This window comes from Dendropsophus ebraccatus, chromosome 2 (genome assembly GCF_027789765.1).
Source record: "Dendropsophus ebraccatus isolate aDenEbr1 chromosome 2, aDenEbr1.pat, whole genome shotgun sequence".
NCBI classification, from domain to species: Eukaryota; Metazoa; Chordata; class Amphibia; order Anura; family Hylidae; genus Dendropsophus; species Dendropsophus ebraccatus.
In genome coordinates this window covers 186,757,006-187,020,649 of record NC_091455.1, presented here as the reverse complement: position 1 = coordinate 187,020,649, position 263,644 = coordinate 186,757,006, and the positions used below count along the sequence as shown (strand labels likewise).

General features: G+C 42.9%; 4 protein-coding genes across 6 annotated transcripts in view; 2 read left to right on the top strand and 2 right to left on the bottom strand.

Annotated features, from left to right (window-relative positions):
* MNX1 (motor neuron and pancreas homeobox 1) overlaps window positions 1-3,919 on the top strand; it is an 11,753-nt gene extending 7,834 nt beyond the window's left edge. For both annotated transcript variants that reach the window (XM_069960505.1, XM_069960504.1), the window contains exon 3: window positions 3,102-3,919. In XM_069960505.1, the coding sequence (XP_069816606.1) occupies window positions 3,102-3,461 (360 nt within the window). In that variant the 3' untranslated portion in view covers window positions 3,462-3,919. The remainder of the gene's footprint in view (window positions 1-3,101) is intronic.
* Window positions 3,920-39,057: 35,138 nt separating this feature from the next.
* On the bottom strand, window positions 39,058-56,109 carry NOM1 (nucleolar protein with MIF4G domain 1). Its single transcript, XM_069960503.1, has 11 exons — window positions 55,083-56,109; window positions 52,139-52,263; window positions 50,770-50,965; window positions 50,295-50,618; window positions 47,922-48,032; window positions 47,232-47,396; window positions 45,721-45,842; window positions 43,210-43,342; window positions 41,079-41,210; window positions 40,622-40,731; window positions 39,058-39,638 (listed from the first exon to the last, which is right to left on the bottom strand). The coding sequence occupies exons 1-11, from the start codon at window positions 56,025-56,027 to the stop codon at window positions 39,461-39,463; spliced, it is 2,541 nt and encodes an 846-aa protein (XP_069816604.1). The 5' UTR covers window positions 56,028-56,109; the 3' UTR covers window positions 39,058-39,460.
* Window positions 56,110-69,533: 13,424 nt separating this feature from the next.
* Window positions 69,534-163,195, top strand: LMBR1 (limb development membrane protein 1). The gene is made up of 17 exons (XM_069958891.1): window positions 69,534-69,822; window positions 91,829-91,901; window positions 94,022-94,061; window positions 94,650-94,789; window positions 97,825-97,928; window positions 126,740-126,866; window positions 130,411-130,479; window positions 130,897-130,961; window positions 132,453-132,525; window positions 142,690-142,770; window positions 146,286-146,362; window positions 146,618-146,695; window positions 151,514-151,587; window positions 153,363-153,453; window positions 154,845-154,911; window positions 157,928-158,089; window positions 160,773-163,195. Exons 1-17 carry the CDS (start codon window positions 69,760-69,762, stop codon window positions 160,844-160,846), a joined length of 1,458 nt encoding a protein of 485 aa, XP_069814992.1. The 5' UTR covers window positions 69,534-69,759; the 3' UTR covers window positions 160,847-163,195.
* A 5,735-nt stretch (window positions 163,196-168,930) lies between these two features.
* On the bottom strand, window positions 168,931-199,946 carry RNF32 (ring finger protein 32). 2 transcript variants are annotated; one of them, XM_069960502.1, is made up of 9 exons: window positions 199,848-199,946; window positions 195,199-195,297; window positions 193,417-193,687; window positions 185,520-185,662; window positions 181,434-181,466; window positions 180,859-180,983; window positions 180,138-180,246; window positions 170,589-170,756; window positions 168,931-169,474 (listed from the first exon to the last, which is right to left on the bottom strand). In XM_069960502.1, the coding sequence occupies exons 2-9, from the start codon at window positions 195,268-195,270 to the stop codon at window positions 169,253-169,255; spliced, it is 1,143 nt and encodes a 380-aa protein (XP_069816603.1). In that variant the 5' UTR covers window positions 195,271-195,297; window positions 199,848-199,946; the 3' UTR covers window positions 168,931-169,252. The 2 variants fall into 2 exon arrangements, with proteins under 2 accessions (XP_069816603.1, XP_069816601.1); XM_069960500.1 differs by having other exon boundaries at window positions 199,717-199,918.
* Between the last annotated feature and the right edge of the window lie 63,698 nt (window positions 199,947-263,644).

Genomic DNA, 263,644 nt, shown 5'->3' with positions numbered 1-263,644 from the left:
ATACAGTAGACATATATAATTGTTAGCCCTTGAAATCATCTTAGCGATGTGTCCTAACTAGCACCCCCTGACCCTGTGGAGGTCCCTGGCACTGTAGAGTGTAAGCTCTTTTGCACACATACTACTACTGCTCTTTACACTACTGATGAATGTAGCTGCATTGTCCATGTTGCAGTATAAAGGATTACAGTATATACAGCTAAGCTTTGTATACTCCTTACCAATGAAGAGAGCAGTTTTATCATTATTTTACTGTATTATATGAAGTTCTGTTTATTATGAGCAAACTCAGGAGCACACTTATTTTATCATATAGAAAACCCATATTATAGTTAGGCTTCAAGTAAACATGAATATTATATAGACCATTATAGTAAGATAGGACATACAGAGGATGAGTGACTAGACCAGGGGTAGGGGACCTTGGCTCTCCATCTGTTGCAAAACTACAACTCCCATCATGCCTGGACAGCCAAAGCTAAAGCATCAAGGCATGATGGAAGTTGTAGATTTGCAGCAGCTGGAGATACAGAGGTTGAGGAATGGTGCATTAGAGGGACACTAGAAAAACAGGCTGTCCTGCCTTATACATTGGATAATAAGAGCTGTGCTTCCTTTTTATTCAGGACCTACATCAGCTCATCCAAAGTCATGATGCTTTATTTACATCCTAAAAATATGTTTTTTTTTTTGGTAGACAGTTGAAAAATATGATGTATATAAAAATATGAGATGATAGCTATGAGATACAGTAGATACAAATAAGATAGATGATATATAAATTAAAATAGATAGATATGAGAAATGAAATAATACTAAAACTAATATAAATAATACTAAAACTAATAATAAAACTAATAAAAAAAATACTAAAATTTAGTTTATAACCAGTTGGTGGTAATGCTGGTTCTTGTGGTAATTATATTAATTGAAGTGAGCTGCTTTAGCGAAGTACCCCACAGGGAGGGGCAAGTTTTTTGTTTTTTTTTGGTAATTTAGTCTAAATCCTAATAGGCTATGTTCACACAACGTTTTTTTTCAGCTCTGTTTAAAATGACGTCCGTTATTTTGAGTCTAAAATAACGGACGTCATTTAGCAGCCTTGTCTTCCCTTAGTGCAATGACGGGTGTTTGTACATTATTCTAGTTTGGGGCTACTAATTGCTCTTTGAGTGCGGCTTAATTGACAAGTCCATTGAATTTAATAGTAAAAACGGAGAAAGAACGGTGACAAAAGGAAAACTGTGTGTGAACTACTTATAAAAACCTCTGCTGTTTGCAAAAGACATCCGAAAATAACGATCATGATCATTATTTTGACGTCTGCGGCAAAATCATACCTTATTCAATATACTGTGTGCATTGGACGTCCGTCTTCCCGTTGACTTCAATGAATTGCCATTGCAGTCAGTTAAATCACGGCAAAAACAGACTTTTTTGTAATATGAAAATCGGCCGCCTTTGCAACCTTTTTGACGTTGTGTAAACATAGCCATAGGTTGTATCTATGTTTACCAGGACTGCCTACAGCTTTATCTGACTTCTTCAGCCACCGGTAATCCAAATACAGATTCGGGTTCGTACGATTCCGAGTGTGCTCGAGGTTCACTCATCAATTTAGATTGATAATTCCATCTATATGATGATCAGACATATGGGGCCATTTTGTAACCTAAATCTGATCATGGCCACAATGTGCTTTTATAGGAAGCATTCTGCACGGTGGACGTTTCTGTTGTTGGAGCCGGCTAATATTTAATGCTGCTGGAGAAAAAAATTGTGAATGTGATAATATGAGATATAGACATGTATGTAGTTTACATGCATTAATGGGCGATAGATAAATATGAAGATAGATAGATAGATAGATAGATAGAAGATAGATAGATAGATAGATAGATAGATAGATAGAAGATAGATAGATAGATAGATAGATAGATAGGAGATAGATGATAGATGGATGATTTATAGATAGGTAGATAGATAGATAGATAGATAGATAGATAGATAGATAGATTGACAGATAAATAGATAGATAGATAGATGATAGATGGATGATTGATAGATAGATAGATAGATAGATAGATAGATAGATAGAAGATAGATAGATAGATAGGAGATAGATAGATAGATAGATAGATAAGAGATAGATAGATAGATAGGAGATAGAAAGATAGATAGATAGATAATAGATAGATAGATTGATTGACAGATAAATAGATAGATAGATAGATAGATAGAAGATAGATAGATAGATAGATAGATAGATAGATAGATAGATAAGAGATAGATAGATAGATAGATAGATAGATAGATAGATAGATAGGAGATAGAAAGATAGATAGATAATAGATAGATAGATAGATAGATAGATAGATAGATAGATATGAAAATAAATAGAAAGGAGATAGATAGACAAAGCATTATTTTTATATTATTGTCGGATATCTGTTCTATTCAGTTTAGTGGACCGAACCTAAACTTAAGACATAGAGCAGAAGTAAGGTGTGAGTGGGGCCTAAACGTTGCATGAGATCTTTCCCCATTTATCCCTAGACACGGAGGATTTTTCCTGTTTGGACGGACACCAGACACAATGAGCTTCTATTCTCGCTCACGGTTCCGCTGGTTACAGTGTTTCTAACAATATTTCCCGGGATATTGGCAGCCAAATATCTTCCATGCTATAGGATTTATTCATCAAACTATCACATGTATAACGTCAGGGGAAATATCCTCATATGCTGTCTAGTTTATAACCCCAAAATATAATAAGAGGTCTTAGTGAGGTGTATGACACACCATTCACCACGGTAGAGCAGTCATACTAGGCCCCAATCCAAGCTCTGGAGGTTGAGTCACTCCAGTGCCTCCATTGCCAAATCCTTCCCCGGCCTCACACCAGATACTGTTACTCCCCTGTATTCTGCATCCACTAAGTTTGACCCAAAAATATGATCAACACTGGAAAAGAACATTGCAGGTTAAGACTCCAAATTGTCAGCGTGTAAAAAGAATAGATATGTATATTATATATGTTGTGTTTTTTTTATGAGGCCACATATTTCCAGATCACTGAACACTTCTTATTGTTCCATCAGGTAAAGATCTGGTTCCAGAACAGGCGCATGAAATGGAAGCGAAGCAAGAAGGCCAAGGAACAGGCCGTCCAAGATGCCGAGAAACAACAGAGAGGAGGCAAGGGTAGCTGTGAGGAGAAGTGTACAGAGGACAATCAGGAAGACAAGTCCTCCAACTACCATCTACACTCCAGGGGGGAAACACACAAAGCAGGCAGCCGCCTGCCCAGAGACTTTACAGACAGTGAGGACGAGGAGGAGGACCGGGAGGAGGAGGAGGATGAGGAGCACAGAGAGGACAAGCACTTCTACCATCATTCATCTGACTGCACATCTGAAGAGGAGGAGAGCAGTCATCTGCAGAAAAATCAGCTGCACTGAGCCTTGTATAGGATGCAGAGTCTATGGACATCCCCTTTAAGTAAAATGAACTCAGAAGGCTGAAGGCCACAGTGTTATAAATGGGAGCCATCCTCCCGGTAGTCATGTCTACTAGGGTTATCAAAGGCAAGGAGCTATATTCCTAAGAAAATGTACCACATTGAGACTTCTCCCTCTCCTTCTGGCCATCCTTTGGCTTATTTTACCCATGATGCTCAGTAGTTACCTACTCACTGAGATGAGCAGGAGACATTATTGTGCCATTGGGATTCTAGGTAGGGAATAGACCCGGAGGAGAGGGAGATTATAGCAGGACATGGATTCTCGGGGTCATAACCTCTCCTGTTTGTTCTCTGTATAGGGTGACTTTCTGGATGGTGAACCTGCAGGAGATACCTGGACTATATGCTGTATTTTTGTATATTGTATTTATAAAAGAAAAGATACCTCTACTTATGCATGCTAAATTATTATTTAGCTTTCTCCATCGCAATGATGGCGTGTAAAATAAATTTGTTTTATATGAGAAGTATTTCCCTAGACTTTTCTTTACAAGATATTGATTGATTCTTTGTCTATTGTTCTTCCATGTTTTTTTTATCTATCTATCTATCTATCTATCTATCTATCTATCTATCGCCTATCTATCTATTTTTCGATTTTTTTATTTATTTCCAGCTTCACTTGCTATCTTTGTATTCTTTCTTTTTCACTCTCTATCTTTTCTATTTCTCTATCTCTTCATATTTCTTTCTAAATTCTATTTATTTCTCCTATCCCTTCCTTCCTTCCTTCCTTCCTTCCTTATCTATTTCTTTATCTCTTCATCTTTCTTTCTAAATTCTCTCTCTTTATTCTTTCTATTTAGTTCTCCTATCTTTCTTTTTTTTCTTTCTGTCTCTTCTATCTATCTTTCTATCTTTCTATCTCTATATCTCTCTTTCTCTCTCTCTTTCTTTCTTTCCTTCCTTAATTCCTTCTTTCTTTTCTATCAATTATATTTGAAGAAGAAAACAATATAAAACAAAGTGATTTTGGACATGCATCCTTAGCAGCTGATATAAGTCCTGAGTCATAGGGGAGCACAGCCCTGCTTCATATACTGTACCTCCCTCTCTTGGTAACTATCAAGGCTTAGATATATCTTAGATAGATATAAGCGCTTCAGTCGTGCCGCCGGATTTCCTGACAGGCCGAGCGGCATCTTCAACAAAGGTTAATTAAAATAAAAAGGCTGCCTGATGAAAACACGGAGCAAAACTGGCGTAATTCTCCACCACAGAATCCCCCCAGCCTCCCTATCATAATGACAGTCTGTGGGAGGCTTGTGCGCCTCCTCTCTCCACGCTGAAGAATGAACATGTCTATTCTTCAGCGCGATGAGAGGAGGCGCGCGAGCCTCCCATAGACACATAGTCATTATGACACGGAGGCTGGCGGGATTCACGCAATTCCACCAGTTTTGCTCCGTGTGCACGGAGCCTAAGACTCCTATCTGAAGTAAAACACTGACTTGAAGGGAACGCTGCCTTAGGGTACAAACCCACTTGACGTATTTGCTGCGTGAATCAGTCTTAAAAATAAGCAGGCAAAACGCAGGTTGGCTTTATAAGATTGTTCTGCATTAAAATACGCAATTGCGTATTTTTGAAGTGTGAAGCTTGTTGTTAGCAAAGCATCAGTTGTTAACAACCTGTGCGAAAAACGCATGTAGCTTCACGCTTCAAAAATACGCAATTGCGTATTTTAATGCAGAACAATCGTATAAAGCCAACCTGCGTTTTGCCTGCTTATTTTTAAGACTGATTCACGCAGCAAATACGTCAAGTGGGTTTGTACCCTTAAAGAGAGTATGATGCAGATAATTTCCCCTAGACGTGGGGTGCACTATATGACAGTACATGGAGTTAGTGGAAACATTCAGGCATCCAGAGACTGAAAACCTGCCCAGACTGGACTGTATTCAGAGAGATGTATACAACATTGCTACAAGCTATTAGTGTAGGTAAAGTATGTATGAGGTTTGTAGAGGATTTGAGACTGCAGATATAAGGAAATATGTGTGTGTATTAGGCATACACCTCTCTCCATGTGAAACATCACAACCATCACCTAATATTCACTACCATTAAAGGGGTTGGCCACTTTACAGGAGAATAGTTCAGTGTACAGTATTAGTAAGTGTGCTCACTGTATATACTGACAGTAGCTCCCTGTGTACCTCATAGAGCTAACATCAGACTCCCCTTCTCCAGGCTGTGCTGTCCTGCTCTGTGGTGTTTCTGTCCATAAGATGGCCGACATGGAGGAGCATGTGACCATCACGACCCGACTCCCAGAGCTGTGCGGGCAGTGGCTGCTGGAGAGGATGATGGCAGAGGGACACTGAGGGACACAGGGCACTGGAGGGACACTGAGCATCCCTCTGCCATCATCCTCCCCAGCAGCCACAGCACAGCTCTGGGAGTCGGGTCGTGACATCACCATTTTATCCAGGAAGTAAAGCCTTGATGCAGTAGTAAGTGCAGGGAAAAAAGCACTTTATGTGCATTTCCCCTAATAAGTGTATATTGGTGATCTGTATAAATTTTGGAGGACAACTCAATACTTTAGGAAAAATATTCGCCAGACTTCTCCTTTAAATAGTCTGCAAAAATGCAGTGTGAGCCCAGCCTTAGCTGTATACTGGACAGGACTCATGCAGTGAGGATGTACAAAGCCATAGGCCCTGTTCTGCCACCATATGCCTCCAGTCTTAAACACAGTTTAGCAAGACCATCTCTGCTATAAAAGCAATCGACCATACAATAACTTACAACCTATAGTGTACCAAGCATGGATGTGATGTTGAGTAGATCTCATCCAGAAAGAAAAGCTTGATATCATATGGAAGATATACAGTGGTTTGCAATAAATTAGAACATCAACAACATTTTTTTTCCAGTAATTCAATTCAAAAAGTGACCTCATATATTCTATAGAGTCATTACATACAGAGTGAACTTTTTCAAGCGTTTATTTTCTATTACAGTTAATGTTTATGGATTACAGCCAAGAAAAACCCAAAAGTCAGTATTTCAATAAAATTAGAATATTATATAAAATCAACTGAAAAAAAAAATGTTTTTAACACAGAAATGTTGACCAAAAGAAAAGTCTGTACAGTAAATGCCCTCAATACTTGGGGCACCTTTTGCATGAATGACGGCATCAATGCGGCAATGTGGCATGGAGGCGATCAGCTGATGGCACTGCAGAGGGGTTAGTGAAGCCCAGGTTGCTATGATAGCGGCCTTCAGCTCGTCTGCATTGTTAGCTCTGGTGTCTTTCATCTTCCTCTTGACAATAACCTATAAATTCTCTATGGGGTTAAGGTCTGGCGAGTTTGCTGGCCAATCAAGCCCAGTGATGCTGTGGTTAGTAAACCAGGTATTGGTACTTTTGGCAGTGTGGACAGGTGCCAAATCCTGATGGAAGATGAAAATTCATCTCCAAAAATCTTTTCAGCACAGGGAAGCATGAAGTGCTCTAAAATTTCCTGGTAGACGGCAGCGTCGACTTTGGTGTTGATGAAACACAGGGAACCTTCACACGCTGATGACATGGCTCCCCAAACCTAGACCTCAAGCAGCTTGGATTGTGTACAGCCTCTCCACTCTTCCTCCAGACTCTGGGACCGAGATTTCCAAATAAAATGCAAAATTTACTTTCATCCGAAATCAGCCCCTTGGACCACTGATCAACAGTCCAGTTCTTCTTTTCCTTGGCCCAGATATGACGCTTCTGGCATTGTTTATTGGTCAGGAGTGGCTTGACACATGGAATGCAACACTTGTAGCCCATGTCCTGCAGATGTCTGTATGTACAGACAATCCTGTTAAGACTGCGGTTCTCCCGGTTGCTTGTGCACCTTTTTCTACCACACTTTTTCCTTCCACTCAACTTAACATTAATATGCTTTGATACAACACTCTGAGAACAGCCAGCTTCTTTAGCAATGAACCTTTGTGGCTTACCCTCCTTGTGGAGTGTGTGAATGACTGCCTTCTGGACATCTGTCAAGTCAGCAGTCTTCCCCATGATTGTGTTGCATACTAAACAATACTAAAGGACCTTTTATAACACTTAGGAAGCCACTGCAGGTGTTTTGGGTTAATTATTCTAATTTTCTGAAATACTGACTTTTCGTTTTTTCTTGGCTGTAATCCATAATCATCAACTTTAACAGAAATACACGCTTGAAAAAGTTCACTCTGTATGTAATGACTCTATAGAATATATGAGGTCACTTTTTGAATTGAAATACTGAAAAAAAACATTTTTGTTGAAATTCTAATTTATTGTAAACCACTGTACAACACCTTTGTTCTGACTGGAAAAAGCCACCACCAGATGTGTCTGGCAGCAGCTATTCCCCTCTCCTGACCGATAACTCACATGTACATGTTGTTAGAGTGTATTGTTACTGACTAAAAGCTATGGGAGGTGTATGGACACTTTTCCTCCATCCCATTGTTGTGTCTGTTCAGGACTCTACACAAACAGGAACTACTCTAGAGAAATCCCAGTGTTTCCCCATCATCATTATCACAATGTAACTAATAGCCTGTATACAATTGACAAAAGCTCTTAGCCCAATAAAAGACAATTTGCGGCCTTTATCAACTCTTGTTAACACAAGTGATAGATTCCCAAGCTGTACAGGGTCAAAGGGCATTCAAACTTGCACAAGGGGGTTATTGTAGCCAGGCACGTCTCACTGTCCATACAGTCTAAGCCCACTCAGTTTATTAACCTGACACCCAGCTGTGACTACCACACATGTCTGTCCCTTCTGGCTACTCATTGTCTTACCATTTACTAAAGCCTAATGCAATGGTACTTGCCGAGGTGTTAGGCCCTGTTAGATGTCAACATCAATTAGCACCTTGCTGTAAGTGAATGACGTCAAAGCCATAAAACTGCATCATGTCGATTAGGAAAAGCTGACAGGATATTATGTATAAGGTACAATATAGAGAATTTAAAGCGCTAGACCAGGAAAGCCTGATAGATTGCGCTATAGTTATTTTACCATCAAAATTCCTTCTTCTCTTGTCTTTTACAGCTCAAGCATTACAACACATTTCTTACCGGGCATGCTGGGAGTTGTAGTTTTGCAGCAACTGGAGAGCCACAGATCTAGAACCTCCTGGATCATATATAGAATTGTTTAGCCAGTGATTGACGGCAGCATCTGATACCTGCATAAGAGGCCAAGATAACTTAAAGGGGTTGTCCAGCAATTTTTTTTTCTTTCAAATCAACTGGTTTCAGAAAGTTATATAGATTTGTAATTTACATCTATTAAAAAAATCTTAATTGATCCAGTACTTATCAGCTGCTGTATGTCCTGCAGGAAATGTGGGCTTGACTCCCTGGCCGCTTGCTAGTTCTGATACCTTAGCCTCATAGACTATAATGAGGCAAAAGTTTTGCTATTAGCCGGTGGCTGGGAAGTCCATGACACTGCTGTTTTACTCTCTTTCTGACTGTACCTTAGTGTTGCAATGGGCCTGAGGTCAAAAGTTATTTATAATAGCCGTAACAGTGTAAAATACAGATAAGCACATCGATCGCCTTAAAGGTCCTATTACACAGAGTGATTATCTGCTAAATAAGGCAGAAATGCCCTCTGTAAGTTTGGGGATGTATGGTTTTATGATTTGAATACCTATTTGCATGTGGAATATTGCTTAAAGGGGTACTCTGGAGATTTTTTTTTGCTTCAGGGAGTTATACAGATTTGTACATTACTTCTATTAAAATTCAAATCTTCCATTACTTATGAGCTGCTGTATGTCCTGCAGGAAGTAGTTTTTTTTTTCAATCTGACACAATGCTCTCTGCTGCCACCTCTGTCCATGTCAGGAACTGTCCAGAGCAGGAAAGGTTTTCTATGGGGGTTTGCTACTGCTTTGGAAAGTTCCTGTCTCAAACAGAGGTGGCAGCAGGGAGCACTGTTTCAGACTGAAAAGAAAACACCACTTCCTGCAGGACATACAGCAGGTGATAAGTATGGGAAGACTTGATATTTTTAAATAGAAGTAAATTACAAATCTATATAACTTTCTGAAACCAGTTGACTTAAAAGAAAAAGATTTGCACTGGACAACCCCTTTAAAGAGGTTTTCTATTTTTTTCTGTGGATAGGGGACAAGCATTTTAAGATCTGGAAAACCCTTTAATGAAATAGCACAATTAAGAGATTTGGGATAAATTGTAATAACAAGACAGTAATTTAAATTCAATGACAACAAGACGCCTTGGCTAAATAGGCTTTATTTGTAAAAAAAAAAATACAAAAAAAAGTTAGAAAACACACTGACCATAATGTATGACTGGTAAGGTTCCAACTCTAATCAGATTGAATTATTCAAAGATCTTTTTGGATCCAGTCGTCACTGTTGATTTGTCTGTTTTGGCAAATACATGCAACACCAATCTCAATTGTGGATCACCTATTGGTAAAACTCTGTGATATGCAATTCCTCTGTTATTCTTACTAGAAATAACGAACTGGCTGTTACCAGCTGGGGGCGTGTCCCTACACTGTCAACATCCAATCAGAGCTGAGAGTGTCAGACAGTGTAGGGACACGCCCCCAGATGGTCACACCTAGTTGGTTATTGAGTCATTCATTTCTAGTAAGAGTAATAGAGGAACGGCACATCACAGAGCTAAAAGATGTCCCAAAATATTTTATAGGGAATACAAATGTTTGGCCAAACAGACATTTCAGGACTGGTGACAGGTTCCAGACTCTGCCACAAATACTGGATGCTGTACCTAGCTAAACAATTAAAGGGATTATCCAGGATTGGAAAAACATGGCTATTTTCATCCAGAAACAGCGCCCCTCTAAGTCATTGGGTGGTATTGCAGTTTTTTTTTTATTGAAGTAAATGGAGCAGGTGTTTTTGTATGAAGGCAAACTTTTTAGGGTGCTATGATTTCTTTGTTCTACATATTTCTGGAAAACCCTGGACCCCATAAAAGTTCCAATAGACCATCATTATATATTTCCAGAGAGGCTGGAACTATAGTAGAGCCATAGTATTAACTGGGATCTGCCATTGTGTGATGACCGCAGAGGACCAGATCAGTGAGCATAATGGCCAGGGCTCGCTCTATATCATATAATGTAACTATCATACAGTTTAGAGTATGTTACTGATTTTTATTCTGTTTTGTTATCGTCTTTTATGAACAGGATGAAGGGAAGCCCAGGATCCTATGCACCCGCGTGCTATGTGTGGTAGGCAGTCTTTGCAGACCATGTGGAATGTCGATAGTTTCCCAGGCTGCTCATGAGAAAAGTTGGTAATAGTCCTGTTGGATCGGTGTGAATGTGCAGACAAGCAAACACCACAGCATAGTCAAACTACAGAAACATTTCACACCAAGGCTGCAATGGTTATAGGTTAATAAAGGACTGTAAAGCCGCCCATCAATCATCCAGGTACGGAAGGACTGGGGGCAGATGCCTTGTACACTCAAGGAGATGCTTTGTTACCGCTATGAAAGTTAACCCAATATATTTGTAATAATACTAACAACAACAGTCAAATACTCTTTAGGGTATAAACCCACACACCGTATATGCAGCAGATATGCAACAAATACGCAGCAGATTTGTTGGTACAGATTTGATGCTGTGTTCAGTTATTTAGATCTAATCTGCTGCGATTTTGCTGCGAGTTTGCTGCGAGTTTGCTGCGTATCGCAGCAGTAAATATGCTGCATATACGGTGTGTGGGTTTATACCCTTAACCATGCAAAGGACTGAAAGGTTGAAAGAAACTTCTGTGTCATGCTCCAGGCACTAAGGTCCTGCACTAGACAGAATGCAGTCTATCAGTTTTGCCTGGAATATGCCTTTAAAGGGGTACTCCGGAGCTGATAAAAAACAATCAAACATACTTTTTACATTTACCATCCCTCCTGAGTTTCGCGCTGTTTGCAGGTCCCTGAAGGTCCAGTTTGTGTTTTCATTTTTTTCTTTACTTCCTGGATTGCGCTTTCCCATGAGGCACTTTGTCTTCTGTGATGTCTAACTGACTCTGTAAAACTGTTAGATGGCTTACAGCTTGCTCAGCCAATCAGAGCTGAGAAACCTGTGTAATCTGACAAAGGGAGGCTGGCTTAACAGGGTTTAGACCCACCTCCCTTTTGATGATGTCCTTGTCACAAAATGGTTTCCTGGGGTCAACAGTCATTAGTTAAGAATGAGTTTACTTCACTTACTGGTGGGGGGTTGAGGGGGGAAAAGATATGTATGGGGGGCAGATAGGAGATTAAAGAGATAGGAGATATAAGAAAGTTATATAGCTTTGTAATGTGTTTCAATTACTGGGAAAAAGCTTTTCGCTAGAGTACCCCTTTAAAGAGCAGGTCTATTTGGATCCACTTTAAAGGGGAGCTATCAGCAGGTTAGATAAATCTAGCTCTCTATAGTGCAGGGAGTGCTGAAGATGAAGATAAGTATCTAACCTTTATTCTCAGCACTGTTACAATGCAGTTTTAATGTAGTGCTCTGTGTGGTAAGGCTGCTTGGAGTACGGCCCAGCCTCCAGAGTGCTGATCCTTCCCATCCCTGGCTGGCCCGCTCCATTGATAATCATTAGTAGGGGCAGGCCAGCCGGGAGTGGATTGACACTCTGTTGGTGAGGAAGTACTACAAATGGCCTTACCGTACAGAGCACTACAATAAAACTTCAGGGAATAGCACCGAAGATGAAGGTAAGAGACATACCCTAATCCTCAGCGCTCCATGCATTATAGGGAGCTTTCAGCAGGTTAGATTTATCTAACCTGCTGAATTGCTTTCTGTCTATTCTAGTTACCTATGTTTCCCATATACATGTTTGCCTTTAAAAGTCTAATGTGAATTCAGATGTTGGGGAAACCAAGAATCCTCCTTGTTGGATCGCGTAATATAGTAATTAAAGCAACTCTGTAACCACAATCTGACCCTAGGCCAAGCAATTTGACACAAGGCTTAAAGTTTAAAAGTTGTTTTCAAAGACAATAACTGCATCACCTGCCGAACGGACCCCAGGACAGATCTTGGATTAAAAGCAGCTATCCGAAGGTACAAGCGGTTTGGGGGGGTCAGATTGTGGGTACAGAGTCACTTTAACATTTAAATCAACAGTAAAGACCCTCATACACATTAGACATGTGTCAGTCAAACCCACTGATGTCATCAGAACCAGCTGACTAATGTGTTTAGGACCCCCCACCTCTCGCCCCAACAGATGATGGGAGGAGAAGAATTGGGAATGTTGGATTTCAATTGTTCTTGGGGAGATAAACTACCACCAGAGGTGTCAGGCAGCAGCTTATGCCCATTCAATCTCTCCTCACAGAACACTCAGCCAAGCTTCATGTGCATGGGTATGGAGGGATAGATAGCCATTGTATGTGTATGGAGGATAAAACAATAGAAAGGAGGATCGAGCCTTGTGTGATACCATAGTGGTGAGGGGAAACAAGGGGTCTAATTACCACAGAGTAATACAACTATGTAGGATGGCCTCTCACCTTCTGTAAGAGGTATAAAAGCTTTTCACCCACAATCTGGGGTACCGGCATGGAGCTGGGGTGCGTAGATTAGTAATATTGACTGAGTCACAAGTTACTGTAACCCACGGGGGGTGCAAACAACAATGGAAATAAAATTTGATTGCCGCATTCACAGCAAGCTGCCTTGTGCTGAGCATTGCCAAGTCAGAAGAGCAGACGGAATGAAAGCAGCAGGTGCTGCAACTTTACTGATTGCCCAATAGCCTGCGGTAAAATTAGATGTTCAAGCAGGAGTGCTGGGGGAGACAAGTAGGCAGGGTGGGAGGACTGTGATGGAGAGCTAAGGGAAAGCAATACATTCTGGGAATTGTAGTAGTGAGCAACTGCTCAACCAGGAACTACGACCAAAAAATCCACAAAACAAATGGATTTTTGGTGGTTTCAGACAGGTAAGCAATGCTCTATGCTTCTGTAGCATGTTTATTTTTTAACCTGATGTCGGAGTGCCCCTTTAAGCCTGTTTGATGTGTATTTATAAATACCTTGAGAGAAAATACCTCTGTATAGGTGCGGTATTATAGCCCCCTACAACTCAGAACTCGTAATTCAGCCGGTTGAATGAGCACTGAGGGTTTTAAAAGGCCTCCAAAGATAACTCTTCACTTTAACAATGAGCGGTGACAATATTCATTACATATGTGAAACTTGTTTTATTGTCACATGATTTCCTTCTTTACAATTACGGCAGATGCAACAACCTGATTATGTAATTCTTAAAGTGCTCAGCTTACATAACCTCGCATTGTAAAGAATATGGCCGAACATCTGCTACAGTCCCAAATAGCAAAAATAGATATTGGATGCACTTCCTTCTAAGTGTTTTTTGTTTTTTTTTGTTTTTTTTATTAATATACTTCAATGTTTTAAATTTCATTTGATTTTTGCAGTCTAGAATATTGGCTATTTGGCTCCAGGCAGTCCCGTCTAGTTACTGGGGAGGTTATTACATATACTCCTCAGGTGTTCATGTTCATAAAAAATGAAACCTGTTACTTGTGAAAAGTTTGCGGCAGCTCCTTCCACCTGTACAATATGGATTTTTTTTTCATGTGTTTAACACATTGGCCAAAACACATGTTTTACATCTGGTGATCATTGGCCTACAATCTATTTATTCTCCATTATGTGTTATTTCACCGGTTATTAATAGTCACAGCAACATTTAACCTGTAGTTCTTTTATTCTATTGTGACCAATGAACATTGCTTGTTATTTCCTTATAGTCTCTTATATAGGTCATCTTAGTTTTACGTTATCGAAACCACTTAATATCTAAAACCTCCAAAATTCTGCAAACAATTCAACATTAATGTTTATTACTATGATGTGGTTTTCAAAGTAGATACTTTAGAAAGAAATTATGTTTTACGTTAAAGGGGTTAACCAGCGCTACAAAAACATGGCCACTTTTCCCCAAAGTAGTAGCCAACCCCTATAGAAAATCTCTACTGCTTTGGACAGTTCTTGACAGGGACAGAGGTGGCAGCAGAGAGCACAGTGTCAGCCTAGAAAGAATACATCACTTCCTGCAGGACATACAGCAGCTTATAAGTACTGAAAGACTAGAGATTTTTTTTAAAGTAAGTTACAAATTTGTATAATTCTCTGTCAGCAGTTCAGTTAATAACATTTTTCCTTACAGAGTACTCCTTTAACTAAAGAAAAGATAAGAAACAAATAAGTTTCATCTGATTATTATGAAAAATTCAACCAATTGCAAAAAGGGTCATTGGCTCAGAAACATTAGGCTAGATTTCTCAATCTGTCTGATGTTTGTTTCCGACAGATATCAACCAATCACAGCTCATTTTGAGAAATGAAACTTGACCTGTGATTGGTTGCTTTCTGAGACTTGTCCATACAGCCCTGGGCGAGACCGCAATCATGGACTGTGCACTGGTGAAGAGGATCAAATCTATGAAACCCCGGCCGCAAGAAAGAGCGAAAAAGTGCCAGTCCTACATTTTTGTGGAATGGATCGTAGTCAGACATGAATCTGTTTTCAAAAGTGGGGACGACCCGATATAATCATTGGGTCCTTTTTTGTCTGTAAATCGGGATTCTGAAAAAAGTATTGTGTGAATGAGGTCTAAGGGTGCTATTACACAGGCCGATGATGCTAGATCAGCGCTCGCTTACTGGGCCTATTACAAGCCCTGATAATTTTTTAGCAAGGGCTGCACAGACATCGTTAGCGATGTCCATACATCCCTTGCCCAAAGGTTAATACATTACCTGTCCACACTAACAGTCTTCTGCGGACTGCTGCAGCCAGTGATTGGGTGACCAGCCTGTCAGCTCAGAAATGTTGCTCTAAAGCTGCAGCGCATGGTATCGGGACCCATCCAGAGCCCAGGAGAAGACCGGAGCATGGAAAGGTAATGTATTAACTGTTTGGGCAATCGTCAGCCGCGGCCGTGCATCACTATTACACATAGCAATCCGCGGTCGGTAGCCGATGATTTTAGGCCTAGTCCTAAGAAAATGATCAGCCGACGATTGTTTTATCAGGTGATCGTTGCCTCTATTACAGTGAGCGATAATTGGCCGGTTTTCTCTCCATGTAGTAGGGCTGTTACAATAAAAAGCAGGGTTTGAAGAGGCCCTGCTGTCTACTGAAGAAGGAAAGCTAGAATAGATAGACAAGGGTTTACCAAGGCTAGGCATCGATCCATAGACAGCTGTTTCGGGGTATTTGCCCCTCATCAGTGTAGAGAAGGATTCTGGCTACCAAGGGCAATGAAAAATAGACAAACAAAACACAGCAATCACCGAGCTTAAGGAGATCAGTGACAAAAAAATCCAATGGAGTACTCACTCAAGAGTCTCCACTGATACATTGCCCCCTATAAATTTAAATATTCAAAAAAGGGACTTAAGGGGCTATGTATCAGGGTGGTTTGGTGAACTCCCCACTGGGAGGCACCACTTGGCAACATTATTTCCTTCTCTGGAAGGGATATCTGGCTATTCCGGTGTTTTGAGACACCACGGAACCCTTTTTGCATTGTTATTATTATGCTATAATACAAAGCTGTACCTACCAGAAATCCAGGTCAAGTCTCCGGAAGGCAGATTTTCTGACTTCCTGTTTTCTGACTGTTTCCTGTTGGATGCAGCCTATGGCCTATGGCTGCATCCAACTTCAGCCACCAGTATTAAGTGCAAAACAATCGGATTTGAGCATGCTCCAGTTGCGCTAATCTGGATACACTATTTGCGTATAGACCAGTGATTATGATGGGAGACATTTTTTGACTGAAAGTATAAGAATACTTCATAAGGTTGAGTTTTCTACTAAAATCTCTCGTATTCCTGAATATTCTTGTGCAGTCAGCAAAGTGTTTCCATTCAAAGCCTTAATAGTCATGGAATTTATCTCTCTAATAAATTTAATGATCAATTCATTCTTGTCACCGCGGCTCTTCCCCAAATCAATTATAGCAAATTTAAATATAATCACTCGCTCATCCTTTTTAACTCAGGGCCTCGATGAACAATTCATTTCCATTAATGAATTACTGCCCTGCCTGATCTCACTTTATTCTTATGTAATACTTCTCAGGTCAACAGATATGGAAATCAGAGTTTTAACCCAACAACATTTGTTAGGATAGAACACAAATGAAGGGATGAATTAATAATATAAAATGTAATCAAAAGACAAAAGGAAAACATTAATGAACACACACATAAGTAAAAAGTATATACTCTCACGGAGATGCCATGGAGATGCCATAGCGGGGCCAAGACCGCCACGGCCTGTGATTGGCTGAGCAGCCTTTCAGCTGACAGGCTGTTCAGCCAATCATAGGCTGAGACGCTGCAGCCTCTTATTGCCAATTATTGCTCCGTGTAATAGGGCCCTTAGCACATGAAAGTGGGCCATCAAGAACATTGTCTATTGGGAATTACTACACACTCAACATAAATGATGTAAGTGGGACAAAACATTCAGTGTTATAAAGTTACCATCTGTGAATAATCTGGGTGTGATTAAAGGTGACGCAATTTTAAGATTATTTTGGATCCTATTAAAGGAGAAGTCCAGCGGAAATTGTTATTAAAGTATTGTATTGCCCTCCAAAGGTTATACAAATCACCACTATACACTTATTATGGGAAATGCTTATAAAGTGCTTTTTCCCCTGCACTTACTACTGCATCAAGGCTTCACTTTCTGGATAACATGGTGATGTCACTTCCTGGATAAAATGGTGATGTCACTTCCTGGATAACATGGTGATGTCACGCCCCGACTCCCAGAGCTGTGTGGGCTGTGGCTGCTGGAGAGGATGATGGCAGGGGGACACTGAGGGACACAGGGCACTGGAGGGACACTGAGCATCCCTCTGCCATCATCCTCCCCAGCAGCCCGCTAGGACAGGGATGGGAAACCTTCGGCCCTTCAGCCGTTGCAAAACCTGGCAAAGGCATGGAGTGGGCATGGCTCCTGACATATAGCAACTTGTCAGAGGTTGTATTAAGTGAACTGGCCAAACTGTTCGAGTTCGGCAACGTTCTCCGAACCTAGAGAGCTCTGCATTTGACTTCCCAACTTCTGCAGCCACGTCAAATGCTGAAGATTCAGATTTAAAGAACGATGCCAAACACAAACAGTTCAGCTTTTCAATTTAGGGATCATTGGGGCCTCCTACCGATGAAAACTTCTGAGTAGTGTTGAGCAGTGAGGCCGCACTGTTTGGGTTTAGCAACGTTCTTGAACACTCGCCATTTGGCTCCCTACGGCTGCAAAAGTTGGTTGATGGATAGGAGACCCCAACAATCCCTAAAATGAAGTGCCAAGACCTGACAATCAAAAACAAACACGCACAGTGCTCAACTGAGTGCTGCTGTTTGTTCATTTTAGGAATTGGCGGGGGTCTCAGCTCCCAGCCCCCCTCTCCTCAGATAAAAACTTCTAACATGTTGCAATGACATGACAAATGTTTTCTAAAGACACTTCAACACTGTTTTCACCAGTTCTTTACACTGAGGTGGGTGCCAGACACATGTGATACGCTTCACCACCACTCAATATTCATCCAAAAAATGTAGAGTGGGCAAAGCAAGAGTGAGTAAGTATTTATTGTTAAAATCCCCCCCCCCCCCCCCCCCAAAAAAAAATAAAGCTGAGTATGTAACCTACTGTATGTAGAATATTTTGGGTACCCTTTAATCTTACCTGACATCTTTGTAACCCAATAAAAAAAAATATATATTTTTAATTCTGTATTTTATTAAAATATAAACACAGAAGAATAAAGCTACAGAAAGACTTTTACAAATGTTTCATATACATAGGTATAACAATAGAAATATCAGGTACTAAATAAAATAAATGTAATATTTGGGAAATCCAAACGGATTTGAGCACATTTAAAAAGCAGTGCCGCTTTTTTCTGTGACACATAGGGGGACATTTATCAAGGGGTTTGCGCCTAATTTTTGGTGAATAATTGCATTTTTCACCCATTTTTGGTCTAAGTTCTATTTGTGAACCAGGATTCGACAGGTGAATATTTTTAGATGCAACTTATTTTTAAATCTACCTGTTTTAAGTATTCACCCAAAAGTTTGCATAATCCGGGATTATCACCCAATTTATCATTTGCGACTGTTTAAAAAGTCGCATAAACAGGCGCAGGCTTACATCTGGTCAGAACCAGGTGAATAAAACTGCGCAATTTTTTCATAGTTGCGCCTTTTTTTGCGCCTTTTTCTTTAGATGCATTTACTATGGCAGGGCTACATTTTAATGAAGCAGTCACAAGATATTAGTACAAAATACACACCAATCTCCATTAGAATAGTTGCACTTATTAGACTCCTTAGTAAATGTCCCTCATAGGTCTTTCTTTTCAGATAATATTTATGAAATAACCAAAATATTTACATTTTAAAATTGGCTTCTCTTTTCATTGTGCTTGTTTTTTTTTTAATAGGGCGTATGTAGGCGGTGGGACTAAAAGTTGTAGCTTTGGATTTTTTTTTTTATTAATTAAATATGTATTTATTTACATGGTTTTATTTTATACATTTTAAAAAATTTAGTTTTCACTTTACTTTTTATTTACTTTTTACATTTTTATGAGCAGTAGGTTTTTTTTTCTTTTCTTTTTTTCTGTTATTGATGATATTCCAGTTAGAGGAGAATCCCACAGTAGAAAAAATTTATAAATAAAAAGAAAACTTTTTAGCCCCAGTTACATAGGGAATACAACCTCCTGATGCTTACTGCCGATGACTGTTGTCTTGATCAGCCGACATAGTTCATGTTAGCTGATCGTTGTAGTCGTTTGTCTTTCAAGCATATCGAAAAACAAACGACTGTGATAGCAGCGATCTGCTGCCGTCAATCTGAGGAACAGGAGCGGCGGCAGTAGACCGACACTATCATCTATGGGCTGCCCGGACGGTCTAGCGATCACCCTGGCAGCCCCCCCTGCAGCTCCTCCCACTGCCACTGCGTGTAATGGCGGCGTCAGTGAGCGGTGAACGAGGAGCAAACGAGCGCTGACAGCGCTCGTTTGCCCCTCACAGTCGGCTCTTGAAATAGGGCATTTAACCCCTCCACAGGCTCCTGGCTTCCGTGCCCACCTTTGCCCCTGAGCTCCCCCGAGTGAGGTCACTCGAGCAGGGAGGTAGAGGGGACACTGGCTACCTGGCAGTAGCCAGGTATGTTTTTTTTGTTTTTTGTCACATGAGGAGGATGCCTACATAGGAGAGATTACCAACATGGAGGATACTATTTACTGGTGGAGGCCCACTACCAGGGCCCAAGGGGCTTACTAAGTGGGACTACCTACAGGGGCATTACCTACATAGGGGTACAATTTACTAGAGGGACTACCTAAGGGGGATGTCCACATGGAGTATACTACCTACTAAGAGGTCAGTTATCTAATCTATATACTGTATCTTTTATCTTTCTAATATCTAAAAATAACTATATTTTAGCTATCTATCTGTCTTCCATCATCTATCTATCCACCATGCTTCCGCCATCTCATGTAAAGGCAGCACTAACAGCACAAAGTGCTGCACAGCGGCCATGTTGAGTTGTGGCAGCATCACCATGACAACCACAGACACTGTATGTAGTGCAGTCACTGACCGTTACAGGACCATTATAGGACGTGTGCAGGTTGTGTTAGTGTAGTGTACTACATGTGTCTTCTTTGGTCGTGTGAAATGTCTCAGGTATATCACATGTACAGCTACCTGTACATGTCATCTCTAAGCTCTATTTATTTAGTGTTCTTAGAGCCCGAACCATAGGCTGCTTGGTCCCAGGTGTGTTTAATGATCTCTCCAGTAAAGGGCATCGCCAGTCATTAAAGGGTTAATACGTCAAATCACTGTGGGCATCTGTAGTAACCATAGCAACCGTGAGCTGTGAGGACAATTACTTTTGTCATAAAGAAGGTTCCATAAAAGCAAGGCCCGCTGCCTGGATCAGCGGCATCTTGGATGCACCAGAGGACCTTGAGGCTTGACTACTTTACTTTCTCCTACCCTTGATGTAATTTGGAGGTTCTAACTTGGGAACAGGATTATCCCTTCAACCGAGTCTCCACCTTTCTGACAGTTGGTTGATTTTTTTTACACTATGATATATTGGTATTAGCCTCTAAGCCCAGGGGAGGGGCGACTCTCCAGCCATGGCTCCCTTGAGGTTTCCTTCACAGGGGGTTTTTCCTCGCCTGAGTGCTGGAGGGTGACTCTTTGTGAGTCGGGGGTTCTACTGTTTTTAATTGTCATATGATTTTAAATAAAATTGTGACCATTTGACACCTGCTAACAATGTGTCCTGTCCTTATTTTGGGTTCCTTGGTTTCATTCATTATGCTTGGGAGTTGGGGGTCCATCACATATTGCACGTCATAAAACCGAACATCTGCCCGCCAAAATAAATAAATAAAATCCTTGTTCCATCTTCAGCAAGTAACCGGCTGATATCTCTCTCCAATTCACAATCCGAACTGGAAATTCAGTTAAAGCATCGGAGCTTAGAGCCCATTTACTTCAATACCCACATGGAGAGTACCCCATGGAGGTTGCTTAAGACACATCACACCTTTATCTATGTGTATGTGAGTATGTATATAGAGATATGTTATATAGAGATGGTGTGATTGTTAGCTTACACTTTTTTTGGCATCAGTTGTAGGTCTACAGAAAAGTGTAACCCTGCTTTCCCAGGTGTAAAAAATGTAACGAAATCTGGGTGTTTTTTTTTGCTACATTCTACCTTCCTATTGGAAAAAATTGCCCTTGATCCAATGGCTTTTTAAGATGGCGTCCTCAAAGTTAGGTACCTTGACCTATTTATTATTCAGATATATAATTTTCTCTAGTTTCTGAAATAAAAGGGAATCTTGAGATAGATATTAGATAGATAGATAGATAGATAGATAGATAGATAGATAGACAGAGAGATAGATAGATAGGAGATAGATAGGAGATAGATAGTATTGTACCGCTTAAAAATGGCGGTACAAGACTGCCAAAACGTTGCATCGTAACCTGTTTGCTGTGCTGTGCACATGTTAATCTGGCTTAATATATCTTCATTCTTATCATGATTTCAAGTGCCGTGATTTCAAGTGCTGAAGGTGCATCAAGACACCTTCCACTGGCACCAGCTACTCTAGGAAATGCTGCTTGATATTGATTGACTAGACAGATAGATAAATATGAGCTGGATAGATAGATAGATAGATAGATAGATAGATAGATAGATAGATAATAGGTAGGTAGATAGATATCCAAACATAGAAATACCGCAGCACTCCAGAGGATAACTTCAAAGTTACGTGTTTATTTCTCACAAGAAAAACCACGATGTTTCGCTCTCAATGTGAGAGCGAAACGTTGCAGTTTTTCTTAGGAGAAATAAACATGTTACTTTGAAGTTATCCTCTGGAATGCTGCGGTATTTCTATGTTTGGATATTATATCACATAGTTGGTCTCTGGTGTATACCGCTTGGCACCACCATCATCTAGACTCCGAGTGCTGCATTTGCTTTTCTGAAACTAGATAGATAAATATGAGATGGTTAGATAGATATGAGATAGTAGATGGAAAAATAGATAGATAGATAGATAGATAGATAGAGGAGAGAGGAGAAAGGAGTCGTACTTCACAGGTGTAGCGGGTGCAGTTGGATGCAAATCCCTTGGCAAGGGGGATCCCCAAGTATCACATGAAAATCCAAAACACTCCAGCATAAGGTGAAAAAAGGTGGTGGTTTATTACAAAAATGTGCAAAAACACAGGATGCAACGTTTCAGTTCTCTCACAGAACCAAGAATGCTTGAAAATGGTTCTGTGAGAGAACTGAAACGTTGCATCCTGTGTTTTTGCACATTTTTGTAACAAACCACCACCTTTTTTCACCTTATGCTGGAGTGCTTTGGATTTTCGTGTGATAGATAGATAGATAGATAGGAGATAGATAGATAGATAGATAGATAGATAGATAGATAGATAGATAGGAGATAGATAGATAGAAGATAGATAGATAGATAGATAGATAGATAGATAGATAGATAGAAGATAGATAGATAGATAGATAGATAGATAGATAGATAGATAGATAGATAGATAGGAGATAGATAGATAGATAGATAGATAGATAGATAGTAGATAGATAGATAGATAGATAGATAGATAGATAGATGATAGATAGAAAGATAGATAGAAGATAGATAGATAGATAGATAGATAGATAGATAGATAGATAGTAGATAGATAGATAGATAGATAGATAGAAGATAGATAGAAAGATAGATAGAAGATAGATAGATAGATAGATAGATAGATAGATAGATAGATAGAAGATAGATAGAAGATAGATAGATAGATAGATAGATAGATAGATAGATAGATAGATAGATAGATAGATAGATAGCAAATATGAGTTGTTGTTACCTGCTGATATCCACACATCAGTTTCAGCCAGACCTTTGCTGTATGGACACTCATGTACATTGTATATTGGAAATGATCGTTGTACAATGTAAGTGTCTGGTTCATTTTATTTAGGAAAAAAGTCACATATTAGATTCTAAACTAAGAATCTTGGCACTTCCTATAAAACGTGCCATAAACATCAGGTGCGCAGCGTTTGTCATTTACAAGAGGTCTGAAGGAAAACCTGCAGGATTCCCTGTGATGATAGAAAAAACATTCGTTGAGTATTATTGGATAATGTCAACCGATAAAGTCTGAAATTTCATCTGTACACCTTACAGGAAGGCAAGCAGAGCCGGCTCGGGCTCTAGACTCTTTATAGTAGGGTTGGCATGATTTGGCAATCCAGATGTTGCTTAACCACAGTGCCCACTATACTTTGCCAACCTGTATTTTTCACTCTTTATAGCATCTTATTAAGTTTAAATGGTAATTGAGTTAATGGAGCATTAGATAAATATAAAAATGAGGTTTACATATAATGAGAGCTCTTAAAATGTCCCCAATGTATCAGTTTTACAGCTTTCACATTTTCTGTCTCATTTCGAGGAGAGCCTCTGAAGCCACATAAAGCGGGGTAGGTGCTTTCACAGTGTTTTTTTTTATTTTTATACAATGTGTGAATTTAAAGGTTATGTTTAAGAGCAGAAGCGATCCCAATGACAGATCTGTAGAGCACATCTTGCTGAAAGGCTTCATAAAAGGATCCGCTTATCCGCCATTAACATTGGTTAATGTGATCTTAATTTAGTTACAGATTCAGCTTCATAAAAGGAAATGTCGGGTTTACAGAATTAATGTTGCGAGTTTGTAGAGGGGAAGTATCAGCTGATAATGTGGAGATTGAGCCTCCCTTCCTCTGGAGGACCTGACATGTCCATCCATTAGCATGCAATGCTTTGATTGTCCTCTGGTGGCACTGTGGGAAAATTATGCACTTGTTGCCAAGCTTTCCCCCACATCACGCTCCGGTGCTGAGAGTTAACCTTCAGCATGACCGCAGCATCTATACGGCTCCTGACAGAGAATTCTCCCTCTACAGAGGGAGAATTCTCTGTCCGGTGTCCATTGGGGCTCTGCGAAGTGATCGCAGAGCCCTCATGGTAGCCATGGAAACCGGAAGCCTCAGGCTTCTGGTTTCCTGGCTACGGAGGCCGGTGGGGGGAGGGAGGGAAGGCAGGGAGCCTGACGGGCGCGCAGCTGTGTGCTCTGCCCCCTCCCCTCTCTTCTCTACCACTGTCACAAGATTGTAACAGCGGCAGGGGATAGAGGAGAGGGGGCAGACATAGGGACATCAGCTTATGGGATCATTATGATCGGGGGCGGTGGTCGGGTGGCGGGGGGCTGGTGGTTTGGGATTGTTTGATGCTTTGCTCCTCAGTGGTTAGGTGTGCTGTTGGGGCGCATGGCGCTTCGTTCCCTTCCCCTATGGTCCCCCGGGTGCTCGGCTCTGGCTCCCCCGCCCTTCCCCCAACCTCTCCCCCCCCCTTTTTTGAATGCGCCCAGCAGGCGGAGTTTGCGAAGAAAATAAATTGGAGCAGGGGAGGATGAGAACTTATGTATAAATGATGAAACCCCTATGTGGCCACCTACAAGTTACATCCTTAACCATTTCCTCTTTTAAGAAAGCTTGTATCCTGCTGACCCGGGCTTTGTGGACCCAAGTTGAAATTGGTGATTCGAGCTAAGTCTAGTTTTAGAGCCTTGCTACATTCTCCGCTTCCTGGATAAAGAGAACGGTACCTCATAGATCACTGCTCAACATTTAAGTAAATGGCTACGGCTATATTTTCCTTTTGTTTTGAATAAGAAAGAACTGATGTACTTTTGTATTATTTTTTTTTTCTCTGCTTTCTTTTTTTTCCTATTTGCAGTTGTGGGCACATACCACTAGTTCCAAGATTGTGTTTGAATATGGGGCCTAAAGCTCAACCAAAGAAAACAGGAGGGGCTGGTTCCCCGAGAGACCCAGGCAAAACTGGGAAAATAGATAAACTATGGAAATCCCCAGCTGGTTTAAATAAACCCCCTAATTCTAGAACAAACTCCCCTAACCAATCTGGGCTATCTACATCCAGCCTTCGGTATGAGCCCTTGCCAGAGGAGGGAGGGGAGGAGGACCGCAGTGGGGCTAGTGTGCCTCCAGACGTTCTTGGAACTATCCTTGCAGAAATTAAAAACTGTGGAAAATCCTTAGCAGAACTAACCCTTACTGTGGGGGCCCTGTCAGCAGATATTGCCTTTATTAGAAACGATCTAAATAAAATAAGAGACAAGGTCTCTCAATTGGAAGCTGATTTTCCTAAAGTGGAGAAAGAGGTGTCCGCCTTAAGCAATAACTATAAGGAAAATGGTAAACGACTCTCTGATCTGCAAAGTAAAATAAGTGACCTGGAGGACCGTTCAAGAAGAGCTAATATTCGAATTATAGGTCTACCCGAGGGTACGGAGGCGGGAGATGGGGTTAAATTCTGTGAGAACTGGCTACCAGAGGTAGTGGGCAAGGATCTGTTGTCACAATTTTTTTCAATTGAGCGTGCCCATCGGGTACCCACAAAGCCTCTGCCTCCAGGTAGCCCCCCTAGGACTTTGTTGATCAAGGTGCTATTATCCAGGGACCGGGACGTTATCTTGCGGTCTGCAAGGCAAAAAGGGGACATTATGTACAATGGAAGTCGTATTGGTCTTTTTCCTGATTTTTCTAGGGAAACACAGAAAAAACGAATGGCCTTTCAGGAGATAAAGAAAAGACTACGACGAGCGGGAGTTGCTTATTCGCTGATTTTTCCGGCTAAACTTAGGGTGGTGTACAAGGAGTCAGTGATGTTTTTTGTGTCAGTACAGGATGCCACAGACTGGTTAGAATATTGGTATTGGTATATAAACAAAGGTAAAGGCTTCCCCATACACTAGATGCATTTCGGACCGTGGCCTTCATCAAAGCCATTCCAAAATCCATGTTTTGCAAGACTCGCTAAGGTTGCATTCACATGTAGTCAAATTCAGAGAACTCGGATTTGGATGAAGCCCGAGCAAGCTTGAGGGTCACTCATCTCTATTTGTGACCATTTAAAGTGGTACATCACAAAAATTATTTTCTTTCTAATCAAGTGGGGCCAGAATGTGGCAAAGAATTGTAATTTACTGTTATTAAAAAAATCTCTTTTTTACTTCCAGTACTTATCAGCTGCTGTGTGTCCTGCAGGAAGTGGTATTCTTTGCAGCCTGGAGAGCAGAAGAGGTTTTCTACCGGGATTTGCCACTGCTCTGGGCAGTTCTTCACATGGTCAGAGGTGACAGCAGAAATCAATGTGTCAGACTGAAAAGAATACACCACTTCATGTAGGACATACAGCAGCTGATAAGTACTGGAAGTAAGAAGTACAGAAGTAAATGACAATCTCTGCCACTTTCTGGCACCAGTTGACTTGAAACAAATATTTTTTTGTGAACTACCCCTTTAGGTTTTCTTGCATTAAGATGGAGAAAACCTTGAAGAATATTTTTATCCTTTGGAATTACGTCTCCTGTTCATCTTTCATTGTACATCGAGATTTGTTTACCACTTTGTCCACCCTCATCTGTATCTCCACTGGAGAGGTGACGGTTCTTGCTGCAGTTGTCTCCTGGGGTATCAAGGTACTACCACTGTCTATATTAATAATCACTTGTATACCATTAAAGGGGTACTCCAGCGAAAATCTTATTCCTTCACATCAACTGGTTTCAGAAAGTTATATAGATTTGTATTTACTTCTATTTAAAAACCTCAAGTCTTCCCATACTTATCAGCTGCTGTATGCCCTGCAAAAAGTGATGTATTCTTTTCAGCCTGACACAGTGCTCTCTGCTGCCACCTCTGTCCATGTCAGGAACTGTCCAGAGCAGCAGCAAATCCCCATAGAAAACCCTTCCTGCTCTGGACAATTCCTGTCTCAGACAGAAGTAGCAGCAGAAAGCACTGTATCAGACTGAAAAGAATACACCACTTCCAGCAGGGCATACAGCAGCTGATAAGTATAGGAATACTTGAAATTTTTAATTAGAAGTAAATTACAAATCTATATAACTTTGTGAACCCAGCTGATTTGATTTGAAAAAAAGACAACGCCTTTAATGTTCTATCCTATACGCTCATTTGCATTTACAGTTTCTGCCAGGATCTGCTTAATTTTTACCATAAAAAAAATAATTTGCTATTAAAAACCACAAGTCACCAAAGTCGAGGAAAATCGATATTATCTTGTTCTTTTTGCTAAAAAAAAAAAGTCCCTACATCCCTATGGCTTATACATGCAATATAAGATCTCTGGTTACCTGCTTGGAAGTGTCTTTTGTCCCTGGTTATAAAGGCAAGGATGTTTTTCAGATACAGAATTTTATGGTTGGATTAAACTTTATTTTCCATAATAGGCCACCTAATAAAAACTCCGAAGCCATGTCTTTCCTCCAGCTGGGGGCCACGGTTAACACTTTCACTTCATAAATCATTATAGAACGGCCAGATGTTCCCAGAAGTAAAAGCAAAGAGGAAAAAAAAATGGAATATATTGGATTGAAGGTGATTGAAAGAAAATGTGCTACAAATTGCCGGCCATGCAGATGTATAAGAAGATTAGAGCAAGGTGTTAGTCGGAGTAATGTGAAAATCCCTCCGACTAAACTTCACCTGTGTGACTGCATTTCATGCATATAAGGCTTATAAATTACCATGTACATAATTGTCTTACATCTGATTCTAGTTTAATCACGTGACATTCCTACTGGCCAGTCGGGGCAGAGCGGACAATCCAGTGCCAGCAGATGGCCTATGACTAGGACTTTAGAACATGGAGGAATTAACAATTTTTTTGTTAACATTGAAAGTCTATTAAAAAAAAATTCTACTTTACTTTCTTCTTATAGCGCCCCCCAGTGTTCGTGCTTATTTTTTGTTAGCATATAATATAACAGAGAACAGGAACACGCAGAGGGATCCCAAGCTACTCAGTCAGTGGCAGATTCTTCTCTCCGTTACATTGATCACTGTTTTCCAGTTGTTGCAAGACTACAAATCTAAGCCAAAGGTTGTCCTACATGATGAAATTTGTAGTTTTGAAGCAGCTGGAGAGAGGGAGCAGACAGGTTATCGGCAGTTCATAGAAGAGCGGAGGGACTTTCTAAGTGGGACAGAGAGAGACACACACACAAACGAGCTACTGATCTAGTAAGTCTTCTATATGATAGTAAGGGATTAACAGATTATACTGCTCAATCCTGCTCTATAATGTCCTCCACGCTGAAGCTGCTCCAGAGGGTGTGCATATATAAATCAATAGAACAGGCGATTTTAAGAAACTTTGTAATTGGGTTTATTAGCCAAAAAAATGCATTTTTATTAGGGATGGTTCGAAACTGCAGAACGCTCAGCATCAGATTCCCGCTGTCTGCCCGCTCCGTGGAGCGGGTGGATACAGCCGGAGGACCGCCTGGAAAACTGGGATACAGCCTATGGCTACAGCTACAGCACTGGGCTCTCTCCTCTGAAGTCAGCACTGACCTCTCTGACCTCTGAATATCGGCTTTCACACAGGTCCCATTGTGTAATCCTTTGTTCTCTGCTGGCGACTAATCACCCTCCTCCCCCTGCCCTCTCCATAGGTTACACAGGGCCGACTGATGTAAAAGAGTCAAGATTTCCTGATAATGAGCAGTGAATCAGAGAGAGGAGGGAGGAGGGGGGGAGGGCTGGGGAAAGTCTTTTTGAATGCAGATAATGGCATATTTGCCTAATAAACCCAAATACAAAGTTTCTTAAAATCGCCTGGACTAGTGATTTCTCAAAAAAAAAAATAATAATAAAAATACGACAGTGACACTTTAAGCTTTGGCTGTCCAGGCATGATGGGAGTTGTAGTTTTGCAACAGCTGGAAGGCCAAGGTTCCCTACCCCTGCTATAGGACTTCAGAGCAGCAGTTTACAGTTTGGGATTTGGGTATATCTTCCTGTTGTCTGACCTGATACTTGCTCAGATTGACCACAGACATTCATTCTAACCCTACTTCTTGCCGTCATTCTAACCCTACTTCTTGCGTACAGAGGTTTACGTCCCAGTAGAATTTAGGATTTGCTCTACCATAGACTTGCAATATCATTTATCAATTGCAGTTTAATTTAGCCAACTACAGTTTACCCAGCTGTGTGGAGACAAAGCCCCCATGGAATATTATCTCCCAGGAAGCCGGACCCTATTTCAGAGCAAGCGAATTGCCTTTCTGCCTCAATGAGGATTGTCAACATGCCCCAAGTGTTAATCTAAGGATTCACCTGGGCTATTCTCCAGGTCTGCAAGGTCAGCCAGCCTAGCAATGCTCTGTGGGAAACTTTACACTCCGAGGTCAGAGGAACGGTCAGTCAATTATAAGGGCATTTCTTTATTTGAACAGGAATGTAATTGGAAGCGCAATACCTGAGGTATCAGGACGCACAGGATAAAGTGTCAGTGTAGGTACAATATACTACAATTAGCTGTTAAACAATTCTAGGCCGTCAGGAATTGCTCGGAGTGTTTGAAGACATTGTTGCCCCATGTTGACACACTGATATTACTCTGACACTTTTTCTAATTTAGGTTCCAACATGGGAAAAACTTTATCCCAAACTTACATAGACCAGCGGGTTTTCTTTCAAATCAACTGGTTTCAGAACTTTATAAAGATTTGTAATTAAATTCTATTTAAAAATATCAAGTCTTCCCATACTTATTAGCTACTGTATGTCCTGCAGGAAGTGGTGTATTCTTTTCAGTCTGACAAAGTGGTCTCTGCTGACATCTCTGGCTGAAACAGGAACTGTCCAGAGCAGGAAAGGTTTTTCTATGGGGATTTGCTGCTGCTCTGGACAGTTCCTGTCTTGGACAGAGGTGGCAGCAGAGAGCACTGTGTCAGACTGAAAAGAAAATAACATTTCCTGCAGAACATACAGCAGCCGATAAGTAGAAGTAAATTACAAATCTATTTAGCTTTCTGAAACCAGTTGATTTGAAATAATTATTATTTTTTTTTGCTGGACAACCCCTTTAAGGCCCCATTACAATGGCCGACCTGTCAGGTCAGCGCTCGCTCCTCGTTCCCTGCTCGATCACATGAGCCGACAGTGAGCGGGTAAGAGCGGGGAGCTGCGGGAGGGGGCTATAGGAGATAGCAGCGGTCGATTTTTTCAACATGTTGAAAGACAAGGATCAACCGACATCGTGCATGTCGACTGATCGTTGCCTTTTAACACTAGCTATTACACCAAACGATTAACGGCCGATAGTTGGCCAAATGCGGACGATAATCTCTTTTGTAACAGGGCCTTTAGTTGGTGAAGCCACTCGGTTGGCAGACTGTTGCAAAGCTGGTCGTACACTAGTAACAATGCCAAAAGTTAGAACGACAGATCAGTGACTGATCCCTGCCCTGGTCTGACCCTTTAATTAATAGGATGCAGATCTGTATGTGCACAATCTAGAAAATAGTCTAAATTTATGGGGTACTTAAGGGGTACACCAGGATTAATTTAATATATATCGTACTATAATAGTATATACTTAATGTAAAAATTATAGGTCTGTTAGTTGAGTTTGACAAGTGCTCTCTCCATGGGAGGTGGGATTCGTGTGGCCCCTGAGGTATACAGGACTGGATGTATCAAATAGAAATGGGGTAAACCTCGCTGTAGCATACAGATGATATTATAGAGTGACCCACCACAATTAGGAGATGAGTCCGAGGAGCCAGGGGCTCAAATACTAAGCTTACATTCACATGAATTCTAACTTACTTCAAGTGTAATGGTCTATACACGTATCTGTTCTATAGATATATAGGCCCAGCGCTACTCAAACCAATTTTAAAGGCTGTTACATGGGCCGGGGCTGCATGAACAATCCTTAGTGATGTGTGGCTGACAGCCTATTGTTTCTTAACTAGATTTGAGCGAACCTGGAGCATGCTCGAGACAATCCAAACCCGAACTTTCGGCATTTGATTAGCGGTGGCTGCTGAACTTGGATAAAGCCCTAAGGCTATGTGGAAATCATGGATATAGTCATTGGCTGTATCCATGTTTTCCAGACAACCTTAGAGCTTTATCCAAGTTCAGCAGCCACAGCTAATCAAATGCCGAACATTCGGGTTCGGATCGACTCGGTTTGACACCTTTGGTTTATTCAGTGCATTCTTCAGGTTTCCCTCTAAATTTGTAGAACAATGAGACCATAGCACTTTAAGCATATATATCCTCGGACAAATAGTAAACTTGCGCTGAATTACTGGAATATCCCTCTGAGAGAAATCTATGGATTTGATTCCAGAAATTAGGGAAATGTAGGAAAAGGTGTTTCTGTATGAGGTCTCCCTTTCTTGGAGGCAAATATGCTATAAAATACAATATCACATAGCCAAGTGCAACAATAACAATGGCGGAAACCAAAGAGAGTGACAAAATTTGATTTAGGGGTGGGTTCACAGGCAGCGGATTTCACTCTGCAAGTTCCGCAACGAAATCTGCTGCGATTCTCGGTCCTGTCAGTTTGTATAGGTTTATATACTCACAGCAGATTTTTCAGCCCGCTGCGAATATGTAAACCTCGCCCCCCTTAACCTGCCGCAGCCCAGTGAATACTTTACTCGTCCTCGCTCCGGCCTGCTTCTGTGGCTCTTGGCTCCCTGACGTCCCGCTCAGCCAATCAGTGGCTACGACGGGATAGCGCACTGATTGGCTGAGCAGGACACCAGGGAGCCGGGAGCCACAGAAGCAGGCCGGAGCGCGGACGGGTACAGTATTCACCTGTCAGCGGTGCTTTAAGGGGGGCGGAGTTTACATATTCGCAGCGGAATGAAAAATTCACTGCAACTATATAAACCCATACAAACTGACAGGACCGGGCATCACAGCGAATTTAGTTACAGAACTCGCAGTGTGTAATCCGCTGCATTTCCGGTACTTGTGAACCCACCCTTACACTCTAGGGGAGATTTATTAAACATGGTGTAAAGTGAAACTGGCTCAGTTGCCCCTAGCAACCAATCAGCTTCCACTTTTCATTTTCCAAAGAGTCTGTGAGGAATGAAAGGTGGAATCTGATTGGTTGCTAGGGGCAACTGAGCCAGTTTCACTTTACACCTTGTTTGATAAATCTCCCCCTGTGTATTCTGTTCCCAAATACATGTACAGATTATAAGTAGAACACAATAATGCAGAGAAAAAAAAAATCAATGTATACTTATAGTACCCAATACAAATCACCACATTTGCATAAAAAATTTCATAGTGATATCATGGGTCACAGTGATGGTCCGCCTGAAGGTCCTCCATTGTGTTATCCATCTGCCAGATATACTTACAACTAATGTTGAGTGGTGTTACCGACCTGGTCTCCTTTGGCAACATTCTCTGATCCAGAACACTTGGCATTCGGCAACGCCGTTCAATAACAACCTATGTTAACAAGTAAATGGAACACACTGATACAGGACACAAAACAGTGTCCCTGTGACCCTTAGCAACGCACCTGCCCTGACAGGGGCAATCCCACAAATCTGACCTCCAATGATACCCTAAAAAAAACTAGTCCAGACGGATTTCATCCAGCTATGTAACATGACTCATCAATGGAGCCAGGAAAACAAGATAAAGTGTCAGAAAGTATTAAAGTACAAAAAAAATGCCTATGGGCATAATACACATATGGTCCACACTTAGGAAAATACACAAATACACGCAATAAAACACTTTGGTGTGTAATAAAATATGGCCACAACCCAAAGCGTCCCACACCCTCCCTTAGGCCTCAATCACACACAGGTGATTGATTACACTTGATTGAAAACAAATATAGCAAAAATGTTTTTATTTTTCTAGAAAAAAAAAACATGACACAAAGAACAAGTTATGTTTTAAACTAGTGTTCTCCAGCCTGCATCTCTATATAACTTTCAACATGATCTTACGGCCTTCATTCTACAATTGCTACAAATGTTAAAGCGACTCTGTACCCACAATCTGACCCCTCCAAACTGCTTGTTACTTCGGATAGCTGCTTTTAATCCAAGATCTGTCCTGCGGTCCCTTCGCTGGTGATACAGTTATTGTGCTAAAAAACAACCTTTAAACTTGCAGCCCTGTGTAAAATTGGCGTGACCTAGAGTACCCATGGCCTAGGATGCAACACCCCTCTGTCCCTCCTCCCCCGCCCTCCTCGTTATTAGGAATGCCCCTGGAACATTTTCTCCTATTCATCACCTGTGTGAACGATGCGCATGAGCTGGATTATTAAGGCACCTGTGCAGTGTTCTGACAAGTGATGAATAGGAAAAATGGTGAAGAGGGCGGGAACCAGGGACAGATGGGCGTCGCAATCCTAGGGCACAGACACTATAGGCCACGCCAATTTGACACAGGGCTGCAAGTTTAAAAGTTGTTTTTTAGGACAATAACTGCATCACCTGCCAAACGGACCCCGGGACAGATCTTGGATTAAAAGCAGCTATCCAAAGGTACAAGCAGTTTTGGGGGGGCAGATTGTGAGTACAGAGTCACTTTAAAGTATGCATTCAGTACTATTCTGAAAGGGATTCTTCAGGAAAAAAAAAAAAAAAATATATATATATATATATATATATATGTGTATCTATCTACTGTATCTCTGTGAGCATTATAAAAAGACAAAAGAAGTGATACTCATCTTACCCAATGCCCAACAGCTGCCCTTAACACAGTATCCATTTATCACTCCTTCTTTGTTCCTTTACAGGAGAAGTCCGGCGGATTAGAAAATTTAGCAGCCGTCAGGGGGGACTAACTTACCTGCGTCCGTGCCCGCCAGAAGGCATTTTTCCCCTGAGTTGTAATTAAATCACGGGAAAAAAGGCCTTTCTCCGTTGATGGACTGACTGCTCAGCTAATCAGTGACTGGAGTGGCGTCCCGCCCCAGTCACTAACTGGCTGAGCGGCCACTCTATCAGCCGGGTCATGACGCGTCAGTTCCAGAGATTCTGGCGGGGGTCCCACAGCCGGCTCTGGCGTTCACCAAGGGCATGGGGAGAGGTAAGTTAGTACTCCTTTAAAGGGGTTGTCCGGCGAAAAAAAATTATTCACAGAATAACACACATTACAAAGTTATACAACTTTGTAATGTATGTTATGTCTGTGAATGGCCCCCTTCCCCGTGTCCCACCACCCCCACCCGTGTACCCGGAAGTGTGGTGCGCTATACATTACCTGTCGCGTGCCGACCACGGTCTCCGATCGTCAGCAGTGACGTCTTCTTCGGGAGCTTGGCGGATCTTCCCGAGTGCCGGCCGCCCTCTGCAGCGTCATCCGAAGCTCAGCCGCGATTGGCTGAGCATAACTGTGCTCAGCCAATCGCGGCTGAGCAGCTGATGACGTGGCCGCGTCATCAGCCGCTCAGCCGCGATTGGCTGAGCACAGTTATGCTCAGCCAATCGCGGCTGAGCTTCGGATGACGCTGCAGAGGGTGGCCGGCACTCGGGAAGATCCGCCAAGCTCCCGAAGAAGACGTCACTGCTGACGATCGGAGACCGTGGACGACACGACATGCGGTGAGTATAATGCACCACACTTCCGGGTCTAGCGTGGGTGGGGGGAAACACAGGGAAGGGGGCCATTCACAGACATAACATACATTACAAAGTTGTATAACTTTGTAATGTGTGTTATTCTGTGAATAATTTTTTTTCGCCGGACAACCCCTTTAATGTGTTGTCCCCAGAGGAACTTCCTTACTGAGCCTCTCTCTGACTAAGACAGGACACTACTATCACCAGTCATTGGTTGGTGAGTGGAGCAGTTGCTCTGGACATGACAAAACACAAAAACAAGGAAGAAGCATTGATGATCAGGGACTGTCAAAATGGCAGCTGTGGGAATTGGAGGAGATGAGTATCCCATTTTTTTAATTTCTGGACAATCCCTTTAAAGTATGTCTTCCTTCCTAGTAAATTAAATGCTTTTGTGACACTGCTAATACAGACCAGTTTTTTTTTTTTTTTTTTTAAGAAATGAAAAATTTAGATGATGAACCTATAATTCTCCTTCCTTGGATCTGCTTCTGGCTTCGGCACCACAAATACGCTGCTCTTGGACCCGACCATACAATTAACCACTGTTTCATATATAAACACACTGACCTGAGCCATGATGCAGACTGCCCCAGCCGTGGAAGATATTCATAAGACGATGTGATCATTCCACCACATGTTCCGTGACATGATTTAATCTTCTTGTTCCTCCCAATAAAGGCTGCCTTACTTCCTCATAGGAATCACAGCTGTGCCTTATAAAAGACTCACCATATAAACAAAAACACGTCTTGTTCTAGAGATTGCTTTATAACTACACATATCCATTTCAGTAGCTGGGAGTCTGGAAGGTTCCATCACCCTAATTACTCAGTAATAGCTTGATAATATAATAGATGTAGGTGGACATGTACACATTCCTCACATAGAATAGACAAGTTTTTTCTGTTTTTTTTTATAAAAAAAATTTTTCAAATATTTTGTCCATATTATTAGTAGTAATGTGAAAACTCTGCGATGCATAACTAAAGGCTGCTGGGTCTGGGTGTTATGACCCCACCGATCACTAGGGTATGTGCACACTAAGCAATGGAAGAGGAAAGATTTCGGCTTGAAATTCTTCTCCTTTTCTGCTCTGGCAGAATGCAAGCGGAATTTCAAGCAGAATTTAAGCCCCATTGACTTTTATAGAATTCCTCTTGCAGAATCCGCCAAAAGAATTGATATGTCAATGACATGTCCATTCTTTGGGCGGAACACAGATTCCGCGCGGAATCCGGACGGAAATTTCCACCGTGTGTACTAATGCGCGAAAATACAATAGAAAACAATGGGAGCCAAAACTGCTCATTTTTTACAGGCGGAATTTCAAGCGGAAATGATATGAAAGCAGTAAAATGTACTCATTGGGAACCCGGCCTAAACGAATTACCTGAATTTCTGAAATTATATACAGTTATATTCTAAATAAAACTGGTGTCGATTTTTTTTTTTACCATAATTTATGGTAAATCCAAAGCATAAGGCCACTCCCTTACTACGAGCAGGGCATACAATGTCAAAAAGTTGCAGTTTATTGTACAAATGAGCTGGTTGGAAAGGGATGCGGAATCCCACAATTGAGTAAACATCCACAGAGCAGGGAGAAAGAAAAAAAAAAACATTGAGTAAACATCCACAGAACAGGGAGAAAAAAAAAATAAAAAAAAATAAGTGAGCCCTTGCTGCTGCAGAAGTGCTACTGAGATACTGGGGAGCAATTTCTCCTCTTCTGTGAAACTGTAGTGTATAGGAGACGCCTAGCAGCAGCTAATCTAATCCACTAACTCAGGGACGACTGACAATTAGAGCCCACAGAGTGGAAAACTGAGATCAGTGTATCAGTAATGTGGAGCTATCTGCCCCTAGTGATGCTGCAGGTAACTTTATCATTTAACTCTATTTATATGCATAGGGTTTGGAGCTCTGTATAAGGAAAATTATAATTATATATTAGGAAATAAATCAGCATAGTCAGCTGAACCTTAACATGAAAAGGGTGATGTTCACTGTAGCCAGATGGTGGCGCAGAAGATCGCTTTATTTCCAGCCATTCTCCAAGCAGCGCACAAAACCGTTCATCCGCTTTTACGTGCATCGCCTTCCCTAAATATTATTCATTTCCAGAAAAAAAAGATATCAATTTTTTTTCATTGTAAAGTCTGGAAAAGTAAAGCTCCCATTCTCCGGACCCAGGCATTTTACCGCATTCTTCCATCACTGGCTCGCTGTTTTACAAACTGAAAGAAAGCACACCTGACACTTGTGAGAGCGCTGAAGTGTCTCCGAGCGCGGGATCATGGGCACTATTTACTAAGTGCTGCTAATCCATAAGGTGCCTGATGTCTCGGCAAAGTTTAACGAACGCAGATGGAGGACGATTCATTGCTCCCTGTTGGAAGGCTATGTGCTGATATGGCTATAAATGTGGTCAGTAAAGTTACATGGAAGCCGATATTCTGTTAGAAGGGGGAGACATCCCATGTTCTGGAAGTACAGGAAATTCTGCTGCGTCTGTGACATCTTAATTTCTACAATGCTACAAGATTCTTACAGGACCTTCCATCTTATAGGGAACATTTCAGCTTTTATAAAGTTGCTGTACACCCTAATAGAATCAGCATAGTATTGTGCACGCCTGTAGGGACACATACATGAATGAGAAAAGGGCAATTTCTTTTAAAAACTTGGGTATGCTTTAAATCAGCATCCAGCTGTTGCAAAACTACAATTCCCATCATGCCTGGACAGCCAAAGTTTTGGCTTTGTAGTGTTGCAACAGTTGGAAGGCCGTGAGTTTGACACTTGTGCTTTAAAGGGTTAAATAAGGTCTAGAAATTCCAAACATTGGAAAAGGTGACAAGCTGACACTGAAAGAGTAGTGGATGCCTGGAATAACCTTCCAGCCAATGTGGTAGATAAAAACACAGTAAAGAAATAATAGAACAGAGTTCTTTGTTGTTTTCGTCATCAATCTTCTATGTCTGTTTCTAACAGGACTGACGTCTCTGACAGTCTTCACGCGGCCCCCCCACACTTTTTACAGTTGGCTAAAGACTGAACAGCCTATGAGACATGTTCCAAAACCAGCTCAATGACTTACTCAATGAATATGGTCTGTGCATGGAAGATGCTACAGACCGGATTCATGGACCTCCCGCCATCAAGTAGCATCATGATGCCATGAGTGCCGCAATGGTGTAAATCTTTGCGGCACTGTACTGACACAGCCACACGGCCATGTTTGTGCAGAGCTGTGAAGATTTAAGCCTACACTGCGCATACAAAGCAGGAGGATCTAGTGTCTACACAGCCTAAAAGCAGCATGGATTCTGTAAGGAGCAGGCCAAACTGTATAAAACCCTGGAGTCACATGTCTTACAGCTGTCACTCTGCCTCTCTTTACACCATGTGTGTTCCCAGGCACTCTCCCTCTCAATTTTGGGTTAAAGTGGATCTGTCAGCAGGAAGACAAGGGTGTAAATAAGCACATGGCTAGTCAGCGCTTCTCATCAGGATTCCAGGCATACTCTTTTTTTATTCCCGTACACCGCAAAAGCTCAGCAGGTGTCCACAGCCCATCAGGATCCCAGGTATGGCAGCAGCTGTATGTCCCCGTATTTATCGCCTCTGGACCCACTTGCATCCACCAACCCATTTGACTGTCAAGGACTAAACAGACAGGACATAGACTTGAGCCTCCTTTACATATTAACAAAAAGGCTTATATCCTGGAGCCTGAAATCAATATGGAGTTAAAAGATTATGGCCGGTATCATGATGGCTAGGCCATCAGTTAGGGTAAACTCTGCTACGGAGCACCCTTAGGAGCATTGCCGCTTCATCCTGCCCACCCTCTCCATTGATTATCATTAGAAGGGGCAGGCTGAATGACATGGCAGTTCTCCTAAGGGTGCTCTGAAGCAGACTTTACCCTGACTAACAACGTAGGACCGTCGCCAAGGAGTAGGGTAAGACACATACCTTCCTCCTCAGTGTCCCTGGCGCTATAGGGGGATATGAGCAGGTTAGATTAGTTTAACCTGCTGATAGCATCCCCTTTAACGTTGTAGAGGTATATGCAGACAATCCAGTGCATTACAGTAGATGAGGTTTGCAGACATTTCATCCACCATTTGTGAAAAAAGCTGCATTATAAAAAAAATGCATGTCCATTTATATTGGAAATAAGTTCTGCATTTAGGGTGTATTCACACCTTGCAGATCTGCAGCATTTTTTTTAAATACATAAATTGGTTTCTGTGTGTAAAGCACTATAGTCAAACCTGTGGCCCTCAAGATGATACAGAACTGTGATTCCAATCACGCTTTGGCTGTCCAGGCATGAAAGGAATTGAAAAGAAAAGGAAATCACATCAACCAATCAATAGCAATATCTTTACTGATAGATCGCCATCTAGTGGTCACTTGTAAAACTACAGCTGCTTACCATAATATGGTAAAGTATGAGTTGTCTCTTGAGGAGTAATAAAAAAACGTTAAAAGTATTTAAAGTATTTCACATCAGGGTACTTAAGCAAGTAAATATTACCAGCCTGCTAATAGCTCATGACAAGTCCAGATGATTTATAACTGGATGCTTGTCCCATAACAAACTGCACCTAACAACTTTGTTTTACCAAAACTTGTTATAAAGTAGAGTTTATAAGAATTAGGCTTTATAAAACCTTTAAAAATGTAGTATATACAAATAGCTGAGGCACATATTGTTGCAAGGTGACAATGAAGATGTATATTTGTGCAATTTCCTCACTGCACTTTAGCTTCTATAGGCGTAGCTTGCTCTCCTTCGCCTGCAGAGCTTTAACAGCTAGGTCTGCTCTCTGGGTGAGCAATTCTGCCTCCTCCGCAGTCTTCTGTGCCCGGACGTTCTTTAGCAGGAAATGTGAAATGAAGAGTTTCAAGCCCTCTCGTAGCATTCCCAGCTTTGGGTTGTCAGAGATCCTGATGAAAGAACATGACAAAAACATGTTACCCTTTCCACAGACATTTACAGGACTAAGTAGATAAGGGGTATATAGGTTTAGGCACGACATGGCTTGTGTCTGGCACTGCACCTCGTGTCTACTGCCTTCAATAAAGCAAAGTTGCGATACCAGGCACAATGGGCAAGCAATGGGCACAGTGTATTGCTTCACTTACCATTTAAAACTTGTTGCAAAATTCCCAGCCACATATAGCTGATCACAGGGGGCCCAGCATTGCATATACCTTGTGAGCAGCTTATTTTTGGACAATCCCTTTTAAAAAAGATAACTAAGAGTGATATTAAAGGGGTTGTTCACAAAAATTTTGAACTGGTAGCCAAAAAGTTACTCCTATTAAAAAAACTCAAGTCTTCCAGTACAACTGCTGTATGTAGAGGATTTGGTGTATTCTTTCCAGTCTGGAGAGCAGTAGTGGTTTCCTATGAGGATTTGCTACTGCTCTGGGACAGTTCCTGTCATGGACAGAGGTGACAGCAGAGAGCACTGTGGTCAGGCTTCCTGCAGGATGAACAGCAGCTGATAAGTATTGGAAGACTTGAAATTTTTTTTTAACAGAATTAAATTACAAATCTCTGGCACCAGTTGATTTGAAAGCAACAATTTTTTTGTTTTGTTTTGTTTTTAGGGAGGCAGATTACTGCCTGCTGTGAGTGTGATTGTGATTGCAAGACCATAGGCTCAGGTCATACATTTATCAGCCACACATTCCCTATTACACGGGAGATATGCTGCCGAGGAACAAGGCTTTTTAATATGCCAAAACCCCCGGATCAGCGGACAAGTTACTTGGTTGTCGGCTGCTTTCTGGGTCCATTACACGGGGCGATATCAGCCTGTGTAGTAGGGCCCTAACTCTTCTTCACAGTCTGGAACATGGATGTGTGCAACACCTTTTCCCCATTTGTGTTTTCTTCTGGTGTAAACCATGAAGCCACTTACTTTCCAAATATAACGGCGAGATCATCAGGTTCAGAGTCCATCAGCAGCTTGAAGAGAACTTGACGCAGGAAGGAAACTTTAATCTTATCCAATTCGCTGAATTCTATGACCTGGAGAGAGACATATACAATGGACTTTAGAAGCTTTAGTGCTTTGGGGTTAAAAGCTAGATTGCCATCTGTTTACCCCCTTTTATAGAGTAGGCATCAATCCTTGAGCAAGACAACCTACTGGCCTATAACACAACACATGCCAGTCCAGTGTTTTCTTTAAGGAGAAAATTATCCAAATACAATACTACATAAGTGTACTGTGGAAATAGAACTCAGGATTTCTTGAATGCAAAAGTTCAATGTAATGTGAGAGTAACACCGTATAACCAGCCAGCATACCACAAGAATGACGATATTTGGATAATGGTACTCATACTCTGTTTCCTGACCTCCCCTATACTTACCTTAAAAATAGATAGCGGTAGGGATTTACTTTTTAAAAGCTGACCCAGAAAGAGTGTGAGGTTGGAGAATGTGGATGCTGACAAGCTCCCCAAGTCACGGAACTTATCCCACATACTGAATTGGAACGTCATCTGTAAGATAAGGAAATTGTATATCATACCAAACCTGACTCCATAGGGAGGTGGAATAACACATAGTAGTAGAATAATACGTCTACTAAATGACCAGCGGTATTATAAGTTACTGGTGTAATCTAACATTCCACATTTGGAGCTAAAATTGAGATAGTAAAAGAACAAAAGAAAACAAACATTTAAAGGGAGCCTTAAAGGGGTTTGTCAGCAGATTTATGCTGCCCAAACCACAGGCAGCATGAAATTCCAACATTACAAAGGACTAATGAATAATTATACGTCCTGTATCAATTCCTTGCGATTTTTCAAAGCACTGTTATTTAGAGGAACTCTTTATTGGTCACTTCCAGGGGGATTAAAGCCCCTATTCCACGGGGTGACTATGAGGAGCAAACGAGCGCTATTAGCGCTCATTTGCTCCTCGTTCCCCGCTAATCCACGCGACAGCAGCGAGCAGGTGAGTGCGGGAGGGGCTGCGGGCAGCCCATATAGGATAGTGGCAATCTGCTGCCGCCGCTCCTATTCTACGCTGTCAGCGCTCGTTTGCTCCTCATTCACCGCTCACTATTACACGTAGCGGCAGGGTGATCGCTAGACCGTCTGGGCAGACCATAGATAATAGTGGCGGTCTGCTGCCGCCGCTCCTGTGCAGCAGATCGCTGCTATCACAGTCGTTTGTTTTTCAACATGCTTGAAAGACAAACGACGCAACGATCAACTGACATGAACGATGTCGGCTGATTGTTGCCTTCTATTCCACGGGACGATTATCGGCCGTAACGGCCGATATCATCCAATAATCATTCTGTGGAATACGACCTTAAGATCTGTCCTTGTAATGAGCATGCGGCTTGTTACTAGGCAGAGCTCCTATACATATACTGCACTTGTGTGATCATCACGTACGCAGGAAACTATAAAGGTTTCTAATAATTGACAGCAAGCAGAGATACAGAAAGCAAATACAATTCTCATATACTTTCGGTATAACTTTTCACTATATAATAAATTTATATTTGTATTACCCACTGACTAAGTGTGGTTACCTCCATAGTCCAGAAGCATTGTTATTGCTGGCTCACAACCAGTGCTATCTGCTGGGCTTAAGTAGAGTCTGCTTCCCAACCAGCAGTATTTAAAGCGAGGTACATTCCCTTTCAATGTTGCACATTATTAGCACGGCGCCGGCGCAGGGAAGCTGGTGCCGGTCCTTTTTTTTTTTTTTTTTAACCATGGCCTGGTTCTCACACACGGCGCCAGTCTATTACTGAGCACCAGCCTGGGCCGAAGCACTGCACTCCCTCCCTCTGTGACATGGCTTCAATGATTCTAATGGAGCTGCATCACAGAGGGGAGAAGTGTGCACCACTCCCCAGCTCACCGCTCAATCTGACCTGCAAGGCACAGGCACCATAGATTTATGATGGAGCGTGTCTCCTACAACACGCTAAATCAAGTGGCAGACGAGGGAGTGAAGCGGGCAGCCGTGCGCTTCAGCCACCTATATTTAGAGCTTGCTGGGGGTCTCAGAACCAAAACTACTACCGACCAAAACTTGTGAAAAGTTTATTTAAATAATAAGGACACTTCAAGTAAAGTTCAGAAGCCTTTTGAGGCCTAAGCCCACAGTAAGACAACATGATCTTACATTTTTTTTAAAGGCTTCATTTACAGCAATTGTGTCTCTATGGTAACAGACTGCAAACAGTCTGATCCTGCAGACTACTCCCTGCAAACTGTCCCTTACTTCTTGTTAACATACATTATTAGTTCTTACAAGAGATGATGTATAATTATATTACATAATTAGACTACATACACTCTGGTGTTGTTAGTCTGTTACTATGAAGATGCGTATATTTGAAAAAGTTGTGGACACAAAACAGTAAAAAATGTTTAACCAAAAACCCTTTGCAAAGCTACTAAACTTCTTTTCCCCTTTCAGACGCATTGGATAAATAAAAATGGTAGATGTTATAATGTAATGGATCATTACCAGGAACCTTCTATCGTATTCACAGAACTTGCTGGACAGGAAGGCATAGAAAGGGTTGTAGGTTTTCTCCTGTAGACAACAGTCAATGAGAACATGGACTATCTCTCTTTCTTGATGATCTTTCAGGCCTAACCTGAAGTAAAGAAAAGAAAAATAAATGGAGCCCCCCTTATTTCCTAATAGTTATACAACACCAATGTAGTGTGCAGAGCTTACAATGTCATCACGGACGTCCATTCTTGAGCTACATCGTGCACATATACACTGGGGATAGTTTTCAGGGAAACAGAAATCAATAGTACAGGCGATTTTAAGAAACTTTGTAATTGGGTTTATTAGCCGAAAAATGCATTTTTATCATGAAAAAGCAGTTTGAAGCTCTCCCCCCTTGCCTTCATGGTTCACTTATGGAAAGGGGAGGGGTGGAGGGAGATGAGGCACCAAAACAGGACAACAAAAAGTTAATTTACAGCTACATCACCAGGCTCTGTCCTCTGAAGTCAGCACTGACCTCTCTGACCTATGAATAGTGGCTTTCACACAGGTCCTGCTGTGTAATCCTTTGTTCTCTGCTGCCGACTTATCTCCCTCCTCCCCCTTCCCCTCTCCATAGGTTGCACAGGGCTCGACTGATGTAAAAGTCGAGATTTCCTGATAATGAGCAGTGAATGAGAGAGGAGGGGGGGGGGGGGGAGGGACCTGGAAAAAGGCTTTTTGAATGCAGATAATGGCATACTTGCCTAATAAATAAACCCAATTACAAAGTTTTTTAAAATCGCCTGTACTATTGATTTCTGCAAATAAAAAATTAAAACAAAAAAAAAAAAACGCTTTAAAGCTCAAGGAGAAAATACAGGCTTAACTCATATGCTCTGTTAAACATAGGACGCCAGTGCACTTCCCCATACAACCTATCAGTAAGAATTGCATTGTACATCAGTGCACACACTTCCCAAGCATATAATTCCTCTGCCCCTGCCCCACGAACATATTTTTATATTCTTCCATGCTGTGTGTAAATTTGTGCCAACTAGGTATCAGGGTGTTCACTCCGGCCTAAGTAGTCACAGTCTAGGGGATGTACTTGTGGTGTAATCACGCCTCTCTGGGCATGATTACCAGCGCAATGCCTTACATTCATCAGACAGGTATACCATGCATACCCAATCCAATGTCAGTATTCAAAATAGCCTTGAACTCATTCTCCTTTACAGAGCGCTGCTGGAAGTATCATTTGGACCCTGCTCCACAGGAGAAATATAACTTGTTCACCTCTAAGAATATACATAATGGTAAACTGTGCCACAAAGTCAAAACAATGCTTCCAGTGGCGCTCTGTAAAGGAGAAAGCGTTTGAGGCTATTTCGGACATGCGCAGTACAGCGGGAATAGAATGCCACTCTAGTGCGCATGTCTGCCTGAATACAGACCTTGCAGCAGGTTCGTACAGCCACCTCTTTGTGATAAGCGCAAGGTACTGCGTCCAGAGAGGCGTGATACAGCACAAGTACATCCCCTAGACCATGACTAGTTAGGACAGACGAACCGCCCCGATACCTAGTTGGCATGAATTTACATACAGCACGGGAGATTATAAAAGTATGTGTGTGTGGCATGCCGGGCAGGGGAAACAGTTTTATGTTTGAAGTGTGCGCACTGACGTATTTGCACTGTTTAAGGGGTTTATAGCGATTGTGAAGTTGTGGGCTTACTGAAAGAGTAGTAGATGCTTGGAACAAACTTCCAGCAGATGTGGTAGGTAAATCCACACTAGTAAAGGCGATTTTAAGAAACTTTGTACTTGGGTTTACAAGGCAAATATGCCATTATCTGCATTCAAAAAGACTTTCCCCAGGTCCCCCCCTCCCTCCTCTCTCACTGCTCATTATCAGGAAATCTCGACTCTTTTACATCAGTCGTGCCCTGTCTGTTCTATAGAGGGAGATTAGTCGGAAGCAGAGAGCAGAGAACAAAGGTTTACACAGCGGGAGCGATATTCAGAGGTCAGAGAGGTCAGTGCAGAGTTCAGAGGAGATAGCCCGGTGATGTAGCTGTAAATTAACTCTTTGTTGTCCTGTTTTGGTGCCTTATCTCCCTCCATCCCTCCCCTCTTCATAGAGAACAATGAAGACAGGGGGGAGAGCTTGAAACTGATTTTTCATGATAAAAATGCATTTTTCGGCTAATAAACCAAATTACAAAGTTTCTTAAAAATCGTCTGTACTATTGATTTCTGCAAAAATAAATAAATAAAATTAAACGACAGTGACACTTTAAACCTGGCTGGGATAAACACATATCTATCCAAAGATAATAAGAAGGGAAATACTAAAAGGGCAGAGTAGATGGAGCCAGTGGTCTTTTTCTGCTGACAATCCTCTATGTTTCTATTATTGTTTCCCTTTAAAATAAAATGAATGGAAAATTGTCCAGCATTGCACTAGGGAAGAAATTAAGGTAACCAGAACCCATGTCTGTCAGTGTGGTCTCTTTCATAAGTGCTTTACTTACTTTAGTAGCTTCTCAAACGCATCCAAATAATCTTCACTGGTCATGACAACACAGAAGATATTTCTCCTGATGTCTGTGTTCATCCGCTGCTTGCGAGCCAGGTCCATGATCTTTGCACTGACCTGAAAGACATGATAAATGCAAGTTAACAAACTTAGCAAAAAGTAGATGGCTGTTTTTTCTACATACAGATTACAGCCAACAGAATGAAAAGTTAATTTGAAAACAGTTCATTTAAAGCAATTGTTCAAAAACAAAAAAACAACTTTTAAATAAACTAGTCCCACCAAGTGCCAGAGATTTGTAATTTACTTCTATTTAAAAAATCTCCACTCTTCCAGTACTTATCAGCTGCTGTATGTCCTGCAGGAAGTGGTGTATTCTTTCCAGTCTGACACAGTGCTCTCTGCTGCCACCTCTGTCCGTGTCAGGAACTGTCTAGAGCAGTAGCAAATCCCCATAGAAAACCTCTCCTGCTCTCCAGACTGGAACAAATACACCATTTCCTGCAGGACATACATCAGCTGATAAGTAGTGGAAGACTTGAGTTTTTTTTAATTGAAGTAAAATTACAAATCTCTGGCACCAGTTGATTTGAAATATTTTTTTTTTTTTTGGGGGGGGGGGTGAACTTCCCTTTTAATAAAGGAGGATCACTGAACACAGAATATTGGTCGGACAAACAAGAAGTGAAGTGTCCACAACGTGTTGGCATATTTTGTGCATCTTACATAAAGTACAACGTGTTTTTTACTTTTTCGATCCATTAATAAAGAAGATTTTTATCTGTGTCGGAGCCATTCCATGTTTTGGAGGACTACGTAGCAGTGTATGCCATGTTAGTTTAGAGGTGCCTTTTGTGTTATTTAATGTCAAATCACAGGTTTAGTGTTGCTTGAAGGGGTTATCCAAGAATAAAGGCTGGCTACTTTAAAAGCACTGCTACTTTTTTAGAAAAATAGCACCACCCGTTTCCTCAGGTTGTGTGCAGTATTAGGCTGGGTTCACACTACGTATATTTCAGTCAGTATTGTGGTCCTCATATTGCAACCAAAACCAGGAGTGGATTAAAAACACAGAAAGGCTCTGTTCACACAATGTTGAAATTGAGTGGATGGCCGCCATATAACAGTAAATAACGGCCATTATTTCAATATAACAGCCGTTGTTTTAAGATAACAGCAAATATTTGCCATCCACTCAATTTCAACATTGTGTGAGCAGATCCTTTCTGTGTTTTTAATCCACTCCTGGTTTTGGTTGCAAATATGAGGACCACAATACTGACTGAAATATACGTAGTGTGAACCCAGCCTTACAATTCATCTCCATTAACTTCAATAGAACTTAGGTGCAATACCACTGCCTAAACTGATGACAAATATGGCGCTGTTTCTGGGAAAAAAGCAGCCATGTTATTCTAAGCCTAGACAACCCCTTTAAAATTAGGGGCCATCCGAAGACCTTATTATTGTCTGCACTATAAGCAGGATATAGCATTGAATTAATACCTTTCCAACCGCTGGTGCTGAACCCTTGGATGAGGACTGTCCAATCATTGGTGCTCCACTCCATGATGACCCGACAATCCACCAGCGGCCAACCTTGTCAGCTTCCAGAATATTCTCCAGGGATACGCGGAGACGAGTGTCACTCCCGGATACACTGTTGTGAACCTGCACAAACACACCATATTTATAAAGCTATACCCTTATCTATTGCAATTTTTTTTTTTAATGCATAGTAGATGAAGCTCCATTTACTGCAGAATGATTGTGGTATAACAAGCCCAGATGAGAATACCCTTTAAGGCATTAATAATATGAGCTGTTTCTCAAAAGTGGAAACGTTACTCAGGGGTTCAGCTGGGAAAATAATATTGGAAATTATTGAGATAATGATAACTTTTTTTCCCATTAGGCAGGGTTCATACTATGTTTTTGTAATCCGTTTTGTTTGCAAAAAAATTGTGTGCATCCGTTTTTCCATCGACTTCCATTATAAAAAACGCATCCTTTTTTTAAACATACAAAAAAAAAACTACTTGACCTTATTTTTGTGTACATTTTAAAAAAAAAAGATGCGTTTTGATCCTTTTTTTTATAATGAAAGTCAATGGAAAAACGGACGCACACAATTGCATCCGTTTTCCTACCAGAAAAACCGATTGCAAAAAGTAGTCTGAACCCAGCCTTACTTACCAGTGAGCGTTGAAGCTTCCGTAGTTTCTCCACAGGTTCGGGGTCGTAACCTGGTATCTTACGCATATCATTGTTCTTTAATGCCAACATAATCTCCAACATAAACCGGACCTAGAGCAGAAACAAATCTTATATGATCACTGTATCACAAGGCATGGTAGACAAAATCTTAGTATCATTTTCACCCCTTAACACAGGTGTAGGGAACCTTGGCACACCAGCTGTTGCAAAAGTACAACTCCCATCATGCCTGGACATCCAAAGCTTTAGGCCAGGGTTCCCTACCCGAGCCTCAATAACCCCATGGTGTGGTATTAACCCCTTCGGGACCAGGCTAATTTTCGTTTTTGCGTTTTCGTTTTTTCCTCCTTGTGCTTAAAAGGCCATAGCACTTGCATTTTTACACCTACACCTTACACCTTTTTGCGTCACTAATTGTACTTTGCAATTACAGGCTGAATTTTTGCATAAAGTATACTACGAAACCAGAAAAAAATTCAAAGTGTGGTGAAATTGAAAAAAAAAAAACGCATTTCTTTTATTTGGGGGGGAATGTGTTTTTACGCCATTCGCCCTAGGGTAAAACTGACTTGTTATGCATGTTCCTCAAGTCGTTACGATTAAAACGATATATAACATGTATAACTTATATTGTATCTGATGGCCTGTAAAAAATTCAAACCATTGTTAACAAGTTCTTTAAAAATCGCTCTATTCCCAGGCTTATATCGCTTTTATCCTTTGGTCTATGGGGCTGTATGATGTGTCATTTTTTGCGCCATGACATGTACTTTCTATCGGTACCTTAATTGCGCATATACGACTTTTTGATAGCTTTTTATTAAATTTTTTCTGGATTTGATGCGACCAAAAATGCGCAATTTTGCACATTGGGATTTTTTTGTGCTGACGCCGTTTACCGTACGAGATCAGGAATGTGATTAAATAATAGTTCGCCCGATTACGCACGCGTCGATACCAAACATGTTTATTTATTTACTTTTATTTAGAACCAGGGAAAAGGGGGGTGATTAAGACTTTTATTAGGGGAGGGGGCTTTTTACTTATAAGAATACTTTTTTTTTTTTTTTTTTTTTTTTTTACACATATACTAGAAGCCCCCCTAGGGGACTTCTAGTATATACACTTTGATCTCTCATTGAGATCTTTGCTGTATACTTATACAGCAAACATCAATGAGATCGGCACTCGTTTGCTTTCGGCTGCTGCAGCCGAAAACAAACGAGTGCCGAGCCGGGGACGGCGCCATCTTGGAGCGGTCCCCGGCTGGCTTCAGTTACGGAGATAGCTCCTCCGGGATAACGTCCCGGAGGAGCGATCTCCGCCCCTAGACACCAGGGAAATGCTGTATCTGGTAATCGGATGCAGCTGTCATGTTTGACAGCTGCATCTGATTACTGTATTAGCGGGCACGGCGATCGGACCGTGCCCGCTAATACCGGCGGTCCCGGGCTACAAGCGGCACCCGGGACCGCCGCGGTTCAGGTGAACGCCCGCACCTGCGCGAGGACGTACAGTTACGTCCTCGTGCGGGAAAGGGTTAAAACATGTTAGTCATAACTGCATACTGACTTAACAGTATTAACAGTTCAAGAAGAAAAAAAAATAGAGGGGGTACGCACCGTCCGATGCAACCGTCTTTATTTCACAGAACACACAAGTAAAATGTAGCATACGAGAGCAGGTGGGGGGACGCCACACGCAGTATGCAGTTGCTGCCGTTTTTCGTGCATGCTTCTTCAGAAGAAGCACGCGCATGCGTGAGAAACGGCTGTAACTGCTTACTGCATGTGAAGTCCCCCCACCTGCTCTCGCATGCTACATTTTAGCTTGTGTGTTCTATGAAATAAAGAAGGTTGCATCGGACGGTGCGTACCCCCTCTATTTTCTTTTCTTCTTAAACTGTTAGTATTTACGGCACTGTTTAGAGGGATAGGAGCACCCGTCATCAACAGTCAGTTCACTCTCAACACGCCAAGCAATTCCTCCCACTAACCTCCAGTTGCCGCAGGATAGGCAGTGCCGGCCGCTGTATCTATTGCTAGTATCGTGACTTAACAGTATGACATGGTAGTAAGGCCCAAGTAGAGCAGCTGTGCAGAGACACACAATGATGGGCGAAATAGAGACAACTACTAACTACACTATTGCATAGTTTGGATCTTACAATGGCCTCTAGATCTGCCATCGTACTATATCAGGATCTGCCAGAAGCAGGGCACAATGGGAGGCCTATCAGCGATATATGGTTCAGAGTGGACAACTACACAATGGCATCTACATGCCCAGATAGGGGGGCACATAGACAGGCTAGTCCAGAAGTTAGAAAATACATTTTGGCTTGGTTCTCACTCGAGACTGATCCTGGAACTTCTTATCCACACTGCCGGCCTTGTTTTGAGCCTCGCAGATCAGTTCCTTCAGAGCCAAAGCATCGTCTTTCCGTAGAGAGAAGCCGACATTCTTCAGTAGCAGCAGGATGAGCTCGATGTTCCTCTCCGTGAACATGGACACCAGCATCTTCAGAATATCAAACACCAGGCGGGAGTCTACGACATGGAAGTTGTACAAGTGTCCAATGAAGGTGATCAGGTTATCGCACTCTTTACTGTCTGTGACGTCCTCATACTGGTCATGGAACTGCTTCACCACCGTTTCCAGGATGTGCGCCCCCACCTGGTAACACAAAGAAAGTTGCTAGATTAATATTGCACCCACAATAAATATGAGAAAATCCACATTTCTATACAGGAATCAGTTCTGCAGATGCTGGACTACTTGTAAATATATATAACACGCCAACAATATATCGTATACAACTTATTACCTCAATCCCCACTGTATGGTGCAATATACTGATGAGAAGTACGTGCTCCATCATAAGCCGGTCCGGCATCTTTGCTGGGGTGATGCAGGCATTGAGGAGAACACCGGATAACACGTCATTCATGTCCTTTCTGCTGTTGGTCATGTAGAGTTCTTCAAGTTGCCCCCTGATAGACGCCATGTTCGGTTCACTCAGTCTATAACATCATAATATAAAATGTTAGATTTTGCTTTGATATATACGACTTTACACCACAAAGACCTGCAGATCATTTGTCAGTATCTCCAGCAGCTCCCATAGACAGTACATGAAGTGACAGCGGGCACAACCAATCCATTCCCGAGACTGTGGGGTCTGATCAAATACTTATTCCCCATCTTGTAAATAGGGAAAGAGTGTTAATGGCTAGAATACCCTATAAGTAAGTAATATAGGAAGAAAAAATATGAAATCGTAAACAATTATGGTCACCATTACAGCTATATGGCTCTCCAAGGAAAATGATAAAACATATATATATATATATATATATATATATATATATATATATATATACATATATACACACACACATATATATATATATATAGAGAGAGAGAGAAATATATACTGCAATATCTATTCCTTAAAGTGTAGAATAAAGCAGGTATTCCCTAAAGTGTATAGGGATTGGGGGCAGTTCAGAGGTCAGACCCCCCCCCCCCCCCCCCCCCCCCCCCCCCGGTGATCTCTTACTTGTTCCCAATCCTGTGGATAGGGGACAAGTTACATATTCTTGGAATACTCCTTTAACTTGGGTAGCTTTTACATTCAGTGGCTGGAAAAGCTGGATGGCTCAAATAGGTGTCATCCAGCTTTGCCAGAAACAGATATAACTAAAGCTGGTAATGCACCCATAGCCGACAGCTATGACCCCAGGTTGAGCGGAAAGCGCACGTATTATCCGTAGAAAGGGAGGAATAATAAGGAAAGGTTCCCATCAGCGATGGCTTGTTCTGTACTATAAATCTGCAGCCTGTCACTCTGCGGAGGGATATGGCGCTCATCTATCACCTCCCAATTAATATTTAATCACAATGATAATCTATGAGACTAAAAGTGGAGAAATCTACGGCTCCAGAAAGATATCAACTTGTAGTAACAAAGGGTAAACTCCATACATCACTGAGTGACCCCCGGCATCGCCTCCAAACAAGGGAGTCCGTGAATCAGCTGAGGCCGGAGAGCGATCTAGAGATGATGGAGCTTCATGCTGTCAATTAGAAAATATGAGGAATAAAAAAAAAAGCACTCCAGGCACGGAGCCAAGACACAGCGGGCGACCCAGGACATGGCATGCTGTGACTAAGATGGAGGCGTCATGTGATACCTGTTCATCAGTCCCTTCACACTCTTCCTCAGTCGCTCCAGCTCTTCTCGCCTCTTTGCATCTGCAGCTTCAGAAGTCTGTCTGAGATGGGGAGGAACGTACTTGTTGTCCTGATCCGGAGCAGTCTGTGAGAAAGAATCTCCTATGTAAGAGCAGTATATTACAGGACAGGTGTGTTCTCTCCAATGTAAGAGCAGTATATTACAGGACAGGTGTGTTCTCCTATGTAAGAGCAGTATATTACAGGACAGGTGTGTTCTCCTATGTAAGAGCAGTATATTACAGGACAGGTGTGTTCTCCTATGTAAGAGCAGTATATTACAGGACAGGTGTGTTCTCCTATGTAAGAGCAGTATATTACAGGACAGGTGTGTTCTCCTATGTAAGAGCAGTATATTACAGGACAGGTGTGTTCCCCTATGTAAGAGCGGTATATTACAGGACACGTCCTCTCTCTCCTATGTAAGAGCAGTATATTACAGGACAGGTCCTCTCTCCTATGTAAGAGCAGTATATTACAGGACAGGTGTGTTCTCCTATGTAAGAGCAGTATATTACAGGACAGGTGTGTTCTCCTATGTAAGAGCAGTATATTACAGGACAGGTGTGTTCTCCTATGTAAGAGCAGTATATTACAGGACAGGTGTGTTCTCCTATGTAAGAGCAGTATATTACAGGACAGGTCCTCTCTCCTATGTAAGAGCAGTATATTACAGGACACGTCCTCTCTCTCCTATGTAAGAGCAGTATATTACAGGACAGGTCCTCTCTCTCCTATGTAAGGGCAGTATATTACAGGACAGGTCCTCTCTCCTATGTAAGAGCAGTATATTACAGGACAGGTCCCCTCTCTCCTATGTAAGAGCAGTATATTACAGGACAGGTCCTCTCTCTCCTATGTAAGAGCAGTATATTACAGGACAGGTGTGTTCTCTCCTATGTAAGAGCAGTATATTACAGGACAGGTGTGCTCTCCTATGTAAGAGCACTATATTACAGGACAGGTGTGCTCTCCTATGTAAGAGCACTATATTACAGGACAGGTCCTCTCTCCTATGTAAGAGCAGTATATTACAGGACAGGTGTGCTCTCCTATGTAAGAGCAGTATTTTACAGGACAGGTCCTCTCTCCTATGTAAGAGCAGTATATTACAGGACAGGTCCTCTCTCCTATGTAAGAGCAGTATATTACAGGACAGGTGTGGTCTCCTATGTAAGAGCAGTATATTACAGGACAGGTGTGTTCTCCTATGTAAGAGCAGTATATTACAGGACAGGTGTGTTCTCCTATGTAAGAGCAGTATATTACAGGACAGGTGTGTTCTCCTATGTAAGAGCAGTATATTACAGGACAGGTGTGTTCTCCTATGTAAGAGCAGTATATTACAGGACAGGTGTGTTCTCCTATGTAAGAGCAGTATATTACAGGACAGGTCCTCTCTCTCCTATGTAAGAGCAGTATATTACAGGACAGGTCCTCTCTCCTATGTAAGAGCAGTATATTACAGGACAGGTCCTCTCTCTCCTATGTAACAGCAGTATATTACAGGACAGGTCCTCTCTCCTATGTAAGAGCAGTATATTACAGGACAGGTCCTCTCCCTCCTATGTAAAAGCAGTATATTACAGGACAGGTCCTCTGTCTCCTATGTAAGAGCAGTATATTACAGGACAGGTCCTCTCCCTCCTATGTAAGAGCAGTATATTACAGGACAGGTCCTCTCTCTCCTACGTAAGAGCAGTATATTACAGGACAGGTCCTCTCTCCTATGTAAGAGCAGTATATTACAGGACAGGTGTGTTCTCCTATGTAAGAGCAGTATATTACAGGACAGGTCCTCTCTCTCCTATGTAAGAGCAGTATATTACAGGGCAGGTGTGTTCTCCTATGTAAGAGCAGTATATTAAAGGACAGTTCCTCTCTCACCTATGTAAGAGCAGTATATTACAGGACAGGTCCTCTCTCCTATGTAAGAGCAGTATATTACAGGACAGTTCCTCTCTCACCTATGTAAGAGCAGTATATTACAGGACAGGTCCTCTCTCCTATGTAAGAGCAGTATATTACAGGACAGGTCCTCTCTCCTATGTAAGAGCAGTATATTACAGGACAGGTGTGTTCTCCTATGTAAAAGCAGTATATTACAGGACAGGTCCTCTCTCTCCTATGTAAGAGCAGTATATTACAGGACAGGTGTGTTCTCCTATGTAAGAGCAGTATATTACAGGACAGGTGTGTTCTCCTATGTAAGAGCAGTATATTACAGGACAGGTCCTCTCTCCTATGTAAGAGCAGTATATTACAGGACAGGTCCTCTCTCTCCTATGTAAGAGCAGTATATTACAGGACAGGTCCTCTCTCCTATGTAAGAGCAGTATATTACAGGACAGGTCTGTGTCTTTCTTAATATATCCTATTACAAAGTGTACACTATGCAGCTCTGAAGGCAGGCCAATCCACCCCCAGTGGGAGAACCCCCCCGCCCATCTAAGACGCTGCTCCATTAAAATGAATGAAGCCGCATCATAGAGGGACGGGGATTTCCTCCCACTGGGGGTGGGTCGGCCCGCCTTCACAGCTGCAGCCTGGGCCTGATAGTACATTCACTTTAAAGGAGAAGTCCCGTCCTAGTCACTGTGGGGTGTGAGGAGTTCACTTTTAGTTATTTTCACACCCACACCCCTCTACCTGCAGATTTCATAGTTGGTGGGACTTTTCCTTCAAATGGGAATCCCCTTTAAGATCTTATGGTGCGTTTACACAGAGAGATTTGACAGATTTTGGAAGCCAAAGCCAGGAATGGATTTGAATAGAGGAGAAATTTCAGGCTTTCCTATATGACCTGCTCCCTGTTTATAGCCTGTTCCTGGCTTTGGCTTCAAAAATCTGTCAGATAAATCTCTCTGTGTAAAAGCACCATAAGAATATGCTATAATGTTGAACCTTATTAAGTGGCTCCTCCACGTTTTCGTCATCTGAGCCCTGAGAAGCCCCTTCTGACTGATCATCCTCCTCCTCCTGACCAGCATCTTCTCCTGATTCCTCCAGCTCTTGCTCTATGGTCTCCTCCTCCTCCTCAGACTGCTCTTCTTCCTCAGAGGAACCTTTTTCTCCATCATCTTCCTCCATGTCCTCTCCTCCATCACTGTGTCCTTCCCCATCACTGCCCTCCTCGCTCTCGGACTCTTCCTCCTCCCTCTCGGACTCTTCTTCCTCCTCCGGCTGCTCGGACAGTCTGTGCAGCTTATCCGCTGTGTTCATCTCCTCTTCCCCATCATCATAGAGGCCGAATGTAGCGGCCCCTGGCTCCAGGACCCCCAGGATATAATCCAGCCCATCCTGGGTGAAGGCCTGAGGTAAGGAGCTCTTGCTTCTCCTCTTGTTCATCCTCAGGCTCTTCTCCAGCCTCTTGATCTCCTTCTCCTCCCTCTCATTGGCCTCCAGCAGAGCCTTCCTCCTGGCCTCCTCCTTGTTGGGCTTCTTCTTCCTCTTCTTCTTCTTGGGGTCAGGCTGCTTGGCTGGGGCTGCTGCTTCCTTCACCTGGTCCCCCTTCCTGCTCTCCTGACTGGGGGCTGCTGGGGGCTTCTTTGCAGGGGGCTGACTAGCCTTAGATCCCCCCTGATCATTGCCACTAGCCCCCTGGGGTCCTTGTTTGCCCGAGAACTTCCTCTCATAGTAAGCTTTCCTTCTGATCTTCTTGGAGAGGCGCTTCTCCTTCCTCAGCTCCTTACGGCTCTTCGCTCTGCCTCCAGTCCCCTGGAATCCTACAGGACCACGAATCTCAGCATCCAAGCCGCTGCCCTCGGCTTTCTCCACAAACTGCTGCACGGAGAGCTGGAGCTTCTTAATCTGCTCGGGCCCGGCACGGCCGGAGTTCTTACGCTTCATCCCCGTTGCTTACAGATACACATCACCCACGTTGGACATGGGCGCCGCCATACTGCGGAACACGAGCTGCTTCCGGCAGAGAGCGAGCGAGCCGTGCTGTACTGCCTACGGCGGCTCTATAATACACAGCGCCACCTTGTGCTCCAGCGGAGAATGACAGTTCTCACTGCTCTGGAAATTTGCTCTATTTCCTATCAATAATAGGAAAAGAAACTTTGCTTGGGAAAATGTTTGGTATTGTTCCTATTCCCATGGTATTTTTGAATAAATAAATAAATGGCCGTTGTTTTAAAATAATGGTAATTGTTTGGTAATTGGACAAGGGGAATAATAGGGTTCTTTTCACACCACTATTCGATAGAGCAGAATCCAGTAAAAAAATAAATATATAGAATTTGGCGCATGTGTGTGTGTGTGTGTATATATATATATATATATATATATATATATATATATATATTATTTTTATTTTTTTTTATATGTAAGTCTACGGATAACTATACAGCAGTGTATGCTGGGGAATCTCCCATAGTATTGTATATCTCCACTGGACACTGCTGTGAAAGGAGCCTAAGGCTGGGTTCACATATTTTTCATGTTTGCTATCGGATCCGTCTATATTAATTGAACAAAAAAGCATAAACTGATGAGCAGACTGATTGTAAAATGATTAGTTTTTTTAATGGTTCATTTGTATTTTGGCTTTAAAGGGAACCTGCCACCGTGGCACCTGGGGCAGAACCCACCCTACCCCTGGATAACGAATCATATACTTCCCCCCTCCTGCCGGTCCAGTTCCCGTTGCCAGTCCCACAGCGGAGAAGCTGCCGCCCACTTGTCTGCGTGCTCAAAATGCAAATGAGCAAAGAAATCACTGCTCCAGTAGGGTGGATTAGGGTGGGTTCTGGCCAGGGTGATAGGGTCACAGGATCCCTTGAAAAAACTGACTTTTGTACATCCTTTTGCTTCAAGGGGTAGGCCACTTTATAGTAAAATTCATCATTTTACAGTATTAGTAACTGTACTCACTGCACTTACTGACAGCAGCTCCCTGTGTACTTCATAGAACTAATATCAGACTCCCCTCCTCCAGTCTATGCTGTCCTGCTCTGTGGTGAATCTGTCCATAAGATGGCTGACATGGAGGAGTATGTGACCACCGCTTTCACCGCTGAGCCTGTATATGCCTATAGAAGACTCAGGACATGCTCCTCCATGTCGGCCATCTTATGGACAGAATCACCACAGAACAGGGCAGCTCAGCCTGGAGGAGGGGAGTCTGATATTAGCTCTATGAGGTACACAGGGAGCTGCTGTCAGTATATACAGTGAGTACACTGACTAATACTATACACTGAGCAATTTTACTATAAAGTGGCCAACCCCTTTTAGTCGGCATCCATTTACATATCAGTTTACTTTTCTTCCTGGTTTCTCACTTGCTCAGCGCAAAATAACTGATGAAAACTGATAACTTGCAAACGGATGTGAACAGAAATACCTTCAGTACAGATCCCCTCTCATTGACTATAATTAAAAGAAAGAAAAAAAACTAGCAAAAATGCACTTTCCGTTCGTGTTCCGTGTTTTTTAGTTTTGCCGGACAAAAATTCTATGTCCGTCAAAAAAAAAAAAAAAACAGAACACTGACGGATCTAATGAAAACGGAGCACAATTAAAACCATTGAAATTAATGGGAAGTATGACAGATCCACTCGGTTCCGTTTCTCTGTTATCAAAGCGGAATAGCTGAACCGTGGTGGAGGGTGCAAACCTAGCCTAACATCCAGCTGTCAATTTATTCATACATTTCCAGAAGGAATAATGAAGGAGGAGCTAAGACAGGGATGAGGAACCTTTCTTCCTTCAGCAGTTGCAAAACTACAATTCCCATCATGCCTGGACAGCCAAAGCGAAGCATGATGGGAATTGTAGTTTTGCAACAGCTGGAGGACCTAAAGTTCCCCATACCTAAGTAAAGACCTGCCATGATTTCAGTTCTCCTAATGTTATTTTCTATGGTGCTGAGTGGCTCAGTGTATACCATGGGGGAGATTTATCAAACATGGTGTAAAGTGAAACTGGTTCAGTTGCCCCTAGCAACCAATCAGATTCCACCTTTCATTCCTCACAGACTCTTTGGAAAATGAAAGGTAGAATCTGATTGGTTGCTAGGGGCAACTGAGCCAGTTTCACTTTACACCATGTTTGATAAACCTCCCCCATGTGTATGACTTAATTCCTCTGTATATTATCCCTCACACTTACATCCTTACAATAAATCATACTGACATATAGACATCCAATATTCCTCCAAACCGGCAGATTCTCAATCCGATCCTGGAGCTGATATTGGTCTGGAACGTCAATGTAAATGAAGGACACTTCAAGAAAAATACAAGGCACAGTAGCAATAAATAAGGAGAGGAGCTGGAGAGGGAGGAAGTTGGGAGTTTAGCTGAATGGAATAATAAATAAGCCGTCCGGGGTGGATCTGCCAGCGAGACGGCTATAGCAATGTAGCAAAAAAGATCAGAAACTTCTTTTGCGCGTCCTTGATTAACATTGAGCCTTTCAGCTGATTCCGTGGCGGGCGCCAATCCATTCATTATAGTTAATGAGACAGCATAAGAATGTATAGATTAAAAAACGCTGGTCATCAGCCTTTATTAGTCACCCACTATAATTATTGACAGGGATCAAGGATATTAAGCTCCAGAGAGGATCACTTATTATATTAAGACTCCGGAGAGGTATAAAATACATTTAAATTTAATTAGAACGGAACATCCATAATTTAAGAATAAATCTCGCCCTTGTGTTTTTTTTTTCTTGATTTAAGTTCTTTGGCATTTCTATCATTTCTGGAGAGAAGTCCTTCACAAACTTCTGTGATCAGGAGGTAGATGTAACATGCAGAGATGCCGTCCCTGTATACTTTATATGGAGGTGTCATGGAGGCTTAGAACTACAAAAAAAAAAAAAAAAGTAATGAGTTGTAAAGGCGTAAAATTGTAAAATTAAACCCTGGCCTAACACTGCATAGGTCCCCCTTGTGACACCAAAAAAGCATCTTAAAGGAATAGTCCGGTGAAAATTTTTATTAAAGTATTGTATTGCCCCCCCAAACTTCTACAAATCACCAGTATGCACTTATTACAGGAAATGCTTATAAAGGGCTTTTTTTCCTGCACATACTACTGCATCAAGGCTTCACTTCCTGAATAACATGGTGATGTCACTTCCTGGATAACATGGTGATGTCACTTCCTGGATAACATGGTGATGTCACTTCCTGGATAACATGATGATGTCACTTCCTGGATAACATGGTGATGTTACTTCCTGGATAACATGGTGATGTCACGACTCCCAGAGCTGTGCGGGCTGTGTCTGCTGGAGAGGATGATGGCAGGGGGATGCTCAGTGTCCCTCTAGTGCCCTGTGTCCCTCAGTGTCCCTCTGCCATCATCCTCTCCAGCAGCCACAGCCCGCACAGCTCTGGGAGTTGGGTCGTGACATCACCATTTTATCCAGGAAGTGACATCACCATGTTATCCAGGAAGTGACATCACCATGTTATCCAGGAAGTGAAGCCTTGGTGCAGTAGTAAATGCAGGGAAAAAAGCACTTTATAAGCATTTCCCGTAATAAGTGTATATTGGTGATTTGTATAACTTTTGGGGGGGCAATACAATACATTAATACATTTTTTTGCCGTACTTCTCTTTAAGAGCACAGGCCTCTAAAAGGGGAACACAGACGTTTTAGATTTGTTTAATCTCTAAATGATATAGATTATTAATTTACTTCTATTTAAAAATCTCAAGTTTTCCAGTACTTATCAGCTGCTGTATGTCCTAGGAAGTGGTGTATTCTTTCCAAACTGACATAGTGCTCTCTGATGCCACCTCTGTCCATGACAGGAACTGCCCAGCATAAGAAGAGCCCGTGGAGCCTCATCAAAGAGTCTCGAAACACAGGACTAGCCAGATATCCCTCTGGGAAGGACCCAGCCAAGGGGTGGCTCTTCTTTTGCATGTTCATGTTTCCCAGGTAGCAATGCACCTAGGACTTCACTGCATTGAGCGCTTTCACTAGCAGCCAGCAGTATTGTCGTTTGGCTGGTCTCCCTGAGATCAGCGATCTGTTTCTCTTAAGGAACTTTCCAGAGCAGTAGGAAATTCCCACAGAAAACCTGATCTGGACAGTTCCTCTCATGGACAGAGGTGGCATCAGAGAGCACTAAGTCAGATTAGAAAGAATACACCACTTCCTGCAGGACATTTAGCAGCTCATAAACACTGGAAGACTTGAGTTGTTTAAATAGAAGTTAATTACAAATCTGTATAACTTTCTGACACTAGTTGATTTGAATTTTTTTCCCCCGTCGGAGTACCCCTTTAAATGAGGGCAGCATAAACTAGTAGTAAAATGCTGAACAATGTATTACTTACATAATTCTGTTCAGACATTCTTCTGCAGGAAAATGGGCTTTGTGCCACACAACTCCCTGAGTCCTCTTGCTAATGATTGAGAGTTGACTGCCTATACACAGTATAGATAAACAACTACCAATCAGCATCTGGTAGGCAGAGGGAGCTTGTGCTCATTAATATCCAGGACTACTGAGCACATGCACATAAGGGAAATAACTAGTTATTTTCCATGTTGTTCAGGATGATATTTCCAAATCAGCTGCACAGATCAATGTAAGTGATACATCATTCCGTTCAGCTTCTCTGCCACTAGCTTATGCTACTCAGGTTATGCTAGCCAGGTTTGTAGCCTGTACCCTTAAAAATACCCAGCATGGATGCCCACAGCACGCAGAGTAACTCACTACACCTAAAATGGTGGGGTAGGCCAGTACAATTTCGCAACTACACATTCAAGGAAGCAATTTCAAGCAACTACACAAGTAAAGGAAGATGTGGGATCAGGACCACCCAATCATAGCATAGGAGGATGGCAAAAAAAAGGCAACCAGGTGACGTTTGAGGGCAGGGGGGTTTCGGGCGCAAGCAGGCTGGATGGTCAGCCAATTGACTGTTGTTTAAAGCAGCCAACAGACAACATTGGGCTAGAGTTTGACATGCCTGGTGTAGACTGTCCTCACATCACAGCTTCACAGGCTAAACTCCTCCTCCGCCACCTACCAGCTCCTTTGGCATCTTCTCTATGATAGTCCAACAGTGTGTACCTTGGTGGCCAGCTAGGCCTAGATCTCCTACTTTAAGTGCCAGGGGGTACTGGGACACTAAGGTTATGATCACATAAAATGGTCAGGAGAGAAGAAACAGTATTCCTTTATGTCAGATGGAAAGTGAAAGAATTCAGGAAGATCCAGATGGACGATGAACCAATTGACATTTATGTTGTAAATATTAATAAAAATTACATACACAAATGACGCGTTTCGGGAGTTTATGATCCCATTATTATGATCCCATTATTTTCAAATTTTATCTATAACAATACAGTTACATATCAAAGGAAGATATAAATAGGATACAATATAGTAAGTTTGAAAACAATTTTGCTATATAGAACAATAGAATCTAAAGAACAAAAATGAATGCTCTACAGGATAGAAAGAAATGAAAATAAAGAATCTCTATCTTTAATATAATTAAGGAACTCTGAGTGCTCCTAGGGTGCCCTTTGCCTCCGAAGTCTGATACCAAACAGTATTACAAAAGTGTTTCATAACAGCTTCCCTCTCCTCCTGCGACATAACCTTTATGAGAAAAAATTTCCATTTTTTAATGAAATTTTTTGTGGAAACATCTTTGTTGCGGATTGCATCCAGCATTTCCCAATGAAGAGTTTCTTTAAGCGAGGTTGTTAGCTCAGAAATAGTGAGAAGTGTGTCAGAGATCCAGTGGTTTAGTAAGCCTTTTAAGGCTAATAACAGAGTAAGATGAATACATTTTGAGGCTATAGGTTTTTCAGAGGGATCTCCATCCCCGGCCACCACAACATGAAAAACATAACTGAGTAGAGTTAGAGGTATGAATTAATTCCATGTATTCTGAATAAAGGTTTGTACTAATTGCTAGTATGTCTGAATTTGAGAACAAGACCAAACACAGTGTAATAAATCTGCGCTAGATTCTTTACATTTTGGACAATATGTCAAGAAATCATCTGGCATGGTGGAGTAAGAAAAGTTAAAAGCGTAAATTGCCTTATGGAGTAGCCGGAAGTGGATTTCCCTCAATTTCACACTGGGAGCGGCTGCAGTAACATATCGGATGCTATTTAGCAATTTTTGTTCCAAATTATCTGTATTTCTGCAGCCCATTTCCGGAGAAAAGGGGGAGGAGATTTGTGTAAGGAATCAACACATATCCTACGGTATATTTGTGAAAGAGATAAGGTGGGAGAAGAATTGGAGCATAGAAAATCAAAATCATTAGTTTTTTCTGCCGTCGCACAAAATTTAACTCTATTAAAAGCAAAAGAACACAGTTGTTCAAATAAAAGCTGGTGATGGGGAGGGATATCATACATGTCTCTAAATTTTTTCCCAAGATAACAACTCTCCCTTATCTGAGTCCAGTAAGTTACTTAAGTCAGTGATTTGTTTTTGTTTCCATACCATATAGTCAGGACTGATGTTACCATGTAGAAAGAGGGGATTGTCCCATAATGGGAAAAACTTAGAAAGACTAAATGGGAGTTTATACAATTTTCTTAAAGCTTTCCATGTGGCAATGGTATCAGCGATAATAACATTGTGTTTTAAATGTGAGGGTAGTTCTGAAATAGAGAAGTGAAGAAGCGAAGCCAAAGGCCAAGGAGAAGAAAGAGCAGACTCCAAGGAATAATTAGAAAAGAAAGAAGTACCTTTAATCCAGTCTCTGATGTGTCTGAAGATGGAGGCCAAATTATAGAATCTGATATTAGGTAATTGAGCACCACCTTTATGTTTGGGGAGGCTGAGAGTATCCTATGCTATTCTTGGTCGTTTTGACCTCCAAATAAATTTGGTAAAGGCTGATCTGAGTCGAGAAATATCCTTATGTTTTAGTAGTAAGGGGATCATTTGTAAGGGATACAATAATTTAGCAAATGACATCATCTTAATAAGATGAATACGGCCTAAGATTGAAGGGGTAAATTTTTCCACCTATCAAGTTCTTGTTCTATTTTTTGGAAGATTGGGATATAATTTAATGAGTAGAGAGAAGGGGTACGTCCAATTTTAATTCCTAAATATAAAAGGTGTTGTTTTGCTATACCTATACCTTTCGGGTAAATATGGGGAGCCAAGTGTGGTATTAAGGGTAACAATTGGCTTTTAGTAATATTAATTTTAAAACCAGAAAATGAGCCAAAGTTTTTCAAGATTTTTAAAACACCAGGGATGTGTGATGTGGGATTTTCTAGGAATAATAAGGTGTCATCAGCGAAGCAAGCTATACGTACTTCTTCATTGCCTACTTGAATGCCTTTAAATTCAGGTGTGAGGAGAAGAAATCTAATTAAGGGCTCTAATGCTAAATCAAAAAGAAGGGGGGACATTGGGCAACCTTGTCTGGTTCCTTTAAGGATTGGGAAAATGTCAGACAAGAATCCAGGTGTATGAATGCGAGCTATTGGGTTATTGTATATGGTAGAGATAAGATCTTTAAAAGGTCCTGTAATGCCATAACGAGAGAGGGTCATATCCATCCATTCCCAGTTAAGATTATCAAATGCCTTTTCGGCGTCTAAGGCAAGCAGTCCTGGTGAATGGTTTGGATTTTCCCTTCGTCGTACTACTTCCTGTACGGTTAGAACTGTCCTAATATGAGTTATCGCTGAGCGGCCCTTTATAAAGCCAACTTGGTGGCTACTAATCAACTTAGGGAGAAATAAAGCAAGCCGGTCAGCCATAATTTTCGTAAGAATTTTTAAATCTTGATTTATAAGAGAAATAGGCCGATATGAGGATGGAAGGTATGGGTCTTTCCCTTGTTTATGGAGTAATCTAATATAGGCCATTTCCCCTGAAGGTAACATGCATTTATTATCTATTATATGTTGATATACTTTTTGGAGAGTTGGAACCAGATCAGTATTTAGAACTTTATAAAATTCTCCACTAAATCCATCTGGCCCTGGTGTTTTATTATTATGAAGGGAAGATATTGTTTTAGAGATATCCTCAGGAGAGATGGGGGCATTTAATGATGCCAGAGAAGATTCATCCAATTTGGGAAGATTCAGAGACTGGAGAAACTGTTGACCCGCTGAAGGATCTATAAGATCAGAAGAGTAAAGGGATCGGTAAAATTTTTGAAGAATATTATAAATAGTTTTTGGATCAGAATGTAATAAACCTGTATGATCTTTCATATTTTTGTTATGGGAAATAGGGCGTTTTCTCTTTGCTAAGTTAGCTAATAATTTTCCTGTTTTATTACCATATTTATAAAGACGAGAAAAATAGTGATCTTTATATAAATTATTAAGTTTTTCTTGAGCTAATTCAAATTCCTTTTTTGCTATACACCAAAGGGATTTATTTTGTTCAGAAGGTAAAGATAAGAAGGTAGTGTATGCATTACGAAGTTTAGTAGTAAGAGTATTGTAAGAGGTGGTCGCTTCTTTTTTACGTGCAGAGAGATAAGAGATTATATTGCCCCTTAGTACAGCTTTGGCAGTTTCCCAGAACAGAATAGGAGTTGTGGTATGTTGCGAATTAGTGTCGCAAAACTGTGACCACCATATTTTAAGAAGATTTTTGAAGACTTCATCTGAAGCTAAAACTGCTGGGAATCTCCAAATAATGTCTGTTCCTTTATGGTAAGAATCACTTGGGTTAAAGTAATCGGAGAATGGTCAGATATAACCATATCATTTATGACAGAGTCATCTAGTAGGCTCAAGGCTCCCTGTGAGACTAACATACAGTCAAGTCTGGACCAAGCCATCTGAGAATGTGAGAAAACAGAAAATTCTCTTTCTTCAGGATGAAGATGACGCCAGGAATCCACTAGATGAGCACTAGATAACAAATTTGTTAAAAATAATTCAGGAGGAGGAGAATTCCTTGTCAGAGGAGTGGAACGTTTCCTATCTTCATGCGGGTGTAAAACTGTATTGAGGTCACCTCCTACTATTATTTTGGATTCACCATCTTGAAGAAGGGACGATTCTAAGTGTTGGAAAAATGGAGCTCGTCTGTTATTAGGGCCATAAACATTATATAAGCTTATATGTCCAGATGGAGTATCCAAAACCATGTGGTGAAATCTCCCTTCTGAGTCTGAGGTTTGAGAAACAATAGAGTGGACAAAATTTCTATGAATAAGAGTTACCACACCACGCTTCCTATTTTGAGCAGGAGATCCAAAGACTTCACCTACCCAAAACCTTTTCATTCTAACATAATCTGATTCAGACAAATGAGATTCCTGTAATAACGCTACATCCTTTCCCAGTCTTCTAAGGTGTTTAAGGATGAGCGCTCTTTTGGAAGGAGAGCGCAAACCTTTTACATTCCAAGAAACGATTTTCATAAAAGCCAGGAGCGGATGAAGTGATAAGAGGCAGGCACCCCAAGAGCACACAGCAGTAGTAGGGATAAGAAAAATATAGATGAGAGATTCATGTTACAATTACACCTGAGAGCATAAAAACTGAAAAAAACCTTACATAATATATACAGAGAGCAGTATAGCAATAATATTGCAATATATCTAAATCTTACAACTAAATAAGCGAAAGAAAGTTGGTATAAGACTTCACTTTTTTCACACAGAAACATACGGAGTATTTGCTGACTCCGAGCGGGCATATAGCCTGGTGAGAAAATAGAAAGATACAAGAAAAAGAAGAAATAGAAAACAAATAGAAACATGGCGAGAAAACGTAACTCGCTAATATCAATAATACTACATAGCAATATCTCTTCCTATACATTTTCCTATTCAAGCAGGATTTGTACAAGTAAACAAATGCCATGACTAATTTGGTAAAGGAAAACTCTTTCTTTAAGGTGAAACCTTAGGAAGTCATAGTAGAATAGGAGGAGCATAAGTAAAGGGAGAAAATGATTGAATATAAAGGAATAGGAGATATAAATAAATATCTGAAGTAAGATGATGACTCTTGTTAGACATGTTAGTCAGTATAGTTCATCACTCCATATCTGCTGAAGGAGATGTAGGACTATCAAGACGTCATCTCTTGTTCTTATCCCCAGGAGGAGTAGCAGAAGTCGGGTCTCTCAAATTCTCTAGGAGAGACGAAGCTTCTTCAGGGGTCTGGTATACACTGGTAGATCCGTCTGATTTGAAGACTTTTAGAATAGCAGGGAAGAGGAGTGCAAATCTTATTTGCTGCTGTACTAGAGCCGTACATATTGGTGCAAATGCTTTTTGTTTTTGGACTACTGTAGCAGAATAGTCATTGAACATCAGAATGTTGTGACCTCTTATAAGAACTTCAGTTTTCATTTTCCTAAACGACTGTAAAATAGCAGCTTTATCTGCATAATTAAGATATTTGACTATCACTTGTCTCGGTTTGTTAGTAGTCGCCTTTTTGGAAGGGGTTAAAGTGTTTGCTGGAGGGCCTATACGATGTGCCCTTTCTACTTGACAAGAGCCTTGTAACTCTAGGGTCTGTGGTAATTCTGAGGTACAGATGATGGATAATTGTGACAGTGGTATACTTTCAGGCAGACCTAATATGCGAAGGTTACTCCGTCTTGATCTATTTTCTAGATCATCTGTCTTGTTCCTTTAATGTTGCTGTAAGTTTCATAGTTGTTTGTAGCTTAGATTTAGTCGTGGCTAGTTCATCCTCCACTAACCCTAGGCGCTCTTCTAATTCATGTATTTGGGAGGTATGATGAGAAATGTCTCCCTGTATAGCAGATAGTGAGGTCATTATAGTGGCTTCCAAGGAAGCAGTAATGTCTGGTATTATTATTTTGGCCACTTCTATGGCTAGTGATTTACAGGAAATAGACAGTCCAGGAATAAAAGATTCAGTGTTGGGGTCATTTGTGACCATTTCAGAAGAAGCAGCAGGTGAATGATTTATATTTGTGTCTCCTGTGGTGATGTGCTGTGCTGCTGTGTGAGGAGACACAGCCATCTTGGATTTTGTATAGAGTAAAGGTATAGAGGAAGAGGGGGCTCTGTGTTGCTTCCCAGCGCGCTGCTGTTGTTTCTCCATGTCCCTAACGGGTAGAGGAGTATGTCAGGTGTTCTGGTATTTACCGTGGTAACAGGTAACAGCTGGGAGCCGAGTCTATAGCGAGTTACTGTGGGAGCTCCTTCACAGTGCTGCCATCCTGTGCGCACTGGAACTGGAAGTCCAAGGCAGTACAATCTTATACATTACACCTTTGTAAGACTTAAAAGGGGTATTCCACTCAAACATAACTTTTGATATGTTGCTGCCCATGGTTAGACTAACAATTCATTCCATACTTGTTATTATCTATTCAGCCTCCTTCCCCCAGTTCTGAGCTGCTGCTTTCAGTTAAAGACACAAAAATCTGAATGAGAGCTTTTCTCTCCATCTCTCCCCCCCCCCTCCTTCCTAAACAAGTCCCCGGCAGGCTTTGTCTACAACATTGTAGCTTCTTTGTAATGCTGGGAGGGTTAATCTGAGGTCAAAATGCTTATGAACTCACTGTGATTATCTCTCCCAGCATTACAAAGAAGCTACAATGTTGGAGATACATCCAGTCAGGGACTTGTTTACATCAGCTGTCTCACAAGGAAAGGGGAGGAGGGGTAGACAGAGAGAAAAGCTCACAGGTAGATTTTTGTGTTTTCAATAGAAAGCAGCAGCTCAGAACTGGGAGAAGGAGACTAAATAGATGCAGCACAGTGCTGTGTCTTCCGTTATAGACTAAAACCACAATGCGTTAGGTGTTAGCAGAGGCTGGGCCGACACACAGTGATATTGTGATAGGTTCTGCTCATGCCTCACCAGCAGCATAGGATTATATGTGTGGTCGTTCACTTCCATCATTGTCGGCAACTAGAGATGAGCGAACCTCAAGCCCATATCTCGACAACCTCCTACCCTACGATGGTGCCAGTAATACACACGACCGGGCTCCATCTGCAAATGCCCACATTAAGGCTTGCTCCAATACCAGCAGGTTAGGTGCATCAATTTTTTTATTTTACATTACCCGGTTGACACCGGCGCAGTGATCCGCTTTTTCAAAACACCACCTGGTTTCGCCATTTTTGTCTTAAGCACTGGGCCCAGTGCTGGGTGAAAACTCTACTGACCATGGGAACCAGGTGGGATTTTGAAAAAAAGGACCACACCATCGGGATCACATCAGCGCAGACCGGCTAATGTAAAAAAAATAAAAATAAATAAAAATTATGTACCTGATGGTACATTCGCTTTAAACAGACTCAATGGGTTAGGGCCACCTATAGCAGACACAGAGGCACATAGGCCCTTATTTACTAACACCTTTCCATCATCAAAATTCAGTTTTTTATTAGTTTTTCCCTGTCTGTTTTTTTGTTTTCCCACCTTAACTAATATTGTACGCCACAAAAATCTCCACAGGAACTGACTCACTGGTCATTTTTTGTTTTAAACTCTTACTTCCATTAAAAAAAAAATCTTAAGTCTTCCAGTACCTATAAGCTGCTGTATGTCCTGCAGGAAGTGCTGTATACTTTCTGGACTGGAGAGCAGAAGAGGTTTCCTATAGGGATTTGCTCCTGCTCTACACAGATTCTGTCATGGACAGAGGTGGCAGCAGAGAGCACTGTGTCAGACTGGAAAGAATACACCACTTCCTGCAGGACATACAGCAGCTGATAATTTCTTTTTTTTTTACTGCTGGAATACCCCTTTAATTTGGCATCACCATAATTGTACCGACCCACAATATATGCATATATTCTTTTAACTGTACGTTGCCCCCACAAAATTGCAATATGTTGTTCCCTCCTTATATTGCCTCATATATATATATATATATATATATATTATTTTTTTTTTTTATCGATACATGAAGGCTGTAAAACTTGCCCCTGAAAATAAAAGGTTTCATATGTTTCTCTTTATGGAAAAAAATAAAATAAAAAGGTTATAACTCACAGAAGGGAAGTAAAAAACAACAAAAAAACAAAACAAAAACCATTACAAACACAAAAAAAACACAAAAATTTATTTTGATAAGGGTTCAAAATGCAACAGAAAAATACATAAAAAAATCATAAATGCTGTGTAGCACAATGTATATATATATATATATATATATATATATATATATATATATATATATATATATATATACAGTTCTATAATTCTCTCTCTATAGAGCGGGATAGACATGTCTGATAACTTTCACTATGTAGATGAGGGCGGGCCGGCCGCACCACGTGACCGCCTCCTATCTCTGTCAGCCACCTGCCTCAGCTAATAACACTGCAGCACCCACTGACAGGAAGAGAAGAGGCGGGAACCTAAACAAGCGGCTCCGCCAATCACAGGAGGCGATACAGAAGGCGACCCTCCGCTGCCCTGTCCGCGCACCAATCACAGCGCGCGTTACTTGTGAGCAGCGTGTGCTCCAGTGTTTTGGGCTGAGGACAAGGAGTAGTAGATACGGCATCCTGAGCTCGGGGGAGGCCCGGGTCTTTGTTGTTGTTCTGCCTCCCTGTGTGCGGGGGGAGGGCGGGGTGTGATGGTGGTCAGGCTCAGCAGCAGCAGCGGTCCGTCCTGGGCTCCAGCAGTATGAAGGATGGAAGAAGACGAGGTGACCATCAGAGAGCAGAACTTTTACAGCCAAGTTAGAGAATGTATTGTAAGTGAAGCGTGTGTCCTGTCATGTTGTCTGTGTCACACACTGAGACCATAGATGTCACTGTATATATATATGGAGGAGGTCAGGTGCTCAGAGGATGCATATTACACATATTATTGTCCCCTGACAGCTTCTGTACTATGTCCAATGTGATGAAAGTTGTCACCAAGTGATGGCCTTAAAGGGGCTATACAAAGATGATAGCTTATCCACAATATCATGACTGGTCATGTGACAGGAAGTGCCTTGTCCCCAAGTGACTGCAGCAGCAGATTGTTGAGGATACCCACAGGACCCTCCATTCCAGGGGTGGGAAACCTTGGCTCTCCAGCTGTTGCAGAACTACAACTCCCATCATGCCCGCTTTAGCTTCGGCTGTCCAGGCATGATGGGAGTTGTAGTTTTGCAACAGCTGGAAAGCCAAGATTCCCTACCCCTGCCGTATTCAGTGGTCAGACCCTCACCGATCTATTCTGCGGAAAGTCATGGTATAGTCCGCTGATATGCAACTGACTGCTACTCCACGCTGCTCCTCCCCGAGTGCAGGAAAAAGCTGGATCTAGTCCTGGGAAATGGGGAGAAGTTTTCCAGGACTGGATCCAGTTAACAGGCAGGTTGGGATTGATCTGGGCCTTGATTTCCCCTATTGGTCACTTGATAAAGCTGGGTGATTTGCTCTCCACATCTTATTGCAGGGTTTCAGTTTATGTAGCCTGACCCTTGCAGTGAAACCTCATGGTTCCTGGTCATGTGACAATTACATAGGTGCTCTTCTTATTACAGGACACTCATCAGAGCTGTGTCTTTTTGGTTGCTATAGAATGACTGCAAGCAAAGTTGAAAAGTTGAAAATCTTTTTCTTTCAAATCAACTGATATCAGAAAGTTATATAGATTTGTAATTGACTTCTATTAAAAAATCTCAAGTGTTCCCATACTTATCAGCTGCTGGATGTCCTGCAGGAAATGTTTTATTTTCAGTCTGACACAGTGCTCTCTGCTGACATCTCTGTCCGAGACAGGAACTCTATCTCGGTTTTCTGTGAATCCCCATAGAAAACCTCTCCTGCTCTGGACAGTTCTTGTCTTGGCCAGAGATGTCAGATAGCATTGTGTCAGACTGAAAATAAAACAACATTTCCTGCAGGACATACAGCAGCTATTAAGTATGGGAAGACTGTGTAGATTTTTCTAATAGAAGTAAATTACAAATCTATATAACTTTCTGACACCAGTTGATTTGAAAAAAAAAAAAAAAAGATTTTTGCTGGACAACCCCTTTTAAGAACAATAAAAGTTAGTTTTCAGCACTGGACCTTTGGACCTTTACAATGAGTGCAAGTGATGAAACATGATGGGGTACATTCATACGCCCGCAATTGCGGACAGAGTACACACCCATTGGTTTCTATGGTCCCATTCACACGCCTGTAGGTGTTATGGGTCTGTGGTGAAACTGGATCACCGCTGACCAATGAATGGGTCCGAGCATTACAGGCACTACATGTTTGTAGTGCGGGTCCACGGTCACAGAGAGCGGTACAGTATTTAAGGGTACAAACACACTCGGCTTATACGCTGCGTATTTACTGCTGCTATACGCAGCAGATTAGATCTAAATAACTGAATACAGTATCAAATCTGCTGCATATCTGCTGTGTGTTTTTGTACCCTAAAGGAATATTCCTCTTATTTTAAACTTTAAATATGTTGCTGCCTTGGCAGAGAAGGCTGTTCTTACCTTTTTGTGCCCCCCAAACCACCCCCCCCCCGCAGCGGTCCCTGATGCCGGGATCACGCCGCCCCCTACACCCGTCCCGCGGCTGCTTTCTGGTGTGAGCCGCGGCATGAGACGTGATGTCTCACGGCAGCTCAACCATTCAGCGGCCGTAGCCGAGTGTAACTGGTGTACGGGCCAGCGCGATCCGGGCACCAGCGTTGGAACTGGGGAGGTAAGTGACCGCCATCCGTCTATTACCACCCTCTCCCCAGCCATAGCTTAAAAATACCCCTGGGCCTGAGTACCCCTTTAAGGTCCCCATACACTTTATACATCATATGGCAGGATTGGCTGTCATTACACTGAAAGATTATTGTGCGAAAAAACTGTTATATTGTCCGAATTCAATCGATAATCTTTCCATTTGTATGCGGGCAACGATCAAACTACTAATGAAAACTTGTTCGTACAGTAGTTGTTGATCACATTTTCTGAGCTGACCATAAAATAATCATTAATTGTTCACATAATCTTTCCCATATCTACACATCATTTGTTCATTTTTACGATTGTTCATATTCTAGAAATGACAAATGATAACAGCAGCAATGGGAGTGAGGAGGACAAGGTAAATTGTGTGTGTGTGTTTTTTTTTTTTTTTTTTTAACTACACTCTGAAAACTGTTAGATAAAAAAAAAATTTACGCTGCGAGTTGGTAAGTGTGAAGGCACCCAAAAGCATATTTCTATGGGTGCCTTTACACAGAGAGATTTATCTGACAGATTTTTGAAGCCAAAGCCAGGAATGGATAGGAAAAGAGGAGAAATTTCACTCTTTCCTTTATGACCTGTTCTCTGTTTATAGTCTGTTCCTGGCTTTGGCTTCACAGATAAATCTCTCTGTGTAAAGGCACACTAAGGCCATGTTCACATGGCGTAAAAGACCGGCTGGTATTGCAGTATCGGCCGGATGATCTTTCCTGCTGCAGAGTTCTGATGCGGGCGCATTAGTGTGCGCGCATCAGAACTCCCCATAGCACACAATGAAGCAAGCGGCCGGATCCGCTCGCTTCATAGTATGCACTGACAGGGTTCCCTACGGCCGCAATTCACTGAATAGTTGTTTGTGGCACCGTGAGGGATCCTGCGAGGGATCCCAGCCGGAGCGTATACTATGTGTATACGCGCCGGTCGGGATCCCATAGACACCCGCCCAACGTATTTATACGGCCGTTGTTGCAACTTGCAACAATGGCCGTATAAATACGAAAAAAGAAGTTGTGTGAACATAGCCTAAGGCTGCAATTCTCTTTGGAAAACTGTCATTACAGCTTTTGAGCCAAAGACAGAAGTCTATCCTGCCTGAGGGAGGAGTATACTTTTTCTTTTATGTTTCCTATTCCTGTTTTTTTTCACACTTAGTTTTGGCTCAAAACTTTAAGGCTGGGTTCACACAGCATTTTTCTGTTTTTGTTTCAGTACATTTAGTTTTAACGTACAGAAAAACCACATTTTTGTGTAGGTAAAAAAAAAAAATAGTTTTAATACTTTTTTTTTTTTTTTTTTTTAAAGTAAGGCAATGGAAAACGGTAACAAAAACTTCATGTTAACCTAGCCTTATCAGTGGGCCTGTTCACACTGAGTAAACATGGTGTAATTCCGCGGTGGAAAGCTCCGCCGTGCTCAGTGTGCTGCTTTGAGCAAATGGGAGAGCGCGCGCCTGTCCGCTGCCGCCGCTCTCCGCTCAAGGAATGAACATGTTCTTACTGAACTGTGAACTGGCCCTTAGACAGACAGATGTGGTAAAATAATAAACAAGTAAACTCACCTGTCCTCGTGCCTTATAGCGCCACTCCCGGGTCCTGTTCACAGCCGCTGGTGTCTTTCAGCTCTTTTAGCCGCAACGTCACATACCGGCTGATCGATGGCCCGCTTAGCCAATCAGTGACTGGGGTGGGACACATTCACTGACTGGCTGAGCGGGCAGTCGCTTAGCCGCGCTATGGCGTTGCAGGTGGAAGAGCCAGGTATGTGATGTACCTGGTTTCTAGCTTAAGCTGACATCCGGTGTTGGTGAAGGAGACCTGGGAGCGGCACAATGGAGGCGTGGGGACAGGTGAGTTCACTTGTTTATTATTTTCTCGCAATCCCCTTTCTACCTGATGTTTTCCAGTTTCTCACAACATTCCTAAAAGGGGTATTTCCAGCTGAGCTTAGCCGCCCCGTAGAGAATGAATGCGCCATAAGCGCTCTATTCATTGTGGGGCAGTTGCGTCCAAGTTCTTGTCATTGGTTGGGGTCCCGGTGGATAGGATAAGAGACCACAAGCTCAGATGGGGAATGCGTCTGGTGGTGCACAACCTGCAGCCCTCCAGCTGTAGCAGAACTGTAATTCCCATCATGTCTGGACAGCCAAAGAAGGGTCCAGGCAGGGTGGAAATTAGTTTCTCAATAGTTGTCGGGCTGCTGGTTGTGTCGCTGCTGTAAAGTCTTCAAAATTATGAATACAGTTCTGGAATATAGTGCATGCTATAACTCAGAAATACAGGACACAAGTGATATGATGGAATATATTTATTAAGGGGATAAAGATAGCCATATACTTTATATACAGTCAGGCTGCATTCCCACATCCAGTAAATTACTGACGGTGAAGCTGTGGACCGGCATCAGGAACACCCGGCATCTATGTATCATTTTGATGCTGGAAGTTCTGAACCTGTTCAGATCTTCCCGCTACTGTACTGCGCGGCTATGTTTGTATAGATCGGGAAGATTTGAACAGGTACGGAACTCCTGACATCCAAATGATACATAGATGCATAGAGTTCCTGATGCTGGTCCACAGCTTCATTTTCCATAGGGGTCCGTAATTTACGGGACGGGGGAATGCGGCCCTACTGTTGTCTGAATACTTGTTCAGAGTTGGTTGCTCCAACTCCTATGAAAGTGGTTGTCATAAGTTCAGACTAGATTTTGCCTATGTGGGACATAGATGGAAGCAGTCATATGAAACACACTGTATATTTACTAGCGCCTATCCACCTAATCTTATCTAGACCGTAAGCTTAACATCTGTAGTAGTAAAAGTGATGGAAAAAGAAGATTAGAATCAACAGTTTGATGGATCCAAACCAGCATGGTCAGACTAATCTTATTGATTTCTTTGATTATGTCACAAAAGTGCTGGATGAAGGTGAACTATCCCTGGATAGTTCAGTGGATTTGTGGCTGGCTGAAGGATAGATATCAGAGGGTTGTTGTTAATGGTGTATATATCGAGCAGAGACTGGTTACAAGTGGTGTGCCACAAGGGTCTGTTCTGGGTCCTGTTCTTTTTAATATGTCTGTAAGTGACATAGGAGAAGGGTTGGTAGGTAAAGTTTGTCTGTTTGCTGACGACACAAAAGTGTGCAATAGGCAGGCCCGGACTGGTAATCTGACGAGCCGGGCAAATGCCTGCTGGGCTGGCCAGATTACCAGTCCGTGGGCCGCCCGGGCTGCATAATAAAAAAAATATTATTTAAAAAAAAAAATCACCGCCGCGGCCCTTCTCTCTCGTTCCGGCCCGCTCCGGTTACTGCAGCCCGCTCCTATTGTGCTCATCCAATCAATTTGGAGCATGAGCGTGAGGCCGCTGCGGCCGGCCATGGAACGCACGTTGTATGTGCACCACAGCCGGCCACAGCGGCCCCATGCTGCTTCACGTTGATTAGATTAGAGAAGCACATCAGGAGCGGGCTGCAGTGACTGGAGCAGGCCGTGCGGTAGGGCTGGGCGATATTGGCCAAAATCAATATCGCGGTTTATCGCACACGTAGCCGCGGTAACGATAATTGAACGATAATTCTGACACGCCCCTTTTGTAAGCCACACCCCTTTTGCAAGCCGCACCTACTTGCCATGCCAAAGTGGCAATATTTTGATTCACAAAAGTGAAAAAAATAACTCACTTAGCAGCAACACAAGGCAGAGCCATTTAGGGCATACTAGTTATTACAGTATAGGGGCACGGCGCACAGTATAGGCACAGTATAGGGGCACGGCGCACAGTATATGCACAGTATAGGGGCACGGCGCACAGTATACTGTCTGCACACTATAGGTGGCACGGCGCACAGTATACTGTATGCACAGTATAGGGGCACGGCGCACAGTATATGCACAGTATAGGGGCACGGCACACAGTATATGCACCGTATTGGGGCACGGCGCACAGTATAGGGGCAGCGCACAGTATAGGGGCACGGTGCACAGTATAGGGGCACGGCGCACAGTATAGGCACAGTATAGGGGCACGGCGCACAGTATAGGCACAGTATAGGGGCACGGCGCACAGTATAGGCACAGTATAGGGGCACGACGCACAGTATATGCACAGTATAGGGGCACGGCGCACAGTATATGCACAGTATAGGGGCACGGCGCACAGTATATGCACAGTATAGGGGCACGGCACACAGTATATGCACAGTATAGGGGCACGGCGCACAGTATAGGGGCACGGCGCACAGTATAGGGGCACGGCGCACAGTATAGGGGCACGGCGCACAGTATAGGGGCACGGCGCACAGTATAGGGGCACGGCGCACAGTATAGGCACAGTATAGGGGCACGGCGCACAGTATATGCACAGTATAGGGGCACGGCGCACAGTATATGCACAGTATAGGGGCACGGCGCACAGTATACTGTATGCACAGTATAGGGGCACGGCGCACAGTATATGGACAGTATAGGGGCACGGCACACAGTATATGCACAGTATAGGGGCACGGCGCACAGTATATGCACAGTATAGGGGCACGGCGCACAGTATATGCACAGTATAGGGGCACGGCGCACAGTATAGGGGCACGGCGCACAGTATATGCACAGTATAGGGGCACGGCGCACAGTATATGCACAGTATAGTGGCACAGCACAGTATTTGGGCACAGTATAGGGGCACAGCACAGTATTTGGGCACAGTATATGCACAGTATTGGGGCACGGCGCACAGTATATGCACAGTATAGGGGCACGGCGCACAGTATATGCACAGTATAGGGGCACAGCACAGTATTTGAGCACAGTATAGGGGCACAGCGCAGTATATGCACAGTATAGGGGCACAGCGCAGTATATGCACAGTATAGGGGCACAGCGCAGTATATGCACAGTATAGGGGCACAGCGCAGTATATGCACAGTATAGGGGCACAGTATATGCACAGTATAGGGGCACAGCACAGTATTTGGGCACAGTATAGGGGCACGGCGCACAGTATATGCACAGTATAGGGGCACAGCAAAGTATTTGGGCACAGTATAGGGGCACAGTATAGGGGCACGGCGCACAGTATATGCACAGTATTGGGGCACAGCGCACAGTATATGCACAGTATAGGGGCACAGCAAAGTATTTGGGCACAGTATAGGGGCACAGCACAGTATTTGGGCACAGTATAGGGGCACGGCGCACAGTATATGCACAGTATAGGGGCACGGCGCACAGTATAGGGGCACAGCGCAGTATATGCACAGTATAGGGGCACAGTATATGCACAGTATAGGGGCACAGCACAGTATTTGGGCACAGTATAGGGGCACGGCGCACAGTATATGCACAGTATAGGGGCACAGCAAAGTATTTGGGCACAGTATAGGGGCACAGCACAGTATTTGGGCACAGTATAGGGGCACGGCGCACAGTATATGCACAGTATAGGGGCACAGCAAAGTATTTGGGCACAGTATAGGGGCACAGCAAAGTATTTGGGCACAGTATAGGGGCACAGCACAGTATTTGGGCACAGTATAGGGGCACGGCGCACAGTATATGCACAGTATAGGGGCACGGCGCACAGTATATGCACAGTATAGGGGCACAGCGCAGTATATGCACAGTATAGGGGCACAGCGCAGTATATGCACAGTATAGGGGCACAGCGCAGTATATGCACAGTATAGGGGCACAGCACAGTATATGCACAGTATAGGGGCACAGCGCAGTATATGCACAGTATAGGGGCACAGCGCAGTATATGCACAGTATAGGGGCACAGCACAGTATATGCACAGTATAGGGGCACAGCACAGTATATGCACAGTATAGGGGCACAGCACAGTATTTGGGCACAGTATAGGGGCACAGCGCAGTATATGCACAGTATAGGGGCACAGCACAGTATTTGGGCACTTACAGCTCCTGCAGACACCAGGGACAGGCTGAGGGCAAACAGCAGCTCCAGCACCTGGGCACTGGGCACATACAAGGAGAAGAGGATCTGCAGGGGCTGGCAGCTGCTTCCTTCCTGCGGGGTAGTGACAGCTCTAGATCGCAGTACCATCTTCTACAGGTTCCCTCCCTTGGGCTACTCCCGCTCTCCGCGCCCTCCGCGCTCTGATAGGACAGGTGCTGGGTGGGGAGGGGCTCTGATTGGACAGGCCGGGACGGGTGCATGGAGAAGGGCATAGCGCGCTCTGACGGGACAGGCCGCGTGGGGAAGCATGACGTGCTCTGTCGGGCAGGAGGGGGGTGCGCTCTGTCATGCCGCGCACGGAGATGGGGGGGAGGCGCGCTGTCATGCCGGGCTCTGAAGTATGGGCATCTCTGCACAGACGGCACACGGGGTGGGGGGTCGCGCTCTGTCGTGCTGGGTGCGGAGGGGGGCGCTCTGTCATGTCGGCCTCCCTGCACGGAGAGCACACTAATTCACTGCTCACGGCTCAGGCGGGGAAAGCGTGAAAATACCGCACATACCGTCCTGGCAATGTTGAGGTCGGTTAACCGACGCCAGAGACGGTATCGGTATTTTCACGGTATACCGCCCAGCCCTACCGTGCGGGCTCCGGTGACAGGAGCCAGCATTAGCGGGCTGCAGTGACCGGTGCGGGCTCCAGTGACAAGGTGATTGGAGCGGGCCGTGTGGGCTCCAGTGACAAGTAACCGGAGCGGGCCGTGCGGGCTCCGGTGACAGGTGACAGGAGCGGGCTGCAGTGACCGGAGCGGGCCGTGCAGCTCCGGTGATAAGAGGTGACAGGAGCGGGCAGGGCTGCGGTGATCGGGGCCATCTATAAGTGACAGGGGGAGAAGAGAGAGGGGGCCATCTATAAGGGACAGGGGGAGAAGAGAGAGGGGGCCATCTATAAGGGACAGGGGGAGAAGAGAGAGGGGGCCATCTATAAGTGACGGGGAGAGGAGAGAGAGGGCCATCTATAAGGAAGGGGGGAGAAGAGAGAGGGGACCATTTATAAGGGACAGGGGGAGAAGAGAGAGGGGGCCATCTATAAGTGACAGGGGGAGAAGAGAGAGGGGGCCATTTATAAGGAAGGGGGGAGAAGAGAGAGGGGGCCATCTATAAGGGAGGGGGGAGAAGAGAGAGGGGATCATCTGTAAGGGGAGGGGAGAGAGAAGGGGCCATCTATAAGGGGGGGGAAGGGGGTCACATAGAGTCAGCCTACATACTAAATGAGGGTTTAAAGGGGCCAATACAGATGTGCAGTTAGTATAGAGATGAGGATGGTGCCAGGGTGAGGAGCCTAATATGTCTGTCTGGCAGATTCTGTGGATTCGTGGCTCGGAGAAGTTCTAATGGCTCAGGGCAGATGGAGAAGAAAATGAAAAGGGAAGAACTCCAGTCAGAGAAGACGTCCCCTGTGAGTCACCTGATGTAACTGCACTGTAATGTATGTGGTGTACAGAACCCAGGGGCTGGCTGGCAAACTTTAGCCTGGGGGGCAAGTACACAGCAGTGGCCCATGAGTAGCGGATATTCGCCAGGGCCGAACCTAAACATCCCAAGCCGGCCGGGGGTGAGGGGAACATAATAAAGAATCCATACTTGTCCCAATGCCTCCGCAGTGCAGCGTCACTGCTCACAGACCGGTTCCTGCAGCTCCTGGTCCTGCAACGTCACGCACTGGGGCGAGCGGGTACTTCCTGACGGACTTGACAATGCAGGAATGGGAGGAGCAGGATAACAGTAGCTGTGAGAGAGGTGGTGAACCTGTACTGCAGGGGCACAGGGTAAGTATAGATTCTTTTTTATGTTCCTCCAACCTCTGCCGCCCTAGGATTTTTATGTAAGGCCAGAGTTTAATCTGCTCTGGCTTGGATTATACCTTGTATGGACATGGACATCATACTATTACTGACCAAATCCTGTATACTTATATAACCAATAATATCAGTATACAAGGGGCAAATAATACCGCCATACCATGACCACATACTACAATCACATAGTAACTACATTATAAAAGGTTACTTAATACCGTCACACCACGAGCATTACTACTATACTGGTACTACACTCCACCACACAGGGGCCAATATTACCCCATACGGTGACCAAATAGTGGTAGATACCAGCTGTACACAAGCTCTGTATACCATATAAGTACAGTGCAAACACATCCAGTGACTCACAGATGACGTTTTCTGAGTCGGTCAGGTTTCCTTTTCTTTTCGATCATGAATAATTCTTCCAACCACAAATCATCTCAGCAGTATCTGCCAGACAAACATCTTCAGCACCTTACTTTTACAGCACCTTTACCCACTTTTATACAAACTCTCCATCATAGTGCCCCTAAACAGTAACAGGAACTTCTTTAAAGACCAATCTGTAGTCACTTCCCTTTTTTGTGCCTCTTTTTAAAGTTAGGTCCCTTCTTCATGCCTGTATCTGTAATGTACAGATGCCCCCCTTTGTGTCCCCATCTGCAGTTAGCCCCACCCTCTCCTTGTGCTAAGTGAATAGCACCCATTTGTCCTAATGAACTGTACTACTGTCCCCTAGATAAACTGTGCCTCTTATGAACTGTCTATAATAAATAGTACCACTGCCCCCCACAACACTGTCCTCTAATGTACTGTACCGCTGTCCTCTCTAATGTACTGTACCACTGACCCCCCTAATGTACTGTACCACTGTCACCTCTAATGTACTGTACCGCTGTCCTCTCTAATGTACTGTACCACTGACCCCCCTAATGTACTGTACCACTGTCACCTCTAATGTACTGTACCACTGCCCCCCAACTATCCTCTAATGTACTGTACCACTGACCCCCCTAATGTATTGTACTACTGTCGCCTCTAATGTACTGTACCACTGTCCTCTCTAATGCACTATACTACTGTCGCCTCTAATGTACTGTACTACTGTCCTCTCTAATGTACTGTACCACTGTCCTCTCTAATGTACTGTACCACTGTCCTCTCTAATGTACTGTACCACTGTCCTCTAATGTACTGTACCACTGTCCCCGCTAATGTACTGTACCACTGTCGCCTCTAATGCACTATACCACTGTCCTCTATGTACTGTACCACTGTTCCCTCTAATGCACTGTACCACTGTCCTCTAATGTACTGTACCACTGTTCCCTCTAATGCACTGTACCACTGTTCCCTCTAATGCACTGTACCACTGTCCTCTCTAATGTACTGTACCACTGTCCTCTCTAATGTACTGTACCACTGTCCTCTCTAATGTACTGTACCACTGTTCCCTCTAATGCACTGTACCACTGTCCTCTCTAATGTACTATACCACTGTCCTCTATGTACTGTACCACTGTTCCCTCTAATGTACTGTACCACTGTCCTCTCTAATGTACTGTACCACTGTTCCCTCTAATGTACTGTACCACTGTCCCTGTAATGTTCTGTACCACTGTCCTCTCTAATGTACTGAACCACTGTCCCCTCTAATGCACTGTACCACTGTCCCCTCTAATGCACTGTACCACTGTCCCCTCTAATGCACTGTACCACTGTCCTCTCTAATGTACTGTACCACTGTCCCCTCTAATGCACTATACCACTGTCCTCTATGTACTGTACCACTGTTCCCTCTAATGTACTATACCACTGTCCTCTCTAATGTACTGTACCACTGTCCCCTCTAATGCACTATACCACTGTCCTCTATGTACTGTACCACTGTTCCCTCTAATGTACTGTACCCCTGTCCTCTCTAATGTACTGTACCACTGTCCTCTCTAATGTACTGTACCACTGTCCTCTCTAATGTACTGTACCACTGTCCTCTCTAATGTACTGTACCACTGTCCTCTCTAATGTACTGTACCACTGTCCTCTCTAATGTACTGTACCACTGTCCTCTCTAATGTACTGTACCACTGTCTCCTCTAATGTACTGTACCACTGTCTCCTCTAATGTACTGTGCCACTGTCCTCTCTAATGTACTGTACCACTGACCCCTCTAATGCACTATACCACTGTCCTCTCTAATGTACTGTACCACTGACCCCCTAATGTAACGTACCACTGAGCCCCCTAAATCATTGTTTCCCAACCAGTGGCTCCTCAGATGTTCGTAAACTACAACTTCCATTATGCAAGCAGGACATGATAATAGTTGTAGTTTGGTAACACTTGAGGAGCGCCTGGATAGGAAGGAATGATTTATGGGTACAGTTTATTTAGTGTAATTTCTCCAACATCTGACCCTTCTGCAGTTATTAAACTACAACCCCCATTATATCCTGCCAGCAGGGCATGATAGGGGTTGTAGTTTTGTAACAACTGAGGAGCCACTGTTAGGAAGCAATGATTTAGGGGTACAGTTTATTTTGTGTGGTGTTCTCCAACATGTGACCCTCCTGCTGTTCCTAAACTACCATCCACATTATCTCCTGCTAGAAGGGCATGATGGGAGTTGTAGTGTTTCACTAACTGAGCAGTCACAGGTTGGAGAACTCTACCTAAATTATTGCTTCCTAACCAGTGACTCCTCAGCTGTTGCCAAACTACAACTCCTATCATGTCCTGCCACCAGGATATAATGGGAGCTGTAGTTATGCAATAACTGGAGAGTCAAATGTTGTAGATAGGACAAAGCACAATGCACAATGCCCCCCCCCCCCCCATGCTTACTTCACAAGCTGGTCCATGCTTCTCTGCTGTTCTGGCCTCTTCTGGTTAGGTCTGACCAGAGCAGAGAGGAGCAGGCAGTGCTAATCACACTGCAGAATCACGGAGGAAACACTGGCTGCCCAGACAGGGAGGTGAGTGTCCCCTGCTCCAGCCAGCCCTAGGCTACTGTATTGTATTGGTGTCTTATAGACCCCAGTACTGTACAGTAACCCCCCCAGACCCGCTCCCCACAACCCAGACCCCCTCCCCAGATACCAGTCGGGCGGTGGGCGGCTCTTCTCCCGGCAGGCGTCCTCCTCCATGGGCTGTGCACTTCTCTTTGCTCAGTGATGGAACAGGCTGCCTGCTCCACCAATGAGCAAAGTGAAGTGTGAGGCAGAGTCAGCGTGGCGTTCTGTCACCGCTGCTGACTGCTAGAATGTAAGTGCAGCGGCCGCACTTACTGAGGAAAGAATTAAAGTGGCAGAGCGGCCCTAGCAACATCCGGGCGCCGCGGCCCTTAGGTGTAGTGGGGGGACCGGCCCGGGGGGCATATGCCACCCTGCCCCCCTGCCCAGCCCGCCCCTGACAGAACCTGTGTGGAGCTGGGTACCTCTATATGACTGGATGAGGTGATAGTAATCTGTGTACAGTGGATGTTATTTAGTAGCAGTGGTGGGGTTAGTCAGTATGCGGTGGTATTAGTCAGTATGCGGTGGTATTAGCCAGTATGTAGCAGTATTAGTCATTATGTGGTGACATTAGTCAGTATGCTGTGGTATTAGTATGTGGTGGTATTAGTCAGTATGCGGTGGAAGCAGCTCAGCTACACAGTACAGAGACAGAAGCTTCTGACCCCATTTACTGTGTTATTATCTGTAATTCCAGTCATGGCTGTGATGATACAACATGTAGCCGTGCTGCGCTCACAACATCGTCTCATAACTTATCACCGCTCAGCGAGTGGGCCTGTGTGCTCTGAAATGCCAGGGCTGATTTTTAGTCCCAGTCCGGCCCTGGCAATAAGGTTTATATTCCTGGAGGTGTCAGTAATATGGATAATGATTTAGCTTTGCTACATATGTGGTCAAAACAATGGAAACTGCTGTTCATTGTTTGTAATTATAGAATAATGCACTTGGGGAGGAAGAATCTCCTATCCAAGTACCAGATATCGTCAGTTCTCTGTTGGCACAGACTTCAGAGGAAAAGGATTTATGGGAAGTGATTTCTGACTTCTGACTTAAAGTGACTCTGTACCTACAATATGACCACCCCAAACCACTTATACCTTCAGATTGCTGCTTTTAATCCAAGACCTCTCCTGGGGTCCATTTTTTTGATGGAGTACCCCTTTAATCATTTTTTTTTTGTAGACCAAACTGTACAATGGTGTGTAGAGTGGATTTATCCTTTACGTGTGAGTACATGTCTACAGATTTCCTTCACCTTCAAGATTCTCAGCTGCCAATATGGGCCCTGACATGACTTCTTTCCATACTTTTTCTCCTGCATATCTTATAAATATTTATGTCTGATATTTGTCTTCTTGCCTAAAATTCTGCATCAAGAGCTGAGAGGAGGAGAGGAGGCTGTGATTTTGGAGCGCTATGTATATAATAGGTGTGACTGTGTTTACCTGGGGCAGGATATGTTGGAGAGCTTGATTCCAAGCTTCTGTGATGCTTCAACGGAAAGTGCCAATGTAAATTGACCTATTGTTTAAATAAAGTTTTTATATTAAACATATTCTTTAAGAATTTTTGGTGACATTTAAAAGAATCCTGAAATTTTCATTTTTGCCCCTATGTCTAAAGATCCCCATAAACTTTGTTTCTTTCTCCCACCCATTGCCCATCCTTCTCATATACAGGAAGTTTGGAACGGCCTATGTTCTCTATGGGGAATGGTGAGTCGCAACCAGAGTACTGTGGCTGCGTCTAATATCACCTAGAACAAAGGGTTCTCCCTGACGTGATCACCGTCTAGGCCCGCCTCCTCAGTGGCTGTTGGAATGGGCCGGCCTAGAGGTCTAGGCCCCACCTCTCTAGATCAGCCCATTCCAGTGGCCACTGATGAGACGGGGCAAAGACAATGATGATGTCACGGAGGGGCGGAGCCTAATGAGACGATGGGGCGGGGCTAAGTGGCGCAGTGGACATGTTCATTCTTCAACGCCGAGAGAGGAGGCGTGCGAGCCTCCCATAGACTGTCATTATGACAGGAAGGCTGGCGGCATTTCGCTGTGGAGAATTCCGCAGCAGAACTCCGCCACTTTTGCTACGTGTGAACGTAGCCTAAAAGTGTAATGAGAACATAGTCTTATGGGTACCGCTGACTCTTGACCAACTCCATTAGTGGGGTCCACCATTTTTGATAGGAAGAACATCCTCAGTAAGTCTTCAAGATTTAAATGTGGTACTCTGGCAGAAAAAAATATTTTCTTTCAAATCAACTGGTTTCCAAAAGTCATATAGATTTGTAATTTGCTTCTATTTAAAAATCTCCAATATTCCAGTACTTATCAGCTGCTGTATGTCCTGCAGGAAATGGTGTATTCTCTCCAGTCTGACACAGTGCTCTCTGCTGCCACCTCTCTGTGTCTGGTAATGTCCAAAGCAGAAGAGGTTTTCTATGGGGATTTGCTACTACTCTGGACAGTCCCTGATATGGACAGAGGTGGCAGCAGAGAGCACTGTGTCAGACTTGAAGAATACAAGAATACAAAACTTCCTGCAGGACATACAGCTGTTGAGAAGTACTGGAAGACTTGAGATTTTTAAATAGAAGTAAATTACAAATCTCTGGCACTTTCTGACACCAGTTGATTTAATATATATATATATTTTCCTACTAGAATACCCCTTTAAGAAATGGTGCGGTGTACAGACACCCCAACAGCCATATATAAGCCTCTCTGATACATTGTTGGTATCTTTCACATGATGGATCAGGCAGAGCCTATTGGCTTTTGTTATTGAAGGAAAATCTGTAAAATATCAGCAGATCATCACTCATATGGCATAGGCGATGCTGAGGACTGTCGTATCTAGGCCGGGATCTTCTGTACAGATGACGGAGGCATTTATCAGTGTTGTAAAATGTCTCGGTCATTAAAAGATTTGTTTCTACTAGAATAATGGAAGTGATCTGACAGAGGATACATGTATAATAATAGTAACATACAATTACCTTTAGGACTCATTACAGCTTGTTTGGAGCTCTCTGCATCCCCGGAGTCATCCCCGGGCAGCTACATTCAGCATTGCTATCACTGCACTTATTAAGAAGGTGTCTTATAATGTGGTGGTTATAATCAGGGCTGTGGAGTCGGTAAGCGGCAGCTCCGACTCCCACTTCGACTCTGACTCCTGAATTTTATCAGGACCGACTCTAACTCCGACTCAGACTCCTGAATTTTATCAGGACCGCAGGTCACTGTGGGGGCACTCAATAGCATGCACACACACACACACACACACACACACACACCCACACAGCCTGCTGCAGCTATAGCACACACATACAGCCTGCTGCAGCCATAGCACACACACACACACACACACACACAGCCTGCTGCAGCCATAGCACACATACGCACAGCCTGCTGCAGCCATAGTGCACACACACAGCTTGCTGCAGCCATAGCACACATACACACAGCCTGCTGCAGCCATAGCATACACGCACACCCACACAGCCTGCTGCAGCTATAGCACACATACACACAGCCTGCTGCAGCCATAATGTGCACACACACACACACACACACACACACATACACACACATACACACAGCCTGCTGCAGCCATAGCACACACACAGCCTGCTGTAGTCATAGCACACACACAGCCTGCTGTAGTCATAGCACACACAGCCTGCTGTAGTCATAGCACACACACAGCCTGCTGCAGCCATAGCACACACACAGCCTGCTGTAGTCATAGCACACACACAGCCTACTGCAGCCATAACACACACACACAGAGCTGCAGCCATTGAACACTGAAGAAAAACACACTATCTTCTTCCAGAGAGAAAACACCACATTGAGGACAGAGGTTACAGCTGCACTACTTATGTCTTCTCCCTTTCCTCTATATTACACCGGATATCTTCATTTTACACTGCTGCTCATATACAGTCATCCAGCATCCAGGAAGAGAACAGCACAGATCTCCCCCCACACAATGGACTCTTCCAGCTCAGAAACAAACTGCCAAATAGTGACCGACAACTTTTTCATGACCCCCCTTATGTAATAGCCCCAGTGTCCTATTAGAATGTTGCTCATAATTTAGATTCATGAGAAAAACTTGTAGAATTGAAGTTCGATATGAATTTTACATTTTTTAAAGATTTTTTTAAAGCTGGAGTCTGAGTCTGTACATTTTTTTCCAACTCCGACTCTGACTCCGACTCCAGCCAAAGCTAGCTCCGACTCCGACTACATGATTCCAACTCCGACTCCACAGCCCTGGTTATAATGGATAGAAAAGAATACCACATTACATGAACCTAGGTGTTCAGGTCTCACTCACACTGCTGTAATATATATGGCACAGAAGGGTAACCTCATGCTGTGTGAATTTTACCTAATTCTCTTGAATTTGGAGGAAAAAAAATCTAATATTCAGTTAATTTCTCCATTCAGCTTTAGCTTTGCCGCTGTTTAGCCGCCTGCCATGTACAGTATACGTGTGTGCTGTAACAGGATAGAATACTTCAGACTTGCTGGACTTAAAAGGGGTTTTCTAGGATTAGAAAATACATGTTCTAATCCTGCACAATCCCTTCATTACATGTTTCCAGATATTTGAGCTTTTCTCAGTATATAAAAAAAAAACAAAAAACAAAAAAAAACTTTTAAGGGAGAAGTCCAGCAAAAATGTTTATTGAAGTATTTTATTGCCCCCCAAAAGTTATAAAAATCACCAATATACACTTATTACAGGAAATGCTTATAAAGTGCTTTTTTTCCCTGCACTTACTACTGCATCAAGACTTCACTTCCTGGATAACATGGTGATGTCACTTCCTGGATAACATGGTGATGTCACGACCCAACTCCCAGGGCTGTGGCTGCTGGAGAGGATGATGGCAGAGGGATGCTCAGTGTCCCTCCAGTGCCCTGTGTACCTCAGTGTCCCCCTGCCATCATCCTCTCCAGCAGCCACAGCCCGCACAGCTCTGGGAGTCGGGTCGTGACATCACCATGTTATCCAGGAAGTGACATCACCATGTTATCCAGGAAGTGACATCACCATGTTATCCAGGAAATGACATCACCATGTTATCCAGGAAGTGAAGCCTTGATGCAGTAGGAAGTGCAGGGAATAAAGCACCTTATGTGCATTTCCCATAATATATTGGTGATTTGTATAACTTTTGGGGGGCAATACAATACTTTAATAAAAATTTTCACCGGACTTCTCCTTTAAAATATGTTGATCTGAAGCTTTCAGGTAGACAGCTCAGGATAGGCCAGGAATATTAGAATGTCCGGCGTCGGACATCTAATCTAAGCTACGGTCTATAACCAGTAGCTGGATGAGTGGAAGAGGGGCTTAAAGGGAAACTCTGATGCACATATATATGTATATATAACCACAGGTGCGCTCAGAGAGCTCACTGCTAATTGTTTATCATGTTTTCTTTGTATTAGATGTATGTTCAGTTATTTTCTTCTGCATCCCCACTGAATACCGTGTAGATTTCATTTGGTAGATGGGAAGGATTTTAGTCCAGAATAAAGATCCTAGAAGCTTAAGGAAAATAATAATGCCCCAGCCTTCCTTAAAGGGTTACTCCAGTATTTTTTTTTTTTCCTTTCAGATGAACTGCTGTATGTCCTGCAGGAAGTGGTGTATTCTTTCCAGTCTGGAGAGTAGGAGAGGTTTTCTATAGGGATTTGCTACTGCTGTGGTCAGAGGTGGCAGCAGAGAGCACTGTGCCAGACTGGAACGAATACACCACTTCCTGCAGGACATACAGCAGCTGATAAATACTGGAAGACTGGAGATTTTTTAAGAGAAGTAAATTAAAGTTCTCTGTCACTTTCTGACACCAGTTGATGCCGGAGGACCATACGTTTGCCTCACATTCATTTGGCGTCCATCTGCTTTTATTCTTCTTTGAGATTCATCATGGCCAACTTGTTATCTGTATGGAAATGGACTGAGCTTGTACCTTATCTTTGGGAATTGGTGTCACCAATCTTCCTAGCTCTATTATGGGATAACACCCCGACAGCTGTCCAGCCGATGAGTAAGACCATATTATCATGTAGATCTACCCATCCCTCATTCGCTTCCATCACATTCATCTCCACTTGTTCTCAGCACCAGGAAATAGATGTGTGTGATCTGTAAATGCTGTAATTGGCTTTTAAAGTGGATATTCCCCATGTCTTCTGTAGATATTTCATGCGGTAATTGATAACCTGAATGGATGCCCGGTTTCAGGACGTACGCTCTGATCATCCCATTACTTTTACAAGCTTAACCCTCTCCGTGCCGGCTTTTAATATTCCATTATTATAAAGGACAGTGATGGCGGCGGTCTGATCGCCTCTTTACTTCTAACCTGATGACCCGGAGCATTAATAATCTCTTATAAATAATGGCAGACGAATGAATCACCTCTTATGTGTAGAACAGATGGACATCAGAACGGTGTGGAGGGATAAAGATAGAGCTCTACACTACTTTTCGTTGGCGTAACATCTGTATCCAAAGGTTTTGTGTGTAATATTCTCCCCAGAAAATCCGGTTTTCTGCTTTATGTACACTCACCCGTGAAAAGTGTGTGGGGGGGGGGGGGAATAATAATAATAAAAAAAAATAATTATATATATATATATATAATTTATATATACCAGTGGTACCTTGGTTTAAGAGTAATTTGGATTAAGAGCTCACAGTATTCCAAAATTGTGACTTGGTTTAAGAGCATTGCTTTGGTTTAAGAGCTCCCTGTACTGGGTGGGGGGGAGGGGGCGAGTTGGGGAGGGGCATGGTCTGCATAGCGGGGTCTACAGCCCTGTACTCTGACCCAGGAAGTCTCCCTCACCTTCCAAATCATAGCAGATCCACTTCAGGCTGGGGCTTACATCAGGGGACAGGACTGTGGAGGTAATCTCTCCATAGCTGTAACCCCTCTCTCCCTGGACAGAGAGCGCTGCTATACTGTGCCCACATCTGCCCTGCTCATTCCATCATGCTCCCTGCAGTCTCTGTCCGCCCTTGTGTTTCCCATACTCTCCATTACTGTACAGTAACTTATAATATCACATATTCTGCTGTTTCTGAATGTTTGTTTCATCTGTTTTACATGTTGTTCAGAATAATAAATCATTACTTTTAGGGTGTGGAACCAATTGTCTGCATATCAGTGATTTCTTAAGGGAAATTTTGCTTTGGTTTAAGAGTGGATTTGGATTACAAGCACCGTCCCGGAAAGAGTTATGCTCGTAATCCAAGGCACCACTGTGTGTGTGTATGTATGTTTGTATATATATGTATATATATGTATATATATAATTATACACACACACAAAATCCCTAAATCCCTGTGTTAAGGGGTCCAGTTAGGAGTGTCACTTAATGATTGGCCCGCCCACCGGACTCATCGGCATAGAAATATATGAGATTTTAATTTATAAGTTAGAAGTTATACTTTTAGGGTACAAACCCACACACCGTATACGCAGCAAATACGCAACAAATACGCAGCAAATACGCAGCAGTTTGATGGTGAAGATTTAATGCTGAGTTCAGTTATTTAGATCTAATCTGCTGCGTTTTTGTTGCGTATTTGTTGCGTTTTTGCTGCGTATTCGCTGCGTATCGCAGCAGTAAATACGCTGTGTATACGGTGTGTGGGTTTATACCCTTAGGGTGCCTTTACACACACCGGATCTGCAGCAGATTTCATGCTGCGAATTTGCACCGAAATCCGCTGCTGATCCAGTGCCAGGTCATCCCTATGAGAATACTTGATATCCCACTGCATGTATGTAAGTTAACCCCCCGCCGTCCGAAACATACATCACCTGATCCCCGCTCCAGATTACTTTGGGGGTTCCTGGCGTCTGCTCGTCCCACTCAGCCAATAAGTGCGCTGCCCCGCCGTTCATGCTCTACGATATACTGTGGATAGATCCGATTAGTTTCTATTAAAAGGGTATCCCGTCAGTCAGACCATGACTAAGGACTACAAGTAAGCGCCCTATTACACCAACAGATTATCTGACAGATTTGTTTAAGCCAAAACCAGGAATGGATTTGAAAAGAGGCGAAATCTCAGTCTTATCTTTATTACATGTTCTCAGTTTATAATCCATTTCTGGTTTTGGCTCAAAAAAAATCTGTCAGATAATCTGTTGGTGTAATAGGGCCCTTACCAGTAAGGTTTTAATGGAATTTAATAAAGGTATGTGGTTTTAAAGGGATACTCTGGAGAATTTTATTTTGTCTCAAAGCAACTGGTATTAGAAAGTTTTATACAGATTTGTAAATAACTGCTGTAAAAAAATCTCTAAGCTGCTGTATGTCCTGCAGGAATTGGTGTATTCTTTCCAGTCACACTGCTCTCTGCTGCCACCTCTGTTAGTGACAGGAACTGTCTCCATAGGAAATCCTAGGGGTGCCGGCTCCCATTATAGTCAATAGAAATTATGTAAATTGTGTAAAATAGCACATTCAACTGCCCCCCCCCAGCTTCCTGACCACCCCTGGGGGCCACAACCAGGATGAAGAGGGTCAGGGGGCCATCAGTCTTTAGTCACCTGCAGATCTCAGATGTAAATGGCATATTCCTTTTGTTATGCCATAAGTGCCCAGATGGGAGTACAGTAGCCCTGTAACCTGCATTGTTCTGTAATGTGTAATCCGCCTGGTTCTACATTAGTAGTCTGCTTGTCCCTGTAGGACTGTACCACTTGACAGATTTCCATTTAGGACCCTAAAGGAAAAAAGGTGACAAACTTTAAAGGAGAAAAAAAAGTAACAAGATTACACCTCAAGGGAACATAAAAATATATTAGAGATGAAATGTAAGTCAATACTCAGTAACCCGTGACTTACTGCTGATGGATGTTTTTGGTGATTTCATTAATGCAATAAATGGGTCTAGCTCTAGTCTTTGTCTCTAATATGGTGCCCTCTAGTGGCAGCTCATTTGTATTGCAGCATGCCTGCAAACATTACAATGTAAAAGTTAGTGAGTCCTATAGGTCTGATCCCACCTTCTTAAACAAAGTGGTTATCACATATTTTGCTGCAATTTTGTGTAGGATATTAAATAATCCAGCCCGATCCCTTTTTATTTTGACTAAAAGACGTTTTAGCACCATGTATAGTAAAGAACTTCAGTGTTTTATTATCTTTTTAAATGTTTTTCTTTTTTATTCTACAGATTTGCTTCCTTCTGTTCGCCATTTTGTATATTGTGTCTTATTTCATCATCAAAAGATACAAAAGGAAAGCAGGTGGGTATTTGCCGATATATTATACATTTATTAAGATTTGATTTACTGCATCACATTGCTATATAGTACAGCGACCTGAAGTCAGTTCTCAGGGTACTTGATCATGGTGTTCAGTGCAGACTGAATTATACTGAATTGCTTTCATAGGTGCCAATGCACATTATACCTTGTATAGGTATACTTTCCATATATATATAATATCCTTACATAATCAGTGGTTCCCTGGGGAAGCCAGACAGTCTTTGTATTATATCCCTAATGCTCTATCTATAAACTGGTTGGTCACCTTATAATAAAATAGGTCAGTGTAAAGTATTAGTAAGTGTACTCACTGTATATACTGACAGCAGCTCCCTGTGTACCTCATAGAGCTTAAATCACACTCCCCTCCTCCAGGCTGTGCTGTCCTGCTCTGTTGCGATTCTTTCCATAAGATGGCCGACATGGAGGAGCATGTGACTATGCCTCGCCCTTTGTATCCTCTATAGAGATATACAGGCTCAGTGGTGGAGACTGGGGGACGGGGCAGGGTCACTTGCTCCTCCATGTAAGCAATCTTATGGACAGAATCACCACAGAGCAGGACAGCACAGCCTATGGAAAGGTCATCTTATTTGAGCTCTTATAAGGTACACAGGGAGCTGCTATCAGTATGTACAGTTAGTACACTTATTAATACTTTACACTGAACAATTTTACTCTAAAATGGGCAACCCCTTTAACCAGCACAACGCATTCTGCACCTGTCATACCTTCCCTATTTACTTCATTCGAACCTGAACGTGCGGCATTTGATTAGTGCTGACTGCAGAAGTTGGATAAAGCCCTAAGGCTGCCTGGAAAACCTGGATTCTACCTATGGCCTATGGCTGTGTCCAAGTTTTCCAGGCAGCCGTAGGGCTGCATCCAACTTCTGCAGTCAGCACTAATCAAATGTTGCACGCTTGGGTTGGGGTAAATCTGAGTGTGCTCGAAGTTCACTCATCTCTAATAAAAATAATATTGATAATTAATAATAATAATAATTTGTTCCCTCAAAGAGCAAAACCATACTTCACTACCCAATTTCTGGCTGTTGCCATTCCAACAATCACGGCCATTAAGAGCTTCTTGATCCCCTTTTATCACAGAAAAATACTTAGCATGTCAGTGGCTTAAAGTAACACTGTCCCCCCCCCCCCCCTTTTTGCATTCTGACTTCTCTACACAGATGTAATGGGTAAATTTAGCAGTTTTCATACCTTATTTTATATCCTACATCATGCTGCTTGTTCAAGTAAAAAGTGATCTTTTATCAACTGCAGATTGTGTTAAGTAAGCGGGGCTTCACAGCAACGCCACTTAGCCCGCCCACAGCACCACAGTTGGCTCCCTCCGTGAAGTCATCGATACATAGACCCTACCCCCATTGTATGGGCTGACCCAGAGGGGGTGGGACCTAAACCTTTAGGCCAGCCTGTGCTAATGGTCGATAAGGGGGCGGGGCTTATGTGCCTATGACATCATGGAGGGGTGGGTCCAATAAGCACTGTTGCCGTGAAGCTCCGCCCACTTAGCACAGTCTGCAGTTGATAAAAGATCAGTTTTTACTTGAACAAGCACCATGACGTATGATATAAAATAACGTGTGAAAACTACTAAATTTACTTTTTACACCTGTTTTAAAGTCAGAATGCAAAAAGGGGGTGACAGTGTCACTTTAAGGTCCCCATACACCTTATACTTTGGTCTGCTGTGCCCACCGGTCGCTGTGGGTTTGAATGATGACTGATCACAGATGATGTTGGTGGAGATAGGGGTGAAGTTTGATGAAAAATCAATGCCCGACTCCTTTGTTCTGGGAGAGCTACGCCACAGCCAGAACAAAGCTGAATGTTCCTGAGTGTGGGGAGGGGGCCTGATGGAAGGGATAACTGATGGCTGAAGGATTGTTTGGCCATCAATTATTGAAGATATATTGGCTGAGAGGGCAGTTTCTATGTGTTAAAATGGCGCCAGGAAATGGATGTCATTGTCTTTAAATATATAACTCATCATAAGACTTATTATTTCCTTTTTACATTTTTTTTCATCTATTTTTTACAGCACAAGTAGGACTAAAATGTCACTTTCTCTTACAGATGAACAAGAGGATGAAGATGTCACAGTCAATCGAGTCTCGTACGTACACTTTTCTGTTTTCTGGCCAAAAATAACATGGTTTTTGTCTTTATTATTTTTTTTACCTAGAATATTGTATAAGTATTATTTATTTTTTTTTTTTTTATTGGGAACGGAACCAGAGTATTCACTAAGCCTAACACGTTTGGTTGCCCACAATTATTGCCAGATGATTAAGGTCTCCTGAATTATTATTATTACTTTTTTTTTAATATCCTGTGGCCGTAGTTGGATTATCATTAGAGATTAGCACGCTCAAGTCCAGTCGTTTGGAATATCATTACCGGTGGCTGATGAAATTGGAAAATTGGATGAAGCCCTAGGGAGTCTGGGAAAACATGGGTACATCCATAGGCCAAAGGCCGTATCCATGTTTTCCAGGATTCCCTAGGGCTTCATCTAACTCGGGTGTCAAGCTCAGGCCTGAGTTTGACACGTCTGATCTAACTTCTTCAGTCTAATAGTGGGACAGTTACATTAGACAATACCACTTGGTTAGGACTGTTACTTATTGAGAGAACATGATGCTGTGTGTTCTTTTGTACTATAGTCTGCACATCGTAACCACTCATTTTGTTTCGCTCCTAGGCTGTTCCTCAGCACATTCACATTGGCAGTTTCAGCTGGTGCTGTGCTGCTTCTTCCCTTCTCCATCATCAGCAATGAGATCCTCTTATCATTCCCTAAGAGCTACTATATCCAGTGGCTGAATGGCTCTCTCATCCATGGTCAGTGTTTGACATTAAATTGTATTTGTTTGAACCTTGAGCAAAGGCATCTTTTATGCGCTATTAACCCTTTCACATCAGCTATAAGGCTATTTATGTTCCATCTGCAGCACTGCACACAAAGTGCCAGCAAATTGGCGTGGCCTAGAGTGTCTGTGCCCTAGGCTTGCACCGCCTCTTCATCCCTTCTCTCCACCCTCTTTACCATTAGGAATGCTCCTATTCATAACTTGTCTGAACACTGCACATGTGCTGGATAGTTAAGGCACCTGTGCAGTTTTCAGACAAGTGATCAATAGGAGAAATCCTGGGACATTCATAATGATGAAGAGGGTGGGAAGGAGGGACGGAGAGGTGGTGCAAGCCTAGGGCACTCACACTCCAGGCCACGCCAATTTGACACTGGGCAGCAAGTTTAAAAGTTGTTCTTTAGGACAATAACTGCCTCACCTGCCGAACGGACCCCCGGACAATAAACATATTTGAAATTGTCCAAACTGTTTGAATATAATGATATTTTGCTGCAAGGTGAGCAACACAAATAAAAGGGGAAAAAGGATTACAATTTTTATATTTATTATATTTCAGGAAAAAAAAATAAAAAAATGCAATGAAAAATATACTGTATTTTTATTTTTATTTCCATATACACCAATATGGTACCTATAAAAACTATAGATCATGGCACAAAAATTGAGCCTCCAATCAGCCCCTTTAGTGTGACCTGGCCATTCTTGCATCAATGCACTTTGGTTATGAAGGGGTTAATCATTATCGACTGCATGTCACCCCCGTGTAAATGGGAAAAGTGTGGGCAGCAATTGTGAAGTTAAAGGCCTGTGATTAATTGTTATGTCAAGGCTTATTAAAGCGAACGTACAATTAGGTACATTGCTTATTTTCTTTAACATGAGCGAATCGGTGCCAACGCGGGGATCCCGGTGGTGTGGTCCTTTCTTTGAAACACCAACTGGCTCCCTTGCTTAGCTCCATTCTTTTGCCGTGCACCGGCCCGACTCCGTGTCACCTGATCTAGATGGACTTTCAATGCAAGTCCATCTAGGTCGAAGAGAGGGGGAGAGGAGCACAATGCTTTTTTTTTTTTTTTTAGTTACAGGTACATTTTAAGGCTACACTTAAATATATACTCTTTAGTGTAGTTTTGTTTTCCTTTTGAGTACTGGAATATATCCTTAAGGAACAGAAAAGACTGCATGTATGAATCCAGCCCACTTTTTTTTTCTGTTCTCTGCCATTAACCTCCAATATACTGTATAATTTTCAAATAAAAAGCTTTTTTCTCATTTATCTAAATCTTGATAGTTGCCACTAGATGGCGATACAACAGCATGAATGTTTTTTTACCTGAGCTTCACCCGTACACGTATAGCAATCTGTTTTATACTGTCCATTGCACCATAGGCCATAGAGCCATAGAGATGCTGTATGAGACGACCCGAGTGCGTAAGTTTTACAGAGCCTTTATAAGGCCGTTACTCTGGATCATTTTTACATCCCTATTTTGCTATCAGCCATTGGCTGTATATTACCTATTAGACAAGTACGTGGGCGACAGTGATTTATAATTTTCAGCAGGTTGATTGGCTGATCTTTAGCCCAAGGGTCATATACTCTTGTTCTAATAAGCACCCCATGTTGTAGGTCCTTAACACAGTGTGTAGCCTTAATTGTAGATTTTGTCAAAAATGCCAAGCAGAATAGCTCTGCATGCTATGCCTTTATGTCCAGGTGCTTGTCACCATGTTAGTACACAGTCATAGTAATGGAACAGTGGCAAGAAAAAGTCACCGCTGGATCCACTGCACGCCAGAAACTGACACTGCCTAACACACTCCATTGAAGTGAGAAAGCTTTTGAGATGTAAAAAAACAAAAACATTTTGATCGCTCCAGATGTAGGCGGTCAGACCTCTACTGTTGTGTTGTAAAAAGGGTTTTGCAGCCCCTGCTATTTTGCATAGGTAAGCTGGTGAATATGCCCATAGGTAAGGAAAATCCATTCTAAGATTACTTACTATATCAGATAACACTGGGTATCACTGGCATGGGAAAAGATTTGGGAAGCTTGGTTGACAGTAAACTATAGCAATCAGTGTCAGATAAGGTGATTAGAAGATAGATCTACCACTGTGCAAATCACTGGTCAGACCACACAGGGAATATTGTGTAAGATTTTGGGACATAAAGCAAGCAACTAAAGCAATAATTAGAATAGGGGGACTCCACCAGTGAGAGGGTTATTACAAAGATCTCTCCCATGCTGTTATACCCAGGACTGTGTCTAACAAGGGGACATCCTCTACGCCAGGGATGGGGAACCTTCGGCCCTTCAGCTGTTGCAAAACTACAATTCCCATCATGCCTGGACAGCCGAAGCTAAAGCTTCGGCTGTCCAGGCATGATGGAAATTGTAGTTTTGCAACAGCTGGAGGGCCGAAGGTTCCCCATCCCTGCTCTACGCCAAGGTTTAGCTTCGGCTGTCCAGGCATGATGGGAATTGTAGTTTTGCAACAGCTGGAGGGCCGAAGGTTCCCCATCCCTGCTCTACGCCAAGGTTTCTTCATTAACACAGAAAGGGATTCTTTACTGTAAGAGCAGCAGGGTCATGGTTAACTCCCTAAAGAAGTCAATGCCCTGACTGTGGCCTGGATACATTTCTGGAGAGTAATAATATTACAGGTTATAGGCACTGGAGAAGGGCCCTAAATCCAGGGATTTATTCTGACTTCAAGATTTAGAGTCAGGAAGAAGTTTTCTCTCTCTTAGATGAAGGTATTTTCACCTCTATCGCATGTTCTTTCACTGTATGAGCACTGCAGTATAATAGAGAGAACTTGATGGTGAGTGTCTAGTTATTTTGCTGTTTGGTAATCGGTCTATTGGCTCTAGATAGGACATATTATCATATTTGTGGCTTTTAAATATTAGTTTTCTTTACTTTACTTTCTTTCCACATTCCTTAAGATTTCCCTCTTAAATTAAGTGGAAATTAATGCTTTTATTTTGACGTTTCAGGTCTGTGGAATCTTGTTTCCCTTTTCTCCAATCTGTGTCTCTTTGTGTTGATGCCATTTGCATTCTTCTTTCTTGAATCTGAAGGCTTCGCAGGGCTTAAAAAGGTAACTTGTTGCAATTAAATTTTTTTTTATTGCTGTTTGAAATTGTTACATTTTGAAATTGCTTTGTATTGTTGTTGTTGTTGTTATTATTGTGTATTACTGTGTTGTACTTTGTAATAGCTGTAAGGTATCTGACATTTCTTGCGATCACATTAAAGTGACACTGTCACCCCCTTTGTGCATTCTGACACAGGTGTAAAGGGTAAATTTACCTTATTTTATATCATACGTCATGGTGCTTGTTTAAGTCTCGCGTCATTAGCGCCACTTAGCCCCACCTACAACGCCACCGTTGACCTAGAGGGGGTGGGGCATAGACCTTTAGGCCAGCCTGTTCCAATGGCCGATGAGGGGGTGGGGCCAACGGTGGTGTTGTGGGCGGGGCTAAGTTGCGCTAATGCCACGAGGCCCCACCCACTTAACACAATCTGCAGTTGATAAAAGATCACTTTTTACTTGAACAAGCACCATGACATATGATATAAAATAAGGTATGAAAAGTGCTAAATTTACCCTTTACACCTGTGTAGAGAAGTCAAAATGCACAAAGGGGGTGACAGTGTCACTTTAAGCTTCATTTTTAGGAAACAAAAAAGGAGTTGTCTTGTATAGAAAACCGATATGAAATCAAAACAAAGTCACAAAGTGGGCACTCATCACCCCAACGTTGGTGTCCACAGTGCCAGCGCGGGACCTCCAGGTGTTCATGGCTCACGAGTGGTGCTCAGCCTTTAGTATTGTATCCAGTCAGTACAGAATAGAATGTTAGTAGCGGAACTTACCAGTACGTGAAAAAGGTTGCTTTTATTTCAGGAGCTACAATTGTTTTGCATACTCTGGCTCACAAATAACACGTCATCATGGCGCTGCTTAAATACATCAGCAGTGCTTATGAATATGTTAATTATCCCATTAAAAACAATGAACATATTGTTACAAAAACATCAGTACTATCACCATAAAAACAATACACATGATGAATAGAAAGTATGCAAAGTACAATTTTACAAAAACACACTCATCTCGTTCCTATCATTGCATCCGAAAGCATTCATCGCTCCGGTACGGATAATCCAAGCTGCCTCTTTTCTCTTTTCTTCACGTACTGGTGAGTGCCGCTACTATCATTCTATTCTGTACTGACTAGTATAGAAAACCTGTTTAAGCCAATGGAGAAGGGCTTCAGTGAATTTTCCTCTCTGGAGCACCCAGCACATCTCTGCTTTTCATACTACCTCCTTTTTAGGTTGAAATTGGAGATATTAGGTGTGCGTCCATGTGCCCCTATAACACACTGTCTGTGATTGTGGGGGGGTGCACGGATAAAACTAGGCATTGGGGTGGGACTGCAGCGGCATGTAGTTATGCTGCCTGCGCCCTCTTCCCAGCCAGTCACCCTTGATTGGCAGCCTGAAGCTGCCAATCAAATATGAGTAGCTAGGAAGAGGGCAGAGGCAGAACGTAAACGCTCAGGATTTGATTACCAGGGACTGAAGAAGTTTGATGCATCCCTGAGGCTGCCTGGAAACCATGGATATAGCCAAAGGCTGTAGCCTAAGGGCTTTATTACACAGGGCGATTATCGTTCGAAAAATCGTTAGATCGTTTGGATTTGAACGATAATCATTTATTGTAATAGCAGACAGTGATTAAACGACCAACGAGAAATCGTTAGTCGTTTGATAGAGTTTGGACCTATTTTTATCGTTGATCGTCATTCAGTCTTTCGCAGTAGCGACGAACACAATAGCAACGACAAGACGACCGCAAGAATTATCATAAGTAACGATCATCTTTCCGTGTAATTGGGTAAACTATTTCATGTCGTTTGAGATCGTTAATCGTCGAAAAATCGCTTTGTGTAATAGTACCCTTAGGGCTGCCTTAAACTTCTTCAGCCATCGATAATCAAATGCAGAGAGTTCGGAAGCTCAAGCTTCACTATATGTATTGGGGATCAAAACTTTTGATGTGTCTCTGCAACATGTCAAAAGTTTATTTTATTTTTTTATAATGACAGGAATCGATTATACAGATCTTCAGAAGACGTCACTTTGAGTGTTTTTTACTATAAATGTCCTCGTATTTGTACACATTGTTAAAGTCTTTAATTCTTAGAGGAGTCTTTCATTGGTGATATTTCTTTACTTGTTTAGGGCACGTTTGTTTTGCTGACTTTCTTAGACACTCGGATCAGCGGTACAGTCTCTACTAAAAATCCCCGACTTTATTGTGCTCCCAGTATATTAAACCAGTAAATTAGTGGTTTTCTCTGCAGTCCTTGGTGGAGTCATCCTTCCCTGACCTGCGCTGTGAGCATTTAATTTCTAACTAGCGTTCGCTTCTAATAACCTCCTGACTAATGGCCTTGATTATGAGGGTTGGATTTGTGCCATACGACTGTATGCAGCAGAACAGACCGGGCAGGATTCTCTGCTTAGTTTCTAATTAAACTTGGGTATTAATGTAAATGGACGTTTAGGCCTTAAGGGCTTGTCTGCGGGCTTTATTTTTCTGAAGTGGATTTTTTTAAGCTCGCAGTGGCTGCCTTTTATAGCCTCTACCACCTTTTTATCCCCTTTGCCTTTACAGTAACTATGAACCCTAGGAAGTGGCTGTAAAATCGAGGAATTATATTAGATGATGTGGTGAATATCAGGCTTTTCAGACGTAGGGCTGTCTGGCTGTGTACATTTTGTAAGTCCTTTTAAGTCCGCTTTGGTAAATCTTCATTGTGTTTATATATATATATATATATATATATATATATATATATATATATATATATATACACACACACACACTACCGTTCAAAAGTTTGGGGTCACATTGAAATGTCCTTATTTTTGAAGGAAAAGCACTGTACTTTTCAATGAAGATAACTTTAAACTAGTCCTAACTTTAAACAAATACACTCTATACATTGCTAATGTGGTGAATGACTATTTTAGCTGCAAATGTCTGTTTTTTGGTGCAATATCTACATAGGTGTATAGAGGCCCATTTCCAGGAACTATCACTCCAGTGTTCTAATGGTACAATGTGTTTGCTCATTGGCTCAGAAGGCTAATTGATGATTAGAAAACCCTTGTGCAATCATGTTCACACATCTGAAAAAAGTCTAGCTCGTTACAGAAGCTACAAAACTGACCTTCCTTTGAGCAGATTGTGTTTCTGGAGCATCACATTTGTGGGGTCAATTAAACGCTCAAAATGGCCAGAAAAAGAGAACTTTCATCTGAAACTCGACAGTCTATTCTTGTTCTTAGAAATGAAGGCTATTCCATGCGAGAAATTGCTAAGAAATTGAAGATTTCCTACAACGGTGTGTACTACTCCCTTCAGAGGACAGCATAAACAGGCTCTAACCAGAGTAGAAAAAGAAGTGGGAGGCCGCGTTGCACAACTAAGCAAGAAGATAAGCACATTTAGAGTCTCTAGTTTGAGAAACAGATGCCTCACAGGTCCCCAACTGGCATCTTCATTCAATAGTACCCACAAAACACCAGTGTCAACTTCTACAGTGAAGAGGCGGCTTCGGGATTTTGGGCTTCAGGGCAAAGTGGCAAAGAAAAAGCCATATCTGAGACTGGCCAATAAAAGAAAAGGATGGGCAAAAGAACACAGACATTGTACAGAGGGAGACTGGAAAAAAGTGTTGTGGACGGATGAATCCAAGTTTGAGGTGTTTGGATCACAAAGAAGAACGTTTGTGAGATGCAGAACAAATGAAAAGATGCTGGAAGAATGCCTGACGCCATCTGTTAAGCATGGTGGAGGTAATGTGATGGTCTGGGGTTGCTTTGGTGCTCTTAAGGTGGGAGATTTGTACAAGGTAAAAGGGATTCTGAATAAGGAAGGCTATCACTCAATTTTGCAACGCCATGCCATACCCAGTGGACAGCGCTTGATTGGAGCCAATTTCATCCTACAACAGGACAATGACTCTAAACACACGTTCAAATTGTGCAAGAACTATTTACAGCAGAAGCAGCAGCTGGTATTCTATCGGTAATGGAGTGGCCAGCGCAGTCACCAGATCTGAACCCCATTGAGCTGTTGTGGGAGCAGCTTGACCGTATGGTACGCCAGAAGTGCCCATCCAACCAATCCAACTTGTGGGAGCTGCTTCTAGAAGCGTGGGGTGCAATTTCTCCAGCTTACCTCAACAGATTAATAGCTAGAATGCCAAAGGTGTGCAATGCTGGAATTGCTGCAAAAGGTGGATTCTTTGAAGAAAGCAAAGTGTGATGTAAAAACAATGTTATTTCAAATACAAATCATTATTTCTAACCTTGTCAATGTCTTGACTCTATTTTCTATTCATTTCACAACGTATGGTGGTGAAGTGTGACTTTTGAATGGTTGTGTGTGTGTGTGTGTGTGTGTGTGTATGTATATATAATATATATATATAATATTAGAGAGAGAGATAGGCTAAAGATTGAGCCTTATAGTGTTTTGTATTCCGGAGTAGTGTAGGGGCCCATGCTAATTGATCTTAGACACCAGAACCTGGAGTCCTTATAGTGGTGTTCATCAGACTCTTCATGAACAACCGTAATGTCCGATAGATAGGTGAAAAGGAACCCTCTCACCATAGAAATGCTGTTCAATCTACCCGAATCATGTCAAAGCAGGAGGAGCTGAGTAGGATGCTGTATAAGAAGATTCAGTATAACTTGTATTTTTTTTGTATGATTTACAGTATTTGGCTATGTTCACACAATGTATTTTTCGTATCTCTATGGCCGTTGTTGCCGATTGCAACAACAGCCGTAGTTAATATGAAAAAATACCTTGGCTTGCTGTCTATGGGGTCCCGGCCGGAGCGTATACACATAGTATATACTCCGGCCAGAACCCCTAGCTGCGCCGCAGACAACGGTAAAAAAGATGTCAGTTCACACTATGGAGCGAGCAGCTGGGTCTGCAAGCTTCATAACGAGCTGTGGTGAGTTCTGATGCGGGCCCGCGCTGATACGCCCTCATCAGAACCTGCGGCGTGAAAGATCATCCGACCAGTACTGCAGTACCGGTCAGGATCTTTTCAGAGACCGGCCGCTCCGTGACCCAGACGGGTCACAGAACGGCTGGTCTCTTATGCCATGTGAATATAGCCTATCTCTTCTTATTCTGGGCTTAGGAATCTAGTGGTTGGTCTTACTAAATAAATGATTGTTATCTCCTACAAAAAGGACGCTGTCATAATCAATATAAGTAAACTTTATTATCAAGTTCTATAAAAACTTGATTTAACATTTTGTAAAAAGAAGCCACATAGCCATGCACATAAGACAAATAGACCACAGGAAATTTAAGAACAGTATTGCACAAGAATCAGATACACAGCAATCTATAAGTAATGATTTATTGCACAATCCCCTTGCTGAAAAGTATTACACAAAACCCAGTGGCCCAGTATTGTAAACACAAGGAGAAAAGAATTTTCACATGTTGATCATACTACCTGTGGTTTAGCAGTGTGTGCACGCTCCCCATATATATATATATATATATATATATATATATATATATATATATATATATATATAAATAATATATATATGATTGACAGCTAAAGATGAACGCAACTTGAAAATGCTCCAGTCTTTGCGATCCCGAGCATTCTGCATTTAATTACCGGCGGCTGAAGAAGTTGGATGCAGCCCTAAGTCAGTCTGGAAAACATGTATGAGCATGCATAGACAGATAGCTTTCAATAACTTATTTGGACCACCCACTGGACACCTGAGCTCAGATTTACACAGAATGATCACTATTTTAATATTTAGTGACTAGTAACGCAATGCCAGATTGTGTCTGTGTTTGGATCAGCTCTCATTGTGTTGAGCTCCCTTCTGTACTGCACAAGATTTGTTAATAGTGGGTTAACATGGTGATTTTAAGGGGTACAGGTAGAGAATACAGTGCTGTGTGGTGTTACAGGTAGAGAATACAGTGTGCTGTGTGGTGTTACAGGTAAGGAATACAGCGTGCTTTGTGGTGTTACAGGTAGATAATACAGTGTACTGTGTGGTGTTACAGGTAGAGAATACAGCGCTGTGTGGTGTTACAGGTAGAGAATACAGTGTGCTGTGTGGTGTTACAGGTAGAGAATACAGTGTGCTGTGTGGTGTTACAGGTAGAGAATACAGCGCTGTGTGGTGTTACAGGTAGAGAATACAGTGTGGTGTTATTGGTAGAGAATACAGTGTGCTGTGTGGTGTTACAGGTAGAGAATACAGCGTGCTGTGTGGTGTTACAGGTAGAGAATACAGGGTGCTGTGTGGTGTTACAGGTAGAGAATACAGCGTGCTGTGTGGGGTTACAGGTAGAGAATACAGTATGCTGTGTGGTGTTACAGGTAGAGAATACAGCGTGCTGTGTGGTGTTACAGGTAGAGAATACAGCATGCTGTGTGGTGTTACAGGTAGAGAATACAGGGTGCTGTGTGGTGTTACAGGTAGAGAATACAGGGTGCTGTGTGGTGTTACAGGTAGAGAATACAGTGTGCTGTGTGGTGTTACAGGTAGAGAATACAGCGCTGTGTGGTGTTACAGGTAGAGAATACAGAGTGCTGTGTGGTGTTACAGGTAGAGAATACAGTGTGGTGTTACAGGTAGAGAATACAGTGTGCTGTGTGGTGTTACAGGTAGAGAATACAGCGTGCTGTGTGGTGTTACAGGTAGAGAATACAGCGTGCTGTGTGGTGTTACAGGTAGAGAATACAGTGCGCTGTGTGGTGTTACAGGTAGAGAATACAGCGTGCTGTGTGGTGTTATTGGTAGAGAATACAGTGTGCTGTGTGGTGTTACAGGTAGAGAATACAGCGTGCTGTGTGGTGTTACAGGTAGAGAATACAGTGCTGTGTGGTGTTACAGGTAGAGAATACAGTGCTGTGTGGTGTTACAGGTAGAGAATACAGGGTGCTGTGTGGTGTTACAGGTAGAGAATACAGCGTGCTGTGTGGTGTTACAGGTAGAGAATACAGTGTGCTGTGTGGTGTTACAGGTAGAGAATACAGCGTGCTGTGTGGTGTTACAGGTAGAGAATACAGCGTGCTGTGTGGTGTTACAGGTAGAGTATACAGTGTGCTGTGTGGTGTTACAGGTAGAGAATACAGCGTGCTGTGTGGTGTTACAGGTAGAGAATACAGTGTGCTGTGTGGTGTTACAGGTAGAGTATACAGTGTGCTGTGTGGTGTTACAGGTAGAGAATACAGCGTGCTGTGTGGTGTTACAGGTAGAGTATACAGTGTGCTGTATGGTGTTACAGGTAGAGAATACAGCGTGCTGTGTGGTGTTACAGGTAGAGAATACAGTGCTGTGTGGTGTTACAGGTAGAGAATACAGCGTGCTGTGTGGTGTTACAGGTAGAGAATACAGTGCTGTGTGGTGTTACAGGTAGAGAATACAGTGTGCTGTGTGGTGTTACAGGTAGAGAATACAGCGTGCTGTGTGGTGTTACAGGTAGAGAATACAGCGTGCTGTGTGGTGTTACAGGTAGAGAATACAGTGTGCTGTGTGGTGTTATTGGTAGAGAATACAGCGTGCTGTGTGGTGTTACAGGTAGAGAATACAGCGTGCTGTGTGGTGTTATTGGTAGAGAAGGAGCTTTGGTAGGGGAGTAAGCAGAGTTTGCAGTCTGTGTTTAATACTTTGCCTAATCCTGTGTCCTGCTGCAGTACCATCAGGCGCCGCCATCTTGTTGACGTCACTGTGTACCAGTGCTGTCACTAATATAGTGCCACACAATGGTACTGCCGCGGGATACAGGATACAGTATTAGACTGCAATAGGGGCACTTAGTATTAGATGATAGGTTTCCTTTAAAGGGGTAGTGCGGCGGTAAAGAATTATTGACAGAATAACACACATTACAAAGTTATAACATAACATACATAACTGTGCTCAGCCAATTGAGCATCTGATGACGCTGAAGAGGGCGGCCGGCACTCAGGACGCTCGGAGGGATTCGGCCCGGCCGTCCGAAGACTGCATCGCAGACTGAAGATCGGAGACGAGTCGGCACGTAACAGGTATGTATAGCGCACCACACTTCCGGGTACACGGGTGGGGGTGGTGGGACACAGGGAAGGGGGCCATTCACAGACATAACATACATTACAAAGTTGTATAACTTTGTAATGTGTGTTATTCTGTCAATAATTCTTTACCGCCGCACTACCCCTTTAAGGCAGGGATGGGGAACCTTCAGCCTTCCAGCTGTTGCAAAACTACAATTACCAACATGCTTGGACAGCCAAAGCGAAGCTTATGCTGTCCAGGCATGATGAGAATTGTTGTTTTGCAACAGCTGGAGGGATGAAAGTTCCCCATTGAGAAGAGTATCAAAGATGTGGAGATATGATTTTATTAGGAATATTTTTTCTTTTATGATTATGAATATAAGGACTACCTCCTCAGCCATACTCGTTCATGTGCTTCCAATAAAGAAACCCCCCTACCTCCTTTGTTTGATTTATACACTACAGCACATCCTCTATCCCCCCACCGCTCCGGTAAGGTGCCTCCGACATTTTTTTTTTCTTCTTCCTTTAATACCGCACATCATACCACAACCTGTGATATAAAATTGAACATGAGCGACAGAAACATCCTGACCAATTACCTAAATTATCCAGACATTCCCAAAATGTTCAGCGGGATTAAGAGGTTAACTTCTAAAACATCAAACAAGCGGACTGATAATAAAAGCAAATAGGATCAAAAAATGTAAGGTAACTTCCTCGCTTAATTAATTGGGTGGGCCAGGTGGAAATCGAAGAGGTCGGGTCTCCAGTTTGCAAGGTCTATAAAGCTAAGTAACATGACAGCGCAATGGAGAAGGAAGCAAGATTTTTTTTAATATGCTTCTATCCTGTGTCACAGTTTGAAATTGTCCTGGTTTTTGTCCCTTTTGGCAAAGTTACATAAAAGTGACCCAGTACTGTATTTTATGGCCAGACGAGCCTTTATTTTCCAGCGCTTTAATTCGTGTCAGGCCTCCGCTTTAAAGAGTCGCAGCATTGGGTTTCGAAGCTAAAGCCTGTTTGACTTGCACTGAATTCTTTCATTATTTTCTTTTTTTTTTTTTTGCCACTGATCATCCATAAATTGTTGGAAATTAGTGATTAAGGAAGTGCTGCTTAATGTTACCAACACCATGCAGGTTCTCTCTCTATGACTTTTTGTGGGTGAGAGGAAATCGTGTACTGCCCTAACAATAAGGAAGACCCCCGCTGGGGACCTTTCAGGAAAATTTGTCTTGCATACTGGTTTGATCAATTTGTTTTCTTAATATATAGAATGATATATTTTTTTTCAACAGCTAAAGCCACTGAGCGAGGTATAACTATGAGGAATTACAAAGACCTTGAGGATTTATTTTTTTTCCTTTTCTATTGCACTGATCATTAACATTACACATTGTTGTCAAACCGTCCTGGGAGGATTGCACTTACTGCATCAGCGGCCGCCGCCTTGCATAGTAGTTGCAGCAGAGATTTTGGCCCAGTAATTTAAGTATTGCTTTTAATTTTATTATTGTTGTTTTTTTTGGTATCAGTTGTACAGATTTGTAAATTCTATTTAAAAATATCAACTCTTCCAGTACTTATCAGTTGCTGTATGTCCTTCAGGAAAAAAGGGGTCCGTTGAGCCTCAGTTACAAGTCTCAAAACACAGGAATAGCCAGATATCCCTCTCTCCAGAGAAGGAAGCCCATTGCCAAGGGTGCCTCCTAGTGGGGAGAGCACCAAACCACCCTGATACGTAGTCCCTCAGGTCCTCACTCTGTTGCGAGCATTGGGACCTAAATAGGGAAACACCAGGGTGGCCCCTGTGAGTCAAAGTCTAACTCTGTGGCGAGTATAACGACATAAGACAAGGGTTACCAAGGCTAGGCGTTTCGGGGTATTTGCCCCTCGTCAGTGTGGAGCAGGATTCTGGCTACTGGGGCAATGATAAATAGACCAACAAAACACAACAATCACTGAACTCAGGGAGAACAGTGAAAAATTCCAATGGCGTACTCATTTACGAGTCTCCATTGATTGTCCCATACAAAATTTGAATATGCAAAAAAGGGGTCCGTGGAGCCTCAGTTACGAGTCTCAAAACACGGAATAGCCAGATATCCCTCTCTCCAGAGAAGGAAGCCCATTGCCAAGGGGTGCCTCCTAGCGGGGAGAGCACCAAACCACCCTGATACGTAGTCCCTCAGGTCCTCACTCTGTTGCGAGCTTTGGGACCTAAATAGGGAAACACCAGGGAAATGTCCTTCAGGAAGTGGTGTATTCTTTCCAGTCTGAGGCTGGGTTCACACTATGTATAGTTGAGGCTGTATTTGGTCCTCATGTCAGGTCCTTATAGCAACCAAAACCAGGAGTGGATTGAAAACACAGAAAGGCTCTGTTCACACAATGGTGAAATTGAGTGGATGGCCGCCATATAACAATAAATAACTGCCATTATTTCAAAACAACAGCCATTGTTTTAAGATAACAGCACATATTTGCCATTAAATGACGGCCATCCACTCAATTACAACATTATGTGAACAGATCCTTTCTGTGTTTTCAATCCACTCCTGGTTTTGGTTGCTATACAGCCTCAAACATACAGCCTCAAATATACGTAGTGTGAACATAGCCTAATGGTGCGTTCACACCTACAGGATCTGCAGCTGATTTTCTGCAGCAGATTTCATTTAAATAACTGAACACAGCATCAAATCTGCTGCAGATCTGCTGCAGATTCTGTAGGTGTGAACGCACCCTGACACAGAGCTCTCTGCTGCCACCTCTGTCAATGACAGGAACTGTCCAGAGCAGGACAGGTTTTCTATGGGGATTTGCTTCTGCTCTGTACAGTTTTTGACACACACAGAGGTGGTAGCAGAGAGCACTGTTTCAGACTGGAAATAATACACCACTTCTTGCAGGACGTACAGCAGCTGATAAGTACTGGGATGTTTTTTTCTTTCAGTAAAAGTAATTGACAAATCTGTATAACTTTCAGACACCAGTTGGTTTAAAAGCATTTTTTTTCTCCAGAGTGCCCCATTAAAAGGAACCTGTCATCACTTTGCTGTCTGAACTACGAGTCATCATGGTGGCTTTTCCCCACCCTATCAGCCTTGAGTAATAGATCTCTCACTGTTTGGGTATAGGGTTTGATCTATTAATCAAGGATGGTGAGGTAGGGAGAAGCTGTCAGTATGAACGCGATGATCGGCTTCCTTTAAGACACCCTGCTTTGCAAGCAGCTCAGAGGTGGCAGGGAGGCACTTAATTCTTCCCTATAGGCTATGTTCACACTACGTATATTTGAGGCTGTATGTTTGAGGCTGTATAGCAACCAAAACCAGGAGTGGATTGAAAACACAGAAAGGCTCTGTTCACATAATGTTGTAATTGAGTGGATGGCCGTCATTTAATGGCAAATATGTGCTGTTATCTTAAAGCAGGGGTGGGGAACCTTTTCCATGTCGAGGGCCGGTCGGGCATTAATAAAATCATTCGAGGGCCGCATACCGTGCGCGGCAGTTAGTAGCGGGGGTTTGCAGCACCCAGGACAAGGCATAGTATTGTTCCCCTAGTGCCCCTGCTATTGTAGTTAACCCCCAGTGATGCCCCTTGTAGTCTAGTTAACCCCCAAGTCATGTCCCTGGTAGCCTAGTTAACCCCCATCAGGCATGTCCCTGGTAGCCTAGTTATTCCCCCCCCATCAGTCATGTCTCTGGTAGCCTAGTTGTCCCCCCCATCAGTCATGTCCCTGGTAGCCTAGTTGTCCCCCCCCCCCCCATCAGTCATGTCCCTGGTAGCCTAGTTGTCCCCCCCCCATCAGTCATGTCCCTGGTAGCCTAGTTATTCCCCCCCATCAGTCATGTCCCTGGTAGCCTAGTTATTCCCCCCCCATCAGTCATGTCCCTGGTAGCCTAGTTGTCCCCCCCATCAGTCATGTCCCTGGTAGCCTAGTTGTCCCCCCCCCATCAGTCATGTCCCTGGTAGCCTAGTTATTCCCCCCCCATCAGTCATGTCCCTGGTAGCCTAGTTATTCCCCCCCCATCAGTCATGTCTCTGGTAGCCTAGTTGTCTCCCCCATCAGTCATGTCCCTGGTGGCCTAGTTATCCCCCCATCAGTCATGTCCCTGGTAGCCTAGTTGTCCCCCCCATCAGTCATGTCCCTGGTAGCCTAGCTGCCCCCCCCCCCCATCAGTCATGTCTCTGGTAGCCTAGTTATTCCCCCCCCCATCAGTCATGTCTCTGGTAGCCTAGTTATTCCCCCCCCCATCAGTCATGTCCCTGGTAGCCTAGTTGTCCCCCCCCCCCCCATCAGTCATGTCCCTGGTAGCCTAGTTGTCCCCCCCCATCAGTCATGTCCCTGGTAGCCTAGTTGTCCCCCCCCCATCAGTCATGTCCCTGGTAGCCTAGTTGTCCCCCCCCCATCAGTCATGTCCCTGGTAGCCTAGTTGTCCCCCCATCAGTCATGTCCCTGGTAGCCTAGTTGTCCCCCCATCAGTCATGTCCCTGGTAGCCTAGTTGTCCCCCCCCCATCAGTCATGTCCCTGGGATCCTAGTTAACCCCCAAATAAAAAAATAAACATCCCACTCACCTTACCTCCGTTCCCACGCAGCCAGGTCCTCTTCTGTCCAGGTCCTCTGTGCCGGTCTTCTCCTGCAGGCGGCGCGCGATGAAATGACGTCATCGCGCGCGGCCCGCAAGAGAGTAAAGACACGCGCCGCTCTGCTGGGGAAGGAGCCGGCACAGACAGCATCCTCCGGTGTCCGCCAGCTGTCACAGACACCGGAGGATGCGGTGTATGCCGGCTTCTTCCCCAGCAGAGCGGCGCGCATCACAGGGGAGCTGCGGGCCGCGGGCCGCATCGGGAGGTCTCAGGGGCCGGATGCGGCCCGCGGGCCGGAGGTTCCCCACCCCTGTCTTAAAGCAACGTCTGTTGTATTGAAATAATGGAAGTTATTTACCGTTATATGGCGGCCATCCACTCAATTTCACCATTGTGTGAACAGAGCCTTTCTGTGTATTCAATCCACTCCTGGTTTTGGTTGCTATGAGGACATGACATGAGGACCAAATACAGCCTCAAATATACATAGTGTGAACCCAGCCTAAAGATGACACCTATTCAAGACAAGCACAAGAGACGACGTTTGGATGGTCCTACTGACACGGTAGAAAAAATGGAATGATTATGAACTCCGTCTCTATTCTGTTGGACGCTATGCTGCTCATTTTCTCTATTTAGCCCTATATATGTTGACTAAATACTATATTAGGGACACCTTGTTACTCCATTATTATTTTCTTTAGTCTAGGTAGTAATGCATTTGGTGGTGTGTGTGTGTCTGTGTGTAAGTATGTATTTATGTATGTATATATGTATATGTGTGTGTGTGCATGTATATGTATGTATATGTATAATTCCACCTTGTATGGTTTTAGGTTTAAGTACAACTTCTTTAAGTACTACTCATTATATACTGGCTCTCAATTTATTTTATTTTATTTATTTGCTTCCCTGTGACAACTCACGCATTTCTCAGGAGGGTAGGGATGTGTATGTCTTTAATTTTAATATATACTCATTTAGTGGAGCGGAGGTTGATGTGACCTCTCCACCAGTTATTTCTTTCTCTTTATTTCTTCTCCATAATGCGGAGTTTGCGAATGCTCCGAACATTGGACAATACGAAAAAAGTGAAGTCCACATCTCACTTTATTCGCTTAGTTTATATTGTTAACTGTTTTATTCTTAGGTATATCACCTTTAGTTTGTCTGAAAATGTTACATGCTATCCTCTTTTTCTGCCTGAAAGGGTTACCCACTATGTTATTGTGCTTCCAGGGTCTCTTCTTAACACCTCCTCTTCTATTAATATTTTATGAAATTAATCACTTGGAATGTTAAGGGACTACGTTCCCTATCTAAGAGGACTTCTATACTTAAACATCTTAAGAAACTTAGGGCCGATATAGTATTATTGCAAGAAACACATTTAACTGAATCGGATTATTTTAGACTCAAACGTTTTTGGGTGGGTGCTGTTTATGGTTCACCAGCTATTAACCGTAAAGGCGGGGTAGTTATTCTTACACATAAAAATTTAACCTGTACGGTATTATCTCAATATCAAGATGACGAAGGCAGGATATGTCATCTTCTTATTGACACTCCAGCGGGCAAATATAGCATATATAACGTTTATGGTCCCAACACTCAGAGACCTGATTTTTTTTTTTAAATTGGAAAACCTCATTCTGCAAGATGACAATAATCTTAAAATAGTTGGTGGAGACCTAAATACTGTTCTTAATACAACTGAAGATAGAAAAAGAACTAAGACCCCTACTGTATATACTTCATGAGATAATATTTTATCCAACTTCCTTAATTCTACCTCCCTATCTGATTCTTGGCGCCATCTACACCCAGATGGTAGAGAATACTCTTTTTACTCTCACTCCCAAACTGCCTGGTCAAGAATAGACTACTGTTTAGTGTCACCGGACTCTCTTGGCAGAGTAGAAGACTCTGAAATTCATGATATAGTAATTTCGGATCACTCCCCTGTTAGTTTACAATTAAGAGATATTTTTCAGAAGGGATCCGATATTATTTGGAGATTTCCTTCTCATTTAGCTAATGATGAATCATTTATCAAACTATTAAAAAAATGGTGGTCAGACTTTTATTCTAACAATGCTGAACATACACAATCCCCAATACTTTTCTGGGAGACTGCAAAAGCAGTTCTAAGGGGCCAACTAATTTCTTATGTGGCTGCCCAGAAACGTGAAGCACGTAAAAACTATCTTCAACTTTCCCAAGATCTGCGCTCTACATACACTCTTTTCCTGTCTTCCCCTACAGATGACAATAAATGTAAATGGACAGCAGCTAGACAAGCTTTCGAAATTGCACAGGAAAAACTCAATGCTATATATAGAGATCAATACGTATCCCGTTTATTCCGCTATGGTAATAAATCAGGGAAAATGTTAGCTAACCTTGCTAAAGGACGTAGACCTACTACACATATCCCTGCTCTCAAAGATACAGCGGGTAATATACAAAAAGATCCTAAAGTCATATCACAACTTTTACAACAATTTTACCGCTCACTATATTCCAAAGATAGGCTTGATCTAGCTGCTGGTAAGAACTTTCTAGAGTCATTAACTCTACCTTCTCTTGATACCCCTTCTCTTGATTCTCTCAATGCCGCAGTCACATTGGAGGAAATTACTGCCACTATCTCTACACTTAAAAATAACAAAGCTCCAAACTATTCTGACTGACCAGCACATGCTCCCCTCGGGAGATACTGCATATATTAAAATACTACATAAATACTACATGCTGGATACTAATTCCAGCACTTTCTTATCATGGGATATCGTCAGAACACGATTTAAATTGTCTTCATTTAATTTACCTCAATACGATTCTATAATTGAATTTCTTACTTCCAGAGTACGGAACATAGCAGAATCAGAAAGTGATATAGAATTTGATAATCTATTCTTAACACCACCGGTACATAATTCTTTATCACATACATATGGAGAACTTAGATCACGCTCTCAAAAGAATTTATCTAGACAAATTTTTTTCAAAAAATGGTCCTTCAGAGGATCTGACCCAACAAATATTGAGAGGATCTCAACTAGTGCATTCTGCCACTCCTAATGTGGTTCTACGTGAAATACATTTCCGCTTTATACACAAGGCTATATATGCCTTTAATATTCATTTTTCCAACTCCCACACTTCTCACATAAACAGTTGCCCGAAATGTTCACTTCCTAAAGCAGACTTGTTTCATTGTGCCTGGGCCTGCTCGCGAGTGCAGGAATTTTGGGACTCTGTGCGGCTCTATCTTTTGTCCACTTGGGGCCATGCCATACCACTTCTCCCTCTTAGTTATCTTTTTCATTTTATTGATATAGACTCTACTACTCCCTCTCCTAATTTACTTACTTCTAAAGGAATTCATATAACTCTATTAGTTTCCCTGAAATGTTTATTAAGACACTGGATACTCTACCAGACATTTCTGAGGTAATCTCCGCTCTGAAGGAGATCTTTCATTGGGAACTTTTGAATGTATTGCGCACCAAAGAAAAATCAACAAAAACATTTATGTCCAAATGGACACAATTTCTAATTCATGATTTTACTATAGAAGAGAGAGACTCTGTCATTAATCAATTTAAGGACACTGATTGGTATTGCATGGCCGCCCAAAAGGGAACTCTGGGAGCACTCCAAATATCTTAAGCTTTTCCCTTTCTCTGTTAAAGACAATTCTCTCCATTCTATTGGTAGCATATTTGAATATCTGACATCTATACCATGTTTTAAGGTGATATTATAGGTTACTGTTTTTCTACCTACGTTTTTGGTAAGACTACGTTGTATTGTATATGATATGTCTTTTAAGGTTATTACAAAGGCTCATTGTATCTGTATGATATTGTAAACATACAATCCTTTGTTGCCTGTGAGCGACTTTCTTTTTGAATATGTAATGAATTTTCAATATGTATGTTCAAATATTACATAAGCCACTAATAAAATATCGTTAAAAACAAAACAAAACATGATGATGTAACTTTCTGGATAAAATGGTGATGTCACGACCCGACTCCCAGAGCTGTGCAGGCTGTGGCTGCTGGAGAGGATGATGGCAGGGGGACACTGAGGGACACAGGGCACTGGAGGGACACTGAGCATCCCTCTGCCATCATCCTCTCCAGCAGCCACAGCCACTCAGTTCTGGGAGTCGGGTCGTGACATCACCATGTTATCCAGGAAGTGACATCACCATGTTATCCAGGAAGTGACATCACCATGTTATCCAGGAAGTGACATCACCATGTTATCCAGGAAGTGAAGCCTTGATGCAGTAGTAAGTGCAGGGAAAAAGCACTTTATAAGCATTTCCCGTAATAAGTCTATATTGCTGATTTGTATAACTTTTGGGGGGCAATACAATACTTTAATAAAAATTTTTGCCTGACTTTTTTTTTTTTTTTTTTTTAATTCTTCATCTCTCAAGGGATAAACATAGCTAGGAAATTTTGATCTAAAAAACTGGTCTTGCAAAGGGGTCACAAATGAGGGACCGTGACTCCAGCAGAAGCAAAAACTTTCCCAAACTCATTTCCCAAAATTTATTTTTTCTGCAGAATACATATTTGTTTTGGGAGAACCTATAAAATAAGCGTTATAAAACACTTATCCGTCCATATACACCCACCTATGAGGCACATGTTGTTTATAGTAAGGCAGAGCACATGGCATATAGAAACACTCACGCCTGATCTTGCGGAAGATCGCTGCGCCATGCTCGCTGCCCATTGGCCTTACTGATATTACCATTTGGAGACTGAACTGGTTAACCTTCTTCCGATGATCTTTGGTCAGTGTTTCACACCCACACAAGCACAGTCACTACTAAGTTACTTGCAAAGATTAAAAAAATTGTTTGTCTATGTCTTTCTCTCGGAAGTCATTCATTCTTTATGAACTTGGATTTTCGAGAAATGTTTACCAGTTTTCAGGTGACTTATACATTATATTACAGCCCACGTCCTCTTTCTTTTTTCTTCTTCTAGAGACAAAAGTTGTTTAATCAGTGACATCAAAGGCAATAGTTCGTTCTTTCGTATTTCTGACATGAACCAACATTTCGCGAGTAGGGAATAAGGTCATTTTTCTCCCGCAGAACTGCGATCATTAAACAATCACCCTCACTTGAACATTTATTAGTTTTCACATTGAGCTTCTGAGAATCCAGGGGCCCTTTCTACAGTGAGTCAGGTCACTTTAATAGTTTGAAACCATCACAGACAGCAGGTATTAGAGACAATGTTTATTGCAATTTTTAACATGAGGGCAATTTCAGACAATACTTTTAACTCTGCTGGTAATGAACATTTCATTTCTCTAGACTTTCCAGGCAGCGGTGGTCTTCAGGTCCTAAAGCTTGTTGCATCACATTGGCAAATTGTATTGGATCAGTACTGCAAGAACATAGCTAGAAGGGGTACACTGATTTATTTATTTCATTTATTCTACTGGTGTTGGAAAAGTTGTACAGATTTGTAAATTAATTCAGTCTAAAAATTTGAAGTCTTCCAGTACTTATCAGCTGTTGTATGTCCCACAGGAAGTGGTTTATTCTTTCAAGTCTAAAACCATGTCACAATTTTGTGGGGACAGCAATGTGTAGTAAAGAGGACAAGAATGAATGAATATAAATTATATATATATAAAATTTATTTATTTATTTATTGGTGGGTCGGCACAATTATGGTGATGCCAAACTAAAGGGGTACTCCACTGGTCTTTCAAATTAACTGGTGTCCGAAAGTGCCAGAGATTTGTAATTTACTTCTATTTAAAAAAAAAAAAAATCTCCAGTTTTCCAGTACTTATCATCTGCTGTATGACCTACAGGAAGTGGTATATTCTTTCCTCTGCCACCTCTGTCTGTGTCAGGAACTGTCCAGAGTAATAACAAATCCCCATAGGATACCTGTTCTGCTCTGGACAGTTCCTGACACAGACAGAGGTGGCAGCAGAGAGCACCATGTCAGACGGGAAGAAATACATCACTTCTTCATTTACTATGAGTTCCATTCACTTTATGTACGCTTTTACTGACGTAGCTTCAGTAAAAGGGGAGTGGTTTCTGTTTAAGCGGCATGTTATTAATGTGGCCAAATTTTGGCACGCGGGTCTGGTTTCGAATTAAGCCAACTAGTTAGACTGGATAGACAGTCTAGAGATACTCTACATGTATCACAGCCTGGTACCTTGTGACAAATATGTTGCTTTTGAAGATTATTGACGCTTACTTGGTCTTAGTATTAGACAGTTTTAGTAAATCTGTACAGGTGTTTATGAACATCTTCATTGCAAGCGGATGACATCTGCTCACGCTAAGCAGAGCGATGATGTCACTTCCTGTATTCCATGTCAGCAAGCCAGTGTTGGAATACCAATAGTGAGGGAGACTAGGAGGCAGCTGCCCAGTGGGCACCATTTTTTTTTTAATTTAAATTTTTTTTTTAATGTAGATATTATTTTATAAAACTCATAGAGACCGCACAGAAAAATATTAATAATGTCTGTGATCTTGAAATGTAATGGGGGTGCGGTGGAGAGTGCTGTATATGCATGGAAATATAATCAAATATCGGTGGACTTTCCTGTTCTAAATAATCACTTTACAGCATGTTAATATATTAGCCACTAGAGGGCGCATGCGATCTGTTAAATGTAGTGGAGTCACTAGTCCACGGAATCCTAGCTAATGCCAGAGTTATAATGGGTGTTTTTTATGTCCTATAATGACATCATATTAGAAGCTCTCTATATCGTCCCAAGCCATAAAAAAATTTGATGGTCTGGAGCCACATCAACTGGAGGGGATACATATTACATGTGGGAGAAGAAATCGTGAATTAGCAAACATTCATATTTTAATCTTATATGTGACATTGGTAATATGTTAAGTAAACTGGCGGTTGTCTGGTTAGGATATGTCTGCAGTAATGGTAGTTGTCAGTGCTTATGGTTAGTAGTCAGGATTCCTATGCACACAATGGAAGATCACTAGTCACATTGGTTTTGAGTCGGGGGTTGGGATCTGCTAGTATATACATAATGACTAGGGATGAACGCAACTGCTTGAGTCCGATCGTTCGGCATTTGATAACTGGTAGCTGATGAATTATGGTCTATGGCTGTATCCATGTTTTCCAGGACTCCCTAGGACTGTATTCAACTCCTTCAGCCACCGGTTACCGAATGGCAAACAATTGGACTCAAGCATACTGGAGTTGCACTCATCTTTTCAGTGTTCTTCTAAATTTCCAACAGAAATAACAGAGGCACAGAACTACAAAAATTTCTGAGATGCTCCAGAATTGTTATTTCATGGTGTTAAATCCCTTCCGTTCTCTATGTACATTGCTAAAGCGATAATGTGCCATGACTGTCTTATTCAGCGGGCGAACACAGAGGAGATCATATGCAGAGAGAAAGCTTAAAGCGTAACTGATATATATATATAATTATTATTATTTTTTTTTTTTTTTTTTTTGCATCAATCAGTAGTATAAGCAATTTTAAGAAACTCTATATTAGGCAAAAAAAAGCCTCTTTCTGTACTCAAAAAGCAATTTCCAAGCCTCCCCCCCCCCCTCACTTCTTATCTGTGCATTATCGGGCAAACCCGTCTTCATTACAGAGAAGCTAGTGAAGACTGGTTCTGTTGTGTCCATTATATCCTATAGAGGGGCGAGGGGCCGAGGGAGATGAGTGAGCAGGAAGAGGAGACATGAAAGTCAGCTTTTTGTAGACTGTCTGGGAACCTAAAACACTGCATTCAGGGGTCAGAAAGGTCAGTGCTTATCCAGGAATTTGCTGAGAGCAGATTGCAGGGTGTTGTGCTGTGCAGGACTGCTCCGAGCTCACTCACTCCTCTCAGCCCCTCCCCTCTCCATAGAGCATAATGGATACAGAAATCCTGCTTCTTCTGAAGTGAGGGGGGCCTAGGAAAACTGCTTTTTCAGTACAGAAGGGAACTCTTTTGGTAAATAAAACCTTATTACAGAGTTTCTTAAAATCGCTTGTACTATAGATATTTATTGTTTTCAGAAAAATTACCCTGAAATGACAGTTACGCTTTAATAAAGGCTGAGGTGCATGGATAAAACATTGCATTTGTGACAAGAGTTTTTGCTTGACATGGTGCTTTTTCTAACCCCCTCTGCATATGGTCTCCATCATTGCACTGGGGTGGTCTAAACAGCGTCTTCCTGTACAAACGTTAGACCACTGAGTTAATGTCACTATATTCAGCAGATGCCTATGCGTGCACTGATTAGCTGAATGGGTCAGGTGGTAATAAGGGTGGTTGTAGAAGGTGATTATGTCATTACAGGTGTTGGGTTGTAGAAAGTAATTATGTCTTTACTAGGGATGCACGATGCACCGAAATATCGATACTACTATCGATATTTCGGGCTAAAAAACGGTTCGGTACCAGGATTTCCTGGTATCGATACTTTATGTTAAAGCTGCACTATTAGGCAACTTAACATAAAGTATAACGCAGAGAACACGGCCGGCGGCTAGCTGAGCGCCGGCCATGTTCTCTATGTGCCTCTCACTGCCCCTGCAGTCTCCTCCTCTGTTCTCTCTCCTTCCGCTCCCGGCGGCGCCAATTTTAAATAGCCGGCACTTTGCGATCGCTAGTGCCGGCTATGTAACTGTGTAGATGCACCTGACCCCTCCTAAGCCCGCTCCATATGCAGCAGGGGTCGGCTACTGTGTGTAGCAGACCCCCGCTGAAATGATTTATGCAGAGGAGCTGGAGCTGCACGGAGGTCTCCGCGGCTGGAGAGGGAGAGGAGGGCGGAGAGGGAGAGAGGAGGAAGGAGGAGAAGGCTGGAGAGGGAGAGCGGGAGGTCCGAGAGAGAGGACACATGTGAGGATCCAGCCGGCTGGCAGGTGGGGGAGGTGCAGGGGCTGTGAGGTGCCGAAATCAGCATAAGTATGTGTATAGCAGAGCCAAGTGAGCAGTGTATAGCAGAGCCGAGTGAGCAGTGTATAGCAGAGCCGAGTGAGCAGTGTATAGCAGAGCCGGCTAAGTAGTGTATAGCAGAGCCGAGTGAGCAGTGTATAGCAGAGCCGAGTGAGCAGTGTATAGCAGAGCCGGCTAAGTAGTGTATAGCAAAGCCGAGTGAGCAGTGTATAGCGGAGCCAAGTGAGCAGTGTATAGCGGAGGCGAATGAGCAGTGTATAGCGGAGCCGAGTGAGCAGTGTATAGCGGAGCCGGCTAAGTAGTGTATAGCGGAGCCGAGTGAGCAGTGTATAGCGGAGCCGAATGAGCAGTGTATAGCGGAGCCGAGTGAGCAGTGTATAGCGGAGCCGAGTGAGCAGTGTATAGCGCAGTTGTTTGAGTGATCGCTGTACTCTGTACACAGTTATGTAAAAAACGCAAACCTTTACTTTTAACGTAATAAAATTAAAAAAAGCTCCATAAATTGGTATCTCTGTAATAGTGCAGGCCTGAAGAGTATAGAAAACATTTCAGGTTTATTATATTCGCTGTCTAGGGAGTATTATATTTCTATTGTTGTGTTTTTTTTAAAATATTTTAGTAAGTATCGAACTGGTATTGAGTATCAAAATAAAAATGTTAGTATCGGTATCGAACTGAAAATTCTGGTATCGTGACATCACTAGTCTTTACATGTGTTGGGTTGTAAAGGTGAGTATGTCATTACATGTGTTAAGACTGGAAAACTACTGTAAGAAGTTAATCATGTAGGTAAAATTCACGCTGATTTAGACATGAAATCCGCACCTATTGCCTTCTCCAAATCGGTAATGTAATGTGGATGCAGAAGTTGGTGCCGATTCTGCATTCGACGGCACAGGGATTCTAGCCATGTGAATGCGCTCATAAATCCCCATCAGAATACACGTAAAAAAAAAAATTACAGTTGTGGATTTCCGTGAGGATTGAGTTTTCCGGTGAACCTCACTACATGTTATGTCCGCCAGGCTGTGACATGCCCATTACACTCACGTTGCCCACATCTATTCTTTCTCCTCATTCTGAGTCTCCCATCTGATACAAATGCTGCAGAACACACAAATGGAGATCTGCTGGTTAAAAGGCACCAGCGACTCTTTCCCATTGTGTCTCTTTGTGGAGAGTAATCCTACATGGCAGGACGACGGCATCAATGAGACGCGAGTCCTTTTGACCTGACAGCTGAACATGCAGACTAATATTGCCCTATACTCAGAGCGATCATTTAATCGCCAGCTAAAGCAACAGAGACAGGTGATGAACATGTCTGTTTGCTCTCAGTTCTTGCCTTAGAATAACCAGCACCTGCCTTTTATTTTCATATTCCCATTCAGGGCTTACATTTATCTTCTCTAGATGACGGAAAATGTCTTGCAGTCCAAACGGCTCGCTAAGCAAACCTTAACCTAATGTTACTAAGAGACCTCTCTCTCTTTTTTTTCTTGGAGGAAGGGAACAATGGCTGAGATATTTATTTTCAGTGTGCCATGAATTCCGAGGTTTTTCCCAGGCTTTCTACATGGGCGGAGGTATCACATATAAAGTGCTGTTTACATACCTTACAGCGGGTCAAGATGTTTCAGCCTAGCAGTATTCACCATGGAAACACTTGGCATTATAGGGCAGAATTAGGTAGGTTTGATATTTTTGTAAGTTTATAAGAAATCTGCTCCCTGGTACTTTTTTTTTTTTTTTTTTTTTTTGCTTTTGGATTTGTTTGCAAATCACTTGACCACAAAGTAATAGAAGTTGTGTTAGTCAGGAAAGACTTTACTATCTCCAGCCACTTGTATGTAGAGTAAGGGCCCTATTACACGTATCGCTCTGTGTAAAAGAGACAACAATCAGCCGATGATCGTGTCATCAGCTGATCATGTCTTTATGTCCGGACCTTAAATAATCGGCTGATAACCGTGCATCGCTACATGTAATAGTGATGCACAGCTGACGGCTAGTGATTGAATAAACTGTTATACATCACCTCTCCATGCTTCCAGTCTTCTCCTGTTCTCTGCTTCCTCCCCGATGCTGTGGCTGTAGCTTTAGAGAGGCCTGTCTGAGTTGACAGGCTGCTCAGCCAATCGCTGTCCGTTGCGGTCCTGGTCATTGCGGTCCTGGTCCTGGTCCACATGGCTCAGACAGGCCGCTAAAGCTACAGCCGCAGCACCAGGGAGGAAGCAGAGAACAGGACAAGACCAGGAGAATGGAGAGAATAGGGCAAGGGCTGCACGGACATCTCTAACAATGTCTGTGCAGCCCTTGCTAAATGATAATTGACCGTATAATAGGCCCAGTAAACGAGCGCTGATCTGCAAGATTTACATTATTGATCGGGCCATCATTGGCCCATCTATTGGGACCCAAAGTCTGCACCAAAACTATAACATTTAGTGGAGACTTTCCAGAAGAAATGTAGAGCAGGTCTATTGGTAAATGTTAAGGGAATAGCACCTTAGAGAGGTTTTTGTCAACACTTTTATATACTAGCTACACCTTTAAGAAATTCGAAGGTATCACTAGAATCTTTCAGTGATGCAGTCTCAGGCTTTGGGCCTGTAATGTATAGGTTATTACGGCCATGACATGGGAACTCCTCAAGGTAATTGCTATTTATTATAATATTGTGCTACTGTAGATATTGAGGGATGATTCCACATGTACTAGCTTAGGAAGGGTGACGGTCGGGATGTGAAGCCTGGTTGTTTGAACTGGAAGCATTTGTGATAACTAGAGGATTACTTTTGTATGTAAAGCAGAATGGCAGTGTATGTTGTATAAGTGCTTGAGGAAGGCTCTTCCAGATTAAAGAGCTGAAATGCGTTGCATCAATAATAGGGATGGTCCGAACTCGGTAATGATTCCCGCTGTCTGCCCGCTCCGTGGAGCGGGCGGATCCAGCGGGAGGACCTCCTGGAAAACTGGGATACAGCCATAGCCATAGGCTGTATCCCAGTTTTCCAGGCGTTACTCCCGCTGTATCCGCCAGCTCCACGGAGCGGGCAGACAGCGGGAATCTGCTGCCGAGCGTTTAGGTTCATACGAACCCGAACCTCGGCAGGTTCGGACCATCCCTAATTAATAAACATTTTTTAATGGATACATGACCATTGGATCGAATGTGGACTGCCATGATTCACACTAGGGCGTTTGCTATACGTTTTTGAACATACTGTTCATGGTCGTCTGCGCTCACCACTCTTAAGAGGAATTACACTGGGCCCTGCTGGTTCTTTGGGGAGCATCTGCATTTCATTCACACTTCAGCTCCTCTGTGTTGGTGTCAGTCCTCGGACAGCTGCGGTGGGTCATAAGGCTTACAATTAAGTTGTGCCTATTACTTTTGCACAACTGAGAGAGATGAATGTGAATGGTCCATATCTTACTGTTTCAACTTTTGCAAGGCAGAGCAGTTGGCACTACGGGTTTGCGCCGGGTCGTTTTGGTGTGTAAGGGACCTTGTGGATGTTGCTAACAAACGGGGGTGCTCATTCTTGCATAATGACTAGTGACAAGAACATCAGATGAATAAGAAATTAGAGGTAGCACTCACCAACGTTCAGTAGACTTTATTTTTAAGATTTCGGTAAAACCCAGTTCATACCACATTGGGCGGCAAGGACGCCAACATCCTTCTAATACTCCTGACAGCTGTTTTGTGTGTAACTGCAGTGATTTGGAAGGTGTTGCTGTCCCTGCTGCCCAATGTGGTCTGAACTGTGTTTTAACAAGATCTGAAGAATAAAGTCTACTGAACGCTGGTGAGTGCCACCTCTAATTTCTTATTTGTCTGTTAACCATGACAGTGATGCAATTACTCCTATATTGAAGTTTTGCTTCGGCCCTATGTTGCATAATGGAGCTATACCTTTTTTCCCCAGTGGTGCATGGCATTGGCATTTAGTCACATTACAATGGTCTTTCTGCTAACCACCCAGCGCCCAATTCTCTACCATCAAGGAACAGAAACCTCAAACACAACCGTCTGCAGATAGTAGTCTCTCTTTTTGGAGGAGATTCTGGCTTGACCAAAAATTCCCAGTCATCTTTTAAGGTTTTGAGGTCTCTTCAATCTGGCAGTAACCCAGCACTGCCACTATACGATGTACAGAGTTATCTGCTTCTGGCTGCATGTAGGTATCACAGCTCTGGCAAACAGCTGATCAGGAGAGCACTGGTTATCAGAATCCAACCAATTACGGTATATCCTGAAGATGAGCAATCAATAAAAAAAACAAGGAAAACCCCTTTTAAATTCGGCTTCTACCAGTGCACACTTACAGCAGTACCACTAGCTGCATTGTGAAGCCTCTTATCCCAAGCATGTCCGTCACACTTCACATTGACCTTGCATTATGGCGGCTTTAAAATAGGAGATTCACCTATAACACAAGGGGTAGACCCTATGAAGAAGCTGCCAAGTGTATTGTACATCTGTATAACCTTTTGTTTTTATTAATTTGTATCATGGATGGGTCACCATATTTATTTTTTTACTGAAATACTTTTTTTTTTCCAACCACTATTGTATGATCATCTCAGCACATGCCTTCTTGCATAACCATCCATCTCCAAGCCTGTGCCGGCAGTAAGTAAAATCAATTGCAGGCAGGTGTCTATAATAGGGTTGTTAACCTCATCAAGGATTTCCGCTGACTTCAAAACTTCCCGTCTGAAGGTCGAGCGCTTCGATATGTAACTGAAGACAGTGTTAACAGTCTAATTTATTGAAGCCTGTCTGGGTTTAATTTGCTTTTTTTCCCCTTTGCTTCTGATGCCACTCAGACCTGCATCAACATGATATCAACCTTTTGTCTGTACACCTCCGCCACGTAGCCCAGACGTAAGGTTTCATTCTGCAGTTTCCTCTCTCAGGTTTGCTTCTGCCACATTACTTCTTGGATGGGAGATATATCACGCACATGGGGTTTGTAAAGGTTCTCGAGTTTGTCATATTGCCAAATCTAATGAAATTCCAATTTTTTATGGGTGACTTCTTGCTGACGTCTTATGTGCCAGGTAGTGATGAGAATTGAGGGTCCTCGGTAGTTAATGCCTTTTAATGGCGACCTGAAATGATAACCAATAGCAATCTATTAAGATGCCCAACCTGGCAGGGTTACTCATCTTTAGCTATGGAAGAAACGTAATTGTTAATAAGAACAGGTTACAGCCTCCTTACTAAATGTATGCCTGTTTCTGCCTAAAGATTACCACACTGTGCAAAAATAAGAGAGGGTCTTTTTTTTTTTTTTTCTGAAAAAAAGGGCTAGGACTTATTTTTGGGGGTAGGTCATATTTTCAGAGAAACACTGAAGCCCACTGGTACTTTCCTCCCACCTCTGTAGTTATTCCCCCATACTGTATACAGTATCCTGCAGGTAGTCCCTACAGCATCCTCTGCAGGTAGTCCCTATACTGTATACAGTGGTGCCTTGGATTACGAGCATAATTTGTTCGAGGACCGTGCTTGTTTTCCAAACCCACTCTTAAACCAAAGCAAATTTTCCCATAAGAAATCACTGATATGCAGACAATTGGTTCCACACCCCATAAATAATGATTTTTTTTATTCTGAAGAACATATAGAACAGATGAAACAATGAGAAACAGCGGAATATGTGATATTATAAGTTACTGTACAATATAGCAATCAGCATGTGGAGTATTGTGTATATTAAGTGCATAAACCTGAAAAAACAGCAGCAGTTTGTAGATACAGGATGGAACTGCAGATCCCCATAATGCAGGAGTGTAGTACAACAGGCTAGAATAGAGAAGCAGGACTGCTGTCAGAAGTCTTTGTGGTCACATGACAGCAGTTGGAAAGGGGTGTGTGTTCAGGATGTGAGAATCACAGAACTGTTCAGGACAGTGACAGAAACTTCTCTATAAACTTCTCAGTGTGTATAGCTGAGTGTAAGTGCAGGCACATTATAGCAGCAGTGTGTATAGCTGAGTGTGAGTGCAGGCACATTATAGCAGCAGTTTGTATAGCTGAGTGTGAGGGTAAGCACATTATAGCAGAAATAGAGAGGATGGGTCACACAAGGGCGGACAGAGACTGCAGGGAGCATGAAGGAATGAGCAGGGCAAGGTACCACTGTACTTCCCTCCCGCTCTGTAGTTGTTCCCCCATACTGTATACATCCCCCTCTGCAGGTAGTCATTATACTGTACACTATACATCCCCCTTTGTACAGCTCCCTCCCCCCCTCTGTAGTCCCCCCTCATACTGTACACATTCCCCCTCTGCAGGTATCCCCCATACTTTATATCTCCCTATATCCAGTGTACCTTGCCACACCATGCCCCTCCTGCCTCCTCAGCAGTTTGTGTTGAGCAGGTGGGCGGAGCATAACAAGTATGGCACTGATTGGCCGTCGGGGATCTGGTCAGATGACTGTAACCAGGGCTTATTTTTGGAGTTAGGCTTATATTTCAAGGCTATGTTCATATTTGGTAAGAGACCAAAAAAAAAAAAAAAAAAAAAGGCAAAGGCCTTGCATTGTAGATAGTGTCCACACGAGGACTCTGCAGTCTTCAGGCTGACGCATTTGCTTATAGCAGCAGTTAATAGGGATTACCTCACCATACCTGTAGCGCCTGATTCTTGGCACGATGCCACATCTTGGCAGGTCTCCAGTGTCTTCCATTCGCTTGATTGGAATCACAGATACAATTTGCTAATCCACTTTCTCAGCCTTGAGAATCAGAAATACAATCCATCTTTTAAAAATGGCTTTGCACAGCGATGACGTTATCAGGAAAGCTTAGTTCTTCTATGAATATTGAAGTCGGTGAAGTCTTGTATCTTATTTTCATATTAGTCATTTGTAGATTGGGGAAAGCCATATCTGATACATGAGTTTTCTTTTTATAAGCTCTCAATCCACTCTTATTCTGGTGAATTTCAAGTACAATATCCGCCTGTCAATGACGATGAGTAACGTGTTTATTGACTTGGTAAGATAGAAGTAAGTGGCACTGGATAGATGTTCATGTTCTTGTCTTTGTACGGTTGGACAAGCAGCGGCTAAAACATGGAGGCGGATATAGTGGAGAGCTCATATTGGTACTTTCTGATTTCTTAGACTGTGCTGAATTTTTCAAAAGCTTCATGTTTTTAATAGATATCACAATAACTTATATTTTTGTTTGCCCCAAGGGAATCAAAGCTCGGATATTGGAGACAGTGGTCATGCTCATCCTTCTGGCCTTGCTTATTTTTGGCATCGTGTGGGTGGCATCTGCCCTGATTGATAATAGCTCTGCAAGCATGGAGTCATTGTATGGTAAGTTCCTTCCTTCTACAGTGCATACCTTTCTAGGTTGTTTTCTGCAAAGCACGATCTGTGATCTCTTAATATGGCTTTCATAGGAAATTATTGTAGCCGCCATAATATAGCATTTCTGGGCCATGTTTTCTTAGAATTCTCTGGTAGTGCAGTTCCTCTGATGTTCCTTCTGGAATTATACTAAATAGAGATAAGCTCAGCTCTAGCATGCTCAGGTTTGGTGGAACCCGAGTGTGTGGCATTTGATTACTGGTGGCTGCAAAAGTTGGATGCAGCCTTAAAGCCACTCTGTACCCACATTCTGCCCTACCCAAACTGCTTGTACTGTCAGATAGCTGCTTTTAATGTAAGATCTGTCCTGGGGTCCGTTTGGCAGGTGATGCAGTTATTGCACTGCCTAGTCTTGCACTGCCCCTCCGTCCCTCCTCCCCGCCCTCTTTACAATTAGGAATTCCCCAGGCAGGAGTTCTCCTATTCTTCACTTGTGTGAACACTGCACAGGTGCCTTAACGATCCAGCTCATGTGCAGTGTTCAGACAAGTGTTGATTAGGAGAATTCCTGCACAGTGGCCTTCCTAATGATGAAGAGGGTGGAGAGGAGGGATGGCAGGGCGGTGCAGGCCTAGGGCATAGACACTCTAGACCACGCCAATTTGACACAGGTTTGCAAGTTTAAAAGTTGTATTTTAGGGCAATAACTACATCTCCTTCTGAACGGACTTCAGAACAGATCTTGGTTTAAAAGCATATATCCGAAGGTACAAGCGGTTTGTGGGGGGCAGATTGTGAGCACAGAGTCACTTTTAGACTGCCTGGATAAGATGGATATAGCCATAGGCCATAGGCTGTATCCATGTTTTCCAGGACTGCCTACAGCTGCATCCAACTTTTTCAGCCACTGGTAATTAATTGCAGAGCGTTTGGGTTTGTACAGACCGGAGTAAGCTTGAATTGCGCTCATTGTGCTAATTTCTAATACTAAAGCATTCCTGTCACTTAAAGCATAGTGTTCCAACAGCGACTTAAAGGGTACAGTGGACAACTGGGATGGACGGCAAGTAGCCAACAGTCCTGTCAATTGGCTAAATATTTATAACAAGAAGGAAGTCTGACAGCATCAATTAGAGTCCATCTTCAAATCTTTATTAGATCACCAAGTATTTAAATGCAATGTTTCAACCCCTTAAGGCCCTATTACCCGTTATGGCCGATAATCGCTTAGTGTAATAGAAGACAACCATTTGTCTTTCAACACGTTGAAACGTCAACAATGAGGATAGTAGCGATATGCTGCCTTCGCTACGTATAATAGGAGCAGCGGCAGCAGACCAGCGCTGCCATCCATGGGCTGCCCGGTCGATCTAGCGATCACCTGGGCAGCCCAAGTACCCCCCCCCCCCCCTCAGCTGCCCTCGCCACACCCGTTTTTTATCCGCTCACTGCCGACACATGTAATAGCACCAGCAGCGAGCAGGGAGCGAGGAGGAAGCAAGCACTGACCTGACAGGTCTTTAGGTGTAATAGGGGCTTTCAAGTGGTCTAAAAGTTGTGTGTATGTACTAGATGATTTAATAAAGATTTGAACACTTCTGGATGCCATCAGACTTTCTTCTTGTCGATGTCAAACGTTTTGATCAGCACATAGGAAGAATTTTCGTCACTTGGCTGACAGCTGTAACTGCCTCATAAACATTCAGGCTCAACACAACTAAGGATGTATAATTTCACTAGTATAGAGTATTTGAGATATGTATACACATATAAATACATATTCTATAAATCTATATTTTTATACGATTAAAGGGGATGTCTGTGGCTAGGCTGGGTTACATTGGGGTGCACTGGTGTCACACCTAGATGAGATGAAAACCTATAGATAGAATTAGCCATTACTGACCATTGTCATCAGTGCAGATGTCTATACTGCAGCATGGAGATCACTGTAAAGTCACTTTAATAAATGATCAATTATGTATATTGTATTTCCTGGTAGCTTTTTTTTTTTTAAGGATGCCAAAAATAAGTGTCTGGGGGAAGAAGACAGCAGCTATAAATGATTAGATCTTACTGGTTGTCATCTCAGTGTATAGAGGCAGCAAATGAACAGCCAGTTCTTAAGGTTGATGTGTTGGCGAGGTGAGGTTAAGGATCTAAGTAATTCCCACATTGGCCAAATTGTTCCCGGTGTGCCGGGGTTGGTGTCTACCAGAAGTGGTTTAAAGTGACTCTGTACCCACAATCAGCCCCCCCCCCCCCCAAACCGCTTGTACCATTGGATAGCTGCTTTTAATCCAAGATCTGTCCTTGTGTCCGTTTGGCAGGTGATGGAGTTATTGTCCTAAAAATCAACTTTTAAACTTGCAGCCCTGTGTCCAATTGGCGTGGCCTAGAGTATCTATGCCCTATCCTTGCACTGCCTCTCTGTCCGTCCTCCCCACCCTCTTCACCATTAGGAATGGCCCTGGCAGAACAACTTCTATTCCACACTTGTCTGAACACTGCACGGGTGCCTAATGATCCAACACATGTGCTGTGTTCACACAGGTGAGGAATAGGAGAATACCTGCCTGGAGCATTCCTAATGATGAGGAGGGCGAGGAGGAGGGACAGGGAGGTTGTGCCAGCCTAATGCACAGACACTTTAGGCCACGCTAGTTGGACACAGGGCACAGGAACCTGCAGCAGTTTCACAGGCATCTGAAGCTCAGTGATGTGATTGGGAATTGAAGGCTAACCAGTCTGATCTAGTCCTACAGAAGAGCTACTGTAGCACACATTGTTGGACAAATGAATGCTATAATAGAAAGGTGTGATTACACATGGTACATTACAGCCTCATGTGTATAAGGATATGTAGTGAGTTGTCTGGACAAGGAAAAAAAAAAACTTTTACGTACTTCCTCTGGCCCCCACACCACTTACGTTATTATGTCACCATGGTCCCCGCTGTTTGGCCGCTTCTGGGTTTGTGATGTCGCAGGCCCTGGAACCTCATGATCCCGAGCCTGGAAGCAGCTGCACGGCAGAGAGGAGAGTGGCATAATACTAACTGTACCATGGAAGCCAGAAAGATAGATTTATTTTTTTATGCACATATGTATATGTTCATCCTCTCGGCAGAGGCAGGTGGCAGTGATGGGCAGTGGCATTCAGGTGGATCTGATGACCTGATCTTGGCACAGACAGTAATGGCAGTGGCCTCCCTCTGCAGGATCACACCCAGCTACACTGCAAAAATAGTTCAAGAATGAGGAACATGCTAGGTGTCATGGTGCTGACTTGGTTCTAAAGTTATGGGCCATTAAAGGGGTTATCCAGCGCTACAAAAACTTTTCCCCCTACTGTTGTCTCCAGTTCAGGTGGGGTTTGCAATCAAACTCCATTTACTTCAATGGAACTGAGTTTCAGAACCCCACCCAAACTGGAGACAACAGTAGGGGGAAAGTGGCCATGTTTTTGTAGCGCTGGATAACCCCTTTAATTTAGGTTTGATCTTTATGCCTGAGACACTATATTTACCTTCTTTTTTTTTCTTAATCAGATCTCTGGGAATTTTATCTCCCCTACTTGTATTCCTGTATTTCACTCATGGGATGCCTCCTGCTACTCTGTAAGTAGTATATCCTATAAAAAAAAACTAGCTACATATTAAGTCACTGGTGTTTGTCTTTTTTTTTCTTTTCTTATGAATTATAAAGTTTTAATGGTCATTTGCACTTTGGAACAATGTGGCGGATTGTAAATGCAAGAACAATGGTTTAGGTGATGTATTATGACATACTTTTCTAGCTTAATTGACAAATAGGAGTGGCTTTGTGGGAAGAGGCGGGGCGGGGCTTGTGTTTTAATCTGTGTGCCAAAACTCTGGTGTAATATTTAGACGCAAAGTAAGCCAAATGTGAACTTAGACTAGACAGTCTAAAGTTGCCCCAGATTAGGCTACAATCTAATAGTCTTATTTGGTAGTATGATGGCTATAAAAACATGTATGAATATGAATGACGTCCTTGGTTTTATCCCCTTACAGTATGTACACCCGTTGGCCTTTCACGAATGTTCGCAGTAATGGGGCAGCTTTTGGTGAAACCGACAGTAAGTCCTTTCAATGCCTGTGTGTTATTTATTTGTATTATATTTATTACATAAATATATTTTTTGTACTAAAAAATCTCTCAAGTCTTCCAATACTTACCAGCTACTGTATGTCCTGCAGGAAATGTTGTATTTTCAGCCTGACATTGTGCTCTCTGCTGACATCTCTGGCCAAGACAGGAACTGTCTAGAGCAGGAGAGGTTTTCTATGGGGATTTATATATAACCGAGACAAAGTTCCTGTCTTGGCCAGAGATGTCAGCAGAGAGCACTGTGTCAGACTGAAAATAAAACACCACTTCCAGCATAACATATAGTAGCTGATAAGTATGTGAAGGCTTGAGATTTTTAAATAGAAGTAAATTACAAATCTCTATAACTTTCTGATATCTGTTGATTTGAAAGGGAAAGATTTTCGCTGGACAACCCCTTTTAATAATTGTTCATTAGTGGTGTAGTCAATGTCTCTAAATAAATCAAACCCATTTTTTTTCCTGCTGTTAAAGTGACCTATCGTACACAGTCTTCCTGCTGCAGAACAATGCTTGTTCCCATTAAGCATCAGCTTTGGTGATATTTTTTTATTATAATTGAATGGGTTTAGTATTTTGGGCTCTTTTATTGTCAGCTATGTGCGTTTTATTCCCTTTGAGTTACTTACTGTCACGGAGGCTGAAACACACCAGAGTGACGGGCTCAATTAATTGACAAATTTTTTTTTTCTCCTTTCTTCTAAGCCATCCTAAAAAGTTCTTGCTTGTCCTGTTTCAACACTCTTAAGTCAAGTAGGAGCGCACCGTTCTTCTAATTCACTCCTCACTCTGAGGCTTCCCTTGTTCTGGTGGACAGCCACTGAATTCCTCCAACATTCCTCCTCAGCTCTTTATACCCCTCTTGCATCAATCCCAAGCCCTTAGTCTCATGAACCCAGGACCTCAGCCCACAACTTTACTTTTATTTGTCACCGTCATTCCTTTCCTGGCATCTGACCATTGAAGACTTTCCCCCTTATTTTTCTCCATCTTCAGACCCATCTCTTGACTTCTGCTACTCCTTTATGTTTACACAATTAATTATTTTTTGTTTTATAAAATTGTATGTTGTCTTTTTACGTCTTTTACTTCTTCTATTGTAAAGTCTTTAATTACGGTTCAGTAAACAAACTGTCTTTTATTTGTTGGTTTTCTTTCCCCTTTCCTTATTGTAACATTTAGGTGTTAACTAATAAAAGTAATGAGCAGAGTCTTAACTAGTTGTTCTCCGACTATGTGGTTATCCAGGCTTGGAAAAACACGGCCACTCTTTTCCCTTACTGTCCTCAGTTTGATTGTCGTTTTGAAGCTCCGTTTCATTGACGTGAATGTAGCTGAATGGCAATACCACACACAACCTGAGGACAGGGTTGGCGCTGGTTTTTAAAGAAAGTAGCTGTGTTTTTTTTCTAATCCTGAAATAAATGCTTCAATATTTTTTTTTTTTGTGTTGTTTTAGATCCTTGAAGACCTTGATGAGCAGATATACATCATAAGTCTGCAGGAGGAGACGCTGCAAAGAAAGCTCAATGGTATTTTCAATGTTAATCTCATTTTTAGTTCTTAAAGTCTCACTGTTGTTTAATTTTTTTTGCAGAAATCAATAGTGCAGGTGATTTTAAGAAACTTTTTCATTGCGTTTATTACCCGAAAAATGCATTTTTATAATGAAAAAGCAGTTTGAAGCTCTCCCCCCCCCGTCTTCATGGTCAGCTCGGAGAGAGGAGGCGCGCGAGCCTCCCATAGGCTGCCAGTATGTCACAGAGGCTGGCGGGATTCGAATTCCGCCAGTTTTACTCCGTGTGCCCTGAGCCTTACACTGAAGATAGTTCTTCATTGCATTAGCTGGATGTTTGAGGTGGTTGTCCGACTGAAGAATAAAATTTTTAGCCAATCAGATGCCTCCTTGATGAATGGCATCTAAAGGACCTTTTACACGGGACAATTATCGTTCAAAAAATCGGTAAACCGTTTGAATTTAAGCCATAATCTTCTCTTGTAAAGGCGGCAACAATGAAACAACGAACGGAAATTTGTTCGTATGTTGTTAATCGCATCTTTTGAGCTGACATCATTGCAAATTGTTCTTAAAGGGGTTATCCAGCGCTACAAAAACATGGCCATTTTTCCCCTTCTCTTGTCTCTAGAGTTTCAAACTCCGTTCCATTGAAGTAAATGGAGCTTAATTGCAAACCACACCTGAACTGGAGACAAGAGAGGGGGAAAAGTGGCCATGTTTTTGTAGCGCTGGATCACCCCTTTTACTCTTCAGTGTAAACACTCATCATTCCAGTATATATACAAACGCAATTACGCTCATTCACAGTATATATACGAACGCTATTGTGATCACATTAACAACTTTTCATAGCGTTTTATCTTCTCGTCTAAGCACCAATCTTTTAAAAGAAAAAAAAAATCAGTCATTCGCTAAACGAATAAGCGATTTAGCTCTACGTGTAACTGGACACTTACTATACTCTGTTTTTTCATTACAAGATTTCAACATTTTATTTGATTCATTTTATTAAATTAACTTTACAATCTGGGAAAAAAACACAATTACATATTGGCTGATAAGGAGTTGCAGGTGGGCCATCCAGGAAAATCACTTCCCAAGTTGGCTGTCCTGTCTGCTAAGTAGTCACCGGGATTGTTTTCTGGCACTTTAAACTCTAGCCCCTGACTGATGTGTAAGGCATGCTCACATCTACTAATCCCTGTTGTTCTAGTGTATGGTGCTGGGGTTTCTGGGCACATATTTCGCATATTTTGGTTCCATTTGTGCAGTTGAAAGTGCTACATTAAGAACTGACAAATGATGATTGATGGACAATAGACATCTGTCAATGTGTGGTCAGTGCTGAACAAGAGCCTTGTTTGTATGTTTATGTGCTACATGCATGTACTTCTCTAACCATAGACTATCATTGTGAGATTTTACGTCTTTATACTTATCCTATTAAAAAGTTAAAGGGAACCTATAAGCTCGGTTATACTTCCCTCACCAACATAGGGATAGTGGATCGTTTTACATTTAGGTGGACAATCCCTTATTTTTCAGGATATAGTGAAGTTTCGGAGAACCTACACCCCAAAACAGACACACATAACCAGAAAAGAATCACCCACCAAGGATCAACAGATTTCTTCCTGTACATTGATAGGGAATTCTGTCAGTCATCAGCGGGCAGCGGTAGCAGTCACTCTTCTCTGGCCGTGCTTCATGCGTTTGGGTGGAGGTTCTCCAAACCCACACTACATCCCAGAATAAGGGGATGAAATCAGCATTTCTATCCCTGTGTTAACAAGGGTGACATAACCCACGTAATTTTTACCTGGATGAAGGTTTTCTGTAGTGTTACATTGTTGAAATAACTTCAGAGATTGATCTATGTGGCTCTGATCCCTGGGACCAACCATGGAGCAGAATGAAAAGTTGGAAACTCCAGGACCTGGCACAATGACATCTTGTATGTGTGGTACTTCAGTCCAGCCCTGCCCTGCCAAGGCTGTTCACATGAATGGGCTAAATCTTAATACCAGACCCAACCACAGATGTATAGATGTTACGGTGTTTGGCACCACAACAAGGTAACCACACAGGCAATCTTTTACTCGTTCGTCGGCTGATCCCTGGACCTTTCACACAGGCTGAATATCATGAATGAACATTACAAGACGTGATAAATTGCATAGCATCGGTAAAGGGCCTGACGACGTGAGATGTCTGCCACAAGATTCTGTGATGATTGGGGATATATGATGTCTGAAATACAATGAGTGGGATTCTACTGGATCAACACAGTAGGTTTATAGGTTGGATTTAATGGCTTTGTGTCTTTTTAGTTTAGTCAGGTAACTAATATGCCATTGCTTGATTATTATTGAGGGGGAGGTCTAACCTCTGTGACCACTGCTGATTCTGAGACAGGTCCCTACTAAGCTGTGTCCTAGCCCAGAAAATATGCAGCACAGGTCTGCTCAAGTGAAATAGGTTAAATGCAGGTCCCTGCACAGATGGGTGGCCAGGAAAGTTGACTGTAGCCCCTTCATTTGTAAAAATCAATGGGAGGCCTAGAGGTCTGAACCCCACAATCCTTAAGGGGCATTCCACTCAAACATAACTTGTCATATATTGCTTCCTATGGTGGGACTAGCAATTCATTCCATACCTGTTATTATCTATTCAGTCTTCTTCCCCCAGTTCTGAGCTGCTGCTTTCTGCTGAAGACACTAAAATCTGTGCATGAGGTTTTCTCTCCCCCTCCCCCTCCTCTCCCTTCCAAGACGGCTGATGTAAACAAGTCCCTGGCAGGATTTATCTGCAACTTTGTAGTGTCTTTGTAATGTTAGGAGGTCAAGTTGCTGATAAATTGTGTTTATCACTCCTGATATTACAAAGTTGCTACACAATTGCAGATAGGGACTTGTTTATATCAGCTGTCTCAGAAGGGAGGGGGAGACTAAAAGAAAGCTCACACAGTTTTTTTGTGTCTTCAGCAGAAAGCAGCAGCTCAGAACTGGGGAAAGGAAACTGAATAGATAATAACAGGTATGGAAGGAATTGTTAGTCTCACCATGGGCAGCAACATATGAAAAGTTTTGTTTGAGCAGAATACCCCTTTAATGCTAGCAATATACGATTACATTATGAGATACAAATTCATAGTTAATAATAAGGTTAAAGAAATTAAGACGACACTGGGTCACCAAATCCAACCTAAAGAGGTTTGCAGGAATATACATTCATGACTAATCCTTTGAATAGGATTAAGTTGCTGAGAATAGGATACACCAATAAAATAGAATTCTGAATACAAGAGCGTATCAGTATAAATAGGAACAGCAGGTCTAGGTCTCCCCAAAAAAAGCTTTCAAGGCGTTATCCAGGACTAGAAAACAATAGTTACTTTTTTAAAAAAACAGCACCTCTCCTGTGGTTTGGGTGGGGGGTATTTCAGCTCCGTTCCATGGAAGTAAATGGAGCTGATTTGCAATACCACACACAACCTGGGGACAGGAGTAGCACAGTTTTTCTAAACCGGGATAACCCCTTTTATATCAAAAAACTTCTAAGTTGATAATTTTAGAAGTCAATGCAGTAGAGAAAAAATTTGGTTGAGTTTCAATATGTGAATTAAATCTAGTTAGAAGGGGGGGAAAAAAAGAGACGTCAGATGTGGAATTTGTGGTTAATGAGTATCACAAATTCTGACTTACACCATCTAAGTAATCAATGAGAAGCTAAAACATCAATTACATCAGCACAGCCGAGATTTACTACTCCATCGATAGAGGATTGCTCAGCAAAAAGCTCCCCGCACTGAAGCCTGCAGAGACTGTGACATCGGAGGAAACACGTTCTGCACACAAGTGGCTTCTCATATCAAGGAACTGATTCGCCGCTTCACTTTCTACTTCAGTTCACCTGTTTCCCAGTGATGAAAGCTCTTCCGACTGGCACACCATTAGTTCCCTTGACTTTAACCTTGCGTACTAAATATTTTTAGCTGGTGAAAGGACAAGTTACTTAGATGATAGCAGAAGAGCAGCGGTTGTCATCAGGCACTTGTTTTCGTTTCCTGCAGCCATTCACAATGGGGTGAACAATGCCTATCGCAGCAAGGAATAATGTGCCTGCACAATACTATTCCAGATTGGCCATAAAGGTATTAGAGGTTAGGAAGCAGGAACCATTACTGAATGCAATACATGTGAATATACACCGAACGGGCAATGAATAATACTGATTATATTAAGACAGTAGCACCTGCAAAGATTGGGATATTATTAGGCAGCAATGAACAGTTCTTAAGGTTGACGTGTTAAGGCCCTATTACACAAAGTGTTTATCGCCCGTATTTGACTGATTCTCGGCCAGTACAGCCGATAATTGCTTAGTGTAATAAAAGGCAACGATCAGCCAACATGTATGATCGTTGTCTTTCAACATGTTGAAAGACAAACTACTTGGATCTGCTGCTGTCGCTCTGTGTAATAGGAGGGGCGGCAGCGGACAGCCACTATCTCCTATGAGCTCCCCAGACAATCTCCTATGGGCCTCCCCACACTTACCTGCTTGCTGTCGGCGCGTGTAATAGCGCTGGAAGTGAGCGGGGAACGAGAAACAACAAGTGAACACTGACCTAACAGGTCGGCACTCGCTTGCTCCTCCCCGTATAATAAGGGCTTCAAAATGAGATATGAGTGAACCTTGAGCACACTAGTTCTTCTGAGCCCAAGCGAAGCATTTGGTTACCAGTGGCTGAAGAATTTGGATGCAGCTCTAGGGAGTACTGGAAAACATGAATATGACCTATGCCTGTACCCATGTTTTCCAGGCAACTTTAGGGCTACATCTAACTTCTTCAGCCACCAGTAATCAAATGCTGCATGCTCTGATTCTGATAAAACAAAGCATGCTCAAGGTTCACTCATCTCTAGTTAGAAGCTGAGCGACTGTGACTAGAGCCATAATGTAATGGTTAGTTGACTGGGTCAGAGCATCTCCAATACCCCTGTTTTTGTGAGGCGTTTCTTGGACCACTTTAGGTATGTATTAACCAGTGCATATTGGTAATGGGCCATGGGCCACCAAGGCTCATTGATGCATATGGCACACATTGCCTATAGGACTGTAGGGTCTCTACATTCATTTAGGCTCTGTAGTGTATGAGCATAAAAAAGCGAATCCCCTATCACCAGGTTGCTTGTGGCGTGGGTCTGGTTAGGTCAGTCATTTAACAAGTTAAGCAGTAGACCCTCACATGTCCCTGGAAGTGTCTGCGGTAATTCTTAGCTTTGCTGAAAATAATTTTAAAGGAAATTCACTTCTAATTTTGCGGAACAGGCAATAAAATGTTAATCAGTTGTTCTCACTACAAAGCTGTAAGTTCTGAAAGGCTGTACATTAGTACTTTGTTCTGAATTCACTGAAGGATTAGTGTCTGCCCAGAGTGTCTTTATCAGCAGACGTATTAATCAAAGGAACATGCTGATATTACTCTGGTGCTTGCATGCTAATGCCAAGATGAAGATGTTACTGGTAACGCATCTTCTTTTACTCAGTATTTTACTTGTGAGGGTGCGTTCATACGTACAGGATCTGCAGCAGGTCCTGTATGTGTGAACGCACCCTAAGGCCATGTTCAGACGCTGTATGACAGCCAGTGTCAGATAAGATCATCATGATCGTTAGCGCCGCTGAGTTCTGATGCAGGCGCATCTGTGTGCGCCCGCATCTGAACTGCCCACTGCACACAGTAGAGCATGCGGTTTTCTGTGGCCACTAATCAATGAATAACTGCAGCAGAAAACTGACGTGTCAGTTTCTTGCGGCGCCGCTAGGGATCTCAGTCGGAGTGTATACTATGGGGGAAAATTAATAAATAAAGGGCAAAGTTGTATTTTTTGGCGTAAAATGGCAAATTTATTTATAAATAAATTTATTTATAAATAAATTTATTCTGAGCTGGCGTAGGTTTCCTGGTGCACACACTGGTGCATGCAGGATTTATGTAGAGGCAGTGCGCCTCGACATAAATCTTCGTACTGTTGGGGCTGCGTGGACATTTTTACGCCCGGCGCAGAAAACACTGGATTTAATAAATGTCCCCCTATGTGTATACACTCCGGCCGGGATCCCTTAGAAGGCAGCACAATGTAAGGTTCATATAAATCACAGCCGTTGTTCAAATCGGCAACAACGGCCATGATTAATATGACCCTTACGTTGTGTGAACATGGTCTAATACTTAAGTAAGACCGGGTATAAATGGTGATAAATTCTATCCAGTCCAGCAGAAAATTACATTTTACTTTTCTTTGCCCCCATACAATTCTAGGGTATTTTATACACCCAGTGTAAGTTGTCCCTGAGCTCTGCTCCAAAGTGGGTAAAGACTGGCTGCTATGATGTCCCTATACACTGCAATTACACAAGAGCGGATCCTGCATCCATGTATCTTTTATAGTACTGCCTCAGGAAACCGCAGCACAGAGGACATTATACAGTAGTAGCAAGCAGTGTAGCTTTTAATCCAGTACTGGGATGGTGTCTGTCTATCTATCTATCTATCTATCTAGATAATCTGTATCTTGGAGCAGCACCACCCAGGAGATGTTTGGGTGCCTGCGGGAAGTCGAGACCACGACTTGACTTGTATATAGTAGAAATCTCCACGGCACTCCGATGTAGGCATAATGAAACAGAACAGAACAGCAAAGTGTCAAATAGCGATGTTTCAACGACCTCCGACGTCTTTTTCAAGCATCGACGGAGGTCGTTGAAAAAGGCGACGGAGGTCGTTGAAACGTCGCTATTTGACACTTTGCTGTTCTGTTTCATTATGAAATAAATCACGTTTGTTTTGACTACATCGGAGTGCCGTGGAGATTTCTACTATCTATCTATCTATCTATCTATCTATCTATCTATCTATCTATCTCATATAAGAAGCAGCTGTTTTATTTTGTTCACACTGGCATTCTGAATTGTAGTAGTGTAGAGCTATTCTTGACAACAAAAGATACCACTGTGTCCATCACTTAGCGGAGGAGACCTAGAGGAGACTCAACAGAACAGGAAGTTTTAGTTTACTACTAGGCATAGTGGCCACTGAACATGATCACAGGCGGAGTCATCAGGTGCTTGAGCTGGAATTCCTGAGCTCTTATATTAAATCTATTCACTCCGCCTACAGGGGCAGGGCTAAAACGAATGCGGGAAGAACCCTTGCCCCACCCACCTGATAACTCCACCTGTGATCATGTTCAGTGGAAGGAACTGGAAACAGATACTGAACGTGACATCAAAGGAAGTAAACAATTCACAAATGGTCACTGAGCCTGAGTATACAAAAAGAGCTAGAAATAAATAATGAAAGTGTAAATAGAACATACAACACCCACAGAAGTCTATGCAATGCTAGTTTAAGTCCCAGGCAATCCCTTTAACAACAAAGCTTGATTCAAACAATAGGTGATCAATAGATGACCCAATCTGTTATATGTTTAGACACCTTTAGAAATAACTAATACAAACATACATCGATTTTTTTTATTTTTATTTTTAGTCTTTATGTTGAAAACCCAATCTATAAAGTACGACTAACCTCACCTGTGTAGTAAGTGACCCGGGATGGACAGAGTCAAGGTGAACACGTAACGCCTTTGGAGTATAACGTTACGATTAAGTCGGTGTTCAAAGAATGACTATAACGCGATGCTGTAAAACATCAGGAATGTCGGCGCTTATCTAGTACACAAACAAATCCCTGACACTTTGCCTTTTGATTAACCCCGGTGAATTCCTTAATATCTAATTACACTCAAATTATACATAGGAAGTTTCAGAAGATCTCTGTAGCCGAATGTATAATTATGTGCCATCTCGCTCCGCACCCAAGGGTTGGCTTTCAGCTTCCTAACACAATCAAGAGTTGTGATTTGTCCACGTACCCCCCTCCCCCCAAAAAACAAGATTGGAACTTTCCAACATCTTAAGTTTCACATATAGCATCAGTTTTTTTTTTTTTTTTTTATCAAGAAGAATAGAGCAAAGGGAATTTTTTTCCTGTATATTAAATTAAAAAGGGAACGCCTGCAGCTATTGATTTTCCAAAATCCGCAGAGACGGGTGTGGCAGGATCAAAAATCTGGATTTGATCAAAGTTATTGGGTTAGACGGTATCTTTGCAAAGTTAACAAAGATGAAAGGTGCTGTTTTTATTGCACGCTGGTAACAGTGTAATTTCAAACTAATTGGTGTAGAGCTGCCAATCACCTGAAGGGAAGGCAAATAGATACTCTTACTGTTTCCTTTGAGGTACGAACACCCGATGTTGGGGCTGGAAGAAAAAACAAAATAATACAGTTAAATTGACCTTAAATGAGCTGCTTTGTGGTTTGTACGGAGAATCCATCATTTTTAAGAACTAGTCCGTGCAAGCCACGTCTACCAACTTGATCTATTGGCTAGACTATTATGACACTATATAATGGGCACCACTCGGAGAGATTTTGGTGCCTCGATTAATGCCAGGGATTTGACAAATTACATTTGTCTTAATGTGCCTGCCACCTGAATGCATTGTCTAGCGCACCATCCCTTATAAGTGTGGATTATCTCAAGATAAAAAGTTATGTGGATGGGGGATAACTAGCTGAGTGCATGGACCTTCATCCGGAGAATGGAGGTCATTTATCCCCCAAATGAATGGAGCCGTAGTGCACATGCACAGCTCAACTCCTTATTCACTGTCTATAGGCAATGTACTGGACTTGTCCCTTAGGGCCCTATTACACAGGACGAATATCGTGCAAAAAATCGTTCGAATTTAAACGATAATCGTTCTGTGTAATTGCGGGCAACGATCGAAAAATTGTTCATATGTCATTGATCGTCGATTTAGATCTAAACCTAAAATTATCGTTAATCGTTCGCTAATCATTCGCTGTAATTCCACATTCGTTCGCTCAACTTTCGCATTGTTCACTAATCGTTCAGTGTAATTGCACATTGTTCATTGTTTTGCTGGGATCAGAAGGAGTAAACGATCATAGTAACGATCGCAATAATGATCGTAGTAACAATTGTAACTAACGACCATTGTTCTGTGTAATATGGTGAACGATTTCAGGTTAACGATAAACAATCTCCTTTGCGATCGTTTATCGTTAGTCGTTAATTGTTAAAAATCGCTCCGTGTAATAGGACCCTTGGAAAATGTCCCTCAACTCCATTTACCAAAATATGTCCAGTCTACCATATGTATACGTGGTTTAGTTTGGCTTATTTCAACTTCCTTTTTACCGTTTACTTGATTTTGGTTTTGTCTGTCTACTTTATGCAGCTATCTGAGGTTATGCTTTGTAGCTATTAAAGGGGCACGCCGCCGAAAATCTTATTCTTTTAAATCAACTGGTTTCAGAAAGCTATATAAATTTTGTAATTTACTCCTATTTAAAAATGTCAAGTCTTCCCATACTTATCAGCTGCCATATGTCCTACAGGAAGTGGTGTTTTCTTTTCAGTCTGACACAGTGCTCTCTGCTGCCACCTCTGTCCGAGACAGGAACTGTCCAGAGCAGTCGAGGTTTTCTATTGCGATTTGATACTGCTCTGGACAGTTCCTCTCTGGGACAGAGATGTCAGCAGTGATCATTGTGTCAGACTGAAAAGAAAACACCATTTCCTGCAGCACATACAGCAGCTGATTGGTATGGGAAGACTTGAGATTTTTAAATAGAAGTAAACTACAAATCTTTCTGGAATCAGTTGATTTGAAAAAAAAAAAAAAAAAGATTTTCGCCGGAGTACCCCTTTAAGCATGTTTGATATCTTTGCTTATCTTGAGCTAGTTGGATGGCTGTATACTACAGTATATACACTTTATTATGTTACCAAACCACCAGTAGGATTCCACCTATGTTACTATTGCTATGAGCAGGGTTCAGCTTTGTGCAAGGTTTTCTATCATCCATGAATGTGTCTGTAAATTTTTAACATTCTGTATTTTAATCCTATCTTCATACTTTCAATAAAGTTAGAGAATTATTTATCCATATCAACGCTAATTTCTTCGTTGGATAGTGTATATTCAGTATTTGACATAGCTTAAGCTCAAAATGACTTATGTAGGTACAGTATATACACATAAAGCATTGTGTGATTTTTTTTTTTTTTTCTCCAGGAGGAAATTCTATATTAGAGAACAATATGAAGAGGATTGAGCACGATCTTATCAATGCAAAGGCTATGAAATCCAAACTCGGTTAGTAAATAACAGTTATCGTGTGTAACAACTTAAAAATGAATAATCCAAACTATTCTCCAAACTAAGAAAATTTGTGGCACTCACCCGATCTAGCTTACAATCTGTAGAATTTATTTCATTAAAAACATGGTCAAATTCTAGTGATTATAAGCCAGATCAGGTGAGTGTCTGCATGATCTGTATGGCTATACCGTCAGCTGCCAATGTTCCTAGAGGGGAAAGCACCACTAGAAACGAGCAAATTTGGATAATTTGGTCTTAAGTTTCAAAGGACCAAAGTGGTTTTGATTCTCCTTGAGGAGAGCACAAAGGGGAGCATAAAGGTGTATGGACTCTTCTAGTCCATTTCTCCTCCACTGAGAATTCTGGGAAGAAGGATATACAAAGCAGCTCTCTTGGACTACCGTTTGGAGGTAGCTTCCCCTTCTTTTAGTTTTAAGAACATGTAATAATAGAGACTGAAATTTTGAAGGAGAAGTCCGGCGAAATTTTTTATTAAAGTATTGTGTTGCCCCCCCAAAAGGGATACAATCCCCAATATTCACTTATTACGGTAAATGCTTATAAAGTGCTTTTTTCCCCTGCAGTTATTACTGCATCAAGGCTTCACTTCCTGATAACATGGTGATGTCACTTCCTGGATAAAATGGTGATGTCACGACCCGACTCCCAGAGCTGTGTGGGCTGTGGCTGCTGGAGAGGATGATGGCAGAGGGATGCTCAGTGTCCCTCCAGTGCCCTGTGTCCCTCAGTGTCCTCCTGCCATCATCCTTTCCAGCAGCCACAGCCCGCACAACTCTGGGAGTCGGGTCGTGACATCACCATTTTATCCAGGAAGTGACATCACCATGTTATCCAGGAAGTGACATCACCATGTTATCCAGGAAGTGAAGCCTTGATGCAGTAGTAAGTGCAGGGAAAAAGCACTTTATAAGCATTTCGCCCGTAAGAGGTGTTCAGAGCGGGGCCACACGGCGACCCCGCTATGAACCGCCGCGGTTCCAGGTGCCCCTTGTAGCTCGGGACCGCAGGTATTAGCGGGCACTGTCCAATCGCCGTGCCCGTTAATACAGTAATCAGATGCAGCTGTCAAACATGACAGCTGCATCCGATTACCGGACGCAGCTTATCCCTGGTGTCTAGTGGAGGAGCGATCTCTGTACCTGCTGCCGGCCGGGGACCTCTCCAAGATGGCGCCGTGCCCGGCTCGGCACTCGTTTGTTTTCGGCTGCAGCCAAAGTGTATATACTAGAAGTCCCCCAGGGGGGCTTCTAGTATATGGGTAAAAAAAAAGTGTTATTATTAGTAAAAAGCCCCCTCCCCTAATAAAAGTCTGAATCACCCCCCTTTCCCCAGGTTTTAAATAAAAGTAAATAAATAAATAAACATGTTTGCTATCGCCGCGTGCGTAATCGTCCGAACTATTAATTAATCACATTCCTGATCTCGCACGGTAAACGGCGTAAGCGCAAAAAAATTCCCAAAGTGCAAAGTTGCGCATTTTTGGTCGCATTAAATCCAGAAAAAATTTAATAAACAGCTTTCAAAAAGTCGCATATACGCAATCAAGGTACCGATAGAAAGAACACATCATGGTGCAAAAAATGACACCTGACACAGCCCCATAGACCAAAGGATAAAAGCGCTATAAGCCTGGGAATGGAGCGGTTTTAAGGAACATATATTTGTTAACAATGGTTTGAATTTTTTACAGGCCATCAGATACAAGAAAAGTTATACATGTTACATATCGTTTTAATCGTAACGACTTGAGGAACATGGATAACAAGTCAGTTTTACCCCAGGGCGAATGGCGTAAAAACACAGTCCCCCCAAATAAAAGAAATGCGTTTTTTTTTTTATCAATTTCACCACACTTTAAATTTTTTCCTGGTTTCGCAGTATACTTTATGCAAAAATTCAGCCTGTCATTGCAAAGTACATTTAGTGACGCAAAAAATTAGGGCTCATGTGGGTTTCTAGGTGGAAAAATGCAAGTGCTATGGCCTTTTAAACACAAGGAGGAAAAAACGAAAACGCAAAAACGAAAATTGGCCCCGTCCTTAAAGGGTTAAAACAGACTATTTCTCTTTCCATTGTAATTGAATGGCTCTCTAATAAGATATACACTCACCGGACACTTTATTAAGTACACCTGTCCAACTGCACGTTACCACTTAATTTCTAATCAGCCAATCACATGGCGGCAACTCAGTGCATTTAGGCATGTAGACATGGTCAAGACAATCTCCTGCAGTTCAAACCGAGCATCAGTATGGGGAAGAAAGGTGATTTGAGTGCCTTTGAACGTGGCATGGTTGTTGGTGCCAGAAGGGCTGGTCTGAGTATTTCAGAAACTGCTGATCTACTGGGATTTTCACGCACAACCATCTCTAGGGTTTACAGAGAATGGTCCGAAAAAGAAAAAACATCCAGTGAGCGGCAGTTCTGTGGGCGGAAATGCCTTGTTGATGCCAGAGGTCAGAGGAGAATGGGCAGACCGGTTCGAGCTGATAGAAAGGCAACAGTGACTTAAATAGCCAACCGTTACAACCAAGGTAGGCAGAAGAGCATCTCTGAACGCACAGTACGTCGAACTTTCGGGCAGATGGGCGACAGCAGCAGAAGACCACACCGGGTGCCACTCCTTTCAGCTAAGAACAGGAAACTGAGGCTACAATTTGCACAAGCTCATCGAAATTGGACAGTAGAAGATTGGAAAAACGTTGCCTGGTCTGATGAGTCTCGATTTCTGCTGCGACATTCGGATGGTAGGGTCAGAATTTGTCGTCAACAACATGAAAGCATGGATCCATCCTGCCTTGTATCAAAGGTTCAGGCTGGTGGTGGTGGTGTCATGGTGTGGGGAATATTTTCTTGGCACTCTTTGGGCCCCTTGGTACCAATTGAGCATCGTTGCAACGCCACAGCCTACCTGAGTATTGTTGCTGACCATGTCCATCCCTTTATGACCACAATGTACCCAACATCTGATGGCTACTTTCAGCAGGATAATGCGCCATGTCATAAAGCTAGAATCATCTCAGACTGGTTTCTTGAACATGACAATGAGTTCACTGTACTCCAATGGCCTCCACAGTCACCAGATCTCAATCCAATAGAGCATCTTTGGGATGTGGTGGAACGGGAGATTCGCATCATGGATGTGCAGCCGACAAATCTGCGGCAACTGTGTGATGCCATCATGTCAATATGGACCAAAATCTCTGAGGAATGCTTCCAGCACCTTGTTGTATCTATGCCACCAAGAATTGAGGCCGTTCTGAAGGCAAAAGGGGGTCCAACCCGTTACTAGCATGGTGTACCTAATAAAGTGGCCGGTGAGTGTATGTCCAGCAAAGCAAATTTTTATGGATCTCTAAACATAACCAAAAGTCATTTTATCCCTTAATATAAAAATGACTTTCCAACAATCATCTGACTCCTCAGATACTTGTGGTTACATATTGGTCACCATCATTTATAAGTTTTTTTTTTCTTTCTTTCTACAGAAAGACGCAAGAAAGCTTCCGCCTGGGAGAGAAACTTGGTCTATCCAGCTGTAATGATACTGCTCCTCATTGCAACGGTAACAGTATTTTATCATACCTTTTATAGAACTGTCATTATTATTATTATTATTATTATTATTATTATTATTATTATTATTATTATAATTGGTTAGTATTTTTGAGTCACTTGAGGTTAAAGTAAATGTACCATCATTCTTGCTTGTCGTGGATTTTTATTCAGCCATCACTCTGTGGCTCAAGTTTTTTTGCCTTTTGAAATAAATCATGCGGTCATAGTGAAGTATATTCATTGCTTTGTATTTACCTTTTAGTCTTTCTCAGTGATTTTGGTGACCTTGAACATCCTGCGTCTTCTAGTTGATGAGACGGCAATGCCAAAGGGTTCCAAGGTAAAATCATTGTGGGTTTTACCAATATATATATATATATATTTTTTAAAGCAGAAATATCTGTGTCGTTCTTCTGAAATAATACTGGTGATCACTGAGGACTGGTAGATGAACCTGTAAGTGAATCTGTCAGCTGCAATTCATTTTGCAAACTGCTGACACTGTTAGATAGCTGTTAGAACATGTAGACATATGGTACCTTTCATATATCTGTCTGTGCTGCCAGAACATAGAAAAATGCCTTTATTCTTCTGTCCAAAGTGTCAGAGACAAGGGAGAGAAAAAGAAGAAAAAAGCGGGCACCGGCGCCTCGTGTGATACCTCAATACACCAAGGATAAGGATTATGTGAGAAGGTGCTCACCTGGATGCCACTTGGGCTTTGTGCATATCACCCCTCAACAGGGTAAAAAATCCGAATCCAGGGTCTTGTTTAGTAACAGTCCACTGTATAGGGGCCTACTACCTCTAGGGACTGCTGAGCTGACTGTACCAAAAACACAGGATGCTGCCAAAATAATGGGGCCCGTGGAGAGAATAAGTGAATAAAATAAAAAGAAAATAAGGTACTCTAGGTCAGCGCTGTCCACACAGAGAAGTGGCCAAAAGCTTGAATAAATTAATTTAATATAGTAAAAAATACTTAGTATTTCTTTTTATTTTATTCACTTAAAGTGTCAGAGAGGCATTCCCAAGCTCCTTATCTGCTGCATACTCTAATCCCCTCCCATCCATATTCCTGCTTGATTGACAGTCAGCTGCAGCTTAGCTTCAAGCAGGAATAGGAATGGGAGGGGGAGTGAAGGGGCATTCCAGCTTGCAGCACATTAGAAGCTTGGGAACGCTTTGGTGAATAAAATTTATTTTTATTTTTTTACTTTATTGGCGGATATTTGAAAGGTACCATGTGTCTCCTAACATCTATCTAACCAGAACAGCCCTTATCCCCCTTGACAGGCTGATGTGAGTGCATATGGATGGCAGACAAACAACTGTCAGACTTGGACTTGACTTGTAGCATATTAGGGGGTTTTCCCATCACATTTTAGCTGAGTGCCGTTTGTATAGGTTAGGACACCATAGAAATGAATTGGGATGTATACCATCTGTAGCTGTAGTAGCCTTTAATAGGGCAGCATAAACTAGTGACATAAATACTGAACAGAGCAGTGTATTACTTACATCATACTATTAAGCCATTCTCCTAATATGCAGGAGAACGGACTTTGTGCCGAACCATTCGCTCCACCCTCCAGATGCTGATTGACAGATGTCTGTCTATAGACAGCATAGATACACAACTGAAAATCAGCAGCTGGTGAGCAAAGGGAGCTGGTGCTCAAGAATATCCAGGACTACTGAGCACAAGCACATAATGGGGAGGATTAGTTATTGTCTTTGTTATCTGTAAGGATATCTCCGAATCAGCTGCAGAGAACAATGTAAGTGATACATCATTCTGTTCAGATTTTCTGTCGCTTATGCTACCCTTAGATATTCCTAGGGATACCCCTTGGATAGGGAATATAGGGAATATCCTTTGGAGTCCTACCATCATTTTTTCATAGTAGGCAGAGAAAAACATAGGACAGAACAGGCAGCTGTTCATGATATCCTAGTCCAAGGTATGAATTATAGAACAGCCTTTGTACATAAGGTCTTTACATAACATTTACCTTTTCTAATATTTTTTTTAACCATAAAAATAAATAGTTTCTGTATTTTTGATACTACCCACACGGAAGGAATTGAATTTCTCCTCTTTGTAAAATAATCTGTAGGCTTTTTTTGTGTCTATATAAATTAACCACTGAGCTTTTTGCTTGTCGGCTTTGTATTTGTGTAGAAACCTGCACCAGTGTAAGGAACAATTTCATGAAACAAGCTGTTGTCTGCCTTTACATTTCTTGGCATCGGTGGCACATTCTCCTTTAGAACCTGTCCTAGATTTTTTTTCATGATACCTGTACGACAGCTTCGGTGGATGTCTGAAAGTCAGAAAAGCTGGAGTCTGGCCAGTGCTCTGATCTCATCGTTTGGAGGAATTAATTTATGTTAAGCAACAATCATTAAGCTTTTCATAGAGAACCTCTCCTCCCTTAGTAGTTACACTTCACATTTTCAGACACTGTTAAAGTGTCACTGACGCTTAAATTTCTTTTGCAGAAATCAGGCGATTTTAAGAAACTTTGTAATTGGGTTTATTAGCCGAAAAATGCATTTTTATCATGAAAAAGCAGTTAGAAGCTCTCCCCCCTGTCTTCATGGTTCTCTTATGGAGATGGGAGGGGTGGAGGGAGATGAGGCACCAATACAGGACAACAAAGAGATCACTTACAGCTACATCGCCCGGCTATCTCCTCTGAAGTCAGCACTGACCTCTCTGACCTCTGAGTACTGGCTTTCACACAGGTCCCACTGTGTAATTCTTTGTTCTCTGCTGGCGACCAGTCTCCCCCCTCCCCTCTCCATAGGTTACACAGGGCTCGACTGAAGTCAAGATTTCCTGATAATGAGGAGTGAATGATAGACAATGAGAATTTTTTTTACTATTTTGAAGGCTACGAAAAATTTATTTTTTTGTGCATGTGTGATGCAATTGTTGGCTCTAGCTCTGTACATGTAGGTCCTCACCATGATCTTAATATAGTTCATTCACAGAAAATCCTTGTAATATTAAGAATAAGAAAAGCATGGATGCTGTCTTTGAGAAACCATGCCACTCCTGTCCACAGGTTCTTTCTACCGTAGCTGGACCAGCCTTAGGCTTCATAGTGCCCTGTACAAAATTGCCCCCTGGTGCCCTCCCCCCTCAGCTTTCCAATACTGCCGAATTCCAAATTTGCCTAGTTATATAGTGATAAATCACCCTCATACATTTAGACAGATTTTCCATTCAGGCTGCTGGGAAAGCTGAGTGATGACTACAGACCAGATCCCACAATATATCACTGACATATGATTAATTAACCCTTCATATCAGCTCCACACAGGTTGTTACTCAGCTTTCCCAGGCCGCCATATCTGCCTAGGTTCCCAGTTCTCATATTCTAGAATAAGTAGTAAGATTTGTTATCTAGGAGCCAGGAAAAGCTGGGTGAGTATCCCTGGGAAGCTGTAAATGACAGATCTACCATGTTATGATAAAACTGCAAAATTCTAAATGTACCTAGTTAGGCTCATTTACCTTTCAGGGTCCCAGGAAAGCTGGGTAACAAACCACATGGAATGGAGGTGTAATAGAGACGGCTTAACATTAAATCTACTTCATGGAAGGCTAGGTATAGATCCACAAAAATTCGAATCCATCATGTATGTCACTTATGCCTAGACAGTCTGTAAATAATTCCTTCTGCCTCAATAGGCATTACTGACATTCAGGCACCTGGGAAAGTAGGGTAAGCCTACAATTGATGCCTAATATGTGTAAACCAGCAGTTGCACAAATACTATATAGCATACATTCACATACAGATAAAGGTGTGATGTGTCCTAAACAGCCTCCTCCATGGGGCACTGTCCAAGTGGGTATTGATTAAATGAGTTCTAAGCCCCAATCCTTTTCCAGAATTTCCAGTTTTGATGGTGAGCCCATAGAGAGATACCGGCTGATCCCCTGTCCCTGGAATATAAGATGGAACCCCAAATCCCAAGCAAAATAAATGAAACCAAAGAACACAAAAATACAACACATTGTAATCAGATGTCACAATTTTATTTAAATTCACATGACACTGAAAGAGTCACCCTCCAGCTCTTGGGTGAGGAAAAACCCCCTGTGGGGGAAACCTCGAGGGAGCCATGGCTGGAGAGTTGCCCCTCCTCTGGGCTTAGAGGGTAATACCAATATAACATAATTTAAGAATTTGTACACTTTATCTGAATTATAGACAACAACATAAAAATCGACTGTAAATATACTACACCGGATGTGAGAGAAATCTGGCTGCCATATCTGTCACCTTATTATGGCTAGGTGGAAGTACTCCCCCCTTGCTAGAACCTCCAAATTACACCAAGGGTAGGAGAGAGTACAGTAGTCTATCTCAAGGTCCTGTGGTGCATCCAAGATGGCGCTGATCCAGGCAGCGGGCCCTGCTTTTATGGAATCTTCTCTATGACATAAGCGATTGTCCATGTCATGGTTGCCATGGTTACTACAGATGCCCACAGTGAGCTGATGTATTAACCCTTTAATGACTCTCAATGCGCATTACTGCAGATGTTATTAAACACACCTGTGACCAAGCAGCTTATGGTTCGGGCACTAAGAATAATAAATAAGCTTAGAGATGACACACATTGTTGTAGATGTAACTACAGACCGGCCCTGTAACCAGCACATAACTCACAACTTTTTGACAGACCTAAAAGGGACACACATAGTACAATGCACTACATTAAAACAACCTGCACACGTCCTACAACGGACCTGTATCTGTCAGTATCTTCACTACATACAGCATGTGTGGTTGTCATGGTGATGCTGCCAGAACTAAACATGGCCGGTGTGCAGGACCTGTGTTGTTAGTGCTGCCCTCACGTGAGATGATGGGGAGATGGCTGGTGCCCCCTTAGGCAAATATAAGTATCCTAGATCTTTTTAGTTTGGGCATTCAGACCTACAGAAACATTCAAATATGCCCCTATTACCTTGCTGTAAAATTAATCTGCACAACATTTTTATCTCTTTCTATAAAAGGTTGAGATTTGTTTTAGTGACTGGAGGGTGAATTTGTTACTATTAGTGGACATTTATTATATTTTATTAAATTTAGTAATGTTATATATGCAAATTAGTTATTTTTCTTTCTTTCAGGGAGCGGGTATTGGAAATGCATCATTGTTCACTTTTGGATTTGCTGGAGCTACTTTGGAAATCATTCTTATATTGTATCCTTTGTCTGCTGGTTTACTTGTATATATTCATGTGTCTCATACTGTAGATGAACAACTTTTTTTAAAATAGTAAATAATTCAGTATTTTTATAGAAAAAATTGTGTTGTAGATAGTGCTATGTTTTATAAATAAATCATTAGAAACTAAAGGAACCCATTATAAGTCAGTGGGCCCATAGGGTGCCACCAGTGTTCATTGTGTCACGGATCCGGCACAACATTCTAAAAAAATAAAAATAAAAAAAAGATATACTGATTTGTCTATATGCACTTTCTGTAAACAATATGGTCCATTTTCTAACTAAAATGTACGTATAGTATGTGAGAAGCCTAATGATCTGCTTTGAGTTAAAAAAAATATTTTTAGTCTATAAGAAAAGTTGCATTTGCTCCTGTATTGCTGCCTGCAGGTGTCGCTGCCATCATTGTTATAGAAGAACATTTATCATGAGAAAGATACAGGGGCAGTGGCCAGTTTATGGTGTGTGTATGTATATATATATATATATATATATATATAATATCATATTTTCCGCCATATAAAACGACCCCCAACTTTTCCAGTTAAAATAAAGAGTTTGGGATATACTGATATACTTGCCGTATAAGACTACCCCTCTCCCAACACACACAAAATTTCATTAAGAACATCAGACAGCAGTGAGATCTGAGAGGCAGAGAAGGAGGTACAGTAATACTGGTAGGATACAAGGGCGGGCCAGACCGGTGAAAGAGGTGTGTTTTTCTGGGCACAGCGCCACTTTACCATATCTCTTTTTTTCCATACCCCAGACATCTGTAGTTTGCTCTGCCCTTCATAGGTTGCCACATACAGTGGGGATGCAGCCGTTTTTAAGCTTCCCATACTGTAGTCAGATTCTCCAGAAAAAAAAAAAAAAAAAAAAAAAAAAAAAAAAAAAAAAAATATATATATATATATATATATATATATATATATATACACACACTGTTTATATACAGCCGACTATCTTGTCTAACAGCAGTGATCAGAGGTCACAGGTTTTATTACTTTTTTATCTATATTTTTGGGAAGGGAGGGGACTAAATTGTTGAGGTGTTTATGGCATTAACCTCATATGTTAATACCGAAGTCCTTTCCGCATGCAGATAGCAATTATGTTTATTTTTTGTAGTTTAGGTATTTTTGAGAAATAGCAGGAGGGGGGTGATTTTAATGTTTAACTGGGTTTATTATCATTTTTGCATTTTCATTTTTCTCCTAAAAGCCATAACTTTACGGAGCAATTTGAGGCCAACTCTTTTAGCAGATTTACCATGGCAGGCACGGAGACCTAGTAAAAGCCACCGACTGCCATAGCGACCAATTGACTCCCCCATTCATTAGTGGTGGGCATCTGCTACAGATAGCAGCTGGCACCTCCTGGCCTAAGCATGGCCTAAGCTCCTGACCCTACTTTATACCACCCCTTTAAGACAGCTGACTTAAACAGCTGCATGGCGGCCATGAAGGTTCAAGAAGCTTCCTCTAAGTATGACCCTTCCATAATACTTGCCAGGGGTTGTATATCTATAACTTTCTAAATTTGCCATTCATGCCGCCAGGACCTACCGCAACAAATAAAATGCTGAATTTAATTATTAACAAATTGACAATGATGGTGGGTGAAGTGGAGGAGGTTTGGGTAAATCCATCAGGTTTAACCCTCTTCACGCACTTGAGTAAATGTGCCGCATTCCTCCTGACAGACCGTCGCTATCCTGTCTCTATTACCTTAACTTTTGTCCAGCTATCTGATGGTTTCCTCTGTGGTCGGCTTCTACAGCCTGCGTTTTTTTGGAGGTTTCACACCCAGGAAAGATGACACAACAATGACCAAGGTATCCGTACAGGGGGCTGACGGTCATCCAAGTGGCTGCTTTTTTCCTCCCCCAGCAAGCATTTCCCCCTCTGAACCCACCAGCCGAGCCCTTTACTAATTGTTCCCAATGGTTCATTCGCAGCGATCAGTATTTGCCCGTAACCTCCGTAAACACAACAAACTGGAAGACTTTTCTAAACGCGAAATGAGTGGGAAAAGGGGATGTGTGCTCTGTTTAATTTGGACGCCGTCCATTCACTTGATAAAAAGAGAGAGCCCGCAATTACTGGTCTTGTTAACCAGCCATAGAAACAGTGAAAGGGAGTTTTCTTTCTTCCCAAAGGACCGTATTGCTAATGAGTAACTTTGTGCGAACTGTACTTCACTCAGCCGCTCTGAAATGTGAAGAACCCCGGCTACTGCGAGGAATACAGACAGTCATTCACATTTAAATCATTAAAATAAGACTGGAGGGGCCCATTCAATTACGTCTTACAAGTTAAGGCTAATTTGACTCCGCACAATCTGACACCAGCCTGAGAAGAATGAAACTGTTAAGTAACGCTTTGACACAGATGTATACATTTATTTTTGTTGGATATTCCCACAAGCTGGCTGAGGAGGTCAGTAACTAAGGAGCAAGCATTGTCCTCTTTAATTGCCCATATGACTCTCATTTTTTTTTCTTCTTCGTTCCATTCTCTGTGCCTGGACGTCTCCTAAAACTTATGCTCTCAGCTCTATAGTTCTTCTCGGCTCCTATAGTTACAGTACTAAAATTCACTCCAAGAAAGTAAATACATTTTATTTTGAATAATAACCCCCACCTATCGAACAGTTACCTGGATGTCCTAAAAGTTGGCATTGTGGTTATAAAACTGTCAAAGGATTCTGGACTGACAGAGTCTGATGAAGCAGATAGAGGTCTGGGTCAAACAAGTGTGAACGGGGACAGACAAGAGAGTCCACAAATAGTAACTCTGTTGGGTTTGGCTGGTGTAATAGGGATGGAAGCACCAAGGCTGAGCGATGGTCTCGTAATCCAAACCAGCAGCTTTATGTTCAGGTCATCAGACGCACAGTCAGGGCAGGACTTGCGGCCATAATACGAATGTAAAAATGCATCCGTCTTGTGCTAGTGAAAAGCAGGCCTTAAAGGGGTACTCCAGTCATGTAAAACTTTATTACCTCTCCCCACTGCCCTGGTGTCTTCCTGCGGTATCTCTGGGTCCCCAGCTGAATGCTCCCCATTCCACTTTTAAGACTGACTAGTCTCGGCAGTGACAGCCCACTCAGCCAATCACTGATCATGGCACTGTCACTTTAAAGATACTTGTTACATGACATTTTTTGGATTCTAGCAAATCCACCAATTAACAAATTGTAATATCTATGTTTCTTCTATTCCAGATCATTGGCAACTGTGTTTGTATTCTGGTACTTAGCTCAGCTCTGCCCGTCATGTCCAGAACATTAGGTATGTATACTGACGTATGTTGTGATCAGTTAGCGATATATTGAAATGGCCGCCGAACAATACTGGGGTCTTTATTAAGGCCAGGCAGCGCGACTAATGGTGCGTTTACACAGACAGATTTATCTGACAGATCTTTGAAGCCAAAGCCAGGAATGGATTTGCAAAGAGGAGAAATCTCAGTCTTTCCTTTATGACCTGTTACCGGTTTATAGTCTGTTCCTGGCTTTTGCTTCAAAGATCTGTCAGATAAATCTGTCTGTGTAAACGCACCATAACAAACTCCAATCTCGCTGATCTGTGCTCCTTTGCTTTTGTAGAGGGGAAGGGGGTGCTTCTTTTTTTTTGCAATTTTCTTCATTACATTCATAGTGAGAAAGAATTACTTATCTGCTGATTCCTTGCATGGCATTGCTGAACTTGGTGCCTGCTGGTCATTACCCTGGTTTTCTCTTCACACAAGGAAGTGCCAGCTCAGCCACTGTTGGCTTAGAGGACTCTTGTGTCGAGATGTCTCCAAGATGTAGTTAGCCATAGGGACTGGGCACCATCAGCCCAACCAGGCCAGTTTTAAAAATGATAATTGTGTACCCATCCGCCTTCTATCCCGAAGGAAGGAAAGAAAGAAGTATCTCTATAATGCTAAGTCTTGTATGGTTTTTGTTTGTTACCGTTTTCCTGGTTGACGCAGTATTACCTCATTCTTGTAGCTAGTTGGCTTGGATCCGATCTCTCTCTGGTGTCTGCCACTACATTATGTGCTGACATCTTTGTTCTCAGTACCCAGAAAACTTGACAGCCAAAAGTTTTCAATATTTTTAAGAGTTCCGCGGCGGAACTCTCTCCGCCACAGAATCTCGCCAGCCTCCGTGTCATACATGCAGTCTAAGGGAGGGCTCACGCACCTCCTCTCTTTGTGCTTCTTTCTCTGCTTGGAAGAACTTATATGTTCTCCGCTCTGAAGAATTTATATGTTCTCCGCTCTGAAGAATTTATATGTTCTCCACTCGGAAGAATTTATATGTTCTCCACTCGGAAGAATTTATATGTTCTCCGCTCTGAAGAATTTATATGTTCTCCGCTCTGAAGAATTTATATGTTCTCCGCTCTGAAGAATTTATATGTTCTCCGCTCTGAAGAATTGACAAGTTCCGCTGCGGAATCCCCCCAGTTTTGCTCCATGTGAACTGGCCCTAAAAGTGTAATTGCCATCGACCCTTTAAATATTTCTTAATAATTTTCCTCAGTTCCACCATATATGTATAAGAAGTACCGGGAAGGTCCAGCTTTCATCCTTGTCACTTTTTTTTTTTTTTTTGCACAATCCGCTTCCTTTTTCACTAAAAACTATTTACCAGATTGGATTAACGCTTCAGAAAAGCAAAGTATTAATCTGTATGTGTGTAAACAGATATAAAAATCCTGTGGGAACTAACAAATAGCCTTTGTGTGGCTTAAGCCCGCTCCCTCTTTTGCGCGCTTTCTAAAGCTGATTTTGCGTGCACAATAATGCGAGATTGTCGGTAACAGTTGGTAGTAATGTACACTGGTCATTGAGAGGAAGGGCGCTTGCTGGGCACAATTGTTGTGACAAAGAAAACAAATTAATAGCGAAAGCCACTTTTTTCCTCCCCACCCCCCCGGCCTTACAAACCACATTCCTGAATAGTTTGCCATAGAGATAAATAAAAGAATAAGATAGAAGGTAAAAAGAAGGATGGTACAATTAGAAGACTGCTAACAAATGCACAGACACAGCTGTCCAAACAGGATTAATAGACTGCATTAGGGTACAGTGAGTCATGTGGTGCTTTGCAAAAATATCAACATACATCGCGCTACATGTTATGCCTGGTGCTTTTCAATAGATGAAAGGGAATAAATACGTTAAACAGATTCATGGTCTTCTCACAGTATATAAAAAGAAAAAAATTTGAGAAAAACTCTTAGTTTTTTTTTTTTTTTTCTTCTAAATCAAAGAAGTAAGTGGACTGCTTGTGATGGGAAAGGTAAACTGAAGAAAGGAGAGGCAATAAAGTCATTCACGTGACAATCCTCTTTTGCCGTTTAGTATGGAAATAAGGTTAACACTTCAGAACCTTGCCTGAGTGACGTCTTTTTAGTTAGAGGAGTGACCTGGTCTCCTCTGTAGCCGGCCCAGCTCATAGACTTTTTTCAGAGCCTTCTAGATTTTTTTTATTTTTTTTTATGGTTGTGAACAGTTGTTTTTCTAGGTGCCTCTCCTTGTGATTGTAATTGCTTACATTAAAGGGGTATATATTATATTGTTTCTTCCTTAAAGGGAAAATCACAGTGAATTTTTTTTTCTTTCAAATCAACAGGTGTCAGAAAGTTATATAGATTTGTAATTTACTTCTATTTAAAAATCTCAAGTCTTCCCATTCTTATAAGTGTTGCTTTATTTACATTCTGACACAGTGCTCTCTGCTGCCACCTCTGTCCATGTCATGAACTGTCCATAGCAGTAGCAAATCCCCATAGGAAACCTCTCCTGCTCAGGACAGTTCCTGTCTCGGCTAGAGATGTCAGCAGAGAGAACTATGTCTGAATGTAAATAAAACAATATTTCCTGCAGGACATACAGCAGCTGATAAGTATGGGAAGACTTGAGATTTTTAAATAGAAGTAAATTACAAGTCTCTATAACTTATTGACACCAGTTTATTTAAAATATTTTTTTTTTCCGCTGGAGAACCCCTTTAAGTTCTTTAACAATTGCCAAGTACTTTAGGATAACTGAGTGATGAGGCAGATCTAAACATTAACATAAATGATGAAAAAAATGTTCTTATTTTTACTTTTGTAGAAACATATAAAAAAGAAACACAATTATTTGTATGTATGTATATATATATATATATATATATATATATATATATATATATATATATATAAACTATTCTCCTCCACATTCTCACATTAGCATTCAGTATTGTGCTTGTTGTGGATATTCCACCTGTGCCTGATACAATTCTCATTTCTTGTCCTATCCCTACAGGAATCACTAGATTCGATCTGTTGGGTGACTTTGGGAGATTTAACTGGCTGGGGAACTTCTACATTGTTGTTACATACAATCTGATATTCGCCATTGTGACCACACTGTGCTTAGTGCGCAAATTCACCTCAGCAGTTCGGGAAGAGCTGTTAAAAGCAATAGGTAAGGTATCTTCTTTTATTCTTGCTTTGACTAATAGTAGACTGGGCCTGGGGATATTCCATAGTATTTATCAGACATGGCCATGTTTTATTCTGTATCTTTCTTTCAAAAAACAATATTTTCCTGTCCCCTGGGTGACTATTGTGCCAGTAATACTCATGTAGACTAGATGCTCCAGTAATGTTACAGCGCTAGGGTAACAACCACATCACTGGAGGTTAGAGGGACTGTTCCATTCAGGACAAGCCCTCTCCATCGTTTTTTTTTTTTTTTTTTTTTTTGAAACGTGTTTATTGTTTTCAAAAACCATCAGAACAGATAGTATGACGATTACATCAAATTAACGACAATATCACAGTACATAGTATACATGCCAGATAGAACCTTTTATCCCTAATAGAATGTCATAGTTCTAGAACATCAGAGAGTCCAGCTCGCACGTTATTCCAGAATAGTCACTAAGAATCTGTATCAGCAAATAAAGCGAAAGTTCAGTTATGATGATAATACATCTGGCAGAAGACAACGTGCTTGTAAGTAAACATGTTAGCCTACCAGCATATTGGTATCAAATCATGGCCTATGGTGGTATTACCTATCTGCAGATATGTTAGAACCAAAAACAGTAACAAAAACAATCGCCTCCCCCGTCCCCGGCAGTCACCCAGCCCTCTGTATTTCCAACACACCCAGGGTGCCCTTTAAAGGAGAGCTGTCAGCCGGGTCAGCTCCGCCAAACCCATGCCACTCTCTGAACAGGGCACGGCATACATACTGGCTCCTGCGCTTCCCGGTCTCGATCCCACCGTGGAGATATGGCCGCCTGCTCATCAGCGCGCTCAATATGCAGATGAGCTGAGTCCTATGACCGTGGGAAATCAATGGAACAGTGATTTCCTATGGCCATCGGATTCATCTGCATATTGAGCGTGCTGATAAGCCGACGGCCATATCTGTGCAGCGGGATCGAGAGTGGGAAGCGCAGGAGCCAGTATGTATGCTGTGCCCGGTCCGGGGGCTGACAGTTTTCCTTTAAAGCTTCTATGTTATACCAACCAGTGCTTCTATAGTTATACATAAGATCAACAATTTCTGCACGAGCAAAATGCTGACAAATAAAAGCTCTCCACCTGGTGAAGAATTTCTTGGTCTCTTTTTCTTTATGCCTAAGCGTCTCCACCTTATCATAGAGCAGTAATCTATGTTAAATAGTCACTAGTTCTTCCATAGTGGGGGTCTCAGGCTGTAACCAGTGGCGCAGGATACATTTTTTTTTTTTTGCCACAAGACTTACTATGTGTAACATTTTGACCTCTCTACATCTTTATGTTTCTAAGTAATACTCATATCTTTTAAAGGGTTTTGCTCTTCAAATGGGGTTTACTAGGCTTTAAAGGAGAAGTCAGGCGAAAATTTTTATTCCAGTATTGTATTGCCCTCCAAAAGGTATACAAATCCACAATATATACTTATTACAGGAAATGCTTATACAGTGCTTTTTTTCCCTGCACTTACTACTGCATTAAGGCTTAATTTCCTGACTCTCAGAGCTGTGCAGGCTGTGGCTGCTGGAGAGGATGATGGCAGGGGGATGCTCAGTGTCCCTCCAGTTCCCTGTGTCCCTCTGCCATCATCCTCTCCAGCAGCCACAGCCGGCACAGCTTTGGGAGTCGGGTCGTGACATCACCATATTATCCAGGAAGTGACATCCCCATGTTATCCAGTAAGTGACATCACCATGTTATCCAGTAAGTGACATCACCATTTTATCCAGGAAGTGAAGCCTTGATGCAGTAGTAAGTGCAGGGGCAATACAATAAAAATTATCACCAGAGTTCTCCTTTTAAACATTGATGGCCTGTGCAATAAAAGCGCCGCTACAGTGACCCACCACCACCATTTTAGTGACCAGATTCGACTGCTTCCAACTGTTCTATCTGATCGACAGGAGAACTGGGTTTTGGTATCCCACCAATAAGACATTGATGGCCTGTCTTGTAGATTATTATTAGTTATTTATAAAGCACCCTTAATTTCAGAACGTTATACAATAGATAGGGGGTAACTAACAGGAACATTACTAGATTAAAAACACATTACATTAAGGCAAATGGCAGACTGGTACATGGGGGAAGAGGACCCTGCCCGCGAGGGCTTACAATCTGTGCATAGACCATCAATGCTAAATAGCTGGATAACCCCTTTTTAACATTCAGTGTCGTTTGAAAAATGGTTAGTGTGTTCGGATTTGATCGATAATCGTTTAGTGTATTAGCAGACAACGATTAAACGACCAACAAGAAATCGTTAGTCATTTGATAGAGTTTGGACCTATTTTTATTGTTGATCGCTGCATAGAATAAGACATGGTTCGCAGTAGCGATGAACACAATAGCGACGACAAGACGACTGTAAGAACGATCATAAGTAACCATCATCGTTCCTTGTAATTGGGTGAGCGATTTCAGGTCATTCGCCATAGCGGTCGTTTGAGATCATTTGTCGTTGAAATAGTATTCTTAGTCCCACTGCATTATACGCCTATAGAGCTCATCTGATGCAGTGAGATCTCGGCCTCTCTCTGTTACAGGGATTGTGTTGTTTCATTGCTGTTCGTTATATTTTTTCCTATAATGAACTGATGAATTGGTGATTTTCATGTTGCCACCTTGTTTCTTTGCAGGTTTAGATAAACTTCAGCTATCCAATGAGCCCAGCGATTCACCTTCTCCAAATGGGCATCAGAAAACACTGTGAATCCCCACAATCCTGCTGTGACTGACATTCCACTGAGCTGGGAAGGTGGCCACCGCCTGTTACATGGCTCTTCTCCTCCATACAGCTCTATAGACTATAGGTCATTGTGGCCACAGAGCTGCACTTCTGTGAACCAGAATCTTTTACTTTTCTTTTTTTGCATTAGTTAAGTTTGAATGTAGCTGAACCTGTAGAAACACAGGCCATGGCAGACTGAGCCTCATGTATCCATGGTGGTACTCGGCAGAGTACAGCTTTCATAAGCTGAACGTGGACTCTGGTTTGACTTTTCCTACATGAAGCTCATTGTGCCAAGTAGCCATTATGATTTAGAAAACAGGGGGCAGGCTTGTCTGTCATAGTTTCAGAAGTTATGTCTTATTTCTGTTCCCCCGCTCCTCAGGTTAAGCGTATGTCTTATCATTAAATGCTACTTATAAGAAAAATGTAGAATCTGTCCAACCATTGAGACCCCCCACCAAACCAAGGGTCCCCTGTTTGAATGGAGCAGCAGTCAAGTATGCACACTATCACTTCATTGAGATTCTAGGGGACTGCTGAAGATAACCAGCTACAGTGTTCACCTGGCTGTGAAGTCCCAGAGCATGACTGGAGCTGCTGTGCAGATACTCAGCTGCCACTCCATTTAAACAGAGGAACACAGGACCCACGTTCTTCTCAAAAGGGGGGTTTCCAGCAATTGAACCCCCTACCCCTTTAACGTAGAAGTCTATGTAATTGATGGACAAGATTTACATTGACTTCTAGTTTCCTATAACAGCTACATACTGTTACCATTGAGTAAAACCTGTATTGGTTGTGTGACCCAAGGTAAAATTATGGACTGCAATGATAGACCGCTATAGTGTAGGCCAAGTTGTATAGCAGCTTTAGGCTTTGAGCACACATGCAGTTTGGGGTGCAGTATGTTGAGCAAAAGTGGATCCAGTTGGAAGGAGAATTAGTATCCTCAATTTTCAGTTTCCTATAAATCCACTTTTGCCCTTTGCGGAAACAAACCCGCCGCAAAAACTGCATGTGTGAATCCAGCCTTAAATTGTCACTTTGTTTTCAGTGTGTTGCAACCTGCAATGTAAGAACAAGTGGGAGATGGAGATTGAAGTGAAGCTTACTGACTGGTGTTATAAAACGCCGTGGTCGGGAGCTGAGGTATGACACTTCTTGTCACTCACTAAGGTCATGCACACAGCACTGCTCTATTACATACCTGTAGAAGTGTCACGCCCTATAGTGCTACACTATAGCCCATAGAGCTTCCCATTATAGATCAGTGTGTATGACCCTTACATTTGTCCCCATTGTCCTGTAAGTAAAAATTCACATTAGATCCTAGCGTTTATATCCCATGACTAGGTGCCTATTTATACAGCGTAAGTTAAAGGTAACCTGTGATCACTCTAATGCCTTAACCATACGTAGTCTGGGTAGTCCTTGGCAGCTCCCCATCAGCCTGATAGGTCACTCCCTATATATACAGGTATCAAAGATGGTGGTGTATGGTGAAGGAACCTCCCTAATGGCTCCCCTGGTTCAGGCAGCGTAAAAGTGATTTCAGGTTCCCTATAAAAATGGAAATACTGACCGTCTGTGTTACCATTAGTCATAGTTATGGCCTCCATATCGAGACCACAAGACGACGCTGTAGTTGTCATATAAATGTGAAATTTGAAGGCCTGCACTATGTAAAGCAATACTCCTAATCTCATACTATGTAGCGATTACAAGACCACCAGTTTATCCCATTTCTGCTATTCTCTCAATAGGTAGAAATTGTCTCATTCTCATATACAGAGTTCTTATTGGTGCTACATATACAGCCAAGTACATGCAATATAAAGACCACCTAGGGCTTCACCTATAGTGCCCTAACATTGTAGTATATATGTATTACAGGCTCAGGCTCTAGGAGGAGATTTCAGGTTTTGAATGTTGAGGGTGTATTTGTTGACATAGCCATATCTGTATATGACACCTTTTGTATGAGAAGGGTAGATAGACTAGTGTACATGGCTCATCTTAAGAGCTTCTCCCGGGTACTGAATTTGTACAATATGTATATTAATCTTAGGGCAATTAAAGCATACCTGGCTCAAATTAAAAAAAACAGTCACGCCAAAAGTTTTTATTGGTGGAGAGGTGGGGAGAGATGGATGCAGCCATGTGCCTCTCTCCCTGCTCTTTGTCTGTGTGAACCCCATAGATTTGGTCACACAACAGAGCCAGGATAGAGTGTGCTAAGTGTGGTGTTTAGAGATGAGCGAACCTGGAGCATGCTCGAGTCGATCCGAACCCGAACTTTCGGCATTTGATTAGCGGTGGCTGCTGAACTTGGATAAAGCCCTAAGGCTATGTAGAAAACATGGATATAGTCATTGGCTGTATCCATGTTTTCAAGACAACCTTAGAGCTTTATCCAAGTTCAGCAGCCGCCACTAATCAAATGCCGATCGTTTGGGTTCAGATCGACTCGAACCCGAACCCGGTTCGCTCATCTCTAGTCAGAGCTTTGCATATTCTTGTAGTACAGACCTCCAGACCCTCTGCATAGATATAGACTTACAAGATCACAGATGGCTGCTTACAGCTGCTCCTGCACTATGTGTAAAGACTGAATACAGTAATGGTGTATACAGCTAGTGACATGTGCAGGAGATTACATGCCGTATATCCGCAAAATAAAGCTCTGACTAATATAAAATAAATGCAGCGACCGCCGGACCCCAAGTGTTAATAAACAAATATATATTATTTTCAGGCAGCACTGCGATGACTGTGATGTCGTTTCCAGAGATATGACATACACTGATATATAATGCTTCTTCAATATAGATAGAGAAGCTTCCACAAAATGTTCCAAGCAGAGAGTGCAAGATTTTAGTTTCTTAGAAAGCACAATCCTGATGTTATAGCTATATGTAATAGCAGCTTTGTGAGCACAAAGAATGGCGCACTTTCTGTTCCGCTTCTGGGTTGCAGTGTCTGTTCTAGGTCCTTGCATATAGAATAAGACATAGAGTTACATGTATAGTCCTGTGTTCAGCTGCGAGACATGTTACTATAGGGCGGTATCACAATCCATTGACTGGCAGATGATCTTGGGTTTTTCCCCCTGTGCACATAATATGTTATATTGAAGCATATTACCGTAATACACAAGCTGCAGTGTTACATGCAGATCCGGCTGTAGCTTCAACCCTGCTATATTGAAAGGGGTAAAACCCACATGCTGCGGCTTCTATAATCCACGTTATACACCCACATGTTACTGTAATCTTCTGTGGATATCACCTACACAGATCTATAGCATTAAATCAGAGCCCAGAAGTGTTAGAACCAGGTAACAGCTTGTAGAAAGGTGCAGTAAGTTCGCATTGCAGAGATGGTGCAGACGTCACTGCATTTAATGCTTTTCTGCCGCTCAGAACAGCTAAGGTGTTTTGCAATAAACTTTTTAGTCTTCGTCTATGCACAGCTAATATCAGATCATGACATGGCCCTTACATTTACTTTGCGTCTCCTATGTTCCCTCACATGTGAATCTTTAAACGTGTACATAACAGCCAAATGGCCCATCTCAGACCATTGCACCCAAGTACCTTACAGCCCCCATTCCCATTGAATGTATCCTAGATATTTTGCGCTGTGATGTAAAGTTAAAAGCAGACACTCCTCGTGTGGTGATGCTATATATATATATATATATATATATATATATATATATATATATATATATATATATATATATATACTGACAGATATCCAAGGGCGATAAAGAATATTTTAAGCTGATTTTATTACCCCCAGATGGAATTTATGTATCTGCTGAATATCAGGGCAGATGTAGAGGTGGTCAGGACTGCAGTTATATAATGCATTTGAATGGGCAGTATTTTTATATATTAGTATTAGGGCATGTAGAAAACTCGATTTCTTAAGTGTTATTGACATCTTAACAACTAAAGGAACATTCCAGGCTAAGCTGATACTCTAATATATCATGCCTGTTACAGGGCCTGGGTGGGTAATGCATGACACAAATGAGGAAGAATCTGCCCCCCCCCCGCCCTGCACAAGGCATAATACAGAGTATTGGTTTGCTCAGAGTATTTTTTTTGCACATACAATAAGAATACAGCTCCTTTTCAACATCCATGGCTAGTAAGTCTTTCTGCAAATGTTACTTTCAGGGCCTGGAGGAATCCTTACTATCCCAAAGATAATATCCAAAGCTAACCACTCCATATGAATATGCAACAAGGTTTGGTTGGCTCCATATAAAGAAGCAACAAGGTTTAACTGGTCTGATCAGTATTTATAGATTTTAACATCTACCCAAAGTTCCTTTGAATGTCATGGAGGTGCGTCCACATCAGCCTGAATTCCAACCTCTACATCCAGAAATCTTTAGCTTAAAATTTTAAAGATGCAGATGGCTGGATACACTGCACCAGACTCTTGTAGGCCAGTGTACTGTAGGGCATGGGCCACACCTATGAATGATGTAGCATAACTGCTCTTTGGTGTGGTTGCATCAGATTTAAAAAACAAAACAAAACGCATGCAATTTTTTTTTTATTTAGAAAAAACATGGCTACTTTTATAAATGGCATGGCTCTGGTATTGCAACTTAAGGCTATGTTCAGACGCTGTAAGAGACTGGCCGTTCCGTGACCCGGCCGGTCTCAGAAATGATCATCCCAGCCGATACTGCAGTACCGGATGATCTTTAGCGCCGCTGTTGTTTGATGCGGGCGCATCTGTGTGCGCCCACATCAGAACTCCCCACTGCACACAATGGAGCTCCATAGTGTGCACTGACAGGGTTTTCTGCGGCCGCTATTCATTGAATAGCGGCCTGCAGAAAACTGACATGTCAGTTTCTCGTGGCACCGCTAGGGACCTTGGCTGGAGTGTATACTATGTGTATACACTCCGGCCGGGATTCCCTCAGCCTGCAGCACAATTTAAGTTCCGTACTAATCACGGCCGTTGCAATAACGGCCGTGATTATTGCGGAACTTACGTTGTGTGATCATGGCCTAAACCTGTTCAGATTGAGCTGTAATGCCAGACCCAGTCTATGGATAAGAGTGACTGTTTCTAGAAGAGAAAGGCATGAATAGCCATGTTTTTCCAGTAGTATGACATCTGGTAAGGCTCCAGCTTCAAAGTGCATCCCTATAATAATGCACTGGGAGCAAAATTAGGAGTCTGATTTTAGCCAGTGGTCAGTGTTATCACCCTCCCCTGGATTCACAACAAAGCATTTTTAGTAGCTAAGGGGCTTGTAAGAATAGCACTGTAAAAAAACAAAACAATTGTACTGCAGTCTATGTAGTCCAAAGATCAGGACCAGTGATAGTACACACATGCAGCATATGGTTTACACCAGTGTACCTAAACCTGTGGATCTAAAGCTGTTGCAAAACTACAATTCTCATTATGACGGGAGATGTTTTGCAACAGCTGGGGAGCCACAGTTTGGGGGACACAGGTTTACACACTTCTGTACTGTAGTCAACCAGTGGCTATTGACAAACAACAACTCCCATCATGCCCTGACAGCTGCAGGAACAGAGTTTAGCACTTTTACAAGAACTGGAAAAACACATAGACACACTTCAATGTACATGGCTCATGCATAGTCTGGTGCACGTGTAGGCAACTACATCTCAGCTCCAGAATTTTGTGGAAATGACAAACGTGTTCATGTATATGTAACGGTGCAGAATCCATGTACAGTAAATCACCTGTTAAGAGTTCAAGTTGCCTGAGGGTGGAATTGAATTTTTTTTCACAGAAAATTAAATTTGTAACAATTTACCTGGCGTGGGAGCTTGCACCCAATATACCATGTATGTTTACACGCACCTGACATCCCGCTTCACTGTCTCACTTTTATTTTCAGCTTATAAATTTTAAGTCCAAATCTTGTGTTTACCGACTTCACTTCTCCATTATTGTTAACGGAGAATACACGAAGTATGAAATGTGAACAAGATCACTTCAGAACGTTTTTGGTTGTGGTCTGTGCTTTTTTTTTTTTATTTGCATTGCATTTTGTGTGTATTTTACTGGATTTTTTGTAAATGTTTATATGTTCAATAAACTTTTCTGTGTTTCCTAATTTGCTTTTTTTACAAGTTTATTTCTCTCGCTGCAAAAAGAAGGTCAAAAGGGTTACCCAGGCCATGGCCGCTGAATTGTAATCCCACACACAACCTGAGGACAGGGGTGGTACTGTTTTTGCAAAAAGGGGTCCGTGGAGCCTCAGTTAAGAGTCTCAAAACACGGGAATAGCCAGATATCCCTCCAGAGAAGGAAAGCCTGTGGCCAGTAGGGAGATCACCAAACCACCCTGATACATAGCCCCTTAAGTCCCACTCGGTTGCGAGTATGGGAACATAAATAGAGAAATACCAGGGTGGCCCCTATTGCGTCAAAGTCTAGCCCTGTGGCGAGTATTGCGACATGTCAAGGGTACCAAGTCTAGCCCTGTGGCTAGTATTGCGACATGTCAAGGGTACCAAGTCTAGGCATCCACAGACAGCTGAGCTCAAGGAGATCAGTGACAAAAAAACAACGGAGTACTCACTCAAGAGTCTCCACAGATACATTGCCCCCTATAAATTTAAATATGCAAAAAAGGGTCAGTGGAGCCTCAGTTACGAGTCTCAAAACACGGGAATAGCCAGATATCCCTACAGGGAAGGAAAGCCTGTTGCCAAGGTGTGCCTCGCAGTGGGGAGTTCACCAAACCACCCTGATACATACAAGTCCGGCCAAAATTATTTTTTTTATATATTATTAGTGATGGAAAGTTATACAATTTTCTAATGTACATTAATTATGGGAAATGCTCATATACTGCTATTTCCCTTCATTTAGTGTATCAGGAAGTGTTAGAATTCTCTCAGAAGCAGTGACGTCACAACGAACGGTGTAATTCCTATGGAGTGTCCAGCAGGGGGCTTCCATTGACTTCTATATATAGTGCGCCCCTGCTGGACGCTCTATAGAATCAATGGATGTGTGTATGTAATGTAATGTTATGTACTGTACTTTGTGATTGAATACATTTATGGAATACTTTGGGGAGCAAGTGTCCTTGCTCCCCTAAGTATCCCATAAATGTATTCAATGAATACATTTGCTGGGCACCGAGCAGGGAGGGAGAGAGGTGCTTGTGCATTTACCTCCCCCCTCCCTCCCTGCTCGGTGCTGGGCACATATACACAGCACTACTCCCCCATTATCTGCAGATAATGGGGGAGTAGTACCTGTGCTATCTATCATGTGATGGGGATAGATAGCACAGGTACTACTCCCCCATTATCTGCAGATAGTAGTACAGGAGTAGTACTGTGTATATGTGCCCAGCGCTGAGCAGGGAGGGAGGGGGAGGTAAATGCACGAGCACCTCTCTCCCTCCCTGCTCGGTGCCCAGCAAATGTATTCATTGAATACATTTATGGGATACTTAGGGGAGCAAGGACACTTGCTCCCCAAAGTATTCCATAAATGTATTCAATCACAAAGTACAGTACATAACATTACATTACATACACACATCCATTGATTCTATAGAGCGTCCAGCAGGGGCGCACTATATATAGAAGTCAATGGTACTCATTGACTTCTATATATAGAGCGCCCCATGCTGGACACTCCATAGGAATTACACCGTTCGTCGTGGCGTCACTGCTTCTGAGAGAATTCTAACACTTCCTGATATACTAAATTAAGGGAAATAGCAGTATATGAGCATTTCCCATAATTAATGTATATTAGAAAATTGTATAACTTTCCATTACTAATAACATATAAAAAAATAATTTTGGCCGGACTTCTCTTTTAAGTCCCACTCGGTTGCAAGTATTGGAATATAAATAGGGAAATGTTCTTGCTGTTTTTGCAAGAATATTAGCTGTTTTTTTCTGATCCTGGATAACCCCTTTAAATCTGAAATACAATCAGTACTAAGAGAAGCAGAATATTTCTAAAACCCCTAAGGCAGTCAAATAAGAAATTTATAAAATAAGATTTCACAATATATTGAGACATTGCTATTTTAATTTTTACATCTACCAAAGACCATTCAGCACATTTTACTGTGCAGGACCAGAGTATAGTGGTGTCTAAAAATATATCACACAGATATTCATTTACCCCCACTATCTTTTGATGGCAGGCATTGTAGGTTATCAGTGACTTCTTTCGATGTTGTTGCGGTAGGATTTCCAGGTCCCTGAATGCCTCTGCATCTAGGAACTGGCATTATGCCTCTCCAGGTCACTAGCTGTATTACACTTTTCAATTTCAAATACCATAAGGTATATTGGAAAGGTATACACTATTATTGGGTTACTTGGTCCTTGAAAAGTATTAACAGGAGAAAATTTTCTTTTGGTACGGAGAGCGGCACAAAGGGCAAACAAGACATTTCCCCAGTGAAAACTCTTCAAATGCCTGAAGACAAGCAAGGTGAAAGACGTGGGAGCAAGATAGGAGGACAGTCTGACGGTTAGATGGGCCTCGGTGTTCTTCATTGTTGGGACAAAGTGGCATAATACATATGGGACAGTCCATTATTTCTTGTCGAACAGCCTAGAAGGAAACAGGGAGGGTTTAACAAATAGCCTCACATATGATTCTTAAAAAGCCAAACTATAAGAAGGGGAAAGCTAAATGCACACTTGGTACAGTAATGATGCATAGTATTCCTAAATTTCATCCTAAATTCAAGAATAGATGTGCCCCCCTTTTTTACGGCTTGTGTTTGGTATTACAGCCTGGCCCTATTCGATTAAAGGGAATATGTCAGCTCTATATCATGCTCAGAGCTGCAGACATGTGCAGATAGTGGCATAAAACAAATTACACTAGTCTCTTAGCCGGTGGCTGATTGCAAAGTTATAAAATCATGTTTTATGTCTGAGCTCAAGAGTCATAGATCCTGTGGATAGGGGAAAAGTTAATTTTTCCTGGCTTCCAGCACTGAACCTTGTACATCAATCACAAGGAAAGGAGGGAAGTAAGAAGACATAAATGCAGCTGAACATGGTCTCTACTAGGCTTGATCGATCATTTCAAAAAGCTAGGTTTGATCAAACTCGAACCTAGCAAGACCTTCCGCATTTAATTGCTAATGTCTTCACGATCCGTGCGGAAGAAGGAGACATCCCGGGGACCGCCTGGAATTACGGGATTCAGCCTAGGTAATAGGCTGAATCCCGGAATTCCAGGTGCTCTCGGGGATGTCTCCTCCTTCTGCACGAACTGTGATAACATCAGCAATCAGATACAGAAGGTCCGGCTAGGATCGAGTTGGATCAAACCTAGCTTTTTCAGATGTTCGATCAAGCCTAGTCTCTACAAGTCGAAATTAGATGTAAAACCTGATTTCACAACTTTGCAAAGGTCTATCAGGTAAGAGACCGGTATCACTTGTTTTACCTTCCTATTTGTGTTTAGCGGAGTTGCCGAACTGATCGCGTTTGGCAACGTTTTTCAAACCCACCCGCTTGGCATTTGACTCCTGGGGTCTGGAGAAGTTAGATGCCGCCATGATTTCCTTAGCCGCCCTAGGGCAGCATTTAAATTTTCCAGACAATGTACATGTTACATCAGTATTATCCATGCACAGTATAGGGTATATCATTTTAGAACTGAGATTGTAAAAGCAATAAACTGTATTACAGTATATAAATATTGAGCTCACCTGTAGCTGGATTTTTTCCCATTCTGCTTCACCAATTTCTGGATTACACTTTTGTTCCAATTGATGGAAAACATTGTGACTTATGGCAATTGCCTGATCAATCTCACTGAATAAACCATCAATGTCTGGGTTGCAGCATCTTACTAGTCGGTCTGAGATTTCTGACAGCTAGGATATAAAAAAAAAAAAAGGATATGTAAGGATATGTTTACAGGATGCAGATTTGATGCAGATCACTTAAAAAATCTACAGCAAAACAAATCAATGCATTTAAAATCTGCTGCAGAAAATCTGCAGTGTGTGAATGTACACTAACACTCACTGTATGCTACTTAAACATTCCTAAGGGTGAGCTCCTTCTGCAGCTCTAACTGCCCCCACTCTTCTGAGAAGCATTTTTCTCAAGATTTAGGAGAATTTGTGCCTATTTGACCAAAGTGTTGGATGATTATCTGGTCTGGATTTCAGTCTGCACTCCAATTCATCTTAGAGGTGTTCCATGATATTGAGGTCAGGGATAGTGCAAGTAATGTGTTTCTCCACCTGGTGTAAGAAAGTCTGTTACAGGGGGAAGTATGGACAGGGGACAGGGCTCTGGGGCACAGCTGTGGCTACAATATGAGCCACTGTATAGAAGGGGTACATGCATCAGGCACTCTACGAGCTATGAGAGCACCTATGTGGCTGACACACCAAAGGGGTTTGTGTGTAGAGGCATCTATGTTACTGACTGTCTAGAGGGGTATGTGCAGTACTCTATAGGGGCATCTATGTGGCTGACACTAGAGGGGTATGTGTGGAACTGTATAGATGCATCTAAGTGACACTCTGGGGAGGGAAGGGGGGGCATTTGAGCCAGTGTATAGAGGCATCTATGTGGCTGACACTGTAGGGAGGGCATTTGAGCCAGTGTATAGAGGCAACTTTGTAACTTACACTCTAAAGGGGTACCTATGTGGCCGACATTCTAGAGGGGGATGTGAGGCACTGTATAGGGGCATCTAAGTGACTGACAGGAGCGGCAATATTGGGGGTGGGGGGGGCATGTGCCCTATGGCACACACGTTGTGATGTCATTCTTTCAGTAGGGGGAGGGTCTTTCTCTCTTTTCCTCTTTTACGTGTTGTCGCCCCCCCCCCCCCCAAAAAAAAAGTAAAAGCGACACATGGAAACTACCGACATGCTGTCCACCATACATCATACCTCCCCCGACCAACCCAACCCTGCAGACTCCATCTACTACAAAGAGGGGACATTACAATCCGGGCAGACAACACATAAATCATTCCTACAACCTTTGAGAGCAACTTCTATTATGACTTTTTCTGAATCCACATTTTTCATCATGCAGAAAACATTTCTTTATAGAAAAATTCATTGACCTGACACCTCAACTTCACTAAATATTTCAGCTTGAAAAGAGGCGAAACTTCAGCAAAGTCAAGATAGCAATGATAGAAACTTTCCATTAGCTGCAATGGGCAGTCATAGGATTTAAGAGAAGTGTTTGCTCAGCAGAGAATTGCAGCGCTCATTACGGCGAGCCGCCTATAGCATCGGTATTGTGTTCCTATGAAGAAAGGAGACAGATCTGGACAGCTTTTATAAATTGACGTAGTAATGTAAACCTATTAAGCAGTCACGTATGCCTTTCATATCCAGCCACCAATTTATCTCTGCTAAAAGTCCCTTTGTTACTGAAGCTAAACACATAGACAGCCCTACACTTGTAGTGTATGTCATCCAGATGAATGGCGAGAAAGGTGTGTCTCCTCACTGATTAACCACAATACATGGGCATGGAGGCCCCACTTTGGGGCTAGGAATATAGTATGTGATAAATTATTATTAACATGTAAAATGTTCCTTTATCTTGTATCAAAGATTTATGATGTGTCCGCCCTTACGTTTCTGCAGATTTAGTTAAATACTCCACTTTCTTGTGATAAAATAAATCACTCTATTTTCATGACGTGCTAACAAAGCAGGCCGCAATTCACATCGCAGTCACCGGGTGGCCACATATAAACACATATAGCATAGACAACTCAAGAAGGTGTTGCAAAACCCTAGTATTTTTTTAAAGATCTCCGTAAAAATTATAGAAGCTGCCATTGACTTCTATGGGAAACTTTGCTGCAGTTACAGTCTGTACTAGGGCTTTTCAATAATTTTTGCAGATTACGGATCTGTAAAACTACGGACAGTGTATACAGCCCAATTAAAATCAATGAGCACTAAATTTGCCTGTAATTGCAGATACGCAATTACGGAGAAAAGTATGGAACGTGCGAATTTAGCCTTTGTAGCTGACACACACTACTGCAGAGGGGAATGGTGACACCCATTTATGTGTCATATATATATATATATATATATATATATATATATATATATATATATATACACACACATTTACAGGAGTAGTAACAGCTGCACAATGCAGACGTCTACAGGTGCCTATACACCTCAGAATAAATTCGGTCAAATCCAACGACTGTGATGGGTTCAGCTGTCTGAGGCACAGGTGTCAAACCTGCTTTGGCTGTCCAGACATGATGGGAATTGTAGTTTTGCAACAGCCGGAGGGCCGCAGGTTTGACGTCTAAGGTGTACGGCAGCCTCCCGACTCTGTACTAGCACTACTAGCTGCGACCACCTTAAGAAACGATGCTTGAAACATCATAAATTTTTACTAAGGCCTTATTCACACGTCCCGTAATTTACGGATCCGTATTTCCGTATCCGAGTTAGTGCACATTGATGTCTATGGGGCAGTAGATGAAACGGACGAAAATCAATGGCGAAAAAAAAAAGGACGTGTCCTAGTGCAAACCCAGATTTTTTTACGGATCCTCTCATTGAAATTAATTGTTTACGGATTGCAACATGTTTGGCATCCGTATTTCTGTATTCCCGTAAAAAATAACGGATGACTCATAGGTCACAGGGTTCTGTTTCTAAGCAACCACAGGCTGACAAGCAATCATGTGACTTATTTTAGGGGTTGGGCAAACTGGTGCTATTTTTTTTTAACCTACTCAACTTTATTAACTTGTAGAAAGCAGTCAGTAGTAAAAACGGATTTAAGGAAATACGGATGCAATATGGATGTACTACAGATGTCCAATCCGTAATTTTTAGCGGGTTGTTTCAGGACTAGAAAATATTACTGAACGTGTGAATAACTAATGGGTTACGAATAGAGATGATCGAATGTCAGGATTTTTCAGGTTCGATCGAACTCGAACCTTCATCATTTGATTCCTGATGTCTTCCCTTTTCGTGGGTACCGCCTGAAAAAAAACAGGAATACAACCTATTACCTAGGCTGTATCACCTTCCCCATCGGGAATCAAATGATGAAGGTTCGAGTTCGATCGAACCTGAAAAATCCTGATGTTCGATCATCTCTAGTTACCAATAGTCCAGTCCCTTTTGTGATCCATGCAAAAAGCCCTTATTAGAACATCAACTTTCAATATGTATAGGTAATATAGTCCTACACGCTGTCCGAAGTTTTAAAATGCGTCACTAAGCACTAAGAGTTGGCCCATTTTCTCCCTGAAGTACTCAGTCCAACAGCAGCAGAAAGGTTAAATGCTCCCGTGCCAGTGTTTAAATCCCGCACTAAAAAGGCATAGTATACACAAAAATGCAACAAAGAAGTAATCACCTGTAACTAGCTTTTATTCTCCGCACGGTCAACAGGGCAACAAAGACGTGTTAACAGCTCCACAATAGTGAAATTAGCTAATGTAGAGCAAGGAGAATACAAATGTCTGGAAAAACATATATAGGCAAAGATTAAAAAAAAAAAAAAAGACTAAGAAGAACGCCCAGGTGAACTTTCTGCACTCCGAGGAGTCTTTTTTTTTTTTTTTTCTCCAAGTAATCCATCTTAATGTCAGCAAATTGCTTACTAATGTGTTGACTTATTGCAATCTTGAAAAGTTAAATGAAAAGGCCTGGAATTTACTGCACATCAATGAGTCAGTGATAAGCCATTACAGGGTTAATACGCCTCTGCCTGCTCCGCTGCTTGGAGCTGACAGCAGAATGTTTGCCCCCGTCCTGGTCAGGCCAATAAGTAAACCCCATGACCGGCCCAGTGTTTGGTGAGACTTAAATTAAAGCGTTTGGGGAAATCTCATAGCAGGAGAGACAAATCCTACAGCCTTCCATGTTATTTCACAGCCAAAGTAGCTCCTTATAAAGAGCAGGGACTGGCATTAAATCCTGCTCCAGATAATGTAATGCATATGAAAAAGATTTACTGCTCCCCGTAAAATGAGCTGCTTCAATTAAACGGCTTATGCAAGCACGGTTTATAGGTAAGGATCAAAGCGGCTGGCGACTGCACCGGCTACATTCTAGGGAACAGTTTGCTTTCTGTACACACAGATTGTGGATATTGACATAAATGAGATAGTTGCTGTGACCTTTTAGGGACTCTTAGATCTTAGTAAAACTACTGTGGCTCTGTCAGACGTGTAATAAACATATCATTCTCAGTTCATGTCCTGGACACAATCAACAGAAACATGGTAACCCAGAAACTGGTACAAGACTATGGTTCACCTCCCGTATCCCCAGCTCGAAAACAAGACGTTTACACCGTTTTTCAAATAAGGAATACAATTTAAAGAGGATTTTTTTTCCTTTAAAATAAACTGGTGTCAGAAAGTTATATAGATTTATAATTTACTTCTATTTAAAACTCTCAATCCTTATCAGCTGCTGTATGTTCTGCAGGAAGTGGTGTATTCTTTTCAGTCTGACACACTGCTCTCTGCTGCCACCACTGTCCATGTCAGGAACTGTCCAGAGCAGAAGAGGTTTTCTATGGGGATTTGCTACTGCTCATGACAATTCCCTTCATGAACAGAGGTGGCAGCAGAGAGCACCGTTTCACGTTTAACTTTCTGACATCAGTTCATTTGAAAGAGAAAATTTTGCCCCTTTGAGAAAGGATGTTTTTCATGTTGTCAATCAACCATAACTTTAAAGCCATTAAAACCTTAAAGAGAATCTGTCAGTAGGTTTATGGTGTGCTATCTCAGGGTAGCCTAAACTAGTGACAGAGAAGCTGAAAAGAATGGTGTATCACTTATATTGTTCTGTGCAGCTGATTCAGAGATATCCTCCTGAATAACATGGGCAATAAGTAGTCCTCTACATTATGTGCATGAGCTCGGAAGTCCTCAATATTCATAAGCAGAAAACTCCGCCCACCAGCTGCTGATTGGCAGTTATCTATCCATGCTGTCTATAGGCAGTCACTTGTCAATCAGCAGCTGGAGGACGGGGGGAGGGGTGTGGCAAAAATCCTATTCTCCTGCATATTAGGAGAACGGCTGAACAAAATTATGTAAGTAATACACCGATCTGTTCAGCATTTCTGTCACTAGTTTATACTGCCCTCATTTAAGGCAGCATAAACCTAGTGACAGATTTCCTTTAATATTGTGAAGGTCCCTCTCTTGGAGCCAAAACAGCTAGGAGCAGTCAAGGCCTGGACACCACAAGAAGGTATTCAGGGCCGGCGTCAGCACCTGGCTGACTAGGGCAAATGCCGGGGCCCACAGCTCCTCTAGGGGCCCAGTCCCGTTTGTTACTACATTTTTTGTTAGTAAAAAAAGAAAAAAAAGTGTAGTAACAGAGGGGACTGGGCCCCTAGAGGCCACATGTGACAGTTAGGGGCCCACCGATCCATACTGGGGTCCCCGGGCACCTGTCTTCCTTCACAAATCTTCCCTACAGCCGAGTAGGAAAGGACCTTTGAGTGTGAAGGACCTTTGATGATGTCACGGGTCATGTGATCGGACACCTGACCTGATAGAGGGCAGCACGGTAGGCTCTGCAAACTAATAGTGTTCTGTATGTGCTGGTGCTTCTAGTTGTTTTGTGTATAGAGGTCCTGCTGTAATATATATATCTATTACAGCAGGATATATATATATATTACAGCAGGACCTCTATACATAAAACAACTAGATATCTGTATCTATCTATCTATCAGCTATCTATCTATCTATCTATCTATCTATTATCTATCTTCTATCTTCTCTCTCTATCTATCATATGAACATGGTGAGACCTCTAGTTCTCCTATATACAGGTCCTGCAGTGATATGCAGTGTGTGTGTGTGTGTATATATATATATATATATATATATATATATATATATATATATATATACACTGTATATCACTGCAGGACCTGTATATAGGAGAACTATAGGTCTCACCATGTTCATATAATATATATATATATATCATGCTGGTGCTGCTAGCTCTCCTGTATACAGCTCCTGCTCTGTGTGTGTGTATGTATATATATATATATACACACACACACACACACACACACACACACAGCAGGAGCTGTATACAGGAGAACTAGCAGCACCAGCATGATATACACATATATATAATCCTGTGACTGGGTCTGACTCCTCCAGAGTCCTGACTACCACAGAGATTAGGAGATACAGGAGGAGGCTGATATGCAGCAGCCGCATGTTTCTTTTGCTGCAAATCTTTCCTCGCCTGTCTCTCCATGATTTGCTCCTCAAAGGGGCCCGCCGAGGCTCTGTCGCCCAAGGGCCCACAAAAAGCTGGAGCCGGCCCTGAAGGTATTTGGCACTAAAATGGTGTCCATGTGGTATCTGCCCCCAAGATGTTAGCAATTGATGCTTTAAAATCTCTACAGTGTGATATGTGACCTCCATGGATCTGACGTGTTTATTAGCACATCCACCAAAGCCCATGGCCTACCTAATGTTATCCCTACAGTGAAGCATGGTGGTGGCAGCATCATACTGTGCAGGTGTTTTTGAGCAGCAGGGGAAAGAAGATTGATCAGGGTTTGGGAAAAGCTGAATGGAGCAAAGTACAAAGATATTCTGAATAAAAACCTGATCTGGAGTTCTATGGTCCTGGGACTGGGCCAAAGGTCCAGCAAAGGTTCCAACTATGACCCTAAGGACACAGCCAAGACAGGAGCAGCGTAGAGACAACTCTGTGAATGTCATTGAGTGCAGCAAGAACTCCCCATTCAGATTGACAGGGCTTAAAGGAGACTTGTCACCCCCGTGCTGGGGTGACAGGCTCCCGACCCCAGCTAGATGCCCTTATACAGACCTCATCTGGCCAAGTCCCGCTCCCGGAGCCGGTCTCGGGACGGAGATATCCCGGCTGCAGATATGAGTCCGGCTCCATTCATTCTCTATGGACGCCGGACCTATCTCCAGAGCGCGCGCCCCGGCTTCTGACCGGGATACCTCCATCCCGGGACCGGCTCCGGGAGCGGGACTCGGCGAGATGAGGTCAGTATAAGGGGATCTAGCTGGGGGTCGGGAGCCTGTCACCCCTGGTAAGGGGGCGGGGGGGGGGGGGAGGGGTGACAGGTCCTCTTTAAGAGGATCTGCAGAGAAGGATGACAGAAAGCCCTACAATCCAGGGGAGCAAAAATTGTGGAATCATATTCAAGATGACTAGAGGCTGTAATCCCTGCCAAAGGTCATTTTACTAAATACAGTGTACTTTTCTTTTAAATAAATTAGCAAAGATTTCTAACATTAAGTTTCTACTTTGTCTCTACGGGGAATTGAGAGCAAAATTATGCGAGAAACTTGACTTTATTTTTAGCACAAGGTGATAACATAATAACAAAAACAGTAAAAACGTTAAAGGGGTTGGCCACTTTATAGTAAAATAGGTCAGTACAAAGTATTAGTAAGTGTACTCACTGTATATACTGACAGCAGCTCCCTGTGTATCTCATAGAGCTAATATCAGACTCCCCTTCACCAGGCTGGGCTGCCCTGCTCTGTTTTGTTTCAGTCCACAAAATGGCCGACATGGAGGAGCATGTGACCAGGCCCTGTCCCCTGTGTTCTCCATAGACATATACAGGCTCAGTGGTGGACACAGAGGGGCGGGGCCTGGTCACATGCTCCTCCATGTCAGCCATCTTATGGACGAAAACACCACAGAGCAGGGCAGCCCAGCCTGGAGGAGGGGAGTCTGATATTAGCTCTATGAGGTACACAGGGAGCTGCTGTCAGTATATACAGTGAGTACACTTACTAATACTGTACACTGAGCAATTTTACTATAAAGTGGCCTACCCCTTTAATGGGTCTGAATGCATTTTACACACACACACACACACACACACACACACACCCGTTGTGCCTTTGAAGTGTAGCTTGGGATTCTGTGGTCCCTAATAAATATCTCAATGAGAACAATTCGCATGTATACACCTACAGCGCTACAGTTTATCTATGGAGTGAATGCGTTGTATCTATTTGTGTACATAAAAGGGCTCCAGATAGGGTTAATGCTGATAGTGTACAAGATTGTATTGTGCTAGATAAGAAGTGTGCACTAATTGTGGTGTAGCTAGATATAATGGATAGCTGTCTATGTATTATATCTAGCTACCCCACAATTAGTGCACACTTCTTATCTAGCACAATACAATATTGTACACTATCAGCATTAACCCTATCGGGAGCCCTTTTATGTACACAAATAGATACAACGCATTCACTCCATAGATAAACTGTAGCGCTATAAGTGTATACATGAGAATTGTTCATATATACATATATATAATATTATAACAATAACCCTGTATTCCCTAAATCCCACACATAGTGTACATTGCGACAGGCTCTCTACTCTCTAAGTGGCCCATTCAGAGAACACAGGCTGACATAAAATTGTCTAAAAGGCAGCAGCCGCCTTAAGGCCCTATTACACGGAACGATAATTGGCTGTATTCGGCCGATAATCATCTTGTGTAATAGAGGGCAACGATCAGCCGCCATGAACGATGTCGACTGATTGTTGCTGTCATTTGTCTTTCAACATGTTGAAAGACAAACGACCAATATAGCAGCGATCTGCTGCAGACGCTCTGTGCAATATGAGCAGCGGCAGCAAACCACCGCTATCCTCTGAGGGTTGCCCGGACAATCCAGCGATCATCCGGGGAGCTCCCCGCAGCGCCCCCTGTAATCACCCGCTCGCAGCCGGCATGTGGAATAGCGGTGGCAGCGAGTGGGAAAAGAGGAGCAAAGAGCGCTGACAGCTCCTCTATGTCGCCCCGTGTAATAGGGTCTTTACTCCAACAACCACATGGCTTCCTATGTGTGCAGGCAGGTTTCTGGACATATAAAGCATACAGAGCACATATATGTTAATCACGTTGTATCCTCTACTGATCCAGGTTTAATATCCCATTCTTCTAGAACATGTGACAGTACAGGGTCTATGAACACAGAAAAGCTATAATAATGACATCATCCTAAGAGAATACATAGCACACAGCCAAATGGGCACACCACTGTAATGTGAAGACTTTCATTCCTTCTCTCTTACAACATAATAGACCTATTAGCATGACAGACATTTTATAGGGACTGAAGATTTGTAGCCGACCTATTGAAATGCAGGAGAAGTAAACTCTGATACCCCATTGCTTCCTACCTCCAAGGTCATGCGTCACTACAGTTTAATAGGATAAATGGGTACCTTCTCTTCAAAGAACTTCTTCCGTAACCTGGGGTCTTTGGGAGGTGTTGTTTGACGGAAGTGTCTGTACCATTTCCGCACTATGTATCCTCTCCAACAAGCCTGTATCCTAAGGAAGAAAATGAAGAGGCCTGGAAATTTTGATGAAAAGATGATTCCATTAGAACAACCCCCATAACCCTTATTACATGTAGACATCTTAAGGGGGATTCCTTTATTCAGGACCCTCTATAGTAGCAAGAATGGAGAGTCACAACAAAGAGAGTCTCCAGTAGAAGCTGCTGCTGTAGACAAATGTTAAGGCCTCCCGCAGCTATCCTAGGTGGGCCTAAGACTATTATTTGGGTAGCAGGTTCTTATTTACAGATGGTGCTGTCCATTTTGGGAGAGCTGCCTATAGGTGGCACTGGAGAGACAGTTATCTTCCTTATGGGGGGCAGCTAATTTGCATACCATTTCCCAGAATGCACTGCCTGTAAAGATTCCATATGCCATCTGGCAATCCCTAAGGAAAACCAGTGCCTTCCAAGCAGTGGATACTTTACAAAAGTGGATCCTAGTGGCCATATCCAGATGTATGACAAAATAATAAAGTTCAGGAACCATCTGACTCCCAAAGAGATGAATGGGATCCCTTGAAGGATCTCTTGCTTTACCCTATTAAAAAAAAATGCATGTCGTAAAAATCTAAATGATAACACTAATGGGAACACTGCGTTACCTGGTGGCACATTTTACTCTGAACAGCTGAGCCGCGTCATGTATTACTCTGGTCTGATACTGATTCCGTCTACACATCGGGCATGTTTTTCGTCCAGTGAATTTCTCATACGCTTCCAAACATGTCTGCAGAGAGAGAGTGTATATAAAGTGAAGTCCTATAGAGAATTATTCCTTAAAGACCCTACTACATGTGGCTTAAAAGACCGATAATAATTGCCCCGTGTTATATACCCAGTGATCAGCTGACGAAGAGCAATCACATGCTGTGTAATAAAGGATGTGCGATCAACCATAGTAAAGAGCTATACGAATGATCCAGGGGATCCTCTGTGCAGCCCTGTGATAGGCTTGATAAATTAGCATCGGCCTAATGGACACCAGCTAAGGAGCCTTCCACTTACCAGTAACTTTCACTAGCAATAGCCTCTCCACATGTCTCATATATTGCACTCAGACATCTGGGACATCATCTAACAGACTATAAAGATCCTGGATTTTGGGGTTGTCTACACTGGTCATGGCATGGTCAGGAATATCATGAATGCAATAATTCATCTTAAATCATCCACTTACCCTGTGAAATACATGAGAACACGAAAGCAGAACCTGCAAAACAAGCAGCGCAGACGGTTATTATACAGCATAGACCACAATAGATCACTATGAATTACAGCTAAATGTAAATGTATCCCCTTACGACCCTACACTTGGCATATACTCCAAAAGACGCTCCTGATGTATACGCCAAACACATTGACGGGACACCATTTACCCAACAGAGCTCAAAACTGTGTCTTTCTTGTCTCTATATGGGTTGTGGAACAGTGTAGTACACTGGTGTCAAACTCAGGCCCTCCATCTGTTACACAACTACAATTCCCATCATGCCTGGACAGCCAAATCTTTAGCAGAGTTTGAAACCATGGTGTAGTAGATTAAAGAGGATGTACCATCAGGAAGATCCTCTTTAACATGATCCACGTTCCCGTGTACAGCGCCGTTCTATTCACGGGTACTGGGCTGGGCTGAAGCACTGGAGGCGGGCTGGGCTGCCCCCAGTGGGAGGAAACCCTCACCCCTCTATGACACGGCTCCATTGATTCTATAGGAGCCGCATCATAGAGGGGAGGGAATTCCCTCCCACTGGGGGCAGGCCGGCCCGTCTCCAGTGCTTTAGCCCCAGCCCATGCCACCGTCTTCACCGTGACGGCGCAGTTCTATCCGTGGGTCATGTGAAAGAGGATGTTCCTGATGGTACATCCTCTTCAAAGCATTCCAAACAGGGGAATTCAGTAAAAAAAAAAAAAAAAAAAAAAAAGGATAGGTTACAGCCTTCCATGTAATATATAGGGGAAGACTCTCCTGATGTATACTTCCAATGTAGGCAAACTTGAGATGAACATAGCCTTAAAGAGTACCTGTCATAAATGTACAAAGGTTTTGACTGGGACAGGAAAACAAACCAGGAGAAATATGCGGTAGTCCATTTCATCTCCATCATTTCCATCGAGGCGGCTCCATTATAAGCCTATGGGGCTGCCTGGAAGGAGGTAATAGACAGCGGTAAGTTCTCGCCGCTCGTTCTCGTCATTGGTAAGCCCCTCACCGATCAAAACCTTTTACAGGTCCCTGTGACATGTCAAAAATTTTTGATAACAGGTTCCTGCAACCTAAAAAATATTAGATGGTACACCCAGGGGCGCCGCAATCATGAGGCGACCTGAATCGTCTGCCTCAGGCGGCGCCACTAGCTGTCACCATGGGGGCGGCATTCAGTGGCAGATTATAATATGAGCGGTTCGGCGGCCGCCCACATTATAATCCGCCACTGACTGTACCATGTACTGGAGCCCCCCCGCCCCCGGGCAGTATCTGTAATGAGATGCTGTGAGCGGGGGGGACTGTATTCATAAGCGCCGTGCTGTACTAAATCAGCCGCGCCGTGCTGATACTACAGTGCGGCGCTTATGAATACAGTCCCCCCCGCTCCCAGCATCTCATTACAGATACTGCCCGGGGGCGGGGGGGGGGCTCCAGTACATGCATTCCACGTCCGTGATCCGTCAGGATCACGGAACGTGGGAATGCAGCCTTTAGTCCCCCGGGTGATGCGCGGCTGCCCGGGGTGTCCCATCCTGTCTCCGGCAGCGCGCGCATCAGAGAGCTCCCCGTGCGCCGGAAGTCACAGCCACAGGCGCATGGGGAGATCTGTGATGCGCGCGCTGCCGGGGACAGGACGGGACACCTCCGGCAGCCGCGCATCACCCGGGACAAGACCAGAGAGGCTCGACGGGGGAACGGAGGGCAGGTGAGTTGTGTTCTGTTTTTTGTTTTATCTGCTGTGCAGGGGGGGAAAGAGGGGGACGATCTATAAGGGGAAACCATCTATAAGGGAGGGGGAGAGGGAAGAGGGGGACTATCTATAGGGGGGAGAAGGGGACCATCTATAAGGGAGGGGGGAAAGAGGGGGACCATCTATAAGGGGGGGGGACGATCTATAAGGGAGGGGGAGAGGGAAGGGGGGGAAAGAGGGGGACCATCTATAAGGGGGGGGGGGACGATCTATAAGGGAGGGGGAGAGGGAAGAGGGGGACTATCTATAGGGGGGAGAAGGGGACCATCTATAAGGGAGGGGGGAAAGAGGGGGACCATCTATAAGGGGGGGGGACGATCTATAAGGGAGGGGGAGAGGGAAGAGGGGGACTATCTATAGGGGGGGGAAGGGGACCATCTATAAGGGAGGGGGGAAAGAGGGGGACCATCTATAAGGGAGGGGGACGATCTATAAGGGGGGGGGACCATCTATAAGGGAGAGGGAAGAGGGGGACCATCTATAGGGGGGGGGAAGGGGACCATCTATAAGGGAGGGGGGAAAGAGGGGGACCATCTATAAGGGGGGGCCATCTATAAGGGAGGGGGGAAAGAGGGGGACCATCTATAAGGGGGGGCCATCTATAAGGGGGGGGGCCATCTATAAGGGAGGGAAGAGGGGGACTATCTATAGGGGGGGGAAGGGGACCATCTATAAGGGAGGGGGGAAAGAGGGGGACCATCTATAAGGGAGGGGGACGATCTATAAGGGGGGGGGACCATCTATAAGGGAGGGGGAGAGGGAAGAGGGGGACCATCTATAGGGGGGGAAGGGGACCATCTATAAGGGAGGGGGGAAAGAGGGGGACCATCTATAAGGGAGGGGGGGAAAGAGGGGGACCATCTATAAGGGGGGGCCATCTATAAGGGAGGGGGGAAAGAGGGGGACCATCTATAAGGGGGGGACCATCTATAAGGGAGGGGGACCGTCTATAAGGGGGGGGAAGAGGGGGACCATGTATAAGGGGGGGAGGGTGACCATCTATAAGGGAGGGGGAGAGGGAAGAGGGGGACCATCTATAAGGGAGGGGGGAGAGGGGGACCATGTATAAGGGGGGGAGGGGGACCATCTATAAGGGGGGGAAGAGGGGGACCATCTATAAGGGGGGGAAGAGGGGGACCATCTATAAGGGGGGAAGAGGGGGACCATCTCCTAAAAGATCAGCACCCTCCTCTCCTGACATCCTCTGTGCTGCTGGGACTTCTCCTATAGGATTAGCACCCTCCTCTCCTGACATCCTCTGTGCTGCTGGGACCTCTCCTATAGGATTAGCACCCTCATCTCCTGACATCCTCTGTGCTGCTGGGACCTCTCCTATAAAGTCAGCCCCCTCCTCTCCTGACATCCTCTGTGCAACAAGGGACCAAACATTATGTTTATTGGGGACAGCAGTGGGGGGGGCAGTAGTGGATTATAATGTGGGCGGATTGACGGGGGGGGGGCGTCATTCTATAGTTCGCCTCGGGCAGCAGAGAGGCTAGAATCACCCCTGGGTACACCCATTAAATAGCTTAGAATTCCCTAAAACTTAGGATGCAAACTACATAATCATAAAGAATGAGACCACAGCGGGCCCTCAGTGACTCCCTGGTATGGTTAGTATAGATGCCTGATAGTGGCCCCTTTAATTTTAATAATAGGAGTGAATCCGGTGATGGGAGTGATTATACAGTTAGAGGCTATGTTCACATTCTGTAAGAGACCGGCCGTTCTGTGACCCGGCCGGTCTCTGAAAAGATCATCCCGGCTGGTACAGCGGTACCGGCCAGATGATCTTTAGCGCCGCAGAGTTCTGATGCGGACGCATCCGTGCGCGCCCGCATCAGAACTCCTCACTGCACACTATGGAGCGTGTGGCCGGAGCCGCTCACTCCACAGTGTGCACTGACATGGTTTTCTATGGCTGCTATTCAATGAATAGCGGCCACAGAAAACTGACATGTCACTTGTTTGCGGCGCCGCTAGGGATCCCGGCCGGAGCCTATACCATGTGTATACGCTCCGGCCGGGATCCCATAGACAGCAAGGTAACATATAATTTCTTAATAATCACGGCCGTTGTTGCAATGTACAACAACAGACATAGTTTTACGAAAATATACGTAGTGTGAACATAGTCAGAGGGTGTATACCAGGCACACACCCCCCCCCCCACTGTAAAACATCAACCCCCGATACGCCCATCAACTGACATTCACCATTATTAAAATTAAGGCCACGCCCATCTGACTATTAACTAAATTGTCAGACCAACTATAAGCCATTGTGACAGGACATAAGTACTGTACCTGTGGGTGGAGTTTAAACTCTTCTTTACATATAACACATGGCTGCAGAGAGTCGCCTTGCTCGATAGAGCGCTGTTTTACTTTAAACCACTCGTCTCTGGATAGCGGCATCGCCGGAGCCTCGACAATCCCAAGTCTCTGAGCTTCAACCAAAGACACAAAGTTATTATAGTCGGTTGTGTGAAGGGGCATCTTATTGGGGGTATTAGTGTCAGTATATGCTCTTGTTAATAGTACCTACCTAAAAGCTATAATAAAAGGCGATGAGCTGTTTGTTGTCCTGCCTTATATATATATAACTCTTAATGTGTGCAGACATGGCAGGAACCTGCTAAGACACCTAATGGATTTTATTTGTCTTGGCTAACCCCGCGTGTAGAGCCGACGCTCTAGTAATTATTTTTATGCCTTTACCACTGACACCTTTAGTGACTGACTAGTAATGACAGCTACATGGTGTAAAGAATACATCTAGAGGGCAATTCTCCCGAGTCTTCTTTTGTCCTGTCAATCATTACAATGGGTAAAGACATCATACCCGTAATCAATCAGTCACATGGAGAGCGCTATGAATTGAGTCATTCAGGGAAAGAAACCATTGCTTCTCTGGCTCACAGCAAATCCAAAGACTAACTTAAGCCACTGTAGGAGATTAATCAATGTCAGAGGCTGTCTATTACTGGGCTGAATTATATACATGAAAGCCATACAGCACCGATGATGAATGAAGAGCGTCAGGCTGGAGCGCACTCCGCTGCCATGTTAGGGGATTAGACGGCTCTACTACTACGGAGGACACACAATGATAGCCGAGCCATCTTGTATCTCACTGGGGTTTTATCATCATGCAGCAGTCAAAGTCGATTAGTAGAATAACTTTTCTCATCTAAATTTACCTAGATTAGAATGTTACCGTAAGCACATCCCAATGTAATGCCTTACATATGCCTGTGTGATCCTGATATAGTGCAAACAAGTTAAAGCATCACTGTCACACAGTCATTTCAAAAGCTTTGATCATTCAGGGTCTCAGTGATGAGACCCTGACTGATGGCTGGATGGAGCTGGGAGAAGCCTGCGGTGGGGTGCCTCACTCCCTGGCTCACTGCAGGAGTATGAGAAGGATGTAGAAACTGTATCTTCTGGTCATCACACATCAATGTAAAGCCAGCGCTCTGCTATTTTTATAATCTGGCCCTTCTGTAGCACCCACTGATGTGAAAAGAGAAGTCCTTGTCAAAGGGGCGTGTCTATACGCATACTCTATCAGCTCTGATTGGACAGCACCAGAGTGGATAGAGACACACCCCAACTAGCAGCATTCCCTTGTCAATTTATTCATACATTTCTGGGAGGAATAATGGAGGAACACAATGCAGATTTCTAATAAAAGATGCTCCAGAATTGTCACTGCATGAAGAAGGCAAGCATTTCCTCCAATAGGTCAGGACAGGTGACACAGGTCCAGTTTATAGTTCGATTGGCATTTTACAGAAGGGAAAAACCCATTGGCAGCAGTCACACCGGTGACACTGGGTGTGGTATTAATCCTTATTTTTTTTCCATAATCATCACCTTTAAGTCACTGTATATGAATGGTATGTTAAGAAATAACCGACCCTGTAAATGGTTTTAAAAAAATACTTACCTGGCTGACTTACCTTCCTAAGCACAATGCCATCTGCAATGCAGTGCATGTTGCTCTGTTGCTGCCAGCCCTGATGCTAGTAGGACTTGTTGGCCGATCAGCGAGCAGAGGCACTGGGCCAGTCACACTTAGGGTTGTATTGGCCCAACATGGCGTAAATGAGCACCGATCAGCAATTGCAGTGCCTTTACACGGCATAATAATCAAGCGTCCGAGCCCTACGAAAACTGACAGCATAGATATGCATATATCCGTACTGTCAGTATCCAGATCACACATGCAGTGCATACATACCTTCTGTGCTGCTGTGTGATCCGGCATCCTCTCTGGCTCATCTAGTCAGGTGGTCCCGACCCTTGTTTGACGATTCCGCAATTACGTGACCTCCTGGCATTGTCTGCCGATTCTGCTACTACGTACGTACCCTTCTAGGTATTGACCTGGCTAGTGTGACTAGTCTTCTCTCGTTTAATGCACTTGGCAAGGGACCTTCACCATGGCTGGGGGTGTCCTTATCTGGTTGAGTGGTCAAAATCAGCAGGGACAGGGCTGTGAGTGCAGAATACAGTAGCCTCTCCCTTCCCCTGTCATTACAGTTACTCTTCAAATATCTACTGAGCTTATGTAGTTTACAATAGATGAAGACATCTGTATCTGCAAACATCTGCCCCGGCAGGAACAGGTTTAATGCCCAATTTCCTTTTGTCACTTTGTCAGGAGTAATTAAGATGTCATCATTGTTCGGAAAGTTACAGGAACAACGTGAAACACTGAAACTTTACTTACAAAGTATTTCTATGGGACAGAAGTGAAACGCTTATGTTAAGGTTGATTGGATCTCTTGTAATCTTGTGACATTATCATGTTATTAGGGAAAAGCTTTTCCTTTTCACTGTGGGGGATTTACCAGTGTTAATAGTAATAAAACTCACATAATAGGCAGCGGCAGAACAAACGCTTCTAATATATATATATATATATATATATATATATATATAGGAAGAGCTCGCAGTTTTTAAGAATTGTAACTTGGATAAAGAGCATTGCTTTGGTTAAAAGTGTACCTGTCATTTTTTTTTTTTTGGCAGAAATCAATAATACGGGTGATTTTAAGAAACTTTGTAATTGGGTTTATTAGCCGAAAAATGCATTTTTATCATGAAGCCTGTCTTCATTGTTCTCTATGGAGAGGGGAGAGAAGGAGGGAGAAGAGGCACCAAAACAGGACAACAAAGAGTTAATTTACAGCTACATCACCAGGCTATCTCCTCTGACAGTTAGCACTAACCTCTCTGACCTCTGAATACGGCTTTCACACAGTTCCCGCTGTGTAATCCTTTGTTCTCTGCTCTCTGCTGTGGACTAATCTCCCTCCTCCCCCTCCCCTTTCCATAACACAGACAGGGTCCGACTGATGTAAAACAGTCAAGATTTCCTGATAATAAACAGTGGATGACAGAAAGGAGGGAGGGGGGCACCTGGGGAAAGGCTTTTTGAATGCAGATAATGGCATATTTGCCTAATAAATCCAATTACAAAGTTTCTTAAAATCGCCTGTACTGTTGATTTCTGCAAAAAAAATTTAACCGACAGTGACACTTTTAGAGCTCCCTGGGTGGGAGTGGGTGAGGAGCATGGTCTTTATAGATGGTCTACAGCACTGTACTCTGACCCAGGAAGTCTCCCTCACCTTCCAAATCATGGCAGATCCACTTTAGGCTGGGGCTTGCATCAGGGGACAGGACTGTGGAGGTAATCTCTCCATAGATGTAACCCCTTTCTTCCCGGACAGAGAGTGCTGCATGTATGTGTCCACATCTGCCCTGCTCATTACTCCCTGCAGTCTGTCAGCCCTTGAATTTCCCATCCTCTCCATTCCTGCTATAATGTGCCTGCACTTACACTCAGCCATTCACACTGCTGTATAGAGAAATTTCTGTCTCTGTCCTCCTGCACAGCTGTGATTCTCACTTCCTGATTGGTCCATGCCGAGCACACACCCCTTCCCCATTGCTGTGATGTGACCACACAAACCTTTGACAGCAGCCCTGCTTCTCCATTCTAGCCTGTTGTACTACACTACTGCATTATGGGGATCTGCAGCTCCACCCTGTATCTACTAACTGTTGCTGTGTTATTAGGTTTATGCCATTACTTTACATTATACTCCATATGCTGACTGCTATACTGTACAGTAACTGATAATATCACATATTTCTGAATGTTTGTTTCTACTGTTTTACATGTTATTCAGAATAAAAAAATAATTATTTTTGGGGTGTGGAACCAATTGTCTGCATTTCAGTGATTTCTTATGGGAAAATTTGCTTTAGTTGAAGAGTGGATTTGGATTACAAGCGCGGTCCCGGAACGATTTAGGCTTGTAATCCAAGGCACCGCTGTATATCTCTCACACATTTACATATAAACTATCTACTATAATATAAGGCTGGGCCTAAATCAATATCACGGTTAATCACACATGTAGCTGCAGTAACGATAATTGAATAATAATTATTACCCGCCCCTTTTGCAAACCACACCAACTTGGCTGTGCCAAACTGGTAATATTTTGTTTCAAAAAAGTTAAAAAAAAAAAAAAAAAAGTAACTCAATGAGCAGCTGTGCCATTAAGTCTATTGTCATTATTACGTATATACAGGTATACAGCCACTACAGGACGTAAATTCAGTTATGTACACACTAGAGGACGTGTATACACAGGTATACAGCCACTACAGGACGTGTATACATAGGTATACAGCCACTACAGGACATGAATGCAGTTATGTACACACTACAGGACGTATATACACAGGTATACTGCCACTACAGGACGTGAATGCAGTTATGTACACACTACAGGACGTATATACACAGGTATACTGCCAATACAGGACGTGAATGCAGTTATGTACACACTACAGGAAGTATATAAGCAGGTATACAGCCACTACAGGACGTGAATGCAGTTATAAACACACTACAGGACATGTATACACAGGTATACTGCCACTACAGGACGTAAATGCAGTTATGTACACACTACAGGACGTGTATACACAGGTATACTGCCACTACAGGACGTGTATACACAGGTATACTGCCACTACAGGACGTGTATACACAGGTATACTGCCACTACAGGACGTGAATGCAGTTATGTACACACTACAGGAAGTATATAAGCAGGCAGGGCTCCAGACTAAAAAATTTACCTAGGAGCCATTGGCTCCTAACCTGAAAAATTTAGGCGCCAAATAGAATATTTGGTCGCCAACATTTTAAACCATGTAAAATTAATGTTATGTTACATGGGACTTACTGTGTGCAGAGGCCACGGCAGCATCCTCCTCCTTTAGATCCTTTCTTTTCTTAGTTTGAAAATGTTCAACATGGAAACTTGCAACTTGACAACCATATACAGTCTGACTCAGTACTTCAGCCTCACTTGGCTAGCCTTTTAATGAGGCTTACTCTTCTGAACTTGAACTTAAAGGGAACCTGTCACCCCCGGTGACGGGGTGACAGGCTCCCAACCCCCCTATACTCACCTCATCGCGCCGGGTCCCGCTTCTGAAGATGGTCGGGTCACGGAGATCTCAGCCGCTGCAGCCCGGCGTGCGCTGAGAGATGAGTCCAACGCTCATAGAGAATGACGGGAGAGTCCAGCGCTCCTTCATTCTCTATGAGTGTTGGACTCATCTCTCGTGTGCGCGCCGGGCTGCAGCGGCTGAGATCTCCGTGACCTGACCACCTCCAGAAGTGGGACCCGGCGCGATGAGGTGAGTATAGGGGGTTCTAACGGGGGGTTGGGAGCCTGTCACCCCGTCACCGGGGGTGACAGGTTCCCTTTAAAAGCTTGCAACAGTCTATACATACTGAGCTAGACTTATGACTGCAGCCATAGTGACCCCCCACAAGATGTGTATATAGATAGATATATCTCTCACCTAGTGACTAATGCAAGTGACCCCCTACAATACAGACACCTGAGGGGCCCTGATAATAATAATTGTGCATATATCTATCTCCCAGTGTCTGCAGCCAGTTTGCCCTACACTTATAGATGGCCCCCTCCCCCCATTATAGATGCCCCCTCCTCCCCCCCATTATAGATGACCCCCTCTACCCCCATTATAGATGCCCCCTCCTCCCCCCCATTATAGATGCCCCCTCTCCCCCCCATTATAGATGCCCCCTCTTCTCCCCCCCTTATAGATACCCCCTCTTCTCCCCCCCTTATAGATACCCCTCCCCTTATAGATGACCCCCTCCTCCCCCCATTATAGATGCCCCCTCCTCCCCCCATTATAGATGCCCCCTCCTCCCCCCCATTATAGATGCCCCCTCCTCCGCCCCATTATAGATGCCCCCTCCTCCCCCCCATTATAGATGCCCTCTTCTCCCCCCCTTATAGATACCCCCTCCCCTTATAGCTAGCCCCCTCTCCCCCCCTTGAAGATGGCCCCTCTTCTCCCCCCATTATAGATGCCCCCCCTTCTCTTCCCCCCATTATAGATGCCCCCCCCCTTCCTCCTCTATGCTAAGCAGTATTTAAAAAAAAAACAAACACACAAACTCACCTGACAACCCGCTCCCCCGGCGATCCTCTTCTTCTTCGGACGCTGTCCCCAACTGATGCGCGGCTGCCGCGGGTGTCCCGTCCTATCCCCGGCAGCGCGGCGCGTCAGTGAGCTCCCTGTACGCCGCGGCTGTGACTTCTGACACAGGAAGCGTCTCTGACGTGCGCTTCCTGTGCCGGAAGTCAGGGCCCCAGGCAGCTCACTGATGCGCCGCGCTGCCGGGGATAGGACGGGACACCCCCGGCAGCCGCGCATCAGCCGGGGATACTTAAAGAGACAGCGCGCAGCCGCTGGGGCCAGTCGCAAATGGCGCCCAGATTAATAAATCTGGGCGCCATTTGCAAAATATCAGTCGCATTGGCGACCATTTTGGTCGCCATCTGGAGCCCTGGCAGGTATACTGCCACTACAGGACGTGTATACACAGGTATACTGCCACTACAGGACGTGTATACACAGGTATACTGCCACTACAGGACGTGTATACACAGGTATACTGCCACTACAGGACGTGTATACACAGGTATACTGCCACTACAGGACGTGAATGCAGTTATGTACACACTACAGGACGTGTATACACAGGTATACTGCCACTACAGGACGTAAATGCAGTTATGTACACACTACAGGACGTGTATACACAGGTATACTGCCACTACAGGACGTGAATGCAGTTATGTACACACTACAGGAAGTATATAAGCAGGTATACTGCCACTACAGGACGTGTATACACAGGTATACTGCCACTACAGGACGTGTATACACAGGTATACTGCCACTACAGGACGTGTATACACAGGTATACTGCCACTACAGGACGTGTATACACAGGTATACTGCCACTACAGGACGTGAATGCAGTTATAAACACACTACAGGACGTGTATACACAGGTATACTGCCACTACAGGACGTGAATGCAGTTATGAACACACTACAGGACGTGTATACACAGGTATACTGCCACTACAGGACGTGTATACATAGGTATACAGCCACTACAGGACGTGAATGCAGTTATAAACACACTACAGGACGTGTATACACAGGTATACTGCCACTACAGGACGTGAATGCAGTTATGAACACACTACAGGACGTGTATACACAGGTATACTGCCACTACAGGACGTGTATACATAGGTATACTGCCACTACAGGACGTGTATACACAGGTATACTGCCACTACAGGACGTGTATACACAGGTATACTGCCACTACAGGACGTGAATGCAGTTATAAACACACTACAGGACGTGTATACACAGGTATACTGCCACTACAGGACGTGTATACACAGGTATACTGCCACTACAGGACGTGTATACACAGGTATACTGCCACTACAGGACGTGTATACACAGGTATACTGCCACTACAGGACGTGTATACACAGTTATACTGCCACTACAGGACGTGAATGCAGTTATGAACACACTACAGGAAGTATATAAGCAGGTATACAGCCACTACAGGACGTGTATACACAGGTATACTGCCACTACAGGATGTGTATACACAGGTATGCAGCTATGTACACACTAGAGGACGTGTATACACGGCCAATGTAAAGTATGCCTGCGACGCTTGCATGAAACATGGTGTGAATGATCCCTAATATTATACATAAAGAAAAGTTAACAAACAGCAACTTGCCCAATGTTAACTTTGGACCAAATGGTTCAAGTACGTATTCTTCCTCTGTAGTATTGATGGCAGCTCTTTCGGTAGGTTTCCTCCTAATCCCGGTGTCAACAACAGGTTTGACCATTTTTCTGTTTACTGTTCGGGCTCCGGACTTGTTCATACTCCTGATTCCTCTACAAGGATCAGCCAAAGAGAGATGCTGAAGCTGGAGATTCTGTAAAATATGATCCTGTAAAGCTACAGTGGTCAGAATTACCGGATGATGACTTTTATCTTGATTCTAAAAAAATTAAAAATAATTAATTCAATTAAATAATACAATCTATACACATATAAGTAAAAAAAAATGGAAAAATGAAATACAGTAACTATTTTCATATATAATATTTAAAAAGGTTATCTGCTCAGGTAAAATACATGTTGTATCATCCCCCCTGTTGGAGACTAAGGGCCCTATTCCACAGTAACGATAATCGGCCGGATTGGCCCCATTTGGCCCGATTCGGCCGATTATCGTTTGGTGAAATAGAGAGAACGATCAGCCGATGATCGTGTCATCGGCTGATCGTTCATTTAGGGCCAGACCTAAAATCATCATTCCCCCACCGCGCATCGCTACGGTTGAATAGCAGTGCGCGGCGGGCGACCGACGACTTGACAGGCTGCAGCAGCATACATTACCTGTCCAGGCTTCTTCTCCGGGCTGTCTTCATCCCCGAGTCCCGCGCGCTCTATCTTCAGAATGGCCGGTCAGCTGACGGAGCGCTCAGCCACCGGCCATTCTGAAGATGGAGCGTGCGGGACCCGGGGAGGAAGACAGAGCGGAGGAGAAGACCTGACAGGTAATGTATGATGCTGCAAGGGCTGCAAGGACATCGGTAACAATGTCCTTGCAGCCCTCGCTCAACGATCATCGGGCCGTGGAATAGGTCCAGTAAACGAGCGGCGATCTAGCAGATCGACGCTCGTTTACATCATTGATCGGGCCCTCCTCGGCCCGTGGAATAGGACCCTAACAATTTGTTCCATACTTGTTATTATATTTTCAGTCTCCTTTCCTCAGTTTTGAGCTGCTGCTTCCTGCTGAAGACATAAAAAACTGTGTATAAACTGCTCTTTTCATCTCCCCCTACTCTCCTCTCCTTTCCGGAACGGCTTGTGTAAACAGCATCCCTGGTCGGCTATCTCTGCAATCTAATGTTGGGAAGCTTACAGTCACAGTTAGTCACCAGTACAGGGACACTACATGAGCCATCTTGGATAGGAGGGGGAATTCAGAACGGAGATGGAGAAAGCAGCTCACACACAGTTTTCTGTGTCTTAAGCAGAAAGCAGCAGCTCAGAACTGGGGTAGGGAGACTGAAAAGATAATAACAAGTATGAAACTAAGTCTCTGGGGGGGGGGGGATGATTCAACATATTTTTTTCCTGACTGGAATAGGCCTTTAAGGCCTAGTGAACCTATGAAAATATTGATACTCTAAATGACAAGAAGTGTTGTCACAGGAATACGAGCATGAGACGAGCCCACTCATATAAAGAATGGGAGATCTTCCTTCTTTGCGCTGAGAAGCCCAGAGATCTGGAGGATTTTAAAAGACTATAGACATACACATAAAGTTGAGTATGAAGGCAAATAGTATTATCCTGATTATTATCTCTAAAGGAGCCGGGAAAAGTAAGAAACTCTTCAACTCTTGTAAAAAAAATAGCAGACATAAAGCGCCACAAAGTGTCATCATTGTAAATGAATATTGACATGTGTGGGAGTGATTTTATTGTGAGATATACCTTTGAAGCTTTTGTTACATTGGAAACTGAAACAGATGCTCTGCTGGGCCTTGAACTTAGATGATGAGCCATTCCGAGTCCAAATGAGAAAAAGAGAACCTGCAAAAAAAAGACGAGATTACACAATGCAAACTTCCTTTGTACTACAGTCAATGATTAACAATATGTTTCCTATGCAATAAAACCCGAGAGCTAATTATAGTGCAAGAATACATGATAGGCGATAAGCGGGGCTGACACAGACCTCATACTGAGGGGTCTGCCAAAGGTGATGTCCACCACTCTGTATACGGACACTGTGCTGAATCCATCCTATTTGTAGAGGAGAGATCCAAAGATACAATTCTAACTTCATGCAGTCACCACTAGGGGGAGCTAGCTGCATACAGATTTATACAGCTAAGTCAGCAGAATTTAATAGAGCTAGGGGTATTCCCATCATACAAATCAGTTCATGGGAGTTGCAGTAATAGAGTGGAAAAGGCTTCTCTTTTTAGTCCCAGCCCCCTTTGGCTGATGCTTTCTGATGGGACTTGGTCAAGGAGATCCCATTTTGGATACATATCTAGGATCTGTGGATATGCCATACTTGCATACTTACCAATAGTACCGCTTAAGGTGGAACCATCCTACAAAGTGGGCCATGTCTATGCAAACCCTGCACATAAGAGGGTGTTCCCAGTCGGTTTTGGAGTAAATCTAATGCTGCGTTTACACGGAAAGATTATCGTTTGAATTTTCGTCATAACGATCACGTCTAAACGATAAACGGTTCGTGTATACACAGCGAACGATCAAGCGACGAGCGTGAAATCGTTCAACATGTTCTCAAATCTTCTTTGGTCGTTTGCTAAAAATTCGCAGATCGCTTCTTGTAAACATTCTTTCACAGATTCACCCTGTGTGTGAGATGGGCTTAAGCGATCTTAAAACGATTGCAATAACGATTTTTTAAACAATTTTTCACTTTGTCTAAACGCTGATCGTTATAAAAAAAAACTAAATGTTGCTTTAAAATCGTTAAACGATCGATTGGGCGAATTATCATTCCATGTAAACGTAGCAATAGAAGCTCCAATTCCGGCTTATTATATATTGGAAAGTAGTGTATGTCAACGATACCTTCCTGTTTGCATTAAGCTTACATTTTACATTCTAGAACAGGGGTAGAGAACCTTGGCTCTGTAGCTGTTACAAAACTACAACTCCCATCATGCCTGGACAGCCAAAGCTTTAGCTTTTGTTATCCAAGCATGATGGGAGTTGTAGTTTTATAACAGCTGAAGAGCCAAGGTTCCCTACCCCTGTTCTAGGGCAATATCGTAAAAATTGTCAATAAAGCTATTTTACCTGCTGACCTATCCATAAGATAGGCTATCATTGTGTGACTGTGAGGGTCTGACCAACCTGGGCATCAGAGGGTTGAACCCTGACCGATCACACACTGACAGCCTATGCTAAGGCCATACATTACATTGCTGGATTAACCTTCACTTATACTAAGCAACCCCTCGGACAGTCAGACAGCAAGTGAACTGACAAGTCTTCTCGGATGCCCCCAGGACTGTAATCTGGGAGATCTGCACACAGTGTATGCTGTATGACCTGCAATAACTCAAAAAGGGTGGAATTTTTCCATTAAAGGTTATTTGTAGTCCAAGCATTTCTTACAGCCTCAACCTCAATAATATAGTCCCGTCAGGTCCCCTACAAGAATGTCACCCCTTGCTTCACCCCCATTTATCTAATGCAGCACTACCTGTAGATAGTACTGCAGGCTGCAGCCAGCAAAAACAACAGATCCTGCTGTCAGCTCAATATCATGATACCATACGTATTGCTATATGATTATATATATATATATATATATATATATATATATATATATATATATATATATACAGTGGTGCCTTGGATTAGGAGCATAATTCGTTCCGGGGCCGTGCTTGTAATCCAAATCCACTCTTAAACCAAAGCAAATTTTCCCATAAGAAATCACTGATATGCAGACAATTGGTTCCACACCCCAAAAATAATGATTTATTATTCTGAATAACATGTAAAACAGATGAAACAAACATTCAGTAACAGCAGAATATGTGATATTATAAGTTACTGTACAGTAATGGAGATGGGAAACACAAGGGCGGACAGAGACTGCAGGGAGCATGAAGGACTGAGCAGTACAGATGTGGGCACAGTATAGCAGCGCTCTCTGTCCAGGGAGAGAGGGGTTACAGCTATGGAGAGATTACCTCCACAGCCCTGTCCCCTGATGTAAGCCCCAGCCTGAAGTGGATCTACGATGATTTGGAAGGTGAGGTAAGACTTCCTGGGTCAGAGTACAGTGCTGTAGATCCCGCTATGCAGACCATGCCCCTTCTCCACTCGCGCTCCAACACAGTACAGGGTGCTCTTAAACCAAAGCAATGCTCTTAAACCAAGTCACAATTTTGAAAAACTGAGCTCTTAAACCAAAACCAAGTTACTCTTAAACCAAGGTACCACTGTATATATATATTTTACTATAACAGTTAAAAACAGAAGAACAATAGAGATGCATGAGCGAACCACAAGCATGCTCAGGTCCATCTGAACCCGAACGCTCGGCATTTGATTAGCAGTGGCTGGTAAAAATGGATGCAGCCCTAAGGCTGCCTAGAAAACATGGATATAGCCATAGGCCGTATCTATGGCCTCCCTAGGGCTGCATCAAACTTCTTCAACGACCGGTAATCAAATGCAAAGACTTTGGGTTCAGATGGACCAGAGCATGCTCGAGGATCATCTCTAAAAAAAAAAAAAAAATACTGGCTTGTATCAGGTTTATCCTCCCAAGATAAAGAGATACAATGAAAGGCCTATTCATCTCTGCATGTCATCCTATAGTTAATGTAAGATGCATAAAAAATTTGTACTATTAGTACTATTGTACTATTAGCCCAGAGCTGCACTCACAGTTCTGCTACAATCACTGGAAACAGAGGGCCAAAAATCGGCCTGTGTTTATGCAGACAGATTTTCCATTGCAATTTCTGAAGCCAAAGCGAAGAAGAGACTATAAATAGAGAATAGGTCATTAAGAAAAGACTGAGATTTCTCCTCTCACTGCTCCTGACTTTGTTTTCACCAAATGCAACTAAAAATCTGTACGTGTGAACTCACCATTACATTCCTCTTGGGGGTCCATTCACACCTACAGGTGCTGCAGCAGATTTGATCCTGTGGTCAGCCCTAGGGGGTCGTTCACACTGCGCAAAAGGCTCCGCGGGCTCTGTTTGAAATCTTGACTCTTTTGCTTAGTGTGAACCGGGCCCCTTGGGGAGCGTTCACATGTACAGGATCCGCAGCAGATTTGATGGCCCAGATTAGATTCAAAGCAAATCTGCAACTTCAAATCTGCTCCAGATCCTGTACGTGTGAACCCACCCTTAGGGTGCGTGCACAGTACGGAAATCCGCCGTAAGACCCGCGGCTTATTCCATCGCTCGTACCCGCTCGCATCTCCGCTCGTGCCATAGACACTATTCTATGCACGGGCGGATTCCGCATTCCGCCAAAAGAATTGACATGTCCGTGCAGAGAATAGTGTCTATGGCACGGGCGGAGATGTGCAGGTACGAGCGACGGAATCTACCGTGGGTTATACGCGGGAATTCCGTAGTGTGCACGCACCCTCAGAGTGGATCTACATGGGACAATGGTCTGAGAAATCCTTGTTTTAATGTCGCTGGTGCCCCCCCCCCCCCAGAAAGTGTCAGACAATTGTTATTTACTTCTATTAAAAAAAATCTCAAGTCTTCCAGTACTTATCAGCTGCTGTCTGTACTGATAAGCTGATAAGTACTGGAAGACTGGAGATTTTTTAATAGAAGTAAGTTACAAATCTCTGGCACTTTCTGGCACCAGTTGATTTGAAAGATTTTTTTCTTTCCGCTGGAGTTGCCCATTAATCTCATTGAAATCTTCTGTTCACATCTTGTTCTTTATTCAGTGTATACAAGGCCCCAAGTACAGTATACGCCAACTACATGGCATCAGTTTATCCAACCAAACACCATATAGCTGTATACTGTATATTGCCCACTGACCCCCTGTATGGATACACATAGCCACATAATGTAGAATGCTCGGTGACCCCCAACCCCCACCCCCCCATAGTGGGAGATACTGAAGGAAATGAGAGATGGCCGTTCTACAATCTATCTTCTGCAGTGATAAGCGGCAGTAAGGAGTAATATATATATATATATATATATATATATATATATATATATATATATATATATATATATACCATTTGTGGAGGACACAATCTGTAAACTTTCAGCCTCTAACGAATGCTCAGAGATGTCAGCTCTGAAGCTGGCAGTATTATGAATGCAGCTCTGGGCTGTAGAATACTCTCTGTAACTTTTTACATAGCAATATATATATATATATATATATATATTTATACATATGTAATGGTATTTGAAAATGGACATTCCCTTTAAGACTATGGCTACACGCACACACCTGTGTCTGCAGGCGCTCTAGCTGTGGGGGCCCGGGGATCTCTTGGACCACCCGGGATTACAGTGAGCAGCGGGATACACAGAGACCATACCGGAGTACGGGGGAGCTGGAGGAGCCTTCCCACCACCCACCTCTTCTGTAGGAAGCAGCGTGTTTGGGTTGCCAGGCAACAGAAATCCAGCCCGGAAGTCTGCGATCCGGCAGCCCCGCCCCCTCTGTGTAGCCTTGGATGCAGAGCGCTCCGGGGGGCGTGGCTTGTGGCTGTCGCTGCGCTGTCACACGTGTCAGTTGAGGCACAGTGCTGCATCCCATAGAGCAGGGATATGGAAGCTTTGGCCCTTGCAAAACTACAACTCCCATCATGCCTGGGCAGGCAAAACTTTAGCTTTGGCTGTGCAGGCATGATGGGAGTTGTAGTTTTGTAACAGCTGGAGGGCCTGAGTTTGACCTCTGTGTAATGGACAGAAATAAAACCTCAATACAATGGTCATTACTATGAGATGAGATGTAAGTGGTCCATGCTTGTCTTCTCTCTAGGTCTCTTACCTGTACAGGTGGATTGGTATAAGCAATGTAATATATACTAGAGGAGAATAAATGAAGTGGTCTGTGACTCACAGCCCACTATATAAAGATGGCAGCTGGAAATCAAGCAGCCCACAATACATTTCATACAGAGGGGTTCTATGTTGGAGTTTGACCCTGGGTGTTATATTAATATATTGTAATATCACAAGAGTTTCTGTAATATTACCTGCTATGACATCACAAGTGATTTGAAACAGGTAAGTTGCAATAATATGACCGTATGGGTTATCCAGTGCTACAAAAACATGGCCACTACTGTTGTCTCCAGTTCAGGTGTCGTTTGCAATTAAGCTGCATTTACTTCAATGGAACGGAGTTTCAAAACCCCACCCAAACTGGAGACAAGATAGGGGGGAAAGGGGCCATGTTTTTGTAGCGCTGGATAACCCCTTTAAGGGCCTTTTACACGGATCTAGAAATGCTATTTAGGCCAATAAAATGATAGGGATCAGCCAAGGAGCGAGAAAACGCCCTATCCATGGCTGATCACATCTTTCGGGCAGACTTCAAAATATATTGTTATCGGACGTACATCCTCCTGTGTAAACAGGAGATGTGCGACTGATACCAGAAGGAAACTGACAGTATAGATATGCATATGTTTGTGCTGTCAGTTTCCAGATCGCAAGCTGTGCCTTCATACCTAGCACGCTGCTGTGTGATCCGACTTTTCCAGGATGATTGACAGCTGAGGAAAGTGTGTGTGTGTGTAGGGGGATCTGTTCTCTTGCTTATTTGCATCCTTGCATGGCCCCATGTCAGGCTGTATAAAAGGATCCTAAGGGTCTGTTTAGACTGTCCAATTTGGCACAATAAATTATGTGGCAAGGCCACATGAACGATTACTGAGTCTTTCATACGGCCATTTAAATATTTACACAGGGAGATCTGCGGCTGATGGCGATAAATTTTACCAACTGCACATAAGATGCGATCAGACGAAGAACGGCCGTGACACTCTCTGTATATAGAAAATAATACAGTTGTTATGCTTACCTCTCCATACTCCCCCGGTGTCCTCCTTCCCTGTCTCTAGGATCCCTCACTGACCGCCGCAGACACTTCCGAACCCGCCTCTGCAGTGATGCCCCACTCAGCCAAACCCTGACTGAGATGGGCCAGCCCCCCTGCCAATGATTGGCTGAGCAGGCTGTAACTGCAGATGTGGGTTTGAGAGTGTCGGCAGGAGGACACTGTGAACCGGTAAGCAAAATGGGGAGGATTTATCAAACATGGTGTAAAGTGAAACTGGCTCAGTTGCCCCTAGCAACCAATCAGATTCCACCTTTCATTCCTCACAGACTCCTTGGAAAATGAAAGGTGGAATCTGATTGTTGCTAGGGGCAACCAAGCCAGTCTCACTTTACACCATGTTTGATAAATCATCCCCAATATCTTTATTATTTTCTATATACTGATGACGAGTAAGGGCCGTATAATATGGTCCAATAAGCGCCAATCTAGCCTAAACAGCCTATGAGACCAATCAATGATTGTGCAGCAATGTCTGTAACTGCAGAGGTGTCAGTGGAAGTGTTGACAGGAGGACACTGGGGGAGCGAGGACAGCTAAGCTTAACATCTTTATTATTTTCTATATACTGACGTCAAGTACCCCTTTAAAGGGAAACTATGTCATTTTGGTGCACTGGGGGCAGGGCTACCGACCCTGCTAATGAATACCACCAAAGTGGACTGGCTTTGGGGGGAGGGGACATTGTAGCCAGAGTGGATGGGTGCACTGGGGCGGAAGCAAATGTACCATCAGGTACATCCCTTTGAGATTTTTTCACATGAATGGTGCCACGGTCCTTTATTTGAACTGCTGTCTGGTTCATGAGCATAGCGCCAGTCTATTTCTGGGTACCAGCCCTGCATGAAGCATTTGGGGCGGACCCCCCGACCCCATTGTGACGATCTCCCTTCTGTGAAGCGGCTCCATTAGAATGAATGGAGCCACGTCACAGAGGGGAGGGGGTTTCATTACACTGGGGGGCACCCCCACTGTTTCAAGCTGGCACAGTGCCAAGGAATAGATCGGCGCCATGCGCAGGAACCTGGGCGGCAGTTCAAAAAAAGGACAACAGTACCACCATCCCCACGCCGGCTTCAATCCATTCATGTAAAAAAAATCAAAGCAATGTACCTGATGGTACAATAACTTTAAACTTTTAATATTGCAGAAATGGCACAGAGGATGAAGGGAAAAAAAAGTACCTTGAAGACGCTCCATCTTGGGGAACGGGGTTTCTGCCACATCGATTTCTCTAAATGTAGAAACAATGTCGGAATCACGTTTTTCATGTTTTTTAACTGCTGAAAACATTTTCCACATTGAATCAATGATTAGAGCCGTCTGCATATTGTCTGACAGAATTCTCACCACGGGATAAGTAGATTGGTAGGTAATAGCATCATATTTAACACTGCCATACCAGACCTGCACAATACTGCCATACTGTGACTGGATAACACTGCCATACCAGACCTGACCAATACCGCCATACTGTGACTGGATAACACTGCCATACCAGACCTGACCAATACCGCCATACTGTGACTGGGTAACACCGCTATACCAGACCTGCACAATACCGCCATACTGTGACTGGATAACACTGCCATACCAGACCTGACCAATACCGCCATACTGTGACTGGATAACACCGCCATACCAGAACTGACCAAGACCCTTACTGTGACTGGATAACACCGCCATATCAGACCTGCACAATACTGCCATACTGTGACTGGATAACACCGCCATACCAGACCTGACCTATACCGCCATACTGTGACTGGATAACACCGCCATATCAGACCTGCACAATATCGCCATACTGTGACTGGATAACACCACAACACCAGACCTGACCAATACCGCCATACTGTGACTGGATAACACCCCCATACCAGACCTGACCAATACCACCATACTGTGACTGGGTAACACCACCACACCAGACCTGAACAATACCAGACCTGGCCAATACCGCCATACTGTGACTGGGTAACACCGCCATACCAGACCTGGCCAATACCGCCATACTGTGACTGGGTAACACCGCCATACCAGACCTGACCAATACCACCATACTGTGACTGGATAGCACCGCCATACCAGACCTGACCAATACCGCCATACTATGACTGGATAACACTTCCATACCAGACCTGACCAATACCGCCATACTATGACTGGATAACACTTCCATACCAGACCTGAACAATACCACCATACTGTGACTGGGTAACACCGCCATACCAGACCTGAACAATTCCACCATGACCCCTTCTTGAAAAGACACCAGATTTACTGGCAAGTCTGACAGGAGACTAAAAAACTAAAAACCCTATAAAAAGTTGTTTCCTTCCCCCTGCTCCCTGGTGCTGCCCCCCTGCAAGGTGCTGCTCTAGGCACCGGACCACAGGTCCCTAGTGGTGAATACAGCCCTGACTATTGGTCCGTGCAGCAAGGACAACTTTTTATGGGGTTTTTATTTTTTTTAGTCTCCCACCTCCCATTCAGACTTGCCAGTAAATCTGGTGTCTTTTCAAGGGGGGGTCATGGTGGAATTGTTCAAGTCTGGTTTGGCGGTGTTACCCAGTCAGTATGACGGTATTGTTCAGGTCTGGTATGGCGGTGTTACCCAGTCACAGTATGGCGGTATTGTTCAGGTCTGGTTTGGCGGTATCGATCTGGTCTGGTATGGCGGTGTTATCCATTTATTGATCTGTCTAATAGGCTCTTCAAGTTAGATTGGCGCTTGCCTACACTGCCTATTGGACTATATAATACGGCCCTTACACAAGTCATTACAGTCATACCTACTAAATTAGCTCTATACACCAGGACCTATATATACACGCATCTATTCTATACCGTATGTAAGTTTTACTTGACAATCCCTTTCTATAGATAAAGGGATTACTCAATAAAATTCATTGTTTTCCTCAATGGCAAGCTTATCCGCTCTCTCCTTCCTGAGCCCGAGAGTGTATTCATTCCCTGAGAATGCAGAAAAGCTCCAGATCTCTTTGGCTGCAGACAACACAATTAGCGTTAAAAACACGGGATTCTTTCCGTGGGCCGATGAAAGTCATTTCTGTTTGCTGTGCGAAACAAAGCATGCCTATTTGTCACATTGCGGTTTGTCTATCTTTTTTTTTTTTTTTTAGAAGCCTTCGAGCTTTGATCTGGAGTCGAGGTAGACTGCTCCCGGTAGCAGCCCAGATGGTCGAGGTAACATGCCAGTGATGTACATTGTCACTCAGAACACTCTAAGTCAACAAATAGGAAGAATTACAAGCAGAGAGCCACGTTGCTTTGAGGAGACTTGTACATTCTTGTGAGAGAACGTAGGACCTTTGCCTCTTTTTTTTTTTTTTTCGGTTTAGACAAAGGTGTGGAACCATTTATTAGTAGCATATTCAGGGCTTTGTAAGCCATCAAAAGGCTGCCTCTTCCAGTCCAGATTCTGGCCTTTGCTTGGTATTTTTAGGTAAACAATTCCATGTCATAGACTGCGTTCAGCGCCATATAATAGCGCTTTATTTCAACTGTCATCGGAACGGATTTCCAACGTGCTCGCAATACACACAGGGTTCATGCTTGTTTTTTAATAAAATGCTTTATAAATAGCTTTTATCTACTCCCCGGGCCCAGAACAGATACATCAGTCATTCTGGTTTTGTATTCTCCTTCTAAACCGCGGCTAAATGCATTGTTGATTAATTAATAGCCGACCTTTCTCTACACAATGGGAGTTATCTAGGGAGATCTCAATGGGGCTTAACATAACATGCACTTTTAAAGGCGCAGCATATCGCAAGGCTGGCTGGGGAGGTTCCTGTCCTTTTTTTTTTTTTTTTTTTTAAAGTTGTCAAAACTATAGTGGTATAGGAAATACATTTGTGCAGATAGTAGTATTTGATCTGTCAGCGTTCTTGAATAGAGAGTTGTAATTCTTTGAGAAGGGTATGTTCACGCAATGTTTTTTTTAAGGAGAAAATTATAAGGATTATTTATAGCCGTAATTATCAAAATACGGCCATATTTTCACGTGAAAAAAATGTTGTGTGAACATACACGTAGAGACCAGATAAGGCTATGGTCATAAATAGTATTTTTGCTTAGTATTTTGCAACCACAATCAGGAGTGGATTGAAAACACAGAAAGGCTATGCTCACACTCTGTTGAAATTGAGTGGATGGCCGCCATTTAAAGGCAAATAACAGCCGTTTAAAAAAAAATAAAAATAACAGTAATTATTTGCCATTAAATGGCGGTCATCCACTCAATTTCAACAGTGTGGGAACATAGCCTTACTGGGGGAGATTTAGCAAACATGGTGTAAAGTGAAACTGGCTCAGTTGCCCCTAGCAACCAATCAGATTCCACCTTTCATTCCTCTCAGACTCTTTGGAAAATGAAAGGTGGAATCTGAGTGGTTGCTAGGGCCAACTGAGCCAGTTTCACTTTACACCATGTGTGATAAATCACCCCCAGAGCCTTTCTGTGTTTTCAATCCATTTCTGCTTTTGTTGCAAAACACTGACTAAAATACTGAGCAGAATGCAGTTGTAATTTTGAGTGAAAATAAAATGTGTAAACAGGTAAAAAAAAAAGAATCCGTATTTTGAAAACGCAGGTGGTAAATAATTAGTATGTTTATTATGTGGACAGTTGTAATCAATTACAGCCATTATTTTATATCAGGGATAAGGAACCTGTGGCACTCCAGCTCTTGCAAAACTACAACTCCCATAATGCCTGGACAGCCAAAGTTCGCAACTTTTTTTTTTGTAATGTCAATGAGGAAAAGTCCTGCCCGACGGCCACGGGGAGGAAGACCTGAGTGGTGTTGGAGGCCTAGGGCACAGACGCTCTAGGCCCCGCCTCTTTGACTCCGCTCCTCCAGATTAAAAGTGTTTTTTACCCCAAGATGGCACCAGGAGCAATTGAATGGGAAAGGAATTGACGTCCGCTAATGAACAGTTCCTGTGGTTTGGAGAGGTTGTGGGTGGGTACAGAATAAATTTTTCTTACTTTTTTTCCTTTACATTATTTGTAATGATTGTGGTAATTGTTAAAACAAATGCAATAAGCGGCAACAAATATAATCATTATACAGTGCTCAGACTATTCCACCATGCAGAATTGCACAAGAACAGGAGCTCCTTGTTCACTGAGAACATAGATGTTCAGAATCCAACTGTTTGCAAGAACGAGTGGGGAGAAGCACTTGGTTAAGTGCTTCTCTCTCTATCTCTCTCTTCACTGCAGGTGGCAGGTTATGTAGAACATTTATGAGGCCCTGCAACATACTTTTTTTTTAACTGTAGGGAACAGCATAGAAGCGTTTTTTTTTTGCACTGTAGCCAATGGCTGACATATGCCACTGTATGACATTATATCTGTATATCATTATTACTTGTACTGATTAGTAATAATCCTATATATGTAACTAGTGTTTATGAGGATAATAGGTGACAATTCACTGTCAGGCCCTGGCCAAGGATTTTCAGTATGTGCACTATGTAAGTAATACAGCTTATCATTTTACCAGTACTAGGAAGTATTTTTTACATCCAAGTAACTTTCTGGTGCAAATATAATTGCGCCTCCTTTCAGACACTGACATCTTCTTTCCTTGTATTTGTATTTGTCATGATTCTGCTTTCTTCATTCCTTCATCAAAGCACATTAGTTGCTACTTTTCTTACCTTGAAGATTTACTGAGACGGTATATATTTTTTTTATTCCATCAACATACCACCAGAGGGAGCTCTAACAGCTCTGACAGACACAAGCAAATGTACTGTGATGCTCCATACACACTAGTGTATAGCCTTACACGGCAGTATATATCTGTGATTGTCAGTAATGTTATCCTATGGAGATTTCTGTCTCTTTGTGGCGTATGTTTGTAAAGTGGGTGGAGATTTATTAACAGTGGCGTTACATACAGTGACCTGGGGTAAATTTCAATTACACTTTATGTCAAAAAATTTAATAAATCAGGTCTCCCCATGCACCCCTCAATGCCATGCCTTATCTCCTCTTGGTGATTGCTGCACAGAACAGGGAAAAGTTGAAGAGATTACATTGAAATTAACATAGAAGTAAGTGGAATGGGTATGGTCCGCCCTACTCAATATTGCCGTGCAGCAGCGCTCCCAGCAGGAAAGACAGGAACTGCAGGGATGTCAAAGCCACATGAACGTTAGTGGCAGCAGAGGGGTCTGCATCGCCCCTCACTGCTGCCAAACAACCTATAATGATGTATAAATAAAACAAAAATTTTTATTATGACGTTATATTACAAAGTAATATAACTATTAAAACAATGTATTATAAAAAATAAAAAAAAATACCCTTTAAGCTTAAGAAATTGTCCTCTAAATTTGTATATAATTCTGCTTCAAAATGAATTGCTTTACAATATGTAGTAAAATGTCAATATCACAATAGATGTTGATAGATGTTGATGCCATCATATATATTGGATTTTTTCTGTCAAGGAAAAGTATGTAAAATTTATTTGTATGAGTGGCAAACTCCCCAAACAAAGAAGTGAATAAAACTACAATGAAATACCATAGACAGCCCATAAAAAAGCATGGTGCTGTTTGTAAATAACGTACACATACAGTTATCACTTAAAGGGGTACTCTGGTGGGGGAAAAAATCAACTGTGCCAGAAAGTTAAAGGGGAACTATCAGCAGATTAGACTAATTTAACCTGCCGATATGTCCCTATTGCACAGGAGACTCTGAGGAGCAAGGTATGTCTCTTACCTTCCTCCTTGGGACCATTCTGGTGCAGTTAGTCGTATGCTCCATGGTCCGATGAGACCGTTAAGAGGACTGGGGTATCCATTAGGAGCACTGCCTGCCCTTATAGTGCTGGCCTATCCCTTTCTAATTACACTGAATGGAGCAGACAGATAGGCGCTATGGGGGTGGGCAGTGCTCCTACTGGGTGCCCCAGGGCTTCTAACGGTCCATAGACCAGACTGTGGCGCACACGACTAACTGCACCTGAACGCCACAGAGGAGGAAGGTAAGAGATATACCTTCCTCCTTGGCCTCTCCTGTGCAATAGGGACATATCAGAAGGTAGATTTGTCTGATAAGCAGATTTTAAAATTACATCTATTTAAAAAAAATCTCAAGTCTTCCAGTACTCATCAGCTGCTATATGTCCTGCAGGAAGTAGTGTATTCTTTTCAGTCTGACACAGTGCTCTCTGCTGCCACTTCTGTCCATGTCAGGAACTGTCCAGAATAGGAGAGGTTTTAATGGGGATTTGCTTCTGCTCTGGACAGTTCCTGTCACGGACAGAGGTGGCAGCAGAGACTATTATGTCAGACTGGAAATCAAAAAGCACCACTTGCTGCAGGACATACAGCAGCTGATAAGTACTGGAAAACTGGAGATATTGAAATAAAAGTAATTTACAAATGGAATAAAAAAAAATCCTCCCCCTTTAATGAATGGATTTGCTTCTCAATTCTCTGCTTAGATGTCAGATCCTGCAGAATTTCTATACATTTAGGCTATGTTCACACTGCGTATGAGTCCGTCCGTAGTTCGTACGCTGCCGTACATGTGCGGCTGAAACTACAGGCGTGGGAAAAATCGACATGCGGCCGGATGCGTACGAAGCGCGAACATACGCCCGTAGTACAGTTATGCTTCCCTAGCTTTTACATTTACTTGGAAATCTTCGCCCAGCCCCGTCAACCACACAGAACCTTTTGGATCGAAAAGTCAAGTTCAATTTGGCTGAAATGAGTACTTCGTACGGGACCGCAAGGAAATCCACGGCCGTGAGTTTCAACATTTCCGTCCTCAAACAATGGTGTTGATCATTTTTCACAGCGCCGTATACGATCCGGCCGTAAGCTCATACGTAGTGTGCATTGTGCGGCCGTATATCGTATACTTTCAAGAGAACGCATCAACTTCAAAACTACGTGCGTATATTCGTGGTTCGCACTACGGACGGAATCATACGCAGTGAGAACATAGCCTTAGACTGAAAAACTATATATATATATATATATATATATATATATATATATATATATATATATATAATAACTATACTTTTAGTTGTACTTTCCACTATTCAGGCTGCTCATGGTTTCAAGGTGTTTGCATTCTTCTTCCCATTAGAGAAGTGATTGGAAAGGTTGCCATGTTTTCCTTTAACACTTGTCACCTGTCTGGCCTTAGCCTTAGGCAACTCATGCAGGAGAAGAAAGATTTACTGTAAGAACTACCGGAGGAGCACAATACCATTATTCTCCATTTGATCTGTCTAGAAACCTTAGAGGTTATTGATAAATTTGCAGCTCCGTTCCCTGCCCATCTCCAGCCCTATATACAGTGTGGAGGTAAGGGGAGCGATCCGCTGAGTAGACATTCCTGGTGATGTCACTGACCTTCTGCTGAGAATTTCAAAGACAACATCATCTGCTTGTATTGTGGATCAGGTAACTTTGACAGGGGGTTAAGTGATCCTCCAAATGTTTCTTAATTGAGGTGCATTCCACTCATTTAATTCTGCCATCAAAGCTAGCGTCTTTGTAAATGTAAGTGGTTTGGTCTTCGGTTTCAAAATATCATCACATATTTTCATCGAGTTTTCAGGGATGAGAGCGTTCGGCCTGCGGTGTTGTCATAACAATAAAAATAAGGTGTCCAGATATTGTAGTGGTAAGATGGCAGAGCCGTGCAAATAGTGCGTGAAGGCCTTTGATTTGCTGACAAATGTCCGTCTCAAGGCGGTAATTCTTTTTTTTTTTCTAGGGTAGATCAGGTGTTTCATCGACTTTCGTGAAGACAGGCATCACATGTTCATTTTCTGGATAACAAATCTTTCTTGACATCGCACCTTAGAAGTGTGGTGAGGAGGCCTTCTCTGGCGTGATAATGTGATAATGCGCTCCACTTCCTCAGGGGACTAAAGGGGGATGACTTATTGGCTATATTATTAACACGTTAATAATGGATAATAAAAAAAAAAAAAAAAGGTGCAAAGAACAATAAAAATTAATATAGGGAGCAAATAATAAAACCTTAAGCACTTATGTATTGTACGGATCCACCATGCAGGGCTCAGGGAAGGCTGTTCATGCTACAATTGCATCAGGACCTACTAATGGATGTGTCCATAAGGCCCCGTGCACTTGGCATTTGCCGAAAGAGGTGATGGGTGACACAGATGTCTTGTTCTTGTGTATTCCATAATAATCTCCGAGAATACCTGGCATTGTGGTAACTGATGCATTGTTTCTCGAGAGCCTTTGTGTCTCACAATATAGGGTTGTTGCACAGATAATGGCTAACACCTTCAATAACTGTCGGACGAACAATTGTTTGGACAACAGTTATCTCTCCCCTCCTTCCCATAAACATAAAGGTATGGCCTGGCTGCAGCCGATTCATTAGAACTGCAGAGTAACAGCATGTGGTGATGGGGACCAGAGGGCTCTTAGGGTACTATTACACGGAACGATAATCGACTGAATCGGCCCGATTCGGCCGATTATCGTTCCATTTAATAATGACAACGATCAGCCGATGATCGTGGTCATCGGCTGATCGTTGATGTAAGTTCAGACCTATAATCGGCAGGCCCTGACCACGCACTGCTACATGTAATAGCGGTGCGTGGCCGACGCTGACGATAAGCAAAGAGGAATATAAACCTATCCATGGACCAGGGCTCCTCTTCCTCTGTGCTTCTCACCGGGTCCCGCACGCTCTGGCTTCACAACGGCCTGTGTCAGCTGACAGGCCACTCGGCCAATCACAGGCCGGGACCGCCGCGGCCAGTGATTGGCCGAGCGGAATGTCAGCTGAGACAGGCCGCTGTGAAGCTGGAGCGCGCGGAGCCGGGGAGAAGCACAGAGGAAGAGAAGCCCTGGACCATGGATAGGTATGTATACAGTTTAAACAAAGGCTGCAAGGACATCGGTAATGATTAAACGATTATCGGGCCATTTTAAAGCGCAGTAAACGAGCGCTGATCTAGCAGATCGTCGCTCATTTACCGGTATTATCGGGCCCTCAGCGGCCTGTGTAATAGGACTCTTAGTATATGAGTCCGGTTGCAATAGGGACCATTGCAGCCCCTATTTCTACGCCACTGAATAAAATGCATTATTACATTATTGGTATAATAATGGCCGTTGTTACAAAATAATGGTCGAATATTTGTTGCTACACGACGGCTGTCCAATAAAAACAGCTGTCCTTTTGACTGTGCGTGTGAACATGGCCTCAATGTACTATATTCAGATTTCTATTTTCAAAGATTGGTGATGTTTAGGATCTTTTTGAGTTTTTTTGGCTTTAACAATTTTAACATTTAAAATTGATTCTCATCGCTAGTGTGCACGTAAAGCTTTTTTTTAGTTTCCTTTTGAAAAGTCTCCTTAAAGCACATATAGTCAGATTTAACTGGTTCATGACAAATGTATAAGTCGTGATTGTAGTTGTAAGACAGTAGTCTTGCTCTAATGGTAAAGATTGGGGGTGTCCTTTATCAATTATTTACGTCACCTTTAATCCCTGGCATGTGATGAAGATCCATACTTTCTATGGACAGACATCTGAGGGTATACTGGAGGACTGTATATTCTTTCTAGTACTGTCCCACAGATATATGCCACATAAAATTTCATATACATTAAATGCTCATGTATGAAAAAAAATGCATAACTGCCAGAATGCAAAAAAGTAAAATAAATAAAAAAAATGATAATTATTTCCTCAAGGCCAAAAATTTTCCAGTTCTTAATCAGTTGAATCCATACAAAATTATTTTTTAAATCCAATGAGAATTTTTTAAACCATTTAAAGCTCATAGAATTCTTCAAATCCGCTTTCTGTCTTACCTAAGCACAGAAGGATTAGCAGGATTCTCACCTTTCTCCATAGACCATTCAGAAGCTGCTTCCAATTCAACTTCATTGCTGCCTATAGATAATTTTTCAGCAATTTAGAGAAAAAGTGTCATTTAGCAAACCAATATTGCTTGATCAGCGACTATTTTATGGCGCCATTAGCCTGAAATTGCTTTTACTTTAATGTATTTTTTATTATGACAATAAAGGTTGAGCAGGTTTTTTTTTTTTTTTATACAGCATTGTGTGTGGTTTGATTTTTGTAGATTTTTAAACCTCATGATGGACAACAATGTAGGTTTGGTTATTTAAATTTTTTTTCTTTTTAAATAAAAAATTTAATTTGTGTTGATACTTTTATTTCAATACTAGAAAATGTACCCGGCGCGGTATAAAGTTTCAGTGTATTAATTAGATTTATTCTAAGGTGCCCAGGAGGCCAATCTATGTCCTTGTGTTTTTGTTTAAGGGAAAATTGCCAGTAGCCCTATATGCCCCTATATACCCGACAATTCTGCACTGTTTATGTAAATTGTAGCTTATGCACATTAGAAATAAACTAAAAACTTCAAACATCCATCCTGTATACCTGTAGTGTATAGTTGGGGGGTGGAGGGGGCTGTATATCTGTAGTGTATAGTTGAGGGAGTCCTGTATAGCTGTAGTCTGTAATTGTGTGTGTGTGGGGGGGGGGGTTGTATACTTGTAGTGTATGGTTGAGGGAGGTCCTGTTTACCAGTAGTGTATAATTGGGGGAGGGGCTGTGTACCTGTACTGTATAGTTTGGGAAGTACTGTATACCTGCAGTGTATAGCTGGTAGAGGTCCTGTATACTTGTTCTGTATAGTAATATATAGTTGTGAATGTGCTGTATTCCTGTAATGTATAGTTGGTGGAGGTCTTCTATACCTGTAATTTAGAGTTTGAGGGTCCTGGATACCTGTAGTGTATAGTGGGTGGAGGTCTTGTATACCTGTAGTATATAGTTAGGGGGTCCTGTATACCTGTAGTGTATAGTTTGGGGGTCCTGTGTACCTGTGGTTTATGGTTGGTAGAGGTCTTGTATACCTGTAGTGTAAAGTTTGGGGTTCCTGTATACCTGTAGTGTACAGTTTTGGGGTCCTGTATACCTGTAGTATATAGTTGATGGAGGTCCTGTATACCTGTAATGTATAGTTTGGGATCCTTTAAACCTGTAGTATAGAGTTGGTGGGGGTCCTGTATACCTGTAGTATAGAGTTGGTGGAGGTGCTGTATACCTGTAGTATAGAGTTGGTGGAGATCTTATATACCTGAAGTATATAGTTCGGGGGTCCTGTATACCTGTTGTGTATAGTTTGAGGGTCCTATATACCTGTAGTATATAGTTGGTGGAGTTCCTGTATACCTGTAGTGTATAGTTTTAGGGTCCTGTATACCTGTAGTGTGTAGTTTGAGGGTCCTGTATACCTGTAGTATAGAGTTGGTGGAGGTTGGTATACCTGAAGTGTATAGTTTGGGGTCCTGTATACCTGTCATATATAGTTGGTGAAGTTCCTGTATACCTGTAGTGTATAGTTTTGGGTCCTGTGTACCTGTAGTATAGAGTTGGTGGGGGTGCTGTATACCTGTAGTATATAGTTGGTGGAGGTTCTGTATACCTGTAGTGTATAGTTTGGGGTCCTGTATACCTGTAGTATATAGTCGGTGGAGGTCCTGTATACCTGTAGTATAGAGTTGGTGGAGGTCCTATATACCTGTAGTGTATAGTTTTGGGGTCCTTTATACCTGTAGTGTCCTGTATACCTGCAGGGTCGTATTTACCATTAGGCACTCGTGGTCTGCCTAGGGCAGCACCTTGCATGGGCGCAGCACCAGGGAGCAGGGGGAAGGAAACAACTTTTTTATTTTTTTAATTTTTCTAGTCTTCCACCTCCTGTTCAGACTTGCCAGAAAATCTAGTCTTTTTGAAGGGGGTTATGGTAGTATTGGTCAGGTCTGTTTTGGCAGTGTTATCCAGTCACGGTATGGTGGTATTGGTCAGGTGTGGTATGGCGGTGTTATCCAGTCACAGTATAGCTAAATTTGGTCAGGTCTGGTATGGCAATGTTATCCAGTAACAGTATGGCGGTATTGGTCAGGTCTGGTATGGCAGTGTTATCCAGTCACAGTGTGGCGGTATTGGTCAGGTCTGGTATGGCGATGTTATCCAGTCACAGTGTGGCGGTATTGGTCAGGTCTGATATGGTGGTGTTAAATGTGACCTCTGGAGCTATTATCTACCAATCTATCATGATGCTAATTGGTGAGTGAGGATGGGGCGTCCTCAGGTGTAGTGCTTAGGGCAGCAGCAGCTGGTAATACTGCCCTGTGTACATGTACTGTATAGATGGAGTAGGGGGTCCTGTATACATGTACTGTATAGATAGAGTAGGGGATCCTGTATACATGTAATGTATAGATGGAGTAGGGGGTCCTGTATACATGTACTGTATAGATGGAGTAGGGGTGCTGTATACATGTACTGTATAGATGGAGTAAGGGGCCCTGTATACATGTACTGTATAGATGGAGTAGGTGGTCTACCAATTATTACTGTGGATGTTGTGAGGCAGCTTCCCTAGCAACTATTGCTCCCTGTGAAAATGAAAGTAGTAATCCTATTGGTTGCTAAGGCTCCCAACTGACGTTTACTGCTGGGCAAAGCTGCAGCTAGTTATGTCACCTGTGTGTGCAGGGTGGAGATTTTCCCATTCATTTCTATGGGGAGGTCTTCTGCATCCCCCTCCTCTCCTGTACATCTGGCAAGGACGGGACCTTCGATATAACCTTCCCGGGCACCCAATGTATCTGTCTGCCAAATTTGGGGTCAAACTGTTCAGGCGTTTGGAACTCTATATGGGACAGATAGACAGACAGACTTTCATTTTTATGATATAGATAACTGTTATCTGTTTTCTTTCAATGTATTTATTAGAAAAACAAATAATAATATTATATCATGTAATAGGAATTTACAGGACTAGAGCTGCCACAAAAACTGAGGCTAACATTATGATCTGCCATGAAAGTGGCACCTACAGTGAGATACTATAGGGGACCTAACATAGGTTTAGAAACAAGATGGCGCTCATGGTGCAATATTGTAGCTATAAAAATGTGCCTGGCCTGGGCCAACTGGTCCTTTTACACATAACGATTCTCGGCTGTCTGTGGCCGCAACAATCGCTTGTTTGCAGTACTTTTACTCTACCCAATGAATCCAGTGTTTCGGGGCACACAAAAGATCCCTGTATCGTACATGTGACTATTTAATAAAGGGAAACTGTTAACAGGGATATGCATATATCTGTGCTGCCAGTTCCCAGATGCCTAGCATACAAGCAGTGCAAACATACCATCAGCCTTGCTGTGTGATCTGGCATCTTCACCTTCTGTATCCTGGGCTGACGGTGTCACAGATGCAGGTCTGTGAGCTCCTGGCCTGCTCCTGTATTTTCTGAAGACATAATGAGGGCTGGAGAGCAGGACGAGAGCTCACAGTGTCACAGACCTGCCTCTGAGTCATTGTCAGCCCGGGATAAAGAAGGTGAAGATGCCGGATCACACAGCATTGTTAATGGTATGTATGCACTACTTGTGTGCTAGGCATCTGGGAACTGCCAGCAGGGATATGTGCATATCTGTGCTGTCAGTTTCTTTTTGCTATCGGCCTCACATCTCCTGTCCAAACAGGGAGATGTGCAGCCGATAGCAATATATTTTGCCACAATCTAAAAGATGTGATCAGCCGAAGATCAGGCATTTTTCCAGCTTCTCTGCTGATCACTTTGACATTAGCCAAAGGAGCATTTCTAGCGATGCTCTTTGTCCATAATTGGCCTGTGTAGAAGGGTGAGCGTATGTGCTCTCTCTGACACTTAACAGGCCAGAATATACACCCAGATCTGTTCTCCAGCCAATCACCCAAGTAATTCTCTCTTTAAAGCAGCTACATCTGCCTGAGCAAAGGCTCCTTAAAGGGGTTATCCAGTGCTACAAAAACATGGCCACTTCCTTCCAGAGACAGCCCCACTCTTGTCTCCAGCGTGGACAGGGGGGAATTTTATTTCCTGGGATCGGGGATGAGGTGGCTGAGGGAAACGACGTCCACTCACCTCCCCGCTTCCAGCGGCGGGTCCCGCATCGAGGCGCTCCGGTCCCTGGTGCCCAGCCGCTTCCTGGTGTCTGACGTCTCAGGTCCGCTCAGCCAGTCAATGACAGAGGCGAGATCTGAGCGCACTTGAAACGGATCCCGCCTCCGTCACTGACTGGCTGAGCAGACCTGAGACGTCACGTTTGGGGCCCGCATCAGACACCAGGAATTGGGGACCGTAACGATGCGATGTGGGACCCGCCTCTGGAACCGGGGAGGTGAGTGGATGTCGTTTCCCTCAGCCACCTCATCCCCGGTCCCAGGAAAAAAATATCCCCCCCCCACCCGAGTACCCCTTTAATTGCAAACCGCAACTGATCTGAAGATAAGAGTCGTGTTGTCTCTGAAATAAAGTGGCCATGTTTTTGTAGCACTGGATAACGCCTTTAATGTTCCTGTATAGGTGTTGTTTGCATGCAGTTTTACTACAGTGTTTGACCCCTGCTTTGCTTCCTGGCTCCATCTCTGCCTCATCCTCCAAATCTGTTGCCTTCTTTGCTTATGACCAAAAACCTGAGCTATGCCCATTCTACCTGTCTCTAACCATGCTACTATTTTGATTGCCTGAAACTAGACCTGCTTCTTTCTGAACCCTTGGTGCCACACATTGATGTCTCCTGGTCCGCTGGACCATCTGACACCTGCGCCACGATCAATCTTAGTTGTAACATCATAGTTCCTAGCAGGTCAAGATCCCTGTTTAGTGGCTAAAATGTGAAAACCCATGAGCTATTTAAATAATATATGTATGTAATATATGTAATAATAATATGTTACCAAAGTGGTGGCCTCTGGAGTCAAATAATGCAAAGATGGTGTCATGGGTGAGGTTGATCCACAAACCTTTTTTCGTCTGATGCTTTTCAGTGCAGGACTTGCATCTTGAGAAATTGAAGAGCAACATACAAACAAACATTTGTAGATCAGCTTCAGCCATAACTTTACTCTTGGGATCAGAGTTTTGGTGACATCTGCACCTGTCCAGTTTCCACTAATTGGGTTTGAGTGACCTGGGAATCCTCCGATGAACGAATGAATTAACACAATGAAGATCCCAAAGTTTTAGAAGAAAACCGTACTTGAAACTTAGAAGACCAAAGAAGACCACCTGGACCATCACCACCACCCTTATATTACTCCCTTTCTTATTATCTTAGGATAGATATATGTTCATCTCAGGCAGGTTTACATTCAGTTACTGTAGATTTACAAACACTTCCCTCCTGAACCTAACTTTACCATATTTAACCCCTTCAGGACTAAGGACGTAACTGTACGTCCTTTTTTGCGGTGCGTTCCTGCTCAAGGATGTACAGTTACGTCCTGGGATAAAACGGGCGCAGGAACTGTACCTTTGCCATCCTGTGGCGGGTCCCGGTTGTCAGTGACAGTCAGGCTCCCTCCGCATGTGCTGCGACACGCACCGAGTGTGGATTGTGGCGGTTAACCCTATAGGTGCTGCGATCAGGCCAATCACAGGACCTATAGTGTAGAATAGAGGAAGAATTTTCCCACTTTTCCCATCGGGTTGAGCAGGGTTGAGCCTCCATGGTTGTGCGATCACTTAATAAAATAAATAAAGTAGACAATGCATAAAATCCCCATAGCTTCCAATGCAATAATAAATGTAAAAAAAAGTACACATATTCTGTATTGGGTAATGAAACTGGCAATAAAATTATCACAATTATCACTAAACCCGCACGGTGGCCACAGAAAATAAAAAATCAGAAAATCACCAATTTTGTCATTTTTTTCATGAAATGTGGGCATTTTTTACACGAAAATTGTACGGATATCGGCCAAATTTTGCCACTAACCTAACGTATAATATGTCACGAGAAAACAATCTCAGAATTGCTAGGATAAAATATAATATCACATAAAATAAAATGAGTAGTGGTCAGCTCACCCAGCTAGTAGACCCAAGACAGGTGCACGGCAAGACCCAGAGCAAGGGTCACACATGGGAATAGGAAGAATTGGGCATTCTCGGATAAAAATTCAGCTTCTTTATTAGAAAAATCTTCACAAAACAGGAATACAAGAACAGTCTACGCGTTCCGACGCTTCCCATGCCTTATTCACAATATTTTTGATTATACTACTGAACTTAAATGGGATATGTCTGTGACTATGGGTCATTATTTATATTATTATTATTTTTATTACCCAATTATATGGTGGCAAGTACCTCCAGGCCTCCTCTATCTCCTTCCCTAAGTGCAATGAGAAAAGTAGGAGATTTAAGGAGCCAAGTGCTTTGTTTAAAATTCTGAAATGTTTCAGTAATCCGCCTCTATTGCAACGGCAACTTCAAACACTGACTCATGTTGAATCAGTCGTTAGCTTTTAACAAAGTGTAAGACAGGAAATTTACATAGCTGTTTTTACAACGACCTGCAACACAAACGTTCAGATCGAGTTGCAGCTTTGGGCCTTAAAAGGTTCGACGCGGATCCTACTACAATCAATTAAACAATAAGAAGGACATTAGTGTTAAACAACAAAAGCTGTTTGTAAACATGTCCTCTCCCAATGACGCGCTAACAGGGGACAATGAAAGTGCTTTGTCCCCGTTGTTTGGATTCCCCCTTCGTTCAGTGAATAAACATATTAACCAGTAGTTACCTTTTAAATCCACCAACTTCCCAAAGTTTCCACTGAAATTAGTTGTAACAAAATTCTTCCCTCTATTTACTTAAACCAAATGACATTTCCCATCTGCGTAAGGCGGAGAACTCATTTGTTTATTAGCACATTAGCATCTGTTTTGCAGGAATGTCTTTATTTTCTTGCGTCCCCTCTCAGTAAGTTGGTGACGCATCATCATGGCCGGCCCCCCCTTTCACAATTACTCAAACAATTAATCTTCCTGTCATCGCGGATAAACAGACTAAGCAAACCTGAGTTTTTATTTAATACGGCAACTTTTTGCACACAATAAATTGGGTTTAAGCTTCAGAAGCTTGAGTCAGTAGGATGGTAAAGTAATATACGTATTTGATGTGGCTTTGTGTGTGTAGCTTGGAGAGCTCAGTGATAACGCAATCATTTATTCTATAGGTTTGTCAATGCTGGGTTTTATAGTATATCAAATGAGTAGGTATGAGATATACTGTACAGAGAATGGGTTTCGGCTAGGGATGGTCCGAACCTGCCGAGGTTCGGGTTCGTATGAACCCGAACGCTCGGCAGCAGATTCCTGCTGTCTGCCTGCTCTGTGGAGCAGGCGGATACAGCGGGAGGAACTCCTGGAAAACTGGGATACAGCCTATGGCTATGGCTGTATCCCAGTTTTCCTGGCGGTCCTCCCGCTGGATCCGCCCGCTCCACAGAGCGGGCAGACAGCGGGAATCATTACCGAGGGTTCGGGTTCATACGAACCCGAACCGAACTCGGTTCAGACCATCACTAGTTTCGGCTCATGGACGACCACCAATAATATCTCTATTTCTGTTGATGTGGCAATACCTTTGGTCTTTGTTATGACAGTCTGTAGTCTGAAAATAGAAAAAGAATAGCAGTATAATGGTAGGGGAAATTAAAGAGGTTGTCCGGGCAAAATCAACTTTTCCTCTAGATAGGGGAAAAGTAAGAGATCGCGGGGTCTGATCTCTGTTCCTCCCTATTGTGCCCCAGCTTCTCTATTATGACCCGAGCTGCACGAGTATGTCGGAAGGGCGTTGTACTCGTCTCTCTCCAGCACCTCCATAGGAATGCATAGAGCCGCGAGTCATGTGCCATATCCGTGGCTCTATTCATAACACAGAAGCCGGGGCCCGCGATCAGAGGTTGGACCCCCTGTGATCTCTTACTTTTCTCCTAACCTGTGGAAAAATCCGAACCAAAATGATAGTAATCAGAGCCAAGGTCAGAGCCATGAGATAGCATCAGGGACTTTACCATTGTCACAGTCAGAACCTGGGGGATCATCAGGATCACGACCAAAACAAGAGCAGGAAAACCAGGGGAACAAGGGAAAAATCAATACACATGAATACTCGTATTGGTGAATTCAAAAAAATAAAAAAGGGAAACTGATTATTCAAACCATCTGGATTTCTTTAGTTTTCAGCACAATTCACTGAAGCGTACAGACGTATATACCTCGGCATGCTAAGCATGAGGTTATAATTGGATCAATAAAGGTTGTGCCATGCTGAATGCAAATGGTCATGCAAATCACCAAGATACACAGCTGGCAGCTAGAGATGAGCGAACTTTTCAAAAGTTCGGTCTGACCGAATTTCGGATTTCTTCAGATTTCATAGTTTTAAGCATCTATATGATACGGGGGTAGTGTATTTGGTTGAATTTAGGGCTCTACATGTTAGTAACATCATTATCTTTTCAATATCTCAAAGACAATTTTTTAGACTTCAATATTCACCATTACAGGGTCTATGCAGGAAATTCACCATTACAGGGTCTATGTATGAAAAAGGTCACAAATGCAGTGAAGGAGCAGCAGTAGTCATTGGAGGCCAGTGGAGGTTCAGCAATAGTCATTTGAGGTCAGTACAGGAGCAGCAGTAGTCAACATGGAGGCCAGGAAGGAGCAGCACTAGCCAACATGGATTGCAGGCAGGATCAGCAGTAGCCAACATGGAGGCCCGGCAGGAGAAGCAGTAGCCAACATGGAGGCCAGGCAGGATCAGCAGTAGCCAACATGGAGGCCAGGCAGGATCAGCAGTAGCCAACATGGAGGCCAGCCAGGAGCACCTGCACCAGGTATTTTTGTCTCTCAGGATAAGACGGATGTGACACACTTTCAATCAGAAGGGTCCAAGTATAGAAATTGGGTATATAGCACTTTTAAGATACAATGCTATACACCTGAACCAGGTATTTTAGTCTCTCAGGATAAGACGGATGTGATATACACACTTTTAATCAGAAGGGTCCAAGTATAGAAATTGGGTATATAGCACTTTTTTTTAAAGATACTATGCTATACACCTGAACCAGGTATTTTTGTCTCTCAGGATAAGACAGATGTGATATACACACTTATGTGATATACACACATCAGAAGTATAGGACTTGTATATCTGTACTGCACGTTTTGGTTCCGTGCACCCTTTTCCAATGCCTAAACTATCTACCTATCTTTCGCCCTCTCTATATTTCTCTCAATCACTAGATGTTTCTCCTCTCCGCTTTCCTAATCTTTCCTTTCCTTTCCCACAATATCTTCTCAGTAGTCTGCAGTACACAACAGCAGCTTCCTCTCTCTCTCTCCCTCTACACACTGCGTGGGGCGGTCATGTGACCGCTCCTTTTAAAGCTATACCGACGTGACACAGGGGGTGGGCTAGTACAAAATCCCTGCTGATTGGATGTGTTCCGGGCAAGAAAAAAAAAATCGGAGCGGATTTTCAAAATTCCGAATCCGATCGGACTCAGATTTTTGGGGAAATCCGAACCGGATCCCATACCGGGCGAACCGGTTCGCTCATCTCTACTGGCAGCTCCCTTTGTAATTGCTGATGACGTCTCAGTTGCGCTCCAAAGGGGACAAGTGTGGAGGCACTGCAGGCCTTGGTAACATGCTTTGGCTGCTCACAGTAGCACAAGCAACATTCAGCGTGGCATTGTTGTGTTGATAAATAGCACCTGTAGCGAGAAATTGCTTTAACATTAGTTTCACAACCAGATCCAGGGCCGTATTTACCACTAGGCACCCGTGGTCCGGTGCCTAGGGAAGCACCTTGCAGAGGGGCAACACCAGGGAGCAGGGGGAAGGAAACAACTTTTTTTTTTTTTAGTCTCCCAACTCCCATTCAGACTTGCCAGTAAATCTGGTGTCTTTTTGAGGGGGGTAGAGTGGGAGGTATGACCAGGTCTGGTATGGCTGTGATGCCTGGAGCTATTACCTACCAATCCGTGGTGGGAATTCCTTCAGACAATATGCCGATGGCTCTAATCATTGATTTGATGTGGAAATTTATGTTTTAAGCAGTTAAAAACCATGAAAATGCGATTCAGACAATGTTTCTAGATGTAGAGAAATGCATGTGGCTGAAGCCACGCTCCCCCACGCTCCGCAATACAGCCCTGACCAGATCAGTAAAATATTAAAGGGGTACTCTGGCGAATCTTTATTTCTTTCAAATCAACTGGTATCAGAAAGTTATACAGATCTATAATTTATTTATATTTAAAAACCTCAATCCTTTCTGTACTTATCAGCTGCTGTATGTCCTGCAGGAAGTGATGTATTCTTTTCAGTATAACACAGTGCTCTCTGCTGCCACCTCTGTCCGAGACAGGAACTGTTGAGAGCAAGAGAGGTTTTCTATGTGGATTTGCTATGGCTCCGGACAGTTCCTGTCTTGGACAGAGGTGGCAAGTAGAGAGCACTATGTCAGACTAGAAAGAATACATTACTTGCGGGACATACAGCAGCTAATCAGTACTGGAAGACTGGAGATTTTTAAATAGAAGTAAATCATAACTTTCTGACACCAGTTGATTTAACCCCTAGACGACCCTGGACGTAGGGTTACGTCATGGAAGTCTGTCCCCAGACGACCCATGACGTAACCTTACGTCCTGGGTGTTTCTCCCGCTATGAAGCGTGCTCCGGAGCGGAGCGTGCTTCATAGCAGGTGGGGGCCGGCTGCAAACAGCAGCCGGGACCTCACCGGTAATGACACGCTGCAGCGATCGCGCTGCCGCGTGTCATTAACCCCTTAAGTGTAAGTGACAGGGGGAGTCCCCTGTCACTTACCGATCGGGACCCCCGCAGTGTGACAGCGGGGGTCCCGATCGTTGAAACGGACCGCCGGAGGTCTCTCACCTGCCTCCGTGCGGTCCGATCGGCGATCTGCTGCACTAAGCCTGCACAGGCAGGCTCAATGAGCAGATCGCCGATAACACTGATCAATGCTGTGCCTATGGCATAGCAATGATCAGTGTAAAAATCAAAGTAATGTATGTAAAAGTCCCCCAAAGGGACTTCGAATGTGTAAAAAAAAAAAAGTTCAAAACACTATTACACTACCCCAAAACCCCTCCCCCAATAAAAGTTGAAATCACCCCCCTTTCCTATTATATAAATAAAACATATAAAAATAAATAAATAGATAAACATATAATATACCGTAGCGTGCGTAATTGTCTGATCTATTAAAATATAACAAGCGTCATTGTGATCGGTGAACGGCGTACACGAAAAGAGGGGAAAAAGTGCGCAGATTACCGATTTTATGTTACATTATATATTTAAAAAATCAATAAAAAGTGATCAAAACGTCCGATCTTCACAAATATGGTATTAATAAAAACTAGAGATCATGGCGGAAAAAATGACACCCCATACAGCCCCGTAGGTGAAAAAATAAAACCGTTATAAGCGTCACAATAGGCCCATTTTATTAATATTTAATTGCCAAAAAAAAGGATTTCATAAAAAAATACATATATAACATTAGAGAATCTGTGTAACCTGCATATGGTTGTGTTCGGACTGACCTATAGAATAATAGTGTCATGTCGCTGTTACCATATAGTGCATTACGAAGACACAGGAACCCCCCAAACGTTACCATATTGCATTCTTATTTACGATTTCACCTATTTATATCTTCATAAATAATATATTTGGGGTTCCATCATACATGTTATGGTAAAATGAATGACGCCATTACACAGTCACAGTACAACTATTCCTGTAAAAAACAAGCACTTACATGGGTTGTAGATAGAAAACTGAGAGTGCTAGAGCTCTTAGAAGGGGAGGAGGGAAAAACGAAAGCGCAAAGATCAAAATTTGCGCGGTCCACTGGGTCATTTTGGGCCTGGTCCTCAAAGGGTTAAAGGGGAAAAAAATCACCAGATTTAGTGTACCTAAAATGAAGACTAGGAGTAGGAATGTCTCTTCTGGACGTTGTTGAATTCTGTTTTCTGTTGGCTTTTGATCATCTGTGGTTAGCACTCATCACAGTCTGTAATAAGTTCCCCTTCATATGTTGGCATAGCAGGTTAATTCAAAGGGCTGGCGCTTTATATCTTTCTCACAATGACATCACCATGTAGTAATCATCCTGAAAGAAGCTAATCCGAGAACACCCATGTTACACCGACATCAAGTATGACATTGTTATACAGATTTCTATTGTTTCACAATTTGTTTTCTACTTTACATGATCAACTTTCTTTTCTCTCCATGTACTTTTCCATGCACTGACTCCTTCATACCCAGGTACCATGTTTCCCCAAAAATAAGATGTTGCCATATATATTTTTTTGCTCCCAAAGAGGCACTATGGGGAAGATTTAGCAAACTGGTGTAAAGTAGTATTGGCTCAGTTTCCCCTAGCAACCAATCAGATTCCACCTTTCATTCCTCACAGATTCTTTGGAAAATGAAAGGTGGAATCTGATTGGTTGCTAGGGGCAACTAATGCTACGTTTACACGGAACGATTATCGGGCGAATTTTCGCGATAACGATCAAATTTGAACAATAATCGTACGTGTAAATGCGGCGAACGATCGATTAATCGTTCATTTTGATCTTTTAACATGTTCTTAAATCGTCGTTCGTAAAAAATTCGCTGATCGTTCCGTGTAAACAGTCGTTCACTGATTTTGAGCAAAAAATATAGAGAAAATGTCCGCTCACCTAATAGCTGTAGTGGTTAACTCAGTTGGCAGTGGTATCCAGAAGCAAGTGGAATAAACATATTGCGGGCCGCAACCCGTAAGGCATCCAAAAAAAGTGTGAGTATCCACAGCTTCTAAAATATAAGGTTCTTTATTTCGGCATTAAACAATAAAAAGCAAAACAAAAGAGTGAACAGTGAGCTAAAAAAACGCCGACCCGTTGCGAGGCTCTACCTCTTAATCATGGCAATGTGAAAGCATAAATGACAAGTTTTTATGTTGCCGCATGTGATGCAAATGAGGTGGGAACGCCCCTCAAGGGGAGGGGAAATCTCTCGTCAGATAGATCACATGATCAGCTTACAAAATATACACAATACCTGACAAAAAGTAAATAACAAAATTAACTTTACATAAAGATATAAGTAACACTGATAATTATCAGACCAAAAAATTTGTAAATGTACAGTAAATCTGATTTATAGTTCAGACCTTTTGGGAGTCTTGGATCTAAGAAGAGAATCCACAGGGCTTCTCGTTTGCGCAGTAGGAAGGTCCAATTACCTCCTCTCCTGGGTTGTTTAACCCTTTCAATAGCGCTTACACGGAGACTATTTGTGTTGCCAGCATGGCAATCTACAAAGTGTTTGGATAAACCTGATAGCGATCTGCTGGATCTACCGAGAACATGTGATTTTATATCTGTTAGGTGTTCCCCCACTCGGATCTTAAGTTTTCGTGTGCTAGAGCCGACATATTGGATATTACATATGTTACAATTTGCTACATATACAACATGGGTGGTGTTACAGTTAATAAGAGACTTTATTGTATAATTACGACCTGTGCTACATGAAGTTATGGCATGACTATTTACCGTGAACTGGCAGAGGCCGCACCGCGGTACCGCACATCTAAAAAATCCTTGTACCGAAAGACAATTCCGTGCTCCTCTGTCAGAATCCCTGGATGAAACATCACTGGGTGCTGGGGAATAGCAGAAAGAAGGGATTTTTCATTTACAGGATAGACACGAAACATCAAATCGCAATGTGAACAGTCTCCAAGCTAACCAGCCCACACAAAATCCAATAGTTTTTTCTACCAGATATAGTCCCCAATTTCAGGATATATGTAAAATCGTGAATAGATATCTTCCCCTACTCTATCATGACAAAAAATGTGAATTAGCCCTTAATACTGGCATCAGGTGTGTAGCACGACGCGGTTTACCGTTGGGCAATTCCCCAGCACCCAGTGATGTTTCATCCAGGGATTCTGACAGAGGAGCACGGAATTGGCTTTCGGTACAAGGATTTTTTAGATGTGCGGTACCGCGGTGCGGCCTCTGCCAGTTCACGGTAAATAGTCATGCCATAACTTCATGTAGCACAGGTCGTAATTATACAATAAAGTCTTTTATTAACTGTAACACCACCCATGTTGTATATGTAGCATATTGTAACATATGTAATATCCAATATGTCGGCTCTAGCACACGAAAACTTAAGATCCGACTGGGGGAACACCTAACAGATATAAAATCACATGTTCTCGGTAGATCCAGCAGATCGCTATCAGGTTTATCCAAACACTTTGTAGATTGCCATGCTGGCAACACAAATAGTCTCCGTGTAAGCGCTATTGAAAGGGTTAAACAACCCAGGAGAGGAGGTAATTGGACCTCCCTACTGCGCTAACGAGAAGCCCTGTGGATTCTCTTGTTAGATCCAAGACTCCCAAAAGGTCTGAACTATAAATCAGATTTACTGTACATTTACTAATTTTTTGGTCTGATAATTATCAGTGTTACTTATATCTTTGTGTAAAGTTAATTTTGTTATTTACTTTTTGTCAGGTATTGTGTATATTTTGTAAGCTGATCATGTGATCTATCTGACGAGAGATTTCCCCTCCCCTTGAGGGGCGTTCCCACCTCATTTGCATCACATGCGGCAACATAAAAACTTGTCATTTATGCTTTCACATTGCCATGATTAAGAGATAGAGCCTCGCAACGGGTCGGCGTTTTTTAGCTCACTGTTCACTCTTTTGTTTTGCTTTTTATTGTTTGATGCCGAAATAAAGAACCTTATATTTTAGAAGCTGTGGATACTCTTTTTTTGGATGTTCACTGATTTTACCTGTGTGAGATAGGCTTAAGCGATCGCAAAAAGATCGCAAATCGAGTTTTTTTGTACGATATATCGTTCCATCTAAACGCTGATCGTTATAAAAAAAAATTGTTACTTCGAAATCGTTAATCGTACGATCGGGCCAATTATCGCTCCGTGTAAACTTAGCATAAGGGTCCATTTACACAGAAAGATTATCTGACAGATTATCTGTTGAAGATTTGAAGCCAAAGCCGGGAACAGACTATAAACAGAGATCAGGTCATAAAGGAAAGCCTGAGATTTCTCCTCTTTTCAAATCTTATTCCTGGCTTTGGCAGATAATCTGTCAGATAATCTTTTAGTGTAAATGGACCCTAATGCTGGGGTAGGCCCGATCGTACGATTAACGATTTTGAAGTAACGATTTTTTTTTTTATAACGATCAGCGTTTAGACTGTACGATATATCGTACAGAAAATTAGTTTTACGATTGTTTTGCGATTGCTTAAGCCTATCTCACACATAGGGAAAATCAGTGAACGACTGTTTACACGGAACGATCGGCGATTTTTTTGCGAACGACGATTTAAGAACCTGTTAAAAGATCAAAATGAACGATTTTTCAATCATTTGCCACGCTTACACGTACGATTATCCTTCGAATTCGATCGTTATCGCGAAAATTCGCCCGATAATCGCTCCGTGTAAACCCAGCATTAGGGTCCTTTTACACAGAAAGATTATCTGACAGATTATCTGCCAAAGATTTGAAGCCAAAACCAGGAATGGATTTGAAAAGAGGAGAAATCCAGTCTTTCCTTTATGACCTGATCTCTGTTTATAGTCCATTCCTGTCTTTGGCTTCAAATCTTTGGCAGATAATCTGTCAGATAATCTTTCCGTGTAAAAGGGCCCTAAGACAATGATACTTTACACCAGTTTGATGTATCTCCCCCTGGACCAGGAGACATAGGAGGACCAGGAGTGTGCGGCGGAGCATACAGTGGAACCAGCAGCGGAGCGTGCAGTGGGACATATGGCGGAGTGTGTGGTGGGGCGTGCGGTGAAACGTACGGCAGAGTGTGTGGCGGGTGACATGCCGCAGGTCAGTGCTGGTGTTGATCGTCCACAAGGGGATTAGGTGAGTAGGAGATCAGTGGGGAATCGTGGCCTTACTTTCAGGGGGGAGGGACCTTAGTTTAGGGGGGAGGGCCTTATTTTCGGGGGCATGTCTTACTTTAGGCTAGTTGGTAGGATAGTGGGGGCGTCTTATTTTAGGAGGCGTCCTATTTTCCGGGAAACACGGTATCTTGTAGACATAAACAAGAGTCTAACGCATCTAGGACAAAACATTACAGGGGTACTCTGGAGGAAAAAAAAAAGATTCTGCTGGTGCCAGAAAGTTATAGAGATTTGTCAATTACTTCTATTTAAAATGCCAGTATTCCAGTACTTATCAGCTGCTGTATGTCCTGCAGGATGTTGTGCATTCTCTCCAGTCTGACACAGTGCTCTTTGCTGCCACCTCTGCCCATGTCAGGAACTGTCAAAGTGATAGGATTTCTATAGCGATTTGTCATACTGGAAAAAATACATGCCACTATGTCATACTGGAAAAAATACACACCTTCTTGCAGGACATACAGAAGCTGATAAGTACTGGAAGACTTAATTATTATTATTTTTTTAATAAAAGTAATTTACATATCTACATAACTTTCTGACACTAGTTGATTTAAAAACATATTTTTTTCCTCCGGAGTACCCCTCTTAAAAAACGATTATTAGATAATTTGATTTTTGTGTCTTATGGGATTGATATACCTAAAATGAACGGGTTTCATTTACAATAAGTCACTGTCAATCATGGTGCCCTGTAGGTCAGGTCTTCTAATATATAGACTATTAATAAGCCGTTAAGTCAGTGACTGTGACAATGAAGCCATCTATCAAGCTGATGGATTGAATTGTGCTTCTTGCCAATCATAGTACTAATACTACAGATACTGGTACTAAACCTCAGTGACTAATGGTGCGTTTACACAGACAGATTTATCTGACAGATCTTTGAAGCCAAAGCCAGGAACAGACTATAAACAGAGATCAGGTCATAAAGGAAAGACTGGGATCTATCCTCTTTTCAAATCCATTCCTGGCTTTGGCTTCCAAAATCTGTCAGTTAAATCTCTCTGTGTAAACGCACCCTAATGCTAAGTTTACACGAGGCGATTATTGGCCCGATCGCACGATTAACGATTTCGATTTTTTTGAAAAATAATGATCAGCGTTTAGATGGAACGATATATCGTACAGAAAATTCGCTTTGCGATCGTTTTGCAGTCGCTTAAGCCTATCTCACACATAGGTAAAATCAGTGAACGACTGTTTACACGGAACGATCGGCGATTTTTTTTGCGAACGACGAACAACGATTTAAGAACATGTTAAAAGATCAAAATGAACGATTTTTCGATCGTTCGCCGCGTTTACACGTACGATTATCGTTCGAATTTGATCGTTATCGATAATCGCTCCGTGTAAACGTAGGTTAATGGTGCGTTTACACAGAAAGATTATCTGACAGATTATCTGCCAAAGATTTGAAGCCAAGGCCAGAGATGGATTCGGAAAGAGGAAAAATCTCAGGCTTTCTTTTATGACCTGATCTCTGTTTATAGTCTGTTTCTGGCTTTGGCTTCAAATCTTTGGCAATCTTTGATAATCTGTCAGATAATCTTTCTGTGTAAATGGACCCTTAGTGAATACCATCATGTCTGGTGTAACAAGTGAGTAAGCCTGAAAAGGAGTAATCTCCGGCTCTCCGTCGTCTCGTGTATACAGGCGAGAAAGAGAAGGAAATCCAGTGAATTTGCTGGATCTCTGCAATGGGCGATATGAGAGGTAAATGCTAATTACACCTCGTTCTCTAAGTGCAGCATTATCTCATCCTGTAGTTTCAACAATGGATTTTCCATAAATCTTTGCGTGGCTTAATATGATAAACTGCTCATCCTATCGCAGAACATCGCAGCACTTATTAGCACTTGAGAATTTATTGATTGCCTATATTACTCTTTTATGATGTTTTATAGCCATGTATGTATAACCTAGGCTTCAGGTGGGTCGTAGTTCTGTGCAATCTCTAGGAGTCAAAAATATATCTGGACATCATAGACGCAGAAAATTAAAGGGCTTTCTAGGTAAAACTTCCTCAAAATAGGTCTTCAATTCAAGATTTGTGGGGCATGAATTTACAATGAATCAGAGCAGGAAGCAGACAGCTCCACATATTGTGTAGTGGCCAAACATTGTTACTGCAGCTCAACTCCTATTGAAGTGGAAAAAAAAAGATTTCCAGGAGATTTGTAATTTACTTCGCTTAAAAGGCAAAATCTTCTCTTAAAGTGCTTATCAGCTGCTGTATGTCCTGCAGGAAGTGGAGTATTCTCTCCTGTCTAACACAGTGCTCCCTGCTGCCACCTCTGTCCATGTCAGGAATTGTCTAGACTATAAGCAAATCTCCATAGAAAACCTCTCCTGCTCTGGACAGTTCCTGAAATGGACAGAGGTGGCAGCAGAGAGCCCTGTGTAAGACTGGAGAGAATACTCTACTTCCTGCAGGACATACAGCAGCTGATAAGTATGGGGAGACTTGAGATTTTTAAATAGAAGTAAATCACAAATCTATATAACTTTCTGATATCAATCGATTTAAAAGAAAAAGATTTTTGCTAGAAAACCCCCTTTAACGTTATTTGTTGCAAAGTGTGGTTATTCCTGGTGGGGCATGAGAGGAGGTTGGTATGGAGCGTATATGCAGTCTTGCGTATTTTTTTAATACTTACCTTTGAACGTCACTAACCATTGATACTCCTAATATGATGTCTTTTGTTGGGGCGGGACTCTTTCAGCACTGTAAATATCCCATTGGTAAGACTGAAATATGTTTGTAAAACAAGACTTCTTGATTTGCATATTTGTTTCTTTGTGCAACGATTCTCCCAGAAGCAAAGAAGACGTTTCGTAGATCGGCTCATTTTTTCACGCATATAACCATCCCCACCCAAGACATGTCTGGTTTCTCTCTGTCTCTGAGCTCAGACTGAGAAGAATGTTTGTGTCATCCAACAATGATCAAGAAGCATGTGGCATGCCTAAAAATTATCTTATGCAATAACAAAATTTACGTCTTGACAAGATATCCATGTTGACCTCAAATTGTATATGAAGTTATGGATATCAAAGCCATTAAAGGAGTACTCTTTTTTTTTTTCAAATCAACTGGTTTCAGAAAGTTATATAGATTTGTAATTTACTCCTATTTAAAAATCTTAAGTTTTCCCTTACTTATCAGCTGCTGTATGTCCTACAGGAAGTGGCATATTCTTTCCATTCTGACACAGTGCTCTCTGCTGCCAACTCTGTCCGAGACAGGAACTGTCCAAAGCAGGAAAGGTTTTCTACGGCGATTTGTTACTGCTCTGTACAGTTCCTGTCTGGGACAGAGATGTCGGCAGAGAGCACTGTGTCAGACTGGAAAGAATACACCACTTCCTGCAAGACATTGGGGGACATTTCTGAAGTCCGGCGTTTTTTACACCGGGCTTACAAATCCGGAGCTCAGGGGATTTATGTAGAGGCAAATCCTAAGTGCATGGAGCCCGTCCGTGCGAAAATTTTGAATCCTAGGTTTCAGTATAATTTTTCCGCTGGAGAAATGATAAATGCAGTGCACGCAGAGGCCGCACCCCCTGTAACGCCCCCTCTCCGCCCCACTGGTGAAGGTGGCACAGATGGGGCCGATGCGAAAAAAATATTTGCAAAAATACCCTTTGCGAATATTTTTACACCGATCAGCCTCTTCTGCGCCTAAAAAAGGCATTTTCGCCTTTTCATACATGTCCCCTCATACTGTGGGGCAGCAGCTGATAAAAATTACTGGAGTACCCCTTTAAGCTTTGTGTAGGGGAACAACCTGGGAGGCGGCAGGCCTCTACATAGCGCTGTAAGCACTAAAAAAAAACGTGTACAGTGAATCTGTAATATAAAATAATATCACAGTTGAATAATTTACTGTCAGGAAGGTGCTGCATACTTTGATCTCTATGAATTGCATGCAAGCAGATTCACCCTTAGTATTGAGAACACATATACAGCTATGGACGGATATATGGTCAAGGATCCAGTCGTTTGATGCTTTAATACTTTTATGTAAAGAGGAAAAGTATTATAGGAGTGATACCTTTATTGGCTAACCCTTACTATGATGCCTGGATACTTTTGGAGCACATTCATCAGATGAGCTTGTTAATATGTCTGATGAAGGTGCGTTTGAGCTCTTTGAGCTTGCAAATATAATTTTTTCTGGTTAGCCAATAAAGGTATCACTCTTGTAATACTTTTGTTCTTATGAAAGTATTTAACATCACACCAAGTGGAGAAAATGTTGGCGTCTACAGGGGGGACATACTGTAGCAATTTACATGCAAGAGCTACCTGGTCAAAAGCAAATATTGTAAAATCATGAATACAGTGCATGTTGTGTATGCAGTTGGGGTTGCACATAAGCCGAACCTTGCTGGATCCACGTGGCCTTACCCCGAGTCTGGGTGCAAACATATTTCTTTTTGGAAACATCTGGCCAAAGCAAAAAAGCAGGTCCAAGAAAAACTGTAAAACCTGCCTTAAAGGAGTTATCCAGGATTAGTGTGGTATTACCCAGCCCAATGATCATTGTATGAGAATGCTCATCTTTTAGTTTGGCGCTTCCTTAAAGAGCCCATTACACGGCTCAAGAATCGTGCGGCAAAGGCTGCATATTGTATATCATTTGTGATGTCCGTGCAGCCCTTGTTTTATAGAGAAAATAATAAAGTTATATTTACCTGTCCAAACTCCCTCGGTGTACTTCTGCCACTAAAGCTTCTGAAATGACAGGCTGCTCAGCCAATCACTGGCCGAGATAGAACAGCACCAACAGTCGTGTTCATTTAGAGAAAGATTCAGAAGCCTCAGCGGCGACTGCGGTGTGCACGCAACATGGGGAAAAGGTAGCAGGACCCCAGGGTTGCCTGGACAGGTAAGTATAATCTTTACTAGTCTGTATACACTGCCGGCAGGCGACGATTTTTAAAAATGTTGACAGGTAGCGATCAGCAGATGATCGGCTCCTTGGCTTATGGTTGTCTTTGTTAAATGGAACCATGCAGCCAGACAAAATGATCAGGCAGTGAAAATCCATCTGTGCTTGTGCAGCCCTGCAGTTCCCAACAGAGTGGCTATGTTACCCTTTTGCCCTGTTACCCCTTACTGCTGCCACACAATGTACAAAATATTTGCAGGAATATCCCTTTAAAACAAGACATACTATGCCCTGAAGGGTTTTAAAGCAATTTCCACCTTTGTTGTATTTAAAGGGGTACTCCAGCGTGGGGGCAGTTTTTCGCTGGGACCAGGGAGGAGTCCGTTTCAAGTCCCATCAGATCCCGCCTCCTTCACTGAGAGGCTGAGCGGACCGGAGACGTCACGTCAGACACCCAGAAGCGGCCGGGAACCGGGCACCGGAGCGCCAAGATGCGGGACCCGCCGCTGGAACTGGGGTGGTGAGTGGACGTCTTTTTCCTCAGCCACCTCCTCCCCTCTCCCAGCGAAAAACTGCCCCCACGCTGGAGTACCCCTTTAATGTGTTAATAGAAGGATAAATCAATAATTGTGTAAGCCAGGAAGCTTGGCATCCCTAATGTTTCCCATACTTATAACCAAGTTATATTGCTTTCCTAGCAATGAGCAGTAAATACGGTAAGGGTGTTATTACACGGGTCGATGGGGGCCTGATAATAACTGTAAACGTTTACTGTGCCTATTACACAGCCCGAAAATCATTTAACAAGGGCTGCACAGACATCGTTACCGATGTCCTTGCAGCCCTTGCTTAAACTGCATACATTACCTATCCATGGTCCAGGGCTCCTCTTGCGGTCCGCTTCTCCCCTGGCTGAGCGGCCTGTTAGTTAAAGGGGTTATCCAGCGCTACAAAAACATGGCCACTTTTGCCCCTCTCTTGTCTCCAGATTGGGTGCGGTGTACAAAAAACTTCTAGTATTCTCACATACGAGCCCAATGTGAGCTGTAAACTACAATCCTGGTGTCTTCTAACCACATAAACCAGCATACATCGAAGTGATTTATTGTCTATTACCAAAAAGTATCGCCCTGTCAAATGCATTGTGCAAAATCAATGAAATATCCTTGTCTCTCTATTAAACGGCTTCATCCACAACTGGATGCTTTCATAGATTGAAGACTTCGACCCCTCAATGCCAAATAAAAAAAAGTAAGAGAAAAAGTATTGGAAGTTCTCAGCTCCCACTGGTACCGTAATACTTTGACCATTTGATAAACCTCAGTTAAACAATTTAGATCAAAGATACGTAAATCAAAGAATGTTTCCTACTAATCGATCCGTTTCCTTAAGCCGGGGGAATAAATCTTTACTGTGAAGTGTCAAGGCTTCAATTACAGCTCATACTGATAGGTGAAAGACATCATTATTGCTTAGTCTTCGGAGATAATATGCTTGCCGAAATGGTAATATGCCTAATGTTTAGCCCCTATAGGGTATGATTAAGTGATCATACCGCTCCGGAACATGAATGTGGAGCAAAGCAGGATCTAGAGGAGATTAATACGGCTTTACGGCCAATCCAGCCTTTAAACATCTCTCTTGAATGTGCAGACGCTGAATACCTCATGATCTCCTTTATATACTGGCTTCAAGAAAGACTTTACATAGTAAGAGAGGAAAGAACTCTAAGTATATTGGGAAAGAAAACTTTTCGTTGACACATAGTAAATAAAATTATTGCGGTTATTATTGCGGGTTTGTTTTGGGATTTTACGTCATCTGTTTCCTGGGACTGTGGCGGAGCAATAGAAGTAAAGGGCAGCACTGGATCACTTCAGTAGCTAGCACGAAGAGCTCAGCCGATTGGATTGAACTAATCACAGCCACTAGCATGCTAGGTCAAGCATAGCGCCCAACTGAGCACCTCTTAGTGTTCAGGTGAAGGCGGCCATACACCTTCTACAACTGATGGCTGAATGTTCGGTTGTCAGTTATATGTATTACATTTTTTTGTTTATTTTGTGCCTTGAAGGGATGTTTAAATGAAATATACAAAAATTAGAATGAAAAAATTTAATAGGTTTCTGCAGGACACATTAGAACTCCGGCGCTATGTACTCTCATCTCTGCAAAGTAGGGGGCACCTGGTTAAAGGGGTTATCCAGCGCTACAAAAACATGGCCATTTTTACCCCTACTGTTGTCTCTAGTTCAGGGGCGGTTTGCAATAAGGCTCCATTTACTTCAATGGAACTGAGTTTCAAAACCCCACCCAAACTGGAGACAACAGTAGGGGGAAAGTGGCCATGTTTTTGTAGCGCTGGATAACCCTTAGCCATGCCCCCAGCCCCACTAAGCCATGCCGTCTCTGTGACGTCATCGCCACATAGGCCCTGCCCCCTCAGCAGCCATTGGAAGGGCCGGCCTAAAGGTCCAGGTCCCACCCCCACTAGATTGGCCCACACCAATAGCCGCTAAGGGGGCAAGTCAGTAAAGTAATATTTTCTCACGTAGCTTTTGATCTTTCCCCAACTAACCTCTCACTGTGTCCTCTTTTTCTTTACTAAAAACACTTCCCTCCAGAAATAGTTAAAGGGGTCTCCTAGGAAAAACAACGGCGATCACCAGATCAGGCCCCGGCCTCTGTGTAACGGAAAGAGCCGAGTACGCTGGAAGAGCATTGTACTCGGCTCCTCCCATCGGCTCCATAGGAATTAATAGAGCAGCAGATCACTTGCTGTACCCACAGCTCTATTCAGTACTCAGAGGCCAGGGCCCAGTATGTCGATTGCCGGGGGGTACAGAGGTCGGACACCCGGTGATCTCCTACTTTTCCCCTATCCTGTAGATAGGGGAAAAGTAAATTTTTTCTGGAATACCTCTTTAAATGCCTATGTATCATACATTGATAGCTTAATCTAGGCTAAGTAAAATCAAGTATAGTCACCTCTAAAAAGAAGAATATTGTCTAATGTTATAATGTCAACAGACAGGCGCCCTTAAGTTATCATATCTCTAAGCATTCACAGATCTAAAACAATGCCCAATAAATGAGGTTTGGTTGGAGGGGGAAAGGGTAGGTGAGTAGAGCAGCATGTGCTAAGCAGCATGTTATGGCTCTCACTGTGTGTTCTTCCTCAGTTGGAAGCTCTGAGATGTCTCATATGGGCTCTTCTCATGTAGCCAAAACTGCTTCACACAATTTAAAGTTGTTATTTTAGTTTTCTCAACAATACCCATCTCTGGTCCATAATCAGTGAAGGGTGACATGTGTCATAAACATATATAATTTAAAGGGAATCTCAATTAGGCTGGGTTTACATATATAAGTTGGCATCAGTTGCGTTTTTTGCCTAAAAACTGACCACAACTGATGTTACAACTGATGCCAAAAATGCATCAGTTGTCATCAGTTTTTCTATCCGTCTTTTCATTAAAAACCATCAGTTGCCATCAGTTTCCATCAGTTGTCATCAGTTGTCACAAGTTGCGCTCATCAGTTGACATTTTTTTCCCCAGTATGTTTTCCTGTCATTTTCAATGGGATTTGCGGGGGAGCGCACGGGGGCTATATACTAAATTGGGGGAGCTCACAGGGGGGCTATATACTACAAGGGGAGAGCGCACAGGGGGGCTATATGGGAGGGGGAGAGCGCACAGGGGGGCTATATGGGAGGGGGAGAGCGCACATGGGGGGCTATATACTATTGGGGGAGAGCGCACAGCAATGCTGTATACTAATTGGGGGAGAGCACACAGGGAAGCTAAATATTACTGGGGGGGCAACAGGGGGGCTATATACTACTGGAGGAGAAACAGGGGGGGGGGTGATATACTACTGGGGGACCAAGGGGGGGCTATAGGGGAGGGGGAGAGCACACAGGGGGAGATATATGTTTATTTTGTGGTTACTATTTGACTGAACGCCGGATGCCAGAGCCGAACGGCATGCGTCCTACCCGGCGAGGCATCCGGCGCTCTATTCGATTGAATTGGTGCGGCGCCGCATCACCGGAGCGGCGGTCCGCCAGGACGCTGCAAGATGCGTCCTAACGCACCGACGGTCCGGTGATGCGGCGGCCACTAGTTCACGCCGCACATTTTGAACGATCCCATTGAAAACAATGGGATCAGTTCAAAGATGCGTTTCCCTCCGGCGCTTTTCTCCTGCGCCGGAGGGAAACGCCGCCGCACCGCCGGACATATGTAAACCCGGCCTTACAATTCACGTTTCCAATTGCTGACACTGTTGGATAGCTGTTAGGTCATACAGACACATGGTACCTGTCATATATCTGTCGGAGCCTCCCAAACATACAAAAATGCTTTTATTCTATATTACAAAGCTCCAAGCTGTGACACCTCTTGCCTCCACCTCCCACACCATGACCTGTTTGAGCCTCCAGCAGTTTGGATCGTGAATTACAGATTCCCTTTAATTTATGGTGTCGATGGGCTGTCCTTATTGTCTATATTTTCCAGGCAGCCTTAGGACTGTATCCAACTTCTTCAGCCACCGGTAAAAAATGCCAAAAGTTCGTCTGGTTTGGATTAACCTGAACATACTTGAGGTTCACTCATCTCTATTTCTTTACAGACCTTAGTACGACCTTTGAGACTTTGAGATCAATTTTAACAACCCAGTTTCTCTCAGTCTGAGATAACACAAGGCAGATATTGGTTGGGTAGTGACTAGGGAGGAGCAAATGTACAGTAGGAAAGAAGCAAAGTGCTTTGTTAGGATCGTCCTTCAGCTTGTCAGAAGTCCCTGCCACTCCGTGTCGCTCCACTCTGGGTGATGGGGAAATCTGAATCCAGTCCAGACTTCTCCCAGTTTCCCAGGACTGGATATAGCTTGTTGCAGGACCAAGTCGCGGTGTAGCCCTAGCCTAAAACTGTCATAGGTGGTAGGAACTTAGATGGACAGTCTACAAATGCAGAAAGATTCATTTCTAAAGATTTTATTTAGAACAAGAGGTACAAAAGTACAGACCAGAATGCAGTACAGTAGACTGCATGGGGGGGGGGGGGCATTGACATATCAATTGGGAGAAAAAGTGGGTTTTTACAAAGTAGAAGTAAGGGAAAGATACAAATTTTCATCTGTGTTTTTTTTTTTTTTTTCTATATTGTACAAATTCTAATAGTGGATTACTGGAGGTATATGTCTCCACTGATCAAAGAAATATTAGATAATAAGGTCTATTAAAACATTATTATACTGTAAAAATTTAGCAGACAAAAAAAATAACAAACTACAAAAGGTTATCTCTGTTGTATATATGGTTTTTGTGTTGTGCTCCAGGCGTATGATAACAGAGGGAAAGTGATGAAGAACGGCCTTTCCTAGTAACAAAAGGTCCTTTTGTGGGTAAATACTAAAGTATTGTTATAAAGAGAACATCATGTTTATCATTAGATGTTACCTAAAGGGGTTTCCCAGAACAAAAAGTTTGATGTTCTATCCTATATAGGAAAGGTTATCCCTGTTGATAGTTGAGTCCTGCCGTTCCTGCCATTATTAGAATTAAGGCAAAACTGTGTTCTGACATGTTTGTCTCTTCATAGGACCAATTAAAAATGTGCTCTTCATAGGACCAGTTAAAGTTGTAGTGGGTACCTGTAAAAAGGGAGGGGGGCAGAAGCAGCACTTTCTAGTAAAGGTAATGACATCCAGCAATATTTTCTTGCTCTCTTTCACAATTTATTTTGCTTCCTCAGTAACATTTGTACTCCAGGGCTATATTTTAGTCCCAGTCGAGTCCTGGTTGACATCATACTTAGGTCTTCTTTTATCTGGCTTGGTCTTTCTTAGCTTTTCTGTCTTGCACACTAGTACTTAATTTAGTGGAGTCCAGGTATACAGGACATTGTTGCAGAGGAACAAGCTATTGGTCTTATAGAGATCATTGAGGCGCTGTCCAGTGTTGAATTTATCACCCAGGACAAACTTTCTAACCATTTGTGTATCGTCTATAACTTCTTTACTGCCAAGCATCTTCCACATCATATGAGGCCACATGATGTACGCCTGCATTAATTTAGTGAGCCGGTAACACTGCTTTTCTTCTGACCACAGCGGCTGATGTTTTAGAACTATACTTCTCTATATTTTGTGGCAGGGTACAGAAGAAGGATGCCAGCCCTTTCTTCCGGGTGCCTTGCTTAGTCTGGCCTCTCCCCATTGACCTGTCTGGCCTCCCGCCAGGAGTATAACTTCCACCAGTTTAGCTCAGTGGATCATCAAGGCACACAAGCTCCCTCACCACGTCAAGGTGAAGGCACCAAGAGGGAGCCCCTCCACCCTAACCCAATTACCCATGCCATCCCTCAATTTACCTTTCCTTTGCTTAAACCCACCTAGGCCCAGGCCCACCAAGGCCCCTTACATAGACCCTCACAGTACTCTCCCCAGCACAGGGCTGCCTAGGCACACAATTCAGAACTTGGCCTAACAGAATCTGCCTGGCCTTCTAACACGGACCCACCCAACCCCCTTCCCAGCCCAGATCTGCCCCAACCCTCCAATGCAGACCAACCCAGCTCCCTTCGTTGTCCAGGCCTGCCCCAGTCCACTAACATGGACCCTCCTGGTACCCCTTCCCAAAGCAGGCTCACGCAAGCCCCTTAAACACACACCTGCCCAGCACCCTCCCTAGTTCAGGCCTGCCACTGCCAGATAAAGTAGACCCACCTGGTGCTTAGACCATCCCAATCTGCTACCCAACCCCTACCATGGACACTCCCAGCACCTTTCCCAGCTTAGGCCCTTCCCAGTCCCTTAGCGCAGACCCACCCAGAACCCAGCCCAGGTTCCTATTGCAGAACCTGTTGGTGCCCTTCCAAGCATGGGCCCGTCCACTATGGGTCTAGGTTCAGGGAAATCACCATCCCTTTAAGCCTTCTAGTAGTGGAGTCAAAACTGCCTAAGCATCGCAACCTGTCAGTATCAACGGCTGTGAGCCCACTGTGTCACAAGCCATCACATTCTACGTTCTTCACCAGATATTACTGATGGTGGAGATAAACTTTCCCAGAGGATGCACCAGGTGGCTACCTCTTGAGATAAGACTGGGACACATAACAGCAGGTTCAGGCAAACCAGATTGCAAGGCAAGGGGTGTTAGCCACTTGAGTTGCCAACCGACAGTACCAGCAACCACAAAGACAGGAACACATGGTTTCTGGGAGCCCTCCAGGGTTCAGGACCAGGCAGCAGGAACACCACAGCAGGAACACAGAAACCAGGACAGAGAGTACAGGAACACCAGCAGAATATATACAGGTACAGGAATACAGGTGTTGTAATATACAGTTTGCTCATAGGATGCTAAGGCACAGAGTCCACTCCGGGTCTAGGTTCAGGTTCACCATCCTGCTAGGCCTTCTAGTAGTGGAGTCCAAACTGCCTCAGCATCACAGAGGAGCCCATTCTAATGGAGACAATGTCCTCCACCCGTTTCCAGAACATTGAGGGGCCACTCAAAGGAAAGGAGCAGTTGAGCCAAAGCTGCAGACGGTTGTCTCCATCCTGTATTTCCATTTTTTTTATATATTTTTTTTTATCTCCAATGTGTAACACAGAAGAGATTGAATATAATGGGGGAGATTTATAAAACTGTCTCTGTTGCTCATAGTAACCAATCACCCCTCAGCTATCATTATTGGGGAGCTCAGTACACGTGCTGGGATTGGTTGCTAATGTCAACAAGGAGGGTTTGTATTTTTTTTTTACCTACAATAAATAAACAGGGGGAGATTGTTGAAACCGCTGCTTGTTGCCCATAGCAACCAATCGCTATGCAGCTTTCTTTTTGTATTTTGCCCTTCAGGAATGAGAGCTGTGATTGGTTGCTATGGGCAACAAGGAGAGTTTTGCTGTTAAACTGTTTTATAAATGTATATTTATTAGTGGAAGACGCTGAGGAGACATATTGTGCTTTGATGTGGAGTCTAGAATGGATGGAGGATGTGTGGATCTCTATATAAACTAAATGAATGGCGGCCATACAACACTACAGGTTACTGGCTGCTGTGTCTTGGAGATGACAGTTCTTTCCTCACAGATCTCCATTGCCGCCATTACTAATGTCATCTGTGTCCTGTACAGATCAGTCTTATAAATGTTACACGGCCCCCTAACATGACCAGTCTCCCCCCAATCTGTCCTCCGTCTCTGTCCTCTGTTCTGGGATGATGTACCGGGGAGCTGTGCCGTCCATTAGGCGTCTGTGACAGGAGAAATCGGCATAAAACTGCCCCTGCAGAAACCACAAGCCGCCATAAGACCGTGGCAGTTGGTTGATGACCTCATCATTCTGTGACTGCACAATGACTTTTTTTTTTACTGAAATAACTTTATTAACAACCAATTGATATTAAATATGTACAATGTACTTTGTAACAGCACTGGCTAAGAAGAAGAATATAATAAATTATTATAAATACATTGCATGACACTACAACATAGGGATACTAGTGCTCGGGGCCTGATATTGGGGTATGTATTAGGGTATGTTCACATTGAGTAAAACAGGCGGAATCCCGTCTGTCTCAGTGTGCCATAGCCCGTCTATGGGAGAGCGTGCACTCCTCCGCAGCCGCCGCTCTCCGCTCAAAGAGCATGCGCCCACTCATTCCCGCACATCGGGACACTGAGCATAGCGGGATTCCAAGGTCTTATTATTGGCCTGATTCTGGGGTCTATATTATTTATGCTGGGGACTTAATATTGAGGTCTTATTATGGGATCTGTTTTATACAGGTGAGGTCTGTATTATGCTGGGGGCTTGATACTGGGGTCTTATTATGCAGGGGGCTTGATACTGGGGTCTTATTATGGGATAAATGTCGCACAGGTGGCCTAATACTGGGGTATGCATTATATTATGATGAGTAAAAAGGTCTTCTCTGCTGTACACCCCCGTGTTCTGTCGTGCGATTCTGGGAGAGGGGCGGCAACTAGTCATCTGGGCAGAGAGCCGCCCATGACTACTCATAGCTCTCTGCCTGTCAGTGCGCAGTGCGGTTATGACTGACAGGCAGAGAGACCCGTTAGTGGCCTTTCTGCCTGTCAATACCTGTCTCACTATATGGGGTTATAGCTCAGTGTCTTTTCCGATCCCATGTCGGGCCGCAAATAACTAACATGAATTCAATGAATTGCAGCCGTAGCAAACCCTGTCAGTTCACACAATGAAACAAGCGGCTCTGGTTTGCTTGCTTCATTGTGTGCTGTGGGAGGTTCTGATGCAGGCGCACCCTGCGGCCGGAAAGATCATCCAGTCGGTACTTAAGTACCGGCCGGGATGATCTGGGCAGAGACCGGCCGTTCCGTAGTGTGAACATAGCCAAAAAGTGTATATAGAAGCAAGTAAAAGTGCTTAGTGCACCTGCGTAATATGCTGTAGTCCCTGTGCTGTATGGTCCTTATACATGTGTGCCCAGTGCCATTGTTTACAATCTGATCTGTAGCTTTATTTGCACATATAAATTTGTTGCACAGATATCTCCTCCTCCTTGTGGGGTTTGTTTTGTGTATCATCCTATTAGTCAATTGTCATTTGTATGTATTTTTATGTTATTTTGCTATAAAATTTATATTATTTGATACATTGTATATACATGTCCAGCCTTTGGTTTAATCCTAGAATTGACTATGTGATCTTCTTATCACTCCATCAGGACTGTGCTTTGGCGCTCCTCGGTTCTGGGTCTGCGGCCGAGAAGGCGCTGAGTTTTAGGTTTCTGTGCAGTTTCCTGAACCCTGTCTGAACACAGGTGTATATTAGGTTTGTTCAGCCCCACCCGTATTGCTTGCTATGCCTTGGCAGCTTTAGGGTTAACCTTCTGCTGTGCAGATGAGCTGAGTTGCGGATCAACGGGTTATTGTAGTTCTATACTCCTGTTCAGCTTTGTATTGATTCTCTTTCTGTGTTTGACCCTTGGCTTTCTCCGCTTTGACTATCCTTGTTCGCTGCCTGCCCTGAACCTTGTGCCTGTAGCTGGGCCTTTCTCTTGCCTGACGCTTTGTACTTCGCTGCCCGCTGTTGCCGACCCAGAATGTAGACTTTCATTACATTGTGTTTGTTTGTCTGTCCTGTTTCGCGTTATCTACCTAGTTCAGTGCAGGGACCGGCACCGTGGTTGCCCGCAATCGCCTAGGGCTGTCTTATGGCAAGTAGGCAGGGACAATGGGTGGGTTCAGCTTATGAGTCACTGTTCTTGTCTTGTCTGCCTATCTTGCCAGTGTCCTGGTGCTAACACACTCATAATACACTGCAGCCCCAATGTGCACTGCAGTGTATTATGCCTATCAGTGTTATACGGCAAGGTATAGCTGGTCAGACTCTGCCTTCATAGCTATGACAATGGAGGCCTCCCGTATCCAAGTCTACCATTGAGACTCTGCAAAATGCTGCAGTCACACTGACCGCAGCATCTGTAGGGTTAACTGTTGGGATCGGTATGTGATTCCAGTCCCAACAATTACGACGTGTGCAAATCAAGCCTTTAAGGATACATTGCAGTAGGAATTATTCCCACTATCTCCCTATCTGGTGGGCCCAATGGGTAATGTACTATACGTTGTGATATCACCTACCATATCACATTATAGGAAATAACTATGGATAACCAACCCGCTTTTATTTATCAACTCTTTCAATTATATCACCATTTGTCTGGAGTCTCCTAAACGGTAATATTACAGGTTAATTAGGTGGAGATATAAATAGATATGTCAAATCTGTCTCTACTAATTATGGAAAAGTTCCAAGGCAGGGAATCACAATTGTATTGAATAGATATAGGGATTCTTCGGCTGTATTCCCACAGTAGAGTTTGTAAACTGCAATCAAAAGTGCAGATACAAAGAGGCATATGATTTTTTTTTTCATTTTCCTTTATAAGCAGCAGCTGGCAAAACATGATTTTGCAACAGTCTTTCTTTGTCATATGGATTTAACATTGCAAAGCCCAGACAGACAATTTAGATTCTAATTAGGTAAATAAAGAAACTAAGTAAAAATGATAATTTGGCAACGCCGGCTTAGGGTGCCCTCACACTTGTTTTTTGTCTTTTTTTTGTGACAATTTTCTGGCCTCCCCCCAAAAATGCCAATTTTTTTCATGCATTTGCGTTTTTTCCTGGCTTTTTTGTTTTTGACTTTATGTGTGAATAATCTTTTTTGTGGTTTAGGTGTTTTTGTGTGCACCAAGGTGGCTGAACTTCCTATTCCTCTACCATTACATGACAAAGATGCTGAACCAAAAAGGTACAAAAATGTGCACCCCCCCCAAACAAAAAAAAGCCATACACACAGCAATGGCATTTTTTAGAGTCTATGGGATAAAAAAATGCCACAGTTTGCCATCAGGAGGCAGCAGGTTTCTATTTCAGTAAGCTCTTTTAAAGGGGTATGCCCCTCTCATGTGTTTAAAGCGAATGTACCATCAGTACATTCACTTTAAGTTTTTCCCAGGGATAGAACAGCGCCAGCGAGGGAAAGCCGGTGCCGCTGTCCTTTTTTTTTTTTTAACCACGGCCAGGTTACCGCATACGGTGCCGTTCTACTTCTGGGCACCAGCCAGGGGTGAAGCACTGGAGGCGGGCCAGTCTGCCCCCAGTGGGAGGAAACCTCCTCTCCTTTATCATGCGGCTCCATTGATTCTAATGGAGTTGCATCATAGAGGGACAGGGGTTTCCTCCCACTGGGGGCAGACCGGCCCGCCTCCAGTGCTTCACTCCCAGCCAGTGCTCCGGAATAGAACGGTGCTGTACACGGGAACCGGGCTGAAGTTAAAGAAAAGGACCTTATCTGATTAGGAAATACAGCTAGGAAGCAGGGCATCCGGCATAAGACTGGAGTCCCTGCTTCTATATGCATATTCGGTTGTGGGGTATGCTATTAGCGTAGCGTGTAACGGAATATTCGTACAGAAGCAGAGACATCAGTCTACTGCTGAGTTCTCTTCTCCAGTACTACAATGAGCGGTCATACATATAATATATGCATGGCTGCTCACTGTCTACCCCCTCCCCTCCCAATTATAAACAAAAGTGTGTGTGTGGGGGGAACTAAAAGAAAAGGTATATATATAATTATTATTTTTTACTGTGCAGGTGCCCCCCCCCCCCCCACCATAGGATGCTGCCCTAGGCACCGGCCCACGGGTGCCTAGTAGCAAATACGGCCTTGGCTGTGAGCATGGCCAGTGTAAATGGTTGTTGTTTTTTTAAACTTCTATCCAAGGAATGACTGGAGGCAGAGGCAGCAGCAATATCTAATAAAAGAACAAAGGTGCTAATATCCTGTATCAGGGCTTGGGGTAAAATCCCTGACAAAGGTCTTGCTTAAAACAAAAAAGTATAAAAAAAAACGAAACAAACAATGAACATTCTGAAATAAAAATAAAATAATTTAATTAAATCTTTTGTGTTGAATCTAGTTTAGTCTTTTTTACATTTACCCTCCTAAAATGTAAAATGAATCTGTAATTTTCATAAACAAAACCAATCAGCTGATAACTGGGTCTCGGGAAGTGACTTGGTGCCATCAACATATAAATATAAAGTGACATTTTATTTGTATTAGTTTGTACTTTATACTTCACTAATCATGAAGAATATCCCGCCGGTGGGATTCTGCGCTGCATTAATTGGCATTTTTGAAAAGGGCATAATAACTTTTTGACTTTTCAGCCTAGAATGTGAGGCAGATCTTGCTATTAAAATGTCACGAGCTAATTTTAAAACTTTGCATGTGTAATTTTAAAATTACAGCACCAATAAAAAGACAGAATTACATGCCAGCACTAAAAAGTGGAAATTAGGTAACATCAAGGATAGAATGTACTTACTGCTAAATGAGTATTCAAAATCATCTAAATCAATTCCAAGGTATTGTGTGTAACATAAACCTACTGGTGTAATACATACAATATAGGGCTATGTTCAGATTTAGTAAAAACAGCAGCCATTGTTTCACACGGCCGTTGATTGCAGTGTCAAACAACGGCCATTTGTTGTTCCTGCGTCTGAAACTGTCATATTGGCTGCAGGAACATGCATTTATTTTATTTTGATTGCGGGCACATTTGGGTGTGCCTGCAATCCAAATCACCATCAGAACGGCCATAGAGTGCGAACAACGGCCATTGCTTACACTCTAGCAGCCAGAAATAATTGACATGTCAATTATGTCTGCAACCATACCGAACAACGCCCTTGTACAATACAGTGTGGGAACAACGGCTGCTGTTCCCATAGAGTTTAATACAGTCCATTATTTTAAGACAAGAATGGCCGTTGTTTTACTCGCCAACAATGGCCGATCATATCTTAGAAAATACACTGCATGAAAATACAGTAGCTATGTTCAAGCAACGTACTATTTTTTTTTAAAAGAACGGCCGCTGTTTTCCATGACAACAAAGCTGTTATTTTCATACTGCGATGATATGCATTAAAATCAATCGAACAATGGTTGTTGTTTTTACACCATGTATTAAACAACGGCTGTTGTGTGACACTCAAAACAATAGCTGTTGTTCAATACATTGTGTGAAAACAATGGCTGTTGTTGCACTGACCTTAATGCATATTATCGCAGTATGAAAAGAACTGCCGTTGCTTAAATCAAAAACAGCGGCCGTTCTTTTCAAAAATAGTTTGTTGTATGAATATAGCCTTAGGATATGTTTACATAGTGTATAAACAACGGCTGTTTTTTGGCATTTGCATTGAAGTCTATGGACAACGGACGGAAATAACTGACATGGTCATTATTTTGTCGACCGTAGAAAACAATGGCTGTTGTTCAATACACTGTGTGAAACAACGACCATTGTTTGCATTGACTTCAGTGCAAATCATTGCAGTATGAAAAGAACAACTGTTGTTTTATTTGAAAACAACGGACGTTCTTTTCATAAAAAGTACATTGTGTGAACATAGCCTGATGGTGTTAATATAAAGGAGCTGTGTCATTAACCCCTTAGTGACCGCCGCACGCATATTCACGGCGGCCACTAATGGGCTTTATTCCGATGCGTACGCCTTTTAACGGCGGGCGCTTCGGAATAAATTCCGGCAGCAGAGCGGGTGATTAGCGGTCAGTGTGACCGCTGACACCCTCCTGTAACTGCCCGGAGCGGAGGATTCTCTGCTCCGGGTAGTTTAACCCGTTAAATGCCGCTGTCAAACCATGACAGCGGCATCTAACGGGTGCCGGTGTGTCCCGATCGCCGCCGCGGGTCACTTATGCGATTGCGATGTCCCGCGGCGCCGTCCGGTGTCCTGGTGGTCTCCATGTTGATCCGGGGTCCTAATGAAGGTCCCCGGGGTCACTATGGAGATGCCTCATGCTGACAGGGGTGGCCGTGGCTATTGCCTGTCAGCATGAGGCATGATACAATACATTGCAGTACATCAGGTACTGCAGTGTATTGTATCAGTGATCTAAGTATTTTACACTAGTGTACAGTAATGTACACTAGTGTAAAAGTAAAAAAAAAGTGAAAAAAGTGTGCACCAAACACAACACAGCCCCCCCAGTAATAAAAATGCATTACATTCCCCATACACAATAAAAGTCGACATAAAAGTGATCAAAAACACAAATCATATACATATTTGGTATTGTTATGTCCGTAACGACCCAATCTATAAAACTATATCAATAATTACACCGCACGACACACGCTGTAAAAAAACAAAAAAAAAACAGTACCAGAATAGCAGTATTTTATTAATCTGCTTTAGAAAATACGTTATAAAAGAGATCAAAAAGTCATATACATATAAAACTTGGAATCAATAGAAACTACAGATCTTCCCGCAAAAAATAAGCCCAAAACCAGCTCTGTCGCACAAAAGATGAGAACGCTATGGATCTTGCAATGTGGCGACGGTTTTTGTGGGTTTTTGCTAGGAAGATAGTTTCTATTGCGCCAAAGCGGTAATAGTTATAAAAACCTACACAAATGTGGTATTGCCGTAACCGTAGCGACCCAGAGAATACATGTATTATGTTATTAGTGACCGCCGATACGGATTTTTACGGCGATCACTAATGGGCTCTATTCTGCTGCCATCAGCTCTTTATGGTGATGGTGCAGAATAGTGCAGCGGCGCCGGTAATGCTCGCAGATCCCTCCTCTCAGCTACGGGAGGTAGCTGAGGGGTTGGGGTAGAATGTGGGGTCAGTCCCGGCCAGTCCCCTCACCAGCGATCGCCGTTATTACCAGTGTAACGGCGGCCACCGGTAACGGGCATTGCCCGTGCAGCTGAACACTTTCATCTCTTCTCACAGTGAATCCACAGTGAGAGGAGATGAAAACATGTCCCCCCCGTCCCCAGAATTAACCCTAGTGACCTGGTCACTGACCCTGCCCTCCCTGGGCGGCCATCTGATCCAAGATGGCGGGCCGCCATCACTGTGAACAGACTCTGTTCACAGTGATGGATTCCTAAAAATGATCAAAGCTCCATTCTCTCCACCACCGGAAGTGGCAGAGAGCATGGGACAATGATCGGGGACTACCCGGTGTGGTCCCAGTACAAGTGATCAGCAGTATATACTATATACCACTGATCGCTTGTTCCAAATGGTGCCGACACTTTTTTACCCATGTCACCAAAGTCAAAAGCTGCCCCGGATTAGCTGTAACCACTCCAGATTACCCGTAACCACCCCAGACTACCTGTAACCACCCCAGATTGCCCGTCACTTCCCCAGAATGCCTGTAACCACCCAGATTGCCCGTAATCCCCCCCCAGATTGCCCGTAACCCCCCAGACAGCCCGTAACCATCGCAGACAGCCCGTAACCACCACAGATTGCCCGTAACCATCGCAAACAGCCCGTCGCCACCCCAGATTGCCCGTCGCCACCCCAGATCACCAGTGAACACCACCAGATTAACCGTCACCACCCCAGATAGCCAGTGAACACCACCAGATTGCTCATCACCACCCCAGATAGCCAATGAACACTCCCAGATAGCCAGTAAACACCCCCAGATAGCCAGTAAACATCCCCAGATTTCCCGTAACCACCCCAGATAGCCAGTAAACACCCCCAGATTGCCCGTACACCCCCATATAGCCAGTAAACACCCCCAGATTGCCCGTAACCACCCCAGATTGCCCGTAACCTACCCAGATTGGCACAGACTGCTCGTAACCACCCCAGATTGCTTATAACCACCCCAGATTCCCTTTCGCAACCTCAGATAGCCAGTAAACACCCCGAGATTGTCCATTACCACCCCAGATAGCCAGTAAACACCCACATATTGCCTGTAACTAAAATGACACTCCTTCCCTTCTGAGCCCTGCTGTGTTCCCATACAGTGGTTTATGCCCATGTATGGGGTACCGTTCTACTCAGGAGAACCTGCGTTACATATATTGGGGTGAGATTTCTCCCCTGTTCCTCGTGAAATTGAGAAATATCAAACTAAACAAACATGTTATTGGAAAAATTATATTTTTTCATTTTTACGGTTTAGTTTTAAATACTTTCCTCCAATACCTATGGGGTCAAAATGGTCACCACACCCCAAGATGAATTCTTTGAGGGGTGTACTTTCCTAAATGGGGTGGCTTTTGGGGGGGGGGTTGTTATTCTGCTGACAATACATGGGCTCTGCAAACGCACCTGGCGCTCAGAAACTTCTTCAGAAAAATCATGCACTGAAAATGCTAATTGGCACTCCCTTCCTTCTGAGGCCTGCTGTGTGCCCATACAGTGGTTTATACCCACATATGGGGTACCGTTCTACTCAGGAGAACCTGCGTTACACATATTGGGGTGAGTTTTCCCCCCTGTTCCTCGTGAAATTGAGAAATTTCAAACTAAACAAACATGTTATTGGAAAAATTAAATTTTTTCATTTTTACAGTTTAGTTTTGAATACTTTCCTCCAATACCTGTGGGGTCAAAATGGTCACCACACCCCAAGATGTATTCTTTGAGGGGTGTACTTTCCTAAATGGGGTGACTTTTGGGGGGGAGGGTTTATTCTGCTGACACTACAGGGGCTCTGCAAATGCACCTGGCGCTCAGAAACTTCTTCAGAAAAATCATGCACTGAAAATGCTAATTGGCGCTCCCTTCCTTCTGAGCCCCTCTGTGTGCCCATACAGTGGTTTATGCCCACATATGGGGTACCGTTCTACTCAGGAGAACCTGCGTTACATATATTGGGGTGAGTTTTTTCCCCCTGTTCCTTGTGAAATTGAGAAATTTCAAACTAAAGGAACATATTATTGGGAAAATTCTATTTTTTTTTTCGTTTTTACCGTCTTCTTTTGAATACTTTCCTCTAATACTTATGGGGTCAAAATGGTCACCACACCCCAAGATGTATTCTTTGAGGGGTGTACTTTCCAAAATAGGGTGACTTTTGCGGGGGTTCTATTCTGCTGACACTACAGGGGAGCTGCAAACGCACCTGACGCTCAGAAAATTCTTCAGCAAAATCTGAACTGGAAATGCTAATTGGCGCTCCTTCCCTTCTGAGCCCTGCTGTGTGCCCATACAGTGGTTTACGCCCACATATGGGGTACCCTTGTACTCAGGAGAACCTGCGTTACAAAATTTGGGGTGCATTTTCTCTCATGTTGCTTATGAAAATTAGATACTTTAATCTTAACAAATATGTTATTGGAAAATTTGTATTTTCCATTTTTTTCCGGCCTAATTGTGAATACTTTCCTCCAGCCCCTGTAGGGTTAAAATGCTCATTATACCCCTAGATTAATTCTTTAAGGTGTCTAGTTTCCAAAATGGGGTCTTTTATGGGGGTTTACAATATACAAGCCTCCTAAATCAACTTAAAAAAAGAACTGGTGCCTAAAAAAATCAGTTTTGGAAATTTCATGAAAATTTCATAATTTGCTGATACATTTCTAAGCCCCATAACACCCTAAAAAAGTTAAATATGTTTACGAAATGAAGCCAGAATAAAGAGGACATATTCATAATGTGACTTACTAACTATTTTTTGTCATGTGACTTTCTTTTTTTAGAAGCAAAGAATTTCAAAGTTTGTAAAGTGCAAATTTTTAAAAATTTTCATGATATTTTGATGTTTTTCACAAAAAAAACCACAAGACAGTGACCAAATTTTGCCACTAACATAAAGTACCATATGTTACGAAAAAACCATCTCAGAATCGCTAGCATACGTTAAAGCATCACTGAGCTGTAAGTGCATAAAGTGAGACAGGTCAGATTTTGAAAAATGAGCCTGGTCATTAAGGCCCAAATAGGCTTAGTCCCTAAGGGGTTAAAGGCAAACATATTAGGGAAAAGTAAGCAAAACCCACTAATTTAGACAGGGTCACTCCTGTATGGGTCACTCCTGACTTTCTTCTGCTCGATCCCTTTGTCTTCATGGACATAAACCACTGCCTTCTTACCTCTTCCTTTTCCATTTAGAACTCATGAACACTTGGCCAAATGAAGCATTCCTGTGTATGGGATGTATGGGAGAGACAGCAGAGCCAAACATTCAGTTATCAGCTATTGGTGTTGTACTGGCTATTGGTGTTGGCACAACGGTGGTCTGGGGATTTGCATTGTGCTAAAAGGGGTCCCGGAGGCAGGCTTTTCCTGTGGCAACATACTGTATTTGCTATAATGCAGGGTACTCAGTGAACTTTGAGAACATTTGGGTTAGTCCGAACTCAAACTCTTGGCGTTTAATTAATGGTGGCTGAAGAAGTTGGGTGCAACTCTAGGGAGTTCAAGAAAACATGGATGGAGTCTAGGGCTTATGGATGTATCTGTTGAAGTGAAATGATAGAATCAGGGATTTGATCAAATCACTAAGGGAAATGATGAAATAACCGCGCTGTTCCATCATTTCCCTAGGGAATTGATCAAATCGCTGACCCCTTTCAGGCAAATGATGGAATGAACTCTATCATTTCCCCCTGTGACATAGAATTCGCTTACCGTATCGCCTCTCTGCTCCCGCCAGCCTGTCCGCTCTGCTCCCCGTCCGCCTCCGGCGTCTCTCTGCTCCCTGTTCCGCTCGTTTCCCCTGCTACGCGCCTCCTGCTTTCCGATCCCCATCCGCCCCCACCACTGTACGCCTGCTGGGAGGTGTGCGGCTCCGCTCCCCGTCTGCCTCCGGTCCCATCCGCCCCGCCCTGCGACATTCCTCCTGCTCCCCCGGCCCGTCCTCTCTGTTCCCCATCCGCCCCAACGCCATATGCCTGCCGCGAGGTTTGCCGCTCTGCTCCCCCGTCCGCCCCGCCGACATATGCCTGTCGGAGAGGCGTGCCGCTCTTCTCCCCCCATCTGCCCCCGCCGCTATATGCCTGCCGGGAGTTCCCGATCGCCCCCCGCCGCCATACACCTGCCAGGGAGGAGTGCTGCTCTGCTCCCCCGTCCACCTCCGCCACCAAACAGAGAGCTAGGTGACTCCTCGATCGTTCATTCTGTCATTTCCTTTAAAGGGGTCAGCCATTTGATCAAATCCCTAGGGAAATGATGGAACGGCACATTCAATTCCCATCATGCCTGGATAGACAAAGCCTAAACTTTGGAAATTGTAGTTGTACAACAGCTGGAGGCCCAAAGGTTCCCCATGCTTGCTCTAGCCACTTGGGTGGACATCAGGGTGAGGTCTCAAGAGGAGAGTTCCCCTTGCATTCTGCCTCTAGCTGTGGTCTTCAACAATCCACCAATGCCTTCTGCATCCATGGTACAACCTGTTGCTGAGAGGTGAGTTGCCTACGCCTATCTGTCCTTAGAGGACAGGAGATTATCATAGGGATTGTGCATAAAGGACATCTTTATGTGTGATTTTTTTTTAAACCAAACACCAGAGTGGGTACAAAAGAGAACACAACTATCTGTGGTTGGTTTACATTTCTACTCTGATTTTACAGCTGCAAGTCTAGACATGACTATAGGCCCAATGACCTGAACGAACAGGTTCATAAGGATGATGTCATTTTGGTTCATTAGATCTGTAGTTTGGGTTTGGACTTGTGGTCATATAGTACAGGTTCAAAAATGTGCCCATGTTACTCGTATGTGAAACTGGCCTAATGTACAATCACATAAGGTCTGCTCAGTGGCTTAAAGTACATACCAGGCTCTTTTCACATCTATGTACAGTGGTCCTCAACTTATAATGGCCTCAGGTTACAATATCCTCAACATAAAATGTTCCTTTCTGGACAATCGAGACCAGACTCAACATACAATCCTACAGAGAGTCCGTATCTGTGGCACATGTGAATAACCAGATGATCATCCATTATAAGTGGTCATTTTACCGGTAAAACCCCAGTATTAGTGAAGTGCAGTGATTGGCTGTCTTGTATCTCCTCTCTACAGTTTAGTGGGATACTATATGTCCAGTACTGCTGTGTGTCTAGTATCTCCTCTCTACAGTACAGTGTGATACTACATGTCCAGTACTGCTGTGTGTCTAGTATGTCCTCTCTACAGTATAGTGTGATACTACATGTCCAGTACTGCTGTGTGTGTCTTGTATCTCCTCTCTACAGTTTAGTGTGATACTACATGTCCTGTACTGCTGTGTGTCTAGTATCTCCTCTCTACAGTATAGTGTGGTTCTACATGTCCTGTACTGCTGTGTGTCTAGTATCTCCTTTCTACAGTATAGTGTGATACCACATGTCCTGTACTGCTGTGTGTGTATAGTATCTCCTTCCTACAGTATAGTGTGATACCACATGTCCTGTACTGCTGTGTGTGTCTAGTATCTCCTCTCTACAGTACAGTGTGATACTACATGTCCTGTACTGCTGTGTGTCTAGTATCTCCCCTCTACAGTATAGTGTGATACTACATGTCCTGTACTGCTGTGTGTGTCTAGTATCTCCTCTCTACAGTACAGTGTGATACTACATGTCCTGTACTGCTCTTTACCTCTATCAGGATGAGTCGCTCCCTTGGGCACAAGGTTAGGGGGGCTTCATGTTATTTTTCTGGGATCCAGTGTGATCTGTATAGGACCCTGAAAATGCCCCAATATTTTCAAAACACAATGGTCGTCCTGGAACGAATTAATATTGTAAATTGAGAGACAACTGTACTATGTTCCTAAATCAAAATTAGAGACACCTCAGTGGAACCTGATAGACCACAATGTAAAGAAGTCATTTATATTGTATAATAGATCACAGCAATATGGCTTTCATTTTAAATGGAATGACAATGATCTTCCTGCTCAGCCAATCAGTGACTGAGGTGGGAAACTGCTGTGTTCACTGATTGGCTGAGCAGGAAGGTCCTACAGACACCAATGTAATGCGGTGTAGAGCTGACACCAAACAAGCAGAATACCCTTATTTTTAATGCACAGAGCTTGTTCTGACTCTTGGAAAAATGAAATCCTTGGACTAAAGTATGTCATGCAGTTTATCAAAGTTCTAAAATTTTAATACTATTCATAGTGCCACATTTATTAACACAATATAATGTGCACAGTATATGTTCCTCCACAATAGATATAATAGATAGACACAGACTGTGCACTTGAAACATTTATTATAAAAATGTAAGCTTGAAGAAAAATGACTTTTTTCCTTTAAATCCTAGAATATTTTATTATTGAGCAGCAGATGGCGCTGGATGGTAGTTTGATTTCCCGATGAGTAAGCAGAGAAAGTAATAGTGCTTCATAAGACTTATTTTACAACCCATTGCACTTTTATCCTGCCTAATAAACTATTATGTGCTACTAATCTTATAATTTCCTCCATATTTTATTAACCCACAGAGGCATATGCACAGTTACATTGCTGTGCACTGAGAGGGATGGATTAGAGGGGATTTTTGTATTGTTATGTGGAACTGACTTTATATATTTTAGAATTCTCTATGCAACACATGAATGTTATCTATCTCTATTATCGATGTTGCTCCCCTTGTTTGCAGGAGAGATCCATTGAAGGGGTTTGCCAGGCCAAAACTGACTGATGAGCTATCCACAGGATATCACATCAGTCACTGATAGTGGGGGTGGGCCTGTGCTGCACAGTTAACAGGTATTCCACTTTTGTGCTTATTGATCTACAAACCATACTTACCTGCCCCAGTTTCCTGTATCTGCTGATCCAATGTGGCCCAATTGCAGGTGAGTATGATCCAATGTGGGGCAGGTGAGTATGGTATATTTTTTATTTTGATTTTGCAGCACCTAAACTCCCACAAATGTCCCCAGAAAACTACCTTTAAGAACATCTGTGGTCAGGCAAAAAAAAAACCAACAAACCAAAACAAACAAACCTTTTTTCATATCACCTCGTAGCGTTTGGTAGCCTGATTCCAATAGTGTTTTGCTTTCTTGATACACATATCTATACAATATTTTATACAATATCTGCTGACTGTCTGTACTTTTCAGTGGATTCTAGAACTTTATTGTAAAATGGGGTGTGAATGCTATGCTAAGGAGCTGTAAATACTAGATTAAGGGGATGTAATTTAAAGGCTGAGGGGAGATGAATCATGTTAGAAGACTTCTAATCACCTACATTTGGTTAGTTCGACTATTCAGTGAAAAGAACATAGGGGGAGATTTATCAAACATGGTGGGCTCAGTTGCCCCTAGCAACCAATCAGATTCCACCTTTCATTCCTCACAGACTCTTTGGAAAATGAAAGGTGGAATCTGATTGGTTGCTAGGGGCAACTGAGCCAGTTTCACTTTAAACCATGTTTGATAAATCTCCCCCATAGAGTCCACCAAATAATCAAACCCCTATATCTTGGCCGAAGATGGGAAGGGGGAACATGTACTACTACAAGTAAGAATTATTTATTCCCCTAGGGTGTGCTACATGCATCATAGTATTAGATCTACTTTTTAAGGCGATTCTGTACCCACAAACTGCCCACCCCAAACCACTTGTACCTTTGGATAGCTGCTTTTCATCCAAGATCTGTCCTGGGGTCCGTTTGGCAGGGGATGCAGTTATTGTCATAAAAACAACTTTTAAACTTGCAGCCCTGTGTCAAACTTGGGTGGCCTAGAGTGTGTGTGCATTAGGCTGGCACAACCTCTCTGTCCCTCCTCCCTGCCCTCTTTAATCATTAGGAATACCCCAGGCAGGTATTCTCCTATTCCTCACCTGTGTGAACACGGCACATGGGCTGGATCGTTAAGGCACCTGTGTAGTGTTCACTGCAGAGGAATAGGAAAAATCCTTCCAGTGGCATTCCTAATGATGAGGAGGGTGGGGAGGAGGGGCGGAGGGGTGGTGCAAGGTTAGGGCATAGATACTCAAGGCCACAGCAGTTTAACACAGGGCTGCAAGTTTAAAAGTTGTTTTTTAGGACAAAAACTGCATCACCTGCCGAACAGACCCCAGGACAGATCTTGGATTAAAAGCAGCTATCCAAAGGTACAAGTGGTTTGGGGGGGACAGATTATGGATACAGAGTCGCTTTAAGGTCCCCATACACTTTAAACTCACAGTGAATTCGGCCATCAATATAAACTGTATGGGGGCCTCTTAAGACTTTACCAACAGATAATGTCGGTTGAGATAAGGGTCGGGCATGATGGAATTTCACTGCCCAACCCCTTTGTTTGCTGAGAGACAAGCCGCTACAAGAGCTGTCTGGCTGCATCTTGCCCCTCCCCATAAAGAACTCTGGGATCTTCAGCCGTGCTGAACATTCATGTGTATGGGGAGAATGGGAGAGATAACTGTTGATCAGTATTGAAGGTGTCAGGCCACCTTTACAGAGACACTAAACAATCAGTGTAGCCATTGGAGCAGTCAGATTGTAAGGATGAAGTAATTATCAGTTCACAAAGATACTCAGTCCTAATCCTTGTTGTGTCTGGGACTAAGTGATAGAAGACAGAAAAAAAATCACTACTAGTTAAATTCTTACTGAATGGAACTCTTCTGGATTTCTGCATACAATTTATAGTGTATTCTGAACTCTAATATGACTCTAAGCTCCCCCTAGAGGTGGCTGCTGGCAGCTGAAATGCTGTTCTTTACTTGTACTGCCCTTTTCATAGTAAAAAAAATAAAATAACAACTGGTAGCTTCCTCTGGACCAATATTACAAATGCCCAAAAAGCTGATTCTTTCTCCTCTCAGTTCTGAGTGACAACTCTGCAGCCTCCTGATTGGATGCTGATTGACCTCTCACTTTCTGATATATGGAATTAACAATCATTTTAGGTGCTCTAAATCCCCTTCGAAGGGTTTGTCTGGCCATATATTTTTACTTGTAAATGTGGCCAGGATAAATAAATAAAAGGGAATCTATCACCAGATAGCTCTTTTAAAAGCATTTTTTATGGCGGTAGCCCTGGTGACACTGCAACCTTTATTAATTATTTCTGTCTGGCTGTTATAGAGATAGTCTGTTATGCCAATAGCTGCTGCTGGAAACCAGGGAGGAAGGGGAAAGACAAGGACAGTGAGCCCTAATGCTAGACCCACCAGCTGTCCCTATATACTTGCCTCAGCTACCCTAAGCGGTAGAGAACAACTTGGCGGCATCCCCTTCCTGCGTCAAAGGTGAATACATGAAATGCAGGCAAGACAAACAAATATGGGATGTAAACTAGCCAGAGATCAGAACCAATCGGGCAGCAAAGTACAGAATCAGAACCAGGAGAAGAGGGCCAGGGTAACAAGATAAGAAAGACAGGAAGAAAAGGTAGCACGCTCAACAGAGACTAATAGTAAGCAATAAGATATCGGTTAGTAAACTGTTTATGGGATGCCAGGAATCTGCCACAGGCATGAAAGGAACAGAAGAAACTAGAGTGGTGAGGAAGGCTGTCCGTCACAGAAGCAAAACCAAATTTAACTGTTTGACAGCCATTGAAAGCTCAGCAGGGGAAGAGGTGGGTGTGATGGAGAATCCAATTACCACAGCAGAAGGAATAGAGTTGTGTTCAAGGCACAACAAGAAACCACAAAAGCACAAAATCATTGCTGAACATGCCTCCTCTGCTGTAACACTCCTCTGCTGCACAGGAGTCTGTACGGGTGCAGATGTTACATAGTCACCTAAACTTAAAGTTACCATGCATACCATACCATACCTAATTCACTGTGGGTATTACCACATCCATCGGTACATGTTCCTGTTTATATAAATATATCTATAAAGGCAAAATTGAATAAATTAATAAATAAAGGTGGCATAGTGATTAATGTCACCAGGGCTAGCCCACATAGGTCTATATATATAAAAGTTTATTCCTTATGCTAATAGGTAGTTTTGGTGCACTAGGGGCCGGGCACCGTTTCCCCTCCCTGGCTGGTCTATATCCCACCAATAGAGAGGGCTATGGAGATAATGAAGTTATACCTATCTTTCAGTAAAGACTACAATGCACCTGTTATACCTATTGTTACAGCTAATATGAAGCAATTCTAAATATACATCAATCTAATTTAGCATTTCTATTGTATTGTATTGTGTTGCATTTTGATTGTTCTTATCTTCGCCGTTTATAAGTACAAGGCTTCAATGGATTGATCTTAAAGTTCGAAAAACATATGGAAAGTATGAATACTTAAAAGATATAATTTCCTGAAATTGTTAGCTGGCTGAGAACATGTCACTAAGAGAGCCCTCATTCTAGTGTCACATACAATGAAGTGTGCACCTACATTACTATTGACTGGTGCCCTTTAAGCAGCTGTCCTTTTGCTTAATTCCTGAAACAAACTTCAAATGTCACAATGCAGCAGAAGCTGCCACATCCGGGACGCTCCACCTTTCCACTCAAGCATAAACTTCTCATCTGATTATAAACCTCTGGTAATGTATTGTATTTTGTAATATGCTTCAAATAAAAGACAAGGAAATTGTCTGGAAAAATTAGTAGGAGAGAAGAGAGAATGAGGCTAGCTATTCAGCGATGCCAAGTTCTCAGCGTGCGTGTGCATTCCTTGCCCAGCATGAAAATCGATGGCATATTTTCCGGAAAGGGTTAACATTTTGTAATATTATGTACGTCTTGTAGGAATTATACGACTTGCCTTGTACAAACCTGTTTCCTCTCTTGTAAGGACTTCTTGGCAGCTTAGCATGTGATCACTAAATGATATTGTAATTAGGATAAGTATGCTGCTTAAATTGCCTTCTAGTGGCCCTTCAGTTCATATGTAGTGGCTCTTAGCATTTACTTCTTCTATAGCCTTGTTATCACCTCAGCTGTGCCTCCAGCTTGTAACACAAATTGTGTATTTCCAGTTATTTGCTTAAATTTTTTTTACTTTAGATGTTCTATTATAGAGATACTTTATTTTATTATACTCGTTTTCTCTTACTGCGCCTTTCAGTGAAAGATATGGAAAGTCCTGAAGAAAGAATTTGTATGTTTAGCTACCAGTGTACTTTTCAGGCTTCTTTTTTTGTTGTTGTTGTTGCTGTAATGGTATGGAGACCCCCTCGAAAACCCTTTTTCAACGCAGCACCATCCATGATGGCATCCAGCATCCCATCCATTGCCCCATTGGGTACATCACATACCCAGCTCTTCCAGCAGCAATGTCACGGCCCATCTGAACGACCGCCCCCCCAGCCAGTCAGTGATTGCTTGCTATTAGTCTCTGATTGACTGAGCTGGGGATGTTGCAGCTAGCAGAGCTGCAGGACCCCACCATAGCTGGACTGTGAGACACGAAGATGGATGAATTTACTTGTTTATTATTTTCTTGCCCCCGCCCCTCCCGCCTGCCAATTTTAGCGTTTGGGGGACTTTTTCTTTAAAGAGGACCTGTATCCAAACCCTCCAAAGTTATCTAAAGTTATTATCATAAAATAGTTAAAGTATACGTGTCATTACAAAAAACTTTTGACATGCCATTGAGACATGTCAAAAGTTTTGATTGGTCCAGGTCAGACCGTACTGATCGGAAGATAGAGCCAGGACTGCAGCGCATCCTCTCCCCGCTCTGAGTAAAATAAAAAAAAAAAAGTCAAGCTCCATGGAAGCCTATTATAAGTCTGATTTCTTTTTAAATTTAGGGCAGAGAGTGGATGCTGCAGCTCGTCTTCTCCCTGCTCCCGATCAGTACAGTGCTGAGGACCGATCAAATCTTTTGACATTTCTCTATGACTTTTTTCATAACGACAGGTACACTTTAAGGGTGCCCTCATCACACATCTTTTTTATAGTTCTTGATACACCACTCCGATGATACTGAGCCCCTTTTTAAAAATGAAGTTTGCCCCCATCTGAGTATTAACTGAATTGTCAAACAAACTATAAACCCACATATCTTGGGGATGGAAGGATGTATTAAGAAACGGTGAAAAGGTGTGTGATCAGGCCACCCTTAGCTACTTGATGATAGTTACATCTCATATTTGGGGGGTTGAATACAGGTCCTCTTTGTGGCAACTGCCTTTCCAAGCATCCTGTGTATGTAGGGAAAAGTATACAATAAAAGTACCCACTTCAAGAAAATATTGGGGAAGGCGGTTGCTTAAAATGAACATAATCTATTTAACAAGATGGCCGCCTTTACCCAATATGTTCCTGAAGTGGGAACATAGCCTTTGGGTTGGGCAAAAGAGGACCTCAGTATAAGCTAGGGGCTAGTGCTGGCTTTAACAGGAACAGTCCAGAGCAGGAGAGGTTTTCTACGGGGATTTACTACTGCTCTAGACAGTTCCTGACATGGACAGAGGTGGCAGCACTGTGTCAGACTGGAAAGAATTCACCACTTCCTGCAAGACAAACAGTAGCTGATGTGTACTGTAAGATTTGAGATTTTTAAATAGAAGTAAATAACAAATCTGTGTAACTTTCTGAAACCAGTTGAGTTGAAAATAAATAAATAAATTCATTGGAGTGCCCCTTTAACCCCTTCAAAGCCCTAGGCTATTAGGGACAATAGCATGAACTTCCTTAGACCAAGGGCTTGTTGCTATCAAACCCCTTTTTTACACATTATTACCTTTGCCACCCTCATTCCAGACACCAGAACCTTTGGCGCCATCCTTTGCTAGAAGTAGATGAAAAAAAATGTTATTTCCCCTTTAAGTATTTATTGTCACTGTGCTTTTAGATGAATTAAACATTTAAATGCAATTAGCAAACACAGACGTCTGCCTGTATTTGCATGTTAGTGTTATTAAAAATGTAATTAGTAATTAGAAATGATTCATAACTAAGCAGAAGGTTGCCACATAACACATTACCAGACTGTGTTTAGGCTTTAGGGCCACTATTTGTCTTCAACACGCGGCTCCGTCAGAAATGTGTCAGCCCACTATTTGCCAGGTGTTTGGAGGGCCATCTGCAGACATATGTAAATTTTTTTGTATTTGCATCCTGCAACATTGGCACAAGCACGATTTGTAAAGTACGGTGTTATCCGGGGCCTAAATCACACACATGTGACAGCTGCTCGTATTCTTACTCAAGTTTGATTTATTCTCCATTTTAATTCAGTTGTACTAAATAATAGACATAAACCATGTTGCCTCTTTGAACTTCTTGTACAGTCAAGCTTTTTTTAGTATGCAAATGTCTGGCTGCTAATTCTATTCATTAGGTTTCTCAAGAGGTGTACTAGTAATAAGTGCTTTTCTATCTGTCCCTTAGCCAGAAACCAATGGGACCTCAATCACTAAATGCTCAAAATGCCAGAATGTGCAATCAGGGACTATAAGCATTTATTTACCAATACTTATGTATCATATTATTATAATTTTTTTTTTTTTTTTTTTTTTTAGAATTGATGCTTTGAATATATAAAAAAATCTTTATGTTAGTAGTTAGATGTAGTATAAAACATGGAGACTACAAAACGCAGACTGTGGGTATCTAGATGGTTAGATCTCAATAACAAGTCAATACCTGTGGGGTGCCATTAAAGTGTCGTGACAGGAGCCTTGTGAAGGACTTTTGGCTGGCAATGACTGTACTCCTATTATACCCTGCTAAAGACAGAGTGTAATAGGAATCTTCACAGCAAAACGGAACAGTCCGCACTTCACTCTTCCAGCAAAGTCCAGCAAAGGGTTGGCCAGTTTACAGTATTAATAAGTGTACTCACTGTATATACTGACAGCAGCTCCCTGTGTACCTCATAGAGATAATATCAGTCTCACCTTCCCCAGGCTTTGTTGTCCTGCTCTGTGGTGAGTCTGTCCATAAGATGGCCGACATGGAGGAGCATATGACCATCCCCCGATTCTAGTGTACTCCATAGGCATATACAGGCTCAGTGGTGGACATTGGGGGCGGGGCATGGTCACATGATTCTCCATGTAGGCCATTTTATGGACCGACTTACCACAGAGCAGGACAGCACAGCTGGAGGAGGGGAGTCTGATTTTAGCTTTATGGGACACACAGGGAGCTGCTGTCAATAAGTGCAGTGAATATATTTGCTAAGGCCACACAAGTCGTAAAAGACTGGCCGTTCCGTGACCCGGCCGGGTCATGGAACGTCCGGTCTCTGAAAAGATCATCCCGGCCGGTACTGCAGTACCGGCTGGATGATCTTTTACACCACAAAGTTCTGATGCGGGCGCATCTGTGTGCGGCCACATCAGAACTCCTCACAGCACACTATGAAGCTTGCGGACGCAGCCGTTCGCTTTACAGTGTGCACTAACATGTGAGTTCTTTGCGGCGCCGCTAGGGATCCCGGCCAGAGCATATACTATGTGTATACACTCCAGCTGGGATCCCATAGGCAGCAAGGTATCCTATTTTTTCGTATTAACCACGGCCGTTGTTGCAATCTGCAACAACGACCGTAGTTTTACGAAAAAATACGTAGTGTGAAGATAGCCTAATACTGTACACTGGATAATTTTACTATAGCATGGCCAACCCCTTTAAAGCAACTTTTATCACTTGGAAGTGTGGACTATAAAGGCCCTATTACATGGGATGATTATTGTGTGGAAAATCGTTAAATAATTCACGTTTAAATGATAATCGCCCTGTGTAAATGCAGGCAACAATCGAAAAAATCGTTCGTGTGGTGTTGATCATTGATTTAGATCTGACCCTAAAATCATTGTTAATTGTTTGCTAATCGTTCGCTGTTATGATGCGTTTACACAGAGACAATTATCTGTCAAATTTTTGAAGCCAAAGCCAGGAATGGATTTAAAAAGAGGTGAAATCTCAGTCTTTCCTTTATGACCTGTTCGCTGTTTACAGTCTGTTTCTGGCTTTGGCTTCAAAAATCTGTCAGATAAATCTCTCTGTGTAAACACACCCTAATTCCACATTCTTTCACTAATTGTTCAGTGTAATTGCACATCGTTCATTGTTTTGCTGGGATCAGATAGAGTAAACCATTGTAGTAATGATACTTGTAAAGATTGTAACTATCGACTATCGTTCTGTGTAATATGGTGAACGATTTCAGGTTAACAATA

What these genes read in the sequence shown, in the direction of transcription:
- RNF32 (XM_069960502.1), bottom strand. Translation starts at nt 195,270, where the DNA reads ATGGCTCATCATCTAAGTTCAAGGCCCAGCAGAGCATCTGTTTCAGTT. An exon ending in GTTCTCATGTATTTCACAGG is followed by an intron (nt 180,984 to 181,433) that starts GTAAGTGGATGA and finishes CTCTCTCTGCAG; the next exon opens with ACATGTTTGGAAGCGTATGA. An exon ending in GGGAAAAAATCCAGCTACAG is followed by an intron (nt 169,475 to 170,588) that starts GTGAGCTCAATA and finishes GTTTCCTTCTAG; the next exon opens with GCTGTTCGACAAGAAATAAT.
- LMBR1 (XM_069958891.1), top strand. Translation starts at nt 69,760, where the DNA reads ATGGAAGAAGACGAGGTGACCATCAGAGAGCAGAACTTTTACAGCCAA. An exon ending in TACTGCTCCTCATTGCAACG is followed by an intron (nt 146,363 to 146,617) that starts GTAACAGTATTT and finishes TTTACCTTTTAG; the next exon opens with TCTTTCTCAGTGATTTTGGT. An exon ending in CAATGCCAAAGGGTTCCAAG is followed by an intron (nt 146,696 to 151,513) that starts GTAAAATCATTG and finishes TCTTTCTTTCAG; the next exon opens with GGAGCGGGTATTGGAAATGC.
- NOM1 (XM_069960503.1), bottom strand. Translation starts at nt 56,027, where the DNA reads ATGAAGCGTAAGAACTCCGGCCGTGCCGGGCCCGAGCAGATTAAGAAG. An exon ending in TGGAGGAGCCACTTAATAAG is followed by an intron (nt 52,264 to 55,082) that starts GTTCAACATTAT and finishes TCTTTCTCACAG; the next exon opens with ACTGCTCCGGATCAGGACAA. An exon ending in CAGCACCAGCGGTTGGAAAG is followed by an intron (nt 45,843 to 47,231) that starts GTATTAATTCAA and finishes CATGTCTTTCAG; the next exon opens with GTCAGTGCAAAGATCATGGA.